Consider the following 258,753-nt stretch of genomic DNA (forward strand, 5'->3'; position numbering starts at 1 on the left):
ACTCTCATCATTGATGTTTCTCTCTCCCTCCCTCTCTCTCCTTTCCTCTCTCTAAAATCAATAAAAGATATATTTAAAAAAAGAAAAAAAAGAAATGACAGCCTCACCTTAAACCTATTCCATTTATGCAGATCCCATCACTCCATAGACTGCATGTACCACATTGAGTAGAAACCAATGAACCTTCTTATTTGTCATTTTTAAAACTTTTTTATTGAGGTATACTTTACATATAGTACAATTCAATTTATGTAACTTAAACCTGACAATACATGGCCTATTCAGAGCTGGTATGGTTGTCTATGAGATCTTTGTCCTCAGTAATGCTCTCTTAAAAAGTAAATTCTCAGTCTGTAGAGATGACATTTCTATTTTCTTGTACAACTACATACACAGAGGATGTTTATTAATTGCTTTGGGAGGATGATTGGATGAAGATGAAGATGATATCAATCTAATTAGTTTAAGAGAACACATCTTTGGGGTAAATTTTGGAGGTTGGATTTGAGAAAGAGGAAGAGTCTTAAACTAGTATTTCTTATAACATCTTCTAAAAATGTTGAGACTCTTCTAGGCATTCCTACCTCATGCTTCCTGTTATCATTATAATATCCAACCTGAGCAGTATAGTGGAGATTTGTTGTTTATTTCTGGTAACAGCACCCATCACTTCCATTCGGGAAATCATTGGTCTCCCATTCTCAGAGCCTGTGGCCCAGAACCAGGGGAGTGGGTGGGCACAGGAGTCAGGCCTGGACAATCAATTCAACATCTGCCTGAGGCCTGCCACCCAAGCTGGGCCCATGGAAGCCTAGCTAGGACTCTCACTGGGACTCTAGAAAAGAGACCCTCTCCCTCCGCCGAGGTTTTAAAGTTGGTTGGCTGCAAGCTTGCCAGGCATGAACCTCCTTTACCATCAATGGTGACCTCCTATCTGGGAATGAACCCACCTTATTGGGACACCAAGCCAAGGATGGTGACAAATTTTTGATGACATGGTTTGAGCACCTAGATTCAGTCAGATCTACCCTAGTCTTTTTGGTTATGTAAGACAACAAATCTCTATGCTTAATCCAACTTGAATTCAGTTTCAAAACTTGCAATTCAAAGAGTCTTGACTAACACCATCGCCATCATAATTGCTATCTGCAGCACCGCGCCTTCTCCTCCTGACTGGCGCCAGAAGTAAAAGTCCACTTCCTGAAGCAGAGCCCCAGATGATTGCAACAGTCAGTGGCGTGTGTACCCACAGGAAATCCAGGGTGGCAGTGTGGGGCCTGGCAACTGAGTAGGAGGCTTAGGGGTGCTTCCAGGGCAGAGGAAACACAAGAACAGAGACCTACCCTTGAGAGACACGCTCTTGCTGCCCATTCCTGGAGCATTCATCTACTTTATCTCCAAGCTCCAATTACAAATGCCTTGTTAGACACAGATTAAAATCACTCTAATGGATGCCCAACAGGCACCCTGAACCAATCAGAAACCACCATTCCTCTTAAAGCTTCGTATTTGCATGCATCATTCCTTTAAACAGCTCAGGCCTAGCAATGGTATTGCAATTTTAAACTCTGGTCCAGAGGCTGACTCAGTTTTGTAGATGCAAATATCACCACTGAAAACGGTCCAAAAACGTGATCCAAGATTTTCCAGGAAAAGTAGGTCCAGAAAACCAGGGAGAGAAGTAGCCTGACTCTTCACTCATTGTATTAGATTAAGAGTAATGAAAAGTGAAATAGCAGATCCATTTCTTGTGAATCAAGGCTGCAGCTCCATGAGAGCAGAGACCTCCCCCCCTCCCTTATCATGTGTTTGTAGTACCTAACATGGTGCCCAGAATGAATGAAGCGTGAAAGGTTTGGAAAGGGAAGACCAAACCAAATGATGCTCTCAGAGTCAGGATCAGATAATAGCTCTGAGTTGTCCAGCCCTGGGTTTTGTAAGGAAGCAGATTGCCTCTAAATCTGCTATCTTAACAGATATTGTGCACCTTGGTCATTTTTGCCTGTCCAACATCTATTACCTTTTTCTGTGAGGTCCCCAAATTCCTTTTGGAAAATCCTCTACTCATTTTATATCCTCTTTTGGGGAGGGTGAATCCTGGTAAGCACCTCCCATGTGAAACGTGAAGAAACCATAGCCTACTGTTTGCCCCTCTTTCCCAGTTTGGACCATTGTGACCTAAACTCAGTCAATCTGATGATCTCTCCCAGGACTTTGACTCTTGGACAAATGGCTCAAGGATGGAAAGGCTGGTTGGAGCTCATTTACTTTGGTGGTGAGCTCACCAGACAGTTTCTGCCACAAATCCTTGCTGAGGCCCTTGCTGCCTTGCCCTCTGGAGCTCCTCTGACTCCTGACTTTTTCTAAGCCCAGTCCTCACTCCAGCCAGGTCTCTGAGCTGCTAATAACCTTCTAATGAATCCTCTTTGTGTATAAGTCTGCCAGCATTGACTTGCACTGGAAGCAACCAAGACCCCTACCTGATAGCGCAGGCAGGCTGCTTCTCCAGCTAAATGGTCTGGTTTCTCTCTCTTCATTTCTCTTCCTAGCCTACAATTCTGCTCATCTCTTTTATTTTTTAATTTAATTTTATTTTTTAACCACGTAATAAGTGTTTTATTGAGAACTTGTTTAGTAATAAGTAAGTTGTGGAATTAAATCTTAGATGGATTCACCAGTGGTAGAAATAGTCCTGAAAACATCATTAACAGATTTGGCTTCTATCTCTCTCTCTCTCTCTTTTTTTTTTTTAATTTTATTTTTATTTGAAATATTACAGATGTCCCTTTTTCTCCCCAATGACCCATTCCACCCCGTCCCATCCCCCTTCCCAGTCCCTCTCCCCACCATTGTCCATGTCCTTGGGTTGTGCATATATGCACATAAATTCTTTGGTTACTCTCTCCCCCTCCACCCACCCACCTCCTCCATCCCTCTGACATTCATCAGTTTCATCTATGCTTCCATGTCATTGAATCTATTCTGTTCATCAGTTTATTTCTTTAGATTCCACATATAAGCGAGATCATGTGATGTTTGTCTTTCTCTGCCTGGCTTATTTCACTCAGCATAATTTTCTCTAGGTCCATCCGTACTGTCCCAAAGGGTACGAGATCCTTCTTCTTTACAGCTGCGTAGTATTCCATGGTGTGAATGTCCCACAGCTTCTTTATTCACTCATCTCCTGATGGGCGCTTGGGCTGTTTCCAGATCTTAGCTATTGTAAACTGTGCTACTATGAACACAGGGGTACATATATTCGTTCTGATTAGTGTTTCAGGATTCTTAGGATACATTCCTAGGAGTGGAATCACTGGGTCAAAAGGCAGCTCCATTTCTAATTTTTTGAGGAACCTCCATCCTGTTTTCCATAGTGGCTGCCCCAGTCTGCATTCCCACCAGCAGTGCACGAGTGCTCCCCTTTCTCCACACCCTCGCCGGCATGTCGTTTGTTGATTTGTTGATGGAGCCATTCTGACAGGTGTGAAGTGATACTTCATTGTGGTTTTAATTTGCATCTCTCTGATGATTAGTGATGGTGAGCATTTTCTTGTGTCTCTTGGCCATCTGTATGTCCTCTTTGGAGAAGTGTCATTCAGGTCCTTTGCCCATTTCTTAATTGGGTTGTTTGTCTTCCTCTTGCTGAGTAATATGAGTTCTTTGTACACTTTGGAGATTAGCCCCTTATCAGATTCATCCTTGGCAAATATGTTTTCCCAGACCGTGGGGCTCCTTTGTATTTTGAGGCTGGTTTCTTTTGCTGTGCAGAAGCTTTTTAGTTTGATGTAGTCCCATATGTTTATTTTTTCTTTTGTTTCTCTTGCCCTAGGAGATGTATCAGTGAAAAGTCCACTACGTGGGATGTCTGCGACTTTACTGCCTATGTTTTCTTCCAGGATTTTTATGATTTCATGTGCTCATCCCTTTTAAAAGTGCTATCCTCGCCCAGCCGGGCATGGCTCAGCGGTTGAGCTTCGGCCTAGGATCCAGGAGATCACGGTTTGATTCCCAGTCAGGGCACATGCCCAGGTTGCAGGCTCGATGCCCAGTTGGGGGCGTGCAGGAGGCAGCCGATCAATGACTCTCATCATTGATATTTCTCTCTGTCTCTCTCCCTCTTCCTTCCTCTCTCTGAAATCAATAAAGATATATTTTAAAAAAATAAATTAAATAAAAATAATAATAATAAAAAATCAAAAGAAATTCAGTTTGACCTAGAGAATGTGAAAGTTGTAGGCTGCTGAGATCTAAACCTCAGAAGTAACTTGATGCTAGGAGGAAGGTCTATAATTTTCATTGCTGAATTTTGGGATTTTTTTCTGGGTCCCAACACTCTCCTATCTTGAGGACAGTTCCAATAAACCTGCCTTTCTTGATTAAGTTTTCTATTATTGGCTTATGTTATCTGCAACTAAAACAGTCTTAATTAGCACTGTCTCCATGTGATAGAAGGTTCCTTGGAGACAGGGCCAGATTTTCATTCATTCACCCATTTATTCATTCATCATTTATTGGGCACTTACTTTGTGCCAGGCACAGTGCTAGGTGTCATTAACCTAAAAATGAATGGACAGTTCCCTGAAATCAAGGAGCCTGCTCTCTGTCTAGCTGAGGTGTAAACGTATTCAATCAATCAACCATTCATTTAACAAATAATTCATTTATTCAACTAATAATCATCAGCACTTATTGAATATTGTGTGACAGGCCCTGGTACTAAATGCTTTTCTATTAGGTATGTCCCATTTTTACAGATGAAGGAACTGAGTCACAGAGAGGTTAGGCAGCTTTGCCAAAGTCACAAGACTTTTAAGTGCTGGAGCTGGGGCTCCAGTCCTAACTACAGAGCTCTGGCTTCTCACCACTGTGTAACCTCCCTTTCAAAAAAGAATCCCAAAGCAATGGCACACATGCCTACACAGGTGTGTGGAGGTTGGAGTTCAACAAAGGTGTCACAGTCAAAGTGGTTTGAGCAATCTTGGAGGAAGAGTTGTAACTCTGGGGCCTAGCACACAACTTTGCAAATGAACTCAGTAAAATGGTGATCAGGCTGCTTATGCATCTGGAAGGAGTTGTTTTTCTGCTTACATGGAACCCAGGGTGTTTCCTACCTCCTTCTGAGGCATCCCTTTCGTGATTTAGCAATGGCGTGTAAGGTCATCAGATCATTTGTGTGGTGTATCATTGATGCTCACAAAAGCCTTGTGAGTTACTAGTATTAACTTCATGAGATGGGTGAAGAAACCAAAGCTGATGCTGCATGACTCGTCCAAGACCACACATGGTGAATAAGTGGCAGAACCAGACAACGACCTGATATCCTGCCCTCTGGAGGGAGGGATTGGCTAACAGGATTGCTCTAATCTAGTCAGGCTTCTTTACTCTTAGTCTCCAATTTAAGGCTTTGCTCTTTGCAGCCTCTACACCGAGCTTCTGCAGGTTCCCTCTGCCAGGAACATCCTGCCCTTCTTTCTCATTCCTAACTTTCTAAATCCTGATCATCCTTCAGGCTTAAGCTCATCCCACATCTTCCTCTCAAGCCTTCTCCAAATTCACTCAGCCCAATACCTAAATGTCAATTAAAATCCCTTAACCTTGTTTCCAAGCAGAGTCTTGCCCTGAAAGCTTTTTTAGAACTTTTTTTTAAACATGTTTTTATTAATTTCAGAGAAAGAAAGGGAGAGGGAGACAGAAACATCAATGATGAGAGAGAGTCATTGATTGCTGTCTCCTGCACACCCCCCACTGGGGATCAGGCCTGCAACCCCGCCGGGCATGCGCCCTGACCTGTATTTGAACCGAGATCTCCTGGTTCATGGTTCATGGGTCGACGCTCAGCCACTGATCCACACTGGCCAGGCACAAAAGCTTCTTATATAGTAAGTCTAGATCCATCACTGTCATCCTGCCTTCCTCTTCGGAACTCCTGTTGCCTAATCTCTCCAGCCTCCAGTCGACCTTTTATTGTTGTTTACTGTGTGTACATCTTGTCTCTCACTGGAATGTGAGGCATGAACAATATGCTTCTTTTTTAGCTTCATACAGCTATAGAAAACTTAGATTCTTTGGGATCGTGTTGTTTGTTGGTTCAAAGAGGGTATGTGTCTGCCCACCTGCTGTTAGATTGTTTAGCTCCTAAATCATGCAAAACTGCTAACTTGTCAGACCCGCTTTCTAAAGCTTCTGGGGGGGGGGGGGTGAGAATGTAGGGATCCACATAGGCGCATCCAGCAATTAATAATAACCAACACTTAATAATGTTTACTAATTGCCAGGTCCTGTACAAAATACACTACATATATTAACTCATTAAATCCTCAGGACAACTCTTATCCCCTCTGAACAGACGAAGACATATAAAGGTCACTCTGCTAGTAAGTGGTGCAGCCAGGATTCAAACCCAGCCTGACTTGACTCCACACTTCGACACTAAATTCTTTATGGGTATCCAAAAGTCTCTTGCTATAATATACACCCATTTCCTTTCTTTCCAACCCCTGTAGGAAGGGGTGAGAAAATAATACGGGATTTATTATGCTCCTAGTATGGGCCAGGTATTATGACAGGTGCACCGTGCTTTATTAAAATAATTCTTGCAATGAGCCTATGAAGCAGGGACCATTAACTCCGTTTTAAAGAACGTGGCTCCTGAAGTTGTTAAATAGTCAAGGTTTAGCTTCCCGTTATTGGCAGAGTTGGAAGGAGACCAGGTTTCCTGACTTTCAAGGAAGTGCTCTTTAAAGGAAATTGAACAGAAAACACTGATGGGGACCGCGTGAAGGGCAAGGTGACTTTCCAATGATCACTAAGAAATGTGTTGGTGTAGTGTAATGTGGCTGCCTAGCCACTAATTAGTACACCTGAAACGAATACAAAATAATATTGAATGTAAACTGTAACCGAAAAATAAAATGCTCAGTTTTAGCCACGTGCGCTCAGTGGTTAGCGCGCCGGCGCCTTCAGTGCGGGTGGCCGGCGGCGCGTTCACTCCCCGCAGGGGCCCCCCGGGGCTGCGGGTTCGCTCCCACCCGGGTGGGGCACCTGCTGGAGGCGGCCAGCGGATGTCTCTCCCATCATGTTTCTCTCTCTCCCTCCCTTCTACTCTCTCTGAAAAAAAAAAAAGGGGGGGGGGAAATATCCTCAGGTGAGAATTAAAAAAAGAAAATTTAAAAGTATGAGAAAAATGTTGGCAGATGGGGAAAAAAAAGAAATGTGTTAATATAGTGTAACCTATGTAATTGTCTAACCACTATACTGTACACCTGAAGCTACTACAAAATAACATTGAATGTAAACTGGGATTGAAAAATAAAATCCAAAAAATATGGAAAAAAAAAAGTTGGCAGACGGGAAAAAACAGAAAGAAATGTGTTAATGTATACTGAATAATGGTGAGAGAATGTCAAACAGGCTAGTCTAAGAACACCCATGGCGGAAGCAGTTACATGAAGCTGCCCCGGGACTAAACCCGAGAATTTCCCCGCAGGCGAGGAAAGGGGGCGCGGGCCGCCCGGGAGAACTAGGGAACCCGCTCCGAGACGGGCTCCGCCCCTTCTTACCCTCCTACTCCAATTGGCTACTTTTCCTGGGCCCCTCCTCCTCCCCCTCCGTGTGGACCATTAACAGCCAAGCCTTTCCCACTACCCGTCTTGCGTCTCCAATCGGGTGCCAGGGCCGCAAGTCCCTCCAGAAAGGTCCAAGACACCGGCGGGCCTCTTGACTCCCACCCGTGATTGGTCAGGCGGCAACATGGGGTCCGCCTCCTCCTCCTCCAGATTGGTCGGCGGTCCCTACGACCCTCCCACCCGCCCTCGCCCAGTCTTCCCAGTGGGCGGCCTACCTCCGGGAGTGGGCCCCGCCCCCTTGTGACAGCCGGGAATTGGCGGCAGCGTGCTGCCATTTCCGGTTTCGGGGAGGTGGGTGGGGTGCGGAGCGGGACTTGGAACCGCCGCCGCCTTGGCCACCGCCTACAGAGTGTCCTGCGCCTGGTGCTGCCTGGACCATGCGGCCCGAGCCAGGAGGGTGCTGCTGCCGTCGCCCGCCGCGGGCGAACGGCTGCGTGGCGAACGGGGAAGTGCGGAACGGGTACGTGAAGAGCAGCGCCGCTGCCGCCGCTGGCCAGGTACGGTGGGACTGGGCGGCCGGGCCGGGGCTTCGGGCCGGGACCCCTGGAGCTGGCGCCGGTGCGGAGCCGGCCGGGCGGGGTGAGGTCGCGCTGACTGTCCTCAAGGCGGGTGTCCGGCGCGGCTCAGGTGTGCTGGCGGCGGTGTCCTGGCGCTGACCGGGCCTGTCCGGAGCCGGAGCCTCAAGGGCGGTACAGGGAGGGGCTCCCCCATCTCTCCTCGCTCGAGAGGTCGTCTTTTCCGTCTCCTGGAGGTGTGGTGTGTGCTCAGAGCCCGGGTACTTCCCTCTCCCCGATTTGGCCCGAAATGCGGGCCGCCGTCCAGCGGAGGCAGGGGGCGACTCCTCAGACCCAGGAGGAACCACTTTGGGGCTCTTGATTCCGCCGAGGCTCCTTCCTTATGCCCTCGAGGTGGTTGCTTCCTCTTCGAGCCTTGAGGTCCTCCAAGGGAAACCATCCTGGGTCCTCAGGAGGCAAAGCTTAAGAGGTGGTACGAGGCGGAAACGAATTCAGCCACTTCCTACCGCAGCCCCTGCCCGCTCTGCAAGCGCGACGTTGGACCACGGACCCGGAGGTGAGCCTGGCGCGGCGCCTCGGGAGCCTGGTGCTCGTGGCCTGCGGGGACACCCCACCCCAGACTCCAGGCTGAGCGGGGTGGTCCCTTTGGCCCTGTGAGCGACAGTTCTATCTCACTAGGGGCTTGTTTAACCTGGCGGTGACTTATGATGACTCTACTAAGTAACCAAGGCTGAATCACCAAGCAAATCCAGGCAGTTCGGAAATATTTTGAAAAGTTCTCAGTTCAAGACAGTAACTATTAACCTTCCAATTCCAATTCTCTGGACTGACATGTTCTGCTGAAATGTGTTTTTAAAGACAACCCGGTTAAAAGGATGCAAGATCCGTGTTGCTGGAAGGGAGTGTTGCGATATTTGCAATTGACTTTAATGCTTCTAAGTCTTGTTCACGTATTAAGGAAAACTGTTTTTTGTTGTTGTTTTTTTCCAAAACTAGTCTTTTCCCTGTATTAGGCTTGTGACTGTTGTGACTTAATCTGGCTTTAACATAAATATCTGGCAGGCTCTTCCCCCCATTAGTACATGTTATAGATAGGCCCGTTGCTGTTCGGTGTGAAGCAGAAAATAAAGCATTTCTCCAGGTCATGCTGAGAGAGTAAGACTGTAAGAGTTGGAGGGAAAATACATACAGGAGACTTGAGCTCCCCTAAAGGTGTAAGGCATAAGGCAATATAATACTCAAATTCAAAAGATTTGTTTTCATTTTTTTTTTAAACATATCTTTATTGATTTCAGAGAGAGGAAAGGAGGGGGAGAGAGAGAGATAGAAACATCAATGATGAGAGAGTCATTTATCGAGCCCACAACCCGGGCATGTGCCTTGACCAGGAATCAAACCCCGATCTCCTGGATCCTAGGTCGATGCTCAACCGCTGAGCCACACCCGGCTGGGCTTGTTTTCATTTTTAAAGAAATAATTGTGTGTGAGAGGAAATGATAAGAATGGGCTTATTATGAACGATGGAAGGAATTGTTTTTCGAGTGATGTAAGTGGCTAATAAGACAAAATTGTGGTATCGAATGTAACAGAAACCCAACAGGGAGGAGTCGGAAAATACATTGCAGGTGAAGGAATGGGTTATTTATTTAATTTTTTATTGATTGGTTTGAGAGAGAGAAGCATCGGTTTGTTGTTCCATCTATTTATGCATTCGTTGGTTGATTCTCCCATGTGTCCTGACCAGGGATAGAACCCGCAAGCTTGGTTCCAAGCATAGTATCCAAACTATGCTTTAACCAGCTGAGCTACCTGACCAGAGCTGAGTGGGGTTATTTAAAAGGAAAAAGGAAATCAAGAGAAAGGTATTCACACTTTCGAGGTGTTTTGTGTTTAAGTGCTCTTTTTTCTCTTTTAAAATTTCTTTTTGCATTCTGCACCCTGACACAGAGGTAAAATAAAATGACTAAAACTTAAATATGAAAGAATTCTTTACAATTAAATCCACAGCTCTATACATTTATCTTACATAGCAGTGAAAAATCACCAGCTAGTATGAAATATGACAAGTTTATATTAAAAAAAAAAAACATCAAAAAGATCTCATAAAAAATTACATCCAAGCCTGAAAACTACTGTACACTTGATGCCTTCACAGCCTTCTCTTCCGTGTGCTTATGTACAACACATTGTTTCCTGGGATAAATGCATCCCCATATTTTTCTTCAATTGTCCATTTACATATTCTTCCGTTCTCTCCAAGGCTATATTCATGTACCATCCAAGCAAGCCAGGACCCCTCAATAATCTAGCCCAGAATTTAATTTTAGTACCACTGGTCATCCAGTGATTTGCTTTAAGAATTCACTGGGGGTTTGCTTCAGCAGACTCATTGTAACAATCCTGACCAGAAATCTGGGAGGCAGGACACCAGAGTTCTAATCTCAGTTCTGCCACTTAATTTGCTGTGAACCTTGGCTAACTCATCATTTTACTTTTTACATTATTTCTGTAAATACTGACTCTGACTAATATGTAGCTTCAGGATCCTTATCTCGTGGCTGGCACCCTAAATCCCCACTCTGGGCTCCCACAAGCCCCGTTTCTGCCAACAACAGGGTGAAATCCTTAAGTGCTCTTTTCACTTAACATAGGAATTATGTTCTGATTTAGTAGTAAATCAAGTTCCTTCCTCCCACAATCCCTAATAGTTAAGCATTAATAAGTGTAATATTTCTTCAGAGATTGTCAACTAAATAGGATGAAGAAATAAGTTGTTAAAATGAAACTTAAAAATCTGTATGACTCAAACATCTGACTGACTTTTCCTAATATGTTTTAGGGAAAAATTCCTTTCAAGTTACTATGGTGGCATTTGGAAGAGTTGTCTAAAGAATGTTTAGGGCTGCTTCTAGAAAGTCTTTCAGAAGTCTTTTAAAAACAAAAGATTTAAGTGGTAGATTTGTACACTAATATGAGGAATATTGTCTGTGAGGTTTTTTTCTTTTAAGCAAAAAAGAGATTTTTGGTAACTTCATGAGACCAAAGTTATAAAAATATTTTTTAGCCTGGCTGGGTGTGGCTCAGCAGTTGAGCGTCAACATAGGATCCAGGAGATCGTGATTGGATTCCTGGTCAGGGCACATGCTAGGGTTTTGGGCCCAATCCCCAGTTAGGGGCAGTGACGACTTTCTCATCATTGATGTTTCTCTCCCTCTCTCTCCCTCTCCCTTCCTCTCTCTCTGGTCGCTCTCTCTCCCTCTCTCTTCCTCTCTGAAATGAATAAAGATATATTTTTAAAAAAAATTTTTTTAAAGTTGTTTTTGTTTTAACTAAAATGATATGTAGTGCTCCAACCCTTATCTATTTTTCTGAAGTTTCTGGGGGATACTTGTGCCATAAAAATATGCAGAAGATGTTAAGTGCACAAGTGTGCATCATGCTTTTACTAAAATACAAATTTAGAGTATAACATGGTGGTTAAATCCAAGATATATATGTAAATTCATTTCCTCACATATTCCAACATTTGTCTTTTATAACCAGGAGAGAAGTTAGAAACTTCTAAGATCTCTTTACACTCTCCTGAGTGTGTGTTTTTGTGTTTGAAAGGATAATGTGTAACCAGAACCCAAGTTTGGCTGCCTGCCACCACAAAAACCAAACTCATTAGACAGGTGCTGGTGAAAAAGGAAAGAGGTTTTCAAGTGCCAGTCACCTGAGGAGATGGGGGACTCTTGTCCAAAAGTCTATCTTAACATCTCAGTGCAGGCAGAAGTTTTTATAAGGAGGGAGAAGCAAAGCAGAACAAAGAAATCAAGAGAAGGGGATTGAAAAGTTTTCTATGTCCAGCCCCGTATAGTCCATTCCATTCCAATAAGGACCTTGAAACTGGTCAAGTGATGGTCTGGTGTGCACCATTCTGGCTCTTATTCATCTTGCTTCTGCATTTGAAGGTCAACAAATCTTTTGGAACTGGGATGACTGAAGGTTGGAGTCTGTATCTTCTGAAATTAGTTCCTAGGATTCTTACACAAATAAGCTGTTTATCTACAAGTTACATATTAGTCAGAGTCAGTATTTACAGGAACAGTGTCAAAAGAATGGTGGGGTGGGTTATAGTTTTCCACTGTTATAAATGTACAGATGCCCCTCAATTTATGAGGGGATCACTTGTTATTTTCTGTTATTTTGTTTTGTTTTTTGGTGGTAGCTGTGAGGTAATAGGAAAAAAATATATCCACGGTCCCTGGCATGGAACTCGTGAAACCTGTGTGATTTCCAAAGTGATAAGTGTATAAAGAGCATGTTTTGTTCTAATATTTGATCTTTGACCCTGATTCCTGACCGGAGTACCTAAATCTCTTGGAGTGTTCTGGGTGACCGTAGTGTCTTTTGTTCTGCGAGGTGACTCTGGGTGGATTCCTAAATGGCGGCTGGTCACCAGAAAGACCAAGCCATGATTAGAAGCTTGGAATTCTCAGCCCTACCCCCCGTTTTCCAGAGAGGGGCTGGAAATGGAGTTAATGATTGGTCAAGCCTATATGATGAAGCCTCCTTCATAAAATTCCCAAAAGTTTGGGGTTTGGAGAGCCTCTGGGTTGCTGAACACGTGGAGGTGCTGGAAGAGTGGTGTAGCCCTTCCCACACACCTTGCCCTAAACATCTCTTCAAACTAGATGTTCACCTGTATCTTTTATCATATCTTTTTGTAATAAATTGGTAAATAGTAAGTAAACAGTTTTCCTGAGTTCTGTGAACTGCTCTAGCAAATTAGTCAAACTAGAGGAGGGAGTTGTGGGAACCTCCAATTTATAGCTGATCTCGAGAAGCACAGGTGATAACCTAGATTTGCCATTGGCATTTGAAGTTGGGGTGTGGGGGGATAGTCTTGTGGGACTGAGCCCTTTAACCTATGTGGTGTGACGATATCTCTGGGTGAATAGCATTAGAATTAATTGTAGGATACTGAGCTATCGCTGGAGTGTTGCTTGCTGGTGTGGAAACACACACCCTCCTGCCCCCCTCTCTTGGTGTCAGAAGTGTTGTGAATGTGGTAATACATTAGTGTGAATAAAGGCGAAACATCACAGGAGTGTTGGGTGTTGGGTTTTTTTTTATAGTAGCCATTCTCGGGTGTAGACATTACTGTGTTTTTTAAATGTTTTTATTGATTGTAGAGAGGAAGGAAAAGGGAGGGAGAGAGAGAGAAACACAGATGTAAGAGAGAAATATCAACCAGCTGCCTCCTGCATGGCCCCCACCGGGGACCAAGCCAGAAACCCACAACCCAAGCATGTGTCCTGACCACCGGGAATCAAACCAGCAACCTTTTGGTGCTCAGGGTGGCACTCAACCAACTGAGCCACACCACCCAGGGCGACATTACTGTTTTTTGATGGTGACAGTAGACACAGAGTTTTCACAAGGAAGAGTAGCAATAAAGCAGTAATTTTTCCTCCTGCCATTCAGAGGAATGAGAGGAGGGTCAGCCTTTATTGGAGGTAAAGGGTGACAGTTAGTATTAGGGAAACTTTGAAAGAGAATTGGAAGCTTTGGCAGAATTAGACCTGGAAGGAACCTTCAGGGGGTTATGTAAGTCAATCTCTTTATCTCTTTGTAGGACTTTATTAAAACTACTCTTGATAGATGATTCCATCCTATTTTTAAAGACCTCTGGAGGATTTGCAGGAAATTTTCTCATCAGCATGTTACAGTATTCAGTGATCTTAATTTCTAAGAGTTTGGGGTTTTTTAAAGCTCCTTGTTAAAGCATCTTTTTTTTTTTTTTTTTTAGATATTTAATTTTTTTATAGAACTTGTGAGATGTGGACACACATTTTACCTTCCTTGACTAGTTAAATAAGTATAGAAGGGAAAAAATTATTGCCTTTGAGACAGTTTTGAACCTAACTTTCTTTTCTTTAGTAGTAATTTTAAGGAGGACAGTCTTCTAGCCACCAAAATAAATAAAATTCTACCTTAAGGAGGAATTGGGGTACAAATTACGTTCTTGTTTAAATAATAAGCCAGGAGAAATAGGAAGAGCAAAGTGCTGGTCCTGCTACTTATACAGTACTTAGAAGGTTGCAAATGAATAACTAATGAAGGGTGGTTTACTAAGTAGCTACTAGCTTTCCTTTCCACTGAGCAGAAACAGTAACTGTGAAAAAAAGTTATGAGACAGGAACAGGAGGAGTAGCTAGAATGTCCAGGGAGCCTGTTCAGGTTTCTCAGGGCCTGATGAGATACCAGAAAACCTCAAGGCTTTGCAAAAATGTTGTGGACTGTTGACAACTTGTGGGACTGGATTTTTGTTTCATATGCTTTTGTTCCAACAGGAGGAACATTTTGATTCTTATTAGCTGGATCTGAAAGATTTCAGAGTCATTTGAGGTACTCAGGAATTCTCTAATAAAAATTCTTGGGAGGTGAGACCAGTATTTAATATATAAGCCACTGTATTCTTCAGATAGTACTTTAGAACTTGGATATTCAGGGAAAGCAGACTTGCCCACTTTTTAAGGTTGGTCTAGGTGCCCTAGGAACTTCGTAGTGCTCTGAGCAAGATTGTTAATTGGTTGAGATTCAATTAGATTCCATTTTTGAAAGAAAGAAGCAGTGTTTATTGGCAGAATAGGCAATTGAGAGGGATGGGTAGAGGCTGTGTTTGCATTCTGAGTGGGTGTGCCTTCCTTGATTAAATACATGGTTTGTGGCCTCAAAAGTCAGTTGCCTTCTGAATAGCTTCTAAGAAGCCTTCTCTATAACGTAATTTGTATTTTGTGACCGATTAAACAAGTAAGCCTTTTGCTCTTGACCTACATTATCTGAGAAAATTTAGCTTACTTTTGTTGTCTAAGACTACCTTCAAGACCCATTATGAATGTTAAGGTGGGTATTTTTTCCTTTTTTAAAATAATTTTTACTTCTGACTGTAGAAATAATGCATGTGTACCATAGGACCCTAAAAGATTGGGATACCCTTGTGTCTGGGATTCATTTTTAAATGTGGTTTGTTGTAGGTCAGTCTGCTTTCTGATCATTTCTAAGTACAGTGAAAGCACACAATCCAATAGAAAATGGGTAAAAGATAGGAACTGGCAATTTACAGAAAAAAATTTGATTGGAGAATAAATATATGAATATGCTCATTCTCGCTAGTTCTTGAGTTGTTACTGCAGGTTAAAACAGTGAGGTGCTGTTTTCATCTTTTCCAGTTGGAAAGCTATTAAAATACGACAGTATTAAATGTTGACAATGTTTTAGCCATGGGAACTTGTATGTGGGCACTCTCACTATAAAATGGTATAATTGCTTTGGAGAACAATTTGTCAGTTTCTAGAAAAATTGAAATATGCATATTTATGATTGTGCTACTAAGTCTCTATCTAGATATATATCATAGCAGAGGTTTTCAAACCTTTTTATTTCAACTCACACCAAGAAATAACATGTTTATATCACAACCCAGTACACACATAATGTGTGTTTATTTTATGTATTTTATATATTTTATATCTATATACATATATAACTGAAACAAAAGTTTCATAAATCAGTGCTTACCTGTGCAACACAGTCTCATAGTCTCTATTCTGTACTACTCATTGAAAGTTTTGAACCGAATGTTTAAAATATGCTGATCACAAACCAGTGAATTGACATCATGAACCACTGATTGGCTGTAACTCACAGTTTGAACACTCCTAGGGCTGCCATAACAAAGTACCGCAGACTGGGTGGCTTAAACAACAGAAATGTGTTTTCTCCTAGTTGTGGAGACAGTCTAAGATAAGGTTTGGGCAAGGTTGGTTTCTTCCCATGCCTCTCTCCTTGACCTGTAGATGAACCTCTTCTCCCTGAATCTTTACATGCTCTTCCCTCTGTGTCCAAATTTCTTCTTATAAGTACACCAGTCATTGGATTAGCGCTTACCCTAAAGACCTTATTTAACTTAATTATCTCTTTAAAGACCCTATCTCCAAATACAGTCACATTTTGAGGTATTGGGGTTAAGACTTCAACATGAGTTTTTGGGGGTCAATTCAGCCCATAACAGTGTTTTCCCAAGAAATTCTTCGGGGGTCAATTCAGCCCATAACAATATTTTCCCAAGAAATTCTGTGCATGGGCACAGGAGACATGTTTAAGAATGTTTACTGTAAAAATATAACTTAAAAAATTGGAAATAACCATTAGTAGGAGAATAGAAAAGAAAATCAACAACCAAAAAAACCATACGGCATAGTCATACAATGAAATACTATACAGCAGTGAAAAGATTAATCTATCTGTATTACGAATCTATCTATATTACGAATCTCAGATACATACTGTTAAAAGTTGCAGAGAGTTACATACAGAATGCTGTGTCTTTAAGGATTAAAAACATGCAGGACAATACTATATTGTTCGTGGCTGTGTATTTATATAGTAAAGGTATTTTTAAAATTCATGGGAATGACAAACACCAAATAAAGGGTAGCTAATAATTCCCCAGGGCAAACTTCTTAAAAGGATTGGGGATTTCTTAAGCATAAGTCAGATCATGACACTCTCCTGAAGGCTTCCTGTCATTAACAACAAAATACAGTGTCGACTTCTGAGCCTTTGCCTATATCATGTGGCTCTCCCCTACTTCTGAGACTCTAAAATGTGGCTCTCCCCTGCGTCCCTGATTCCATACCCTGCCCGGTCACCCACTCCAGGCAAGCCAGGCTTCCTGTTCTTCCCTGGATACGTCAAGCTTGCCTGCCTCACGGCTTTTGCCCTGGAAAATGGTTTTCCTTCTCATTCCGTGTAGGTCTCCGCTTACCCATGATCTCCTTCAGACAGCTTGTCCCTGTCTAAAATGCTCTCTTCTTGTGATTTCTTTTTGCTAATTATAGCACTTACAATTGCCTGACATTAAATTGTGTATCTTTTTGCTTATTTATTGTCTGCCTCACTCATTGGAGTGTATGTATTTTAGTGCTCAGATAATGCCTAGCTCATAATAGAGGCTCAGTGAGTATTAATGGAGTAAGTGAATGAATGAAAGAATGAGTGGTAACTTCAGTGTTTTATTTAATGGAAAAAATAAGATCTAAAGCTTATAAGCTAATTGTTAAATTTGATAAATCTAGGTGTTGAGTATGTTTTTAATCTCTATTTTTTTGTATTAATTATAGTATGGTAATTGATATGCACTTGCTGGCTGATGAAAACCCAGTTTCCCAAAATAGCATTATAAACATATAGGAGAAATAGGTTGTGATACATGTGCTGGTAAGGAAACTTATAGCATAATTTTTAGTGTTTCATGTTTACAGGTGGTTAAAAACAATAGGGGCTTACTGAATGTTCTGACTAGGAAGGGTGACAGCTTGTGAGGAAGAGCAGGAAGTGGCCAGTGGTCACATTCCTAGTGGTCTGGAAATGGTACAGACATGCTCCAGTATATTTAATCACCTTTCTGTTAGCCCTTCTAAGGAGCAGCAAGGCCAGTAATGACTTCTGCAGCACCTCTTCCAGAGTCTTACAAGGGGTTAAGCTGTGAGATGCTTGTTGGTGCTTCGTAGGAAAGGAAACCTCAGCATTGACTTCCTGCCATGCCTCCCTTTCTCACCTTAATTTGAAATGCCAAGACGCTGGGCTGAGAAACCTGGCATGTGATCACTGATTAGACTGTAATAGAATTACCTGTTGGAGACTTCTGCTGTATGTGCTAAAGGGCAATTAATATCTTTTTTAACAGAGGAAACTCATATAATACCATTTATTTCCATCCAAGTATAGCTAATAATCTGAATAGCAAAAGTAGCTAATTATATGAATAGAAAAATAAGTATGAAGGGTGAGTTTAAAGTAAAATTCTAGTATTAAGTCACTGATGATTTTAAAACAGTCAGTTGTAATATCTTTGAAATAATTAAGTTGTAATATCTCTGAAATAATTAAAGTAAATTTGATTCATAGAAAATCTCAGGATTATGACTAAGAAATGGCAATAAATGGAAAATGTAAAGACGGATTCTAGTCCCAACTTTGAATTTAACTTACTTGTGACTAGACAAATTGCTTAGTCTCTTTTCCTTGATTTTGCCTTTGTCATGTGAAGAGGAAGAGTGAGACAGCTTGAGAATCACTTGTAAAGGAAAAGCTCCTCACTTGGTGTACATTTTTCGTTTAAATATAAATCCCTTTAGTCATTATTCTTTAAGATAGTTTTATTATTCTCTTATCTCGAAAATCATGTTTGCCTACTTGAAAGTAGCTAGAAGAATGGATCTTGAAAGTTCTTATCACAAGAAAAAAAATATGCAACTGTGTATGTGTGATGTTACCTGGACTTTTGTGGTAATCATTTTGCATTATAAACAAATATCAAATCATGTGTTGTACACCTGAGACTAGTATAGTGTTACATGTCAATTATACTTCAATGAAAAACAACAAAAATGTTGATCTTTGCACCCTTTTTCTCTTAAAAAAAACCTGCAGACTTCTTGAAGACAAGGATTATCTTTTATTTGTATCATCAAATACAGTGCACAGTTCTTGACATACAGAAATGAAATATTTTTTGAATGAATGCAAAAGAATGAGATGATTATGATGATTTTTAAAAAAATATATATTGATTTCAGAGAGAGGAAAGGAGAGGGAGAGAGAGATAGAAACATCAATGATGAGAGAGTCATTGATCGCCTGCATCCAGCATGCCCTCGACTGCAGATTGAGGCCGCAACCCGGACAGGTGCCATGACTGGGAATCGAACGCGATCTCCTGGATCCTACCTAGGTCGACGCTCAACCGCTGAGCCACGACCGGCCAGGCTGATTATGATGATTTTAAGTTCCTTGATTGAATGGAGCTCTGGCTTCCTAGGAGAGACTTTGATGTATGAAAATTATTTTTACAGTCTTGGAAATGTTAAAAATTAAATAGGACTCTCCACTTCTTGGCATGTGAAATTAAAGGGAGGGGGTGAAGATCAAGTTGTGAGAGATTTCCCAAGGCTAGTAGCGCTGAAATAATGAGGGGAATACGTAGCCTCCTGTGTACTGCAGCTTCTTTCTTTTTCAGTCATATTCATAGTCCCTCCCTGCCTACGAGGAAAGCAGAAGCTTTTGATTGCTGGACATCATGTATAAAAGACCTACAGAGACTAAAGTTGGTGGTGTTTTTTGCCTTTTGCTCTCTTGGGCACATATAGTGAGCGGGGAAGCATTGCCATCTAACCAGAGATTGGCTGAGTGGGGCTGGGCTGAAGCTTCAGGTATATTCATCTACTCTAGTGAGCCCAGTGTCTCAAGGGTGGGATCCACTGAGTGCTTGCTGGGGCCTTCCCTGTAGTATGTGTGACTTTATCTCCTAAGCTTTGTGAGATTGTGGTTGATTGCAAGTCACCTTTTTAGTCCAGCCCTCCAGCTTCTCCAGCACTTGGTGAGTGTCTTGTGAAGAACAGTGGCCATGTGTGGCGCCCATCTAGAATTCATACCAACCTCTGCAGCTGCCGTGAGCTCTGCTGGTTTTCATTGCTCACGGTGCAATGAGTGCTTCTGCCTGTGGCAAGCCCAGTTATGATCAGGCTGTGCGCAAACCCTGCTAATAGCACCAGGAAGGAAATGGCTCACAATTTCAGCTTACCAGGGAAAGGTCTTCCTCCTCTGGAATTTTAGTTCATTTTGGGCTTTTTGCTTTTAATTGAAGACAACTAACTCTTCAGTGTTATAAAACCGTTTCTTGGTTTGAGTAGTTTTATGTAGTTGTTCTGTGAAAGTGATGGCTTGCCTCTTTTTTTTTTAATCCTCACCCGAGGGTTGGTTTTTATTGGGGGGGGGGAGAGAGAGAGAGAAATATCAAAGTATGAGAGAAGCATCTGTTGGTTGCATCCTGTCTGCACCCCCATCGGGGATCAATCCTGAGACCTGAGCATGTGCCCTGACCGGGAACCAAACCAACAGCCTTTTGGTGCCCAGGATACCACTCCACCCAGCTGAGCCACATGGGCCAGGACTTGTCTCTGACTCTTAACTCTCACCTGGAAGTACACATTTCAATATTGGTGTTTTATTTTTTTGTTTTTGTTGCTATAAGCGACATAAAAATAAAGTTGTTAAAACAAAATAGAAACAAACTCATAGATACAGAGAACAAACTGATGGCCATCAGATGGGAGGGGTGCTGGGTGGACAGACAAAGAAGGTGAAAGGGGTTAAGAAGTTCAAGTTGTTAGCTGTGAAAATAGTCTCAGGGATGTGAGGCCTGGCATAGGGGCCTGTATAGGCGATGACATTGTGATAACTGATTTCAGATGGCTTACTAGGTTTATCAGGTGCTCACTTCATAAGGTATATGCATGTCTAATCACTATGCTGTGTATCTGAATCTAATCTAATATTGTGTATCAATTGTAATTGAAAAATAAATTTTAAAAAAAGAAAAGAAAAATATCTTCCTGTTAGAAAAAAATTAAGTTGTTCAAACAAGATAGAAATTATTTCTCTTTGTAAAATCTGGAGGTAGGCAGGTAGTCCTAGGTAGGTAGGTTCTGAGTTATGGTCTTTGTTATTTTGCAGTCTTGTAGCATTTTGTCTTCATTAGCCTCTGAATCTTTGACCATATCTACATTCCAGGCCATAGGCAGAGGGAGAGAAAAGTGGAAGGGAAGCAATTTCTGTCTTAAAGGATGTAATCCAGCACTGGTCCCCATCACTGTGTTCACTTCCTGTTGGCCGTAATCATGCCATGGCTACTTCTAGCTGCATGAGAGACTGGGAGTTGTAGCTTGTAGCTGATTGGCCATGTACCCAGCTAAAAGAAATTCTGTTACCAAAGGGAAGATAGGGAGCGCCTGTACAGGGGGCCAGTTAACCATCTTTGCTGCAGTTCGGTATGAGATGTTCTAGCAAGTTATTTTTCCAAATAGGCAATTTTCCTAACGTCTTGTATTAAATAATCGAATACTTCCCTTTTTGTGATTGCTCTTGCCATGAAGAGTTAGTCTTGCTTAATGGCTGTCTGTAGTTAGACACTATCTAAATTTGATTTGTGGTCTTCTGTAGCCCTTTTTTAAATACTAGTTCTGAATTTATTTTTTTTGGTCTGTCTTCATGTGTATTAATGAGAACCTGAGAAGAGGTTAGTTATGGCAGGCAATTAGAATCTGATGTCCCTCAATATAGGGAAGTACCTACTAGTAATTTTGAACCAGGTAGCCCTTATCCTAGATAAGATAGTAAACAGTGTTCCAAATGTACAACATTGACCGACTTGGGAACCATTTTTAAAAAGTGACTGAAGCCCTAAAAGTTTGCAGGCTGTGCTAACATATAAATACCTGGTAAGCATAGAAAAGAAGTTCTAAGAGATTTTAACATAGAATCTGTACCTATTAGATTTCTTTCAGTTGATAACAGCAGAAATTGACTCTAGCTAAACAAAAAGGTAATTTATTTCAAGGATGATATGTATGCAAAAACAAACAAAACACCCAAAAAAACAGGACCAGGGAGGAATTGATGAACAGCTAAGTCTCAGACAGTCAGAAATGCAAGGAATGGCACGGTGATTGGGACTTAGTGGCAGCACTTTTTATGGACCTTTTCTCCAGGGCATTGGTCCAGTACCCTTTAGACTCTTTCCCCACTGATATTTTAAATCCCAATGAGAGGGGTTGTTGGGCTCATTTTGGCATAGGTACTTACCCTTGTGTCAGTTATGACTCAGGAAATACAGTCATATTGTACAGATGTGACCACCAGGGCCCCACCCCTGTATATCAGGGCATATTCCCAGAGAAGGAAAATTGATGTCAACTGGGTTGCCTCTCCAGTTGGTGTTCTTTACGAAACCTGAGTGGCGGGCATGGTGTTATAGGCCCAGAACACGTTAGAGGAGGGGTAGAGCTCTCGTGGAGATGCAGAATTAGTGGCAGAGCTGCACTGGCACTCATGTCCTGACTATTACATCGTCTGTTATACCGTGATGCTTATCTAGGGATAGTAAGGTGCTGCAGAGGAGATATGGTTGGTGAGAGTGGTCACACCCATGCACAGTGCACAGGATGCCACTGAACTGAAGTGTTCCAGTGCACCAACACTTTGAGGTCTCCATTCTTGGGCTTTCAATAGGAAAATAGTAATGTCAAAATATGAATTTGTTTACAGATAGCCTTGGAAGCACTTTTTAGTGTATTCCATATGAAATATTTATTCACAAAATTAGGAAATTGATCCTGTTTTTAAGAAAAAAATGTGTGCTCTCCACTTTTCAAAATTTGCCTGCTCATAAAAGAAGGTTCTTCTGAAAATACACATTTGGAACATGGAATAGCTTGGGTGACAGGCACAAAGCTCCAAACTATTTTCTCTAGTATGTATGGTATGCAGTAGGAAGAAGCTAAGACATTGTAGTAAAATTCCAAGAAGAGACCGTTTCAGCACTTCTTTTAAGGAGCAACAGGCTCTACCACTGGGAATGAAGAGGGTTTATTTACTGGAAAATACATAGTAACAGTCCCTTGTTGAAGAATAATGAGTAGTTCGTATTGGACGTTAACTGTTTTTTGTTTTTTTAAAATATATCTTTATTGATTTCAGAGAGAGGAAAGGAGAGAGAGAGAGATAGAAACATCAATGATGAGAGAGTCATTGATCAGATGCCTCCTGCACGCCCCCGACTGGGGATTGAGCCCACAACCTGGGCATGTGCCCTGACTGGGAATCAAACCCCGATCGCCTGGATCCTAGGTCAACACTCAACCGCTGAGCCATGCCCGGCCGGACTGGACATTAACTGTTTTTATATAATGTTCCAAACTGTCCACCAGGTGGGCAGTTTCTGTGGTTACAGGGCAGGTTCTCTCATCCTACTGTCACATTCAGCAGGAATGTGATTATTTGCTTTAAACAAAGATGCTTATGTGGTTTTGTGTTCTTATCACAAATGTATGCTCCGTTTCCCAGTAATTACTTCCTCATTGTTGCATCATTACATAGTTACTTTGTGTCCTTTCATGGGATTCTTGAAACCTTTGCTCAGGATCATTCCGTCCAAGTCATGTGTAATCAAAACTTACTCTCTCTTTCTTTTCTGAAACTGAAAAGACAGAATGCAACACATGATCCTGGACTTTATTTTTCCTATTAGATTTTTATTTAAAATTTTTTATTTATTGATTTTTGAGAGAGAGAGAGAGAGAGAGTCAGACATCGACTTGTTCTACCCATCCATGCATTCATTGGTTGACTCCTGTATGTGCCCCGACTAGGGATCGAACCCACAACCTTAGCATATGGGGGTGATGCTCCAACCAGCTGAGCCACCCAGCCAGGGCAATCCAGGACTTTCTTTTGCTGTAAAGGGCATCATTAGAACAATTGGCAAAATTGAAATTAAGTCTGCAGGCTAGTTATTAGTATTCTATTAATTTTCTGATTTTTATAATTGTTCTGTAGTTACGTAAGAGAATGTCTGTTTTGAAGACATACACACTGAAGTATTAAAAGGTAAAGGTACATTATAACTGCAACTGACTCACAAATGCTTCATGAAGAAACTCCTCCATCATTCTCCTTACACGTGTGCACGTGCAGAAACACACAGTTATTTTTTCCTAACTGTGTGTTGTATGCATTATGTCTCTTTACCTGTCTTACTTCAGGCTGCCAGAACAAAATACCATAGACTGGGTGGCTTAAACAACAGACATTTATTCCTTATGGTTCTGGAGGCCAGGAAGCCCAAGAATTAAGATTTGGCTCTTGGTGAGGGTCCTCTTCCTGGCTCGTAGATGGCTTCTCTTTCATAGTGTGCTCACATGGCCTTTCCTCAGTGGAGATCTGTTTATTCTTCTTATAAGGGCCCTAATCATATCATGAGGGTCCTACCCTCATGACCTAATCTGAACCTAATCTAAACCTAATTACCTCTCAAGGGCCCCATTTTCACATATCACATCTAGTGTGTGTGGGGGGGTGGGACACAAGCATTCATCCTATAAACATTCTGCCCATGGCTTCCCTCAAATCATGTCCTTACTTGCAAAGTAGATTAATTCCAACCCAACAGCCCTGAAAGTCTTAACTCATTCCAGCATCATCTCTGAGGTCTACAGTCCAAAGCCTCTTCTAAATATCATCTAAATCTGATGTGAGATTCCAGATAATTCATCTGTCTCAGGATTCCTCTCCAGCTCTGAACCTGTGAAACTGTATAAGTCATGTGCTTCCAAAATACTATGGTGGGACCAGCAGAAGATAGACATTTTCATTCCAAAAGGGAGAAATCAGAGGGAAGAAAGAGGTCATGGGTCCCAACCAAGTCCAAAATTTAGCAAGGCACATTTCATGAGATCTTAAGGCTCAAGAATAATCCTTTTTGGTTCAATGCTCGACGCTCTGCCCTCTGGACCTATTGGAGTATGAAGGTTGTGTGTTGTTCCCCAGCCCCCATGCTCCAGGTTGCCACTCTCAGTCTCTGAACTGTTGAATCTGAGGCAATTTCCCCCTGGAACCCTGATGATCTCTGAATCGTCTTTGGAGTCATTCTTTCCTTGTCTTGAAAATAGTGCATGTTCACAGCCAAAATAACTCTATGGACCAGTGCTGCAGGACCTAAGAATCCCTAGCAACCCCTCACCTGTAGCATTTGGTTTGAAGCATCAGTTTCACAAGGCTATTTTGAGATACTCAACAGTCTTCTCTCTTCTACCCCTTTCTCCATCTTAGAGGTAACTGCTTTCTGTTTTAGCAGGTTCTTTTGGAGTTCACCTCCATATTCTAACTAACATGCTTGTATGACTGCTTCTTGACTTTTCAGTATTGGACACTAGTCATTGACTTATCACTGTTAGAAGATTTTCACTCCTTTTAGGAAAGGATTCTTTTTGGAAAGACCGTGGCAAGAGTTTGGTGTGACTGGAAGGATAATTGGAGTGTGGGGAGAGTCTTGGTGGCAGGGAGACTCGATGGGAAGGAGGCTGTTGCAGTAGTCCACTGAAGGAAGAAGCATTGAGGTTTTGTTTTTAAACTGAGGAGTAACATACATTCTGTTAAGTGCATAAAATATGCTAGGTGTACAACTCTATGATTTTTTACCTGTATGTATACTGTGTCTCCAATACCTCTCTCAAGATGTAGAACATTTCCAGCCTCCTTAAAATTGCCCCACGATAAAGTCTCAAACTAAGGCATGAAAATTCATTACTAGTTCTAGACGGAAGTCAGAAAATAAGGCGGAGCTGAAGGTGACTCCAAACTTGGGAGACTGGGTAGACTGGAAAGAGATTCTGTCAACCAGGTATGTAACAGGAGGAGAGGAGGATTAGGTTTTAATTGATGGAGGAGTTAAGATGGTGAGATAAGTTCACGTTCAGACTTGTTGAGTTTGGCATGTCTGAATGGAGCTGGATAGGAGGCAGGTGGAAATGTAAATTTGGAGTTTTGGGGGAAACGCTGGGGATTGAAATGTAGATTTGTACATACTCATGACCATGTCAAGTCCGTCAGATCTAACAAGTAGATGAGAATTCTCTGGAGAGTCTGTAGACTGTGAGATGACCTGAGGTTAGAATGAGAGGTGTACGTTGCTTTTATTGACTCTGTTTTAGTCCAAATAGTGAATAAAATCAGTGAGAAAATTTAGTTTATACATTTTAAAAATAAAACAATAAACAAAAATTTAGTAGTATATACTCTTTGTTAAAAAATAAAAGTAAATCAGCTCAGAGGGTTATAAGTAGGAAGTATGTTTCCTTCCCCCATTCCAGTCCCGCTCCACTTTCTTGTGTCTCCTTCCAGACAATTTCAGTGCATATATATCAAGTTTATGGTTTTATCTGTTGATTATACCACATCCCACTATTGCTGTGGTTGGGAGTGCCTATTTGGCAACTTACAAGTATGGTTGGCAGCCTCCAGGCGTGTGAACAAAATGGCTTTTTAGTTTTATTTTTTTTCACCTTCCCCTTGCCCTTTAATGTGTTTTACGGTGATGTACTTATACTCTTGACTGAAAATATTTCTTCCTTTGCCTTTTTCTTTTTGCATTTTCTTGAAAAATAATGTTTAAGCAAGTGCATCTTGGTATTCATTGTAGTTCTTAAATCTCCCCTTGGTTAGTAACGCTACTGACGCAGGGTCATACTTTTGTCTGCTTAATGTGAACAGACTGTTTTCTAACCTGGAGGGAGTGATATGCTTGTATTTTTTTTATTGCTTTGTTGACAGTGTAATTCAGATCCAAGTTCTAGAAATGTCCTAATATTAATTATATAATTACTGCAACTTATTTAACCCTTTTATGATGGTACTTATTGTTGAAAGAGCAAAGAGCATAATGTGTATTTTCTTTTTTTTTTCCTGCACTGTTCCCAGAGGTACTGCAATACTGGGGCGATGCGCAGCGTGGACGGAGCAAGCTCCTAGTCCACCTCTCTGCTCCAAAATTCCGCTTAGTATGTTGTCCTCGGATAGAGGACGTATCAGATGTTAAACCGATAAGAATAGATCTCTACACTGGATCTTAGTAAAAAGGCCAACAAGCTATAATAATGTAGATTTTCATTCATTCATCAAATACTTTCTATAATACTAATAACAATAAAAGGAAACATTATCGAGTACTTACCTATTTGTTGGCACTTAATAAATACCATCCTGAGTGCTAGATGTGCAGTAATAAGCAAGTAAGCCTGGTGCTTTCCATTATGGAACAGTGTATATGTATGTATAAGATGGTAATGTCAGAGATAACATTTAGCATCAGTGCTCAAAGATCAAGTAATTTTGTTCTGAGTTTTATGAGTTTTTTTTTACCTGTCAGAGGTTTGCATATCAGTTGGTCTGTCCATTCTGACCTTGCATGATCAGAGTGACCTGTTTTTCACCAGAGCACCACCCACCATGCTCCACAAACAACTAAAAGGTAGACTCCAGCAAGCACCAGAGCCCCACTCAAGCCAAATGCCATTGTGTGGGGTCAGCCCCCCACAACAGCTTGTTCTGGCTAGTCCTCATAGCCAGTCAGCATGAAGGCCAATCCCACTCACTCATGTGCCAACAACAATCAACTCTCAAGTACAACAGGAGAGTTCACACTACCCACACAAGGGGTACCCCTGGAGCACCCATCTCAGGTGACCAGGGGGAATGCGCCACTAGGCCCCACAGGACACCTACTACATAAGGCCACTCTGCCAAGACTAGGAGACATAGCAGACTACATAATATGTAGAAACAAACACAGGGAGGCAGCCAAAATGAGGAGACAAAAAAACATGCTCCAAATTAAAGAACAGGACAGAACTCCAGTAAAAGAACTGATGAAATGGAAACAACAAACTATCTACAAGATAAAGTTCAAAACACTGGTTATAAGGATGCGAAATGAATTTAGGAGAAGAGTAGATGAACTCAGAACTTACACAAGGAGAGAAACCATAAAAAAAAAAAACCAGTCAGAAATGAGGAATATAAGAACTGAAATGAATATTACATTAGATGGAATCAACTGCAGATTCAATGAGGCAGAAGAGTGATCCGTGTTTTTGACTGAGGCCACATTCCAAAAGTTCCTTCATAGTTGAATCTCAGTTCCTTCAAATGCTTTTAATTTTAAAGGTGGCTGCGATAGGATCACATAGTATTTAAAAGCAAACTAATGGTTTAACTTCCTCCTTCCTAGACAGTCCAACCAACTGTTTGCATTTACTTGGTCCTGCTGGTTTGGGTGTGTCTCAATTCCAGGCGGATAGCTTTTAAAGCGATCCACCCACAGCATTCCTAACATATAAATCTGCCACACATTTGTTAGATTTAGGAGCTCTGAAAATTGCTTCACTTTTTACTTTTATGTTCAATTGAGAGAAAATATTTTAACAATTTCAAAGTTAAGGAGAGTTGGGTACTGGTATGGCTAAATATTTTTAGATATAGTTTTTTTAAGGGACGATCAGAATGTTATTTTTCGTGTGTTTTGAGTGCTTTCGATTTTGTTTTGTTCAGCTTAACAGCTTATGGCTTATAGTGTTGATTTTTAAATAATTTTCTATCTTCAGATATTGGCTCATTGCTAGCTAGTTTCCTCTAAACATATTACAACCTTCTGCATAAAAGTTTAAGTATTAAATATGAACACAAACTTACATCCCTTTGAGAAGAGATTAATGAAGACTTAAGCCAGTTTTACGAATAGTTTTCATAAGTTCTTTAGGCCATCAGATTGAATCAGTACCAACAGATTCCATGTATCATGTCTATCTGAATGTCTTTCCTTTGTCAGATACAGCTATTTTTTTTCAAACTGTTCTAACTTACAGCATCAAGTAGCTTTCCCAAACTAACATTACCAGGATACAGTATTCTAAAACATATTTACTCCTGGGGTATGTATATATTAGTTTCTATAGTTTTGTAAATTTTTATTAATTTGTTCTTATTAGTTTACATTATATCTCTGGTCAGGTTGCAGGAGAGGGCAAGAATCTCTTATTCCTTTGGGACTTCTCATAACTCTAGTACAGGGCTCAATTGAACAATATGCTCCTGGTAAATTCTGATTGACCATCCTCACTGCTCTCAGTTGTTTCAAATAAGGTTAAAGTTAACACGCAGAATGCTCTAGTGGCCCCTGACTGGGTAGGTCAGTTGATTAGAGCATCACCCCGATATACCAAGGCTGCGGTTCCATCTCTGGTCAGGGCACATACAAGAAGCAACCAATGAGTGCATAAGTAATCGGAACAAATCAGTGTTTCTTTCCCTCTCCCTTTTCCACCACCCCCCCGTCAAATTAATAAATTAAAAAACAGTGCTCTAGTGGATTTTTTCTGTAAAATAAGATTTCCATTAAAATTGACCAAAAAGTAAAAAGCTTTGAGTTATAACATCAAAAGTACAGTGACTTGATATCTGTATATTAAAATTCAAGTACTCCAAAGAATGAATGAAACCAGGGATAATCCTGAGGGGTTTAAATGAACACTTAGATGAAGGGAGCAAACGACTTCATGACAGTTACTGATCACTGTAACAGTTTTCCCCCTTGTGTTGGGTTTCACTTTCTACTTTTATACAGTGCTGGACCACTCACAAAATTAAGCATTGTGTGTGTTTTCATAGGGGCCAGATGCTGATGTTTGGAATACTATGGCTGAGTGGCTTTAAGAGCATAAAGCAGTAAAACATTTACAAATATTTTATTTTATTCTAAAACTGAATTTACTTTTGATCGTTTCATTTATAAGCTAATATACTATTTTTCAGGATAGGCTTTCTCTTTGTTGATTTATATTTTTGTTTTCTTTATTTTTTCCTTATTTTTTCAATTGTGGTTTATGTTCAGTATTATTTTGTATTAGTTTCAGGGTGTACAGTATAGTGATTAGACAATCACATACTTTATAAAGTGTTCCCCCAGTATTTCTGTTCTTTAATAGAACAAAGGGAATTATGTATTCTCCAACCATAGTATTTTAGGATCTGTTTCAGGAAATCAGATAATGATAGAAAGCAGTTAGGCATTGTTCTCTCAGGTAGTCCCTCTCCCTCTGTTTTTCATTTTTTGCTGTTCATCTGAATTATATATAACTTACTTCTGTTGAAAAAATTATGCCCTGCTTAGATCTTAGCAGGTTTCTTTTTAAATATTACTTAGAGAATTCTGAAGGTATAGTTATACAAATCTGTAAAGACTACTTAGGTTTTTAAGGAGAAATCTCTTTCTCAGTGTGATTGAAATAAACATTTTAAATCTCCCTTTCAGATCCATCATGTTACACAAAATGGAGGACTGTATAAAAGACCATTTAACGAAGCTTTTGAAGAAACACCAATGTTGGTCGCTGTGCTTACTTATGTGGGGTATGGTGTACTCACCCTCTTTGGGTACCTTCGAGACTTCTTGAGGCATTGGAGAATTGAAAAATGTCACTATGCAACAGAAAGAGAAGAACAAAAGGTAATTGTTAGTCTTTAATTCTGTGAATGGAAGCCTTTTATAGAAATCTTGGTATTTTCACTTAGTTTTCTCTTTAGGTATTTTGGTACACATTAAAATAAAAAATATTCCAGCCCAGCCAGGCGTAGCTCAGCGGTTGAGCATCGACCTAGGATCCAGGAGATCGAGGTTCGATTCCCAGTCAGAGCACATGCCCGGGCTACGGGCTCGATCCCCACTGACTCATCATTGATGTTTCTGTCTGTCTCTCTCTCCCTCTCCTTTCCTCTCTCTGAAATCAATAAAGATATATTAAAAAAAAATTTAAAAAAATATATTCCAGATTCAGTTAAATGAAAATACTCTACAAAGAAAGTTGAAAACAAGGTTAAAGGCATGGAGAAACTAAAGCATTTAACTTTTCTTTTTAAATACTCACCCAAGGATGTGCTTTTTTTTCATTGATTCTAGAGAGAGAAGAAGGAAGAAGGAGAGGTAGGGGAAGAGAGAGAGAGAGACAGACAGAGAAGCATCGATCGGTTGCCTCTTGGATGTGCTCTGACTGGCATCGAACCCACAACCTGGGTATATGTGTGCCCTGACTGGTAATCGAACCTGAAGAAACCCTTTGGTACATGGGATGGTGCTCTCAGCACTGAGCAACACCGGCCAGGGTAGCATTTAACATTTTTTATTTAATCATCACATGAACCTATTCCTATTTTATGGGTAAGAAAGTTAAAATTCACAAGTTAAGTAATGTTTCTTAAAATGCCTAGTTTTGAAGCTGGTATGCAGACACGGGTGGGGGAAGAGCCAAAAGCCATGTTCTTTCTGTTCACAATACCGTACTGTATCCCAGGTTGTGTCCACAGTCATCTGAAAAGATTTTGTTCTTTAGCACTCATGATGTGTTTTCTCATAGACACATTACATATAAATGTCTGGTTCACAGATCAGTTTCTCTCCCCAAACAAGCCCTAAAGCAGAATGTGGCTGAACTACTCTGTTTATAGAAAACAGTCTTGTGTTAGTAATGGTAAATAGAAGTGATAATGTTCTCTCTGGGGAGGAGGACCTACAAGTGGAACCTCAGTTCTCAGACTTAATTCGTTCTGGAAGGCTGTTCAGAAACCAAATCCTTTTTTCCCCATTCGAAATAATGTAAATTGAATTAATCCATTCCAGACACCAAAATGATTCCCTGTTTTAACCTTTCTTATATACAGTACATGTTTTGTGTACTCTTTAATCTATAAATAAACATTTTAAAAACAAAAAGGACATGGAATGTAAATGAAAATTTAACAAAAAGAAAATGAGATGAATATTTAATAATAATAAGCAGCAACAAAAGCAAAAAAAACCCCACAAAATATTCACAGCACAATTTCCTGAGATGTTAACGTTAGGTTTAGCAGTAAACTGCTCTGTCGCCTGAGAGATGCATGACTGATCATACAGGTATCAGCATGAAAGGGTTTTTGGGTTGAGAATCGAATTGTTCAAACTGGGAGACGTTCAGGAACCGAGGTTTGACTAATTCACTTCATTTTTCTCTGTATACTCCTTTGCGTGTCTAGAGTTTTATACAATATACATATATTACCTTTTCTCAAAAATAAATAAAGTTAGGGTGAAAATGCCCAGTTTTATGAAAAAGAAACTTGTTCTTGGCATGTGAAGTATGGAGAGGTTGTCCTGCAGCCCAGGGAGTGTACCAGAATAGAGAAGGGAATCAGAAATTAGATTCTTTTTGTCCTTCATACATCTCACTTTTGTGGGGTATTGGAGAAGGGCAGATGAAATGGCAGCAAGGTCACCACTGAGAGAGGATCCAGTAAACACTGGAAATGGACTATGGTCACGTGGGGCATCCAGAAACATGGGAGAGGAAAAGGATCTCTCTGTAACTAGGAAGCCAAAGCCAATCAGTGTGTAGATTGAAGATCCTGGCCCTGGGAGAACTCAAGGTCCAGGCATTCTTTGTCTTCTCAACCATTCTGCACCCTTCCCTGCCCCACAAGTTAGCCATCTTATTCATTGCTCTGAAATGCCTACAAGTTAATTTCTTTAGAAAGGTATTTTTTTTGAATTCCTAATTCAAGCAAAGCCCTGCATTCAGAACTTGACCCCGTTGGCCAAACTAATTTTCAGCATTGAAAACCAGAACAAATTTAAAATATCTTTGATTAATCTTTTTATAAAAAAAACACACATTCATTTAAGAGAGAGGGAGAGAGAGAAACATTAATGATGAGAGAGAGTCATCGATCGGCTGCCTCCTGCATCCCCTCCTGGGGATCAAGCCCTCAACCCTGGCATGTGCTCTGACCAGGAATCAAACTGATCTCCTTCCTGGATCATAGGTTGGTGCTCAGCTGCTGGGCCACACTGGTTGGGCTCCTTGATTACTTTTAAAGGGAAAGAGGAATTATGGTAGACCTAGCCTTATGGTAGATCTTGTTTTCTGATTCTAGATTAAATGTAGTCCAGGGATAGGCAAATTTTAGTATTAACACTGGAAAGAGGTGAGGGAAAGAGCTTGCTTGGCTTCATGAGATGCAAATATCACGTTGCCACTTCCTTATTTCACTGAGCGAGAGGTTTCCATAGCCACAGCCTTATTTTCTTCCTCATCCTGTTGCAAAGGAGGGCCCAGTTTAACTACTTATGCTAGCTCTTAGTATGTTGCTTTGGGTAGAACTGAATCACACTGTCTTACTAATAAAGATGAGTTCTGCCCAGCTGAGCATGGCTCAGTGGTTGAGCATTGATCTAGGATCTAGATCTCCATTCGATTTCTAGTCAGGACACATGCCTGGGCTGCAGGAACGATCCCCAGTTAGGGGTGTGCAGGAGGCAGCAGATCAATGACTCTCTCATCATTGATGTTTCTATCTCTCTCTCTCCCTCTCCCTTCCTCTCTCTGAAATCAATAAAGATACATTTTTTATATTAAAAAAAAAGATGAGTTCTCATGATTTTGTTGTATTTTATATACATTGCATAACATTTTTGAGATTCTTTGCTGCTTTATCCTCTATTAATAGTCCTGTTTTGGATGAGAATGTTGTTTTTACCAGTCTGTGGTTTATTTCTTTTTTATGTGAGATGAAGCTAGTATTCCAGAAATGTGTATGTGATAAAGTAAAAGCTTGAATTAATGAAAATGTTCTAATAGATAAGAAATACCTAGAAGCCTAAGGAGTAAATTGTGGTAAGAAGTTACCACACACTTACTAAACTTCAAACTAACATTTTGCCTCTCCAGTTTGTTCATGATCAGATATTAAAGAATTGGAAGGGATAGGATAGTGAGAAGGGACATTATATGTCCACATCCTGATATGTTTGATTTTCAAGGTTCAAAAGGAAGAAATTGATTGATATTATATTCATAGGATTCCTGGAAGGATTTTATTTTTGATCTCCTTCAAAAAGTAGCTTACTAAGAATATTTTGATAGTTGTCATTTTAGCAGTATCTTTGGAAACTAGTAATATAGTACAGTTGCCTGATGTAGTAAGCTGGGGATTATCATTTGGTTTGTCTTTTTAGTTTTGTGGATTTAAAAAGAGTATTACTTCCTGGCCAGTATGGCTCGGCAATTTAGCATCAACCTATGATCCAGGAGATCACGGTTCGATTCCTGGTCAAGGCACATGCCTGGGTTTCGGGCTTGATCCCCAGGCGGGGGTGTGCAGGAGGCAGCCGATCAATGACTCTCTCATCATTGATGTTTCTATCTCTCTCTCCCCTTCTCCCTCCCTTTCTCCCTCTCTCTCTCTGAAATCAATAAAGACATATTAAATAAATAAAAAGAGTATCAATTTTCCATTGTTTTGTGATATGTGAGCCCAGACCAGCGGTCATCTTTTTTCTTTAACAGCTTTATTGAGATGTAATATACATACCATAAAGATCACCTGTTTAAAATGTACAATTCAGTGGTTTTTACAGACGTGTGCAGCTGGCACCATAATCTAATTTTTATAAAATTTTTATCATCTGAAAAAGAAACCCCATACCCATTAGTAGTCACTCCTTCTTTTTCCTCCCACCACTAATTTACTTTCTGTCTTTAGACTTTTCATATAAATGGGACATACAATGTGTGATCTTTCTTGTCTGGCTTCTTTGACTTGGCATAGTGTTTTTGAGGTTAATCCATGTCGTAGTGTATTTCAGTAATTCATTGCTTTTTATTGGTGAATCATATTCCATTGTATAGAGCAATCTATTTTTATTTACTCTAGGGATTTCTCACTGGCGAGAAGCTATATCCAAAATAAACATTTTAAGAGAATTTTGTAGTACCTTACAACTTTACTTTTTTGCACTGGTGAAATCACTAGCTTTACAAGTTTCCCTGTCACCTACTGGGCTTTTTTGTTTGGAGCAACAGTGTAGCTTTTTTCAGCAAGGCATTTTTTGTCTTTTGCATCTTTAGGCTTTTCTTTCTATATTCAGCTTTGCTTTTTATTCAGCACTTTGGAACTGTTTTTTACTATTAACTGAGAATGTAAAAGTTTAAAGAACTGTCTGCTATTCTAAGTCATTCTCAGTTTAAATTGAGTACTGTTGGGGTGTTAAACTGGTAAACTGATTTTAAAATGCTTATCAAAATGAAAAAATAAAGTTAAAAATGATCTATGAATTCATGGGTCCCTGAGACTATCCATAAATTCTTAGATCCCAGTTTAAGAAACCATGTTGAAGATATTAAGCTATATTTTGTTTATATTTATGGTTCTCACTAAAGCATTTTGAAAATACCATGACAGCCCTGGCTGGTTTTCTCAGTGGTTAGAGTGTTGGCCTCAGACTAAAGGGTCTCGGGTTCGATTCTGGTCAAGGGCACTTACCTCAGTTGCAGATTTGATCCCCAACCAATCAGTGTGTCTCTCTCACATCAGTGTTTCTCTCTCTCCCCCCCACGCCCTCCTACTCTCTCTAAAAAAAAAAAACCCAAATGAAAAATTATAAAAGGAAAAAAAGAAAATGCCATGACAGCTTTGGTAGTAAGTAACTGAAAAGGTAAAAAAGTGATTTATACTTAAATCTGGCGTGCAGTTGTACAGCTTGTTAGAAATGACTGCCAGCAGCCTGCTCCTGTTTACTCCACATCCCGTTCGACGTTAGGGTTCTGGGGCGTCAGCTTTGTGCCAGTGTCCTTCTCTCCTAGATCATTCCCCGTAGCATGGGAGTTAGAAGCCCTTTCTCCGTCTTTACCTTGTTTGGGCCTACCTGCTGCATTTGACACAGTATCAGCCTCTCTCCCCTGGAAGCATTTTGTTCCCTTGGTTTCTAGGATGTTACACTTGCCTGGTTTTCCTTCTGTCTTTCTAGATGTTGGCTCTCATTCTCTCTTGCTGGATCCTCCTCATCTGCCCTACTTCTAAATGCTGAAGTGGGTGCAGCATCTGTACTCATTCCCTTGGTGATTTCATCCATTGCCACGGCTTTCAGTACCTTCTGTCTGCTGATAACTTCCAGATTTATATCTCTGGTACTGACCAACTCATCGCACTCTAGACCTTCTATCTAGCTGCCCACTTGACATCTCCACATAAGCATCTGAAACTTTACACATCTGAAACTGACCTGACATGCTCCCTAACCATGAATGACAGTTCTCATCTGCCAGTTACTTAAGCTAAAAACCTTGGACTTATCCTTGAGTCTTCTTTCTGTCACATACCATGTGCAACACATCAGCAAATCTAAATCAGCTACTTCTTCTCAACCTCTATGATCACCCAGATATCATCTCCTACGGCTTAACCCCTCCCTCGTCTGCTCCAGCCACACTAGCCTCTGCTGTTCCTTGAACACAGCAGGTACACTCCTGCCATTGATTGTACTTGCTCTTCGCCTGCCAGGAAAGCTCTTCCTCCAGATAGTGTCAAGGATAGTCCTCTTGCTTCCTTTTACTCCTTTATCCTACCCTGGCCACCCTAGCTAAATTTTAGCATGACTTCAGCATTTTACATTCTCCTTCCTTGTTTGAGTTGTTTCCATTAGCATTTTTCACTGACATACTTTATATTTTATACATTTTTCTTGTTTAGCATCTATTGTTATCTTTTTATTTACTACTGTATACCTAGAAGAGTGCTTGGCACATATTAGACATTCAGTAAATGTTTAAGATATGAATGGTCTGGTGATTGGTGGTAATAATAACAAAAAGTTTTGAGTCCTTTGATGTATCCACAGTCAGGGGTGTGTGTGTATGTGTGAAATACATATGCCCGTACAAACACATAGGTGACTCAGTTTTAGATCTAGGGAAAACAAGTATCTTTAATCTTGAAATCTCATTTTATGCTTTCGTGGATAGCATAGAAACAGCAAGGAAGTGGCTTCCTATCTATAGCATTAAAAACAGGAAAGAACAAACAATAGTGTGACTTATATGAGTAGTAGGGAAAGCTCTTAATTGTGGTTCAGAGATTTTAGTCACCAGCCTAATAACCTTTTACAGGTTATTTCACCTAGTTTTCTTCATTAAATAGAGGTAAAGACAACATTGTTGGTTTATAAAATAAATACTCCTAGCTGTATAATGCTTTTTAACCATAGGATGACTCCAATTTAAACACGTTTTCAGGTGGAAATTATTTGGGATTTTAAAATTCTCTTTCAGTTTTAAAACAATTTTGTCATGTTTCACCCATTTCTCTGTATATCTTATGGAGTTATTTCCTTCTCTAGCAAAGATGTTGCCAAAATAGAAATTCAAACGTTATGGACTTTTCTCTAGCCAATCTTTGGTTTACAGTATTATGTTTATTATCATCAAATGTCTTGAAATATTTCAGCAGTACTCAGCTTTTCAGAGAAAGCTCCCTTGTCATAGGAACATTAGTCCTTTTGTACAAAAGACTCTGGAATTTATCTGGAGAGACATTTGGGAAACTCTAGATTTGCTCATGATAGCCTTATCCTTACACCACAAGTTAGGTAAGAGCACATTCAGCTTGCCCTGGCTGGTGTGGCTCAGTTGGTTGAGCATCATTCCATGCACCAAAAGGTTGCTGCTTCAGTTTCCGGTCCGGGCCCATGCCTGGGTTGCTGGCTTGATCCCCCGATAAGGGGTGTGGAAGAGGCAGCCAGTCAGTGTTTCTCTCTCTCCCTTTCCTTTCCTCTCTCTAAAAATCAATTTTTAAAAAAAAGTATGTTCAGATTTTACTCCTACTGTGGCACTTATTTAGTTTCCAGTAAACTGTGATGGGCAGAGCCTTTTGTTGTTTGTGTGTGTGTTTGTGTTTTTAAACTGGCCAAAACATTAAATATAAGATTTTTACTAATTGAATTTTCTTGTGGAGAAAGATAATTTATTGATTGGAGAATTTTTACATCTCATTGCTCCAAACCATTGTTAAATTTGATAATTCACATTTTATTTCCAAAATTGTGTTTTCTAAGAACCTTTACTACTTTTTTACATCTCATTTTCCCTTTACTGATGTTAGCGGCATTAGAGGGTACACTTTTTGTTGGAGAGTGAGGGTGCATTTATTTCTTAAATAAATCAAGTTTTGGTTACATACCTGGTGATTTAGTGGCAGGGAATAGACAGTACAGAAGCTAGTTGAATCGTTGATGCCAGCCCACTTATGCTCCTGCTCATTTCCTTTATGCTCATTCTGAGAGATTCACCACAATGCTACACATTATGGACTGCCAGCTTAATTCCCAGTAGTTGAAGTTATTTTAATGTATGCTTGGAGCCTCTAATATGGAAGGAGGAGCATTGAAAATAAACTTTTCTAGTAGCTTTTGAAAGATATGGATAGATTGAACTTGAGGTTGAATTATTTCTAATTCAATTATATCTATTATTATCTAATAGATAATTTTTTTGGTTTCCTTTTTGCATTTGTTTTTTGTTGAGTAAAATTCACCTATGTTAAAATTAACCATTTTAAAGTATACAGTTCATTGGCATTTACTACATTTACAGTGTTGTGCAACCATTTCCTTGTCTAGCCCCAGAACATGTCATCACCCGCAAAGGAGACCCATGCCCATTAAGCAGTCACTCCCCATTAGCCTCTCCCCAGGTTCCTGGCAACCACTAATCAGCTGTTTGTCTCTACAGTTTTAACTATTCTTGATATTGCATACAAATAGAATCATACACTAAGTTACCTTCTGTGCCTGGCTTCTTTCACTTACATTTTTGAGATTCATCCACCTTGTGGCATGTATCAGTGCTTTTTTTATGAGCAAATACTATTCCATTGTATGGATATATCATGTTTTGTTCGTCCATCCATTGATGAACATGTGGATTGTTACCACCTTTTGGCTGTTGTGAATAGTGCTGCTATAAACATTCGTGTACTTGTTTAAATATCTGTTTTCAATTCTTTTGGAATATACATATGGAAATATATATTTACCTTTTTGAGAAACCACCAAATATTTTCCACTGCGGTTGCACCGCTTTACATTTTGACAGCAATTTATGAAGGTTTTTCTAAAGATCTTATAGTTGTATATTTTACATTTAAGACTTCGATTTATCTTGAGTTATTTTCTTCATAAGATGTAAGGTTTAGATCAAATTTATTTTTATTATTATTTTGCCTTATGGATATCCAGTTTCCTGGGTGAAAATGTTGGTTTTTAAAATAAGTATGCCGCCTGGCCGGGTGTGGCTCAGCGGTTAAGTGTCGACCTAGGATCCAGGCGATCAGGGTTCGATTCCCGGTCAGGGCACATGCCCCGGTTGCGGGCTGCAGCCGATCAATGACTCTGTCATCATTGATGTTTCTATCTCTCTCTCTCTCCCTCTCCTTTCCTCTCTCTGAAATCAATAAAGATATATTTAAAAATAAATAAATAAAATAAGTATGCCATTTAAAAGAAGTCTTTGAAGGTCTAAATACCATAGACTCTCATTTGTAGATGTTTATTCCACCCGTTTTTTCTTTACTGAACCAAGTTTAAATAGAAGAAGCAAAGCTATTTCATGATTCTGATTTGTTCTTTAAAGACTTCGTACTGACTGCTTGAGTTAGTTTACCTTGGCATTTTTTCCCCCTTCACTAGGCACAGTAGGTCGGGGGTGGGGCTTTAAATCATTTTGATGTTGAGAAGGCACTGAAACATTTCTGAGCATGTTTTCCAAGCTCTTCATCCAAACATGAAAGCAGTGATTATGTGCCTGAAATGTTCATTTTTGAGAAAGATTTTGCCCTTTGATATATTGAGATTTGTGCCCTAGACTCTAAAATAAGTAAAAGTAAGTTGGAACTGGCATTGAGAATTCTTATTGGAATTAGAAGTAGGGTCTAGTTTGGAATAGTGCTAGAGTCTTAGTTTCAGCTATATCACTGAATTGTGACTTTTGCAAGTTTTCTTCTTTTAATCTATAAAATATGGATAATAACAGATTAAATATTTGTTCCCCGAAAATAATCACTGGGAATGTGCTTTTGAATATATCTTTATTGATTTCAGAGAGAGGAGAGGAGAGAGAGAGAGAGATAGAAACATCAATGATGAGAGAGTCATTGATCAAGCCCGCAACCTGGGCATGTGCACTGACTGGGAATCGAACCCCGATTGCCTGGATCCTAGGTCGACGCTCAACCACTGAGCCACGCCTGGCCAGTCGGGAATGTGCTTTTGAAACAGTCAAGTTTCAGTGCAGTAAACCAAAATCGCCACAGATTATTCAAGCAAACAGAGAATTAGGCACTTACAACATTGTGGAGGGTCTGGAGCAGTGAAGCTTGGGCCTGCCTCGCCTAACTAAGCAGCCACCCTAAATTAGGAAACTGGCCCTGCCATGAGTACTACTATTGCTGCCATCACAGCCACTCCTCAACCACAAAGCTGGTATATAGACAGGAATGTTGAATCCTGCTGGTGCTGCCCTCTTGAAACTTAGTCAGAGCTTGTCCCCTACACTGGTGTAAAACTGCAGCCTCTGCCTACCACTGGTAGAATCCACACCATATCCACAACCCTATCACTAGGGTATCTGGGAAATACTGTTTCTAGCCTTCTAGTTTGTGTGTGACACATGCATACGTTCTCACGCACGCTGTTCTGAACAAACAGAACATCGGAAGTATGGGAGGCCAATAGCACAGTGGTCATAAAGTGCTTTGACTGCTGTGCGGCCGGGGGGGGGGGGGGGGGTGCCTGGCCCGCGGGTGGTATCGTTGTTCTGGCCCTTCTAAGGCAAAAATTGGCAGGACTCAAAATTCAATAAATCTAGGAGCTTTTCTCATAGCTAATTTTAAGTTGATAATTTTGTGTGGTCCTTGAAATGTTATAAATATCCAAATGGCCCTTGGCAGAAAAAAGGTTCCCCACCTCTGCTGTAGAGAGTATTTCAGATTGATTTAGCAGCAGCACAGAATGGGGGGCAGTGTGGCATTGGGTTAGGAGCACAGACTTTGGAATAAAAAGACCTGGATCAGTTCCTGCCTCTGCTTTTGACTAGTTCCCTAACTGGGAAAGCCATTTTGCCTTTCTGACAGTGGGAATAATAGTTTCTGTAAGAGGGTGCAGAGATATTTAAGAGAAAATATATTTAAAGCACTTGGCAGAACATGTAAGTACTCAGTGAATGGGAACGAGCCAAGAATCCAACATATATTATGTTCTGTAAAAGGTATTTGAATGAATGAAAAGAAAGTCCTCTAGCTTAACCCTGTCCTAGAATATTTCAAGTGTATGAGATTTTTTGGGAAACAGACATTCCTCTTGCCTAGAACTGGAACCCCAAATAGCTGTTCCCTTCTGCCTCCTTTCTTACTTCATTGCCAGGCTGCAGGGAGTTTGGTCAGCCACCCTTCAGCTCTCTCTACCTAACTTTAACTGCAGTCAAAGCTGCTATCCTGGAACTTAGCTAGGGGGTAAAGGGAATCCTCTCTTCTACCTTTCTGTCACCTGCTTTTGGTCTCTAACATCCCTCCCGGTGACAACTTCTTCACTGTGCAAGTCTGTTTTCTATCATTAAACGAAAAGGAGAGGTGAAGCTCCCTGACCTTGGCAGTCTCTGTTTAGGAGATTGGAACCCATCCCTTCCCTCCTAACCTCATACAGCTTTGTCACTGGTTATCTAAAGCTCTGCCGCATTCTAGTCTGTGTCCCTTTTTCTGTCTTGGGGTTTGATAACCCTGATGGTATATAGGGCCAGACTCTCTTAAGTTTTTTTCTGATGATTATATTGTAAAAAACAAAAAAATGTTGCTCTCCCTTGCTAATAAAAATTTGCGGTGGAGTATTTCTCTCAAGTATTTGAGTTAATACCTTTAACATTAATGTGCATTGTTTAGAAAGGTTGTAAAGAAATGAGAAAGAGTTAGGACTGTTTACCCTATTGAAGCAGTGCTAAGGATTGGAGATATTCTTGTGTTTTCCTTTGAAAAATAAATGCTTGGTGAATAATAAAGGAAAGCCCTTAATTAGAATTTCAGTGTGTCTGTTCCAATTTTTATTCATCATAATCTTTTTTTTTTTTTTTAAATATATCTTTATTGATTTCAGAGAGAGGAAAGGAGAGGGAGAGAGAGTAGAAGTAGAAACATCAATGATGAGAGAGTCATTGTTCGAGCCCGCAACCCAGGCATGTGTCCTGACTGGGAATCGAACCCCAACCACCTGGATCCTAGGTTGACTCTCAACCGTTGAGCCACGCCTGTCCAGGCTTTTTTTTTTTTTTTTTTTTTTTTTTTTTACAACAGAAATTTATTTTCTCATAGTTCTGGAGGCTGGAAGTCCGAGATCAAGGTGCCAGTAGGGTTGGTTTCTGGTGAGGCCTCTCTTTTTCTAGATGGTGCCTTCTCGCTGTGCAAATGTGCTGAGAGTGAGCGAGCTCTGGTGTCTCCCTCTTCTTATGAGGTTGCCACTTTGTTGGATTAGGACCTCACCCTTATGGTCTCATTTAACGTTAACTACCTCTGTAAAGGCCCTATCTCCAAATAGTCACATTGGGGGTTAGACCTTCATCATACGAATTTGGGGAGGGGGCACTCACAATTCAGTCCATACCAGATGTGAAACATGGCAGTCTGGACATTTTGATGTTGTCTGTGACTTAATAAAAGTTGAGAAACAAAGGAAGATTTCTAAAAGAAGTTTTTATGTGGTGTTGAGATTTTAAAATACTGAGGATATGCAGTTACTTACTTGCCCTGAGGTTGATGCTCTTCTGTGCAGACAGCTCATCAGTGATTGCTCCCCATTGCCAGTGTAGCCTAGCGTGCTGATTTGAGAACAACAGTTTTTCCTTTCATGGGGCATGTGAAACCTGCTTTCTGGTTTTAGACTGGAGCTCCCATGGTGGAGCTGATTTTCTGAATTACTGTCCGTAGGCAGCCTCTTTCCTCTCCTCCATGTGTATTGCACACGTCCTCCACTGCCCCGGTGCGCTCTGCCCCAGCCCTACCCCTGACCAGAATTCCCTTTTCACCAGCAAATCTGTGCAGCTGACAGTCTCTGCTCTCACCCTCAGTCTCTCCTCCACCTGAGGATCCAAGCCAGTTGCCCTCTAGATTTCATTTCTTTCCTTCTCAGCCGTCTGGGCTTATCACTTCTCCTTTGCATATTCCACTCTTCCTTTCTTCTGGTTGTTCCATCAGTATTGCTCTAGTCCAGCACATTTATTTATTTATGAATTTTTTATTTTTCAACAGTGACGTCATGGCTTCTTCTGTATATCCTTAGTTATAGGATTTCTGTTCAGCTAGATTTCAGGTGGTTCTTGGTGATGGTTGTTTTGTAGTTTAGTTGTAATTTTGATGTGGTCATGGGAGGGTGCCGGTACCGCATTTACCCACTTCCTCATCTTGACCAGAAGCCCCATTCATCATATTCTTTTTGGAAGAGGAGACTATTAAAAGGCACATACTATTTAAGTAATAAATTTGTAATTGTGATAGACATATCATTTATAGTTATTTTCTCCTAAAGAAATGTAAATGTTAGAACCAGTTGCAAGAGAGATGGTATCAGGTACTGCAAATTCCTAAGACTTCTTTCTAACTCTGCTGGGCTTTTGTAAAGAAATTTTATCTACTGTGAGGCTTACTTAGTAAGCACTTTAGAGTCCAATATCATAGAAGTTATTAATTTTAAAGTTTCATGTAGAGCCGCCTTAACAATGAAAATCTTTTATAAAATAAGACTTAAACTTTGAATATCTTTGATTAGCTTATTTAATAGATTAATTTAGATTGGCACCAATCCCAGACCCGAGGGCTATAACCTGAGTGGTTTTCTGACTAGTAAAACTGTAGTACAGTTTTGTTTGTTTGTTTGTTTTACTCTTTACCTTCAGGACTTGAGTAGATTCTATATAGTCTGGTCATGTGTGTTCTAAGCAGTGGTCAAACCACATGGGACATAGCATAATTCATTCATTTTTGCTCCACTGTGACTTTATTTTTTACAGTCTTAGTTTTAGTAAAAATTTCAGGGAGGAAAGAAGGGCTTTTAAGTCCTTGGTCATGGAAATTCATTTTGAGAATCTTTTATATATATATTTTTTTATTTTTCTAAAAATTCCTATATAAGGAAAGGAACCAGAGATAGGGCTCTTTCTATAAGCTACTTCTTAGAGTTTCTTGCTTTCATCATTTTTTTAAATTAGCTTCATTTTTGTCCTTAAAAATGTGCCAAGAATGAATTCTTAATTTTGAAATTATTTTTCTTGTTTGAAACTGAAATTATAGAGGTATTTGTGGCATTTTCCCCAATCAGTATTTTACTTGGGGTAGGGAGACAGAAGAGCAGACTTTTTGAATTTATTAGGAAGGAAAACCTTTAATGACAGAATTGTACAACTAAGTTTATTTTTAGAGGCCTGCTTTATTATAGTTCAGTTCTTTATCTCTGCATTTGACCATTTCTCATAGGTCAATCATCAAAGCTACGTGACTTTTACCTGATTAAGAGTTGTTTAAAGTAAACAGAATTTATGCCTTTCAAAATGTTTTTTGTATCAGTTAATTTAGCCTAACTGACCTCTCATTCTCAAGTGCTCTTGCAATATGAAAAGGAAAGTTGTAAGTTTTTAAAAAGTAACTCAGTTAAATTTATGGCATTTCACCATTTGTTGGCAGGATTTTGTGTCATTGTATCAGGATTTTGAAAACTTCTATACAAGGAACCTCTATATGAGGATTAGAGACAACTGGAATCGACCGATCTGTAGTGTGCCTGGAGCCAGGGTGGACATCATGGAGAGACAGTCTGATGATTACAACTGGTCATTCAGGTGAGTCTCGTTTGGGAAATTTATTTCCTAACAACAATTAGAAAAGGAATTTTTTTGAGTTTAGAAAATATTCTATTGCAAATTTGACAGTATTTTGTCAAAACAGCAGTAGAAGCTGAAAATACAGTATGACATGATTAGTTTCCTTGCATATTACTCGTTATTGAGATGTTTAAAATACATTTTTTATTAGTTTGATACTATGATGGGTTATAGTTGAAAACAAAATTTTGACCTGTTAAAACAGAACAAAACAAAGAAAAACTGTCTTTTCTATTATACCACTTACCAGAGTCAAGTATCTGAATTTACTTTTAGAAATTTTGATTTCTCAAATGATTCAACGATATGTGGAGTGTTTTTACTTAAATTGATTGAATAGTTTAGAAAACTTTTTATACTTATAAAATTTTATTTTGTTGTTTAGTATTACATGATTGCAGTGTCATTTAAAAACAAACAAACAAACAATACAGATAAATGGAAAGTCCCCCATGACAACTAACCGCAATCCCTCTGCACATCCTCTCCCCCACTAATCCTCGCTCCCCAAGGTAACCATTGTTACCAGATGTTTTGTTACCAGATGTTTTCCATGAGGTATGTATATAATGTATCTACTAGGGTTACACACAGATAATTTTTGATTTACAAGAATAGCATCATATTATAGAAATCATATTACACCTTGTTTTTTACTTGCTAACATATCAATAATATCCTTATGTATATTCAGAGAGCTCTTTATTTGTAGTATTCTACAGTATTGGTGTATATAGTGTATACATGCAGGTCGGGCTATATCATCCTGTGTTAAAACCCCCAAAATCTCAAGTTAAAAGCTGAGCAGTTTATTTCTTGTCCACACTTCAGGTCCATTTTAGGTTGGCTGGGCCTCTGAACCATATCGTCTTCACTTGAGGGGCTTGTCTGTCTGAGCTTCCATAATTTGGAATGTTACTGGTTTGTGTGCCCGGGGAAGGGACATGGTCAATTGAATAGTGAGTCTTAAAGGATTTTATGTATATATCCTTTCATATGTGTGTGGGCATTGCATTGCTGAGTCAAAGAGTATATCTTTTAATGAACAAGTACTGCCAAATTGCCTTCCAAAAAAAAAGTCCTAACTGATATTCTTATCTACAGTATATGAAACTGTCCTGGCCAATACAGGATATGGTCCATTTTTAATTCTTTATCATTAGTGATAAGTGAAAATTGGTATTTTAACTTTCATTTCACTTATTGGTAGTGAGTTGGAGCTACTTTTCATTTAGACCACATTCTCTCTATTTCCTATGTATGGTGCTTCCTTTGGTATTACCAATATGTTTATTATCACATGTAAATATTTGACTCGCTCATGGGTTTCATGAACTGTCATGCTGTTGAAATACAGGTACACAGGGAATACAATTAAAGGTGTTATAAACATGGGTTCCTACAACTATCTTGGATTTGCACGGAATACTGGATCATGTCAGAAGGCAGCTGCCAAAGTCCTAGAGGAGTATGGAGTTGGCGTGTGCAGCACTCGGCAGGAAATTGGTGAGTGTAGGCTATGTTTGACTACCTGATGTTCTTTTTTACTCAGGAGGGAATAATATGGGTAGAGAACCAGAATATTAAGTGTCCACATACATACTTTGCCATGTAGTTTAGATCAGGTAAAGAATGCCTACGTTTTCTGAATTGATGGATAATTTTAGTGCCTTCAGCACATTTTAAGATATATTTATCTTCTCCATTACATTATACATGCAGAGTATCTCTCGAAAAGTTCTGTACTATTGTTTTGCTTATAACTTTAAGGTTGACATTATTGACTTTTGCACATGATACTGGTTGAAGAGCACCACTTAATATCAGCCTGTGAACATGTGAAGGTTAATCTAACTCTACATTGGTAATTTGGGGCCAATAATAATTCCTACCTTATAGGGCTGCTTTAAGAATTAAATAAGCCAACTCATGTAAAGTGCTTATAACATGGTAAATACTCAGTAAATGCTAATTCTTTTTATTAGTAGTACTAGTCTGTAAAATGCAAAGGATGACGGTTTATGTAAAGAGGTTTAATTTATTTAGTTAAAAGGAATATTCCAAATTCTTCCATTTCCTTCCAGTGACTGATAACCATAAAGTCATAAGGCATCCTTCTGGATATTTGTTACTGTGAATCACATCAGAACTTAGTGGATTAAAACAACAGTTCATTGTTATTTCTCATGGGTCTAGAGATTGGCAAGTATAACGGGGTTGTTCTCACTCAGGGTCCCCAATGGTTAAGGGAGCCTTGACAACACATAGTAATCACACAGGCCCAGAGAGTGAAATGACTTGATTAGGTTTTAAGGACACATAGTTCAGCGGGCTTCTTTCTTAGCACCTTTTCTCCTTGCATGTAGCCAGTCCCATTGATCAGTGTTGTTCGGTCCTTAAGGAATTGAGTGCTGGTGTAAAATCACAATACAAATTTACCAGCCAGATCATAGAGATGATGCTATTAATCTGTCTTTTGCTACATAACAAGCCATTCCAAAACTTAGTGACTTCAAACAGCAACATACGTTTATTTGCTTGTGATTCTGCAGTTTTGGGAAGGCTTACTGTTGACCTCAGCTCCATGTGGTGTTGGGTGGGGCATTATGGCTGAGGATGGAGTGTCCGAGGTGGCTTCAGTCGCAGGGTTGCACCTCGGCTGGGCAGTGGGCTAAGCTGAGGGCAGGCTGCGCCCTCCTTTAATCTTTCATCCTCCGGAGTCCCTGTCTCCACATCCTCTCTCTTTACCACAGGCTAGATTGTTATGTGTGGCAGCTGACTTCAGAAGTATAACAGCAGATGTTTCCAGGCCCTAGGCCTGGAACTGCCATGTATGAACAGGAATGGAAGAAATTGGTGGCAGCCCTTTTGCTGAAATTTTACCACAGCTGCTAAATCTGAAGTTATTTAACTATTGTGCTGTTTATGAGCCATCACTCTTCATAATACCAACTCCTTTATACCTGTGTTTGAAAAGGTTGTAACAGGTAGACTATGATTTTTTTTTTTAATTACAGTTGGCATACAATACTGTATTAATTTCAGGTGTACATCCCAGTGATTAGACATTATGTAGCCTACTAAGTGATCACCCGATAAATCTTGTACCCATCTGACACTATACATAGTGATTAGAATGTTAACTATATTCCTTATGCTGTACTTATTCCCCATGACTATTCTGTTACTACCACTTTGTACTTCTTAATCCCTTCACCTTTTTCACCTATCCCCCCAACCTCCCTCCCATGTGTCAACCATCAAAAACTTCTCTGTATCTGTGAGTCTGTTTCTCTTCTGCTTGTTCATTTATTTTGTTTTCTAGATTCAGTTGTTGATATGTATTTATTGCCATTTTATTGTTCATATCTTTGCTCTTTTTTTCCTCTTCTTAAAGGAGACCCTTTAATTTTTCATTTAATACTGGTTTGGTGGCAATGAACTCCTTTAGCTTTTTCTTGTCTGGGAAGCTCTTTATCTGTCCTTCAAATCTAAATGATAGCTTTGCTGGGCAGAGTAATCTTGTTTGTAGATCCTTGCTTTTCATCACTTTGAATATTTCTTGCCAATCCCGTCTGGCCTGCGAAGTTTCTGTTGAGAAACCAGTTGTTAGTCTTATGGGATCTCCCTTGTAGGTAACTAACTGCTTTTCTCTTGCTGCTTTTAAGATTCTCTTTCTTTTTAACCTTTGGCATTTTAATTATGATGTGTCTTGGTGTGGGCCTCTTTGGGTTCATCTTGTTTGGGACTCTCTGCGCTTCCTGGAATTGTATGTCTATTTCCTTTACCAGGTAAGGGACATTTTCTGTCATATTTTTCCAAATAGTTTCTATTTCTTGTTCTCTCTCTTCTCCTTCCAGCAACCCCATGATGTGAATGTTGGTATACTTGAAGTTGTCCCAGAGGCCCCCTACACTGTCCTCATTTTTTTAGTTGTTTTTGCTGTTCTTATTGTTTTTTGCTTCCTTATATTCTAAATTGCTGATTTAATTCTCAGCTTTTTTCTACTCTATTGTTGATTCCCTGTAAATTAATCTTTTCAGTTAGTGTATCCTTTATTTCTCACTGGTTCTTTTTTATGGTTTCCATGTCCTTTTTATGCCGTCGAAGTTCTCTCTAAGTTCATCTACTCTTCCCATAAGTTCATCGAGTATCCTTATAACCAGTGTTTTGAACGCTTGCAACTAGTAAATTGCTTGTTTCCATTTTGTTTAGTTCTTTTTCTGGAGGTTTTTTCTGTTCTTTCATTTGGGACTTTTTTTTTTCTCCTGTCTCCTCATTTTGGCAGCCTCCCTGTGTTTGTTACTATGTATTAGGTAGAGCTGCTTTTTCTCCCGGGCATGGTAGAGCAGCCTATCTTAGTAGGTACCCTGTAGGTTCCAGTGACACAGCCTCCCTGTTCACCTGATTGGGCACTTCAGATGTGCCCCACCATCCCCATCATGTGGATTGTGTACACCCTCTTGTTGTAATTGAACCTTGATTGCTGTTGGCACATCAATGAGAGGGATTTACCTTCAGACTTATTGGCTGCAAGGACTGTCTGCAACAACCATGGAGGATTAGCTGTGCAGGGGCTCACTCTGTAGAGCAGGCCTTACTTCAGTGGGGCTCTGGTGCCTGCTGAGTCTGCCCCTTAAATGTGTCACTTGTGGAGGTTTTTGGGTGGTGCTTCAATGTGGTCTGATGCTGTCCACCAGGCACACTGGCCCTGGGGCCTCCCAGGAGGTGCAGGCCAAGGTCAACCACTGTCTGTATTCTGCATGGGGCCACTCGGCATGAGCTATAAAACTCTCTGCAGGTGGTTGCTACTTGTGCTGGGCTTGGAGGTGCCCAGGAGAGGCCAAGCTGCGAACCAAGGCCAGCTGCTGCTAGTCCAGGCCTGGGGCCACTTAGTAAGAGGTACAGGGCATGACAAGGCTAGGTGCTGCTTGTTTGAGAGATTTTAGAGAAGTCTGAGCCAAGATGGGCCATTTGTATGGAAAAGCCACTGGAAACAACTTGGGTGCCCCCGCAAGTTGGGTGGGGCAGGGTCTCAGGATATCACCAGGGCCGGGGGAACAGTGTTAGCCAGGTTGATGGACACTCAGATATGGTGCCTGCCTGCTGGTTGTGGGGGTCAGGAGCATGTCTCAGAAAAGGAACAATGGCCTCTGCCAGCACTTTTGTCTGGTAGAAAAGCAGCCCTGCCAGCTCTTGCCCTGATGGCAGACAGTTCAGTTCCTCCCCATGTGTCCCTGGTGCCTTTTGAGCTGTTACCCCAGTGCTGGAACCCAGAGCAAGTGAGTCAGATTAAGTTCATGCTCGGACCTTTTAAAAGGAATGCCTGGAACTCCAGCAGTCTTTCAGTCAGCCACAATCCCCGCTGGTTTTTACAGTCAGAAGTTATGGGGACTTCTCTTCCTGGCACTAGAACCCTGGGCCAGGAGGCCTGATTGGGAGCTGAGACCCCTCACTTCTCAGGGGGGACCTTCACAGCCAAGATATCACTCCCGATTTTAATCTGCCGCAGGTGTGTGTGGGACCAGCCCATTGCATGTCTCCACCCCTCCTACCAGTCTCGATGTAGCTTTTTTTTTTTTTATATCCTTAGTTGTAGGACTTTCCTTCAGCTAGATTTCAGTCGGTTCTGAATAATGGTTTGTTCTGTAATTTAGTTGTATTTTTTATGTGGTTTTGGGAGGGGGTGAGTACCAGATTTACCTACTCCACCATCTTGACCAGGTCTCCGACTATGATTTCTTTTAATAACGTAATGAATGATTCTTAAATTTGGGATATGGTGATATTGACTTCATTAACTTCTTCACACAGGAAACCTGGACAAGCACGAAGAACTAGAAAAGCTTGTGGCAAGTTTCTTGGGAGTAGAAGCTGCTATGGCATATGGCATGGGATTTGCAACAAATTCAATGAACATTCCTGCTCTTGTTAGCAAAGTAAGACTTAGTCTGTCATTAATGAAAAATTCCCTTATATATATCTTATTTTGTTTTATAAAACATTCAGAGAAAGCCAAAAACTATTGTAAACTTTAGGCTAATCATAGTCTACCCAAAGATGTTTGTATTACAAATTTTTGGATGAGTGTATACCATGGAGACTTACATCAGTTGAGGCTTTCTTACTAGAATCCATGATCATTTCCTCTTCTTTAGATGACTCTTGCCTTCTTCATTTCATACTTTTTTTTTTTTTTTTAATTTATTAGTGTGACAGTGGTCAATATGAACATATAGGTTTCAGGTATAGGTTTCTGTGTTACAAGATCTATATATTGCTCTGTATGCCCACCACCCAAAGTTGTATTTTTTTCTCGTCACCATATATTAGGATCCCTTCACCCCCCGAACCCCCCCATTTCATACAGCTTTAAAGGGATTCTAATAAATAAAACCTCATTAAAGGCTAAAATTGTGGAGGAAAGAATGTTTAGTTTGGAAAGTTAAAATTTAACAGATGGTTTTGCCCAAATAGAAAAATTTGAAAATACATACTTGTTCTCACTGTAGTGTATATTGCTCAGAGACATATGGCCAAATTGTGTGTGTGTGTGTTAATAATAATAAAGGTTAATAACATTGGTTAAAAGTAATAATATGGGTTAAAAGTAGTATATATATATATATATACACATTTAGATTGTGTGTGTGTGTTTATTATCTACAGGTAGAGTTTGTGAGGGGACAGTAGAGAAAAGAGACTTTATAAATCACATTTTAGCAAATTGGTATTTTCCGTCTGAACAATTCCTCAAGGTTATTTATTCTCATTTTAACAATATCTGTGAATGGTATATTAAAAAAAATCAGTGGATTAAAGAGTCAGAGACTTGAGTTTTTGTTTGGTTGGTTATATCGTCAAAGTTAGCTGTGTAACTGAACAATGTCACAACCTTTCTGAGCCTCAAATTTTCCTTTGTAAAATTAAGTACTTGAATTAGGTTAACTCTAAAGTCCTTTCAAAATATATAAATGTATGGTTTCCCAGGGAACAGATGGGAGACTAGAAAACAGATAGCAAGAGAGGAAATTTAAACACAACTATATTGGTATCACATTAAATGTAAACAGTCCAAATATATAGTCCAGATAAAAGACAGAGATTGTCAAATTAGACAAAATTAGATAAAAAGGTTTCCATCAAAAATGTGCTTTAAATTTAAAGACACAGATAGGTAAAAAGTAAAAGGATAGAAAAAATATAGCATGCAAACAATAATCAAAAGGAAGTTGGCATGCCCTGGCTGGGTGGCTTGTTTGGAGCATCATCCTGTACACCAAATGATTGCAGGTTTGATTCCCAGTCAGAGCACATACTTAGGTTGTGGGTTTGACCCCTGATTGGGGTGCATAAGGGAGGCAACTAATTGGTATTTCTCTCTCATATCAGTGTTCCTCTCTCCCTCTCTGTGTCTCTCTTTCTCTCCATCTTCCTCTTCCTCTCTCTAAAAATCAATCAAAATATATCCTCAGGTGAGGATTTAAAATAAAAGGGAAGTTGTCATGACTATATTAACATAAAGATTTGAGAGCAAGGAGTATTTCTAGGGATAAAGAGGAACATTGTGTAATGATAAAGGAGTTACTCCATTAAGAGGACACAAGAATTTTAAATGTATAGGGCTTTAAAGTGCATGAAGCAAAAATTAATGAAACTAAAAGGAGACACAGACAAATACGGAATTGTAATTAGTCATCTCAATTGCTGTCTTTCAACAACCCTGGCCAGTGTGACTCATTTTGTTGGAGTGTTGTCCTGGTCAGGGCACATGCAAGAGGCAGCCAATTGATATTGATGTCTCTCTCTCACATCAGAGTCTCTCCGCCCCCTTCCTTTCTTCCCCTCTCTCTCCCCTCTCCCTCCCTCTCTAAAAATCAATAAAAATTGAAAAAAATAATAACTGGTAGAACTAGAATGAAAATCTAAGGATATAGAACATTTGAAAAACACAATTAACCAACTTAACATTTATGAAATACTTCACCTAACAACAGCAAAACATTTACCAAGGTAGACCATTTTCTGGGCCATTAAACCAACCTTAACAAATTTAAAAGAACTGAAATTATTCAAAATATGTTCTCTGACCATAATAGAATTAAATTAGAAATCAGTAACACAAAGATATCTGGAAAATCCTCAAATAATTGAAAAGTAAACAGTACATATAAAAACCCATGGCTCAAAGAAAAGCAAAATAGAAAATACTTGAACTAACTGGAAATGTAATATAATTTGTGGAAGGAAGCTAAAGCAGTGCTCAGATGGAAATATATAGCTTTAAATGCTTATACTAGGAAAAAAAGAGTTTCAAATCAGCCATCTAAAGTTCTACCATATGAAACTAGGGAAAAAGGGGGCAAATTAAACCCAAAGATTCCAGAGGAAGGATTCAATAAAGGTACATGTAGAATCAATGAATTAGGAAATAGACAGTGGAAGAAATCAGTGGTACCAAATCTGGTTCTTTGAGAAAACAAATAAAATGGATATATCTCGAGGCAAACCGGTCAGGATAAAAAGAGAGAAGACAAATTACCAGTAGCAGGAATGAAAGAGGCTACATCACTATATGTCCTATGGGCATTAAAAGGATATAAGGAAATATTAAGAATAACTTCGTGCTGGTAAATTCAACAAATTAGCTACAATGAACAAATTTCTTGAGACACAAATGTATGGTTCTTTGACTTCACATTGATTATAGTATATTTTGGCATCATAAACTTGAGATTCTTATTTGGAATTTCTTAGAATTTTTCACATTAAAGGGTTAAATCTCATCTTGCTTCTCCTGTGTGCTCACAAACTTAACAATCACTATCTAGAATTAGACATGGAATATTTTATAGTCCATGAATATCTTATATTCAGACATGGAAGATACTACCTTAAACATTTACCATGCAAATGAAACATTGTAGTTGAAATGTTATTAAGTATAATTTAATCCATTCAAGGCAGCAACTAATCATTTTATTATTTCTTTAAATCTTATACTAAATTTCTGCGGGAGGTGATTGGTGATTCAGCTTCAAGTCAGAGACAGACAGCATATTAACTATGAGCATGTGCTCTAGAAGCAGAAGATTTGTATGAGTCACTTATATGCTGTGACCTTTGGCAAGATTTCTAACTCCTTAGTTTCCACATATGTAAAGTGGGGATAATAATAGTTCCTACTTCACAGATTTGTTGCAAGGATTAAAAGTAATAATGTGTTTACAACCTTTAACATAATGCCTGAAACATATTAAGCATTTAGATGTTAATTGTTGACATTTAATTTTTACTCTTGAACAGATGGTATAATAGAACCTCATAGTATATTACAAGAAAAAAACAGATTGATGCACAGAAATGGTGAATAAGGCAGCCTAAAAAGGAGGTGATAAACAGAAAGAACACAATTATATTGTAAATTTTGCCAGAAATAAAATAAGGTGGAAAGAGAAGAAATAAAATTGTATAGAGGGAAAGGAGGGGGATCCTTTTTAAGGCACAGTAGAATGCCAAGAATGGGTGAGTAAGGAAAGGATTTGAAGACTAGCAGAAGAGGAATTCAGCCTCTCCATTTTTTCCCCAGCTTTCTTTTTTTTTTTTTTAATTTTAACACTTTTTTCCCAGAGATAAATTTAGACTTACAGAAGTGTTGCAAGAGAATACAGAGAGTTCCTGTATACCCTTCCCTTTATGTTAATATCTTACATAATGATGGAACATTTTTCAAACCCAAGAAACTAACCTTGATACAGTACTACTAACTAAAGAACAGAAATTATTTCAGTTTCACCAGTTTTCCCACTAATACCATTTTCCTGTTCCAGTGTCCAGTCGAGTATTTTCATTGCATTTAGTTGTTGTCTTTCCTAGTCTTTCCTGCCCTTGACTCTTCTGAGGGAAGAGTTGTTGCTTCTCCCCTATTATGTCACTGGATTCATGAATTATTTTATTATTTGGGTTCAACAAGATTACTTTTAATTTTGCTGTTCAGGTTCCAGTTTTGGCCATTAGGAGACCTTTCAGATGGGCTTCTATACTGTGAATATGCACCCTCTTTTTTCTAAAGCACTTTCTTTGTAGCATAACAAGATGTGCCAGGCTCTTTTTACCTGTCCTAACCTTGGGGTCAACCACGTAGTTCTCCATTGAGCCCTGGTTCCTTTTATTGGAACATAGTATTTAGAAACCAAGGTTTGGTGTGTTTATTGCTACTGGGGTATCATTGCTTCTCACCCCTCAGTGGATAGAGCTAGAAAGATACCAGCATGTATTCTAACTGATGGATACACTTATCGATTGGTGTGCATGTGTATAGATACATAAACTTTTAAAACTATCAATCCATATGGGTGCCTCCAACTACTTTTCTTCATTTTTAATCTACATATTTCTAACTAGGGAGTTTTTTTTAATCTTAATAAAAACTTCACATACAGTAAAAATTTCAGACACACAACTGCTATTGCAAGTTTCTTAAGTATCCATCCAGAATAACCCTGTAATAAATAGGAATATGTATATGTCTGTATGTCTTCTCCCCCCTTTCTCCTGGAAGCATGCTAATAACTTTCTGTACCTTTTTTCATCGGATGGGATATTTTGAGGCCATTACTGACAGAGAAAAACCTGTTTCTGTGTTCCGATTTTATAGGTCGGAATCTCCATGAGATGTGGGAGAGTCAGAACTGGGGAAGAAATAAAAATCCTGAATGCTGCAGACTTTTCTTGTTACCTTAGCAGAAACCCATGTTTACATGGGTTTAAAGTAAAACTTGTTCAGAGATTTTTAAGAGTAAAACTAAGCCTACACTCCATGTCATTTTGGGAATAGATTAATAAGTGGAATCAGATCCTCATTGAACTCTGGGTATAGTTCAGGAGTGGTAGGAAGAATGCATTATTTCCATAGGCATTACTCCCTCAGCTGCCTTCTCCCCCAAACACTTTTTCCATGAATAAAATAGTACATCATACCAAAACTTATGAAATGATATCAAACCAACAAAACTGAAACCCTATGAATATCTGATATATAGATTTTAGATATAAATAAAAACCTATTGCGATATATCTGAATATTTATGTCCATCTCAGGAATGAAGAAATTAAAAGTCTAGAATATTGCATCTACTTTAATTTTGCAAAAAAAAGTATACTTTTTTTGTCTTGAAATTGATAGCTTTGCTGTTATACAAGCTTTCCTTAATAAGACATAGTTATTATTAACGATTTTAGCATTTGGTAATTTGTGTGATGAAATTTCCCCTGCCCCCACTCTCACTCCCACCCCCACCCCAGCTTCTTACTTTCTGTGCTTGTGGCTCTGCAGGGTTGCTTGATTCTGAGTGATGAACTGAACCACGCGTCACTGGTTCTGGGAGCCCGACTCTCAGGAGCAACCATTCGAGTCTTCAAACACAACAGTGAGTTTGTGGTGGAATTCGCTGCTGGCCTTAGTGTTTAGTATTCTTTGGGTTAGTGTCAGTGATAATGTGAGTTACATTAATAATAAGAAATATAAATGAAAATGAAGTAGCAACATTTAAAATGTCTTTTCTGTAGGGTATGCTCAGAGCAGGGGGCCTGAAGAAATGGCTCCTCTGTGTATAACATACCCAACAGGAATTCAGGGTCATTGTGACAGGGGGCACAAAACTCGTGGCCTTCCTATGAACAAACACCCTACATGTGTAAAAAGTAAAATAAAATGTCTTTCTGGCCCTGGCTGGGTAGCTCAGTTGGTTAGAACTTCATCTTGATACACCAAGGTTGCGGGTTCAATCCCCGGTCAGGGCACATACAAGAATCAACCAATGATGCATAAATAAGTGGAACAACAAATTGATGTTTCTCTCTCTCCCTGTCTCCCTCTCTCCCCCCTTCCGCCCTTCCTCTCTCTCAAAAAATTAATAAATAAATTAAAAGTTATTCCTCATTGTAATAAAAATAAAGGCTGAAGGAAGCCTTTTGGTACAAATACAACATTCTCCTTTTATTTGACTTGTTTACAAGTCACTTGTTCAGTATGCATTCAGTAGATGTCTGTGGTGTATCTTGCCATAACCTGGGGGATATTGAGATGAATAAAGCAGGATCCCTGATGTCAAGGATCTCTGATTGATTAATGAAGAGCTTATAGACAAACCAATAGTTAGAATACAACGTACAGATACTGAGATACGGATGTGAACAAATGCTGTAAAAGCACAGAGAAAGGTGATACTACGCCAAAACTTCCTAAATGGAAATATCTTTGTGTATTATTAAAAAAATTACTTGCAATACGCATAACTTTTGCAGTTAAAACACATCCAGGTGGAAAGATTAATAAACTGTATGTTTAAAATCATCTTTTATCAAAATGTGCACATATACAAAGAGAAGTCTAGAAGAATATACACCCAAATGGTAGGCCTGTGCTCCTGGTTGGAAGGTTACAGATGGTGATAACTTTCTTCCTTTTGTCTTACGTCTTGTCTAAAATGTTTTACAATGAGTATGATGCAAAGAGCATTTTGTTTTATGTAAATGGGATTTATTAAATACCATTGTGGAACCTGTTCTTTTCTTACAACACATCGTGAACTTTGTTTGGCAATATATGTGACTCTCCTCCTCCCTTAATGCCAGGATGGCAGGCAGGAAGTGCCCTTATTCAGCCCATCTCTCAGTTTGGACATCGAAGTGGTTTCTAAATTTCTCTACTAGAAACGGTTCTACCTGTGCCCACATTTTTGCTCAATGGTGTGATTAGTGCCTTAGGATGAATTCCTAGCAGTCTGAGAATGCCTGGTTAAAGGGCACGCATTTTTTTTGTACTTTTCCAAATTGCCTCCAACCATTGTACAGACTTTTACTCAATAACATGACAGTGAGTCACAAGCCAACATAAGCCATTACGAATCATTGTAAATCTTCCCTTCTCTAATAAGTCAATAACACGTTAATTTTTATTTCTTTGATTATTAGGTGTGTCAAGCAACTTTTTATATAGTATTGTGTTTTATTTCTTTTTAAATTGGCCATTTTCAAACGATTTCTCTTTTTAATGATTGTAAGAGCCCTTCATATTATCTTTTATGTTGCAGTATTTTTTATTTTACTTTTAATTTTGTTTTTAGTGTTTTGCTGTGCAGACTTAATACAATGCTTATGTTGTTACATTTATTGTCTTATGGCTTGGGTTTTGTGTTAAAGCCTTCCATATTCTAAGATAATAGGGTTATTATTTTCTTCTGGTAGTTTTGTGGTATGTTTTTTATTTAAATCTTTATTTTCATATGGGATTTGTGGAACATGATATGAGAGAGATACTGGATTTTCCCCCTAAGTTAACAATATGGTTAATTTCATCTAAAATTTTGAATCAATATTTATTTTTCTCTTCTGTATGTAAACAGAGGAAACTAAAACAATGAGTACATTTTTACTGGCTCTTGCTGATTTCCACACACTGCCCTCTGCAGCAGGATGAGTAGCTTCAGATCACACACATCCGTGGCAGCATCTCCTGTCTCTGGGTTAGGTAGCAACAGATTGTGTTCTTATGAAAAGCTGAATGTATAAGCACAGTCTTAGTCTATGGCTATCTTATTTGTGTTTGTGGTATGTGTTTGTATTACCTTATTTCTCATTTCTACCAAAATCCTTTTTATGAAAAGAACAAAATCATGTAACTTTGTAACCCCCTTCTTTAGTGAAAAGCAATAAAAACTATAAAATCAGATTTTATGATGGGGTGCCTCTCACCCTTGTTAAATACACCCCAGACTTAATGTTGCATAGATTTTGGTGGGGAGGGGATTCTTAAGGGCAGTGTTTCAGGGCAAAAAATTTAAGTATGAAATCAATAGTGGTGATAACAGTGGTCTTCAAAGCATTTATCTTTAACAGGAAATCATGACCCTCATTAATGCTAGTACCAGCCACATTGTTTCCTAGACCTGTTAACCACCTTAAGAACCAACAGAGCCACAAGAACTTGGTTGTGTAGATAGCCAATCAAATCAAGCAGGAACCACCTCAACTGATTGCCAAGCTTGCTTAACACAGATTCATGCATTTAGGAATTCATCCTAAAGCCCTAACCAGACTACCAAGACAAAGCTATTTGACAAGCATTTATCAAGACTATCTTAGATGGGCCCTGGTCAATGTGGCTCAGTTGGTTGAGCACTGTCCCATGCTCACCAAAAGGTCACCAGTTCAGTTCCCAGTAGGGGGAGTGCAGGAGGCAGCCAATGGATGTTTCTCACATCTAAGTTTCTCTCTCTCTCCCCCTCTCCCTTCCTCTCTCTCTCAAAGCAGTAAAGTCATTTAAAAAATAAAAGTTTAAAAAAAAGAATAAGGCAAAAGGAAATGGGCATGTACTTTGAAGTTTTCTCCTCATATTTATTTTTAGAAGGTGTATGTATTTATAGTAGCTTTTCATACTCTTAGTCGTCTTAGTGCATTATTTCTGAATGACTCACTAGGATTAAAGATACAGTCTATTTTATAAATACAAAAAAAGCTAGCTGAATTGCAAGGTATTTAACATGAAACACTGGTCATTTCATAAGCCTGCTAACCAACTGATTCAACTGTGCGGCAGTCATTTGTTGAGTTTCTGTGGTTTTGAACATTTGTTACACTTTAGATGAGATTTTAGTTCAAGCTAGCAATAGCTCACTCATTTTACCCTCTTTTAGTTCAAGCTAGCAATAGCTCACTCATTTTACCCTCTTTTAGTTCAAGCTAGCAATAGCTCACTCATTTTACCCTCTTTTTGACTTTGTTAATGCCCTTTGCTATCTGAGACATACTTCCTGAATAAGAAATGTATATTTGCATTTCTGGAATAAAGTTAGGAAAGAGGAAGGTACTTTATGCTGACATCCTTTTGTGTGTGTGCTGTAGACATGCAAAGCCTGGAGAAGCTATTGAAAGATGCCATTGTCTATGGTCAGCCTCGGACACGAAGGCCCTGGAAGAAGATTCTAATCCTTGTGGAGGGAATATATAGGTAATCCTGCTTTATTAGTATTACCTTTCAGGTTTGGCTCCATGAAGTCTTGGAATTTGTCAGCTTCACTTCATTTTCACTTCATTTTGAAGGGAACACTAATTAGACCCCTCTGGAAACTAAGGAAGCAGTGTCTGTGACTTGTTCAAGTGCCTGGAAGCAGAGTTAGCCCTGGGGCAGGAATCCTTTTGTCTGGCTCTTACTCTCCATCATGCCATATGTTCCCCAAACCCCCCTTCTATTTGGATCCTTTATTTTTCTGTTTGTAGAGGGAATTTATACATAGGGTCAAGAATTGGAATGTTTTCTAATATGTCAAAACAAGTTATTCACCATTTAATTTTAAGAAATATTTTATTTTGGTTACCTGTTTGCAGCCCTTGCACTTATTGTCTTACCTCCTAATGTGTTTTAATTCTTTCTGTACAATTTCATTTGCATACACAATGTGATGAGAGTCTAAGGTTGCCTGTAATGACAAGCTTTAGAAGAAACTGCTGTGACTTTTATTCCTCTGGGTGAATTAAGACTGTGTCCTGGTACTTGTTTTAAAAGCTCCCGTCGTCTTTCCCCTAGACCTCTGGCTGCCTAGCCATGACAGCCTCTGACTTTGCCAGTTTAAAACCATAGAAGTTGTTAGACTATTTCAGAAAGCAATAAACTTAAGAAATTAATAATAGTAAAGTGTCCAGCTCCTAGTTTTGAGAGTTAAGAAGTCTCAGTGTACGTATTTTTTACTCTGTCTTGCCAGCATGGAGGGATCTATTGTCCGCCTCCCTGAAGTGATTGCCCTTAAGAAGAAATACAAGGCGTACCTGTATCTAGATGAAGCTCACAGCATCGGGGCTCTGGGGCCTGCTGGCCGAGGTGTAGTAGATTACTTTGGCCTAGATCCTGAGGATGTGGACGTTATGATGGGAACATTCACCAAGAGCTTTGGTGCTTCTGGAGGATACATTGGAGGCAAGAAGGTAAATGGGCCGTGATTATTGAGCAGTAAAGGAGAAAGGGACTGGCTGCTAGGCTTAGTAAGTCACGTCAGGCAGACAGCATCCGAACTGGGGTGTGGAGGTCCTGAAGTTCTTTGTGGCTTAGGCTCATGGTGCCAGCGGGTTCACACTTCAGCTGCTGGTGAGTGACTCTGAGGCACTAAAGGCTGGTTCTGTTCATTGTTTGTTGTTTCCTTATTTGAGCTTCTTTCTAAACTACTTGCTGGCTTGATATATAGATGCCCTCTTGTGTGAAAGAGCACACAGTGGTGCTGCCTGCTGGCCACAGTTTCAAAGTAGTAGGGTTGTCATGGGAGCCAGTGGGAATAAAAGACCAAGTTCCTTGCCCTTGGACTCAAATGCATCTTGAGTGAGCATAGAGACAGGAAGAAAAAAAGATTATTTTGCTAGCTCTGGTGTATTATAAGGCTTTATTTTTTTCAATTTAAAAATTATATAATGACCTCTGAGGCATTTGAGGGGTGTGGCGTGGTAGAAATGTTTGAACCATAGAGACAGCAGCCTGGGTTTGACTTGTTCCCTAACTTTGTGAGACCTTGGGCAAAGCATTTAACCTTTCAATTTCCTTATCAGTGAAACAGAGATAAACATGCTGGCTTACAAGATTGAGAAGGGAGCCACAAAAGTTCACATGTTATATTATTTCTTCTATATGATGCATCCAGAATAGGCAAGAGATAGAAAATAAGCTAGCGGTTGCCGGAGCTGAGGAGCTGGGGGAAGTGGAAAGTGACTGCTGATGGGTGTGAGGTTTCTTTTTGAGGCAATGAAAGTGTTCTAAAATTAGGTAGTGATGAACTTTGTATAGCTCTTGAATATACTAAAAAACACTGAATTGTATGTACACTTTTAAAAAGTGAATACTATCGTATGTGAATTACATCTCATTAAAACTGTCATTTTCAAAAACTGCAGTTTTAGGGAAAAGAACAATGTAAAGTATTTGTATGTGGCACATAGTAGGTACTCATAAACTTATTTAATTTCTCTTAAAACTTTGGAAATCTTAAAGCATGAACTTTCTCTTAATAATTGATTACCTTTTGGGGAAAATCCATTATCAATGGTTTTAGTCAAATTTGATAGATTTTTTTACCTCCAGTTTTGTTAATGGGACCATGTTTTGAGAGTTGGTTGCTTTGGGGTAAGATTTGTTGCTAAACTAAAGGATAGAAAAATTGTACTCTGGGAGATCATTTAGGTATAGTATATTTATGCTATTGTGGGTTTTATACAATTTTGAGTCTGTTTAAAGTGATATACTGTAAAAAAGCCACATTATGTGTCTTCTTGGTTCTGATACATAAGCTTTTTTGTGTGAATATTGAAAGATTTGGTGATGTTAGAAGGTATCAGAGATTAGGGATAGACAACTAATGGCTTTGAAAACCTTGTATCTGACAGACAAGGTTTTTCTTTATTCTTTATTGTAGGCTTTCGTGTTCTCATGAAAGACCCAGTGAATTTCTGTCACATATCATTTTGTAAATCTCTGTGTGGAGGCCATTTAATGCCTTTAAAGTTGATTTAGAGAACTGTCTCTCTCTGATTTGGGAGTTAAGGATGGTTTTTGCAGGTGTGGGGTAAGATGCAGATGATGTTTTCTGTAATACTTATGAGTAAATCATTTGTCCAGAAGTAATTCAGACACTTTCTTGTTTAATTCAGCATTGTAGATCTAGTTATAACACTAAATGATAGCTATCCCAATTTAGAGGGCTTCTTTAAAACTAGTTTCTCATTCTTCCATGTTGTGGCATGTTTAAAAAACAAAACAAAGCCTAAGGACGTTGCCAGGTGTCTGACCCAGCTGTTGCTGCCAGTATGTTTTGACCTTGTCGATCGACCTTGCCTCTCAGATCACTGTCCTATTCCAGTGCTACTGAAGAGAGGCGGAGCCTGCTTTCTCCTGGAAGGTAGGCAGTGACATTGCCGGTGAACTCAAGTATTGCCTCTGATGCCTTGCTTCTGTGAACTCCCCAGGAGCTGATAGACTATCTACGAACACATTCTCATAGTGCAGTGTATGCCACGTCACTGTCGCCACCTGTTGTGCAGCAGATCATCACCTCGATGGAGTGCATCATGGGCAAGGATGGCACCACCCTTGGTAAGTCATTCTTTCCTTAGAAAATTTCCTGGGCTCAGTAAATACTTAGCAACCAAACATACTCTTGTTCTAGAGCTTTTTCTTAAAATGAGGAGCCAGGTATCCTAATCATCAAGCTGGCAGGTGTGTGAGGCCTTGGTTTATATGGACACTTTTCAGTGTGTTTGATACACATGCCATGAGGACAAGCCTGGCTTGCTTCCTGTAGAATTTTCTTCTCTACAGGTGGTGAGACTTTAATCTAACTATCCTGCCTACCTTGTAAGTCACAGGTAATAAGCCTTCAGGGTCTTTCTTGAATTGCACAATTTTATGTGAAAATAGAATTCACTGTGTAGTGATAATTTCATTCCCATAATATTTTAAAGCTACTGTTTCATGAACTAGTGTCATTGATTTAGTGCATTGAAAAGAGTTTGTAATTTAACATAGAGTAGCTAATATAGGTCATCCTGAATTTGTTTATTCTTCTTTGGTGGAATTTGTAGACTAGATGCCCTGACTTAAAATACTAAAATGAACAATAACGTTTGACATCTGCTTTCTGATAGTTGACTTTTTAAAATTAAATTTATTGGGGTGACAGTGGTTAATATGAACATACAGGTTTCAGGTGTGGTTTTCTATGTTACAAGATCTACTGATAGTAGACTTTTATTCTGTATCACTAGGGGGCAGTGTTAACTGCAGAAAAGTTATATTGAAAGGGAAGCAGTTGGATTTTTTATTTTTTGTTTTTTCACTTTAAAAAATATTTTCATTGTAAGAGACATACATTAATTGTACTTGTTTTTATTTTAATGCTTCTAAAATCAGTTCTACTCTCATAAAAGATCTCATACTCTTGGCCTTGAGCTCTCCTCTTGGCCTTGAGCTCTCCAGTTAAATAGCACTGTGTGATAAGATTGATTTGGTTTGCATTAAAAAATAAGCAAGAAGTGGTATGTCTGATTTTTATTGATTTAAGCCTGTTTTCTTACATCAGAATTTTACCTAATATTATTTCTGATCTATGATACATCCTTGTTATCCTACGGAGAGATTTTTGGAAACAGATTTTGGAAATGTTGTGCATTTTCAGTTTCATGAATTGATTCCTGGGGAAAAAACATTTTATTAATGTTGTGGGCACAGAATGGAGCTTTGTGAGTAGCTGCCTCATAACAACAGTCATAATGTTACCGTTTCTCCTTTCCACATAGTGTTATTGAAATAGTGTGCTTTGATCTGAGATGTAGTGATCTATCTATATTGATAGCACTTATCTAGTTACTTCACTTCAACCTTATTGATTCAGCGGATGGCAGTAGATGCCTAAAAAACGAATGGCTAATAGCTGTCAGTTAACTTGGGATAATTTATTTGCCCTACCCCAGAGCATGGATCTGTGTGACACATGACCTCTGGATAAATGACTTATCTGTACTAAATAATGCAATCTAGGTGGTGAGAAAGGAAATATGGTAATTAGAGCTAGGCTTTGGGGTGGCACTCATTTTTCAGTTTATCTTTTGCCTCTCTAACCACCCCCTAAGCTTAGTGGTGCGAAACAACAGCCATCCTATTACGCTCACAGATTCTGTGGGTTAGGAATTCAGTCAGGGCACAGCAGGGATGGCTTGTCTTTGCTCCGCAGTATCTGGGGCTTGAGCTCGGAAGACCCAAGTGCCGGCTTAGATTCAGATGACTCGGGGCTGGGGTCATCTGGAGCTTCTTCACTCACATGTCAACTGGGCTGGAGTGACATGAAGGCTGGGCTTAGCTGAGGCTGTTGACCAGAACACCTTCACATGTCCTCCCCTCCCCGTGTGGCGTGGGCTCTTCAGAGCATGATGATGGCTATGCAGACAGGATGCTTCAGAGAGCAAGTGTTCCAAAGAACCTGCTGAAACCCCATGACCTTTTCTGACCTGTTTTGAACAAGCAGGTCACTAAGGCCAGCCCAGGTGGCAGGATCTGGGAAATCAGACTCCACCTCAAATGGGAGGTGGCTCAAAGAATTTATAACCATTTGTAAAACTTGCCTCTACCAGCCTTTAAAGAATATATTTTTTCAGTTACTCCCTAAAACTTTTTTTATTGTTGACACTGTTACAGATGTCCCCCATTTCCCCCCTTTGCTCCCCTCCACTCAGCCCCCTCCCCCTCACTAAAACTTTGACTTAGCATTACAGACTTCTGTTGGCTACATTTTTTCTCTGCCAAAATACAGGATAATAAAAATCTAACCAAAAGTAGACATAAATACCATTTCTCATAGAGCCTTTTACCTGATCTTAATTAATTTGGCCTGATTTATTTTAGATTTGAGTGCATTAAGGTAATGCTTATTTTTATGGCACTGTTGAATGCATCTTTTTGAAGATATGAACCACGCAACAGCCTCTTTACTATGCCTCAGGTGTCCTTTAAAAAGAGGCATCTCCAATTAATTACCTGAGTGTGATTTTATAATAGAAATGTCCTGCTTTAAGAGAAATTTAATCTCTGATGTGTAGTATATGGCATTTCATCAATTTCACAAACATTGAGCTTCTCACTACGTGTTAGACTCTGTGAATCAGAATCCACAGGAAATGGGCACATAAACAGATCATTTAAGTGAGGTACGTACTTGGGAAGTGTTGGGGATGCAAGGGATAATGAGTTGTTGTATTAGTCCCAGAGATTAGTGTCATGTAGAAAAATTGACGTTTTATTGATCATCATGTTCTGTGTGTTAGAAAGTGGTGAGTACTTTGGGAAAGAGGTAAGCCAGGAAGGTGGGCGATCAGGATTTCTGGGGACCCAGTTTGCAATTTTAAATAGGGCAGTCGTTGAAAAGGTAAGGTTTTAGCAAGGACTTAAAGGAGGTGAAGCTTTAGCCCTGAAAATCCAGGGATAGAAGCCCTCAGATGGAGGCAACTCTGTCTCCGGTCCTTTGGTGCTTTTACCGTGTTCAGGAATAGCAAAGAGACCACTGTGACCGGAGCGTGGCCGTGCAGGTAGAGTGACTGAAGGTGAGCGAGTGAGGTGAGGATGGAGGTTGTGCAGAGGGTAGAAGTTCCGACAGGGGCTAATACTCTGTACTACTAGAATTTTATTTTACCATGTGATTAAAACTTTTCTATAATTAGATTCCAGAGTACATTAATAACTTATATGGAAATAAGTCCTGTTCACAACAAGATTGAAAGTAAGGCTTAAACATATACATTAATAAGTAGTTGATTATTAATAAATGTTTTTATCTTTTTTATGGGAAGATGTGTTACTCTTTGGGGACTAGAGTGTAGAGCTGCAGCATGCAAGGGAAGTTCGGATATGTTCCCTACCTGCTTTGTAAATTCTTCTTTCTCCTTCCTCCCCACCTTTTCCATATTTCTTCTCCTGTTCATGTCCTTTACCCAAAGAAGAGAGGGACATGTGACTGAGAACCAAAATAAGTAGTGCTGCTCATGTGGTTGTATCTTGAGTGGACATACTGAGTTAGAACAGGCTGGTGGGTAGAAAAAATGAAGCCTAGGACATTCTAACAAATTCCTTGAAGTTCTGGCTTTTACTTCACATCACTAATCCACATCTAGTAATGGAAATGTAGCTGTAAGATCTATTTATGAATCAAGGCAAATTGTCTGACAAAAGCAACTAAAATTGTGCTTGTCCATTTTTCAGAGTTGTGCTTTGGTGTGTTTTATTTTTGGCTAAAGATATAGTTAATAAAATGTGTAGACGCAGCCTAGTGTTTGACACTTAGTAGCCTTTCAGTTAAATTTGCTGAATGAATAAGTGCACACATGATCCAGAGACACTAGCAAATGAGTGGGTTAAGCCAAAATGGCGAACTCATGGAATAAAATAGATAGGAACCTTTTACTAGATAAATTTTAAAATGATGACAAATAACTTTCTATGTAGAAAACTGTGCTTTTAGTACTTCTTAGTTTTGAAAGGAATTGGCCCCATTCAGGCAGTATAGGTATAGGAGAAAAAAAAGAGTACCTTGGGCAGATTGAGGTGTAATTAAAATTAGGTTGGCTCATATGAATTAATTCCTATAATAGACCTGTTAACGAGCAGTTAAATGATCACCTTGAGAAGCCCAGGAACTGTCAAAAATAAATTTAGGAGAACTGAAATTTTTTTAAAAAGCCTTTCAGGATTCCCATGCTAAAGGGGCAGCACTATTAAAAGAGTGTTGGGGGGCTCGTAAAGAGAATTTCCTGCTTCTCCACAGGGGGTTGACAGCTTCTAACATCCACTTGTTATGTTTGGTAGGCAGAATTTTCCTTTGGCTCAGCCTGGGTACCCCTCTCTCTAAGCCCTGTGCTTTCCAAGCCTAGGAGCATTTGGGTTTCACTTTTTTCTTTATTATTATTTATCTGTTTTATGTAATTTGTTCATCTTACTATTAGAAATTCATCTAAATAAAAATCAAGTTTTCTAGTGAACACAGTCTTATTCTTAGCCACAGTACAGTTTAGCAGTGTATCTGACACTGAGGGTCAAACTTGATCCCTCTTATTTTGTAACTTACTACCTGGAACACTGTTTAAAAATATTCAATTCCACATTAATCAAATGTGGATCAAGCATCTTCTCCATCCCATGGTGGGAACACTGTTAAGGAGTGTGGAGTTGAACAATACACGATTCTTGCCTAGTCTACTGGTAGGGGTATGATTCCAGGGAAGGACTGATCTCAGAGCCACAGATAAATTCTTCCTTCGTTCAGCTTCTCCCCCTTTTCTCAGTTTCCTCCTTCCTTGTCCTTGAAAACCTCCTTGCTCACTCCCCAAAACCTTAAACTTCCTTAAAATCAGCTAATTTGAAGCAAACTCAGATCTTAAAGCTCTTATGGTTCTTACCAATCTTTCTATCTATGTGGATTTTTTCTGTAGACATCACTGTACTAAATTACTAGCAATCAAAGAAAAAAAAAAGATTTTTTTTTTTTTTTTTTTTTATAAAGTAGCCTCTTCATTATCTAGCTTGTAGGGCTTTTTAACCAACAGGTTAAACTTCCTGATGTCAACAAGCAATATGACCACTGAACAGGTGGAGAAATTTGAGCTTACAAATGGGACAAGTTTTCTTAATATCTTGTCTCTGAATAGAATTTACTTTTCTGAACTCCAGCCACTTTTACTTTTGAAGTTGCATTAATGATATTTAACGTTTTATTAAAATAGACTATTTTACAACCTTTTTTTTTTTTTAATATGTCTTTATTGATTTCAGAAAGAGGAAAGGAGAGGGAGAGAGAGAGAAACATCAATGATGAGAGAGTCATTGATCGGCTGCCTCCTGCACGCCCCTAACTGGGTATCGAGCTCCCAACCCAGGCATGTGCCCTGACTGGGAATCGAACCCCGATCGCCTCGATCCTAGGTCGACGCTCAATGGCTGAGCCACACCCAGCCGGGCAACCTATTTCTAATTTTGTGATTTCGTCTGCTTATTTTTAAAAGGCAGCAAAGTTGAGTTATGAGTAATCAACCCCACAAATGAAAGCCCTTTGGGGCATTTGCCTACCTGTTTCCTCTCTGGGGATCAGTAACCCGTCTCACCCCCTCCACCCCCCTCTGCTCCAGAAATCTATTCTGAATACTCAAGAGCTTTTATATCATGGTCTATTTCTTCTTCCATTCCCATCTCTTTCTTCCAAATCCAAATGCTAATAAAAGTTTCCTGCCACAAGAGTGGTCTCTCCTTTTTTGTCTTGTTTCAGAGTTTGTTTGAAGCTAGCTATTAAGATGCCCACAGGCAGCAGGCTGAAAGCTAACCTTTGAACAAATGTAGACTTGTTCATTTAGTAAAATATCATTCTTAATTCAAAACATAAATAAGGAGCTTGAGTACATTCCTCTGGGACAGGAAAGGAGCCCTGAACTAGATGTTCCTCCTGGAGGAGATGGCGTAAGATGATATAAAGGAACTAAATTCTTAATGGAAGTACTGTGAGTCAGGCTATTTTTTGTAAGATTGAAGTGGGTGAATTACCGAAACTTTTTCATAATAAAATTCCCCCCCCACAATTTTATATGTTCAGTTGCTGTTTAGCTGAGACATGTGATCATTACTTCAGCCTGCTCTTCTCATCACTTCTGGTTTGTGAACTTTATAGCCTAGACTCTGTTTTGTTTATTGAAGACTAACTTTCTAAACCTTAACATGGTTGGAATTGCATTTTCCCCCCAGAATTGTTTCTGAGGATTTTGTCTGGGAGATTGGATCCTAGCTTTTCATCAGCTTTATTGCTGTTCATTGCTATAAGAACACTTAATATGTATAAACAAGTGACAAGCTAGATGGCTTATGGTCTCCATTAAGAACCAGATAGCCTGATGGCTTGCTAGACTTGAGAGCTGTCTGAAGAGGAATTGATTTTTTTTTTTTTTAATGGTCACTTACAGTTTTTCTAATTATTTAAATATTTGTATCTTCCCACCATGTACTTTGGCAGTGAAGTGAGGTACAGACGGACCTTGTTAAGGTGTTCTCTTTCTATCACCTGCTCTCAAACTTTGTCCATGGACCATTTTAGTATGGTGGTTCCTAATAATGCCTATGTGAGGGCCCCTTGCAAACCTAGTGAACATCTGGGGGTGAGACCCTGGCAGGGTGTTATTCAAAAGCACTGCAGTAAAGAAACAAAAGCACTTCACATGATTTTACTGCTGTAGAGCTACTCAGCTACTCTATCAGTCCACTGAGTGTGTCTTGAGGGACAAGGCCTTATTATATGCATTTTAAAGAAAACCTCAGTTAATAATCAGACTAACTTTTAAGGGATTTAAGAGTTGTCCTGTTTTTTGAGCTTGCTTACATCAAAGAGAATCAAAAGGAACTCTACTGATTGGCGGTAATTGGGAAAAGGAAAGGAAATCTGAAGGCAAGACATATGATCTCTTTAAAAAAAGAAATAAGGGAAATGTTGGCTTCTGGAACAGGACTTTGGTGGTAAAGCTAAGTTGCCAGTTTTCATTGGTTTTGGAAATCTAAGTGCCTTGATGCTTCTAAAGAGCTGGTGATCCTTGCTGAATGAATCTGTGGCATACATGAAGTTCAAAACCAATTAGGGGAGGGAGGAAGCTAAAGATTCAGAGACCTATGGTCAAGCTTCTTAAGGCTGGTTGGAATTAACTTTTGTCTTACCTTTTTTATAAACTATTAATTATCCAGATTCTCATATTTTCTAGTACATAACCTACAAATGGCCTTGCCCACTCTAAACTTTTAAAAACTTTTTCCATACTAATCATTTTGTGTGACTCTATTGTCTGGCCTTCTACTTCTAGAGCTATTAGTTGAATTCCAAGCCTTGGCTTTATTGCCTTATTTGCTAATAAGCCTCTTCATCTGAAGGTGGGTGCTCGACCACAGTACACATATTGCCTCATCCCTTTAGTTCTGTCTAAAAGTGCCCTGTGACATTTTCCAGCCCTAAAGGAGGATAGTAGGATAATCTTTGGACAAATTAAGACTTTCTGTCCTGGCTGTGAGTTTGCACCCTTTAAAACTCAGTTCCTTAATTTTTCAAGGTACTTGGTCTCCTTTCTTCCTTTTGTTTAAGAACCTCAATTTCTGGCTGTGCATTAGCAACCATTCTTTTAAACTCTTGATTATATTGAATCAACAACTTTAAGCCTTGGCTCCTGCTGTTTGTCACACATCCTGTGGCTGTCCTCAGGAAATCCTAATTTTTGGCATTGAAACTAATTAAAGGATTAAGCTGCTACTAGGGAGGGGGTGATAAACAGTGCTTGTGAGAGGAATTTACTGTGCAGTTCTTGTTGTTAACAAAGGCTGCTCTAGTTGCAGATGAGAGAAATAGCAACAGTAATATAGGAGAGTAGATTAAAATACTTGGATGCATTCTTGTACAGAGGTAAAAAACCAAGGGTTGCTTTAAAACAGTATCCCTAGGGTAGGAGAGGAGTCTGCTTTGATGTTCATCATCTTGACAATTGCCCAAGCTGAACACTTTCATATTTGTCCCCAGTCTAGCAAAATAGAGGCTGTCTCTAAGAGATGGTAAACCTAGTTCCCATTCATTGTGCTTCAGTGTTATAAAGGTACTGAACTCTTGCTGCCTAGAAGTCCCTTATAAATAACACTTTTACAAGACTGTTCACTGAAGCATGAAAATTTCCAGTGCCGCGTAGCTGGTCCTTAAGGGGACCATGTTATTAAAATCAGTCTGCTCTGGCCCTGGCCATTTTGGCTCAGTGGTTAGAGTGTCAGCCTGCGGACTGAAGGGTTGCAGGTTTGATTCTGGCCAAGGGTACGTACCTCGGTTGCAGGCTCGATCCCCTGCCTGGTCAGGGCGCATGCTGGAGGCAACCAATCAGTGTGTCTCTCTCATATCGATGTGTCTCTCTCCCTTCCACTCTCTCTGAAAAGCAATGGAATAAATATCCTCGGATGAGGATTTAAAAAATTAATAAATAAATAAAATCAGTCTGCTCTGCTTCTTGATTAACATTTCTTCTATTTTTGTTTTAGGTAACATTTTTAGGTAAGATACTTAATCCTTTCTCTGAGATCATATGAAAAACCTGAACAGATAAATTCAAATTCTAACATAGTGTGATTTTAAAAATAGCTTCACTGATGTTTTCTGTTAACACCCATTCTCCTCTCTCTCCTGCCCCTATATTTCCTTCTCCATTCCCATCTGGGACTTGAAGATATTTTTAGACATAGTGATTATAATCTCAATCTACATTTCTGTAGGTGTCTAGGTAGAAGTTAAAGAACAAAGGTGACCTTATTGATTTGTATGTTTACTGGCATTTTTTTGTCCCTCTTTCTTTCCCCTTTCCAGTAGGCCATGAGATTGTACTCTTTATGATACATCCTGTCTGGATACCTGTGACATATGTATAATTTATTGATCTAGAAAGTGCTGTGATGAGAGTTGAGAGTATTGTCTGCTGTCTTCTCCTCCCACTTTAGAACTGTTCAAAGAAAGTGACCGTTGATGATTAAGAAAGATGAATGAGAGACTACTTCTCTATCAAAGAAAATTTGATGACTTAGTTAAGAATTCGTCTCTGTTATGCCTAACCCAAACACTAAGGTATCGTCTAAATGTGAAAAAAATTATTGTGGAGTAGAAGTTCATTCATGATTTAACCTTGTTAATTATCAGTAAATTTCTGTTGGCATGGAAATCAACTTCAGTACTTACAAAACAAGCAAAAATTGCCTTGGCTAGTGTGGCTCAGTTGGCTGAGCATTGCCCCATGAACCAAGAGGGCACTTGTTTGATTCCCGATCAGGGCACATGCCTGAGTTGCAGGAGGCAGCTGATTGATATTTCTCTCTCTCCCTCTCCTTTCCCCTGTGTCTCTAAAATCAATAAAAACATATTTTTAAATAAAGATAAGGAAAAATTATCAACATTTTAACAAGTACAAAATATTTGCCACTACTTATAAAAAGGTATTTTCTATTTCCCATTAGTAGATTTTTTTACCTTATTATTCAGTTTTTAATTTAGCACACTCTATTCTTAGAGACATGTACAGAGGTCATAGCTACAAGATTTTTTGTTAAAAAAATATTGGACTTGTGTTGTGAAGTTTTTCCTGCACAAAGTCAAGAACCCACACACTACTGGCTGGCCTTAGACAGACCTTCTCAGGGCCAGGTCCCCTTTCCGGTAACGTTTTCTGGCGACCCAGATGGGACGTAGAAGAAATGGCGTCAGGAAACAATTGCAGAGGCAAAAGAAGGGGCCCTTGGAGCTTAGGAGAAAGAGAGAGGTAAAGGTGACTCGCCTGAAGGGGAAAAGAGGGTCCTTCATCCTAAGGGCTTTTAAGGGTGGGGATTTTAGGGGAGGTCCCAGAGGAGGATCTCAATAAGATATTCATCAGCTTTCCAGGGGTGTCCTGTCAGGGTCGTGGTCTCCACTGATTGGTTGGGTCATTAGTCATTGTTTCTGATGTTAACCATGGCATTGCTTGTCTGGTTTTGCTGCTTTCTGGGCCTGGAGCTTAAACACAACTGAGGCCTAGATATTACCCCTGGGGGTTAATGCTTAAGGGAGTGGTTGTGCAAGGGCTACTCTCCAGGCCCTTATTCCTCCTCCAAGGGAATCTGCCGCATGACTAGCAACATTCTAGGGGAGGAAAGGTCAGGGGGAGTCAGAATCACATGACCAGCGATATGAAAAGTCTGGCGTCGAACCGTCTAAACCGGATGACCAGTGTGATATGCTAGGCGAGGAAAGGCTACCCTTGGAGTGAGCTCCTTATTGTAGCAGTTTTTCCCATTGCGCCTGGGGCTTTCCGCCCTGGTGACCTTCTGTACCTGGCCCATCGTCCTTGCTCTGCTCATGTCTAAGTGCCTTTCACACAAATATGGGATTTTTAATACCACATTTATTTTTTATTTTTTTTCCTTTTTAAAAAAATTTATCTTTATTGTTGAAAGTATTACAGATGTCTCCTTTTTTCCCCCATTGAGCCCTCCACCTTGTATCCGCTCCACCCCCAGGCCTTCCCCATATCATTGTCTGTGCCCATAGGTTATGCATATATGCATTTAAGTTCTTTAATCTCTCCCCACCCACTCTCCCACCCTCGCCTTCACTCTGAGATCCCTCAGTCTGTTCCACGAGTCTGTCTCTGAATCTATTAAATGTACTTATCTATTCATTCATACTTATTTTGTTTATAAAAGCAATATATACTCATTTTCCAAAACCCAAATATTACAGACACATGTCACAGAAGGTAAACAGTTGCCTGTGAACTCACTAACCAGTGTCAGTTGTTTGGCATATAGTTTGGCATATAGTTTACAGATTTCTTCTTGTGCATACACTTATATACAAATGATTTTTATTAGTGCTATTACTTTTTAGCAATAGCTTATAAATACCACTTGATTAGGAGAGTTTGATAGTTGATTATTATGGGAGGGAAGGAAATGAGAATATTTATTGCCTTTTCAGCAGTTACTGGGGACATATTCATAATAGGGTTATTATAATTTACCTCCATAATTTTGGCAAGAACAAAAATGGAAGAGTTCTATTAGAACACCTCCCCTCTCTGCAGTGTCAAATAGTGCTTAAGAATAACAAAAAAGAAGGAAATCGCATTGTGAGAGGGCCCCCAGCTTGTAAATTCTCCATAAATGGGATGCTAACAATGCTTAAATAAGTGATAAATATCTAAGTTGACTCTTGTCATTATGGTAAGTAAAGTGTTCCATATTGTTCCTGAATTTTATGTGCATACCTCCATCTTCTAGCACCCCATATAAAGCTGATATGTTTCCATGTTAATTCTCTCTGAAGTGTTTTTCTTAAAAAAACAAAATAAGGCTTTCTGTTACTATTTCTTTTTATCCACCCCACCCCACCCCTCTGTTTTAAGAGCCAATGAGTGTTGAATCTAACCAGTTGCCCTAAGCTTTTGACCAGTGAGAACTGCCCTCACAGAACACATATTCTTGGGCAGGAGGCTCTTTCTCTTGAGCATTGATGGTATGCTCCATGCTGTCTTCTCTTTCTGCTGTGTATGTTATGTTCTTACAGACAGTTTTGACATCGTGCAAATAATAGAGCTATCACACAAATAAGGAATGGATTATGCCAGGTATCCAGGTGCACATTTTATGACTTCCAGAGGTTTCTTCAAGGAAGGACATAGCTGGAAATGATCAAGAAACAGGATTACTTAGTAAAGGCCTTTGATGTATAAAGCACCATAGATGTCACTGAAGCCTGGGCATATTAACCAGTAATTCTAAAAATAGTAGTGAGAAAAAATACTGGCATTGCCAGAAGTGTTTCCTAGACCTGACTCCTTGATAGCGTGTAGGTTACAGACTATTCTATAAGGCAAATCATAGGATACCGTGGCTTATGGGGTTTGGGATCATGCTCTTTGCTGATTGGCCAGAGGTGAGAGAAGGGTAATGAATCATTTCTTCAGGTCTTGAGGACAGCTCTGAGGTCTTTTCCCAAGTGTCTCTATCAGATCTCATGTAGCCAGGGGGTTATTCCACCTTAGGGCTCAGGAGCTGGAACATCATTTAGGTCAAGATGTTATCTTTAGCCTGCCATTGGTCCAGACCCTGTGACCATTAGTCAGGTCCAGGTTACTGTCTTCTGCTGCCTTCAGGGTTTCTAATTATCAGGGGAAAGGCTAGGTCTCTAAGGGGCATAGATATAGAAAGAAGGATATGGTTTCTAGAGCTAGGATTTAAAAACTAAATTTCATTGAAGTCATAAGAACCTTTGGTTTCAGAAGCATGCCATGGCTACCTGGGATTCGGGAGGAGAAGCAGCCTCCTCTGCCTCTTTCTGAAAGTACGTCTCCATAGGGATTATGCTGGGACACATTTCCATGTAGCCTCAGCACCCCTCCTAGAAGGGGTTATGTGTATGCCTACATCATGCAGTCTGTATACATAGACTTTCTGCATTTCTAAGCTCAAAAGCGTAATTCAAATGAAGATGGGCCAGGATAAGGCATTGCTTGGGAAAGCTTGCTTTTGACAGATGAGTGCCACTTTTGGTTTGTTCTCTTTATGTTTAAAATGATTGCAAACACACATTCTTAGTAGTTACATTTTTGCTTATTTGGTTTTGCATGCTATTAACACATATTTTTGGTGCTATGAATAGATTGTGATGTATCAGTTGTTTCCCCCTCAGTGGAACTGGCATATATGGATTTAGGCCAAAATTAAATGTTAGCACTAAAAAAAATCTGCATTTAAAATAACAAAATATATTTAAAATTCAAATGAACACTTTTCTTAATTATCTGGGCATTGTCGATGCTGTACTTTACCCTCCCCCCATCTGCACAGTTAATTGAGAATGTGTTGTTTAATTAATTTTATTAGCAAATAAGAGCTGTGTCCCTTACATTTTTATATTTTTTGGCTTTTTAAGGCATATTTCTTTATATCTGATCTTTAAAACATCCAGCACCTCCTGTATTTGGTTTGACCTATTTACTAGTTTCAGTTATATTGAGGCAGAAAAAAATTTTTCTTCTATCCTTCTAAGTTATTCTGGCTGGTCTAAGAATTAAATCGAGAAATTAACAGGAGAAAATAAAATTTAATTATGTACATGCATATGGGGAATCCACATAAACATGACATATTCCAAGGGTAGTCAGGTAAAATGAGGCTGATATGCCATTTTGAGCTAAGGAGAAAGGGGTAGGGGTTTGAGATTTCAAAGGGAAGGAAGACCACTCACAGGAAGGTATAAAGAACAAATGCTTGGTAACCAGTGTTCGCTGGGCCGTACAGAAAATAATGGGACACAGGGATTTTATTTTATTTATTTTTATTTTTTATTTTATATATATATCTTTATTGATTTCAGAGAGAGGAAAGGAGAGGGAGAGAGAGAGAGAGAAACATCAATGATGAGAGAGTCATTGATCGGCTACAGCCCGCAACCCTGGCATGTGCCCTGACCAGGAATCAAACCCTGATCGCCTGGGTCCTAGGTCGACGCTCAACCGCTGAGCCATGCCCAGCCGGGCGGGACACAGGGATTTTAACCTATAGACTTTGCTAGGTTCCTCCCTACCTACCACACCTAGTTTATATTATACTATACACTTGACCCTTGAACAACTCGGGGGTATTATATACCATATTCTTACAATAAAGTAAGCTAGAGAAAAGAAAATGTTAAGAAATCATTAGAAAGAGAAAATACAGTTACAGTATTTTACGTATTTATTGAAAAGATCCCTGTATAAGTGGACCCACACAGTTCAAACCCGCGTTGTTCCAGAGTTAACCATAGTACTCTATGATGGTAGCTCCCTTTCTGGAGCAGGTCCTCTGTCTGAATTCTTTTAGACACTAGGGGGAAGGTCAGAGGTTCTTCATGAATCATTTTTCCCTAAAAATAATCAGCCTAAAGTAATCCTCATGCCAAAGAGACACATCCTGGAGTAGCAAATGTTGCCCCATCACAGCCACAGTAAGAATTTCACACATTCAGCAGTCATTTTTTGACTATTTACCATGCACCGGCCATGAAAAATGACGTAGTATCTTCAGAAGTTTCTTAAGACAAAGCATTCTGTTTTTTGAATTCTCAAAATAACATTTCCTTAGTATTTCATTTTGTGTGTTTTTTTAAATATAGCTTTATTGATTTCAGAAAGAGGAAGGGAGAGGGGGAGAGAGAGTGGAAACATCAATGATAGGAAGGAGAGTCATTGATTGGCCTCCTCCTGCACACCCCTCACTGGGAATCGAATCACAATCCCCTGGATCCTAGGTCATTGCTCAACCACTGAGCCATGCCCTGCCGGGCTCCTTAGTATTTCTTGATACCTCTTAACCCTTTCTGTGTTTTATTAATTTTATTCTTTCCTTTCTTGGTGTTTGATTAGGCCATGGAGTTAGAAAAGTCAGTTGACATGTTTCTCTTTGTGCTCAAGATCTTCAGTATCTTCTTAGAAAACAAAAGTGCATATATATTCATCTATTCCTGGTTTTTTTCCAATTTGAAGACAAAAGGATAATGCCGTAAAATATAAATAAAATAATAAAAATAATAATATGTTATCTTACATATGTAAATTAAAATAATGATTTTTAAACACCATGATTAAACACTTTTCGTGCATTATCTCATTTAATCCTGGAAACAACCTTATGAAGTAGGTATAATCATAATCATCATTACCATTTTGCAGATGAGGAAACTGGAGCTCAGGTTAAGTGTCCCAGCCAAAGCCACACTGCTGGTAGATGATGGAACCGGAATACAAACCCAGATAGTCTAACTTCAGAAGCATGTATACCACCAAAGAACCAGGCTAAACAAGTTATCAGTGAAATTTAGGAAGATAATAGAATTACTCATTCCTCTTTTTCTCAGACCTTCTTTTACTGCTTTGATGTACTACATTCAAATGTCTGTTTGATAGTTTCAGGTTTTATGCCTCTTCCAGCTCATTAGGTGAGAGAATCTGTTTAGCACAGGTAGAGACAAAGTTCTATCACTGTTACAGTAAGAAAAAGAAGACATCTGCTTGCCATCTTGAATACTCAAATTTGCAAAGGTAATTTGCCTCACCTGAATGATAATCAGTGGATAATGTGATGGTAGAAATAGTTAAAATTGGTAAATTAGGTAAAACTGGTTAAAAGTAGCTTTGGAAATTGGAGGTATGGTGGAAGGTAAAATATATGAGGCATTTTTATAAATTGTAAGTCAGAGAGTTAGAGAGTGATTACAGGTTAGCTATGTCCTGAGTTGTCAATGAAGAGTGTGCTAAAGAATGAAAAAAGGAACTAGGAACAGTGAAGGAAAGTAAGATCATTTTTATTTCATCTTTGAAAGCCAAGGCCAAGCCAAAGCGTCAGAACATGTAGTGTTGTGTGGAAGATGATATGAGTGGCCTAATTATGAGGGAAAGATACAGGCATGGAGAGAAATAAAACAGTGAACGTTCAGTGTGTTTACTGTCTACTGAGCATGGTTCTAAGTGCTCTTCACTAAATTCTCAGAAAAAGTATTAGACATAATTCTCCCTCTTTTACAAAGTGAAGCAACTGAGAGGTTAATTTGCTTACCCAAGACCATGATTGAACCTGGGTGCCCAGTGCCAGAATGCTTTCTGTGTATAAGATTTAATTATGCATTGCCTTAATGTAATGAATATAGGTAATTTTGCTGTGGAATTTTAATTAGTTTGAACACATAAAAGGGTTTTCATTTTCTCAGAATATTTCAGCTTGAATGTCTGCTGTGTATTCTTGGGGAAGGTAAGAGGGGGAGGGGGGCAGTGTTTGCCCTCAACCTTTGGAGTTTGTTTTGAGGGCACAAGACCACACAGGAAAGGCGCAAGAACAGAAACAGGAACTTATAAATAAGAGCAAATTAATAAAGTACAAAGTAAAGGCATGTCTTAAAATGTGCCAGGAATTTTTCCATAACCTATTTTTTTTACTTCTATCCACCATCTTTCATTGTGCTCTTGGTTCTTTTGGAGTGTCTAAAGATTAGAAATATATAAACATTAGTAGAAAATAGCAAAAACAAAATGAAAAAGAAAAAATAAATTGCTTGTATTTCCTGATTTGTGTGATTTTCATCTAAACTGCGGAAAAATTGTCTATAGGAATTTGCATTATAGAGTTGTATCTTGACCACCCACGTAATAGTAGAAAAAGACTTAGAGTTTTAAGAGCAGTGTGGATTTTTTTCCTCATAAGTTAGCCTATTATAAGGCTTAAGTTTAAGTAGGAAAAAGTGACTGTGGGATAAATTATATTACTTGAAACCTGGGCGTATAGGCTGGAAAGATTGGGGCGAGATGGGGGTTGTTTGCTAATGGGAGCTCATTTGTTGGAAGGGGCACTGAAAATGTTCTAAAATTAATAATTGTGATGGTTGCACAACTCTATAAATATACTAAGAAACTTTAAATTGTATACTCTAAGTGGGTAAATTGTATAGTGCGTGAATTATATCTCAATTTAAAAAAATGACCTCGAATGAATGAACATTGTGGTAAAATATACATGACATAAAATTCATCATTTTAGCCAATTTTAGGTCTACAGTTCATTGGCATTAAGTACATTTTACCTTGTGCAACCATCACCACCACCCATTTCCAGGACTTTCTCCTCATCCCCTCAGAGCAGTGAACTTTTAATAAGCCATCCAAATTTGGAAGCAGTAGGCTTCACCTGCTTCATTTCAAGCCTTTAGACTCTCTAAATACTTGCCTCCCAAAACTGAGTTTTGTTTCTCTAAAGTTTTTCGCCTTTTCCGTTTGTTTCCCCTCAAACCTTTTTCTTTTGTGCTCTCTATCTCAAATAGTGACATCACTACTCACGAAGTTGTCTAACCAAGAGATCTGTAATATTTTCTCTCCTTTATCCTATGTATTTAATCACTAGAGCGTATGGATTGTTCCTCCTTAAACTTAACTTGATTCCTGTCTACTTTCACCTGGGTTTAATAGTCATCCATAGTAGAGGAGTCAGCCAAGCAAAAAATGATTTGGAAGAATGAAGATAAACAGTGCTGAAAATTAGGAATAGAAGGCATCCATGCAGAGTTCCAGTAAAATTGTATGACTCCATGATGCCTTTCCTGACTCTAGTAGGTCTCTCCCGCCTATTTAAGTTTCACTTCATTCTACTTTTGAAATATAGTTGTTCCTTGGATTCTGCAAGGTATTGGTTCCAGGACTCCTGTGGATACCAGAATCTTTGGATGCTTAAGTCCCTCATATAAAATGACATAGAACAGTTCTGGCCAGGTGGCTCAGTTGGTTGGAGCACTGTGCCATACTTGGGTTGGGGGTTCGATCGCCAGTCAGGGTGCGAGGCAGCTGATCAGTGTTTCTCTCATATCCATGTTTTTTTCTCCCTCTCTCTCTAAAATCAATAAAAACATATCCTCTAGTTAGGATTTAAAAAATAAATAATAAAATGGCATAGAACAATGCATACATTCGTCCCTCCACACCCATGGAAATCCAAGGATGCAATACCCAGGGTTACGAAGGGCCAACTCTATATTTATTAAAAATAATCTGCATATAAGTGGACCCGTGCAATTCAAACCCAGGTTGTTCAAGGTTCAGCTGTATACTCTCCGTACGCTTTTCATATCCATTGCTGTCACCATAGTCCAAGCCACCATCGTCTCTCCTGTGTTCTCTCTGCTTCTGTCTTTGAATCTTTTCTAAATATAGCACTCAGGGTGATCTGGCTGAAAATATAGGATATCATATGAATCTTCTGTTGAAGAACCCTGCCAGGGGGCTCATTATGCTTCTTAAAGTCAGAGTCAGTCTTTTTCTTTGTTTGTTTTGTTAAATATATCTTTATTGAGTTCAGAGAGAGGAAGGGAGAGGGAGATAGAGAGAAACATCAATGATGAGAGAGTCATTGATCGGCTGCCTCCTGCACGCCCCCGGCTGGGGATCGAGCCCACAACCCAAGCATGTGCCCTGACCGGGAACCGAACTGCCATCACCTGGATCCTAGGTTGATGCTCAACCACTCAGCCACGCCCGGCCGGGCTCAACGTCAGTCTTAACAGTGAAGACTCGTGAGGGCCTTGTGATCTGGCCCTTTTTCGATCTTGTCTGTTCTACTCTCCCCTCCCTGCCTCCCTCAGCTTCATCTACACCAGCTTACCTAGCCCTTGGAAATGCCATTCGTGCTTTTGCTTCCAGCCTTGGCCTTTGGAGATAGCACTTGGCTCATTCACGTCCTTTCTCAAATGCCGCTTGAGTGAGGCATTTATCTTTTTGTTGTCCACCTCCCACGCTGGAAAGTAAGCTCCATACAGGCAGGGGTTTTGTCTCTTTCATTCAATAAAAAATAACCAAGGTCTAGAGCAGTGTCTGGCACACAGCAGGTGGGTGCTCAGGATATATTTGACATCTGCTTGCCTGGAACACAGTGCATTCTCCCCTTCCTGTGTAGTCTTCCTGGTGAGGTTTTTGCCTTTGGCATAACCTTTATACCACTTTCATATCTCCTGTATCCTAGCAAATATAGATGAAATAAATGAAATCTTTATTATTTAATTATTTTTATATATTAGATTTCTGGGGTTTTAAAAAATAGTTTTATATCTTAAAGATAGGCTTCCCTGAAGTTTCAAAAATGTTAGTAGCCCCAAATTTGACTTCTTTAGTATTTGTTTTTAAGTTTCTCTAAGAAATTCTAAATTTTGTAGAAACTATGTGCATAGTTTCTTTTAACTCTTACTTGAGGAACTTATTAACACAAATTTGTCATCTTCAAATATGAGCACTTTTTCTTTGACAGTATTGAATTTGATGAAATAATTCATTAATATGGTGTAAATAATATGGAACAACCTCTAGGCTCCCGAAAATCCCAGAGACCTCAGAATATTCTTTTCATTACTATTAGTATCAAATCTAAATGTTCCCTTGTCGACCCACTTCCCCTTTCTTGGAAGAAGTAAACGTTTTTTTGTAACTTACTTCCTGATTAAGTGGAATCAGGAATCCCAGCAATTCTCACTATTAAAGGATAGTAAAGAATGTTCTGTTTACGTAAGCCCTGTCCACACGTAAGGAATGTTCTGTTTACTTACATAAGGTCTGTTTAGTTTAAGAACAGCTTACGCCCTGGTACAGTCCAGCCTTCCTTAAACTCTGTATACTCGTTCTGCCCAGTTTCACCTCTTTTATTTATTTATTTTTTAATCCTCACCCAAGGATATTTTTTCCATTGCTTTTAGAAAGGGGGATGGGGGTAGGGAGAGACAGAGAGAGAAAGAGAGAAAGATTGATTGAGAGAGACACACCCCTTGCGCACCCTGACCAGGGCCGGGGATTGAGCCTGCAACTGAGGAACGTGCCCTTGGTCAGAATCGAACCCAGGACCCTTCAGTCCTTGGGCCGATGCTCTAACCACTGAGCAAAACTAGCCAGGGCCAGCTTCGCCTCTTTTAAAATGGAACTCAAACCCTCTACTTCCCAAATGAACCCATCCTTCTGTTCTAATTCAGCAAAAGTGTTAGTCCTAAGAAAATTATTACTTACTACGAATATTACCATATTCAAACTTTAGAATTTCAAGTTCCAGTCTTCCTAGAAAATACTTTTTTTCCCACAGTTTCAGGAGAACTTTTGTTATACATTGATATTACATTAACCCAGAGATGTTTAAGCTTTTTAAATTCCAAATTGATATTTTCCATGAACATGACACATTGGCTCATGCTTTAGTACTACAGTGATGTCATTTCAACTTTTTCTTTGCTGAATAGTTCTGTGCTCCATTGCACCCTAAGAGTTTCCGTTATAATGTCCCATAGCTCTCCTAAAAGGTAGTCTTCCAGTAGGCAGTCTAAACAAGGTTTGCCACTAATATTCTGCCAGGCTTCCATCAACCTCTGGCAGAATATGTTCAAGAAACACCTAGTAGTAAAACATCTAGGGGGAAAAGTGACTGTATGGGAATGAAAGTAGATGCACAGACAGAAAATAAATGTTCTAATGGCCAGCATTGTCAGAGTTGTGCTGTTGTTCATATGATTATTTTAAGAGGGAAAGGAGAAAAGAGTAAGGCCCAGCCCCTTTATGCTTTCATTTCCTGCCTCTGATTCTGAAGTGCTGCTTTCGTAACACTGCCCAGTCTTAAAAATTTCTGGAATAGCCCAGCCGGCGTGTCTCAGCGGTTGAGCATCGACCTAGGATCCGGGAGATCGCAGTTCGATTCCCGGTCAGGGCACATGCCCGGGTTGCGGGCTTGATCCCCAGTTGGAGGCCTGAAGGAGGCAGCCAATCAATGACTCTCTCATCATTGATGTTTCTCTCTCTCTCTCCCTCTCCTTTCCCCTCTCTGAAATCAATAAAGATATATTAAAAAAAAAAAATCTGAAACACCCAGCACCAAAATTTTTGAATGCCTGAGCCCACCCCTTTAAAATCTGTATGGTTCTGTTTTGGTTTTTTTGTTTGTTTTAGTAAAAGGGTCATTATTAAATTGTAGTTGGATATATTTAAGACTATGAATCGAGAGATCAGAAATTTAACCTCATTCCAGTTTTTTAACTTCAGTTAATTTTCCAAGTATTTAAATTTTCTTTTTATTTAAGTGTTTACATTCATACAGTAAAGTGCACAAATCTTAGGCATACAATTCAGTGAATACACACCCGTCTAACCACCACCTGATCATGATAAAGAATATTTCTAGTATCCCAGAAGACGGTCTTGTGCTCTTCTAGTCCATTCCTCCTTGCCAAAGATAAACCAGTATTTTGACTTCTGTCACGTATATTAGTCTTGCCCATTCTTGAACTTCATGTAAATGGAATCTTACATACAATACTTTACATATAATCCCTCTTTTGAATCTGGCATATTGTATTCATCGTTATGTTTTTGCGTTTCACCCACATGTTTAGATGGAACAGTCATTTGTTTATTGCTGTCTAGTGTCCCATTGTTTGACTGTATTACTGTTTATGCATTCTGCTGGTAGGCATTTGGGTTGTTTACTGATTTTGGGTGTTACTGAGAATGACATTCTTATACCTATCTTTTGGTACACAATTCTGTTGGGTATATGTACCTAGGAATGGAATTGTTGGGTCATAGAGTAGGCATACGTTTAAGTTCAGTATATCTTTCTTTTAAAAAAATTTTTTTATTGATTGATTTTAGAGAGAGAGGAAGGGGAGAGAGACAGAGACATCAATTGGTGGTTCCACTTATTAATGCACTCATTGTTTGATCCCTGTATGTGCCCTGACTGGGGATCGAACCCGAAACCTTGGTGTATTGGGACAGTGTTCTAACTCACTGAGAGCTACCTAGCCAGGACTAAGGCTTATCTGTTTTTAAAAAAATGCTTTTGAAGGGAAGAACCACAGGAGTAAAACACGTTCCTTTTTACTCTGCAGTATAATTCAGCCAAAGTGAAATATATTAGAAAAAGTAACTTTCCACATAGCAAAAAGAAGACCTTGGACAGGTGATTAAAGTAAATGATTAACAGTTAATACTTTATTAAACATAAAGTATTAAATTAAATAGATATGTGAAATATCCACAATGTAACATTTTTTGGTAGTATAAATTAGAACAAGGCAATGGGTAGAATTTTTCCATATTTTACCCCACCTCAAGTCACTTAACTTGTATTAATGCTGAAAACGAACTGAAACCATTTGGGGGGGCTATCTGTTCTACTTGGGGGAACTTCATTGAGAAAACCCTTACCTGCTTTGTGATTAATGACCTTTAAGAAGAAAGGGAGAAGAGGAAAGAAATGCTTTGATTTCAGATTTTCCCAGCTCATTATAATTCACTGGAAAGTATAAGTCTGAAGAGTAGTGGTAATTTTATTTTATTTTTCCCAGGAAGGCAGATTATATCAGTATATCCAGGAAATCTAAGAAGATTAGGAGCTGTGTAATGGAGTATAATGTGAATTAGGGGAGCAACTCCGGCTGAAAATTATTTATATTTCTGTCCTTTATTTTGAAAGATTTCGGTTAACACCATAAATGTTATTTTTGAAGTTTCAGACTCAAACATATTTTGTTGAGTATGTCATGTTATATAAAAGCTCATCAACTAAATTGAAAATTATATTGCTGTTAGGCAGGTGAGTACATGCTATATTCTTTGAAGCGTAAGTTCTGAGTAGATAGCACTAATGCCATTTAGGACAAAATGCTGCCTTTTGTATCCCTTACTTTGTACCAGTCCTGCGAGCTCATAGAACACTACCTGTTCTGATTGATACCTGTCTGAGTGGGCTTATGGAGTTTTATTTCAGTAATAATACAGTAGTTCCTTCAGACCTTAAGATTACATGGCTGAGAATCCTGAGCATTCTGGATTAAGACTTGATTAAAATATTCCTTTTGAAAATGGCTGAAATGCAGTTGGTACAACTTCAAAATCTATTTGGCAGTGGATAATAAAAATAGTTTTCTAAATCTAATTTTGTTTTGTAAAAGTGATTTGAATTTATCACTGTACCATGCTTATCAATAGGTAGATAATTGCAATGCTTCTTCTACCTCTGTCCTCTACTCTTTTTAGGCTTTCTGTTTCCTTAAAGGAATTAAATCTAATGATTCCATCACAAACTATTGATAATTTCATACTCATTACTTCCTTCCAGAGCATTAAGTTTATTAAAGATATATGCTGCATTCTCTGAGAAGTTAACTACATGCGTTTACTTTTCTCTCTTTCATGCCAAGCTATGTGTTTTTATGGAAGGGATTCTAAAAATGCTTTTATTCTAACAAACCATATTGATGAAATCTAAAAGGAACCGCCACAGAGTGAAGTTCAGTTGCAAAGTTCAAGAGAAATTAGTAGAGGTTTTCTCCAAGTTGCTTTTATGCTTTTTATCACACTTAAAAGTAGACTTATGTTTGGAAAGTAAAGAATGCTGACTTATGTTACCATCTGTGATCCTAGGCAACAATAAAGACCTTTTAAGAGTTAATAGTTTTTTAACAAGGCTAAACTTTCTAAAATTATTTTTTCATTGAGGTAACATTGCTTAATAACAAATTTTAGGTGTGCAGCATTATAATTTGGTATCTGTATACTCTGTTTCCTGCTCATCACAAAAGTCTAGTTCCATCCATCACCATATATTTGACCTCCTTTACCCATTTCATCTTCACACACACACCCTTCCCCTCTGGTAATCACCTTTCTGTTATCTGTATCTATGAATTTGTTTTCGTTTTGTTTCTGTTTTTCTGAATGTGTGGATTGTTTTTTTATATGTCAGATACTATGAATTTTTACATTATTGGGTGCTGCATTTTGTTGTGTTACTTTTGGTAGTTCTGGAATTTGTTCTTAGAATCAATTGGATCCTTTTGAGACTTGCTTTTAAGGTTTCTTAGAGTGAGTCCAGCGCAGCTTTTAATCTCTGGCTAATTAAGCTCCATTATTAGCGTGATGCCCTTCTGAGCTCTTTCCACTTGAGTGGGTGAAAATATAAACTATTGCCAGCACTGTGAGCACCGGGAGTTATTCAGTCTACTGCCTTCTACTGGGTCTTTCCCAGGCCCCTGATGGCTTCTTCTCATATTTGTGCAGATCAGCACTCGGCAGAAGGCTCCAGGGACCTTCTGCAGATCCCCTCCGCCCTCTCCTGTGCACTTCCCAACAAGCTCTAGCCCCCTTAGCCTCTCCAGCTCCCATCTCCGGTGTCCTCAACGGACAAGCCTAGGCTCCTTGCCCTGTGCAGCAGCTTGGGACCTGCTCTAGGCAGTACAGGGACGACAATCCAAAGGCTCACTTCTCATTAGCTTTCTCAGTCTTGTACTGCCTGTGTCTGAAACCATTGTTTTATATACTTCCTCCAGTTTTCTGTTGTTTATAACAGGAAGAAAATCTGGTCACTGGTATGCTAACATGGCCAGAAGTGGAATTCTCGCCTATTAAATATAGAGTAAGCATATATTGCTATTTCTAGGGGGAAATTAGGGCACATGGCTCATCATATCTTAACATACTTAAATATAACACATTTTAAGGTTCTGCTGTATTATTTGTAAGACGTGTGTCATAATTTTAGTGATGTTCATTAGAGTTCACACTAAGCTAATCTAGGCTTGAGTGTTATTCTCTGGCCAACTGAAAATTATTTACATAAAGAGTATTAATTTGGGGTTATTTGTAGCAGACTTATCTAGAGTAGCTTCCCTCAGCTATAGATATGTTAGTATTCTAATTCTAAGGCAGTGTATTAGCCATCTGTATTTCTGGTTGATTGATTTATCTTTTGAATTGTATGATGTTTGTGTTTTTTTAATATTAATTTTCTGACTTTCTAATATATGTCAGAAAATGACTGCAAACCTTTTCTTTTTTATTGGATTTGTAGGGGTGACATTGGTTAATAAAATTGTATAGGTTTCAAGTGTGCAACTCTCTAATACGTCCTCTGTATATTGTATTATATGTTCTCCACCCCAAGTCAAGTCTCCTTCTATCACCATTTGTCCCCTTTACCCTCTTCTACCTCTCCCTCTGCAGACCTTTCCTTACTTGTTAAGACCATGAAATGGTTCCTTTGTGAGCTGATTTTTTGAATTTATAGCTTGCTGTCTATTACAGAACAGTTGTTTGGACATCTATTCATAGATTGACCCATCATAATGTCAGAAACAGGCCAAACATTTTGTCAGTTAGCAGTTAGAGAAATGTATGTTTTAATCCATTTGTGTTATAGGGAAGGTGAACAAAATGGGATTAAAAATATGATTTTAACATTATTATGGATGTGCTATTGCTGTCAGGAGTTTTAGGGAAATGGTAATAAAATCAAACTCTTGAGAGGAAAATTTGCGGTTCTAAATGGCTCTGTCTCTGGTCTTAGGTGTAAAATTATTCACAGCACAGTTACTTAGAATGACTATTGAAGTTGAGAGTCCTAGATTCTAGTCTCAGCTGTGCCACGTATTGCCATGTGACTGTAAGCCAATCACCACCTTTGTGAGAGTCTCCTGATCTACAAAATGAAGATGAAAATAAATATCCTACTTACTGCAAAGGGATAGTAGTGTTATATGAGATGGTATTGATGAAAATGTTTGAGGACGCTAATGTGCAGTGGAAATATTTGTTGTGCATTATTATAAAATCTGCTGTCAACAACCTAGTATGACAGAACACAAAGCAAATATATTTCATAAAGCTTGCTGTGAAAAAATATTTTATGTTGGAAAGGCAGAAACAGACCACAGGAATTGACTGACAGAGTGGAGGTCGAGTGATGGCGGTGTTCTCTTCTCAGTCCTTTTTCTTAGCAGTGTTTGGTTTCTCTTCCCACGGTTTTCCAGGCAAAGAGTGTATACAGCAGTTAGCTGAAAATACCAGGTATTTCAGGAGACGTCTGAAAGAGATGGGCTTCATCATCTATGGAAATGAAGATTCTCCGGTGGTGCCTTTGATGCTCTACATGCCAGCCAAAATTGGGTACGTTTTGTTGCAAATTACAAGCTGGTCTCTCCAGACTTAAGTTTCCGTGATGTGAGACTCAGGCTTAGGTATTTTGTCAGGGAAAATTGTCTTGGCCTCAGTTATTTTAACTTTTATTTGCTAGATACACCATAGGTTAGTGGATTCCAATTTGTAAAATATGTTAACTTGTTAGTCTTTCATTAAACAAACATTTGAGTTTAATGCACTCTTCTAGGGTGGTTAGATAGATCAACAAACAAAGCAGAAAAATAAAAATCCCTCTCCCATGGAACTTACATTCTAGCGGAGCAAGAGTCAGACAAACATAACAGATAAGTAAATTATGTCCTATGTTAGAAGGTGTTTAGTGCTATGGGAAATATAGAGTAGATATGGGGGACTGAGCATACTCGGGGGGGGGCAGTTTACGGTTTTAAATGGGGTGGTCAGGATGAGCCTCAGTGGGAACAGAAGATGACATCTGAGCTTCACGTGGCGGAGAGAGCCACTTGGAGAAAGAAGCTTTTGTGCAAAGGCCGGAAGGCAGGAACATTCTTAGCCAACAAAAGAATAGCCAGGAGGAAAGTGGAGCTGAAGTGCAGTGCCCGGCGGGGAGTGGCGAGCCATGAGGCCATGGTGTGTCGCGGCATAGTTACAGAAGTGCACATTGCACAACTTGTTGGCCTTGTACAAGGTATATATATAATGGAAAGCCTCGTCCTGGAATAGCGTCCAGTGTATAACAAAACCAGAAGATGTTAGAAAAGCAAATATGAAGTGAACCAGTATAATTATTTGCAAAATAATCACATGCAAAGTTGCACCAGAGATGTAAAATAGTTCAGATTTGGGAGTTTTGATGGGCTCTTAAATATAAAATTGGATGAGGTTTCATTGAAACATTAAAGGAGCAAATGTTTTTGTTCATCTTTGAATCCCCAGTGCCCACCACAGTCCCTGGCACTCAGGGGCCACTCAGTGATATGAAAGTGAACAGGAAGGAGAGTTCAATCAGGGAACCTGGAAATGTGGTGATTCCAGAGATGATAATGTGGGGAAACTGGGCAAAGGTGCTCACTGAGGGAGAAAGAGAAGTTCAGTTTTCAACGGAAGTCACATGAGCAATTGGCCATATGACCTTCAGAGGCAATGGTGGAAGTGAACCAGGCAGAGGTGTAGGATTTTCCTCATTCTTGAACTGGAATTGTCATAGAGAAACGTGAAGAGTTATTTGGTCTGGAGGACTGACTTAGTCTGGAACCCTTTCTTTGGAGAGGACTGTGTCTGTTCTGCCTTGGTGAAACTGTGTACATCATCATTGAAACTTAGGAAGGGTGAGGTGGAATTCCAATAAAACACTAGACAGTTTGGGAGCAAGAGCCGAAGATGCAGGGCGCTCAGGCTCTTTCTGACACAAAGGAAGTACGTCGAAGACCATGTCCTGGTACTAGAGGGAGTGGGGAAAGCTAATGTGATTAGTTACTAACATAACTAAAATGTGTGGGATTTTTAAATTTTCAAACAAATACTTTAAACAGCTAAGGGGAAAGTAAAAAAGGATTCAGCTAAGTCAAAAAGAGGAAAAGACAACATAATTTAGTAAATATAACAGAATTTACATGAAAATTAGAACTGTGTTATTTTACACAAGGTACAGAAGTGGATTAAGATCTCATGCCACCAATTTGCCCCTGGGGTGGGGGGTTAAAGAGAGCTGGGCAACTGAAGCCTGGGTCTATGCTAGCTTCACAAACACCAAAGGAAACCTGAATTTCAAAGGCAGCTTGATGCCTACATCAGTCAAGAAAGGCATGGTAAGGGGGGCTTAATGCTAGTCAGCCGTTCTCCCAGCAGAAGATGTCCATGGTACAACAGATCCTCTGTGTCCTTATAATCCTAAGAATTTTTTAAACTGCCAAGCCTAACATCTCAAGGACCAGGTTTTAAAGTGTAGTTCATTTTGAAGCCTCTAAACCACTGTTACAAGTCTGGGACACTTTAAGGCCAAAATTGCAAATTACTTTAGGCAAGCCCTATTAAAGATTGGTCTCTGCCAACTATATTCTTATACTTTTGTGAAGGAAACCATTTGGGAGACAACCACTAGGATTGAGTAAGAGAAGTCTTTGTGAACTGTCCATGTTACCTTGAAAAGGAAATTCCTAATGGAAGTCTCCAGTGCCTGTCTCTCAGTACTTTTGATCATTCAGCCCTGCAATACCTTAGTACTGTATGCATTACGACTCTTCCTAGTTTCTGTTCCTTGCTTTCCTTTTGCAGCGCCTTTGGACGGGAGATGCTGAAGCGGAACATTGGAGTAGTCGTGGTGGGATTTCCCGCTACCCCAATTATTGAGTCCAGAGCCAGGTTTTGCCTGTCAGCAGCTCATACCAAAGAAATTCTTGATACTGTAAGTAGACTCTTTAACCTTGATGTAAAATACTTTATACTAAGAAGGCCTGATTATCCAATGAAATTAATTATCTGTTGATCCTCTTGTTCTTTGAGTACCTAAGATATTTACCAGTAAAATAGAGGAGGGAATAACAATGCTGCTTAAAACATTGCTGTTTACCAAAAAAAAAAAAAAGGCAAAACCATTTGCATTGCCCACCAGACCCTGTGTGATCACTGGGACTCAGGAGTTTTCTGGCTTCCTCTTGTTCCACACCCTCCCTTGCTGTGGCCGCTACAGCTATACAGCTCTCTTCCTGTTCTAGCTGTTCCACTCTCAGCTTTCTTGTATGGTTTTTTTTTTGTCTGTAGGATTTTCTCTCCTGAGCCTTCTCTTATTTTTTCCCTACTAACTCCCACTCATTCTTCACATCTCCACTTAAAGGAAACTTGCTCAAGGCTGTTCCCAAACTCTTGCTTGATGTTTCCTTGGCATCTTAAGGTTTTGCCTTAGTGCATTATTCACACCTTTCATTATTTATGCCAATATTCTCCATTAGATAAACCTTGAGGATACTAAGTCTAAATCTGTTTTGCTCATTCTCTATCCCCAAGACCCAGCACAGTGCCAGGCATATTGTAGAGGCTCCTAATTACGGTATTACTGAATTTAATTATTTATGGTCTCTTAATATATTCTCATTACCTCTTAATATTCTCTTAATATGCTATTATTTCACATCTAAGACTTCAGACTTTAAGTATCACTTTCACCCTGGCCAGTGTGGCTCGTTGGTTGGGCATCGTCCAGTGTACCGAAAGGTTGCCAGTTGGATTCCCGGTCAGGGCACATGCCCAGGTGTCAAGCTCGATACTCTGTGGGGCATGCAGGAGGCAGCCGATTGATGTTATGTCTTCACATTGATGTTTTTCTCTTTCTCTCTCTCTCCCTTCCTCTCTCTAAAAATCAATACACTTTTCTTAATAAAACAAGTAATTACTGCTTTCTGAGAGTTTAATAGAGCTCTAAAACATATTTGCATAAAATTGTTGGAGAGCTACTAGTCTTTGTTTTTTAACTAAGTTTTTAAAAATATGTTTTTATTGATATTTTAGAGAGAGAGGAAAGGAGAGGAAGAGAGAGAGAAAGAGGAAGGAAGAGGGAGGGAGATGGAAACATCCATCGACTGCCTCCTGCATGTCCTCGACTGGGGACGAAGCCTGCAGCCCAGCATATGTCCTGACCGGGAATGGAACCAGCTATCCCTTGGACAACACTCAGTACACTGAGCCACACCAGCCAGGGCTACTAATCTTAAATATCATAAACGTGTGTTTTTAAAAGTTCATTATGACAATTTTATATTTCTACGCAGCTGAGGACTGATTTTTCTTCCTATTTCCACATAGCAAAATTTCTACAAGTATAAGTATATTCTTAGTTACATTCTGACACTGAAATTGGATTCAGTTTATTCATACCGTATCTTTGTTTTTCTTTTAATTTTTATTATGCCTCTCAGATTTTTCCCAATAGATTTCTCAAATATCTTACTGGTGAATTTCTGCATTGATTTTTTTTTTTTAATGTCTCTATTGATTTGAAAGAGAGACAAAGAGAGGGAGAGGGAGGGAGGAAGAGAGAGAGAGAAACATCAGTGCAAGAAAGAAACATTGATCGGCTGCCTCCTTGTACTCACCCCAATCAGGGATCTAACAGGCGACCTTTTGGTGTTCACAGTGTGACGCTCAACCAGCTGAGCCACACTGGCCAGGGAGAATTATTTTTTTAAACCCAGTTATTTGGATGTTTAGGAGTTTTTACATGCCTTTGAAAAGTATCTGTCTCATAAGCAGTGGCTATAGGAATACATTATGTTTTCTAACAACAATTAGTTTTCTTTGTTTTGTTTTTGCCCTTGTGGAACTTATATTTTAGTGGGAGGAGTCTGTCAATAAATAAATATAATCATAAACTAAATTATCTAATATTTGAGGGGTATAAGTGCTTTAGGAAAATAGAAACAGAGTAAGGGATATTTAGAGTGAGAGGGGTTGGAATTTTTTTTTTTTTTTTTTAACTTTTAAGATGACAGTGTATTTAAATAAATAATCTGGCTGAAATTCTACATCCGTATTATCATGATGTACTTATCTGATGAAACTAAAACCATGAGGCAAATGCTCAAATAAGAATAGCATTAAAAACAAATTTATACATAAATTTTTTTTGCAAAATTCCACAAGTTTGTCCTGTTTAGAGCTGTTCTTCCTTATTTAGTCCAATAATTGAATCCCATCTGGCAAGTACTGTTACTCCTCTATCATGTAAAGTTCCGTCCACTGGTGACCTGATCCATACACTGCAGTGAGCATTCATAACATCCCCCAACAAAAAATATGTATTTCATTACACCAGGCACTCTTCAAAGCCTAAAAGCTCAAAATTTTAAAACCAATGACAGTTAAAATAAGGGGTTTTGAACTGTAAATGCTTGTTAAGCTTTACTGTATAGACTAACATTTTGGTTTCCTAGACTCAGTGATACTAAATTGCCTATTGGGTTTAGTGGCTTCTTGCATCAGCTCCTGCAGCTGTCCTATTTGTTCATCACGAAAGTCATTAAGTTTTTCTTCTGGTAGGGCTGTTCCAAAGCATGCTTTTTCAGTCGAATTTTGGCTGTTTTCATTAGCTTGTTGCCATAGCACTGCTGCATACGCCTCCCATTCCTCCAAGAAACGTCGGGCCTCATCCGAACCAACCGTTTTACGTCTCCTGAATTCGTCCTTCATGTACTGGTTGCCGAGGGCTTTGAGGTCTGGGGGCAGAAAGCGGTGCAGCAGCAGGATGCGCTGATACAAGGCCCGCGCGTGGGCCACACACCGCGCCTGCGCACGGGACGGCGCGCGCCAGCTCCGCGCTGGGTATCGGTGGAGAGGGGTTGGAATTTAAAACAGGAGGATGCTAGACTGCACTGAGGAGGTGATATTTAAACAAAGACTTGAGAGCAATTAAGGAGTTAGCCAAGTAGATATCTTGAGAAAGAACATTCTAGAGAGAGGAAATAGCCAGTGAAAAAGCCCTGAGGCAGGATTATGCTTGACAAGTATGAGAATGCAAGGATGAGGGCAGAGAAGTAACAATGGACGGTAGGGATCGATTATTGAGGGCCTTATCGGCCCTTTCAAAGACTTTGGCTTTTATTTATTTTTAATTTTTTATATGTATTTATTGCCATTTTAGTGTTCAAATTTTTTATCTTTTTTAAAGATGGTCCTTTAACATTTCATGTAATACTAGTTTGGTGGTGATGGACTCCTTTAGCCTTTTTTTGTCTAGGAAACTCTTTATCTGTCCTTTGATTCTAAGTAACAACTTTACTGGGTAGAGTAATCTTGGTTGTAGGTCCTTGCTTTTCATCACTTTGAATATTTCTTGCCACTCCCTTCTGGCCTGCAAAGTTTCTGTTCAAAATCAACTGACAGAGTTATGGGAGCTCCCTTGTAGGCAACAGATTCCTTTTCTCTTGCTGCTTTTAAGATTCTCTCTTTGTCTTTAACCTTGGCATTTTAATTATGATGTGTCTTGGTGTGGGCTTCTTTGGATTCATCTTGTTTGGGACTCTCTGCACTTACTGAACTTGTATGTCTTTCTTTCACCAGGTAAGGGAAGTTTTCTGTCATTATTTTTCCAAATAGGTTTTCGATTTTCTTGTTCCCTCTCTTCTCCTTCCAGCATCTCCATGATGTAAATGTTGGTATGCTTGAAGTTGTCCTAAGGCTCTTTACTCTATCCTCGTATTTTAAAATTCTTTTTTCTTCTTGCTGTTCTGATTGGGTGTTTTTGCTTCTTCATATTCCAGATCACTGATTCAATTCTCAGTTTTATCTGCTGTGCTGTTGATTCACTGTATATTACTCTTCATTTCAGTTACTGTAGTCTTCATTTCTGACATCTCCCTTCTGTTTGTTTGCTTTGTTTTTGTTAATCCTCACCCAAGGATATTTTTTCCATTGATTTTCTAGAGAGTGGAAGGGAGGGAGACAGAGAGAGAAACATCAATGTGAGAGACATCAATTTGTTGCCTCCCACATGCTCCCTGACCGGGGCCAGGGATTGAGCCTGTGATGGAGGTAGGTGCCCTTGACCAGGAATCGAACCCGGAACCCTTCAGTCCTTGGGCCAATGCTCTGAGCAAAACCAGCCAGGGCCTCCGTTGCCATCTTGACTGGAAGTTCTAACTACTTTGCTGAGAACTGTACACATTCATGTAAAAATTTAGATGTTACCAGGTATCTAAGCAAATTTCTGTTGCCAACAAATATGATTGCCAATTGAGAATTCTAATCATTTTCGTAAGATCTACTTGATTGTTTGACTTTGCCTTCCATTTAGCTTTTTGAAGCATGAAGTAATCTTTTGAAATCATAGGTTTGTTGAAGTCATTTTGTCTTATGATGTTTTATGGAACTTAAGATAAACATTACGAGATACAAACGAATTTTCATTTAGTAATGTGCCTTGTGATGTGATTCTATATAGAGAAAATGCCATAAAATCCACCAAAAAAAACCCCAGCCTGATAGAGCTAATAAGTATACACAGCAAACTTGTAGAATGAAAGATCAACACACAAAAATTAGTGTTTCTGTATACTGGCCCTGAATAAATGAAATTAAGAAAACTTCATTTATGATGGCATTCAAACATTGCTGAAAGAAGACTTAAATAAATGGAAAGACATCCTGTGTTTGTGGATTGGAAGATTTAATATTGTCCCTATCAAATTCCCAATGGCTTCCTTTTTTTTTTTTTTTTGCAGAAATGGAAAAGCTTAGCCTCAAATACATGTGGAACTGTAGCGAAAACAGTATTAAAAAAGATAGGAAGGTGGAGGACTCAAAACTTCCTCATTGCAAAATTTACTACAAAGCTATAGTAACCCAAAACAGTGGGTTCTAGCATAAGAGTATATATGTAGACCAGTGGAGTAGCATTGAGAGTCCAGAAATAAACCCAAGCATCTGGCCAATTGGTTTTCAGCAAGAGAACCAAAGGTAGTCAATGGGGAATGACTAGTTTCTTCAACAGATGGTGCTGGGCAACTGGATAACCGCATTCAAAAGGATGAAGTCGGACCCTTACATTACAACATGGGTGAACTTAGAAAACATTATGCTCCTCCTTCACCTACAGCCTGTCCATCATCCACACAGGGTCTCCTCCTCACGCTCCCACTTGTTCTTACTGAGTTAGTGCGGCAGTTCACTTTGGGGACTCTCCATCTTGCATCTGGGAAATATCTTAACGCAGACATCTCATTAGTTTTCTATAGTGCGATACTGGAAGGAGCAAACACTGAAGTATAAAAGGAGAGTGGACAACATTGTGGCCGGCCTGGCAAGTCGGGGGCACATATTCCTTTTCCTACCAAGCATAACATACTTTGATGAGTTATACCCTTTATCGTGCATACCTGCTCTTCACAACCCAGTTATTATTCATGGTCAGCCCCACGTCCTTGCTCAAAAAGCAACTCTTTCCACAGCTGCAGTGCGACGCAAGTAAATGCACTGGACACAAACAGTCCCACCAGCATCCGACTGGCTCTGACTCACCTCTGCTCTGTCTTTATGTTTCAGGCTTTAAAGGGGATCGATGAAGTTGGGGACCTGTTACAGCTGAAGTATTCCCGTCATCGGTTGGTACCTCTGCTGGACCGGCCCTTTGATGAGACTACATATGAAGAAACAGAGGACTGAGCCTTTTTGGTGCTCCCTTAAAGAAACTCTCCGTCACCCAGGACAGTATGTGGCCTTTCTGAGCCAGGTCCAGGAACCACGCTTCTGTGGCCATCTCACGCGAAAGACATTTTCTCAACTGCTGACAGTGGCCACCGCCGCCCTAAATGGCATTTTGTAAATAGTAAAAAACTGCTTCACATCTTCCTTTGCAAGGTTTCACCTTTTAAAAAAAAAGGTGACTCACCGCTTTTTTTGTCCATTAAAAAAATGTTTTATTTTATAACTATTCTACTTGTGAAATCACGCTGGCCCTAGCCTGTCTCTGCTAACCACACCGGCCATTACCCTCTCCCAGTGGCCTCTCCACCTTGGGCCCATCCAGAGCTGCTGGCCCTGCACTGCAGCCCCGAGGCTCACCTGGCCCACCTCCTTAGGGAGCAGGGCCTTCCTCTTACTTCCGCCCCAGATCTGAGGTGGCCAACCTTGGAGTCCTTATTTAACCGTCAAGTAATCAACGTGTTCTGCTTTTAGTCTTAAGGTTAGCCTTTTAAGGAAAACAGTAAACGCTAACCCTGCTGAAATTCCCCCTCATCTAACTCCCCCTGGTTTAGAGCCTCCCAAGGCTTGGTCTTGTTCCACTAACTGGAATGGAACAAGGATATCTTCATTCACCATTGGGTATTTCTTCATGATAGCCACTGTTTGGGGGGGGGGGGGGTGTTCAATTTTTGGATTCTTCCCAAGCTCTAACCTAATACTCCCATCCCCTATTTAAAACACAGTGTTCTAAAAGCACCCACACCCCACCCTGATCAGCCCCCCCCCCCCCCCGGTGATGCTGACACTGTACAAAGCTGCTCCTTGGAGTGGTGAGTCGCCTGCTGGGGTGAGGGCCAGGGTGGCTGGTAGATTTGATTCCTACTTGCAGAACCAGAACATCTGTGGTTTGCTTCTTACTGCTTTCTGCTTTTCAAAATTATGACCTCTGCCCAGGTCTGGGTCCAGATTAGATTTAAACTGATAAAGGGAAATGTTGGTAAATCCTCTGCTCAGAAATAAATCACTTGTCATGTTCCTATTTAAGGATTAAAGTTCTTACCCTTTTTAGAAGCTGACCCATTTAAATATCACTCTTCTGAGGGCTGGCTCTCTTTATTTTGATGTCCTGAGACAATTCTAACCATCATCGAGGGTTAGGGTCTCCCTTGCCTTTTCTTCTTTTTTTTTTTTAAAGAAATTCTGGACACATATCTGTTTGCCAAACTGGGACCCTCTGTTTTGACTCTGTTTTCAAACCAGGTAATGGGGACTTTTTTCAGAGACCTTTATACTGCTTGACCAAAGAACAAATCTGAAAATCTCCATGTTAAAGTTCTTTTTTTTTCTCTCTCTTAACCAAAGCTTAAGTGAAAAGAACTTTTGACTCTATTATACCCAAGATCAGCTTGTCTTTTAGTAGCCATCAGGTGTTAGAGGGAAGGATTGGAAACCGGATGGAAAAGAATTCTGTGAAAGTATTTTTGCACGTGTCTGTTTTTGAAGCCACTCCTTTTATTGGTAAGAGTTCTCAGGCCAGATTCTCTTGGGCATCTTATTGGTATGATTGTACGGCTACAGGTAGTGGAAGACATAAGCAATATTATTGTTTGTGAAGTTCTGTTTTCGTGTCTCAAGTTGTGTTTGGTCACTCTCAGCATCTGAGAACATTAAGCCCTTGAATAGTCCAAGGTTTCATTTTACTTTTTTAAAGAATAGCAAAGGGTGAATAAAAGAACCTTGAAGATATGCTGGGACTGTACTTAGTGTGTACAGGTTGCAGTAAAAAAGAAATTGTGGTAACCAAGTGACTCATCCTGTAAATGAAGCACATTGCTCACCTTTTTTGCACCTCTCGTTCCTCACCCTAGAACCCCACTAGGATACCAGGTGGCTTTTGCACTGCACTTACTATGTAATGGTGTGGGGTTTGCAGAAGTCACAAACTTTAAGCAATGAACTTACCTGCTAGTCTTTATTTTGGCATGCATGAAGTCACTGCAATATAAAGTATCAGTTAGTATGGGCATTTAAAAAATTATATGTCACTTTGCTGGTGCAGAGTTATTTCAGGATAAATGTAGTTAAATTACAAGTTTATTTCGAAGAGACAAAATCCTGTGATCTATCCAGGACCTCTACTTTCTAGAGGGCAAAACGTACATACACACTGGTTGTCTCTTCTTGAAACTGTAATATAAATCTAGGCTTCAGTCATATAACAAGTACCATTCTTTAATCAAGCCCTTGGGGAAATACAAGTGTATATAAATACAGTCGTTGGGAATGAATAGAAATCTGGGATTGTTTAGTACATGGTTTAACACACAGCCTGACTCGAGAATCTGATGGGGTTCAAACAGGCATCAGCTAACCACAACCACCAAAGCTGGTAGTCAGTCAGTCAGTACAGGTGTGACTGATCTTGATCACGCTTGCTTTAGCATTGCCTTGATCCATTTCCACTTTATCAGACCTTTTTCTGAGAATCACATGAAAAGCCAGGAATCTATAATGAGGGGACATCAAATTCACAAAGAATGGAGCAGATAGCAGGCTGTCTTCCCACCTTTGCCCTAGAATATGATATACCTTCTAACGCAAGGAAATACTAAAAATGTTCAGGGGCTTTGGAGCACTTTTTTAACTTTTTGTTTTGCTTTGGAAAATTCTTTACAAAACATTCTGGTCTCCAGAACCCCAAAGTACTGCTTGCTTGTTTGAAGAACTTGATATCTTTAGTCCTTTAGTCACTGTCTTAAACTTTGATGCAGGGTGAGGAGTTCAGATGTCAAAACATGCTTCTTCCACATGTAGTCACGTAAAGTGAACAGAAACGTCCTACACAACTACCAAGGGCTGTGTGTTTGCCTGACGCCCTGTCGCAGGCCAAGGAATTGAATGTTCTTCCCTTGATTTGTCTCTATAATCCCTCCCTTCTGTATCTGGCCTTTCTTTCTTTCTGTGCCTCCCAGTTCTTGATTTTTAGAATTCCACGGGCAGTGAAGAAAAGGAATTTAGGTGATTCTTGTTTTATGGGACTTTGTAGGGATGTGGCAAAACCTGTAACTTGGTTCTCTTGCACAAAGAATTGCTGCGTCCTAACCCCCAGGGTGTCTTTCCTGGTGTTCTAGGTAAGCCAAAACGGGTTTTAATCTCTACTTGCTATATAACCTGTGTGGTTAGGCAGTGCGGAGAGTAGTGGTTTTCCTTCTGTCTTCCTTCATGAAGATAAGAACTGGAGCATTTCACACGGGTAAAGTCAGGATAGGCCAAAGGGATCATGAAGGGTTTTAAAAGTCAAAAGATTCTTCTTAGCTGTTGAGTAGCTGTTTGCTTAAATGCAGCCCCAGATCCTATAGATGTGCTGCTACCTGTTTATCATGGAATCTCAGTGCCCAGCAGGCATCTTAATCCATTAAGCCAGTTAATCAAAATACCTTCCATGGAGGAAAGCATGTCCATTCTCTCTCAGCTTTATCATGAAATGTGGTGTCCAGGCTCCTAGCCAATTGCCAGGTGCCCAGATAGCCGAATTAGAAGGCTGGCTTCCTGCCTTATACTGGAGAAATGCTAGGACTAGCCAATGATCCATTTGCTTTTAATTGTATAGAAAATGCTGTTGCCCCTTTTGTCGTTTCCAGTGACCTGCATTCCAAGCATTTTCTGCTATGGAGTGAGTCTTTTCTAGCGAGGAAACCAAAGGGATTAGCTGAAGCCCCTATTAAAAATGCTTATTCAGATGTGTGGTGAGTCTGCAGGTATAACATTCCCAGTCACCCGTGGGAGTGGCTTGGTTGGGGAGCTGTAGGCAAGGTCTTGCTTACTGCATCGTGCACTTGAAAAGTGGCCTTAAACTGTGATTCTTTGTGGTATGATGAGATAAAATAAACTGACCCTGAAGAATGCAATGACTCTTAAACTGCCATTACTGTGTTTTTAATGAAGCAATACCCAGAGCTCGTCTTTCGGAGCAGTGGTGGGAGGTTGAAGGAAGGGTAAGAGCAAGAGCAGTGCCTCGATGTGCTCAGTGTCCTGCCTTGTTGCCATCCGCGTGGATAAGCGACCCTTCCGTGTATGTGGAGCCTTGAGGCAAGTCACAGTCTGCTTTTTCCAACACAATTCCCAAGCTTCTTATACAAAGCTTTGTTCCCCTTGACCCAGCCTCCCAAGGGAGTGCGGGACTTGTCAATGTTAAGCCAATGGTTGGAATGACAAAAGTCATCCTTAACGGTTCTTCACAGGATACTGATGAAATCACCACAGTCTTGATGATCCCTCTCTGTGTAAAAGTAGCTAACATTAAGAGAAGGGGGAAAGAGTAGAGAAAAAGCTGATGGGGAGCTGAGATCTTACTCTGTTGGCCCATACTTTTCCATTGACCAATTTACCTGTAGCCTGGAATTTGCAAGAGGTGCTGTGATAACCCCTCTCCATTGCTGCAATGCTCATATAATCTGAGAAAGTGAGAGAAGGGGAAATGTCAATAAAAATGTAAGTGATGTGTTAAAATGTCACTCTTTATTTCTCCCTTACCCCCATTACCCTTTTTTGCCAAGTGATTTTTTTTGTTGTTGGATGACTGTAAAGCCATAAATAGTGGGTTGGGATAGGTGTGTGAGTTTTAAGAGTGCACGTCAAGAACTGAAGAGTGTCTGAGGGAGTGACAGCTGCTGGGCTGGGTGAAAAAGGTGAAGAGATTAAGCAAAAAAACACAACCAAAAATCTCATAGACACAAGTGTGGTGATTCCCAGAGGGAAAGGGGGGTGGGGGAGGTAGAAGAGGGTAAAGGGGGGTAAATGGTGAGGGAAGGAGACTTGACTTTGGGTGGTGAACACAGTACAATATACAGATGATGTATTCTAGAATTGTACACTTGAAACCTAAAAATTTTATTAACCAATGTCACCCAAAAATTCAATAAAAATTTTAGAAACTGAAGGCAACTACTTGAGATGACTTAAGAATCATCTCAGCCTGGTCGGCATGGCTCAGCGGTTGAGCATCGACCTAGGATCCATGAGATCGGGGTTCGATTCCCAGTCAGGGTACATGCCCGGGTTGCGGGCTCGATCCCCAGTCGGGGGCGTGCAGGAGGCAGCCGATCAATGACTCATCATTGATGTTTCTCTCTCTCACTTCCTCTCTCTGAAATCAATAAAAAGATTTAAAAAAAAAAAAATCTCATACAAATATATTGGATTGCCCCAATAAAATATTCAGGAAGTTACATCTGCCTTTATTTATCAGCCAATAAGTACTGGGTGCTATTTCTATGCCATGCACTGCACTGAGCACTACCAATAACAGCAGCAAACAGATATGGTTCCTACTTTCTAGTAAACAAATAAGCACGTGAACATAGTATCAGTCATTTTACAAACTGGTAAGTGCCATGAAGGAAGAGTAAAGAACATGGTAAAAGATTGTAACCAGTGTCTGGTTTAGGGCTGGGACAGAAAATGTCTCTGAAGAATGGAGGATTTGAAAGACTGGTTGATGCTCCCTCAGCAAAGGGGAGATGGTGCAGGCCTGCTGCACTGGGCTGTCCTGCCTGGGAGTTTTACCTTAAGCACTGGGGAGAACTAGTGAAAAGTTTAAAGCATTGAGAAAGATAAGCACTCACTCTGGTAGGCATTGACAAGTTCCTAAGATTTATATGGAAATGCAATGCCCTAGAATAGCCAAAACAGAATTTTCAAAAAGAAGTGACACCACCTGATTTCAAAACCCTACAAAGCTACAGTAGCTAAGACTGTGCTGTTGGCATTAGGATAGCCTTTAGAACAATAAAACAGACTAGAGAGTGCAGAAGTAGACCTGCATATATGGTTAGTTGATTTTTGACATAAGTGCCAAGTTAATTCAGTGGGGAAGAAACAGTTGGTCAACTAATGGTGCTGGAACACTTAATGTCTGGGGGGAATCACCTTTGTTGACGTCCAAACCTGTAGAAAATTTTTATGAGTTTGAGCCAAACTGATGACAATTGCTGGGAAGCAAAATCTGAACAAATTGAGAAAAAGCTCTGGAGACTGGCAGTTCGGCAGCTTATTTTATACATAAGAGGAGACATAAGTTTACATGAAATCCATTAATGGTAGATGAAGGGGGCAGGAGAAAGTAAACTGGGGAAATCTCTGGGATTGGATGAAAAGTACAACAGAGAGACATGTACTTGTTTCACATTGGAGGGCACGGGATAGGTAATGAGTAACATTTACAGCAATAGGATGGTGTTCTGGGAACAGATAACAACCAGGGGTTCTATGGTCTCCTGCTCGGGATGTTGTGCCCTGAGGGATCTGGAAAGGAGATTGCTTTGACATTTCAAAGGTATGTTATCTTCTTAGATGGAAAAAGACAAGACAACCTCACGTAAACATTGACCTTTGTCAACATTGACCTTCGTTGAGGAAGCTACAGGCTAGGATGTGACTGTCATGAGCCACTTTTAGTTAGAAATTTTTATGACCAGACCATCCTATGTAGTAACTTGTAGGGCCCACAAGGTTGGCCTCCCCTGAGCTTGTGAGGTTAGTATGTGGCCCCTCTTTTTTTTTAAAAAAAATATATCTATTGATTTTAGAGAGGAAGGGAAAGGAAGAGAGAGATAGAAACATCAGTGATGAGAGAGTCATTCATGGGCTGCATCCCACACACCACCCGCTGGGGATCAAGCACACAACCCCAGGGATGTGCCCTGACCGGGAACCAAACCAAGATCTCCTGGATCATAAGGTCGACGCTCAACTGCTAAGCTACGCCCGGCCGGGCTGTGGCCCCTCTTTTGTCCACAGCTTCAACCCTTACATCATAAATGATAATTAACTCAAAACAAATCAGATCTGAACATAAAATCTAAAATATGAAACTTCTAGGAGAAAATACAAAAGGAAATCTAAGATTGGATAAACCTTAGGGGAGTTAGCCCCGAGGGCCTCAGGGACCCCTGTGTCCAGGCCCTTTTTTTCACACAAGGACATTTTTTCCATTGCTTTTCAGAGAACGTGGAAGGGAAAGAGAAACATCAACACATTGATTGGCTGCCTCCCGCAGGCATCAGCCAGAACCGAACCTGGAACCCTTCAGTCCATGGGCTGACATTCTAACCACTGAGCCAAACCTGTTGGGGGTCCAGCCCCTTTTTGAATACACTTCTCTTACAGCAGGAGAAGGCCTTTGGGCTGGTTTTAGCCTGACTCGAACCTCATTCCCATCCCCTCTCCTGCTCTAAATGCTTGTCTCTGAGATGGAAGAAGCTTACCCTTGACACACCCCAAGCCCACCCCACCAGACTAGGAAAGAGTCTAGGCAGATTGGAATAGGGACCTATTGTCTTGGGCCCTGTTGGAAAGTATCTCCATAGCTGCATACCCTGGAGGACTGGGGAAATGACCAAGGGGGAAGGCTATGGGGAACCAAAACCTCATCCCAGAAAAAAAAAACAAAAAAAACCTTGGGGAGCTTATTATAGAGTTGGAAGTCATTCAGTATCAACCACTTGGCCCCAACATGAACTGAGGGTTGGAGAATTGGGGCGAGCAAACAGGTCTCTAAATTATAACACAATTTTCCAAAGTGGGATGAAATCCCCTATGTTCAATTTTTCATGGCCTTGTACCAAAATAAGGGATTACCAAAAAATAAATAAAAATGTAGGACTACATCCTGAAGAAGGAACCCAGAAAACCAAGTCAGTTTTGCCAATTCTAAATTCAAGACCAGAAGACCCTCCTTGACTTCCTCCCTCCCCGAGGCCAAGTGCTCCTCCGATGCCACCTAATCCTAATGGCCAGTCCTCCCCTGGACAGGATGCTACATCCCCTTCTGATAGCCCTTCGACCCCCTCACCACTCCCCTCACCACTCCATCCCCTCAACCCTGTCCTACAGCTCAGGCCCCAGCCTGGCCAGCACTCATAGTGAGACAAGTTACCAACCTGGGGGAACAGGAGGGTGGTTCTGCCCCAGGGAGGTTCCCAGAGGAGAAAGAGCCTGATGACTGTGTCTTACCCTTTGCCTTTTCAGACCTGTATAATTGGAAGGCACATTCTAAAGAATTAAGAGAAAAACCTTAGGGCTTCCTTAACCTGGTCAGGGGAATACTCCAGACCCACTACCCCACTTGGGCAGATGTCCAGACCCTCTTAAATGTCCTTTTAACAGGACAAGAAAGCCCTAGTCCTTATGAAGGCTGGAGAAGCAGACAAAATTAATAGGGACACTGCAGGTCATCACACCTACCAACCAGGAGCACAAGCCATCCCCAAGATGGATCCTAACTGGGACTTTAGGGACAACACAGGAGAAGGCCGACTTAGACATTTTAGAAATATGATCCTTAAGGGAATACAGGCAGCCGGCAGAAAACCTATTAATTGGAGTCAGATCCAGGAAATCACCCAGGAAGCTAAAGAGAACCCCTCTGCTTGCTTAGAAAGACTTTGGGAATGCCCGTGCATCTACACCAATATAGACCAGACTCTATAGAAGGAAATACAGTAGTTAGGTCCCACTTTATATCACTGAGTGCTCCAGACAGTAGGAGAAAACTGCAAAAATTAGAACCTACCACCTAGACTTCCAGATTGGTGAAATTGACCTTCTGAGTGTTCAACAACCAAGACCTTAAGGTGGAAGCCAAGGAGAACCAAGAAAATAGCCAACATTTTGGCTTTGGAGGTTCAGGGTCAGCCAAGCTCCTGGGAAAGATGGGGCCCACCCTCATGAGGCTCTGTAATACTGGTGAGTTACTCAGGTCCCTGGACAGGGGCACCCCAATGGCCCCAGAGACTTGTGCCCAGCCAGTGTGCCATATGCAAAGAGGAGGGCCATTGGAAAGGATAATACCCCGAAGGAAACTAATTGGACTGCCCATCCCCACAGATGGTGCAGCTGGGAGAAGAAGAGGGATAAAGCGGCTGAAAGTCTCCTCAAAGGCCCTGAGACTTACATTGAGGAGCCCAGGCTGACCCTGACCATCAGGGATAAAAAAGATCAACTTCCTAGTCAACACGGGGGCCACCTACTCAGTCTTGAACACTTGACAGGGCAATATGACCAAGAGGGAATACAAAATAGTGGGGGTAGAAAGAAAGCCAAAAGAGAAAACCATCATCCAACTTCTAAAATGTGACCTGAGCCCGGCCGGGCGTGGCTCAGGGGTTGAGCATCAACCTAGGATCCAGGAGATTGCGATTCAATTCCCGGTCAGGGCACATTCCCGGGTTGCAGGCTCGATCCCCAGTCAGGGGCGTGCAGGAGGCAGCCGATAAATGACTCTCTCATCATTGATGTTTCTCTCTCTCCCTCTCCCTTCCTCTCTCTGAAATCAATAAAGATATATTTGAAGAAAAAAATAAAATAAATAAAATGTGACCTAAATAAAAATATAAGACCAAAACAGCCCACCCCATCCTCATTAAACCGGTACCTTCACTCTTTAGTTTACTGTCTTTACTGTTCCCTCACAGGAGGACTCCTCATGAGACATACCAGCTCATAACACAAGTCCTAAAGCTATGAGCATCCAGGTCCAAACCTTCCTCCTCCCCCTCCTCTCAATCATTATACCGAATTCCTTCTCACAGCCATTTTTTTTTTAACATATCTTTATTGATTTCAGAGAGAGGAAGGAAGAGGGGGGGAGAGAGAGAGAGAGAGAGAGAAACATCAATGATGAGAGAGTCATTGATCGGCTGTCTCCTGCACTCCCCCTGCTGGGGATGGAGCCCAAAACCTGGGTTTGTGCCCCAACCAGGAATCGAACGGCGATCTCTTGGATCCTAGGTCGATGCTCAACCGCTGAGCCATGCCAGCCGGGTGAGCTCCTCATTCTTTTAAAGTCTTTTTTCTTTTTGCTGCTCTGAATGGAAGGGTTGTTTTTCTACCTTGTCTTCCCAATCACTGATCCGATCCTCTGCTTCATCAAGCCTGCTATTTATTCCTTCTAGTGTATTCTTTATTTCAGATATTTTATTCTTCATTTCTGACTGGTCCTTTTCAATGGTGTAGATGTCCTTTTCATGTAGTCGAGCATCCTTATAATCATTATTCTGAACTCTATATCCGATAAATTGCTTACCTCTACTTCATTTACCTCTTCTTCTAGAGAATTCTCTTGTTTCTTCATTTGGGGCCTGTTCCTTTGTCTCCCCATTTTGGGTGCCTGTTTGTGTTTGTTTCTATGTATTAGGTAGGCCTGCTACAACTCCCAGTCTTGGTAGGGTGGCCTGATGTAGTAGGTGACCTGTGGGACCCAGTGGTGCAGTCTTCCTGACCACTAGAACTAGATGCTCTAAGACTGTCCCTTGTGTGTGTTGTGTGGGCCCTCCCGTTGTTATTGAGTCTTGATTGCTATTGGCCTGTTCATGCATGGACTCAACCCTCAAGCTGGCTGAAAGTGAGGCTCAACGCACAACACAGCATGCAGGCTGCTGTGCAGGTGCTGATCACATGAAATGGAATTTGCTTCAGCAGGGTTTGGTGCCTGCCAATATCTCCCTGTGGATATGCTGCTTGTGAAGCTTATTGGATCCTGCTCTGTTGTTGTCTGAAGTTAGCCACTGGGTGTATTGGTCTGGGCCTTTTCAGAGGGACTGTGGTGCAGGCCAATGTCAGACACTGTCTGTGCTTGGCCCTGAGCCACCTGTTGGAGCTATCAGCAATCCACGGCCTGTAGCTCCCTCTGCTGGGCCTGGGTGCATGTGGAAAAGACCAAGCTTTGGACCAGCATCTGCTTTTACTAGTCCCAGGCCCAGGAGCAGGTCAGGCAAAGACTCAAAGCAACCCAGGGATCTGCATCTTCCTGCAGGCTGTCTGTTAGCCTCAGTCACTTAATGAGCCTTCAGCTATAGTCCTCAGCAGGTTGTAAACTCCACAGGGTGGGGCAAGAGGGATTCCAATGTGGGGGGCTATTGCTTCCCCCCAGGCTAATGTTCCATGGATGGAAAAGGTCTGCTTGAGAAAGATGTCTTCTGCAGTGTGGGGGAACGAATCAGCACAGGGACCCTGGTGGCTGTCTTCTAAGCTCTCACCCAAAGCCACCAACCCCAGACTCTCCTCACACAGCTCTAGCCCACTCTGCCTTCCCTCTGCTGGAGCCCAAGGTGAGTGGTTGCAAACGAAATTTTGTGCATTGGTTCTTTAGGAGCATTTCCAGCTGTCTCTCCCTGACGGACAGAAACCCAGCTGTTTTTCACAGCCAGATGTTATCTGGGCACCTTTCCCAGTTCTGGTGCTCTGGGCTGGGAAGCCGGTTTTGGGGTGTAGGCCCCAGACTTCTCAGGGGGAATCCCTTGCAGTTGAGATCTCCCTCCGGACCTTCAGCTGCTGCCTGTGGGAGCCCAGCCAGCCCTCTTGCACCTCCGCACTTCCTACCGGTCTCGATATGGCCTCCTCTTTAATTCCTTGGTTATGAGGGTGCTCTCTAGCTCGTCTTCAGTTGGTTATTCAGGATGATTTTTCTATATTTTAGTTGTAATTCCAGTTTGGCCCTGGGAGGAGGTTAATGTAGCTTCCACCTAATCTACCACCATGTTGGACTCCCCACTTGGCTCACCTCATTAATATTCAGAAACCTAAGATGCCAATTTAACCTGGCCAACAACTACCTAATTACCACCCCTTATGCTTTCTGGGAATAACCCTGGTACAGTTTGACCCATGGAAGTCATGGGACCCTTCAGAAGAATCCTCGTTGGTTAGCATTAAAATCCAACACATTTAGACTTGGGTTTAGGGAGATACGGGGGTGGGCAAAAGTCGGTTTACAGTTGTAATACAATAATTAATAAAAAACATTATAAGAATAAACTGTGTTTCGCATACTGACAACTGTAAACCGACTTTTGCCGACCCCTTACGACTGCAATTTCACTTAAGGGCACAGGGAATTTCTGGCTACGAGATACTAATCCTATCCTCACCCTGCCCAATGGTGACAAGAGATCTGTAGTGTCATTACGGTAGTCCCTGAAGGGGACTTAACACATCTAGGGTTGTCAGGAGAAATCTCCAGTCTCACCTCCTTTCTGTCCACTGCATTAAAAAAACAAACTAACTAAAAAAACAAAAATGAAAAACAAAGAAACCTGGAGAGAGAGAAAAGCCTGTGCCCTTAAGAGAGGGACACATGAATAAATAAACCCATTCTTTTCAAACTCCAAGTCTGATGCAAAAGTTTGATGAAAGACAAAATATTAGGTTGGATTCAAAAATAGTTTTACAAAAAAAAAAAAAAATCCTGAAAACAAAAATAAAAACAAGGTGTCCTCTCATTTAGTCTAGTAAAAGCAATATGGTGTAGCAGGCGCTCAGAGGCTAGGTTTCTGTTGGCTAACATTAGTGTTAACATGTCACAGGCATCTGACTAGGTTCAATCATATGACACTGCTAGCATCTGACCTTTTTTGACCCAAAAATGGCAACTTTATATAGTTCATCCTAATATAAGTTCTTAACATAGATTCTCAGTTGCTTCTCACAACTGAGTCTTAAGTACCCTCCCCCCCCACCCACACGCACACTTTTACGATGACAGATGCACAGAGAAGTCCAAGAACTTGTCCAATAAGATCAAGCTCTTGGGAAATGGCAGAAGCCAGACTCCAACCTGCGGCCGCCTGCAGACCCAGGCCCTGATTCCTGCGATGCAACTCTCCAGAACACTGCAGAGCCCCGGGCTGTGCTGTGGGGACAGAAGTGGCTTCTCAGAAATGAGCCCAGTCCCCCAAGAGCTTCGTCGGGGGAAGCCAGGTCGTCCCGCGGCCGGTTTCGCGGCCAGCCTTCCCAGCGCCCCGGCATCGGCTCTGCCTGCCCTGAAGCGCGGGCGGACCTCGCGCTCCCGCGTCTCCCGACGCCCCTGCTGCTCGCAGCCCGCCCGGACCCCGCCCCGCTCGCCCGCGCCGCCGAGCGCCTGTTCCCTGATGTCACTGCCCCGAGTTCCTGATCTTTATCACAAAACTGAGGTTTGCGTGGGGGTCCCTGCCCTGGGGAGGGCGGCGTGCCACCGCCACATCCAGAGTAAAACAGGTGGCAGCCCGCAGCAGGGCAGGGTCCCCCACGCTCCCTCCGGGGCTTTCACCTGTGGGGACTGAAGAAGCACTAACTCTCTCCCTCCCGCCCTCTAAGGCCGTCTAGTTGGGCTACTAGCCAGATTCACAGAGGCGGGTTACCAGGAGGAAACACGAGCATGGGGAACTCACCCAAGCGCCAAGTCCAAGGACCCCGAAGCAACACGGGGTGTGTGGGACATTCGGGGCCACGGAGCGCGGTGGGGGTCTTGGGTGTCAGAATGAGACCGGGGGGCAGGGGCGGAAGCGCGGGCCCCCGGGTAGCGAACAGGCCCTGCCCCGGCCCGTTTACCGCCGGAGCCAGTGGGGCTGCGGCCGCGCCCCGGCGCCTTCCCAGAGCAGGTGTTTCTGCTTCCATCTCGTGGCAGGACAGGGAGGGATACAAAGGATCGTTTTACGCTGCTTCTTAATAAGCAGCTTAAAAATCAAGGTCCCAAAAGGGAGCCTCGGGGTGGCCGGCGCGGGCTCCCTTCGGCCCTCCGCCCGGGCCCCTAGCTCTCCGGGCGCCTGGGAAAGCGGCGCCCGCGGCAGGTGTCTGCCGGCTCCGCCCCAGCAGGGGAGCAGCGAGGGGCGGGGGCACTTCCAGGCCCCCTCCCCGAGCCACCCGACCTGGAGTCCTAAGTGAACACCTCTCTGTTGGTTTACTCAGGACTGCGGGGCACCCCTCGCGCGCCAGGCCGCGTCCCCGGACCCCGGGAGCCCCGCCCGGGCTGGAGCGCGCCGGCCGCGGGCGGCTAACGCCGGGGCGCGGGAATCTGCTCGGGGCTGCGCCGGCCGCGGGGCGCGCACCGGGCCGGAGCGGGCAGATCAAAGGGGGGCCGACCGGCGCGCGTCCGGGGGGCGGGGGCGCCCCCGGCGCTGACCCCGACGGACAGCCGCGCGGGCGTCGGTGCCGGGGCGCGGGCAGCAGAGGGCGGGGCGCCCGCACCCCCGCCGCGGGGCCGAGCCGCACCCCCCCCGGGCTCCCCGCCCCTGGAGGCCCGGAGCCTACAAAGTCCCCGGAGCGGGTGCGGAGGCCCAGAGGCGCGGGAGCAGCGGGCGCGGGAGAGACGATGCCTCGGCTCCCGGGCACCGCGGGGCTCTTCTTCGGCGCCGCGCTGCTGGCGGCGCTGCTGGCGGCGGGGCAGGGGCTCCCCGAGAAGGAGCCGCGGGGACCCGGGCCCTGGCCCCGGCGCCAGGCGCGGCTGGCGGAGGTGAGCGGCGGGGCGCGGGGCTCGGCGCTCGGCCCCCTCCCCGCCCGCTCGCTCCATCCAGAGGCGGGGCCGGGGGCAGGGGCGCGCGGCCTCAGAGCCCCGGCTCCCCGCGGCGCAGCTCGCGAGGTGGGGAGCTCCGCCTCGGCTCGGCGCGGCGCGGCGCTGGGGCAGACGCCCGGGCGGTCCGGCTTCCCCGGGGCGCCTCGCCGCGAGCGCGCGCGTCTCGGGGGCGCGGAGGGACGGGGTCCGCGCGGGGCGCTGTGCCCGCCGCGGGCCGGGGCTGCGGAGGGTCACGCGGTCGAGGCGCAGCCTCTTGAAGCAAATCTGCGAAGGGTCTGAGCCCTTTGGGCGCGAACTGAGGCGAGGTAAGGTGGGTCCTCAGCCTGCCGGCTGTGGGTAGCCCGCCGCGGACCTTCGCGTGACTATGACCTTGGAAAGCAGCCGAGGTCATCACGACAGGGCCGAGACCTTGAGGAGTGGTGTTAGGCATGGAGAGAAACCATAGTTGTCGAAAGCTGTGTCTGCTGTCACGGGGTCAACCGTCCAGCTGTTCCTCGGACTGGGGACTGGGGTGGACATTCATCCCCATGGGCACAAAACCTGCTGGACTTGTTCCAAGGGAGGCGGGAGTGGTCTCGGGCTTGATTCCCGGTCAAGGGCACATACCTGGGCCGCCGGTCGGGCACGTGCGTGTGGAGGCAGCCAACTGCCGTGTCTCTCTCACATCGCTGTTTCTCTCCCTCGCCCTCTCCCCCCTCCCTTCCTCCCTTCCACTCTCTCTAAAAATCAATGGAAAAAAATATCCTCCAGTGAGGATTAACAACAAAAATGAGGGGCCGAGTCATCTCCTGCACAGCAAAGGTGCAGGTTAAGGAATTGTTGAGAGAGCGCAGCCTGCTATTCTAAGGGCCTCGGGTGAAACGTCAGAAAGGACCAATTCCAAGACCTTTGTGAAGAAACCGGGGAATATAAACCCACCAGATCTAAAGGCGTAGGATGGCTGAGGGGTAGTGAGCATTCCCGGGCCTTGCAGAGTCGGTTCAGAGACTTTACATGATGTCATTTCATTGTCACGCCATTCAGACTTGGGCATTATTCCCACTTTCCAGATGAGAAAACTGAGGCGCAGAGATGTTAAACCTAGCTGGGATTGCGAGCCAGGTTTGCAATTTCAGGAGCTGCACTGGGGATCTTATGGTCTCCTTTTGCATGCCATGCCCCAGCCCGCTCATCCAAGGCCTTGAAAAGTTTCGAAATCATTAGCATCGAGAACAAAATATGCCACCCGCTCTCTGGGCAGGCCTGTTGCTGAGCCTCAGTTTACTCCTACAGCCCAATGGAAATTCGGGAACCCGTTCTGTCAGATGGCTTGCTGGGTGTGAAAGCACAGGACAGATACGTGGGTGGCACGGTCGTTGCAAGGGGCTGGGACCAGGCACTTTGTTACAAGGGTGCTGGCTAGGCAAAGAATGACACAGCTCCGCCTTGGGTGTCTTCCGTTTTAATTAAGATCAGAACAGTACCCAACAGCCACCGTGCCTAGCATTTTGTGTTTCTTGTCTTGTTTTCATTTTAGGGGTGAGAAAACTGACAGTGGACCCAATAACTAACCTACAGTTAGGCAGCTAGTAAGCGGTGAGCCAGGATCCAGGCCCAGCTTTGCTTAATTCTAGAGCCCTGGGCACTAGTCCTGGCACCCACCAGCTCCTAGGCAGGTAAGGGAAGACCTTGGGGTGGGGGGAAGGGGTGGTGGGGACTTTGGCAGAGCTTGGACCATGCTATTAGTGCATGTTAGAGGGTATGGAGATCAGAATGGGCAAGAGAAGAACTGAGAGGACAGCTCTTCCAGGCTGTAGGGACTGTCCTGCATGAAGGGTCAGAGCTGGGGAGGTTCCTGCAGCAGCAACAGACTGAGTCTCCAGGGAAGAAAGCACTTTGTGCCCTGGCCAGTGTGGTTCAGTGGGTTAGGCGTTGTCCATGCACCAAAAGGTTGCTGGTTGGATTCCCAGTCACAGCACATGCCTGGGTTGTGGGCTTAATCCCCAGTAGGGGGCATATAGGAGGCAGCCAATCCCATCGCTGTTTCTGTCTCTCCCCCTCTCCCTTCCTCTCTCTAAAAAAAACCCAAAACAATAAAAACTGAAGAGCTGAGCACAGAGGAAGGACCCTCCAAGCCTGGGGCCATCTTGCACGGGGTAGGGGTGCTTAGCACTTCGGTCCTGGTCCATTGTTCAGCCAGTTGCCTGGCACCGGCTGGATTGCAGGAGGGCTGTTGTGCGTTGAAAGGTCTCACCTTCCAGGTGGGTGACACCAAGAAGCAGGTATTTTCCTGAAGCTTGGCCTTCTTGGGTTGGGGTCTCTGTAGCCCAACCAGTGGATTCAGTGAGTGTCAGAAGGGGAACTGCAGTCCAGGCCTGCGTGCTGCCGAGCCTGTGGCTGTGCCTTGTTTTCCCTTCTGACCATTCTTCTCGCTCTTGGAGTTCAGAACCACAGGAAAGCTGGTTGAGGGAGAGAGGGAAGGACAGCAATGGGCAGGCGCCCAGAGGCGCGGCTGCTCGTGGTCCCAGGCAAGTCCCCAACCTCCCTGGATCTCAGTCTCCTAATCTCACTCCTCCCCTTGGCTTCTCATTGGGTTGTTAGGAGGATCAAAGGGAAAGATGAACTTGAAAAGCTGAACATCCGTTTCTAGTGTTTTGTTCATTCACCACACTCAGCACCCCAGAGTGGCAGGCATGGAACTGGAAGGCCCCTGGAGTTGCAGAGCACAAGGGTTAAGAGCAGGGTCCAGCCAGACCACCTGCCTCACATCCTGCTCCGCCGGCCCCCTCTGCAACCCCAAGCCAGTTACTTTGCCTCTCTGATCCTCGATTGACTCCTCTCTGAGGTGGGGAAGATGCTCGTACCTGCCCGAAGGAGGATTGGAGTCAATACATACAGGGTGCCTGGCAGGACCCGCTGCGTGGTTTGTACGGCCTGTGGTTTGTGCGGGGCCTCCCAGCATTCATGATGGATACAGCAGTGCATTAAACCAGGCGCAGGACCCTGGGCAGGTACACGGGCAGGTACACGGGTCTCACAGGACCAGCCAGCCCTGGTGCTTGGAGCATGGCTGTCAGTAGTCCTCTCATTACAGGGATTTGCTTTGAGGGTGGGCTGGGCTAGGCCGGTCCCCACCTGCGTGGATGGTGAAGTCCAGCCCCTGCCTGGGCCCCTGGGCCTCTAGCCTGGCTGTTGGTGCTGGGTCTGCAGCACCTCCTGGGAGGCCGCGGTGACTGTGTGCGCGCCTGGCTCTGTGTGGATGGCGGGGCCTCAGCAGCGGGGAGGGGAGGTGCCGGCCTGCCCCTGGCAACTGGATTTCATTATCCAGAACAAGTGCCTGACCGAGGTGGAGAGAAGGGAGAAGGGGAAACTGTGAGGAGCTGGGCCGGGTTAGCAGGCAGGCTCGCGCAGCGCAGGGAGGGTTTGTGCGGATGAGGGCTCTTGCGTTAGCTGGAAACGCGTGGGTCAGGGCTGCTGGGCAAGCCTGGGAGGGTACTCGCAGGTCTGTGTGTGTATGTGAGAGAGAGCGAGACACACACACACAGAGAAAATGGAGAGATATCTCGGGAGAGGCATGCCCTGCTTTTCGAAAGCTCACATTACACCACTTCACTCTTACAGGAGACTCACATTAGTACCTACTTTTGCTAACCCCAAAACATCCTCCCCCTCTCCCCCTTAGGCCTCAGCCTCCCCAGACCCCAGCTCTCCTAGGGAAGAGGAGACCCCACTGCTCCCAGGAACCGGCCCCCAAAAGGCAGCCCTTCCTGGGACCCAGGAGGACACTCCCCTGCTGCTGGAGCTGCAGAAGCTGCCAGGATTGGCCAACACAGACTTGAGTACCCCGAACCCCAATATCCAGGTGAGAGCTACAGAAGGGCCACCACCCAGCGAACACCTGGACAGGAGCTGGGCTCAGTGGCTCAGCTCTGAGGTCAGGCGTCCTGTCCTGTATTCCTTGGAGGGCGCAGGTCCTGTGAGGGGTTGAAGTTGACTCCCGATGCTGTCCCTGGGGAGTTGTAGGGGGAGCACCTGCTTCTCTGCTTTTAAGCTGCAGACCAAGAGCAACTCATGTGGCTCCTAGTCCATAGCAAGGGACAAACAGTGCCAACCTGGCAGGGCTGTCATGGGACCAAAAGAACAGAGAATGCTTCTTGAGCTGCAGGGGATTCCAGAAATCTCCGGGAAGCCTTGTGGGAAAGCCTGAAGGTCTGATCCCCACCCAGGCCCAGCCCCTTACTGCAGTGCCCTGAAGGGGGGCTCGAGTTCGGTGGGTAGGGGACTGCCACCAGAGCGGCCAGTGGAATTCCGGTTCACGTACTCCACTGCCAGTTCCGAATCCCTAATGGTAGTAAGCCTGCATTTTTGTGTAGCATCTACAGTTACAAAACACATTTACCAAAAGAAAAGTGTAGGATGTAACTGTAACATTGTTTAAAAGTATATGCGTGTGCCTAGATGTGTGCGCACGTGTATACGTAAAACCTGGAAAGTTAGTCACCAAAATAGTATCTGTCAGCGATGGAATATGGGCAACGCTCACTCGCTTCTTTATATTTCTCTGTTTTCCCCCCAAATTTTGTTGAGTGACCTCAGATTAATTTATAATAACCCCAAGGGATGTTTTTAAAGCTCTCTTTGACATACATGATTTCATTTCCCCTCCACAATGTGGCGAAAGAGACCCCTCTTCGCCCCCTGGGGGCCGCCCTGGGGATTTGCTGTCCTGGTTCTACCAGGAGGAAATGGAAGCTCAGGGCTGTTAGTAGCCCCCGAGGCTGTGCAGCCTACGGGCGGATGAAGCCAAAATTCATTGTCCCCATCTCTTACCACTAGTGGGTCTCTGCCCTGGCACATGTGAGAGCCGCCATGCCTGGCCCCACCTGAGACCAGTTAAACCCATGTCTGTGGTAGGGTTGGGGAGTCAGGAACCTCCAGGGGACTGATACACTGCCAGGTCTTAGGCTGTGACCCCAGGTGCCCTGGGAGGCCAGGAAGGCCTGTCATCCCCCTGCCTGTCATCTCCCTCTTGTTGGTGTCCAGCCCGAGCCCTCCCTCACTTACCAGCCTGGATTCTGTCTCCCTGCAGGTGAGCACTGAGGCGATGGAGGACACCCAGGCCAAGGTGGAGGGGGACTTGCTGGCCGAGGCAAGTCGTCACTGGCCCCAAGGTGCCCCCAGCTGGCTAACCGCCAAGGAGGCCTCCTGGCCCCTCCTCTGGGGCTACCTGCGGGATGAGAGGGCGAGGTCCAGTCTCAGCGGCAAAGTCCCAAGGAGAAAGGAGGAAGGAGGGAAGGACTCCTTTTCAGAGTACCGTGAGAGCAGCGATGAGAAGGAGGACGAGTTCAGTGGAACCATAGGCATCTGGAAGCGGGGCTCGCTGTCCTCCAGCTTTTTGGCCTTCAAGGACCTCAACAGTAAGCACCCCCATCTTGGCATCCCTGGCTGCTACCAGGGAGGGCTGAGAGTTCCTGGGCAGGGGCAGCTGGGGACCCAGGAGCTTAGGCCTGTACAAACACCATCATCAGCTAAATAGTAGCATCACCCATAGCTTGCAAAGTTTTTCCCCCCAAGCATTTGACCCCCACAATAGCCCTGAGGTCCCCTAAGCAAAACAGACATTTATTAATATTATATATATCCCTATCTATCAGTTTCCAGTAAATTGGGAAATATTATAAATCCTACCACTCACAACTGACTTCGTTTTCAGACTGTGTGGGTTTGAACCCTGACTCTGCCACTTACCAGCTGAATGACATTAGGCAAGTTACTTAACCTCTCTGTGCCTCAGTTCCTTCCTCTATAAAATGGAGAATGGCACAACCCTTACTACTGGGATTGGGTGTAGAGGGTATTGAGTCAGTTGATGCATTTAAAGTGCCAGCATGTAGTAAACACAGTATTGGCTATTTTTATTTTTTTATTAGAAAACAGTATAATACAGTCTGTTCAGAAAATATCACAGAAAGCCTGCCAACCCCGCATGACAGCCATTTTTATTTTTGCATGTTGTAGTTCGGGACTTCCCTGGGTGCAGACCACATTATGCATATTTGCAGCCATTCTCCCCAGAGCTTGTTGCTTCATCGTTGAATGGCGGTGCCTATGATTATGATTAAGACTAAGTTATAGTAGCCTTTTCCCAATTTTACCAAAGTAGTATAAACTAGGAGGCAGCATTTTCATGACTTTCAGCTTTTCTTCCGTTAATTGTCCTTAAACTCTTGGTGCCAGCCTGCTCGGGCCTGCCTGGAAAGTGAAGAGAGTACTTGCTATGTCATTACGCTGAGGGATCCACAGAGAGCCCTGGGTCCCAGGCCCTGCACAGCCAGAGGGCCATGGGTGCAGTCAGGGGTGTTTCAGGTCTCTCACCAGGCCCAGGTCCCTAACGTGGGCAGCAGGGACATTCTTTAATACCCTCTGTGACAGGAGAGTATTGCCATCCTGGGTTTTGACTGATATAAAAACTGTATATGAGCTCAGAGATGGAGGGAGACTTGCTTAAGGTCACAGCTACAGTGGTCAGGTGGCCTCCAGCCCAGATACCTTTTCCTCTTTGTTGCTGTGTTGACATAGAGTATGTGGCCGCGGGTTGTGCCATCTCTGTAGGGCCACCTCCTGCTTTTTATGAGAGGGGCTGAAATGTAGCCCCTGCTCCGTCCACTGGGCTTGGGGCCCTGCCACATGCTGCACCCTGTGGCTGTGCTCACTCACCCCCGGCTCCCTGCCTTTACCCAGGTGACAAGCCTCAAGAGGAGTGGAGCCCCTGGTCTCCTTGCAACGCGAGCTGTGGCAGTGGCACCCGGCAGAGGACTCGGTCCTGTGGCTACGGCTGCACCGCCACCGAAGACGAGGATTGCGACCTGCCCCCCTGTCCTGGTGAGATGAGCCGCAGCTCCTGTGTGGGGAGTGGCTTACACGCTGGGCTTGATCCCCTGGGAATGTGGACGCGTGAGCCCTGTACCAGGGAGAGGAGATGCAGGGAGCTCTCAAACGTGGTGGCCCTGCCTTGTCCCAGATGCTATGGACACCCAGAGCCTAGTGAGGGCTGGGCTTCCCCATCGGGACTTGGGGTGCCACTAGCCTGGCCTCTCTTCCCAAAGGCACCCAGGACGAGGACACCTCGGGTTCACCCAGTGAGGAGCCCCCGGCTACCGATGTGCCAGATTCAGGTCAGTGTGGGGCTAGGCCCTGTCCCTGGGGGTGTGGGGCAGGACCTCTCTCGGGAGGGTGGAGCAGCATTTCACAGGCAGGAATCTCGCTTCCATCTTCCACCTTGAAGGTTATCCTCCCCAGCAAGGGGGCCCTAGCATTTCTGAAGCCCCTAGACAGGCCCATTGGCCTCTCCCAGCCTGAAATTCCTGCTGGGAAGGTCTTGATGGGAGCCCAGAGCTTGGAGACCATCCCGTGGACATATTCTCCCTGGCAGCAGGATGAAAAGGGGACATTCTGGCTTCTACTCCTGGGTCACCCGTGGAGACTCCTGGGCAGGCTTTGTCTGGGAAGGGGGTGCCCTCAGAAATGGGTCAGGATCCAGAACTCCAGGACTGCTCCTTCCAGCAGCTTGGAGCAGGCCAGGCTTTCACCAGCATACTCAGTCTCACCTGGACCTTGCAAGGAGCCAGGAGGCTGTGGACAGCCCCCTTTGCAGATGAGGCCTCTGCTCAGTGCTGCAGGAGCTCAATATTGTATCAGGTGTCAGAAGCCACATCTCCCGAGATAGAGAGGTGGGGGAGGGCAGCATAGACAGAGGGGGCCATTGGGGGCCCAGAGGGGCAGAGCAACTCACCCCAGGTCATATGGCCTGAGAAAGGCGGAGTTAAAAACAATAATGGGCCAGTGGATAAAATACGGGGTGGGGCAAAAGTAGGTTTCCAGTTGTGAATTTGCAGAGCAGTTTATTTTTGTATTATTATTTATTAATTATTGTGTTATTTTCCATACGAACAACTGGAACCCTACTTTTGCCCCTCCCTGTATTGAAACATTTTCTTACCAATTGGTTTAAACTGCTCTCCCTTCCCTACCCACCCCACTCCTTCCCCAGGATCTTTCCTACATTTTGCAGGGGCAGGGAACCTCTGGCCCTGTCAAGGCAACCACAGGTGGGACTTGAACTTCAGTAAATCTAGGAGCTTTTTTCATAACAACAATAATTTTGTATGGCCTGTGAATGATTTTATAAATATCCAAATAGCCCCCTGCAGAAAAAAGGTTCCCCACCCTTGAAAAAGGAACACCTTAGCGGAGCAGGGGGCATCTAGGCCCCTCCTCCAGCCCCATGGCCAGTGTCTGTTTTAAACCGTGGCCTCTTGCTTCAGGTTGCCTGGGTGTTGTGCGGGAGCCCCTGTCTGCCAGCAGTGCAGGCCAGGTCAGATTGCCCCAGCTTTGGTGTGGGTCCTTCTCCTGCCCCTAAGGCCTTACCCAGCCCCACCTTTGCACCAGCTGGGGCTCTGGCCTCCTCTCCACGCACTGGCCCCTGATCAGCCCCAACCACACCACACCAAGGGGCTGACCCAGCTCCCCCCACTTCCCTGCCCTCTGCAGATGTGGACCCCTGTGAGAAGTGGCTGAACTGCAAGAGCGACTTCTTAGATAAGTACCTGAGCCAGGTGCTGCAGGACCTGCCCAGTTGCCCATGCACATACCCACTAAAGGCTAGGAACCAGGACGTGAGCTTGTGGGACAAGCGGAAGGGCCGCAGCTTCCAGTGGAGGGACGCCAGCGGCCCCAAAGAGCGGCTGGATATCTACCATCCCTCGGCGGACTCCTGCCTGCGCTCCCGGCTGTCCCAGAACAGCACCACGCTGGCCGCCCAGCACTGCTGCTACGACTCCAGGCACCGGCTGCTGACCCGAGGCAAGGGCGCTGGCACCCCTAACCTCATCAGCACGGAATTCTCACCCGAACTGCACTTCAAGTTGGACAGGCTGCCCTGGATCATGTGTAAGGGGGACTGGAGCCGCTACCACTCTGTGCGGCCCCCCAACAATGGCAGGGTCTGTGCCGTAAACCCTTCTCAGAGGGAGTACCTGTCCCAGCTGCAGGAGGCCGAGGAATACTGAGAGGGCTGCCGTGCTGGGGCACTCTCCTGGCAGGCCCCTCACCCTGCCCCTGCCCCTGCCCCTGCCCCTGCCCCTGCCCCTGCCCCTGCCCCTGCCCCTGCCCCTGCCCAGGCTGGGGGAGTGCAAGGCTTCAGCCGGTGCCGCCGGTCTGGTCTGGTGCCACATGCCTTCTGTCTGTGAGCCCCAGGCAGGTCAGCACCCAAGTGCTGGGTAGGGTTGGGGTGAAGGTTGAAGGGTGTAGAGGGCTCAGGGTGAGGGGAAGGAGCTCAGCCCCAAGGTCCCTGGGGGTGCAGTGGAAATCTGTGCCTGTGGAGGCCTCCCCGTCTTGCCTGCTAGGAGGCAGCGTCCCAGCCTGGCCGCTCCTCCCCCCCCCCTTGGAGCTGGGCTCTCCTGCTCTGGGTCACACAGGTGCGCACCAGGCTCTCCGCTGTCCACACACAGCCTGGTTCCCAGGACCTGTGGGGAATCACTCAGACCCCCAGCCCCAGGGCCATTCCCTTCATCTCAGCCACCCACAGCTGCTTTTTGTCAGCCCTGGGTGACCAGCCCTCTGTTACCTCTGAGTGGCTGCACAAGGCCCTCTTGCCTCACCGCCTGCTGGGAGCCACTGAGCAAAGGGTTTTATTCTCAGCTCTGAGCTGCCTTTCAGTGGACACCGCTTTAGTCTAGGGCTGAAGCTATCAGTGGACAGAGAGGCTGAGGCAGCCGAGCCAAGGCAGCTCCAGGCGGTGTGGGGAAACGATCACCCAGTTCCAGTCCCTTTCTTTGTCCAGCCCACCTCTGTTCTGTCCAGGTTGTAGGAATGTGCAGGGCTGGGAGATGGCATCTTGTCGCAGCTTAGGAGGTGCTTCCTTGGTGTGCTGGTAAACCAGTTCTCCGGAAAGGGGGACAGGGAAGCCCTGAATGTAGCATTTGGGCGATTTCTGTGGTGTAAATGCTCCCACAGTGGCCCATTTTGGGCCCCCATGGTGATGTCACTGAATGCACTGAGCTCAGAGTGGGGGAGAGATTCAGTCTACTCTTCCAGCGCACTTCATGGCTCTTCCTACCTCCCCTCACCCCCAAAACACACTTCCATACCTTCTATGGTGTTGAAATGCTGAAGTCCCCGCCACCCCTGTTCACAAAAGCTTCCCCAAGGTAGGGGATTTCACTCCTAGCCCTGCGACAGCTGCCTTGAAGCTCTCTGGGATCCTCAGCAATAAAGCACTTTATTTTCCAATTCTGTCTGATGAAGAATTTGTGGCCTTGCAGAGTGGGTCAGGAGCCTCTGGTTACAGCTCAAGCCGAGCTCCCAGCTCCCAGCTCCCAGTTCCCACGGGTCATGTTTGTGACTGCCTCACCCAGCTGGGCAGGCAGAGCTCCTAGGTGCAGAGATTGGACCACACTCACACTTGCAAAGGGCTGCCTGGGAGGCACATTCACTCTAAGCTTTTTGCTTTTTAAAAAAATATATCTTTATTGATTTCAGAGAGCGGAAGAAAGCAAGAGAAACATCAATAATGAGAGAGTTGGCATTGATCTGCTGCCTCCTCCTGCATGCCACCAACTGGGGATAGAGCCCGCAACTCGGGCATGTGCCCTCACCCGGGGCATGTGCCCTGACCCTTGACCGGAAATCAAACTGCGGTCTCCTGGATCCTAGGTCAGTGCTCAACCGCTGAGCCACACCGGCCAGGCACTCTAAGTTTTTTGGTCAAAGAGGTAAATTGCATTGACTCCAGAGGAAGTGGCCCCACTTCCCCAGGTAACTTGCAAGGGGATCCAATGTAGGGTGGCAGAGATGGACCTGTTCCCTGCCTTAGTTGGTACACTTACCACACACTCCACTGTCACTCTGGCCTTTGGGATAGGAAAGAGACACATCAAGGAAACAGGAAGTAGAGTGAAGCAAGGAGTGTCCAGAGCTGCCACTTGGAGAAACCTGGAGAGCCACGTGTTTCCGATCAGCATCACACCTAGAGGTAAGTTTATTAGTCTGATCCTGGACCACAGTCTAAAAGTACTCTGGCGCAACTAGAATATTACAGGGCCAGAGAGGGCAGGGTCTCAGGTCACCAGATGGAAGCCAAGTTCACTCTCTCCTCTGTGAAATTCAATACAATTAGCAAGGATATGTTTTAATTATTTTTTTAGTATAAACTTAAAAAAAAATTAGAGACATCCCAGAGTCTATTTTCACAGAAAACTGAAAATTCTTTCCTTTCTAATATAACTTAACCTTGATACTTACATATGCTGTCTAAATTTAATCTATACTTAAAGGTTTATTACTCAAACACTACTTAGCTAGTCCCATTTTTAATCTGTAATTTTAGTGACATGCTAAATCATTTCAATGTCAGGCCACAGATGAGAGAAACTACGGAAAAGGGGCTGGGGCCCTGCCAGTATGGCTCAGCGGTTGAGCATCAACCTAGGATCCAGGAGAGTGAGGGTCGGTTCCCCATCAGGGCACGTGCCTGGGTTTCAGGCTTGATTCTTAGTAGGGGGCGTGCAGAAGGCAGCCGATCAATGATTCTCATCATTGATGTTTCTCTCTCTCCCTCTCCCTTCCTCTCTCTGAAAGCAATAAAAATACAGTAAAAAAGAAAAAGGGGCTGGAGAGTAGGTCAGCTATAAAATGGTGTTTATTCAAACTCTACAAAGGGGGAGATACCGCGGATGGCCGCAGGCTTAGGGAACACCTGTGAGAGGAGAAGCAGGGATGGAGGGCGCACAGCGCCTGTGAAAGGCAGCACCGTGGCAGCATCAGAGCCCGGCGGGCCTCCCCCATTCTGGTCCAGTGTCAGTCACGTCACTGGTCACTGGTGGGATTTGCTGCTGTTCTGTCCCAAACACCAGGAGCTACCGTGGCCATGCATTGCTTACGGCCACCACCGTTTCCAATTTAGCTGCTCCAGCCAAGACTGGGCAAGATGGTCTTGCCCAGTTTTCCCTCTGGTTTACCTCACCGAGGGTCCTAGTTCAGGCAAGACTGGCCCGATTGACTTCTTACTGGGGTTCAAAACAACCAGACCAACAGGACAAACCCTGTCAGATCCTGTTCGCCTCCCTTGTCTCTTGGAAGACAGGACACTTCAGACCCTTTCTCCCATTATTCACAAAAGGGACCCAAATGTGCGCCTTTGGCTCATCCATTACAACTGGATTTTCTTAACGTGCTGAGGCACTTCTCAAAATGAATTCCTGGTATCGAAATCACCTGAGGTATTTACTCAAATGCAGGTTCATGGGCCACACCCACTGAGTAAGAATCTAGCGGTGGGGCCCACTCCTCCGCATTTAACAAATTGTTCTTAGATGAGGAGACTCCTTGGCCTAGGATTTGCAATTTGCCAATTAACCAACTTTTCAAAATATTAATTCTTGCTCCGGAAAAAACATGGACTCGTGAGTACTGAAGTAGCAGGTGCCATTTGCTGAGTGCCGCCAGCTGCCAGGGCTTCTGTGTCCATCATCTCTAATGCTCTCATAAGACACCTGTCACATGAGTTATACAGAAGAGGGCATTTGTCCCATGTCAGGAAGTGGCATATCTACAATTCAAACCCAAGCCCAACCAAGTCCATGGCTCTGTTTTTAGTTACATCACTCTGCTTTGTGGGCTCAGATGGCTAACAAATGACAGCGGTAAAAACTGGAACAGCCATCAGTACTGGGGATGTGACCTGCTAATGTGTGTGTTGGTTTGGTGTTTTGGTTGTTTTTAAGGTGTTTGTAAATTTTGTGTCAGGACTTCTTTCTTGTAAGCACTCTTTTCTCAGTTGTTAACCCTCCAGCCAGCGTGAAAAGGCTCCTTTTTTGTCACTGGTCTCTGCTGGAGTGGAGTCTGTTAGGAAGGGCCTGTTTATCAAAAAAGCATTTTTTTGGACCCCTGAGCACATATAATGCCGAATTAGATGTGAATTAGTTCAGTCCAGCGCTCATTTGAGTAATTCAAGATAAAGGGGGCTTTTGGGGGTCTTAATTATCCAGATCAGTGCATATTTTCTGCTTTAACGACAATGTTTTGGCCAAGTCATTTGGTAGGATTAACCTGCAGGCCTGCCACCAATTAAAACAGGTAAAATAGGAGGAAAGTAGCTGTAGCTGCAGGAGGTGGTATCTGGATTAGCAGGCACTGACCCACCCTGGGGCGCAGGAGGCTAGGGCAGGGCTTGTCCAGGAAGAGTGACCCTCCTGTCCAGGCAGTTACTGGTCCTGCAACATGGCAGTGTGAACCCCACTGGACCGTCCCCCAGCACGTGGCCAGGGCTCAGTAAGCTTGTTTCATGGAACAGGAACATTCATTTCTTCCCCTTCCTGGGAGTACTGAAGCCTGAATTTCCTACTCCAGGAGGGATGTGTAACATACCAGAAATGCAGCTGCTTCTTTGTGGAAATGAAGTAGTTTAGACGAGCATTGACCCCACAGTTACGGTTCCTCTTGCAAATCCCCACTCTGCTAAGTATCAGTTAGGTCTGGGGTATGTTACGTAAATCCAAGGCTTGGGTTCTTGTAAAAGAGAAATGATGGTAGTTATTTCACAGGGCTCTTACGGGGATTAAATGAGCTAATACAAGGAAGCTACTTAGTGTAGTGTCTGGTACATAGTAACTGCTCAATAAACAAGATGTTAACCCAAGGCCTACAGTCTCTGCCACAGGGTGGGAATCTCTTTCTACATCTCCGATCAGCACCTGGTGGCCACCTACTCTTGCAAGAGGTTAAGAGACCATGGAGAGTGGATAGTCCAGGATGCCACTTCCACCAGTGATGTTTCCTGGCATTGTTTATCCCAGAACACAATCCTTTACTTTTCCCTCAGCAAGGGGAGAACCTTACTGCCAGTGTGCAGTATGAAAGCCTGGCTCAGAAATGCTTGCTGATAGGCAGGTTCCCCTCATGTCTCTTAATTTCATGCATTTTCCCAGAATCGAGGCAAGGCCTTATTCCAACCCTCTAGTTTTTTTTAAAAATTCAAAATCTTCAGGAAACTCTTAGTACTAGCCACCCAATCCACACAGGTTCCAGATATGCATGTTTTTTAAATTACGTTTATTTAGCATATGTACACGTAAAAGAGAAATTGCCCTCTGATCCCACCCAGCAGAAAACATGCACAAACCCAAGGTATACGCAAGGGAGGGGTTCCCGGCCCCAAGTTAGTGGTTGGGATGGTGCAATCCTGTGAGTCAAGCCTCAGTCAGGAGAGGGCTGAAGTGTCGGACAAGCTGAAGCTCCCTAAAACAAGCGTGCGCCGTAGCCAAAGGTCTGTTTGATGCCCTCGAAGTAGTAGCGCTGCCAGCCCTGCCGTGTCCTCTCCTCCTCAGGAGCAGGGATGCCTCGGCCTTCCATGCACAGTTCAGTCTCTCCATTCTTATCATTGAAGGTCAAGGTGATGGTGGCAAAGTGCCCTGGGAAAAGGCAGAGGGGAGGGGGGTTTCAAATCTAGGGTTCCCACCTGGGTTTGAGACTAAGGCAAAAATAGAAAGTAAATAAAAATTCTGGGGTTTATGGCAATAAACAAATACTCTTGTTTACCTTCTGGCCAAGATCTGAACCTCCACTTCATCGCAATATGTTTCTCAGGGACCTAAAATAGCCAAAGAGGTCAGTCTATACTACAGACAAGGGATTTTCCATTTCATGGCACACATAAACTAATTATAAAACATCTGCAGCACACCACAAAACATCTTGTTGACCTGACTATAAAAATAGGCATAATTTTGATTCACTCACATCAGTAGGCTATTGTTGTGTTGGCTGTTGTCATTTTTTTATTTGACAATCTAAGGGAAAAGAGGGCAGTGTCTCTGACTAAATAGTCAGGTATGTATTTATTACCTTTAAAAAAAATTCTTGGGGCACACCAGTTGAAAATCACTGTTGTAGACCAATGTACCCAAGCCTAGCTAGATTTGCTATCTGCCTTTCATACTGAGTCCACCATCTGTGCAATTATATCACTTATGAGGGCAACTGGACCACAGAGTGAGTAGCTTCTGCACTGGTATTAGTCCTAATAGCTCTTCTTACTCCTAAGGTGGATCTGGTCAACTGTGCCCAGGTGAAATTTCAGTGCAACAAATGGAAAGAAACAAGCCACCAAAATATACAACCTCTCTTCCATGAGTTCTAGGAAGAAGTGATTTTAACTCCACTAAGGAAAACATTCTAGGAAAGCAAGAAAATTGAAATGGCAGCATTCTTTTGAAAACCAACCAACCAACCAACCAAAACCCCTCCCCCCAAAAAACAAAATGAGGTGTTACTGACCAAAGAGATTAGTCTTAAATTTTACCCACAGAGCTGAAAAAAGGAGAAATGTTACTCTTCTGCCCAGACAGAGGCTGCATCCTGGGCCTGGGGCTCGCAACTACTTACCAGATCAGTGAATTCCCCGGTGACATTGCCATCTACCAGGTGAAACTTCCCACCTTTGTCTGCTTCTAGCACTGCAGGAGCATGGGTAAAGGCCTGAACCAGCTGTAGGAAAAAACGAAGTAGGGAGAAGACACATGGCTCAGTGGGATCCAGGGACAAATGGCAGCTGACACCTGCATGCCTCAACTCTCATTCCAAAGACACCACTCTGCCCAATGACCCAGGTTCTATTACTTTGACCTTAGTGATCCTGAATCCATGACAACATAACTTGAGCCCCATTTTCTAAAAAGAATGATTTCCAGTGGTTCCCATTTAGAGGACCCCAAACTAGTATAGATGAGAAAAAAGAGAGCAAATGCACTTTGAGGAGTAGGTTGAACAAAGTGGGTTTTCCTGTGCCTCTGCTTGTATGCGGAAAGCCTCAAGGTTCCACTCACAGTACTTGCTCTGCACACAGAGGGAGTACCCACAACCCAGGTGGCCTGGAATGGAAGGTGCCATGAGGCTGAACGACAGATTACATTTACCTCTTGGGTGGTTAACACTCTGTAGAGCTCCTCTGGTGATGTCAGGAAAGTGTCTCTAAGGGTGATCTTACAAGTGGGGATTTTGACACCAACAGGTCTGGTCTGGGTTTTTGAAGGAGCAGATTTAGCCTGTGAAAGCCATAGTGAAAACTGTCAGGTTAGAGTAATGGTGAAACCTCAATTAACATGGCTTCAGGACAAACCTGCATTTATTCTCACAAACTTTTTCACCTCCAAGGCTAATTATTCCAAGGGGTTGGAGGGAATTTGTGTGTATGGGTGTTTTAGTCACAAGGGAAACTTTTCCAAAAAACCCTCAATTCCCACAGAAAACAACCACTTTAGATGAGGGAAGACCAATACCGTTTTAAGGGTCCGTCAGTCAAATGACATGTTAAATCATTACGCATTTCTGAAGAGCACAGTGTAATTCTCAAACAGAATTTCTATGCTTAAATAGCTAAAAAACAACACTCCCCATCCCCTCCCTCCAAAATATCCTCTACTGTGCTGACAGAGGGTAACAGGGCTGAAAAGCGAGTGCTGAGCCTGAACTATGTGAATTTCATTTCCAGAAAGAAATACTTGCTCACCCTGCCAGCCAATGAAGTGAAATCAATTTCCTGATAGGTGAAGTTAGTGATCTAACCGATATCTTGATGAGACCTCTAACATCAAAGTATGAAATATCAACACCCCAGTTGAAATAATACTGAAGATGTATATGGGTGAAGACCATCCTGTGTCCACAACACAACTGGTGTTAAATGCAACCAAGAGTCAGACTTTGAAGTCCCTTAATGGTCTCCATTTGCTCTAGCAATAGTTATTAAATGAGTAAAAATCAGGTGAAGGATAGGTAGACAGACAACTACATATTGCAGAGTCTAAAAAGCACCATGAGCTACTCTGGCTTAGAGATTAAGATCAGAAAGAGAGAGCTGAAATGTGGAATTGAGGAGGCAGTGTCTCAATTCCCTTTCCAGACAACTCCGACCCCACCATGTGTGAAGACCGTTTACCTTGCGCTCCTCAGTTTTCAGCGCTGGCTGACCAGTTGGGGCTACTGACTCTCCATTCAGTGTAGGCAAGATCATGCCCTGCGTGAACTCTGAAAAGATAAAAATCCCAGCTCTGGGAAGTTATTTCTTAGTAGCTGATTTGGAGCTTCAAGCAGCTTAACAAATATGGGCATCTTAACGCAGAATGAGCTAATAACAAGGAAAGGGTCTATCTACTTTACATTTTTACCTTTGGTCTATGCCAGACAGGTATCTGAGTGTATATCATAGAATGTAATATGTTCACTGGGATTGTTTTAATCCCGACTCAATTGGAAGTATTACGACTTGTTAAATGCATGTGTGAAGTCTATTATGGATGGTATCCAATGAATGTAGTTGTACTTCCAATGACTTCCAGAGTGGGGCAAGATACTCAAGGATGCACGTGTAATATCCTTTCTCCACTCGGTCTTACGCAGAACAGCTACAACTAGCCAGGGCATCAGAGCGCTGGTTCCCACCTTCTATGCTGGTTCCCTCTGATGGTCATTACATGTACTCCACCAAGATGAAAATGTACTGGCCGAACTGGAATTCTAGGGGAGAGCTGAGCTGATTAGTCTTCTAATCACCCTCTAACTGCCCTGGAGAATGCATATCAAAGATACTCCAAGCCTGTGCTCAAGTAGTGAGTCTGGGGATGCAAGTCTTTACAACAGTGCTGTCCATGAGAAATATAACATTGCCTCAAATGTAACTTAAAATTTTCTAGTAGCCACATAAAAAAGTTCAAACAGGTAGAATTAATTTTAACAATATACTTAATCCAATATACCCTAACCATCAGTTCAATATATTATCAATATCAAAAAATTGATATTTTACATTCTCTTTTTGTACCAAGTCTTCAATCCACTGTATTTTTTACTCAAAGCACACGTCTATTTGAATTAGACACATTTCAACTGCTCTAGAGCCAACATATTAGACAATGCACCTCTGATCTTCCCCTTACTCAGAGTGTAGAGACTGACTCCAGGATGAAGCCCCCTCCCCCAAAATCTTTACCCATTTGCCAAAGGACTGTCAAGCCCCTTAATCAGAGTCTGACAGGTGGAAACCACCTCAAGGCATAGGTAACTACTCAAGGGATACCTGTTTTGAGGGTGCTGATGTAAATTCCCATTGCTTCTCTGAGAAGTTTCACCCCTTCTTCTTTCATTAAGGCCACGAGATTTGTGTCAGGCTCATCTTTGGCAAGGCTCACACTAATCTGGGTGAAAGATCAGAAGTAGGTGGTAAATAACTTGAGGGGTACCTGCACTGTGGAGTGTGGGCGCTGAGCAATCAGATAACTGACGTTTCCAAAGGAAACGTATGAGGAGTAGGGTATCGGTAAAATCCCTGTGAGTGTTCCTTCTCAAGTTCTCTCCGCCAAGGCAAAGGTGGCTAATGCCGGAACCCACATTACTACCTAAAGCAAAGTGGCTAATAAGCACTAGCTGCTCTGGAAGCTCCCAGTGGCAGCACTGACCTAGAAAGTCATCTGCAGCCTGTGTGGGCCAAGCTGGCCTTTAATTTTGAAATCATGTTTCTCATCTGAGAGTAAGAGGATGCGGAAGACTCAGGCGAGGAGTTAGGAAACACAAACCTCTACTTCATCCACGCTGTTTTCATCAGACAGATTGGGGATCTCCACGTGTCCCTTGTACTGCACTCCAGACTTAGAGGTACCTGTCAAAAGCAATGCGACATCATCGCATCTGTCTCCTCCTCTGCGAGAAAACCTGCCTGCTCTGGAGTCCTAACTACTACTCTGCTTACACTGCCTCTGGACAACCGAATGGGCCCCTTTTGTTCTGAGACTATGTGACATGCCTGATGTAGCAGACCTTCCTCCCTCAGCAGAAAGGTCTTTCCTCGTCAAATTTCTTGCAACCAAGTATGTCATCACAGGACCAAGAGCTACACGAATTCTACCGGGGAGTACTTGGATCAACAGCTAATACAGTCAGTTTTGCTAGAATGTTTACTTAGAAAATACAGATTTGTTCCAATGTGATTGAGACTTTAGGGGACATTTGATCATATCATGAATTTCACGTCTGCTTATACGTGATTCCATCCATGAGAAACAACACTAGGTGAACATAAAAAACGACACCCAATTTAACCCAACTGCATAGGAACACACAAAACACATCTCAAACATTTTCCTGCCAGTGACCTGTTCTCTATGCCTATTATAAGCCACACCCATAGCTGGAGTTAAAGTTCTTCTGACTTCAGACCACCCTCCTTCCACCACTCTACAGTGACGCACAAATCTACTGTAGCAAGGAAGCTTCAGATCTTTTTCAAGGTAAAGCACTATACGTGTATTATTTATGCATTTCTTACCATTTAACATGTTTTAAACTGTGATCAATTTCTATGTTCCTAATTTTTTTTTTGCTTAATCCTCATTTGAGGATAATTTTGCCATTTATTTTGAGAGAGAGTGGGAGCGAGGGAGGGAGGGAAGGAGACAGCAGAAAAGAGACAGACAGAAAGAAACATTGTTGTGAGAGAGATGCATCGATTGGTTGCCTCCGGCATGTACCCCAACCAGGCCAGGGATTGAACCTGCACCCTCCGGTGTGTGGCCGACGCTCTAATCACCGAGCAACACCGGCCAGGGCCACGTTCCTAAATTTTTAAAAACGTGTCACTGATGAAGCTTTTGGGTGTTGTGTGCCTAACCTTCTCTTCCCAATAAGCCCTATGGTTTTCATGAAGTGACTTTGCACAGCTCAGTGATTTTTAGGAATACATGTCTCATTATAGCAGAACTGACTGTATTTCAAAATTAACCAACAAAGCATTTACTTTTCACTTCACTAGGCCTCAGTTTCTCAATCTATGAAAAGAGGATGGGGCAAGATGATACCCAAGGTTCCTTTTAGACTACTATACTTTAGTAGTTAAAACAAAACAAACCAGATACATTTACTTTTCCCCTCTTTATTCAAATTCATTTGAAAAATGTTTATCGAAGAACAAATTTATTTTATGCTTTGCCCCCTACACATACTTCTTTAGTTTTTGGGCCTTTTGAAATTCCACCTCCCGACTGAAGGACCATCTAGTGGGAGATATGTATGGTTCTAATTCTTTGCTAACATCACAGAAAGGACAATAATCTATTGAATAAAACTGCCCCCAATTAGTCACATGTAAACTTTGTTAGCACAGCAGTCTAACCTGCTGGACTCACACTGAAGACTGTAAATAAGATCAAGACCAAAAAAAGCCCCCTTCCCACTTTTAAATCATCCAAGTGACAGAAGCAGCCACAGAATAAGCCCAAAAATACAGGGGCACAGCGGCTTCACTGTGGTAACTCTTGAGACTCAGAGAGGAAACCCATTTAGTGGCAGAGAAATTCCAGCATCTAATACTGCTTTCTATGAGACAACAAAGGAGCACTATCTCCCTTGAAAAGTTCATAACCTCTCAAAAACGGTTCTGCCCGGCTCCTTAACAGGTCAGTCAAAATGCAGATAAGAGCTTTTCTGACAGCCCAGTATAGACTCACCTGTCCAGTTTAATTTGATACTCCACTCATAAAAGAAGATCAGTTTGCCTTTGCGATTGTTAATGGACGCCTCTCCATCGAGTTTGTTCACTTCTGTCACCTCACACTTGCCCTCCTCATTTTGCACCCGAACTGCCAGGAACAGTGTCTTCAGCTTATCCGTGGACCAGTTTGAAGCATCCCTCTCTGTCCTGCAAAACAGAAACAAGGCTATAGACCAGCAGCCAAATGGAGAGTACTCTGCCTGCTCTAGTCAAGGAAATGCAAGGCTAAAGGAGGCCTGAGAAATAGTTTGAAAAGAACAAAAACCCCTCAGTCCCACTCCAGTAGGTCCACAAACATGTCACTCCCTTTTAGGAAGACAAGGAGCCACATACTGTCAATGAAGGCAACTGCTGAACAGAATGGTTACAAACTAAATCAGCAGGATGGAGTGGGGGTCAGTATTGACACCTTAATACGGTGCCATGGGACCTAGTGAAAAACTGTGTACACCTCACTGAAGTCAGGAGCACAAATGGACCTCAGAACGCATAAAAAGTCCAGGAAGGAATAAACCAATAATCTTGACCCAATTAGCACAGTGTTCTGACCTGTCAAGTTCAGGCTGCCCTACACAGTGTGTGCCCTCTAGATGGCCATGAAGACAATGGAAGCCCAGGGCTTCAAAACAAACAAAAATGAGGCCAAACACGCTGTGTACCTTAGTAGGAGAGGAAGCTGCCTGAGAAAGAGAAGAAAAATCACTATGTGCCTCGCAACTCACTAACTAGCAGAGGAGAATAGCAAAAAGCTGCAACAAAGTAAAAGCCCAGCGGAGACACTACGAACGAAGTTCGTTGCAGTTGCAAGATAAGAAAACGACTGGAAGGTTTCAGGAAGGAGAGTCGGCTTTTGAAGAGCGGTTCGGTTATAAAACCATGCTCGCCAGGCAACCAGGAGCGGTCCCCGGAGTTACAACACAAGCGACCGAGCAGTTCCGGGTGAGAGACCAACGCGCCCTCACCATCCCCGAGCTCTGGGCACCTGGACAGCCCGCTCCAAACCTTCGCCCTGTGGACTGAGGCAGTGGTTCCTAGGGCTTAATTTCACCCACAAGCAGTAAGCCACAAAACAGGAATTCCAGCCCCCAGGCCCCGAGACTGACACAGCGATCTCCCAACACGACCCAAGCCCTCCGTTTGGGTCTCCCTGTCTCCTCTGACCACGTGTGGGAAACATCTCTCTGCTCAGGCTGGATGCAGAAACTAAGGGATTATGTTTTCACCTCTCTGAGACCCCTCCTCTGAAGACCACCTTCCACGTTGCCCCTGGCTCCCTAAACCCCGAAACGGTGGCCCGGCAGCGGGGGGAAGGGGGGCGCTGGGGCTACGGACCACCGCAACAAGAAGAACCCACCCCGTGTCGGGCACGGCTGCCTCGGCCCCAGGGAGCCCACCACCCTGGCCCGGCCGCAGCGCTCCCGCGGCCTGGCCCGCTAGCCCTCACCAGTGCCAGTTGTTGACGTTGGTGGCGTCCGCCCGCTCCTCCACGATCCAGCGTGGGTCACCCTCGCCCCACTTGGCCATCAGCTTTCCGATCGCGCCGTCACCAGGTCTCGAGCAGCCACAGCAACCACCTCAGGACCGCCTGGGCCGGAGCAGCCACTGCAACCACCTCAATACCGCCTGGACCCAGCCGCCCGGCAGCGCCTAGAAACTACTAGAAGCGGCCGCAGAACCTTCTGGCTTGCTTTTCCCTCCACCCCCCACCCCCTTCCCGCCTTAACTTCCGGCTCCTCCTCACTCCCAGCCTGTACTTCCGTTCCCCTCACCGGACCTTGGCTTCCGCCAGTTAAAGGGCTCTTTTCAGGCTCCGTCAGGTTATGTCCCCAGGGTCCCGAAATTCATCCACTCATTTGACCGTTCCTAATCCGTCGGGGCCCAAAGAACTAGGCTCATTGTTTCCCTGGACCCCGAGTGGGCTCTGCTGAGCATCCTGGGAGTTGGAGTCTTGTTGAGTGACCCGCTGGGTAACTACGGAAGGTCGCGCTAGAAGTGAAGGAAACGACTTAGGCACCGTGCCCTGGAAATTCTGGGAGCTGTAGTTAACGATCCCCGCGGCCCTTCCGGGCAGCGCCGACGCAGGAGCGGAGAGAAACTACAACTTCCAGCATGCCCCGCGGCGTCTCTCTTGCCACAGGTGCCCTCTCGCCGCTCCTCCGGGCGAGGACCCTCTTCCGCCCCTATTCTATGCCGCGTAGCCAGTCTAGAGAGGCTTGTCTAGCGGCGGAAGAGCCTGGCGCGGTCCCGATTGGGAGGGCTCGGTGTGGAAGAGGTGAGGGTGTCCCAAACCCCTTGGGCCGCGGATCGGGCTGAGTCTAACCTCTTCGCACCCCGATTTTTTCCTCCTGTTCTTTGAGGCGTCTCTAGACACCCGCCGGGCCTGACTCTTCCGGTCGCAGCAACCCCGGGCTGGGAGACCAGAGTACGCTCGGGGTTGGAGCTGGGAATAAGCCCCGACATTTGATTTCAAGCGAGTATTTAGTCAACCAAGGACCCTCCGGGCTCTGGCAGCTGCGGTCGATCCGTGACTTCCTGGACGTTTGTCCCTAGTTTACCTCTCAGCCTCTGGTCTCAGTTTATAGCTTCATCCCAGTAGGCCTGGCTGGAGGAGGAAACCGAATCTGAATCTCACTTCTCACTTCTGGTTTCTGGGATGTCCTGAGGCAGGGAAGCCTGTTGGTTGTGGATTTGTTTATTTATTGATGTTTTAGAGAGAGAGGAAGGGAGACAGAAACATCAGTTTGTTCCACTTACTTATGCATTCATTGGTTAATTTTTGTACCTGCCCTGACCAGGGGTCTAACCACAAGCTTGGCATTGGGACCACACTTCAACCAGCTGAGGTACCCGACCAGGGCCTGGTTGCGGATTTTTAATTTTTATTTTTTTCTGAATTCCCTGTTTTTCCTCCTTTGTCATGTTCCTGTTCTCCCCTTGTGGGCTCTCACTAAACAGGTGACAAGTATTTTAAATGATGTTAAAACACCTTTCTCGCTCTTAAAATTGTACCTGCTTGCTTTATAACTTCTAGAGCCACTAAATATTTACCTCTTTACTTGCCAAGTAAATCTAGGTTCTGATTTCACAGTAGACAGGCAAGTTGATGTCAAGCACCCATCTAAGTTGTGTGGTTAAAAAACGATTCCAGCCCTGGCAAGTCGCTCAGTTCCTCTAAGGTTGCGGTTTGATTCTGGTGAGGGCACATCCCTAGGTTGCGCTTTGATCCCTGGTGGGGGCGCATCTGCGAGGCAACTGATCAGTGTTTCTCTCTGTCTTCCTGCCTTTCTCTCTCTCTAAGATCAGTAGAAACATATCCTTAGGTAAGGATTAAAAACAAGAGTCCAGAAATCCTCTGTTGGGTTATTGGGTTTGTTAGACATATTCTCTGCCTATCTGTAGATATTTACAGATATTTATTTACTATAGTGAAGAACAACCTGCCCTAGTTTTCCTCAGAGTGAAAAATAGAAGGACCGTGCAAGTCAGGGTGGAAATGATCCAGGAGGCAGCAAGCCAGGATCATAGGAGCAATTAGCAAGGTGGCTTTGATACTTAATCCTTTTGTGCCTCATTTCCCTCATCAATGAAATGGAAAAGGAATCTCCCAGGCCTACCTTACAGGGTTGTTCTGAGGATGACAAATTAAGTACTTTATAAATTGGCACCTGTGCCAGAGACATTTACAGTATATGTTCTATGCACACCTTCAGCGTTTGTGATGGCCACTGAGAATTTTTGTATCAAATTATTTTTTTAAATGTTTAAGATTGCTTAAAAATGTTTTCTTTCTAGTTTCTTCCAAGATATCATAATGATTTATTAATAATAAAAGTTAAGGGCCCTGGCTGGTGTGGCTCAGTAGTTAAAGCGTCAGCCCACTACATCAAGGTTGGGGGTTCGATCCCTGGTCAGGGCACATACAGAATCAACCAGTGTATGCATAAATAAATGGAACAATAAATCTGTGTTTCTCTCACTCTAAAAATCAGTAAATAAAAATAAAAGAAAATTTAAAAATAAAGTTAATACTGAGTATTAATTTTGTGTCAGGCATGTATTAACTGGTTTAAGCCTCACAACAATCCTATAAGGTAGGTTTCTATTATTAATGCCCACTTTACAGATGAGAAAACTGAGATAGAAAGATGTCAGGAAGACATCCTATACTAAAAGGAACTAATGTTTAGTATTTTCTGCTAGGCACTTTGTTAAGGTGTTTCCTGAGTCTTATTTTTTCTTCACTGCAACCCTGTGTAGGTAGGCTATCATTTCTCCAAGGCTTAGGTAAACTTATTTACCCAGTTTGCACAGAATTGAAGAGACCAAGATTTGAACTCAAGGCTACCTGACTACAAAGCCTGTACTTGTACTCCTACAAGGGGTGATTTCATTGTCTGCTAACTTTTTTATTTGGTTTTGACTCCTGGAATTAAGTATACAAAAAGAATTTTAAAGCTACATCTGGGTTCAATAGAATGGGAAGGGATCAGGTAGTAGAAAATTCCCAACCATATCTTTGCCATCCTTATATCCCCTAAAAACACAGAGTCAAAAAGGGAAAGTAGAACATGTTAAGGGCCATCAGAAGCCTCAATCAACAGGGCTGCCAAGATGAGCCTTTCTGAAGCTTCTATTGAGAAAGATGCTATTGAAATGAAAGGAAAAGCAAACTGGTCCTTGAGAATTTGACACTATGGAGACTGGAGTTATTTTTGGTGCTTTGGAAGTTTTGGACCCAGTTCTTGGATTAAACCAGTTTTTGCTCTAATCCAGTTAGCATTGATAACTTTGTAATTCTAGGGCAAATATTTTTCAGATTAAAATATAATTTCAGAGTAGTAATGAAAGACTTGTGGTCTGTTGACCAATTCTTTATATGTTTTGTTTTGTTTTTCCCATACCCTCACTTCCCAAGTTTGGGCAGATACTTGTTAATAAAATAATGAAGATTCGAAGATACAGTCATGATAATTCTGCTACTTTTAATTGCTTTTATTCTTTCAGGCATTTAACAGCATGCATGAGAGCAAGATATTCGTCAGTTTCTTTTCACTGTAGTATTCCCAGAGTGCAGAAGAGTTCCTCAGAGCTGGCACTCAGTAGATAACGTGTTGAACACGTGAATGCAGTTATGATCTGCTTGTGCTTGACCTTGTGTAGTAGGCAAAGCTGGCAATGCATTCTGAACACTTGCCTGCTTTGTACTATCACCTCTACATACTGATGCTGATACTCCAGCTCTGTCATAGGGTCCTCCAGGAGAGGAACTGTGTCTTGCACTTTTAAATCTCCCTTACAACACCTGAGAGAGTGCCTTGAACAAAGTGGGTAATGTAGGAATGAATGACTACTCGTGGGTTATCGGAGGAGCAAAAGTTGGAACCCAAGGATCTGATGGCAGGTTCAGTATTCGCTTCCTCAGATTCTCTTATACATCCCTGATTACTGTGAGGAGTTTGTAGTTTTGCGGTGGGATCTGGAAAGGAACATACATCGGTGTTCCTCTCACTTCAGATGAATCGGACAAAGGTTGATGAGGAGGAATACTGGAACAGCTCCAAGTTCAAGGCTTTCACCTTTGATGATGAAGATGATGAGCTCTCACAGGTAAGTTTCCGTGAACAGTTTCTGAATGTCACACCCTTCTCTACAGTGCCCCTAAAATTCCTCCCCCTTGTGTACTTGGTAACCTGACTTTTGACCAGGGCTTCATTAGGCTCAGAATTGTTTTGGGTTAGATCTTTAAAAAAATGTTCATGGAGAAGAGCCCTCAGAAAAGCAACAGGATTATTAAAACTAAATCTCTGCCCTTCTTTCTTTATATTCTTAAGATTATTTTTTTCTGTTGTTCTTTTTCTAAAACCTCAAATCAAGTCTTTTATCATGTGATATAATTTATTCTATTTGAAAGATGGACTGGGTTGGAGTGTTGTATTTCTTGTGTCTGTTTTACAAATGAGGGAATGTTCATTTTTGGAGAGGTGAATAAACTCACTCAGATTAACACAGGCATAGCCAGAAGTATGATTAGAACTCAAGGCATAACCAGAAGTATGATTAGAACTCAAGGCATAACCAGAAGTATGATTAGAACTCAAGGCATAGCCAGAAGTATGATTAGAACTCACGTGGCTCTGATTCCTCCCAACTCCTTTGCCACTGGACTGCAGTGTTGGCTAAAAAGCAGTTTGTTTTCTTGACATATCTAGCAAGCTAGACTTTCTGTTACAGAAGTGAAAGTGTTGGCCATCTTCAGGTTCCAATTCCTCAGCCTTCTTGGTTTTCAAAGAGAAGGGTGGGAGTTGCCGATTGCCTAAGTTTCCTGCCTGATGTCCTTCCGCAGTTAAAGGAATCCAAGCGGGCAGTGAATAGCCTTCGAGATTTCGTGGATGATGATGATGATGACGACCTGGAGAGAGTCAGCTGGAGCGGGGAACCTGTGGGAAGTAAGTAGGAGAGGCCCCACAAGGGGATTGACATTCAGGGTTCTTGTCACTGATGAAAACTCCATTTGTTTGTCTCTTCAATTCTTGTCAGGAAAGAGAGCAAGGGGTAGGCCATTTTCAGATGTGCACGTCTGGAGATTTAACTCTAGGAGAAGATCCTTGGGGAAACACAGCAGTAGTTCCCATGTGGCTAGGTCTGCTGTCCTAGGGCTAATACTTGGCTGTCTATTTTAGATTCATTTGGGTGTTTGTTAAAATTGGATTCCTAGGCTTTACTCTAGAGATTCTGATTCAGTAGGTGGTGCGGGTAGGGTGGAGGGGGCCTCCGTGTATAAGAAGCACTGCAAGTACTTCTAATGTACAGTCCTATTTGAGAACTACTGACTTAAGTACTCATAACTGGTTGGCAGAACTGACTTCTTTAGCCACCAAGCCTCGCTGCCTAGCGGTTATATAATGCCAGTTAATACCTCTGCAGAGTCTATCTGATTTTTAAGAATGTTGTTATAGTTTCGTGTGTTTTTTTCCAAATAGGGAATACTGTCATGTGATTTAAAAATAAAAAAGTATTTAAGGCAGCCCGGCCAGCATAGCTCAGTGGTTGAGTGTCATCGACCTATGAACCAGGAGGTCACAGTTCGATTCCCTGTTAGGGCACATGCCTGGGCTGTGGGCTCGATCCCCAGTAGGGAGCATGTAGGAGGCAGCTGGTCAGTGACTCTCTCATCATTGATGTTTCTCTCTCTCCCTTTCCCTTCCTCTCCCTGAAATCAATAAAAACATGTTAAAAACAAAAGTAAGGCATACAGTAAAAGGTTTCCCTCCCACACTGTCATGCACCTACTCAGTTCTTAGTCCCTGCCCTTCTGAAAAATAACTGCTATTGCTTGATTCCTGCGCATTCATCAGAAGATTCTTTTACACTTGGAAATACATATAGCAGTATGCATTCTTACCCTTTTTATACAAGTGATAGCACACTTTATACTCTGCACTTTTCACTTAATGCTTTGGCTTGGGCTTCTTCTCATATCAGTACATAAAGAGCTTTCTCATCCTCTCTCTTTTTAAGTAGCAGTGTGGTGGTATTGTGTATAGATTTTCCATAATTTATTTAATCAGTTCACTGTTGATGACCTTTAGGTTGTTTCCAATCTTGTATTGTTTGTTTTTCTACTAATAACCTTGTATTCTGCTCATAGAAGACTTTATGAGAGATCGAGTCCTAGAGTGGAATTATTGGCAGAGAGCATTTGCGTCTGTATTGGATAGATATTGCCAAGTTGCCTTCCATGCAGGTTGCACCAATTTGTACTCCCACCAGCAATGTCAGAGGGTTCCTGTTTCCCCACAGCCTTGCCCACACTGGGTCTTATTAAACCTTGGGATCTTTGCCAGTCTTAGAGGGGGCCAATTGTATCTCAGTGTACTTTTCATTTATGTAATTATCTTATTAAGAGTGAGGTTGAGCATCTTTTCATGTGTTTAATAGCCACTTAAATTTCCTTTCTTGTGATCCATTTATTCATTTCCTTTGCCCGGTTTTTCTGTTGATTAGTTTATTTGATTCTGTCCTTTCTCCCTGACCTGATTTGTGGAGTACAGGTCGGCCAAAGGACCAGAGCCTCTGGTGAAAAGCTTTTAGAGTTTGTTGAAATGCTTGTCATCTAGGATTTATTTGGATGAGAATGACGGATTTGGTTCTTACTATCTCACAGGTATCTCATGGTCCATCAAAGAGACTGCTGCTCATAGTGGGTCAAACCATGAGGGGCGTGAACAGCTGAAGAGCCGAAACAGCTTCTCCTCCTATACACAGCTACCCAAACCTACTTCTACTTACTCCCTGACCAGCTTTTTTAGAGGTAAAAAGTGATGGTTAAAGCCACAGGGAGTCTTCCTTTTTCAGAAGAGTGCTTGGGTTATAATTTTTATTTACGCTTGGGAGAAGATTATTGAGGGAAAAAGAATCATCTTTGGAGCTGGCAGTTGAAGATCAAGAGTGGGAGAAATGTGAGAAATTCAGAGGGCTTGGTCTGGGGTTCCAGAAGTGAATAAAATTGGCATTAACCCTGTGATAGGTACTGAAGAAATCTGCCTAGGTCAAAATTTCTCCCTATCCTTGGGCATTGCTGTTGGGAACCCTTGTGCACTGCTAGTGGGAATGTAGAGTGGTATAGCCACTGTGGGAGACAGTATGGCAGTTCTTCAGAAAATTAAAAAATTGAACAATAACTGTATGATCCAGCATTCCACCTCTAGGTATATACCAATTAAAAGCGGGAACTTGAACAGATATTTATATACCACTGTTCATAGCAGCAGCATTCAGAATAGCCAAAGGGAGAAATAACTCAGATGTCCATTGATTAATGAATGGAAAAGCAAAATGTACATGCGATGGAATATCATTCAGCCAAAAAGGAACAAAATTCCAGTACATACTACAACATGGATGAACCTTGAGGACTTTATGCTAAGTGAAATAAACCAGAAACAAAAAGATATATGGTGTATGATTCCACCTGTATGCGGTATCTAGAATAGTCAGATTCATAGAAACAGAAAGTGGAATAGTGATTACCAGGGGCTGCGGGGGAGGGAAATGGAGAGTTACTGTTTAATGGGTGCGGAGTCTCAGTTTGGGATGATGAAAAAGGTCTGAAGTGGACAGTGGTGATGATTGTACATGTGAATGGGTTCAGTGCTACTGACCTATAGGCTTAAAAATGGTTACAATTAAAAAATTTTCCTCCCTGACTTCTTTTTCATGGTATCTCAAATTTCTGAAATTGAATAAAAGCTTTTTTAAGCCTTAATTTCCCATATTGCATAATAAGGTTTTATGCACACTACATCTTTAACCAAATCTGAATGGGTCTGTGTTCACCTCTGCCCTCATGTGTTCTTTATCTTTAGGGAGAACTAGACTTGGAAGTTTCCAGTCCCTTTCTGATGGTAGGCATGGACCCTCTTTTCTTGATTACTTTGGGAGATGGTACTGATCTGGGTTATAGTCTGGAGAGTCATGGAGAAAAGTGGTAATTGGATGATTTGATGAAAGTTCTCTTAAATCTATCATCATTATTAGAGAAATTTTTTGATATTGAGAAGGAGGTAGATTCCATTTACAGGGGAAAGGAGTAACTTCTAGGGATACTGGCTTTGGGGAGGAACTGAGATCTACTTGGGGCCCTAAAAAATACCTTGGGAGCCTATAAGTCAAGAAGGAAGCTGTCAAGGAAAGGAATGACAAGAAGATGGTGTCCTTCTGAACCAGCTGCCTGTTCTCTTTCAGCTCTTTCAGACACACCTGCCAAAAGCTATGCTCCAGAGCTGGGGAGACCCAAGGGAGAATATAAGGTGAGTTATATTTTACGCTGGTTTGACACTGTACACAGTTTAAAGTGCTTCGACGTACATTATCTTGCTTGATCTTCCCAACTTTTTGAGCACCTGTTATATTACCCCCTTTTATAGATAAGAAAACTGGATTTCTAAACATTCGGGCTTGCCTGGGGTCTCACAGCTAGTAAATGGTGGAACTTGGACTCACAGTATCTATTTTCTGATTTAGCCCAAGCACACTTTCCTTCCCCATTATGCTGTGTTTTGAAGGTTGTACTTTCACACTTTTGATCATCAGTGTCGTCTGGAAACTTTGATGAAGCTCATATTCCCATGAAGCACATAAAAAAGCAAATTGATTCATAAGGAAGAAACTATATTGTAAATTCCAGAAAAGGAACATGCCTTTCTCCTTCCTTATGCTGGCATAGCTATTAATTAAAATCTCAAAAATGGGATTGATTACATCTAAGAGTTGGAGTCCTGAATCAGTAGGCATAGGGTTACTGATTTTGTCAATTGGTTTATTTCTATCTTTGATTCATCTCTTCCTGCCTGTATTTACTCTGTTCTAGTTCCTTCAGAAACTCCAAACAAGGCTATCCCAGTTCTTTTTTTTTCCATCTATTCCCTCCCACAAAATATTTCCTCTTTAGGGACTAAGACAGTGAGTTTGAGGTGAGGGGCTAGCACATTGATAATTCTGATATCTTAATTTCTTGGGATTCATGTGTTGCTAATATTCCAGGACTACAGCAATGACTGGAGCCCCAGCGACACGGTGCGGCGCCTTCGGAAGGGCAAGGTAAGGACACAGGAGAGAGAAGTCTTGTGGGATATTTTGGAGGAAGCTGGACTCTGTTCACGCAGGGAGGATTTCTCGACCTCTCTTCAACTTGATTGGTCAAATGAAATGATTTTCAGGAGGAAAATAAATTCACTAAGATGGAAAATCAGCTGCAAAATTTGAGATTCTCCAGAGTTTAGTGTTACTTTGATAGGGTAATAGGAAAAGAGTGATGGATGAGAGGCAAAAGTACTTTTAAGAATGAGAGTGATCTTTTATGTTTAGGTCAGAGATCTGTTATGAGTTTACTTTTATACAGGGTGGGGCAAAAGTAGGTTTATAGTTATGAATATGCGAAACAGTTTATTCTTGTATTATTATTTATTAATTATTATTTTCCATATGAACAACTGTAAACCTAATTTTGCCCCACCCTGTATATGGTGTGAGGTTAGGATTGGGGTTCTTTTTTTTCTCATGTAGTTCTCCGTTCCTTGCAGGTCTATTTTTATTTATTATTATTATATTTTTAATTTTTACTTTTATTATTATTTTTTTAATCCTCACCCCAGGGTATTTTTTCCATTGCTTTACAGAGAGTGTGGGGTGGGGAGAGAGTAAACATTGATGATTGGTTGCCTCCCACACGCTTCCTGATTGGGGCCAGGGATCAAGCCTGCATTTGAGGTACGTGCCCTTGGCCAGAATTAAACCCAGGGCCCTTTACTCCCCAGGCCGACGCTCTAACCACTGAGCCAAACTGGCTAAGGCTATTTTTAATTTTTTAAATATATTTTTATTCATTTTAGAGAGAGAGGAAGGGAGAGGGAGAAATAGACAGAAGCATCGATGATGAGAGAGAGTCATTGATTGGCTGCCCCCTATTGGGGATTGAGCCTGCAACCTGGGCATGTGCCCTGACCGGGAATCGAACCTGGATCATAGGTCGATGCTTAAGTGCTGAGCCAAGCCAGCCAGGTGCAGCTGTATTTTTAGAAAAGACTATCCTTTTCATTGAATTACCTTGGTGCCTTTTTCAAAAGTCAATTGACTATATATGTGTAGGTCTATTTCTGGACTCTTTATTCTAGTTCATTGATTTATTTGTTTAATCTTATGCCATTACCACAGTTTTGATTATGTAGCCTTGTAGTAAATCTTGAGATTAGGTAATTTAAGTCATTCAACTTTGTTTTTCTCTTTCAAGTTGTTTTAGCTATTGTAGATCCTCTTTATTTCCATATAGATTTTAGTATTAGCTTGCCAGTGTCTACAAAAGAGGTTCCGGAATTTTGAGATTGCATTGAATTTATAGATCAGTTTGGGAGAATTGACATCATAACAACTAATGGGTCAAAATGGATCATAGACCTAAATATGAGTAAATGCTAAAATTAAAATCATTCTGACCTAGGGTTAGGCAAAGATTTATTACTTAGGATACACACACACACGAAACAAAAACAAAAAAAAGGAAAAAGATGATTAAATGGATTTCATCAAAATTAACGTTTGTTCTTTGAATGCACTTAAAAACATGAAAAGACAACCATAGAAGAAAGAAAATATTTGCAAAATATAATTATTATAAAGGATTTTCATCCAGAATATATAAAGGATAATTATTTTTAGTAACCCAGTAAAAAATTGGCACAAGATTTGACCAGATGTATCACAAAAAAATAACATGCATGGCCAGTGAGCACTTGAAAAGATGCTCAACATTATTAGTTATCAAGAAAATGTGAATTAAAACTGTGAGATACCACTATGCAGCCACTAGAATGGCTACACTTAAAAATACTGATCATACCAGATATTGGGAGGATGTGAAGGAACTGGAACACTGCCAGCGGGAAGGTAAAATGGTAAATCTGCTTTGGAAAATAGTCTGGCAGTTTCTTACAAAGTTAATCATTCACTTAATTTCATGCCTGGACATTTACAATTCAAGATAAAAGGAAACATGTCCATACAAAGACTTGTACATAAATGTTCATAGCAGCTTTATTCATAGTAGCCCCCAAAGTGAAAATCCAAATATCCATCAGCAGCTAAGTGGATAAATAGTGGTATGTCTGTACACTGGAAAACTACTTACCAGTAAATAGGAACAAACTACTAACACTCATCACAGCACATAGATTCATCTCAGAAACATGATATTCAGTGAAAGAAGCCAGATATTAAAGAGTACATATTGTACAATTTGATTTTTCTGAAATTCTAGAAAAGGCAAAACTTTAGCAACTGAAAACAGATAAGTGGTTACCAGGGCTAGGATGGGAGGGGAGGAGGGTATGGACATCAAAGCAGACAAGGAAACTTACTGGGGTGATGGAAATACTCTGTATCTTGATTGTGGTAGTAGTTACATGGAATTCTATTCTCGTCAAAACTAACCGAACTATACACTTAAATAGGGTAGATTTTATTGTATGTAATTTATACCTCACTAAAAAAGAGGAAGTCATCTCTACCTGTTGACTTTGGCAAGACTTCCTCAGGAAATGACATGTAGGGCATAAGGCTGACTAGAGAGGGTGTGGTGGGGACCACAGTGTAAAAATAAACTAGCTTTCTTTGGGGACATTTCCTCTCCTTGCTCATTCTTCAGTATCCAGTGACAAAGGGAATGTAGCAAACGGTCTTCTTCCCAGCACAGTAATTCTGTTCTTCTGCCAGGTCTGCTCACTAGAAAGATTCCGCTCCTTACAGGACAAGCTACAACTCCTAGAAGAAGCAGTAAGCATGCACGATGGAAATGTCATTACCGCAGTGAGTTGTGGGTTTTGTTTGTTGTTTAATTGTTTTCATTAGTTTCTGAAAATCCAATCAGAATAGACTTTAACATTTTAGGCTAAATGTCAAGTAAAGATCCTGAATTTCCTTTTGATTTGTAGGATTCTCAGTAATATGTGCTTTAAGGCTCAGCTGGTAGGACATGCATTGTGTGTGGAATGCTTCATTATAACCAAGAAAGCAGTAGGTTGGCTACTATAGTCTGAGGGAGGAGAGCCATGAGAGCAGGGAGGTATCTCTTGCCAGTATGAGCATGGGCATGTGGACTCCCAAGACACAGCTCAGTTCCAGATGTCCACCACCTGTCTTTTCATTACGTAGAGAAATCTGTTGTTGGGATCTGCAAAGATGCCTAATGAGTTGCTGACCTCATTCCTAGACATCAGGTGCTCAGGGCTGGGCTTTGTGTTTGAAAGATTGCATAGGGTAATACATTCTTTGTTCCTTTTCCCTCCAGGTTCTGATATTCCTGAAGAGGACACTGAGCAAAGGTGAGCATGATTTGAGGGAAGGCTTCAGTCAGCACTATGTCTATTATATTTGAGGGGAGGAAGGCATTGTGGCTTTTATACCAGAATTCACCAGCATCAAGTGTACTTCAGAGACGTGGGGCTGGCCTGAGACCTCAGAGTACACCTCACATCTCTGACGGCAGTCGTATTCTGTTAGTGTGATAACTACATTAACTACAAAGTCCCCTCTATTTACTGGGCACACACATGGCTGCATTGGTTTGAGGAAGTCAGAATTGATGCTTAAGTGCCTTATGTTTGGATTGGTGAGAACTGAAAGCTCATGCGGTGGCTAAGAGTTGCCCTGAACCATGGAATGTGTCGATGGTGGATTCTTTTTTTAAAGCTATTATTTTTTTACTGATTTCAGAGGAAGGGAGAGGAAGAGAGAGAGAAACATCAATGATGAGAGAGAGTCATTGATTGGCTACCTCCTGCACACCCCCTACTGGGAATCAAACCCGAAACCCGGTCATGTGCCCTGACCAGAAATTGAACCATAACCTCCAGGTTCATAGGTTGACGCTCCAACACTGAGCGACCGGCCAGGCCTGATGGTGGATTGAGTCACAGGGATGGATACCATAAAAAAACATTCCTAGCTTCTGATTGACTTTGAGGAATTAACGTTTGGAATGTTCGAGTAGGGAGGCCATTTCACACTTAAGTAATAGGCTTTACTCTTTCTCCACCTGACTTCTTCCTGCCTGTCAGAGGTCCTCTTCCGAGAGCTAGAGGTGCGACAGGTCGCCCTGAGACATCTCATTCACTTCCTTAAGGAAATAGGGGATCAAAAGCTGCTTTTAGATCTCTTCAGGTAAGAACTGATCCTCTGGTCAATAAAGTATATTAAGTACTTTGTTCAAAGCACTCTGGGGAATACAAAGAAAGGAGACACTGTTCTGGAAATGCTTATTAGACAAGATATGGAAATGTGATGGGGTAACTAATAACTCACCTCAGGCCGTGATAAGGTGACAGTGTAGCAGGTGGTTCAGAACCAGGTTCTGGAGTCAGACACACCTGCGTCGAATACTGGCTCCACCCTTAATTCATAGAGTGACCTTGAGCAAGTTACCCAGCCTAAGTATCAGTTTTCACATCTGTAAAATGGAGATGATGACACCTACCCCACAGGATCATTATGAAGATGAAAAGAGTTAGTGTTGTGTAAAGCACTTCCATAATGCCTAGCCTGTAGTATTACTATTTGGTAAGCGTTTTTACAGTGAAGATCTAGAACGAAGGTATCTTTCATTACTTGGGCCCCAGTGATGGTAGTGAGAAGTGCAGTGGGAGAGCAGAAGAAGTAAATGTAATTTTCAGTCAGGATACCTGAGGACAGCCCTATGGAAGACGTTAGGACTGGAGTAGGGCCTAGAGACTGGGTAGGATTTGGATTGGTGGAGAGGTAAGCAGTAGGAATATCTGCTGGGGGCTGGGGAAGGGGTGTCTTCTGTCATGTTTTCCTTTCCTATCCTTCCAATCAGTAGGGACTATTTTCTACCTTTAGGTTAAAATGTGTGTATATTATGTTTTTTCTTCAGTGTCAGAGAAGGGGTTGGAACCTCTGTTGAGGCTGACATGTGGCCTAGGGTAACTCCAGTTACCTGTGACTCCAGCACAGTGATGAGCTGCCCCAAAGACTAAGGTGGGGAAAGGTCACCTGGTTAGGGTCAAGATTACAGATGGTTTAGCCATGAGTTTTCAGAAGACACATTGACCGAGGCAGGCTGTTCTTTCCCTCCTTCCCTCCTTCCCAGTCAAGCAGGCTTTATTAAGCATCACTTCTATGCCAAAGCATGATGTTAATTACAGCGGACCATTCAGAGTAAGAAGGGATCAGAACATCGAAGTCCTTGTTCTCCAAGGCCTTACTGCCTTTTGGGAGAGACAATACATCGCACACTGTACATGAAAATGAGAGGATAGTGTAGAAAATCTGTTCAAGAGTGTTGGCAGAGAAGAAGAGTGCTTTACTCTTTCTCAAAGAATCTATGACATTACCATGGGCTAATAATGTTTTGTGGAAGCTCTGAGCCTTCCCATCAGCCCTATTTACCTTATAGAGTTATTAGTGCCCTATAGTGCCTTCTTGTCTCTTTTGCTCAGCTAGAAAGATCAAGGGAACAATGATAGCTGATCCACCATGTGTTTTCAAAGGGTTGCTGGTGGGAGGAAGTTTAAGAAGACAAGGACTTATTTTGCATATGGAGGCAAATGAGTTTGAATTGTGTTCTCCCAGAGTGGTCGTCTTATTTTGTGAGGTTATGCTGCCACATGTCAATAGATAAAAATGGCCTGCTCCCTTCTGCTTCTTCCCAGGTTCCTAGACAGAACAGAAGAGCTTGCGGTAAGTGTGGCCTTTGTTTCAGTTGGGGACTTATTTAACAGAAATCTAAGCCAAACCCAGTCTCCAGGATCCCAGAATGACTGAACCTATTTCTTTTCCACTGGTATTGATTATATTCAGAAGAGAGAGACATCTGGGAATCCTGAAAACTTAGTCCAAATGATGTACTGTTTTATTGTTTTTATATATATTCTTTCGATTGGGCTGCAAATGAGTAATTTTTTGAATATGAATGAAAACTGGCCTCATCAATTTGTAATTTTGTTGTTGTTGTTTGTAGTTGTTTTCAACTCCTGGTTTGTAGGAGCTTTTGGGTTTTGGCTTCTGATACCAAACAAAATGTTGGCCCTGGCCAGGTAGCTCAGTTGGTTAGAGTGCTGTCCCGATATGCCAAGGTTGTAGGTTCGATCCCTGGTCAGGGCACATATAAGGACCAACCAGTGAATGCATAAATAAATACAAAACCAAAATGGATGTTTCTCTCTCTCTGTCTCTCCCTCTCTCCCTCCCTTCCTCTCTCTCTCTCTCTCTCTCACATCAGTAAATTAAAAAAAAAAATGTTAAAAGCTAAGAAGGATAAGAAACCAGATACATGTCAAGAGGGAAGAGAGGTCAAGCTGGTGGTACACTCAGTACACATTTTGGCTGAGAGTTCAGTGACTGAGTGTTAAAATAGATGTTTGACAAATTTTCACCATCATTGAATGAACTCTTGGAATATGAGGATAAATCTGAAAATTTACCAAAAATTTAATTGTATTGTTAAAACTTCAGTGATCCATTTTTAAAAGTTTGCTGTAGTGTGGGTGCCAGAATTTCTCAGCACCGTTAGTGTCAGGATTGTTCCTTGAGTGTATTGCACTTGTGTGGTGGTAGCAGAGCTCACATCCAGCTAGCACATTTAATTAATGTTAAACTTGATTGCACAACAGAATATAATTCAGGAAAATGTTTTTTAGTAATATTTTGTAAAAGGGACATGTACTTAACATTTAAGGTAGGGTAAAATCTCAAAAATGCTTTATCTTAATCTACTGAAAATGATTGACAGTCTGTATATAAATTTCAAAATAATCAGTAATCATTTTGAAAACCTTTTTATTTTTCTTAATCCATTGCTTTTCAGAAAGAGTGGAAGTAGGAGAGAGAAAGAGAAACATCAGTGTGAGAGAGACACATCGATTGGTTGCCTCCCGCAAGCCCCTGACCAGGGATCCAGCCTGCAACCCGGGCATGTGCCCTGACTGGGAATCGAACTGTGATCTCCTGGATCCTAGGTCAATGCTCAACCGCTGAGCCATGCCCGGCTGGGCTCATTTTTATTTAAAACTATTATTTTTTGCATGTACTCTATTATGTTTGAAGATGATTTATCACACATGTTGCTGTATATAAATTTGGAATTTTCCAACCTTGTAAACTTTGAAAGTGACAAAGCTTGTAGTCTGCTTTTAATTTATCCTCATAAAATATGAAGATTTCCCAAGTAGGATTTTTTGAAAGACTTAAGGCCAAAAAAATTATAGCTCTTAAAAGCCACTTTCTTTAATATTAGAAATGATTATATAACAAATATTTTACTCCATATATTTTATAAAGATTAGTTTAAAATATAATCTATGTTACTCAGTTTTTAAAAAATCTACGGGTTTTTTTTTGTTTTCAGTGAGAGAAAAAGGGAAAAGGAGAGAGTGAGAGAGAAACATTGATATGAGAAACATTGATTGGTTGTCTCCTGTATGCACCCCGACCAGGGATCGAACCTGCAATTTGGGTATGTGCCCTGACCAGGAATCGAACCAGTGACCTTTTAGTGCATGGGACAACACTCAACCAGCTGAGCCACGCCAGCCAGGGCTTTGTTATTCTGTTTTATATTATCATTTACATTCTTATACACATTTGTGGGCTCTAAAAGGATATACTGTCATTCCTAAAGCCAATTCATTTTCTTAATATTCATATTAACTGTTAATCTGTTTATTTTTAACTCTTGGAAGTTTTTAATAACTATACATAAAATTACAGCTTTCATAATCATCATTATTGCATTATTTAAACTTCAGTTTATTTTTTAGAATTTAAAATACAAAGCACATAAGATTTTCTGTCAGAGTTACATTTAAAACCTATAGTATTTGAATTGACTATTTCACTATCAACAGTGAGTCAGAATGACAGGCCCTATTTATGTTACTGACATTGATAGTTACTTGTAGGATTGTGCTACCATTGATCATATACAAGGTCAAGGATGCCAAAAATAACATTGAAGTAGGCGTTTAGCTAAACTTCATCCTTTTGAAGGCTAAGGCGGAAGCAAAAGCTGGTTTTGGTTAAATACTGACACTAAAGCCAATTTTCAGAGTAAAGCTAACTGTTCCATCTACTTAGTGCTTCATTGTAGGTCAGCACTACCCAATAGAACTTCCTATAATAATGGGAATATTCTATATCTGTGCTGTTCGATGTGGGAGCCACTAATCACATGTAGCTCTTGAGCACTTAAAAAGTGTCTAGTGCAACTAAGGACCTGAATTTCTTTTTATTTAAATAATTTGAATTTACATGTAAACAACCAGATGTGGTTAGTGGCTACCATATTACATATTGCAATTGTAGATAAACCAAAGAGTGATTTTTTTTTTTTTTAAATAAGTTGTTTTATTCATGTGCCCTGACCACATGTGCTCTGACCGGGAATCAAACCTGTAACTTTTGGTGCACAGGAAGACACCCAAAGAGTGATTTTAAGTCACTCTATTTAGGGAGCTACCTCCCCTTTCTGAGGAGACAAACTAGCTCAAAGCTTTTCTTTGTGTTTTTTAGCTGTCCCAGTATCGAGAGCACTTGAGCATTCAGGACCCTGAGAAACGAAAAGAATTTCTTAAGACCTGCATTGGGTAAGTATGGGGGAGAAATGTTTTAAGTATAAATACTCTCATGTGTTGGAATGAGGAGACTAAAAGAGGGTGGAATGGATAAATAGTTGAAGGGAAAGGCTAACACAATGGATCATACAAGCATCATCAAAAATTGTCTTACTCAGTGGTTCGAAATACTAGTTCCCAGTAGAATTTTCATTGATTGGTGATAAATTAAGAAAAATAAAGACAATGTAGAGAGTTTTTTTCCTAAAGCTGCATTTATTTAATTGAAAGACTGCCTTTTATTCTGGGATTTTTTTCCCCTCTACCCTTCCCCAGCTTATAGTAGTAAAATTGGTTATAATTCTTTTTTTTCTTCTTTTTTTCTTTTTTAATTTTATTATTGTTTAAAATATTACAGATGTCCCTTTTCTCCCCAATGTATAATTCTTTTTTATGACCATATGTATTAAAATAAAAAATGGACAACATTTTACTTCATATATTATTTTCAATGTTACTGATTCTTGAAAACTCAAAGTCCAAGAACCACTGATTCTGTACAGGCCTTGACCCAGAATATAAGTCACTGTAAAAACTATTCCCACACATTACTCTTCCAATGATTGGGCACTTGCTGCTCTTGGAAGTAGCTTATTTTATTGTTGGACAACCTTCGTGATTGGAAAGTGCTTCCTTATATTGAGCTGAATCTTGCTTCCCTGTATCTTTCAAGGCAGGTATAGAGTATCCCCAGTGGACCTTGCTTCTCCAGGCTCAGCGTTCACAGTTGTTTCAATCATTCCTCATGTGACATGATTTCCAGGTTTCACATTTAGAAATTTGTTTATGTTAATGCCATCTTTACTTTTAACATTATCAAATCAAATACTGAGTATATCTTATGGCCTCTGGTAAGCAAAGAGAAAAGTTAGAGTAGTGAAGTAACTGGGACCTATTGCCTGCTGTCTCCCTTTATCTCTTCTAAAAACTGGCTGTGGCTCACACTTAATCTGGGATAGTGTAATTGAATTTCAGAATTTTTCCTGGAATGAGTGGAGTAGGAGAATAAGGCCACAGTTTCTGAAGGATAGATCTGTGAACTGGGAGTTTAAAATCTGGTTTCTGGCTTGGCCGGGTGTAGCTCAGTGGTTGAGCATTGACCTAGGATCCAGGAGATTGTGGTTCAGTTTCCGGTCAGGGCACATGCCCGAGTTGTGGGCTCGATCCCCAGTTGGGGGCATGCAGGAGGCAGCTGATCAATGACTCTCTCATCAACCAGTTTCTCTCTCTCCCCCTCTCTCTGAAATCAGTAAAGATATATTTAAAAAAAAAAAAAAAAATCTGGCTTCTGTTTCTGGCCTTACCCAATGACATGCCATGTGACTTTTAGGTAAGACACTGTTTGTTCCCTCAACTTCTTCGTGTGTAAAAATATAATGTCTTGAAGATGCGACCTTTGACATTTGTGGAGATCTTTGAGACCTTTACCAATCTACAAACATACTACCCTGCCATGTAATTAATTTTACCTTAAAACTCTGCAATAAAAAAATGGCTCACAAATATAAGTGCCTCTTAAGGAGAGTTAAGTATTGACATTAAGAAGTGACACAAACCACAGTGCTTCACTGGGATGTAAATGATGGGCAGGTGGTGGGGCTCACTCATTAACTAAGGGAGTCATTCACCAATTGTTACAACACCCACAATGAGAGGATTCTAATTCATTCCTCAATAAAGTCACTAATGGCTGTATATATTTTGTCAACTTTCAGGATCCCTCTTCAGTTGGCAAAAACCTTAAATGCAAAATCCCAGCCAAAAGTCTACTCTGTTTTCTGCTTTCTCTCTCTGCCTTTTATGGATACTCCAAAGGTGAACTGAGATCAGATTTATGAAGCACCATGAGCCTCTTATGCTTATAGTGGTGGTTTGGTTTAGTTTGGTTTGTTTCCTGTTTGAGTAGAGAAAGAGGCACTAACCTTCTGGCCCTCTACCAGTTTGCCTTTTTCAGCAGAAGATTCTGCACACATACAAGACCATTACACGCTCCTGGAACGTCAGATCATTATTGAGGTTAGACTCCTCATATCTGTGTTTTCTGCTTCAGTGCCAAAGCTCAGTGCCATTCAGCATCTGGGAGACATCTGTGCTCTGCCCACATGTGTCATTTCCTGTTACAGTCTCTAAAAGCCTTTCATTTCTCCCTCTTTGCGATAGCCCCTTCCTGCCATTGTTTTCAGCCTCCTTTCTTCTCACCTGCCTTTAACCTGGAAGTATTCCCTCTTCATCCCAGAATTCCCACTTCAGTGCCACTTCACTGGTGGTCTGCACCATCCAGCTTGGATCTGTCATCATTTCATGGCTTTTAAACTCCCCTGGGTTATCCTAGGCAGTTTCTTTTTTTCTTCCTTTGCCTCTTTCCTTGGGTAGGAAACCCAGCTACTGTAGTAGAAGTTTCTCTCTGCGTCTACTGTATGGACATTGTTCTTTTTCTCACTTGGCTCCCTCTGCCACAGGCAAATGATCGCCATCTAGAAGCAGCGGGACAGACTGAGATCTTCCGGAAGCACCCCCGCAAAGCCTCCATCCTCAACATGCCACTAGTGACGACACTTTTCTACTCCTGCTTCTACCACTACACAGAGCCCGAGGTACAGGCGACATGGGGAAGACCCCACACACTCTCGCTGCACACAGGAACATAGTTCGAAGTCAGTATTTTGATGTACCCTGTTAACAATGGGCGCGTATAGTTCTTGGAAATCCACCTGGAGGCTTTCCTGGCCCTCAGCAGGGGTGAACCAAGAGGTAAGAGAGGGCTTGTATGGCTTCCAGTGAGCTGGCCTGTAGCATAGCACTTTCTTTCTCACCAATACTGGCCCCACAGCAGTCTCTGCTCAAAGGCCCTTCAATATAAATGATTGACCCAGAAGAACAGCAGGGTATCAGGTAACTGGATATTTGAACACTTTTTAAAGTATATATATATATATATATATATATATATATATATATATATATGTTTTTATTGATTTTGGAGCAAGAGGAAAGGGGGAGAGAGAGAGAAACATTGATGTGAGAGAAACAAACAGTTGCCTCTCTCACACACCCCTACCGGAGATTGAACCTGTAACCTGGGCATGTGCCCTGACCAGGAATTGAACTGGCGATCTTTCGGTGCATGCAACGATGCTCAGCCAACTGAGCCACACTTGCCAGGGTGAACACTTTTTTTTAAATTTAATTATCAAAAGTGGACATTTGGATTAGCATAAAATTGGGAAAAATACCATACTTATTATCCCAGTCTTGTTAAGATGGGTTGCAGTAATGTCTGATTAGACCCAATGGGGCTTTTCTCTTAAAATAATTTCTGGGTTTAAATGGTTACAGAGTAAAATGTAGAAAGTCTAGTTAGTACAATAGAAGATGGGAGATGGGGTGCTATTTGGGAAAGTCGGTAACACTAAAATTCCTTCTCCACTTTTATCCTAGGGGACATTCAGCAGTCCGGTCAACCTGAAGAAGACATTTAAGGTAGCTATAAACTGGTCTGTGCTTTGGTAAAAGTAGTATCAGGGTAACTACATGGTGTGGATGTTGCTTTGTAACCCTGCATAGTAAGTCTCTTGATCCTGAGGTTAAAGGTAGAAAGGAAAGTGTTTGTGGGAAATGAGATAAGGCTTTAACTGAATGCCTGCCGCAGTGTTGGGGCTTGGAAATTAAGGGGTTCTTGGTGACTTGAGAGACTTACGGATTTTTAAGGAGCATAATCAACACTATGGTATATTTTGCCTCTCTTTTCCAGAACTCTCAAGTACCTCCCCTGGTGCATTTCTACTTCCCCTTAAATTCCCCTGGTCTCTGCTTTCTAGATCCCAGATAAACAGTATGTGCTGACTGCCTTGGCTGCTCGCGCCAAGCTCCGGGCCTGGCATGACGTAGATGCCCTCTTTACCACAAAGGTGGGTCCCTGGAACTGTCCATGCTGCTCATGCCTTAGACATGTCATTTTGTTATCCCAGGCTCGTGGGAATCTCAAGTTCTAGTAACTGGCTTACATTTTTCCTCCAACTTTTTATTTTCCAAAATTTCACACCTAAAGAAAAGTTGAAAGAATAATACAGTGAATGCTAGTAGCCTTTACCTACTTCACTAATTTATTAACATTTTTGCTATATTTGCTTTCTCTTTTTCTAGATATGTAGGAAAAGAGAAAGCAAGTACGCTTTTTTCTTTTGCAGAACGATTTAAGAGTAAGTTTTAGATATCATGACACTTTCCCCTTAAATACTTAAGCATTTTTCTCCTTTGTAACCACTCAAGAAGTTTAACATTAATGGAATGCTATTATCATATATAGCCTGTATTTAAATTAGTTTCCTAGAGCTGTTTTTGTTTGATTTTGTTTGTTCGCTCTCAGGATCAGATCAAGAATCTTGCATTACATTTGGTTGTCACGTCTCTACTGGTTGACATTTTTTTATTATTTTAAAAAATTATTATTTATTTTTAATCCTCATCTGAGGATATTTTTTTATGTTTTTTCCATTGCTTTTTCAGAGAGGGTGGAAGGGGGAGAGACAGAGAGAGAGAGAGAAACATCGATGTGAAAGAGACACATTGATTGGCTGCCTTCTGCTTGGCGCCGGCCAGGGCCGGGGACTGAATCTGCAACTGAGGTACATGCCCTTGGCTGGAGTTGAACCTGGGACCCTTCAGGCCACGGGTGGATGCTCTAACCACTGAGCCAAACCGGCTAGGGCTACTGGATGATATTTTAAATATTGATTTTTTTATTATAGGTTTGAGAATTTTCCGTTATTTAATTAGCTACATTAACTACCAAAGCAATACGTGCCTGTGTCCAAATCAAACACTGCATGAAAGTATAAAGAATGAAGAGTGATGTTTCTCTTCCATTGTCTTTCTAATCCTATCTCTCACTCCCTCAAAGCAAATGCCATTAAAAGTTTTTTGGTTTTATTTTGCCATTAAAAGTTTGATGGGTACTTTCCAGATCTTTCCTCATGAATTTACAAAAAAGTCTTAATATGAATGTAAAGATGTAGAAGATAGGATTTTTCTCTCCAGATAAATTCATACCACAAGTGTGGTTAAGTAAATTACTTATTTCATTTACACCCTCTCAAGTTTCTTGATGTTTCTAAAAAACTCATTTCCCTTCATTTCCTTGTCCCCCATCCTAGTCCACCCACTGTCGCCACCACATTATTCTAGCTTGACCATAAGATGCAGGGAGACGAGCGCAAAGTGTGTTGAGTTCGTTCCAGCCCAGCTATAACTGCCATCTTCCTTTTTCAGAACTGGCTGGGCTACACCAAGAAGAGAGCACCCATTGGCTTCCATCGGGTTGTGGAAATTCTACACAAGAACAGTGCCCCTGTCCAGGTAACAGCTCCTAAAGAGAGTTGGGGACAGGATCTTTAGGAGACCTAACTTGTAGCCTCTTACTGGCCAGTGATAGGAGACATGACCTGTTCTGTTCCTCCCTTAAAGGCAACATAATGGCTGTATTGGGTCTTGAGATAGGACAGCCAGGGAGAGAAGTTCTCTGCCCTTTGGAAGTAATCTGCCCTCTCTGAGGAGCATCCACTGTTTTTAGCCATACTGTTGAAATGATACCAAAGGAGAACTCCCTGAGAAGGGACATCAGGGAGCAATGGATCAGGTCCGGAGCATGCCCATCAGTGCTGGATCAGGACTGGAGCATTCCCATCAGCACTGGATCAGGCCTGGAGCATGCCCATCAGTGCTGGATCAGGTCTGGAGCATGCCCATCAGTGCTGGATCAGGTCTGGAGCATGCCCATTGCTGGCATGGCTGTGCAGCTCTAGGATATGGAGGAGCGTGCTCTTCCCTTCTTTCCTGGGAGAGTGCAGAATGCTTCCTGGGGTCCATCTCATTTCCCATTGCAGAACTGGTCCTGTGGTTGGTGATGGGAATTGTAGATATCAGATGTTGTAGACGAATTCTTTTGCCTTTAGGATTTTTTTCCTACTTTTCAGAGGTTTTGGAATCATTAATAAGTACCTCTTCCCACAGATACTACAGGAGTATGTCAACCTAGTGGAAGATGTCGACACAAAATTGAACTTAGCTACCAAGTTCAAGTGCCACGATGTCGTCATTGATGTGAGTCCCCAGGAAATAAGAACCCTGAGTTAGACCCTCATTGGAGAGTGGGGGATTATGATATTCTCTGTCCTGGGTCCTGTGATACTGCAATCAATTTTGACTTAATGGACAAAATGGTCTGGCAAGGGTTAGTTTGGAGGCCAGCACTCCTCTTATTTTCCTGGCCCTCTGACTGGTTTCTGTGCTCTTATAAATTTGTTGCACTTGGAGAACTCATAGAACTGAATTAAGCCACATGAGCTCTGTAGACTTTACTCCAACATGAAGTTTTGTGGGGGCTTGGCCCCACTGTCATCCAGCTTCTCTCTTTTTAAAAAAATGTTTTTATTGATTTAGAGAAGAAGGGAGAAGGAGAGGGAGAGAGAGAGAGAAACATTGATGTGAGAGCAGAATATCAGTTGGCTGCCTCCTGCACATCCCCCAGCGGGGATTGAGCCAGCAAACCCGGGCATGTGCCCCAACAGGGAATTGAACCGGCAACCCCCTGGTACACAGGATGATGCCCAACCAACTGAGCCACACGGGCCAGGGTTTCCATCCAGCCTGTTCTTGAACTTTGGCTTGTAGTGGGAATAACAAAAGAAAAAGACCTTCATAGAAAAGGCCGATGGGGGTTTTATGGTTTGTCTGTTTTGGTGTACAGACTTGCCGGGATCTGAAGGATCGGCAGCAGTTGCTAGCGTACAGGAGTAAGGTGGACAAAGGATCTGCAGAGGAGGAGAAGATCGATGCCATTCTCAACAGCTTGGTGAGCAGCTGCAGCTCCCCCTCTCCAGCAGTCTTGGGGGACAGACAGTTCACAAAGTAGCATCAAGTGTATATAAGGGACTCTGGCTGAGACTTAACTGTAATGCTCTGACAGTCGTTAAACCTAGCAGGTAGGAGGATCTAACTACTGGCAGTATAGAAATGAATGTTACAGATTCAGAACATCCCGGGGGTGGGTATGACCTACATGCTGGAAGTAAGAAGGGGGTGAAATAGATTTTAGCAATTTGGGGAACACAGCCGCTTGTCTCTTGTAGCATGAAATTATAGAGCTTTCTGTTAACGTTGATCTTAGTTCCCTGTTAGATGTTTTGGAACCTACCTCAGGTCATCGGAAACTAGTGAATCTTGGCCCTGAGGATGGCAGAACCAGAATAAATGCCCAGACTCAGGCTTGTGAGATACAGAAGAGGTGTGTAGTTCGTATCTGAATAATGAACTCCACCATGTATTGTAAAGAATTTCCCCCCTCCCCCTCCAGTTCTCTCTTCCCCAGTCTCTAGCTGTGAGCCTTGTTTTGTTGCACTCCTACGACTTCTCTGCAGGGATCAGTGTAAACTGAGCACCCTTTCTTCTTTCCACAGCAAGTCAGATGGAAGAATTAACTTGTGTCAGCTACCCTGAGACCCGCCTCGTTTCTTCCTTTCCTGCCTGTGAAAGTAGAGTGTGCTGTCATCTGGGAGAGTTACTGTAGCACATCACCTGGTCCTGTCATCAACAGGTGACACCTGCTACTTTTGGGACAGAAACCAGTGCCTGGGCACAGACAGCTTGGGACTGATCTTCTGTCCAAGGGCCATCATCTGAGGGCCAAGGTGTAAAGCTTCAGTTATTGGGAAAGATTCTCCCCACCTGGTGCTCACGTGAAGGTGGGAGTCATTTCTAGACTGGGTCCATATTGGGCAAGATATCTCTTGGTCTGAGAAAAATGACTGCTCTGCAAAAGAAGTCTCCTAGACTAAGAGATGCAGGTGTCATAGGTGGACCACTCGGTTCCTCTCAGCTAATTATGACCCTGGACTTGGTGCTGGACATTGGCAATTCTACTGTGAATGAAGTCAGAACAGAACCAAAATGGCTCTCTCCCAGGGGCCTCAGGAAGGGGTGCCAGTGTGGCCAGGACCTGCTGGAGGTGCCCTCACACCAGATTGCACAGAGCCCTCCCGTTATGACAGGTGGCCCAGACATTGTGTTTCTTCAGCCAGTGTCCCTCCACTGCCCCAGTGTAGCCACTGTTCAAAAATTGTGGTTCCTCTCTCACCTGCAGACTGAGATGACCTTGTGTGGGTGACGAGAACATCCCCTTTATCATTTCCTCTCCTTCTTCTGCCCCAGACCATACACTTGTATGGAGCTTAGATTCAGCAGAACTGGAGCTCTCCCTTTGTGCATAGATCTCATTATGTCACTAGGAGCTTCTAGAAGTTCCACCAGGGCTAAGCTCAGCAGCATTTCTGACTATTTGGATATTGAGATGGAGGTTTTAGTTTCATGCTTGGTTTTTAAGAGGATGTTCTGTAATGCTAAGTTCCTGCCCTGTACCAATATTGGCCTCTCTTCTCAGTGACCGGACTGGGTTTCCCCAAACATGCTAGAGTCCTAATAAAGCTGTTTCTTCCTTGGTGCCTTCTCTTTCCCTCTGGTGGTTTTATGCAAAATGAAGAAATAATTGCCCGATCTCTTGGGACCACTACCCGTCTGCCTCAGTGACTGCATTCAGCAACCTATAACACGTGTCAGGTTATGGAGCACTGATACTTAGAGAAAGCGGGGCGTGTGGTTAATGGAGCCCTGAGCTGGGGATCAAAAGGCCTGGCCTCTTGTTCCGGCTCTACCACTGACTAGCTGTGTGATGCTGGTGGGTCCCTTCTCTCTGATCTCATTACCCTAATCTCTAACAGGAGGGCACGAGTCTCTCCAAGCTTGTAGAATTCTATCTCCTGTGACTGGAGTGGATGACATGGGAGATGCTCGTACAGAGGCACACAGCAGGCTTTAACGCAATGTGGTTCTCAACCGGGTGCAGTTATGCGCCCCAGGAGACCTGTGTCAATGTCTGGAGACATTTTTTGTTGCCACAACTGGATGGTGCTACTAATGGATAGAGGCAAGGGGTGCTGCTAAACATGCTACAATGCACAGGACAGACTCCACAATAAAGAATTATCCAGCCCCAAATGTCAGTAATGCCAATGCTGAGAAATCTGGCTTTTAGGGGACTGGACTCCAACTCTTGCTCCTCCACTTTGCAGTCCTCTTTGCAATTCCAGGTAACTTCATATTTGGCTCCTCTCCTAATCATCTCTCTTGCTGTTATAGAAATAGGAGTTTAATTTACTAAGTTGTGCTAAAGTGACTGGCTGGTCTTCAAACAGACAGTCATAGCTTTATTAACTAGTGTAGCAGTTAGGGTTCATTTAGAGAAGCAGACCGCTGGGAGTATACAGTCTGTGTGTCCCTCTGTCTTTCTCTCTAATCTATATGTGAGATTCATCACAGGGATTTGATCTTACTCAAGGATGGCAGTTAGTCAAACAGTCTCTGGAAGGTGTTCTGCATGGCTGGTGGTAGAGCTGGGAATCCAGGTGGCAGGCGGTGGGGAAGGAGAGAGGGGTGAGCAAGAACAAGCTGAAGCCCACGGGGCGGGACTGGAACCCACGTCAGTCCTCACTGCTTCCAACCTTGATGAAGTGGGTGTCCTGCAGGAGAAACTCACTGGTAGCCTTTGTCACGGGGCTGAAAACAGCCCTCGCCCAGGAGTGTGAAAAGCTGCAAGAAGATCTAGGGGAAGGTATAGTAGTTGTAGGCTCAGCTGCTGCCCACAGCCAATAGGGCCACCAGTGGATACCAAAGAGTCTGTCCCTCCCTTACAAGCATAGACACAAACTGGCTGCTGCTTTACTTCCACCCTCCAGTTCTTGCCCAGAAATCTCTCCTGTGGCACACCTAACTGGAAACATACAGAGAAGGGAAGTCTGGAAAATGTAGGTCACCTAGCCCACTTGGCATGTTACAAAGCCACAACCCCTGGCTCCCCATTTCTGAGATTGGACGGGAAGGATGGGCCTGGCATCCGTGCTTGTGCAGGTTAGCCTGTGCGGCACTGGTCATGCCGAGCTGGGAGCTTTGGAGTTCCCCTTTCCTTCTGAGCAGGAAACGTCACTTGCAAGGTTAGGATGACCTACCCACTGTTTTGGTTTGAGGAAGTGTTTCTTAGACAAGAAATTCCACGCTCTTCAAGTGCTGGAGACTTTGCTTTTAAAGAGATCAAGAGAGTGACGTAGCAGCCCTCCTATAAAACGGATTAGAGGAGCAGACACGGAAGATCCCATATTATATGATTCCATTCATATGAAATATCCAGAAAAGGTAAATCCATAGAGACAAAAAGCAGATTGGTGGTTGCTAGGGGCTGATTGGAGGGTGGGGTAGGAGGTAACTCCCTAATGGGTACAGGGCTTCCTTTGTGTGGGGCATGAAAATGTTTTGGAACTAGAGGGGTAGAGGGAGCACAGCATTGTGAATGTGCTGAATTGTTGACTTTTAAATGGCCAGGTTATGTGAATTTCACCTCAATAACAAGTTTTTTAAAATTTAAATGCAGGTGAGAGATGAGTAGTTTTGAATTCTGGTCTCAATTTCACTATTGTTGTATACTAGATTAGAGTTTTGAATGTCATTGATCCCCCCCCCAAGCTTTATTGAGGTATAATTGTCAAATAAAAATTATATATATTTAAGGTATACAACATAATAATCTGATATTGTGAAATGATTACCACAGTCAAATTAATGAACATATCCATCACCTCACAGTCACCTTTTTTATTTTGTGATGAAAACACTTAAGATCTAAGCAAATTTCAAGTTACAATACAGCATTAACTATAGTCACCACGATGTACATTAGATTCCCCAGAACTCATTCATTGATTTCTTGAACACAAAAAGAAGAGGCTTGAAAAATAACTTCTTGAGTAGTGCTAAGACCTGTATGGTATCCCAGTCTGCAAAAAATCTAGAAGTCCAGAAACTTCTGTTGGGAAAAGAAGGATCCCATACTGCCCTGGTGTAGCACTTTTAGAAGGAGTGAAAGGAATTTGTGTCCTCATGTGGCAGGTGGGGAAAACCTCTAGGTGAGGCTGGTCCCTTTAAGACTCTGAGGCAAGTAATTTGGTAGCTAAGGAGTCATAATGACAATTTTCTTGGGTAGCTCTCCCTGGAAATGTAGTTCTTACCCTGGAGTAATGACGAGAAGAGCCATCTCCTCACTTGATTGGTGAGAGATCTATGTAAATAGGCTTATAGTTTTTTGGCTTCATTTTCTAAAATCTAGATGCCCCTGCCTAGACAAGGGACCATGATATTTAGTTTGGGCTTTTTCTACTCTGTGGGGGAACACAAAGTTTAGTGAAAGGGAAGAATTTCTTTGAAATGTGGCCCAAGGGTTCAGTCCTATTTCTAAAACAGGAGGAAATGGGAGGGAGGAAGTCCTAGCTCCAGAGCACCTGTGAACTCCATTGCTAACAGAAATGGATCTGCTGAGAGAAGGGCCTATGGAGGAACGTTACTCTGGATTTTGTTCAGGTTTTTCATGAATCTAGGTATTCTCGATTCATGGATTCATGGGCAGTCAGTGCTTAGGACTTCTCTGGGACTCACACTGGAACAGAGAAGTGGCTGAGAGCTGCAAGTTCAGAACTGGGAGGAGAGAGGTGCTGAAGCCCACCATGAGAGCTTGTGATGGGCACACACGCCCTCCTGCATAGACTCCCTCTTCTTCCAGGACAAGGAGCCACGCTGATTGCTATCTGTCACTGCAGGAGATGCTGGCTTGGATATAGACATGCTAGAGGACCTTAAGTCCCTTAGGTTTGAGAATGGGATTGAAAAGGAAGACCTCTGCTGGCTGTATTTGACGGGTCGTTATCACGCACGTATGATCGAGGCCTGTGCCCATGCAACCTTTTTCTGCAAGCTACTCCATAATTTGAGGTAAGCGAGGTCTCCAGGGTCAGGCAGATGGAGAAAAACCTCACTGCAAAGAATCCAATTTGCATTAACTTTTTATATTGGAGAATAACTTTGGTAAGTGTCTTCCTACCTTTTCCAACCCACAGTCTATTACTCCTGGTCTGAAAACACCAGAGAAAAGCATACGGGGGTCCCTTGGCTGTGGTTCCATAATAAAGCATGGATTGGTGGTGATTTCCTTTCAGTGGGTGGATTGATTAAATGAGCGATTCATTCATCTCTCTATACATTCATTCACTTGTGGAGGTGACCAGCTTGTCTTCCACAGCTACCAATGACTTGTCATTCCATGAAGATGGAGTAAGTTCCTTTTTGTGGGGCTAATAATGGAATGCTCCCTTAAAGGAAAGCCACCTGGGACTTTGGGGGTCCCTATGGCCAGATGATTTGCTTGAAACCAGGAACACTGATTTGCAGAGAAGCTCTCAGTCCAGTCCTGGCTTCTGATATGTTTGTACAATGTGGCTTTAGACACTTAAATAGAAGTCACGTGAGAGCCAGGTACCTAGGACTAAGCTCCCGGATTCTGTAACTCTAGGTCACTCTTGGAGTATTTAACTTCCCCCCCACCCTGCTCCCCAAGTATACTTCTCAATCTACTTTTCTCTAAAATTAGATGAACTCCTTGTTAATGGAACCAGATCTGAATTAAATATTTTATAGAAACAGCATATACCCAAGGAGGCAGGCTGCTCAATGAGTTTGCTGATTGGCTGACTGAGAAGGATGCACGGAACTATTGGTTGAATCCAAGAAGAGTGGTGAGAAGCCGATATGTGAAACCTCTAGGAGGCATTTTATATTTGGAAGGGTCAGACACCAAGAGAATGCTCTCCTTTCAACCAAGAGAAAAGCCTTAAATAGAATGTGGCTTGTGATGCTTATATGGAAGGAGACTCCAAAACTTTATTTTTTATTTATTTTATTTTTTGGAGCTTTAATTTTTAAAAACTCCAATTTTCACAGAAATATGGAACAAATATAAGGTGGTCATGTAACAACATGAAACAATGCCTTAACTATTCTGAGGTCAGACTTTGTTTATCTTGGGCCAAGGGAATACATCCAGAACCAAGAGTACGTGAACCTCTGGAAAGAGAGGGCTCCAATCCTTGACCCTCAGTTTCTCAGATCTAATGCTTTTCCTCATTACAAACCATTTTATTTTATACATCATGTTTGAAAAAAGCTAAGTTACCTGGTTTCCTGGATCTGTGCAGAACTGAAACAGCCAACTAGAAAGAACAGGTGTGTGGTAGGAGACAGGCACGCTCATCCTCATGACAATGAGCGTTGACAGCTGCTTGCACAGGAAGCGGGAGCAGGCCCCCAGCGTCCGGGATTGATGTACAACAGTGGCTGTTCACCACGATGCTACTGAGTCAAAAACTGGTTTAACGTTCAGACCTTGTGTTTAAGAAGGCAGGGAAATGCACAACACATTTAGCAAAAACAGTGTTCATTTAAAAATGTCTTAACCGCGTTTTGGTCCTTTGAAGGGGTGTGCTCTGCTTTCTAGGAAATTCGCTCAGGTAGAACATTTCATGCTCTTAGTGATGCTACACAGTGGCCCATAGTTGGAACGCCTTCTCTGAACTGCGTGAGGGGCCACCAGGCCGCCGTGTGAGCGGTCAGCGCCGAGAGCAGAGGCTGGCGGTCAGGAGGAGCCCGGCCGAGCGTGCACGTATGTGTGTATGCGTCTGTGTTCACTCCTCAGAAAAGCACTGCACGAGAAGCACGTTGCCAGATGTCTCTTGATTGGATCACACGCCGACGTTCCTGATGACGATGAGTTAAAAGTGGGCATCATTGGAGGCGGCCACCTGGGGAAGCAGCTGGCCCACGTGCTGCTTCAGCTTGTCCCCATCCCTGTGGAGAGGCTGCAGATCTCCACGCGGAGGCCAGAGACCCTGGGTGAGGAGTCGTGTGCCGTAGAAAGGGGGCTCGGGTGTGGCCTTTAGGTGCTGATGAGGCCCTTGTGGAAGGGTCCCTCGAAAGGGGCATCATTGGGTGCAGCATGCTCAGTTCTCGGCTTTCTAGCCCGGAGGAAAGCTAGAAAGATGGTTTTTCACTTGTTTCTTGAGACCACTTCTCCGCTTAAATGTTTCACAGCCATTTCTCTCCCTTGTGCTCTTGGTGGTGAGATATCTCTCTGGTTCTTTGATACAGAGAAGCTTTCCAAAGGGAGTTCAAATCTAACGGGACCAGTTAGAGTCTGGTGGGTGTTAGCCAGTTCCAAACATTTGGCCTTATGTTTTTAAAAATAACATTTCCTGAATTTTAAAAAATGTTTTCTATTGATTCCATTTACTAATCTATGGTGGTAGAAGTCAGAACAGTTGCTTCCCAGGGACTGACGAAGAGGCCTGAGGGAACTTTCTGGGGGGGTGGAAATGTTCTAGATCTTGAAAGAGGTATGAGTTACATGGGTGTATGCATTTGTCAGAAACGACCAAACTGTGTACTTTAGATCTGCGTGTTGCGCTGTATGTAAATTATGTGACAAGAGTTGATTTATGTGACAAGAGTTGAGATAAAATAATTGTCTTCCTGTCCCTACAGTTGATGTTCAGGTCCAGCTCCTCTGTACTGTGATCTTTCTGTCTTCCTTTACCCCTCCCAGGTGAGTTCCAGAAACTGGGGATCCGGTGCTTTTACCATAACTCTTTTCTGGTGGGCTGGGCCGACGTGATATTCCTCTGCTGCCTGCCGTCTCAGCTGCCTAATATCTGCTTAGAAATCCACACCAGCTTTCGAAGAGAATGCATTGTGTACAGCTTTGTAGCTGCCATCCCAATACCCAGGTATCTTGCTTAGGGGGAGCCCATAATTGGCAGACCTGCTCTGCCTCCTCTGCTGGGGCTCCTACCTGTGGGCGGTGGTCATTCCCAGTAATAAGGTGGAAACAGCATCACCTGCAGGACCCAGCCAGCCTTTTTAATGGTGTCTTCCCCACTTCTCTCCAAACCGCACGTGTGGGTGGGACATTTCCTTTGACGTGCAAATGTTTAGAACTGCAACAGAGCATTGTCTCCCAATACTTGCAGCTGACTCGGGTTCCCCTTGTGCATCAGTGAGAAGGGAAACCACTAGTCAACAGCATGAGGAGTGATTGAGAGCATGTTCAGATGTTATTTTTGTGCCCCTAGTGTCTAGGCCAGTGCCTGGCAATTGGTAACATCCAGTGTCTGTTAGGCAGATGGCTAACCAATGCAACTAAGTAAACGCCCTTGGCACTGCCCCACACCTGTGCTGTGCAGGGGTGGGGGCGTATGTTGTTGGGGTTGAATGTGAACTCAGTAAATCATGGGGTTTGTTTCAGTCCTGGCCCTGCACTCCCTATCTCGATGGCTTTCCTTTCAGGTTGAAAAGGCTACTGAACCACAGCAATATCTTGCGGCCTCAGTATCAGTGTGTTGAAGGTTTCGCCAACATCTGGGGGACCAATAAGGAAATCATAACTGCTCTCCAGGATCCTGTGATTCTTCAGGCTACCTGCCCCTACAATCCTGCTGGTAATGACTCACCCTGGTTTTGGCACTCTTAAAAATTACCTTCCCCTCGGCCTGCTGCTGTCTTATTAGATCCCAGTGTGCGCGCCCTGGGTGAGTGTGGGGGAGCACTGTACAGCTAGATACATTCTCAGCCATTTAGGTTTTGAACAGGAACAGCTTCGGTGGCAAAAAGCACTCTTTATTAGGGAAAGCTGAGAAGTCTGAATACTCAACCCTTTAAGAATGAATCGTAAACTGCCAGAGGGGAGAGCCCATTTAAACAGAAAGATGCAGTGTCTGGGACTAAATAGTTTGTGTGTGTGTGTGTTCTGTGTGTTTTAATCTTCACTTGAGGATATGCTTATTGATTTTAGAGAGAGAGGAAGGGAGAGAGAGAGAGACATCGATGTGAGAGAGAACATTGACCAGTTGCCCCCATACACGCTCTGACCAGGGATCAAACCCACAACCCAGATATGTGCCCTGACTGGGAATTGAACCCGCAACTCTTTGGTACAGGGGATGATGTTCCCCACCAACTGAGCCACGCTGGCCGGGCTGGGACGAAATGGCTTTCCTCTGCTCTAATTTTTCCCTAGCCCCTTCTTTATTGGCAAGGACCCTTCTAGAAATTCCTAGAGATGCTTTTGCCATTAGCAATGTCCACGTTAGTCATACCTGTCCTACCAGTGGCAAGGTCAGCACATGATACATTATCAAGGTCACTAACAGGGCTCTTGGCCCAGGGAGGGGGAGTGTTTGCTTATCTTGAGGTTCAAGTGACCAACTTGTCTTGGAAAAAAGGTGGCTGTTCACTGCCTGGAGTTTTACTAGGTTCCCTGCAAACATCTTTGGGGGTGCTAACTGGTCTTCCCCTTATCATTGATGCGTAGGAGGAACAATCCTCAATATCAAGTGGTTGGAGGGAGTGTTCTATGCGGCCCTCAATGTCTGCACGGCCAAGTCCCTGCCGCACCAACAAGTGCTGCAGCTTCTGAATGAGCTGTTCCTCTCGGCGCACTTTGAGGACTGTGGGAAAGACGGAGCATCTTGCCCAAAATTCCAATTACAGGACTTTATCAGCAAAGAGTATGCCAAGAAGCTGCCTCACAGAAGGTAAGGCGTGACGGCTGGCCGGGCTCATTTCTTTACACTGTTGTCTGGGGGACTTTGTTTCTTTTTTCCTGTCCTGTTATCTTTGAAAATTTATAAAAAGAATACATTCTTGTAAAAAATCCAACTAGTAGAAGAGTGGAAAGTCCTCCTTTGCTCCCCAAGCACCACTTCATAGACTTAACCTCTGACGGATTTTATTTCTTTTTATATATGCATTTACAAATATATTTATACTGTCACTATATTAAAGTGTGGCCATCCATGTCTATATACACACTTTAGGAACATGGGGATTCTATATGCTGTATTTCCACTTACTGTGTCATGGGCACGTTCTCTGTTGGTACCATATCTATTTCATGAATGAGCAACTGCACCGGCACCCAACTGATGCATTTCCATTCATTCATCCGATTTCCCTTGATGGCGCTGTCTCCTCCCTGCCCCAACTTTTACATAAAGGGCTGCACTGAACACTCTTGTACTTGTTTTGTGCACTTGTACCCGTATTTCTGTTGGATGAAAAGCTAGAATAGTATTTCTGGGTTAGAGATGACATATATTTCATGTGTGTGGGCATTTCCAAATTGCATGTCGAAAACATGTTTATTTTTATTTCTACTGGTAGTGTACGAGAGTGCCACTGCCCTATAGCTTCACAGCTATAAGATCAATCTGTTTAATCTTTGATAATCGAATAGGAAAAATTGCCGCCCTTGCCACAGTGCCCTCTTGTCACTAAATTCGCTGGACACTTTCAAACCCTTTTCCCCTTGGACTGTTGAGCGTGCATGCCCTCCTCAGAGCAGTCTCTTCTTGGGGCTTTCCTGACACCCTCCCCTTGCCGTTTTCTTCTGGTCTCTCCAGCCCCTCCTTTGCTAGCTTCTCTTCAGCCCCACCCTTTAATCTGGGAGTTTTCAGGGCTCTGTCCTGGGCCTTTCTTGTCTTTCTACACTTAGTTCCTGAGTATTTTCCACTTTGGGAACTTAGATTGCCAACTTTACACTGGCACCCCTGAGCCTGTACCTCTAGCCTAGACGTCAGTTTTGCACCCAGATTTGTTCACACTCACCTGCCTCCACTCCTACGAGACGTGGCCAAAAGCATACCTGCTCTCAGGCCTGCTCTTCCAGTGTTTCTTTACCAGCATTCAAGCCAGACTCCTGGAAGTAATCCTTGATTCCTCCCTCTAATTAATCACCATTGGCATGTGATACACTTTCTGTTTGGGGATTTCCCTTCCCCATTAACCTGGGATTCCCTCCACTGCTCTCTTATTTTGGATCTTTTCCTGGCTCTCTCTTCCTCTGGCCTGGCTTACTCCTTCCTTGGGGTGGATCAGGCCCTCCTCCAGTAGCTTCCTTAGAAAAGCAGGCATAGGAAGTAATTGTTAGAGACTATGTCTGAAAATGCTTTTATTCTAACCTAATATTTTATTGAGAACATAGCTAGGCACAGAATTCTAGATTAGAAATAACTTTCCCTCAGAATTTTGAAGGCATTGCTCCATTGTCTTTCAGATTTATTATTATTATTTTTAAATGTCTTTATTGATTTCAGAGAGAGGAAAGGAGAGGGAGAGAGAGAGATAGAAACATCAATGGTGACAGTCATTGATCAGCTGCCTCCTGCGCGCCCCCTGTTGGGGATCGAACTCGCAACCCGGGCATGTGTCCTGACCGGGAATCGAACCTCAATCTCCTGGATCCTAGGTCGACGCTCAACCACTGAGCCACGCCAGCTGGGCGGTCCTTCAGCTTTAGAGTTCCTCCTCTTTCTTCCATTTCCTCATTTTTTTTGTTAAGAGGATATTTGAGATATTTCCCGTTCCTAATGTCCACGACCCTCTTGTGTGTCTCTTTCTAAATTCAAGGGAAAACACTGGGAAGGATGTCAGCATCACTATCACAGTCATTCTCTAATTATCAGCGCCTCTCAAGACGCACTTAGAGAAATGTACCTACGAACCATTAAATCCACATATTGAGTAGTTTCAGCTGCATTTTTAATTTAACTATGAATTTGAATTAGTTTGATATAGAAAATGAAGAACCTCATTGCCAAGTGGAGGAAACCTTTCTTTAAAAAAAAAAAAAATTGATTCTAGAGAGAGAGGGAGAGAGCGAGAGAAAAACACTGATCGGTTGCCTCCCGCACAGGATGACACTCCAACCAACAGCCCCGTTGGTCAGGGCAGAGAACTTGAACGGGAATGTGTACAGCCACATCGGATGTACTCATCAGACAGAAAAGTAACAGCATTTTTCCCACCCCAGGCCTCTCCCCTGGTTTGATCTGACCACCGTGCAACTCTGGGAAACGCCCTTGAGCCAGCATCTCTTAACCAGCACTGCCCTCCAGGACCACCTCATCCACCTGTATTGTAACGAATTTGGCATCATGCTGACCAAAGAACATCAGCCAGTGGTTTCCACGCGCTCTCCATCCCTGTGAGAGGAGACCTCAGGACCCAGGAGTCTTTCTCCCTCTACATGGCTGTGCCCTGATCACCACAACTGACGGTGGGGAGTCATGTGACTGTACGGTGTTTGCCATATGTTAGCCACTAAGGAATTAGAAAATTGTACTGATGGCTCTTTAAAATGTAGACAAAACAAGAGGTCCTTTGCATCGGTATATATGTGTATCTCTGGCATTGTGTGTGTGCACTTAAAAAAATATATATATATTTAGTGATTTCAGAGAGAGGAAAGGAGAGGGGGAGAGAGTTGAAACATCAATGATGAGAGAGTCATTATTGATCGGCTGCCACCTGCACCCCCTTGCTGGGGATCGAGCCCGCAATCTGGGCATGTGCCCTGACCGGGAATCGAACCACAATCTCCTGGATCATAGGTCGATGCTCAACTGCTGAGCCACGCCTGGCCAGGCTGTGTGTGCATTTTTAAAAAAATCTTTATTGTTGAAAGTATTACAGATGTCCCCTTTTCCCCCACTGATCCCTTCTACCCCGCCCCAGGCCTTCACCACACTACTGCCTGTGTCCATGGGTTACGCATGTTTGCATGTAAATTCTTTGGTTCATCTCTCCCCCACTCCCCACCCCCACCTTCCCTCTGAGACTCGTCAGTCTGTATCTGGCTTTTGGAAGTAAACGAATGAAACTGCATAACCTGATAGTTAAGTAAGCTGCTTCCCCATGAGAGCCTTATTAATACAAATTATATTTCTTGTAAAAGCTAAATTTAAGAAGGTATAATGTCATTATTAGCTTCTTTTCCTGTATCGGTATGAAGCTGACAAATGATACAGCTTGACTTTCCTACCATTTTAGATAGAGAAGTGAACTGTGTGGTAAACAAGTATGACTCATTTCATGCTTATTTCAGCTATATGTGACACTTTTGGTACTATCTTATTTAAAGCTGTTCCCATGTAAAGCATTTTAAACCATAGAAAACTTTTTTAAAATAGCTGGCAAACGTTTATATTCAATGGCTAAAAATAATTTTGTAAAATATAGATCTTATTTCTATAGTGCAACTTTATTTCCTTTATGTTTGGCAAATACTTTATGTCAATTATAATACAGCAGGGAACAGCAGCAGCAAGTTGAGAAAGGGGAACAGAACCATTGCATGCTAACTGCTGAAGTGCTTTTGAACAAAACCACTCACTCCATAAGCAAACCACCGTGTCCTAGGTTAATCATTCGCATTTTTCTTTTTTGCATCGTTATGAGTCAGGCAAACTCAATGGTATTGAATGGTTTGAGGTGAAATTTTGTTAGTTCAATTTGGGAAAAAATTAGGCTCATCACCAAATATTGACACTCGGTGTGAATGCTAACTTGAGGCACTGTTCCTTCTCTCAGTAGGAAAAAAAAATGTATTCCTTTGGATAGTCATTCAGGTGTGGGGAACTGGATAGGATGCACCATTGCCCTTCTGGATTATCGTGGCCCTGTAGTGGTTTTTAGGATTCAGAAGTGAGACTGGGAAGAAAAGGAGCAGTTAAATCTATACAACTAGAGAGGAACTGGAGTTATTAAAGCAACAAGGAGTATTTTGTAATTTCTTTTGAGCAGTCCAGTCATGGGTAGACTCTGGCCTGAATTTCATTTTATAAAGGTCTGGCAGCTACCACGTAAAAGAGCCTTCAAACAAACCCCAGACCCTAGTTCATAAGGGTACTTCCATAAGCCATGCTGTTTGTAAGGATAGATACAAACCTAAAATAGATTTAAAAAATACTCCTCTGATGCTGAAAGGGAAAGAACTTCCCCTTTCCTTTTTCTTAAAATATTTTCTTCAGAAAACTTATAACATAAATCCTTTTTCTCTGTTTTTGAGATGTATGTAAATATTTTTAAAAGCTTAATAAGCCTTCTGACAGTTTTATATCCCAGGACTGACTTTCTGGGAGGCCTTGGGACCATCTCTCAAATGTGAGCATGCAGGAGGACAGCACCTGGTCTCCCTGAATCTGTGGGAGTTTAGCCCAAGTGCCTGGCTCCAAGTAATCACTTCCTGTTTGTCATAGAGGTGGGAGGAGTTTTTACTATTGGATAAGGACAGTTAACACGTATGTAACGGATTGTGTCTGTCTGCCTACATAAAAGGGTGAGGTTTCCTTGTCTTTGCAGTCTCTTTAGCGGCTTGCCTGTGATGTGCATCACAGTCTGATTTAATGCTCATTCAATAATAAAATTGTTTCTTTCTTATTTATTGATTGATGTTTTAGAGAGAGGAAGGGGGGAGAGAGAGAGAGAGAAACATTTGTTGTTCCACTTGTTTATGCACTTACTGGCTGCTTCCTGTATGTGCCCTGGCCAGGGATCAAACCCCCAACCTTGGCATGTCGGGAGGCTGCTGCAACCAACTGACCTGCTGGGCCAGGGTGCTCCCCACCCTTGTTTTAACGAGAGGCTAAACTGAAACACAAACACCAGGAAGGTTCTGTGAGCTGACGACAGAACTAGGAATAGGGCCAGGAGTTCCAACTCTGACCTCTAATGAAGAGGGGGAAAAGGAACCCCAAAAGACCACATCTCTTCCCCCAAGTCATTCCGTTTGAGCTTTCAAGCTAAGTGAGATGGCTTTTTCCTGTGGCTCAGTGTAATATAACCCCTCATTCTCATCAGGGGCAGGTATTTGTGGCTCATAGTCTTGTAATCCTGCTGTTTGCACAAATTCAGATAAGGTCAAGGAATCAGATTTTACCCCCGTATGACCTTTTTGCTCTAAAAATAAGCCTATATTGTCTCTATAGGGAAGACAGATGGTGCGGTTAAATAATGGTTCTTCAATTCCCAGTAGCTCCCGCGTGTGCCGAGAAATTACCTGAAATACAAGGATAATTTTTTAATGGTACTAGCCTGAAAACACAACTGAATCAAAGCTGTTTTACTTACTTTCCTAGGCCTCTTGAATGCTAACCCCTTAAGTTATTTCTATGGGAAAATAAAATAATAACACTGAAAGGCTTACTAGCTTGGCCTTATCAAAACAAAGTTCTTAAGAGAAACATAACATTACTTATCTTTTTTATTTTTATTTTTTTTACTTATTTATTTTTTTAAACATATCTTTATTGATTTCAGAGAGAGGAAAGGAGGGGGAGAGAGAGAGAGATAGAAACATCAATGATGAGAGAGTCATTGATCGGCTGTCTAGCCCGCAACCTGGGCATGTGCCCTGACCAGGAATCGAACCCCGATCTCCTGGATCCTAGGTCAATGCTCATCCGCTGAGCCATGCCTGGCCAGGCAACTTATCTTTTTTAAAAGTCCCATTTAAAGGTGTTTCTAGGCCCTTGCATCAGATGGCCATGGATGGGCTCATTTCTTTCTTTTAGCTTAGCAACCTGACCAACCATGTGAGCAAATAATATGTTTAGATTAGGAGCCGTGACTCTCTCTGGGAAGGTTAATAAATAACTTGTCTATAAGGAGCTCAGTTAATCTGCAACTAAAAAACAATTATTACACAAATAGTTATTTGATGTGTGAGATTAAAAATAAATCTTAAACACTAAAAAGCAGATATGGAAGTTCCAGCTGTTTTGTAAGTACCTATACTTGTTTGTATATTCGTTTAAAGCATCTTTTTATCACAATTTTCAGTGTTTCTAAAACATAATCTGTATTCATTGAGCACTATGCCGCTTGATATCCTAGATTAAGCTGTGACTGCATTTTCAAATTTTAGTTTTAATCATTGGTCTATTATTAACTCTGCTATTTGCTTCATATCCTGCATCTGGATGAGACTCTCATCCATGAAACTGCTGCTAGAACACAGCCAAAGGAGTATGTGTAATCGATATTTTTCTTTTTCTTAGTTTAAAACTACTGGCCATATTTACAAGACCATAAAATTCATGGCACAGGCAACTCTAAAACTGACACAAAACTGCCCATTAGCCATGTATTTTAGATAGGAAAGATATCTCTCTTCTTGAATCTTACTTGAATCTTACTTGGTTTTGTTAGGATCCTGGAGATGGTTTGTGGGTAAAAGAGAGTCTACAAAGTTGATTTGCATTTCAAGTGGGAATGCTAATTGAGGTCTGTAGCAAGGTTTCTAGATTATCACAGGTGGCTCTTAAGAGTTCTCATTTATAACTGATGGTGCTATAGTGAGCACTTTGCCAGGTCAGCACCTCACCCTGACTTCTTTTGAATATCCGTTACCTGAGGGGGTTATTGTACAGACTCACTGAGGTTTACACACGGTGCCCCTGGGAGAGGCTTTGTAGTCATTCACTATTAACCAAAAGAGCTATGTGCCTGTTGTAGGCCAACAAAGTCCAGTACTGTTTAATATTCTAATGTAGAAATTGAAAACAATTACATGTGGAATCAAGAAATATAATCCAACCACCCCTCCTCTAATTCAGTGATTCTTAAGGTATGTCTGAGGTTCCCTGATGGACCCTGAGGGACCGCTGATGGACTATAAAGTAATCTAAAACTGTGAGTTCTTTCTTTAATTCTGATAACAAGCAATATACTTTCTTTTTGCCTAAGACATAGAACAACTTACTTGTAACTTACTTGAGTTAATAAGGATTATTAAAACTATTCAGGAAGATTAATATTAGAGTTTTCTAAGGATTCTTAATTCCATATTCTAGGATGGCTGCTCATACTCAATGGTTGGTGTCACTGCAGAGCACCTACCTCACATGGTCTTGAGTGGGTATTTGTATCTTCTATAGTTTTCAAGAAGATTCTATTATTAGTATGTCATCATTGTATCTTGTGTTGATCATGATTTTCAAAGGCTGCTATTTTTGCTTTATTTTTAACTACTGATGATCTTGCTCCATCATTATCAATTTCTTACACACTGCTTAGCCACCTTATTGGAGCGATGCACATTTGCTTGATAGAAACCTATGATTTACTTTAATTAAATCCAAAGACATAATTGTTGTGGTTCAAATATGAATCATCTATCTATACCACCATTATTAAAACAGATGTATAGTTTCCTTAAAATCTGCTTGTTGATTCATACAACAATATGGATTAATTTAAATTCAATTTGTTAACAGAAAGAAGCCAGAATCAAAGGCTACATATTATTCGATTCCGTCTATGTGGCATTCTAGAAAAGTCAAAACTAAAGGGACAAAAAACATACTAGTGGTTGCCAGGGACTGGGGCAGAGAGATGGGCTGACTACAGAGGGGATGTGGGAAATATCAGGGTGAGAGGATTTTTCTGGATACATGCATTTGTCAAAACCCATAGAACTGTACACTACAAAGAGTTACTTTATGCAAGTTTTTAAAAAGCCAGGATGTTTTGGTATCCATGATGGGATATAGGCTGTGGACAAATGAATCTAACTATATGACAAAGTAAGACATAATGTCATTGAAGCAGGTAGGGACGAAAAGAGCTGACTTTGAAAAATGGTGCTTTGTCTAGGTAGTATAAGGCTAAAGACAAAAATGACTACACAAACACTGCGCTCCATTCGGTAACTGTGTTTCTCATAGGATACGTGTCTATGGCTAAGGAGAGCCAGGGTTCTCACTGCCAGAGAAGATGCTTTAAAGAAGCAAAGACGAACAGGGGATAAGAAGGACGAGAGGCTACAATAAACCCTGTGGTGTTGGGCGAGAGTCAGAGGTATCAGTGTGAGCGCACAGTGCCGGAAAGTTGGGGGGGGCTGGGCATGTCAAAAGTACACAAGAGCCAATGTGAAAAAACTCCCAAGGGGGGGAGAAGGGACAATTAAGCAAAGACAAGTTCCTGTTTTAAATTTTTTATTTATTGATTTGAGAGAGAGAGAGGAAGGGAGAGAGTGAGAGAGAGAAACACTGATTTGTTGTTCCACTTGTTTATGCATCATTGGTTGCTTCTTGTAGGAGCCCTGACCGGGGATCAAACCCACAACATTGACATATCAGGATGATGCTCTACCCAACTGAGCTACCTGGCCAGGGCTTATAGAAGGTTCCTTAAGATGAGTTCCAATTAAACATGGAAGGAATGAGGGAAATAGAAAAATCATCATTAGAACAACACAGCAATGACTGCTGCAGGCAAAGCCCATCGATGAATGCTAAAATTAGTGGGCAAAACTTGAAGGAGAAACAGGGTATTTCCACAGCCTCGAACCATGTCCTTTATTACAGTGGTAGTTTTACTCTATGTCATAAACTCTCTGATACTACTCCCTCCAGGAGGTGGAGCTTAATTTTCTTCTCTTTGAGTGTGGGGTGGATTTAGTAATTCACTTCTAATGAACAGAATATGAAAGGGAAACACTAACTTTACAGTGAAGAAACCTGGAAGATACCACTGGAACCAAGGGATCAAGATAAACATCTCCAATAATAAGTTGTGTTGATGTCATGTACTGTCTGATCTTATGAGATGAGAAGGGCTCATCACCTCTGTGATAGCCTCCCCCCAAAAGCGTAACCTCATGGGAAACATGAGACAAACTAAAATACCTGACCACTACTCTTCAAAGTGTCGAGATCATGTAAAACAAAGAAAGATCAAGAAGCTGTCACATATTGGAGGAGACCAAGAAACATGACAGCTAAATCCAAGGTTGTATCCCTCATTGGATCATGGAACAACAAAAAGGACATCAGTGGAAAACTTTCAGAAATCTGAATAAAGACTGTAGCTTGTTTAATCATGCTGTACTGATGTTAATTTTTTAGTTTTGACAAAAGGACCATGGTTACATAAGATGTTAACATTAGGGAAAACTGGGTGAAAAGTATACAGGAGCTCTCTGTATTATCTTTGCAACTCTTAGGTAAAACTAAATTATTTGAAAATTAAAAGTTAAAAAACTATTTTTGTCTAGTGGTAATTTATGACACATTGTTATGAATATTTGCTGTTTAGCCCTAGCTGGTTTGGCTCAGTGGTTAGAGCATCAGCCCGTGGACAGAAGGGACCTGGGCTCGGTTTCAGCCAAGGGCAAGTACCTCAAGTTGCAGGCTTGATCTCCAGCCCTGGCCGGGGTGCATGTGGGAGGCAACCAATTGATGTGTCTGACATCGATGTTTCTCTCTGTCTCTCTCTCTTTCTCTCTCTCTCGTGCTCTGAAAAGCAATGGGAAAAATATTCTCCGTGAGGATTTAAAAAAAAAAAAAAAAAGTTTGCAACAAGGCAAGAGTAGTAAAATTGCTGAGATATTATAAAGCTTATATGGCTATACTTTGTAATATAAAATCTTGCATACAAAAGGAATAAGCAATTCATCTATGTTCTACGAATATTTATCACAGAGTTCTTTTGTTCACTTGATGGAGAGATGTTTAAAATATTTTGAGAATTATATTCTGAGAGAGAAAGCTGAGGCCCTGGCCAAGTTGCTCAGTTGGTTAGAGCGTCATCCTGACACACCAAGATTGTGGGTTTGATCTCCGGTCAGGGCACATACTAGAAGAAACCAATGCATACATAAATAAGTGGAACAACAAATTGATGTTTCTCTCTCTCCCTCCCTCCGTCTCTCCCTCCTTCCCTCTCTTTCTCTCAAAACCAATCAGTAAATAAAAAAGGGAGAAAGCTAAAATCCATATAATGCTACCTTATCTAGCTTGTCCCTAGAATAAGACTGGCTTTCTTACCCCCTTTACCAAGGTAATGTATCACTACAAATGGGAAAGACAGGATGATGGTTTCTAGAGCTCCTCTGGCCAGGTGAAAAGAAGAATCCATGTTTCTTTCCTTCTGCACTCCTCACCAGTCTCATCTATACATTTACCTTTTCTCTGTCCTCTCAGTGTATTGTAGGAAGGGCAAGAGAAAGGTGAGTCATTTCTGCAGGTGAATCATGTAACTGTAAAATTAAGGAAGTTGAAGAGAATAGAAACTGGCCATAAATTAAGAATAAGGCTTGTAAATGGGGTGCACAGTTCAAATGTAGCTCAGTTTCTTAGCAGCATGTCCAGAATTCTGCACCCTCAAGCAACCTGCTCTTCCCCCACTCCTCCCCCTTTCCCAAAGCCCATGGCTGGGAGAGAGCACAAAAAGATAACCTCACTGCTTAGCTGTTAAGGGATAAACTGTGGATATACTAGGTGCAATAATTACAACGGTGGGCTTAAATATGCTTAGTATACCTGTAAGGAAGGTAACTATGGCCTAAGTTCAGGTACGATCTCTAAAAAGTTACCTAAGTCATAGTATATAATTAGCTTTTTTATGTGGACCTAAGTGTCAAGCAAAGCTTTCCTAATATACCTGTCAATGTCTTCATCTTTGTTTTACTCTAGTGACCTCAAGGGGTGGCCACATTTGTCTGGTGACTTTGATAATAAGTATTCCAATGTTTGCTTGTTCAAACTTCTCGGGATGTAAGAATAGACCACTGTGAGCCTGGGGTCTGGGAGTTTAACAACACGACTGACAGAAATAGGAGTCCGGGGAGAAGAAAAGGAGATTGGCTGGAAGACAGACGGTAGCCCTGTTACAGTGCTCTGTGGGCAACCGGATGCACAACTCACCTTCATGTCCTCAAAATCCGTTATCCCCATCTGAGGGAGGTTTGAGCAGTTTACATGGATGAGTTTTCGGCCGCTGATGAAGTTTGTGGTAAAACACTCCTGTCAGTACAATGAGAACATCACTCAAAAGATGTATAGTAAAAGGAAGGAAAGGGAGGGAGGGAGGGAGGGAATAAATCATCTTTTCCATTCTATACTGAGCAAGTTTTAAATTTAATTTTAAATTAAGTTTAAATTTAGTAATAATCCCACATATTTTCCATGTAAGCTTTTGATAAAATTTCATACTGTTCCTTACAATTTTTTGGCATGATACAACCAGTAGTTCTTTCACGCCTCAATTACATGGGGTTACAAAAGATTCCAGATCTTGTGGTGTTTTGTGGTAGCCTAAGAACATAGTTGACATTAATGAAATAAAAGGATTCACTCTATCTTTTAAATAAAACTATTTTGATTAATTGGCTATTTAAATCAGTATTGTTAGGTACTCATGATACATATGACATATTTGAGACACTTAAGAGTAATAGTGCAAGTTCAAGTTAGGGAGCTAAAATAGCTTCACAAAGTACCATAAAGTCTACCTTGGATGAAATCTATTTAAAAGTTTTCTATGAAAAGAGGCCTATATAAATGTCTTGGTCTTTATTCAAGGATCACAGAGAAGTGAAGTGGCTGCGATGAAGACGAAAAACATACAAACATGACCCTCCCTCCCTGTCCCCAAATCCAAATATACATCAGTGGAAAGGCCAAAACTAAAATCCAAGTTACCTCTAACATAGCCCAGGGCATTTCTATAATCCTTCTAGTCAGGAAGAGGCAAGAGCTCAGGTAAGGCAGAGGAACAAGAGGTAGATGGATGAGAATATTCCAGAAAATGTTACTTTTGTATACCTGGTACTGAGGAAAGCCTAACTTGCTAATCCACTTCGCAACTTCTTCTGGGCTCCATTTAAGACACTCAAATTGTAGCTTAGTCCTTTCCTCTGTCTGGGTTTCTTTATCACAAGGTACCAGTTCCATCAACTTTAGGGGCAAGTCTACATCTTTTTCACTAATGGAATTTCTTAAGTCCCTCTGAGACTCTGAGGGAGGTGAGTAGAAGTCATTACTGGAATCAGTGAAGTCACCCGGTATTGGGGGTTCTTCTGGGAACTCGTCACCTATATTTTCCGAGCCTACTTCTCTTACTGTGAAAGAGGCTAACGAAGAGTCTTCCACAACTTTTTCAGTTTCTTGTATGAACAACTTTCTTGTTTGATAGTCAGAATTCTCTGGCCTGTCTTTGTCTACAAAATGCTTAAATTTGATTCGCTCCGGCCTATCTTCCTCGGTAAATTCTTCCTGTGCCTCTTGTCTAAGCAGTGGTTTGGCTTTATCGGGTAACTCTAAATCTTTTTCCTTAGTTGGCTCTGTTTGTGTCCTCTCTTGAACCTCTGGTCTCATCTTCTGTAGTGGCACTTGGCCCGTGTTCTCAGTTGATTTTCTCTGTGTCTTTGGTTCTTCCTTTGGAAACCCAGGCGTAGTCTGTTCTGGAGGCTCTAGATCTTTCTCTTCAGTTGACTCTCTTAGTGTGTCCCCTGACTTGGACTTCTGTGGTGGTGCGAGTCCTATCTCCATAGTTGATTTTCTCTGCTTATTTTTTTGAACTGTTGCTTCAGTATCTTCTGGTGGTTCTAGAACTTTCTCCACAGTTGACTTTCTTTGTGTCTCCTCTTGAATTTCTGGTTTTGTCTTTTCTGATGACTCTAGGCCTCTTTTCTCAATTAGTTTTCTTGATTTTTCCTCAGGAAACTCTGATTTGATCTCTTCTACTGGCTCTGGAACCTCGCCCTTGGTTGCCTTTCTTCCTGTCCCCTCAGTAAACTTACTTGGTTTCTGGTCTGGAAACTCTGGTTTAGTCTGCTCAGGTTGCTCGGTCCCTTTCTCCTCAGTTGGTTTTCTTGCTGTCTCCTCTGCAACCCCTGGCTTAGTTTCTTCTGGAGGCTCTAGACCTGCCTCCTCACCAGACTTTCTTGGTTTCTCCTTTGGAAACTCCAGTTTGGTCGGCTCCGATGGCTCTGGCCTGTTCTCCTCAGATGACTTTCTTTGTGTCTCTTCTGGAAACTCTGGAGTGGCCATCTTTGGTGGCTGTAGATCTCTCTCTCCAATTGATTTTCTTGGCTTCTTACTTGGAAATTCAGGCTGGGCCTGTTCTGGAGGTTCTAGACTGGACTCTTCATTTTGCTCTCTAAGTAATTCCTCTGGAAACCCTCCTTTGATCTCCTTTAGTAACTCCAGTCTTGTCTTGTTGGCTGCGGCTCTTGGAGCCTCAGACTCGGTTTCCTTTGGTAGCTCCAGATGCGTTTCCTGAGCTAACTCTACGACTACATCCTCGGTAACATCTGCTTTGGCCTCTTCGGATGGCTCTAGGTCTGGGTCCTCCGGCTTTTCATCCATAGTGACCGCCAAATCCTTGAGAAACTCTATCATCTCTCTAGTTACCTCTGACATTACCTTTTGGGGTATCCCTGTCTCAATCTCGCTTGAAAGGTCTGCCTCTGATTTCTTGGAAAGCTCTCCCTCGAACATCCAGGTTGGTTTTAGGTGTGGGTGCATGTTCTTAGCGCTCGCCGGCGTCCGGTCTTTCAAATTCTCTTCCTGCGCCTCTGGCTGTGGCTCTTGGTCAGTCTTTTCAGGTAGCTCCGGGTCTGCCTCTGCCGTGATGTCTGGTTCGGCATCTTCGGCTATTTGAAGAGGCCCAGGCCCCAGATCTTCACCTTTCCGGGGGCCAGAACCGTCCTCTTCTGGGGCTTCAGCCATGACGCAGATCGGCGAGGCGCCCAGGCCTCCTAGCAACCCCGACTTCCGATAGCGTCTCTATGGATACCACGATTTCCGGCCGGGTCTTCCGGGCTCTTCCCGGGTTTTGTTTGTTCTTGCCGCTCTCTGACTTTAAAAACCTGCAGTCAGAATCGCGCAGTAGCCTCCCCGGGTCGAGGTCCGCGTCCCCTCGCGTCCGCGCCGCCAGCCCCCGCTGGCAGCGCTCTGGCGGCCGCCGCGGGCCGCGCGCTGCCCCTTCCGGCCGCCGGGCTCCCTCGGCTCTTCCCGGCGCGCGCTCCGCTTTCGGCTCTTTCCGGAGCCACTCGCGGCGGGCGGGCGGCGGCGGCAGATGTCGGACCCGCGGGCGGCTGAGGGGCCGGGCTTCTGGGGCCCGGCGGCAGGTCGAGAGCCGGCGGGCGGCGTCGGGGACGGCCCGGGAGCGGCGGGGAGCCAGGCGGCCGCCGCAGGTACGCTAGGCCCGGGCGCCGGCGGGTGGGCGCCGCCCGGCCTCGGGGCCCCGCACTTCGGCGCCGGACTCGGCCTCGCTCCGCCCTGCCTGGGCAGCCCCTCCGCGCGCGGAGCCCCCGTCCTCGCGGCGACCCCCGGCCGTGGTCTACCCTCGAGGTTATTTTCCACTCCTCTTTCCAAATGCCTCGGGTGCTGCCGCGCTTCCTGTCTCGGGGCAGCCCAGATGGCGGTGACAGGGCTGCGCCCCGCCGCGCGGCTTCTGCTTCCGCGCCCGCCGAGCACTCCTTGGCTGCGGACCCCAACCCCGCTGGCCTCGCTGTCCCCAGCCCCGCGCCCCGATCCCCACCGCTGTCCCCGCCTTTCCACGCGTCTCTCTGCCCCCATCTGGCTGGGCTGCCTCGCCTGCTGGCCAGAATCCCCCTTGGCTCCAGCCTCCCTGCCCATAGGCCCCCCTCGCCTCCATCCTCCGCATCTCAGAGAGATGAAAGGAGAGTTGGGACAGGTTGGCCGGCGGGGGGCTTTTGGATGAACGTAGTGGCCAGGAGATAGGGGCTGGCATAGGGACTTCAGCGACCTCCCTCATTCTCCAGGACCCTCCACTTCTTGTTCAGACTTATCTTCATTTCTGCCCACGCAAGTTCCTCTGTGTGCATTACTTCGGAGTCCAAAAGCAAAAGGGTCTTTTTATCACACTTTTACCTGTCAGGCCCCTTTATGATCACCACACAGGTGAACTAAAAGGGTGCTCTTTTGAAATACCAAAGGATGGAGGTGGGGCGGGGGGGGGGGGGCTGGTTTCACTAAATAGCAAGTAGAAATTAATATTTCAGGTCTGAAATGAAAATAGACACCGTAAAGTATAGCGGTAGAGGTGGTGCCACACAGTGCGTGGGTTGGAGTCTGAATTTTCACTTATTAATGAAGTGACTGTGGGTAAGTCACTTCTCTATGTCTGTTTCCTCCTCTGTAAATTGTGGGTAACCGCCTAATATTGTTGGGTTACATGAGCCACTATGTATGAGGCACTTGGTGCCTAGCCCAGGGAACACACCAAATTGGTGTTGGCCATTGTTATGAGACTAGGTCTGTTCTTGCTCATCTAAACTCCGTGTGCTGTCAGAAGTGTTCCTGTCTGTGCCTGTCCCAGCATGGTGACTTTTCCTGTCTTTCACTTCTATCCCAGATATCTCCCATCTCCTAAAGCGGCTTCCGTTAAACACACACATAACTTTGAATCACTTAGCTTTTCCCATGACTTTATGTTCTCTTTTAGACATGTAACAGCCTTTGTCTTTTCTTATGAACTCTGTGCCTTGTAGTAAATTCAAAAGCGATGGCATTTAACTTCATAGCAGTGAAAATTTGAAGCACAATTTCTAAAAGATTAAGCAAATGAACACTCAGCAAGTCTCATAAACATCTGTCCCTTGCATGTGTCAGTATTTATAAAGTAAGGACTGTTTATTTACTTTCCCTTTACATCCTTGTGTGGTTATGGCAAACACACCCAAGCATTTAAAATAGAAAGGTCTTGCCCAGCCTGAGTGACTCAGTTGAGCATTGTCCTGCACCAAAGGGTTGCCCGTTCTATTCCTGGTCAGGGCACATACCTGGGTTGCTGGTTAGGTCTCCAGTGCAGCCAATGGCTATTTCTTTCTCTCTTTCTTTCTGGATGTTCTCTCTCTCTCTCTCTCCCCCCTCTCTCTCCCTCTCCCTCCCTCCCCTTCCTCTCCATCTCCCCCTTCTCCTCCATCTCCCCCTCCATCTCTCCCTCCATACTCCCCTCCCTCTTCCCCCCTTCCTCCTTCCTCTGTAAGCATGTCCTCTGGTGAGGATTAAACAAAAATAAATAAATAAGTTCTTAAGAATAGTTCAGGGCCCTGGCCAGATAGTTCAGTTGGTTAGAACGTTGCCCTGATTCCCCAAGGTTTGCTCTTCTTTCAGGGCACATACAAGCAGCAATTAATGAATGCATAAATAAGTGGAAGAACAACACAATGTTTTTCTCTGTCTCTCTCTCTTCTTGCCTCTGTCTATCTCTCAAATCAATAATGAAAACACACACACCACAGTAGTTCAAGATATATTGGAGGATAATGGGTTTGTTTCTGAATGCCCACCTCCCACCCCCAATTGGTTCCTGTATTCACTTTTCCTCCCAGGGCATTGATGTAACACTTAGGGTTACTTTCCCCCTCTTGCCCTCAAAAAGCAGGGTAAGTGTTGATTTTTTTATTTCATGTAGGGACTTACTAGTATATCCTAGAGAAGGATCTTCCCCTTGAGGTTGGGTTTGGTACTAACAAAACAGCTGATAAAATAATAATAATGATAGCTTACATTGCTTGTTCTGTGCCAGAATGTGGAAAAAGATTTACTTGTGTTATCTGGCTTCCTGTCAACAATAATTTTCTCCCCATTTTGCAGCCAAGAGAGGTTAATTTATTGCCCAAGTTACCTGTGGAGTTTTTACTGTTCATATGAAATTGTCACCTTGTTATGATGAAGTTTACAATAGCCTGTTTTTATTTTTATTAGCCATTAATCAAGTGTTAGTACTCCAGGGAAGGTATGGTGTTTGCTCTCAAGGTGTTTTTAGTTTTATGAGGAACAACAACCAACAATTTAAAACATTTTCTAATTGGGTGTCTTTCATTACAGCTCTTGATGTACCTGCCCCCCAATCCTCAAGAAACCCGTTTGAGGGACAGAATCTATCTTGTGTCTCTCCTAGGGCCCTTATTGTTGTGTCCTAGAGGTTCTGTAAATATTTGCTGGATTGTGAGACAAAGTCTCAACACAGAGATTTGGAAGAGCATCAAATGATTTTGAGGAATTAGGGTTGAGATAATCAAGAGTGTTCCTTGGGTTAAAGCAGTGGTTCTCAACCCGGAGTGATTTTGCCTCCTCCAGGGAACTTTTTAGTTGTCACACTCTGGGCTGAGAGGAGGAGGGCTGTTACCCACGTCTAATGGTGTAGAGGCCAGGGATGCTGGCACATATCCTGTAACGTGCAGGGCAGCCCTCACTGCAGTTTTCTGGCCCCAAATATGAGTTGACAAACCTTGAGCTAGAGTTAAGCTAGGTTTGTAAAGCAGTGTGGAATCATGCATTTGTCTTGACTCAGAGTTGTACAGGCTTGAGGTAAACTAAAAAAACTTCAAATTAGACATTTGACTGTATCCTTTTGCCACCTTCCTTTGGAAAATGATCCAATGAGTGAGCAATAGAGGCCTAAGAAAGAATTAAATTGAAGGAGGTTTCTGTCATCCTTTGTTAGAGGGAAAACAGCAATAAGAAATGAGGTTGGACATTTCAGTTGTTATTGAATTAAGGGTTTTGATTTTTCCACGTACATTCCTTCAAAGTAGGAATTTGTAGTAAGAATAATCATAACTTGTTTTTTTAAAGTGCGAAAGATACCTTTTGAAGGTCTTCATGTTTGTTAGCTGAGGTTTTGGTGATAAGTAAGACAAGTGTTTATGTTCTGAACTAAGCTCTCTAGTGGTCATAGTGTTCTTATTGTTTTAGGAACTGTAATTGTTTTTAATAGTCTTTTATTTGGGGCACCTGGGTCCTTCAGTCCCCAAGAGGAGAGAGAGATCACTCTTCATATAGTGAAACTCTCTGAGGCATACATGTTGCATCACTTAAGAGCAGCTTGTTGTGTTGTTTTTTTTTAATACCATTAGAGAGCTTTGGGAAAAATAAAGAGCAAAGTCTGTTATGACCCTGAAATCAACAGTAGAACTTGGTGTGGTGTATATGACCTGGAGAGCTATCAATGCATTTAGACATTAAGGACAGGAAACAGGTCAGGGAAACTTGTTCATGGTTCTTATGAACAAGTTCATGGTTCCGTGCAATAAGTCTTTCTGCAGTGATGAAACTTGCATTTCTGTGGCTATTTAAGTTTCAACTTAAAAATTGGTAGCTACCACATTGGATGGAACAAAAAAATAGAAGTCTATACCGAAGAGCCCTTACGTGTTTTGGTTTCTCTTACAGTTTTATGTCAAAATGCCCTATAAATTTGTCTGCCTTTGGGTTATTTTTTTTCTTACAGTGGTTGTGCTTTTATGATGTTGAGATAGCCAGTTCATCTTGTCATAATTCAATCCGTAACATACAAGCTAAGATTTATAATCTGACCACCCAGGGGCATGTCGTACTCGTTAGGGCTGAGGAAAAATTGGATCACATGGTCTCTGGATTTGGTTGGAATATAAACTTCAGCCAATTTCTTTTTGTTTGAGGCTCTTGAATCTATAACCGCATAACCTGCTTTTGGTTCCTCTGCACTTGAATGTAAAAGCCTGGGCTAATTACCTCCTTGCAGCCTGTTTAGTGAAAGGGAAGTCCGAAGAGACTTGTTCTAAAGAACTCTGACCTGATACTCATATGATTTAGAAAAACCTACTTTTGGGTTCTCTTTGTAGAGAAAGTATAAGTACATAGTAAATTTAAATTTGTAGCATGATCAGACTGTCTGAAACCATATTCTGGTAACAAAGAAAGAAAACACATATTTAAAAAATAGAAAATAAGTCATTTTAAGGAAGATTCCTTTTTTCCCTTTCTCCTTTGGCATCAGTGATAAACCTAGTTATTCTTTTTTTTAAAAAAATATATCTTTATTGATTTCAGAGAGAGGAAAGGAGAGGGAGAGAGAGATAGAAATACCAATGATGGGAGAGAGTCATTGGAGATTGAGCCCGCAACCCGGGCATGTGCCCTGACCAGGAATTGAACCTCGATCTCCTGGATCCTAGGTCGATGCTCAACCGCTGAGCCACGCCAGTTGTTTTTAAGCACGGTCATGATTTCTGCCACGTTAGAGAATACATTCCAATATTATATGATTATTATTTTTTCTTTAAATTGACATTTAAAATTTTGTTTCATTCTAAATAATATCCGTGATATCACTAGTTTGGTGTATCAGTTTTTCCTAGTACATATTAAAATAAATACATACTCATTAAAATAAAATAAAAACATTTTCCCACGTACCATCTAAATTTATAAAACTTGCCCTGATTTCTGTTATCTCAGTGTAGGGAAAGACAACTTAAACAGGATACACAAAGGCTAATAGAGGAAAATATTGGTAAATTTTGACTATATTAAAATTAAGAACTTTGGTTCATCAAACAACACCATTAAGAGAGGAGAAAGGACCCTGCTGGTGTGGCTCAGTAGGTTGAGCTTTATCCCATACACCAAGAGGTCACTGGTTCAGTTCCCTGTCAGGGCACATGCCTGAGTTGCAGGTTCAATGCCCAGTAAGGGGCCTGCAGGAGGCAGCCAGCCCATTGATGCCACTCACATTGATGTTTTTCTTTCTCTCCCTCTGCCTTCCCCGCTCTCTAAAATGAGTAAACACACACACACATATTTTAAAGAGCTAAGACTGTATTTCTGACACTATTAAAAACAAAAAAACCACAGGAGCCAATAAGGAGTTCCTCCTGGCCAACACTAGGAAAACTTGAAACATATAAAATATGTTAAAATCATGTTTCTAACACTTCTAAGTCATGTTTCTAATACTTCAAAAAACAAATCATTGTATAGAGATTGCCATGATTCTAACTCAGTATTCTGACAATTGTGGAAGGGAAGACTCAGTCCTTTATCCTGCCTCTCAGAGAAACCAAATAGTTGATATGGGGAATTTTTTTTTAAATAGAAGAATTCTAACTAATGTAGGAAGTGCTTGAATTAGAAAAATCATTTTTTATCCTGTAACAAAATGATGGTTCTATTTTAGCGATCATGAATGGCTGCTAAAGCCATTAGAGGCATCAGGCTGGAAATATGAAGTCAACATTATTAAAGTTGTGGCAAGCATATATTACTTCCTGATGTGCTGCAATAGGAATTACATGCACCATGTCTGTAGCATTCTTGTGAGAACAAAACAACCTGAATCTAGTCAAGCCTCAAGGTCAACATTGTGCAATAGAATTTTCTTTGATGATTAAAAATGTTTCTGTGCTGTCCAGTACAGTAGCCACTAGCAACTTGTGGCTTTTGAGTACTTGAAATGTGGCTAGTGAGACCGGGGAACTGAATTTAACATTTTATTAACTTTAATAAATTTAAATTTAACCACATATACTAGTGGCTACTGTCTTAGACTGCACAGCTCTAGATCTATGGCCAGTTTATAGGTAATACAGGGGATAGAAGACTCTATTAAAGTGATACCATGAAAATGTAATCAGCTACATTCAGAATATGGGAAAATCTATGTGTCACATGATCTTTTAATTTTTATTTCAACGAATATATTGTATGAAAAACAGTGGGGTGAAGATTGATATAGATTAAGGGATTTATGATTTAGTGTGTCAACCTTATTTGGATCCTGATTCAAATTTAGTGTGTGAACCTTATTTGTGTGAATTTATTTTTATAAGTCCTGGAGATCTTGATTGACTTATTTAATTCAACTGTGTGAGTTTTCAGTTAAAAAAAATCGAGTGCCCTGTTAGGATATTGTGTCACAAAATATTGTAGCCTCATAAAAGATTGTTGTCTCATGTACTCTGCATGGATTCGAATACATCTGAAAAAGTTGTCTGTTTTAGCTCCTTACTTTAAATGGGACAAAGTGGAACAACTAAATAAGGCCAGCATGGCCAGTGATCATCTCAGGGATGGTTGAGAGGGCTGGAGATGGTCAGCCTGGGAAGGAACCTACAGGAAATTGATAGCAGGCTGTAAATATTTGAAAGGATATTGTGGGGAGGAGTGATCGAATTGCAGAATTTATTAGGGAGCAGATTTTACTTGACCATCATAGGGAAGAACTTTCTATTCTCATTGTCTTGCACTGGAAAGGGCCTTCTCAGAGTGGCAGAGGCTGGGGAACACCTGACGGTTGTCTTAGACTCAGTTCTTTGGTTGAGATATGTAACTGAAACCTTAGTTCTCCTGTGTGTCTCCTTTACTCTCACACCACTACCACACACAACCCCCTGATACCAGGTGTGTGGGGCTTTTACCCACACCAAGCAGCTCTGCAACACCAGCTGGGAGTCCTACAATTTAACTCAATTCTCACACTCTACCTGGAGATACGCTCGGTCCCACAAGACTGCCCTCCACCCCCACTTCAGATGTCAGTGTGACAGCAGTAGATTCCCAGGCTACCACAACTTCTGTCCTACTTGGCTACAAACTGGAGGTTCCCATGATCGGCCTCCCTTTTGGATTTGATTATGTGTTAGAACAACTCATAGAAATGAGGCAAACAGTTACATTTACCAGTTTATTAAAGGCTGTGGTAAAGGATACAGAAGAACAGTCCGATGAGGAGATACAGAGTGCTTTTACCATTTAGGAAATTATAAGGGTCTTAGGAGTTCTGTGCTAGGAACCAGGGACAGAGACTAATATATATATTTTCTGTTATCTTACGAGAGGAAAGCTGTGTGGCCTAAGCTCTACGGTTTTTCTGCCTGTGAGTGTGAATGATGGAAAGAAAAAGAAATCTTATTTACATACAAAAAAACGAGACGAGATTAAAAATTGGATCACAAATATTTGCCTGTCATTTGTACTTTTATGTTCCTACCAAACTAAAACTTTCAGGGTTTGAGGTTTACTTCAGTAAGTTGTATTTTGAATTGAGAAGTGAACTTTGGGCTTCAGCTTCTTGCTGTCTTAGCCAGAGGAGGTTAAACGGGGGTTTATCGAATATCTGAGTGCTCAAGGAAAGGCTAAATGAATAAGCCATAAAAGCAGGTAGCATCTAATGGTTACGAACATGATTGCCTGGGTTTGAATCCTGTCTCTAGGCCTTATTTTCCTTACCTGCAAAATGGCAATAATCCCAGTCACAGGCTTGTTGTGAGCTTGGGAACATAGCCTTCATTGTGCACTTCACCTAAATACTCCTTGAGGGTGCCTAACAGTATTCGTTAAGTTATTGATGAATAAGTGAGTTAGTAAATGAATGAAATTACAGAAATCTTTTACCTGATCTTGGATACTGTGATCTGAGCTTTTTTTCTTTTTTTTTTAACTTTTTTTTTTTTTTTTAATATATCTTTATTGATTTCAGAGAGAGGAAAGGAGAGGGAGAGAGAGAGAAAAAAAAACATCAATGATGAGAGAGTCATTGATCGGCTGCCTCCTGCACACCCCCGACTGGGGATTGAGCCCGCCACCCGGGCATGTGCCTTGACCGGGAATCAAACCCCGATTGCCTGGTTCCTAGGTCGACACTCAGCTGCTGAGCCACGCCCGGCCGGGCCTGAGCTTCTTGAATATAGAGGTGGCATTCTATACTTTGGCACTGAATTCCAGTTCATTTCATTCTACATCTCACCGTGCCCTATATTTTCTGCCTAATTTAACCATCTGCTTTCTGAGAAATAATGGTTCTTGAATTAGGATTAATTCTGTGGGGACTTGTTTTGGAAAATGACTTATTTTTTTATAAATGGGTTATGATTATCTGAGAATACTTGGATGTGATGCCTTGAATAATTTATGTACTGGGCCTCCCAGAGTATCAAGTTTATGCCCAGAATATTTTTGGAAAGGGAAAGTTGTTTGAAACTGCCATATTTTTTAAAAGGTACAGGACAATTAGGATTATGTTTCCTCTTAGACATTGAATTTTTCTTTCCATGATTTTTTAGAGATTGAAGATCTAGAAAACGCCAAGGTCATCTCTCCAGTGGCTTCTGTCTCTGATCCAGAGCCTCATTCCTCACCCTACAGGTAGGGACAGCAGCTGCTTTGGATAAAATGCTTCTAGAGCTTTTCTTTTCTGAGATAAGGAATTGGTGAAAGAAGTGGGCAGTGACATTAAGGGGGAAGACAAGTGAATGGTTTTGGCATTAATTAATCAATGCTTAAGTATATTTAGGGGCAATGTCTAATCTATTTCAAGTTACAAAATTTTCTTTTAGAGTATAAAACTGTAATGAACAGTGTAGTGTCTTTATTTATGTTCCCCTGAAGACTAGGTTCAAATGTGAAAACATTTGACATGGATCCCAGGTAGACTTTAAGAGAACGTGTGTTTGTTTTTTAGTCCTAAAATACACACACACACACACACACACACACACACACACACACACACACACTTTCACACTATAGGAGGCAGTTTTTTATTATGTAATTTTCAGATTAAACCATTATGCTGCCCTTCAAGCTATCATTCTTAAATTAATTTCCCTCTCCATCCATCTCATCCCCCCACCATCAGAGATAACAGAGTGTATAGCAGCAAGGGAAGAGTTGTACTGAGCCCTAGAATTAGTGGACACACGAAACATTAATGGAATAATTAATGAAAAACTGTATCTTGGAGAACCCCGAGCTTGTGGATATTATAGTCCCACTGATCAGGGAATAGCACAATGTTGTCAAGCAGAACCTGTGATTTTCATGTCTTATACAAAATTGATGGCTGGAGAATGTCAAGATATTTAAAAATGTGTTACTTCTTGAGGAGAAGTTCTTTCTTCTTACCTTTGTATATGAAATAAAATCCTTTTCCCCCAGAATTCAGATGATGGAAGATAATGATTAATATAGTTGGTGATAATAATATAAACCACACTTTATTGACTGTTTCTCTGTAATAATAATCAAAATAAAATTGTTACTTTTTATTGAATATTTATATTTGCTCAATACTATTCCAGGTGTTAAAATGTGTTAATCTCATTTAATCCTCATAACAACCCTCATTAAATAAGTATACCTATTGTGCTTTTTTTACGATGTGGAAAATCAAACAGTAAATTCAGTAATTTGCCCAAGCTCACCCAGCTTTAGTTTTGTTTGACTCTAAAGCTTATTCTCATAAGTAGCAATAGAAAGGTTTTGAGTTCTATACTTAGAGCTAGTAGGTTACTGTATATAACACTCCTTTTAGAAGCACAGCCTCTTCAAGGCTTTGATTATTGGAGACAATTCTTGTTCTCATCAAATCCCCTGAGGAGAACTTTCCATCTTCCTGCCACTACTCTTTTTCTGTTGAGTTGAAGGATCTTTGGGGGATGGGTTTTGGCACAGTACTGATTTTTCCTCCTAAGAACAAAAACTTTTTTTGGAGTCAGGAATATAGAACATTCTTAGAAAAAAGATTTAATTTTGAAGTTTTGTTTCTAAAATCTAGTGTGTGAAGAAAAAAAATCCAGCGATTGTGACGTTTAGTGCTTGAAGTTTAGTGTTTGTGTTTAGTATATACTGGAAATGGAAACAGCAAAACACTATCTTTTCTCATGAGGTTGGCCGCTGGCTGGCCTGGCTCGCCCCTCCCTTTGGGATGGCCTCCCTGTTCCAGGTCAGCACAGCCAGAAGGCTTACAGTGGGAGTTTTTCCTTTACGTGGTTTATCATTGGCATCAAATGATTTGCAATTTATCTTTCTCAAAATACCCTTCACTGATTCTTCAGAGCATAAAATGCTAATGTGAATATTAAATTTATGTGGCTGTTGCATGTCCTGTTTAAAATATTTTTTTAATAAGCAGAACTGTATTTGTGCAAAGTAGCATGCCTAAAGGCAAAGAAGAGACTAAATTTTAGATGCCATATATAGTAAGGGCAGGCTAATGGTCAGATTAACTGTTGTATTCCCATATTCCAAATATTCCTCCTTTGTTCCCCAAAATTAACATTTATTTATTCAACAGATAATGATTGGGTATCTGCTATTTATTCACTCAACAGATATTTATTGAGAGCCTGCTCTGTACCTGGCACTGTTCTAGGCCCTGAAGATGCCACAGATGAGCAGGCAGTGCAAATCCCTGGTCTCATGGAGCTTATATTCTAGTGAGGGAGGCAGGCAGGAAACAAGTGTACCTCGTATTTCATAGAATCTAAGTTGCCATCAACTGTAAGATGAACTATTGTTTTATGTACCAGCAAGAAAGAAAAAAATGCCCAAGATAGTGAGTCTAATAAGAGACCCCTATATGGAGCTCTGGCTGAGCAAAAGCCTGTACCTTCCGTGAAACGATAAACAAGGAAAAAATCCCTCTACACAGCAAAGGACAGCAGGGAAACTTGAAAGTCTCAACCTTGGCACTGATGAGGGCAGGGCAAAATACGTCCCCTGAGAATAAGAGCCACAAGTCTGTAGTCACTAGTTTGTTTCCTAAATTCACTCAGCCCGTATAGCCTAAACAAAACCCATAAACAGAACTTCAAGGCGACTTGGTTGGTGGCACTCCTGAGCAATGGCAGAAGCAAATACAAATCTCCCGTGGAAGGACTTGTATCAGTCCAGGCCCCAGGGAGTTTGAAAATACCACCAGTTTTTAGAACATCCCATATTTCAGTTGTATTAAAATCTGAAAACAAATCTGCATCTTGCAGTCAACAAAATATGGTACATAATATGTCAGACAGTAATGGATCAGTGAGGAAAAGTGAAGTGGGGGAAGGGTGTAGAGTGATGGGCCAGGGAGGGGAGAGCCATTTTATATTTAGACATCTGGGAGGCCTCCCAAAAGTTGTGACTGAGCAGAAACCTGAAGGAAGGAAGCTAGAAAGTAACTGAGGGAAAGGGATTCTAGGCAGAAGTGACAGCAGGCCCAAAAATGCTCACATGGGAGAATGCTTGAACTGTTTGAGGATTCTCAAGACATTCAGATGCCCTTGTGACTGGAATGGACTGGACAAGGCAAGATGAGGTCATTCTAGGAGAGATGGGGTCAGAGTACAAAGGGCTATAGGGTTCCATGTGACAGGCTTGGGTGCAAACAGGGAGTAAGACCCAGTGCTTGCCATCAAGCTCACATAAAAGTGTGACAGATAATAAATAGTGTCAAGAACAAAAATGGACCATAATTTCTGGGCTTACGAGGATAAAATAGGCTCGCACATAGATCAGCTTACAAGTTACACAGAATTACCCAAGCAGACCCATGAAAACCCATGGTATCCCACAGCTCTGACTTTCATAGTAACTACCTCGTTTGTTCCAAGGTAGGTTGGAGTGACTAGGATATTTCTAAAGATAGCTCTGTTTTATCTAAAGAAGAGGTAATTTATAATCTAGGAGTGGCTTTTCTTGTTTTCGTTGAAAGGAAGGAAGAAAAGAAAAGAAAAAAGAAAAGAAAAGAAAAGAAAAGAAAAGAAAAAAAAAGAAACTGACAAACTCCAAAATAAGCCCTCTGTTTCCCCATGTGGTTTAAAGTACTTTTCCAGTCATTTACTCAGAGGAAGTGATGCGCTAAAGCAGCGGTTCTCAACCCTTTACACCCCAAAGAACTTTTATTTATGTGGGTTATATCTATCAATGTTTACTATATTAGAAATTAAAACTGAAAAATTAAAACATTGTTATTGATTCATTTTAAAAGAACAATAGAAAGCTCATTACATGTTAATATAAAATGTTTTTAATGAAAAACAGCTGTTTTTTGGAGCAAAAATAGTTTAGTGAGGAGATGTTGTAAATCTCTTTATTGTCTGCCTTAACAGGAGATAGTTGGATTCTCAGATCTGCTTCTGTATTCATTCTGTTGCAGTATCACATATAGTCTCTAGAAAAAAACACTGTATGTTCTTGAGAAGATGAAAATGAAACAAATCATATTTTAGAATTATTATGAAAAAGTTTTTGTTTTTTTTTAATCCTCACCTGAGGATATTTTTTTCCATTGCTTTTTCAGAGAGAGTGGAAGGGGGAGAGAGGGGGGGGAATCAGTGTGAGAGAGACACATCGAATGGTTGGTTGCCTCCCGCTCATGCTCACTTGGGGCTGAGCCTGCAACTGAGGTACATGCCCTTGACTGGAATCGAACCCGGGATCCTACGGACTTTGGGAAGACGCTCTACCCACTGAGCCAAACTGGCTAGGGCGATGAAAAAGTTTTGACTTCACAGACTCCCCTGAAAGAGTCTTAAGGACCCAGGGGTCCCGGTTGATACTTTGATAACTGCTGCTTTAGAGGATCCATGCCACCTTTTGTTGGAAACAGATTCATTCCCATGAGTCCTGGGTGTTGTGCTATAGCCCTGGCACTTCACACACTTCCTAGTCTCTCTGGAAGCCAGGGGAGATGAAAGAGAGCATAATTATTCCCTTGCTGCTCTAAAATCAACTATTCAAACAGATGTGGTGTAAGCCATGGGGATAGTAGATTAATGTACTTAAAAAGGAAAGAAAGTGATCTGTTACCTTTTCTTACTACCTGGTGAATTGGGTGCAATATGGATATCTGTGACAGGGTTGCAAAAGGTAGGGTGTGAGATGGAAATCCTGGGATAACGGTGGATAGGGATTGCCTTGCTAATCAGTTTGCACTTCCTTTGTTTTGGTGATCAATTTCTTTGCCTCCAACCAGTGACTGTGTACTGGGATTCTAACTCTTACTGAAATTCTGCGTGGAACAAGTGGTGTGGGCCCTAGAGTGAGGAACAAAACCAGACCTGCAGTCCATCTCAGGTCACTGAGCTATGTGTTTACCATGGTTCCTGGAGCCTGGGATGCGGCTTTGTCCATCTGTGGGCCCTCACATACTGTCACCACTTTATTATGGCCCAGGTCAGCTCTGGGCAGTGGTCAGCTAAATTGACAGGAGACCTGAATGCTAGACAAAATCGGGTGGGGGTGTGTGTGCTTTGAAGGGTGTTTTATTTCTGAGTTTTTCCAGGGCTATTGTGCCATTTAAAAGAGTCCTTGAATGACATACTGTCTTCCTCTGAGAGGCCACAGATGGTACCTCCAGTGAGCAAGGATGCTGCGGAAGATCTGCAGAAAGCGGCCAGTGCCTTGGAGGCTCAGGCCTTGGTGGAACAGGAATTGCAGCCTGCAGACCAGGCCCAGGTCCTCAACAAGGTAGGGAGCACATTCTCGCTCTCTCTTTGAAAGGCACCAGAGTTTAGATACATAGGGATGGGTTGGAATTAGAAAGCACTGTGAGGATGGCTCCCAGAATTCTCCTTGCTCTCTTTGGGCATCTCATTTTTAATTATTTGGAGAACGATCATGTGTATCTCCCACAGGACCCATCACTGTCCTAGCACCCAGTAGAATTATTTTAAAAATTATTTAAAAAATGAAACATTAGAATGAATGCTTACATGTTGTCTAAAATCTCAGTGTGAAGAGCTTTAAACCATTGGACTGTCTTTTAGTCTCACTTGTCTTGTGGTGGATCTACTCAGTATTTATGGTAAAGATTCCATAGAAGTGGCACTAATAGCAGTGGTCTTCCTGCCATGGAAGAATGGGTTGCTTGAATCATTAACATATATATTGTAATAACAAATGGTAGTAGTGTCAGTAAAGATAATGGCAAACATTATAATTACATTTGTATAATGCGTTAGAGTTCATAAAGCACTTTATCCACAATGCTTCATGTACTCCTGAGAACAACCCTGTGAGATCAGTACCATTATGTCCCCACTTTACAGATGTAGAAAATGAGGCTAAGAGCTGTTAGTTACTTTATTAAGGATATGTAGCTAATAAAGTTACAAGCTAAGTTCTTTGTTTAGCCTTCTGGAAAAGGAAGGACTCATTTAAGCAAGTTAGCCACAGTCTGATTCACCTCATGTAACAATGGCGTTAAGAACTGAAAGACTGCCCTAGCTGGTTTGGCTCAGTGGTCAGAGTGTTGGCCTGAGGACTGAAGGGTCCCAGGTTCAATTCCAGCCAAGGGCATGTACCTCGGTTGCAGGCTTGATCTCTGGCCCCGGTCAGGGCATGTGCAGGAGGCAACCAATTGATGTGTCTCTCTCACATCGATGTTTCCCGTTCTCTCTCCCTTCCACTCTCTCTGAAAAGCAGTGGAAAAGATATCCTTGGGTGAGGATTAAAAAAAAGAACTAAAAGACTTATTCTCCAGAAACAGATAGTATGAGAGTATAGTCTGGGAGGATTACAAAATTTTTAAATTTGTTTCTTGCAAGTATAAATCTCGTCTCTTAACTGGACTGCTTTCTCACTGATGGGCTCTCCTGTGTTGGCAGTAATTATACTACTTGTGTTGCCTGCTGACTGCTTGGAGAAGGAGCAGAAAATTAAGGCATATAGCATGAAACAGGAACACGAATCTGAGTGATTTGAAGTGAGACCCACGAGGGAGAGATTTCAGGCTCCTGCCATGGTTATTGAGGGCTTCGAGTATCGAGTGACATTTGTATTCTTTCATGCAGGTTAGATGGCTGGCAGCAAATACACTGTGTAAATGCAAATCCTGGGGCTGGTCTGAGGGGAAGTTATATTTATTTATAGAACACTGATACCGGATGAGACAACTGATAGGATAAGACATCTACAGTGTGCTGTGGATGAGACAGACAGAGACAATAAACTGGGTTCTCTCTGCAGTGCTTTGGTAAATGATTGCTAGTGATCTGGAAGTAACCCTTGAATGGGAACTGTAGCAGGAGAATTGTGTGGCAGAGTGGGACGTTGAGCCAAACCCTGGGTGCAAGAGCTGTCATGAGTGAAGCTGCAGGGAGGTACTGTGTAGGCTGAGGTGAGGTCGAGGCATGGCCCAGAAACGCTGCTAATGCAGAAGTCAGTAGCAAGCTTTGAAGATGTTTGTGGGCAAGGATTTTATAAAGTGTCTCGAGTAGGAAAGTTGCCAAAGGTAGGAGAGAACAAGAGCCTTTAAATTAGGGAACATTTTGGTGGCATTAAAATAATTAGAATTTATTAGCAACCTGTACTTGGAGGAAAGAGAAGGAATGGTGACTATCACATTAGGCTTAGAGTTGGGAGAGTGGAGTCTGCCACTCTAACATGTTCTCTCACCAGAATTCTGTTGTGCAGATGGCCAAGTATCAAGCTCCAAAGAGGTCTGGGGACATCGTTATGATCCAGTCTGAGCACACGGGAGCTATAGATATTCTTTCAGCGGATTTGGAATCTGCAGACCTTCTGGGGGACCACAGGAAAGGTAAGACCTTTGGTAGTATGGAAGACGGTTTGTCTGTTTCCAGCGGGCACTTAAAGAAAGGCAGGCAGACAGATGAAAGGTAGGAAAGAAATTGTCTTGTGAAAAGAAGTCCAAGAAGCCGGTAGAAAGAATGTTGCCTGCGATAACCTCCCTAAGCAAAATGCCAGACGTGGCAGCTTTTCCTCTTGGTTTCCTCTTGGTAGTAAGATGCCTATCCTTTCAGTCTCCCCGCCACTGATGGCTCCTCCGTGCATCTGGACCTTTGCCAAGATGAAGGAATTCAAAAGCAAGCTGGGCAAAGAGAAGAACACCTGCTTGGTGGTGAAGCGGGGTGAGGTGGTGACCATCCGGGTTCCTACCCATCCAGAGGGGAAGCGTGTCTGCTGGGAGTTTGCCACCGATGACTATGACATTGGCTTTGGAGTTTATTTTGACTGGACCCCTGTAACCAGCACTGACATAACTGTGCAGGTCAGTGATTCGAGTGAGGATGAAGATGAAGACGAGGAAGAGGAGGGGGAGCTGGAAGGTAAATTTAACTTTAACATAGTTTGAAGTTTCAACCTAATATCTAGTGACCGCTTCCTGTGTTGTGTGAGTCCTCCTGTTCCTTAGAGTGTAGGCGAGGAATCCCTTTCAGCGTCGCCAGCTGAGTTAAGTGATGCTGGCCAAAGTCGGACCCTCAAAGAGCATTCTGATGGGATTGGATTGATGCCTTAGTGGAAAACTTTTCCTTTTAATCAGCACCTGCTGTTTCCCCAACATCTCCCTTGGGACAGGGAAGCGGGCGGGGCAGTGCTGTTGTGTATAGCGGCCGTGTTTTTCAGGTCACATATAAACCTGAGATTATTTTTCATTTCTTTCTTAGTTTTACAATATTTACATTTATTCTTGGCCTGGAATTAAATTCAGTGATTACAATTTGCTAAATGTACCCATTCTCACCCCCCGCAACACATGGTCACAGCTGTCTGGCTACTACTTACTTCTTTATTTCATACCTAGAGCAGTTTTATTTTAATTTTTTAATTTAAATTTTTTGTATATCTTTATTGATTTCAGAGAGAGGAAGGGAGAGGGAGAGAGAGATAGAAACATCAATGATGAGAGAGTCATTGATCGATTGGCTGCCTCCTGCATGTCCCCCACTGGGGATCGAGCCCACCACCCAGGCATGTGCCCTGACTGGGAATCAAACTGTGATCTCCTGGATCATAGGTTGATGCTCAACCGCTGAGCAATGCCCAGCCTGGCCCTAGAGCAGTTTTAAAAGTACTCTCTGTGCTCCATTCTAGTTGTTACTTGCAATACCTTCTCAGGATGACCATGAGGCATTTTGCGGTGAGGAGGTGGTGTTATAATATGAGAATAGGTTCTAAGCATTAGCTTTATTCCTTGATTTTCATATGTTATCTTAAAGTCAATTCTGTAACTTACTTTTTCATGGATAAGCAAGTCCTCAGGGAAATCTTAAGGTATTTAGGGAAAAGGAGAACTTCATATCTTGTTTGCTGCTCTTTAGGAGGCCAAGTGGAAGTTCTCGATCACTCTGTACAGTGTCTTTGTCTGCATTTTCTATTTCCATTAGCTAGTTCTTTCCCCTGTTAAATGAAAGGATGTGAGAATCTTCCCTTCTAGATATGTTTTTCTCTCCCTTTCTGTCCAGACACTTCTGGAGCTAGGTAGGTTCCATAAGGCTAAACCCTTTGTTTCTCAGTGGAGGCGTTATTGGCATCTGGGGTGGGATGCGTTTGTTGTGCAGGCACTATCATGATGTTTAGCACTTTAGGACCCTTGGATCACCCAGACATTTCCACATTCCTGTAGGAGGGCAGTAGCATCCCCACTGGGTGAAAGCCACTAGTTCACCTGGACCATTCTCTGATTTTCAGGTAGGACTTAGGTATGGGCTCTGAACTCATGTCCGAACACTCTGCCATTTTGCTCATGCAGACCCTGTCCCAGTTGGAGATGTGGAGAGAGGCTCCAGGAGCTCCCTGCGGAGTCGCTATGGGGAAGTCATGCCTGTATACCGACGGGACAGCCACCGAGATGTGCAGGCTGGCAGCCATGACTACCCTGGCGAGGGCATCTACCTGCTCAAGTTTGACAACTCCTACTCCCTGCTACGCAACAAGACTCTCTACTTCCACATCTACTACACTAGCTGAAGGCCCTTGGGGACTGGGCAGGCGGTGTTTGCTGGCTGAGTAGGCTGCCAGCTGGTGCCTCTTGTTTTGACAGGCAAGAGCTCGAAGTTGAGCGTGAGGCTTCTGACCCTCATGCCCCACCTGGCATGCCTGACTGTTGACCCCACGTAGCTTTTCCCCATCCCTGGCTTCTGCAGGTGGTGGTATGGTGCCCCTGTTCTGTGGTCCCTGAACTCACACTCTTCTTGCTTCAGACTCCAGCAAAATCCCTCTGTGAAGGTGCCCATCAGGCAGAAGCCTAAAAGCAAGTTGGGTGTTTTCTTTTAAAGATAGGTTTTGGTACAAGGTGTATTCCAATTGCTGCTCTCTCTTCTGCCAGAGCCTTTATTGCAGATGTGGTTGGTGGTACCCTCTCTCCTTTTGGAAGTGCTGGAAGGGGAAAAGCATATTGTGCATGAAGGAGCCCCGTTTCCTGGCTGGAGAAGGCTCTGTCCAGCCTCTCAGCACTGCCATATTCCTGCCTGCTGGTTCTCCGTGGTCTCTAGAACTGGCTGGGAGCCCTCACAGCCTTTGAGGGGTATTATTAGTCCATTGGCTCGCCTCTGCCTCTTTGCCTCCTCTTTTCCCTTTCCAGGCCTGTGTGTTTGCCATCACAGCAAGAACTTCGGTGCAATCCAAAGTGATGATCAATGTAACTGGGATCCTCTGGGAAGGAAAGCTGCCTCCATCACTTCCTGTTTGAAGAGGCAGTGTCTCTTACCAAGGACACTAGTGGTTGAGGGGGAAGGGTGCCAGCTATGTACTGGATCGATGCCAGAACCCACATCTTTGAAAGTCAAGTGTTACTAACTTTTTTCTTTTTTTTTTTGTATAGTCAAACAAGGGGTATCATCTGAGAGAGAAAGTTTAAAAAACACACACACAAAACACCCAGATTCCCCACCGTTTTTTTCTTTCTTTAGAGTAGGAATGTTATTTAGAAATTTTGCTTTGGAACCAATCCGACTTCCCAAGTTTCTGTGTTTAGGTTTCTTGCAAAGGGGGTTTCAAGCTTTTGATGTTCCGAGTCTCCTAGGAAAGGTGGCAATGAGCTTCATTGTTGCTGCTGATTGGCTGTGTTCTTCCCTGGTGATGGCCTTTGCCACCCAGGAGTGCCGCAGGGTGCCGCAGTCAGTGGTCACCTCAGCAGCAGGGTGGCGGGTCCTCAGGCAGAGAAGGGGCCACGGCACTTGTTGGTACCTTCTTGTTTCTTATTCCTTGTGTCAGGTCTGTTACTGCCTTAGAATTTTGAGGAATAATTAGATTTATTTATTACTTTATTTATTTATGCTAACACATTTCATTTTGTCTTTGAAACAGTTTCCATCTGTTTCTTAGGCGGCTTCCGTCCGCTCTGAGCCATTGAGCAACTTCCTCTGTGGAGTTGATGACGATTTTAGGAGAAGCCGGGAAGTGATCATGTTCCATTCCTGCAGGTCAGTCCCTGTGATGCTTTGGGAGGAACCTGCCCCTTCTGAAATGGGCGATGCTAACCTACCCCAGCATCCCCTGTGCAGAAGTCTAGGTTGTGAGGAAATCTGCCCATTTGCCTCTGGTTGAGTGTAGAGGACTTGACTAGCCAATCAGAGATGTCCTGTGATTCCAGGATGTCAGTCTTTTGCCTGCTCTGAGGAGTCACCTTCATGCGGTGTTTCCTCTGGCTCATTCCTTCCTTGGTGGGTGCCTTGCACCAGGCCTCTCTTACATATAGGAGCAGGAAATGGAAGAACAGGGCTCCTCAAAATAGGTGTGTAGTAGCATCTGCTACATGAACAAAGGGTGATACAGCCTTCACCTTCTATTTCCCTGGGAGCAGAGCCCGAAGTAGGTGGGACATTGTGGACTGCCATAGCATCCCCCTTCTCTGAGCAGCATCACACCGCCATTATTTTATATTCGAGTACATTTTGTAGAGGATTACACTAGCCAAAATTTATATACTTTGTAAGAAATTAGAATTTATTTTAGTGACTATTTGGACAGCGAAAACCAGCTTGCTGTGCGTCAGCCCATCAGATAGCCGAGTGACCACTCTTTCATCACATTAGCCTTTGCTAATATAATCTTATAAAATAATTTTCTACTGAGCTGTTCTCCAGTCAGCTGAAGCTTTGCTTATTTTTCCTGCTTATTACTAACTTCTGACTTTCTCTTAAAATGGAGCTGCCAGGCCATAGCAAGCTCCCTGGATAAAACTTATTATTTTTGCCATGAGAGTCTCTATACTTACTTTCCTTGGAATCCTAGTTGTGTTGCATCAGGGAAGCCTGAGGGACTTGTTCCCGTCGCCTCTATGTGCCTCTTACTGTCTGGTCACTTTTGAAGTCCTGGACGTGGCTACATTTCATTCTATACTGATGTTGCCCTGACAGTCAGGGTTTCTCTGTTCCATTTGCATAAAATAGCTAAAAGAAGGTATTTTTTAATTCATTCACTATTCTCATATTAAATTTCTGAAATTATTGAACTGTGGGGACAAAATATTATTTACTGAAGCACAGGTAATTACTGAGAATTTCACAGCCCAGCAGATCTTGAGAGGTAGTTATTTCCTTAGTCTCTCCCTGTCCAAGTTTAGGGAACCAAACAATGAAAAGACAAATGATTTGTTTTCACCTTCCCCCTGTCCTCTAGGGCACAAATAAATATTAACAAACAATAGAAAGAAAGTACTTACTTCATCTTAAGAGAGAGACTAGAATTCTCTACACAGAGTGACTGAATCCTTAAATTTCTTCAGTTTATTTAGTTTTGCTACTTTGTTGAGAGATGGCTTTTAGAAAGGAAGACATGTTTAAAGGGCTAAATTTCTCAACATTTACTATGAAAAATTTCCAGGAAAATTTTTAAAAGAAATGTATAGTAAACGTCCTTACGTATACCACTACCTAGATTTTAAAATTATAAGCTGCTAATTTTTAGGCAAAGATGATTCTACCATTCTGTTCCTTTTTACAAGTGTCCAATTAGTGTATGTCCCCTGCACAGACATCAGCTCTCCTGTGTCAGAGAGCTCCTGCGTCTCTGCAGACTTGTTTCATTCAACATGAGTTACCTGGAAGGCGGTCCTCACAAAAGTGTTCCCTGGTCTCCATCTTTCAAACTCACGCTGTATTTCCCCTCTCTCTCAGACTGTCATTTCTTCTGTTTTCTTCTCCAGCATGCCAGCGATGGAGTGAGGTAGTTGTGAAGCTGCTGTGGAAGGACTTTATTCTAATCTCTTTGCTTTATGAGACATCTTCAGGATTCTGAAATTACAACTCAATCCTCAGACATTATGTAGCTTTATGATGGAAGTAGGTAGCAACTTGAAATAAGACCATTCCTATTTTTTTCTTGATTTGATTAATGCACTTTAAAAATATTTTTATCTGTTACTTAGGAAAGAAAATCTCAGACTTTTAAAATGTACATATTGTCACCTATAATATGTATGTGGAAGAATTAAAACTGAAAGCTCACTGTCTTATATTAATCAGTGGGATTAGATATTACTGTAAAATTTATAGAAAATACCTGAGTTAATGTGTTTTTGATGAGCCTTCCCAGTCCCTCTTTGAAAGAATTAGGTGAAACCCAAACCCCAAAGTCTGTATTTTTATATTTATTTTTTAAGATCACTTTTCTGCAAAAGGTTGACTTTTAACTCCAAAGTATGTAGTCCTCAGATACGTTGTTGAGTGACCCTAATTTACATAAAAGACTTGTTTTAGAGGAAGCGACATGAGTGAAACAGTTGTGTATGGCTTGAGAACTGCCTCTTTAAATTGATAGTAAGGAATGAAAACAATAAAATGAGAAGAGAGGAAAGCTATCAAATGTATCCTGGAATTTTACTCATATCTCAACTTTTTTTAGTTCTTTAGTTTGTGTTTTAGTCATTGGAATTGTTCTTAAGCCAGAAGTCTCCCTGGTTCTCCTTGTGCTTATTCTAGAAAAACCCACTTTGCTGTCTTTCCCAACAGGACTGACTTTAGAAATGTTTTTGAGTAGGTCTCTTATGCTGAGTATAATCCTGACCTGAGGATTGATTTCATCTCTGTCTTCTCTGGGACTTACAAGTCTAGTGCCATGAAAAAAGATGGCGAGTTTAGGAAGAAGCTAGTTGGAGTTCCAGCTTGTCACTGTAGCCCCAGTTGGTTTTGCCTATGGCCAAGAAAGGGGTGAAATAGGTTAATTTTGACCAACAACATAGAAGAGTCTCAATCCATGAGTGTGTTTGTGAACAAGCTGTGTCCTGTAGGCTGACCTCCCTGGGATCACCGTTGTCTTTACTCTGGGTGGGCTGGTCATACACATAGTAGTGAACGGATCCTGTTAGAGCTCCCATTTAGATTTTCTCCTGGGTCTAAAAGATCCACATGAAACTGTAACTGGTCTCTTTCTACCTGGCCAAAAGTGTAGGACTTCTGAATCTGCTGGAAAAGGGAAGTGCACCCTCCCTCTAGCATCTCAGTGGTTGAAAAGAGTTGGAAAGCGAGTTTGTCTGGAGGAAGGTAATTTCATTTTTGTTGCTGTGAGGGGTAGCTTGTTAAGGGATTTATGGTCTTTATAGAGCAAGTCATTCTGTTCGTTGTGTTTGTGCTCAGGGAGCGATGATGCATGATTCTTTGGGGGGGAATCGGAATGGGTGTCTAAAGCCAGTCACAAGTCAGCACTTTCCAGCAGTCCAACATGTGGTGAGTGACCACGCCCAAGTCCCGGTCTTTACACACATGGGATCCTGTTTCTAGGTCCTCATTTCCACACAGCTGAGAGACAAAGAGAGGGACTAGCCTCCTTCCATTTCTTCCTGATGTTTTGGTTATTTCTGGTATTGTTTAGCACCAGTAGCATGATATCCACGGCCTCAGTTTACCTGATTAACCAGAATTAAATAATAGTGATAATAAAGTTGAGTAGTTAAAGCAATCAGTCATGGTTGGAAGTAGGACTTTGTTCTTTAAGCCAGAAGCCTCACTGGGAGGAAGGGTTATGACTTACAGTCCCGTATTGGGACAGCTGGGTACCTTGTGTATGACTGTGCAGCTGGAACTCTTGTTAACCCTACCAAGTGGGTGAAGAGGATATGGCAGTGCTGTACTAATGAGGACAACAAATTAATCGACTTGGCTAATAAATAGAGCAAGCGCTCCATCTGTGGGAACTATATTGTGACTGGTTGTAAGTGTAATATTGGTGGGAGTTTGTGGCTCCTCAGCATTCTCGGAGTCTCACTTCAGGGCCTACTCAAGGAGCCAGTCTCCTGTGGGCAGTGACTTTGGCATTCTGCAAAGGAGAAACTCCTGGGAGTTGATTCCTGGTGTCTTCTTTTCTGGGAATGGGGGAGGCCCTTAGGCAAGAACTGCTTTGGCTCTGTTGGTACCTGGTTATGGTCAGTGTTACCCCTTTGCTCGGTCTAACCAGTCCAGCACCTGTGGACACTTCTTAACACCTACCTAGTTATTTACATAATGAGGTTAGGGCAAGATTTGGGTGAGAAACACTTTGCCTTGAGGCCACATTTCAGAAATCACTTCTCCCTCTGGAGAGTTGAGTTCTGCCTGAACCAGGAAGGCCCCTCCTGTTGAAATCTCTTCTCACCAAGCTGGGAAAACCCAATTAATTGCCTAAAGCCTTGATAGTGGGGCTCATTTACAAATAGTCATTCCCGCAAAAACTAAGTCCAAAGGCAAGACTCTTCGTCATAGTCCTGGTACTCTTTGAACTTGTGGTTTCTATTACATGGACTTCTCTTTCTTTTAGGCCCCAGGCATGTGGAGCAGAGTTAATTTCATGGCTCTTCACTCTCAGAGATGAGGAGAAGGTGCCCCAGCCATCTCGAGACACAGACCTTCTAAATTAAATCCCACAGTTTCATGTTGCTTTAAGCAGGTAGTTTTGGCTTATCTGGGGGTAAAATATTATATGTGAAATGATTTTCAGGGAACAAAGTATATTTTCTAAAAGTTCTGATATAGGGTCAGGAACAATTCTAAAGTTTTGGCTTGAACTGCTCTAGTTTATAGGGTTACAGTAGAGCTTTTAACTGGCAGTCACTTTAAGGAGGTCCCCTGAACTCTCATCCTCACTTAGGGTTCAGATGCCTTGTCCGTGATGTTCCTTGTGTTTGGTTGTTATTGTTGATTTTTAGGTTCAGGCAAGAGTCATCTGGAAAACATTATCTTAATTCCTTCTCTTATGCCCTAAACAGTCCATATTAAAAACTCCACTAACATCCCTGTCTGAGATTATTGTCCCATAAATGAAATTTTTTGTTGGTGTTTAATCAAGTTGGATTATTTCCACTTAGCCATGTTCAAGAGCAAGTCCAATCCTGTAACCCATGACTGGTGTACCCATCCATGTTCCCTTAATAATGGGAGATATTTTCAAGTTCCCAGAAGAAAGCTGCTTTGTAATCAAAGTGATGGGTTATAAGAAAGCCAGATGTTGGATAAGGGTAATTGGAATAGAGGAATGTACTTGAAGATTTCCTAAACTACTTTATGCCATTAAGCTTATTTCTGAAAGGTCTGCTTAGGTGCCATGCACTGAGCTCAGGCAGTCGATTGAAAGATGATCCCACTTTCCTGGTAAATATTTAAGCGATTGGCAACCACAAAGGTATTCTTTCCTTATTGTTGTGTATCCTGTACTGACGCTGACATTACAGAAAGGGCCAGAAAGAGAAACTGTCTTTTATTTAAAATAGAGAATTATCTCAGCCAATCATTCATTGCAACTTATTTTACATGTACCCTCTCACAAGAAATGCTGTCACCCTCTCCTGTGATTTCTAAGTTGAGAGCTCTGTTCCAAATTGTTATTTAATCATTACGTCCTGCTGAGTGGTTTTTCCTTTAAAACGCCATGTCTTACCACCCCGTGGCATTGAATGTGTTGCTGTGATACACAGACGATCCTGAGCTATGGTTCTTTAACTAGCTCAGCCTTGTGTTTTTATATTATGTAACGGTTTTGTGATGCTTTTGTGCACTTTGTCTTCTTTTCCAAGTTTTGAAATCTGTCATAAATAAACTTTTTCACTATGCACCTGAAACATTTGAGTTATATCTTAACCTGATTTACATTTAAATTTTTTTATTCATCTCGCCTCTGCATCTTAAATGGAAAGGTAGTCTATAAATTTAATCTATTGAGGTTATACAAATTAAGAAAAATTGACAATTAAGAAAAAATTGAGAATCAGGTTAATGATAGTTCTCTCAGCTGTGTTTAAATTCATGGCAGAGTATTATGAACTGAGAGCTGGGTTTGGCCCAAGAGGGAAAAATTGGGTTTAGGGTAATGAATACTAAATAGAATGTTATTGAGTTTTGTCAGTATTTGGCTCCCAGTGATGTTCATTTTTCAGTGAATTAACTTACTCTGTTCAAATCTGGAACCAGTACTTTGGACACCAGGGTAGTCATTAACTTGGCCTCAGTGATATTAATTTAGCCTGTTTTTATTTACAAAAATGACACCATAAGATATCTTTGAACCCAGCTGGCATTGCTCAGCATTTGAGCATCGACCTATGATCCAGGAGATTGCAGTTCAACTCTCAGTCAGGGCACATGCCTGGGTTGTGGGTTCGATCCCCAGCAGGGGACGTGCAGGAGGCAGCCAATCAATGACTCTCTCATTGATGTTTCTCTCTCCCTCTCCCTTCCTCTCTCTGAAATCAGTTAAAAAATATATATGTGATATCTTAGACATCTCTTCTTACACTGCTGCCTCTGCATATCCCTGCTGTTTCAGAATGAGGACTCACAGCTGAGCAGGGAGTAGTACCATTTAAATATTTTCTTCAGTGATATCTGTGGTTCCAAGATGAGCCTGTTTGATCTTTTCTGCTTTCCTTTGCAGCATATTTTAGAGGCTGTTGTATCAAGGAGGAAGAGATCTGAAATAATTGGGAGTTAAATGATATAATCTCACCAAACTACTCCACAACCAATAATAAAAAGCCCAGGCAGATTGTATGTAGCTAGGGATCTTGAGTGAGTTATGTTTGGATATGCCAAATACATCACTGCCAACACATACCATACTGAAGATTATTTCTTAATTTTTAATGGCATTCATATCTGTCACATCACTGACCCTGACATAGTTCAGGATTATATAAGGCAGCTCACACACTGCAGCTCTTGACATCCAGCTGGTGGTCTATAACCCCTGAGGTTCTGGCTACATGCAGCAGCTAGCTTAGTTCAGGTATTCTCCCAAAGCAGAAGGATGCATGCTGTGACCTTGGATCAGGAGCTAAATAGTGTTTAAAGTTAGGAGGAGCCAATAAAATGAATACTTATCTCTTGAATGTGTGTATCCACCTGTTTGTCCAATAAGTTTACTGTTTTCCTTAGTGGGTATGTAAAATTGCTTTGGAACAAAATCCTGTATTTTTTGCTTTGTTCTCAAGTTCTTCCTGCTTTCATCCTTCTAAAGTATTTGCCAGGACTTAACTGCTTCCATCTAATCACCAGTATCAGGCTATGCCAACATGTGTTGTTCATCCACTGTGGCCACACGCACTGTGGGGAGACTGCAGATCACACTCCTTGTGGCCTCTTGCCTACCAGGATCAGGTGCCTGCTGATCTTCACAGATCTAACAACTGATGTGACTTTACCACTCACTCAGCCTTTGGAAAGAAGCCCCTACTGGAAAATACCCCCTAAATTTAGGTGGTGGTTTTGGGTTGAGAGACACATTTGACCCCTGAAAATAAGAATTTATCTGCAGACTGGAAGGAGTCTCAGAGGAGGTAATCTTCAAATCCCTTTGTAGAAGCTTAATTATTGCTAAGCCTTGGAGCTGTTTGGTCTGACCTCTAGAGAAAAGTCTATGCACTTGGGGAAATATTTGCTCCTTCATGATCTTTTAAGGCCCCCAAAGGAGGAAAGAGACATTGAGGGAGGCCACCCACGGTTGCACAGGAAGGATATCTTTCATTGAACACACATTTATGGAGCAGGGGTAGTCACCTTGCTAGGTACTTGGGTAACTGAGGGAAGACAGGAGTGCAGCCCTAGAGGAGCTTGTGGGAACGCCGCCCTCCTGCAGGGAAGATGGTGTAGAAATGCATTCTCTTACTCCCTAAGCACAGCTAAGTTGTGTAGGAATAGAGAGGGTTCTCCTCTTTCATGTATCCAGCCTCAGGTCCCTATGGGGAGGGGCTGGAGCCGACAAAATCTCAGGTCTCCAGGTGAGCAGCTAACCATGTTGGTGACCTGGACTCCACGGAGGCCCCAGAGCTGGGAACAGATGATAGTCTCCCTCTAGCTCAACATTGCAGGCCCAGAAACCAGACAGACTGTTCTCCTTTCTCATTAGCTGTGGTTATTTAGTGAGGACACAACCTGTACTCATTCCACTGGCCCCTTTCTTCCCCCAGCACACACTTCCTTTCCATCCTTCAGTTGACCCTGAGCTGGTGGCTCCCTGGGCCTGCCTTCTCTCTGCAGCCCTCCCAATTCCATCTTCCCAACTCTCCTCACTTCCTCACAGCCCTAGCCCCTGAAACCCACAGGAGACAGAAAAGTTGTTGCAGGTCCTTGAGTGCTAAGTTGGTCCTGGCTTGGTTCTCTCTTTGGTTCTAGGTGAAGGCAGCAAGAATGTCCCAGCCCTGGTCTTGAGACCAGCTTATGATGCTACGGACTAAGTAGAGAGCTTCCACGGCTTAGATTCTAGCTTTAAAGTGTAGAAATCTCCTTTATAAAAACATCATGAGACAAGGAGATGGACTGTTTTCCTCAAGGCAGTGCAGCTGAGAACTACAAAGGTTTGGTCAGTCACTTCCTCTGGGTAGCACAGGTAATCGAAGTGGGAATACTGGCAAGAACCCCGCACTTTCCAGGTGAGTCACCTCAGAGGAGCCTAGAGTGGATTTCTTTGGCTTAGATACCTTTCTGTTTATGTGGGGAAGGGCATTTTAGTCTGGGTTGGGGGAAAACCAGTGAGAAAGGAGGGCCTCAGGAATGTCATTGGACCCCAAGGATCTCTGCTGAGACCAGAGGAAAAGCCACAGCATTTGTTCTCTACTCTCCCCACCCACGCAGGGCTGATTTCCACGTTTCATTTGACACATACCAGGAAACTCCTGTTGAAGGAGGGGATCCAAACTGTGGGAACGATGGGGAAAATATGTAAAAGGAGTTTTGTGCATTCGGTGAGGGATGGTTTCTAAATGTTTGATAACGGAGGCTCTATGGCCTCCATTAAGCTTTTGCCATCAATTTTAGGATGGCTAAAGGAGCCCCAGGTTAAACAGGTTAATATTCTGATACTGTTGGGGAAAAGACCTGAGTTTAAAATTATGTCAATTCTTAGAAGTTATCTTGGGTGAGACAAGCAGATAGGCAACAGACCTACAATGAGTGGTAGAGTTAGTCTGCCGATTAAATTTCCAGGAGTAAGTAGACGGATGTAAGCTCCGTGAGAGCAGGGGCCCTGCATGCCACATTCCCAGTTAGATACCCACACAGCCCAGCTCCCAGCCTGTGGGGCCACCTGGGAGGGGCTCGATGCATGCTGCTGGACTGGATGGAGGGAAGTGGAAGTCCATTACTAGCAGGAGTAGGACAGACACGATTGGTTTCTTCTAGGAAAAATCCAGGTTTACTTCTCATCATGCCTAGTTCTCTCCAGAATCATTCAGGGCAGAGGGATTGGTCTGTTTTTGTCCCTTATCCTAGATGTGGATTCTATCAATTTCCCTCACTTCCCAGAAGTCTCTTGGGCTTCTCTGTTACCTGGAGATGAGACTGGGAGGCAGAAGGGGTGGGGGAGCCTTGTAACCTCAGCGGTGTTGGAAATTGTTTTAATCACTGGGGCTCCCAAAGGCCTGCTGGTGAAAGGCAGAGCCAGCTGCCGCCTCAATCCCAGGAGAGTGGCAGCAGCACCCCATCTGGCCAAGCCTAGCCCCTTTGGCTTGCCTGCTGCTCCTTGCTGATCCCTTGTCTCTTCTCCAGGGCTTGGGAGGCACACTGCTGTGGGATTTGTAGGAGCACAGCCTGAAGTGTGGGGCTGCCCTCCTTTCCCAAGTTCATTGTCTAAAATCCACAGTTTTCATCATCATCTATTTCAAATGCCCAAATCAGGTCATGACTCCTGATAACCAGGCTGAGAAGATTAGTCGTTGTCTCAAGTAAAGGTTTCTTGGAGAGAGGCCAGGTTAGCCTCATCCAGCCAGGCAAGTCCAGAGTAACCTGAGAAAAGGGTCCAGACAGCAGCAAGGTAGGATAGGACGTACCATTGAGTCTCCTCCTCAGTGCTGTGTCTTAACTACTTTCCTGCTATGCTCTCTGGCTCTACCAGGACAAACTCACCTCGAGAACGAGAGTGGCCCACTTTGGTCATTCTAGAGCCTGGAACCCAGGTCATCTAAGAGAGGAGAGGCCACGAAGGAGCTCAGGATGAGAGCACAGAACTAGATACCCTGGGGTCATGGCCAAGAAAGGTGGCTTCCATTTGAATCAGACACATATACCTTAATTCCCTGTTTAAACTTCAGCCATGTAGGGGAAATGCAATAGCAGGTATGGAACATAAGGGACCCCAATCTCCCGACAACATCTCTGCCAAGCGGTGATTCTGGTTCCAGTTGAACACTGCCAGGCATGGGAACTAAAGGTACACTGTTACCTGGTTGGTCTCCTGAGCTAGTCTGGTCAATAGCTGTTCCCACTGCCCATGGAGGAGGCTGCGTGCAGTTCCCGGACCATTCATTCATGATTGGATTTACTCTAATCCTAGACTGCTCCAGAGAATGCTGCCTCTGAAGGTGAGGGACTTGGTTGAAGGGCCAGCTTCCTGCTCGGTGCTAGAGTGGAGCACTTAACAAGGGTACCATTACTAGCCCTGGGAACTCAGCTGGTCACAAATACTTTCTTTCCTGTTTCTTATATCTCTTCTGGATCTTGTCTGATTCTCCCAGGCAATCTTTTGGGTTTAGGTCCCAGAGGCCAGGCCTACCACAGGGTGGGCAAGGGGCTGCTGACTTCCTCTCCTGGTCCAGGCATGGGAATTCCAGCTAGAAAGAATGTTCATCTTCGGGAACTGCTTTAACTGAAAACTGAACATCTTAGCCTTGACTGAACAAGCAGGAGGCCTGGGCTTCAGTTTAGTGATCAAATTTGCAGGGTGGACATTATTTGGAGTCAGGTACAGTGGAGGGGATGAGAGGAGGCACACAGACTTCCTTATGGCTCTCTGGTAGACTTGCAGGCAGTTTAGTCTGCATTCTCACTTCACCTTAATGACTGCACCATGACATAGGGAGCAGGTAATGTTCCTGCCTCCCTCCCTCACCACACCCTCTCACCCCACCCTGACTGCATTTGAAAGATGAGGGGATGAAGGCAGAAAGAGGTTCATTGTGAAGGCAGAACCAGGGCTACAGTTCAAGTTCAAGGGCTGAGTACAAGTCTCCTGCTTCTCCAGTTAGGGCTTGCTCATTTCCAGACTGTTCAGCCCACACAGCTTCCGCTCCTGCACCAGTGGGGCATGGTCTGAGTGTTAGGCCCTCAACTCAGCGGGGGTGTCTGGCTGCCGGCAGGGGTGAGACACTTGGAAGGCCTCCAAGGCCAGCAGTGACTTGTTGATACGGCTGATGGTAGGGTAGGGAGCGAGATCCACCTTGAACCTGTCAGAGAAACACCCACCTCAGCCAAGGTCTGCAGGGGTACGAGGATACTGCCCTGGGGGAAGCGAGGGAAGCACAGAGGGCAGGCCTGGAGGAGGCCCCTGGGGATGGCCAGCGAAGGGCTAGGAAGGTGGCCCTGCCAGGTGGGGAAGACTTATTCACAGATAGCTCTCTGGGGAGGGGTAGCTCTGATGCACTATCATCTGGTGTCTTTGTTGCCTACTGTTCCTATTCCAAGCAATGGCTATTTATTGAGAGCCTACTATGTGTAAGACACAGTGCTAGGCATTTATGTACACAGCTTATCTCTCCACTGCGTCATAAGCTTCCTGGGGGTAGGGAACGTGTGAAACATTTCTGTATCCCTATGGGTACCTAATGCAGCGCCTTCCACAGAGAGGTTCTCACACATGCCTTCCTGAAGGGCTGATGGAGGAAAGCAGAGGCAGAGCACACTGCAGGGCACAGACACCATGTCTGTGAAGAGCAGGCTCTTGGGGTGGTTTCTCCTAGGGGTGTCCATCAGGTGAGCTGCCTCTCCTTGGGAGCAGGGGCTATGCAGGATCACCTGGGCTGCAGCTGGGCATGGTAGAGGGTGTTCCACTGAATACCTCTGCCTGTCTCCTCCAAGTCAGAGTGACTGGTGTGGCCTGGCACAGGGGCCAGCCAGGGAGAGTCTCTGTATGAGATGCTACCTCAGTAGCTGAAGTGGGCGGTAGAGGGGCTGACTGTGGGAGGAGGCTGGGAAATCTGAGGGAAGGAGCCAAGAGGAAGAGAGAGGGTAGCAGAGTTCTCTCTTACCTTTCAGCATTTGCCACCTGAGGCACTAAGCAGAGATCAGCCATGGACACCTGAGAGAGAGTTGGGTGGGTCTGCGTCAGGGTGTGTATCCCAGGCTCACAGGCTGGGCTGGTCACGGTACTGGGGTGCCAGCCTCTGATGTTCCTATTTGCTTCTGGCTCTCCATTCATCCCCACTGCCCCCTCCCCCTCCTTGTCTCCCTGGGCCTGTCTGGGTCTGTCTCCAGAGCTGAGGGCTTCTCTGGGGCCATGCTCCAGTTGCCCTGACAACCAACTCTGTGGGTGGCTAGGGGTTTGATGGCCTTAGTGGATGCACTGTGCTTGTTAAGAAACAACAGTCATCGGCCCTTAGCAAGGGCTCTCAGAGGGAGGAGATGCCTCAGGATGGGGATGGGAGCCCTGGAACCAGAATTATCACAGAGTCAGGGCCTTAGCCTGTAGGAGTCAACAGCACCTGAGCCCTAGAATCTCAGAATTGGGAGGGAAAGGAGACATCATCTAGTCTACTCCCTCCTATCTGATGCCTAGACCACCTCCTTATCTCAGAGATGAGGTCTTCAGCTTGAACACCTCTAGGACTGAGATTCACTCCTGTTGAGGCAGTTGACTAGGAATGAGCAGAGGAGCTGCCCATGAGCTACCTTCTGCTTTGCAGAGAGGACGACTTCAGTCTTGTTGCCTCCCCCACCCCCATCCCCTCTCAGGGAGCTCTCTGAGCTGATCCTGCCCTGGGTGGAGGGAGATGGCAAGTCCAAGTGGGAGAGGGTCAGCATGAGGCAGGAGGCCGCGGTGGTCAGGCCTGGGAGAGCTCACCTCATCTCCCACACAGTACTTCCCCGCTGTGTTCTGCAGGATCTGCTCCAAAGCTGTGGAGGGACCACATGAATAAGCTTACTCTGGGCACAGAGAGGGGAGATGAGCCTTTTTGGGCCTTGGCCTCCACAGTTCTGAAACGGGTGGCTATCTGAATGACAGGCTGGGGCATGCATGCTGGAGGGAATATGGCAGCCAGGTCTAGAGTGAGTTGATAGGGACATGGGGACAAAATGTCTTCCCGGGCTCCTAAAGTCCAGCTGCCGTTCCCAGAGGGGACAAGGCCTGCCGCTGGCCAAGGCAGCAGCTCTTACATGGACAGTGAAGCAGAGGGACCATCCAGCTCCAAAGGGCCTCAAGTGCTGAGGTTCTCAGAGGTGGAGGCCAGGTTTGGATGCTACCCAGCCCACTGCCTCCTCAGCCCTGCCCCCCATCCTCATCCATGCCATTGTCAAGACCAAAGAGCCTGGAAAGCAATTTTAGATGCTCAGGGCCATGGGCATGAGGGCCATTTCTCTGAGAGGTCCCCTTGGGGCAGCTCGCAGGAGTAAGGACTCACCATTAAAGCCAGAATTGATGACCTTCTGGGCCCAGGTCAGCTGGTTCTCCTGTCCCACTTGCTTCAGGACAGACAGGTTCTGTGCAGCAGGAAAAGCTGTAATTGGCTTTGGAAGCCAGGCTGGGCCTGCTCAGCCAAGTCCCTTCAGGGAAGCTCAGCTCCCATGTGTCCCTGGCTGTATACCTCCCCCCCCCCAACCCCCCCAGGCTCTATGAGCCCTTTTCTCCCATCAGGGCCCTGAGGTTAAAGGGAGGCTGTGATCTCAGCAGGGAAACTGCCTCAGTGGCCCCTATGGTCTGGAAGCCTATGACTCTGGCAGAGATGTGCAGGGTGGAGGCATAGGGCACTGCCAGGGCTGTGATGGATGTGGCCATAACCCAAGGCCTATCTCCCTTGCATTCCTTCTCCCTTACATGGTCCTTTGTGAGGAGGGGGGGTGTGATGGTTGGTGTGTATGTGTGTGCGTGTGTCACATAGGACTGGCTTTCAGGAGATTTGGACTCTGGTTCCATCCTTGCACCCCTGGAGCCATTTCACTTCTGGGCTTCAGTTTCCTCATCTATAAAATGAGGATGATTGTTTGTTTGCTACAGTCTCCTTTGTTACAAAAAACAAAGTGACATGGGGGTGGGTGGGGGCACAGGTGCACAGCCACTAGTCCTGGGCTCTGGCCCCTGTTCCGTCACACTGAGCTGAGTGACTGCAGTCACTCCACCTTTCTCGGGCTATTTTCTCATTTGCAAAGCCAGGGGTTAGCACAGATGGATTGTTTTATTACCTTTTAAAAAATATCAGTGATAACTTTATAAAAAATAAAAATCTTATGGGAATCCCAATCTACGATATAGAGCAGATGAAAGGGAGGCTGCTCTGGTTCAAGGTGGGCTGCCTGGGCCTGTGCTGCTCAGCCTTGCCCCTGTCACCTGGCTCTTCTCCCTCCACATCTCTGAAGGCATCCTCGGAGACCTAGGGCTTCTGGGAATGTGGATGGGGACCCAGCGAGCAGGTGATTTCGTGGACCCCTCCCCTTCCCCCGCCCCACCACTTGATCTAGGTCTAAGCTCTTGGGAATCCCTCCCTGTCCCCGGGCCACCTCACACCCACACTGGGCTCTACCGCCGGCCGGCCCATCAAGGTGAGAGGAGCAGGCACGCAGGTGCCGCACCTGCAGGGGCTGGATGCCGCTCGCGATAAGGTCGGAGATCATGCGCACCAGGGCCCTCTTCTTTGGGTCCTGAGGCAGGAGTCGCGGAGCAGGTCGAGTCTCCTCAAGGTACTCGATGATGGCCAGCTGTCCAGAGGGAGTGGTGAGGGGCTTGCAGTGAGGGGAGCATGGAGAGGGACCCCCCCAACAGAGGGGACGGCCTGCAAACTCCTCCCTACAAACTCCTCCCCCTCCCTGCAAACTCCTCCTCCACCCTGCAAACTCCTCCTCCTCCCTGCAAACTCCTCTTCCTCCCTAAACTCCTCCTCCTCCCTGCAAACTTCTCCTCCTCCCTGCAAACCCCTCCTCCTCCCTGCAAACTTCTCCTCCTCCCTACAAACTCCTCCTCCTCCTCGCCCTACTCTGCTCAACCCTGTGAAGCCCAGGCTCTCCCAGGGGGAACGAGCTCTTTCTGGACCCTCATCCTGCAGAACTTGGTTCCCCATATGCTTGAGTCTCCCTTCACTCCCCAAAGCAACCAAGCAACCTCCTCCCTGGGACAAAGATTTGTGGTATCCCCTGTCAGAGCCGGGTGCCCTGGCCATACACAGGCAGGGGAGAGTTGCCAGGCTCTCCCCTTCCCGGCACCACTCCCACAAGGGGCTCCCAGGCCCTGCACTCACTGACTGGCCAATGGTGATGCCATCTATCTTCAGGGCTGGCACCTGCTTCATGGGGTTAAGTGCCTGGAATTCCTTGGAGAACTGTGGAGAGAAGATCCTGGTGGGCTGGGTGGCCTGGCCTGAGGTGCCTAAAGCAGAAGCAGGCAAGCAGGAAGACCCCAGGCCCACTGCCCACCCCAGCACCTCCCTCTCCTAGGCCCAAGGTGATGCCTGGGCAGTCTGTGTAGTATCCCAACCTCCAATGGCTGCAGAGCTACAGGCTTCCTCCCGATGGCCTGGCTCTGTGCACCTCACACACTGGCCACCTAGGTACATGCAGAGGGCCCAGCAAGGAGCAAGGATCCTCTCACTATTCACCCCCTAGGGTCAGACACTGTGGCACAGAGCCTGAAGCCTGGGTCCTTCCCATGGCTCCTCTTGCTGCACAGCTTGCCACCCATTCCCAAGGGAGAGCCAGCAGCCTCCTTTGCCAGGGGACCTCTTGGGGTATAATCTGCACCCTCTGTTGGTTTCTCTCCAAGGCCTCCAACTCCCACATTGTGGCCAGCGGGCAGCCTCCTTACCTGCTGGCCCCCATCCTTTATGAGGTTGACAGGCAATGTTTCATAGTCGATGCCCTTCAAGGCCAGAGCTAGGAGAGAGCCAACAGCAGTCAGGGAACAGCCTCTGGCTCCACTTCCCAGGGCGACATGAGACTGCAGAGGGAGTCTTCTTCCCCACACTGTTAGGTGGTCAAGGCCCAGCATGGCTCTCTTCCCTTCTTTCTGGCTTCCTTGGTCAGCTCCCCCTCCCCTAACCCAGGTCCATGACGCTTGCCTCTCTTGCCCTGGCACAGTGGGCTCTGGAGGACAGCAGGGAAATGTCCTCCTCATCTCTGCCCCCTCCAGGGCCTTAAACGGGCTTGCAGGGCTTTGTGTTGGAGACATGCGATTATTCCCTCATGAAGGCATCTAAGGGCCAAGGGAAGGTGCTCACGTGACCATAGAGTGCACACACATGCAGAGGTCGCTGTTCACAGAAGGATCATTTTGTAACCCATCTTCTCTGCTATCCACTACGCATTACAAACATAGCATCTGCTGTGACCCCCAGTGACCAGATTTCCTCTCCATCCCCTCTGATGATCTCCCCTGGGACAGTGAGGGTAAAAACCCTCAGTCAACCCTAGTGTGTGTGTGTACACACACTTGTGCATTACATATTGTGATAGCCAGTCTCAGGCAAGGGCACAAGAACTAGGGGAGGGGGACGAGATGTGTCATAGTCTAAAGAAAGCCAGGGAGACAAGGGGCTCCTCCTCAGCACTGGTCAGCTCCATTCTGGAGAAAGTGGTTGGCCAAGGGGAGAGACCATGTATGCAGGCCCGACGGAGACAGCACTCCTGCTACTCTGGGTCTGGCCCAGCCAGGGCAGAGGCTCTGGGCCCTGGGAAGGCATCTTTTTGTGTCCTCTGGCACCCCAGTGCTCTTGCCTACTGATGCCAGCAAATACCAAATGCCTGTGGGGTGGGGGACAGGTCACGGAAGATGGCTTTCCAGTTAGGGCCAGCTTCAGATTTCATCACATTCATTTGCTAGCTTCTGAAGCTTTGGTCAAGTAACTTCCTGAGCCTCAGTTTCCTCATCTGTACAATAGGGACAACCTTCCTCCTAGAGTTGTCAAGGTTTAAATGGAATTAAGGCAAACAAAAGCACTTAGCATATTCTCCCTCAGCATGAGCTGCAAGGACTGACCTTTGCCGAGGGCTGTGTTAAACTGAGGGAGGGAAGGATTAAGCTGGGGTGGACAATGACCAGTTCTGTTTAATTTGCCAGATCAAATAAGATAATAACTGAGGAAGGCCAGCTGTTTCCTGCCAGTTACCAAGGTCCTCAAATTTGTGAGTCTGCTTTAAGCATGGTTGCTAAGGAGCTTTGGAGGGCAGGGTGGGAGGCAGCAGACCCAAGAGAAAAACTACCCCCCTGCCTGGCACCCCCACTCTCTTCTTCCTAGGTGGAGGTGCCATTCAGTGCTGAGGGCTCCAGGAGACCAGGGATGCTGGTTGCTGGGGGTGAAGCCCTGTCTGATAGAGCACACCTCTGTCCCAGGCGATCTTTCTCACCGAGGGCTTCCTCCACCCTATCCCACCCTACTAGGGCTCTTGGTGGAGGCACAGCTCTTACCAATTCGAACTCTCCAGGAGCAGGAGCTTCGGAAATAGGAATAGAGGATGGGCTGAGGAGAGAGAGGACGAGGTGTTTATTAACCCATGCTCAGTGGGTCCCAGCCCCAGGAGCCCACTGGAGAGGAGGCACCAGCCCCCAGCCAGGGGATCCAAGCCAGCACTATGTCTTCCCGTCCAACCAGGCCTCCTTTCTCCTTGCGTCTGGGCAACTCAGGTCAGAGTCAGAGCTATCTGGGTCAGAGGCCTCAACTGTGCTGTCGTGCATTCCTGAGGCCTGACAGGCCCACCCAAAGGACAGCCAGCCTGCAAGAGCCCTCCTTACCTTGCCAGACTCAGTCATGGTGCTGTGGTGACCCTTGGCCTCATGAGGAATGTTCCCTGTCACAGAGCAGCAGGGCAGGGGGAGGGATCCTACAGGGGTAGATCTCATGAGCCAATGGGGAAGCTGCACTAGGCAGGCGTCAGGGAGACTTTGACTCAGGTCAGAAGGGGCATCTTTTTCCAACTTGTGGGAGGCTCCTTATGCTCCTGGTGGAGCTAGGTTTGGTGTCCTGAGCAGACCGGGTAGCCTGGTTTTGAGGTAAGTAGTTTAGGTAGTGCAGTGGCTGGGAGCTGGTATACTGGGGGTCTGATCCCCATGCAGGAACCAGCTCTGTATGACCTTGGACAAATCCCTGCCTTCTCTAGTCTTCAGCTCCCTCATCTGTAAAATGAAGATGATGGCTTTGACTCCTTCCAGCAGTAGCAGAAAGACCAGGAATTCTAATTCTTTTTTGATTATTGACAGTATTACAGGTGTCCCCCATTCTCCCCTCTACCTCCCAGGAATTCTAATTCTTCTTTGATTATTGACAGTATTACAGGTGTCCCCCATTCTCCCCTCTCCCTCTCAGGAATTCTAATTCTTAATGCTTTGGTGCCCATTGCTCTCATACTCTTCACCCACCAATCCTCCAGGCTGTCAGCTGGTCTCATAAAATAGCTGGGGTATATGCCCATTCACACCAAAGCTGAGGTCACAAGTTGGCAGCCCAGTGGTCTCTTTGGTCTACACAGTATTTAAAAATGTTTCAATTACACTTGGCTCTCCCCTTATTTGAAGGTGTGGAGTCAACAAAGTGCAGATTGAAAATATTCAGAAAAAAAGTTACATCATTATTGATGTATACTATGTAGTTAAGTCTGTGATGGTGGCTTTGGTTGGGTCTGCACGCAATATGTACAGACTTTTTTTGTCATTATTCCATAAACAGTACAGTAGGACAATTATTTACATAGCAGTTACACTGTGTTAGGTATTGTAAGTAATCTAGAAATGCTTTAAAGTATATTATGCTATTTTATATAAGGGACTTGAGCATCCTCAGGTTTTGGTTATCCATGGGGGGAGAGATGCTGGAACCAGTCCCCCATGGATATTGAAGGATGACTGTAGTTGCCAACATTAAAAAATCAGGATGTTTCATGTATGAATCCTGTTGTTTTTTCGTTATAAAATCTGGAGACTGTGGACTTGACTTCCTGAGCAGCAATTGATTGGAGCCAATTAATGGCTCCCGTAAATCAGGCCCCCTCTCTGATCTGCCATGGCCCCCACTTGGCCCACTTCTTTTTTGTTGCCTTCAGGCCCCTGGAGGCAGCTGAGTGTGTGACCTCTCCTCTAAAGTTTAAGGGACTCCAAGTTAGTTCCTCAGGTGCTTCTTGGGTAACCTGATTTCAAAGCAGGACCCAGGATGGAGTTGCCAGTAATTAGCACACATGTATCCATCCATATGGGTGAGAGAGAACTCAATAGAATTTATCTACTATCCCTCTGACTACAGACATTTCACCCAAGTTCCCTCTCCCTTTTGCATCCCCCAGTACATCACGCTATCCGAACCTGCTCATACCACTCCTGAACTACCAGTTCTGTCTTGCAGGTGGGCAAGGGCACAGGTGATAAACTCAGGCCCTCCCAAGTTGGTTCCTGAGCTGGAAGTTCCAGCCTGTACTGAAGGCACCTTCTGTGGGGAAAGTGAAGGTGGCCTTGGTACAAGACGGCAGGTGATGGGCAGTGGGTGTCCTCGGGAGGGCAAGAGTTGGGTGGCTATGACTGGATGTGCCATACTTGGAGGAGCATGCCTTTCCTTACCTCGTCAGGCTAGAGGGACCCCTGGGGCCAAGACAGGGACTGCTGGTGACGGATGGGACCACTAGAGTGGCAGACATCAGCTTAGAATCCTTGAAGAAATGCCCTTCCTGACTACTAAAGGTTACACCTCTGACCTGTACTAAGGGTGACCAGCCATGGAAAGGCCACTGCGCTCAGGTTTTCTACTTAAGACCATCAGGAGGCACACTGAAGGGCGGTTTCCACTCTCTTACCAGTGATAATCACACAAACCATCCGTGTTCCTTCTCACACGTGTACAGCCGAATTTTAAGCCCATGCATCCATTTCATCACTCTTAGAGGAATTGTGTCCAATTCCAATACAGATTCTGACGACTCTCGCAGATTTTATTTTAAAAAATTTTTTACTCCTCACCCAAGGATATGTTTTTCGTTGATTTTTTTAAACCGCCTCTTACACATGATTTTATTGTTATTTTCTTTTCTTAATCCTCACCTGAGGATATTTTTTCCATTGCTTTTCAGAGAAGAGTAGAAGGGAGGGAGCCAAAGAGACACACGACTGGTTGCCTCCCACAGGCTCACCCCCTACAGGGGCCGGATCAGCCTGCAGCCGAGGTGCAGGCCCTTGACCAGATCAACCCCAAACCCTCAGGCCAGGCCCTTGACCAGATCAACCCCAAACCCTCAGGCCGCAGGCTGAGCTCCAGCCACCAAGCCAAGCCGGCCGGGGCCCCTACACGTGACTGTTAGGGAAAGACTCCTAAAACCCCGGCTGGGAGCGGGAGGGCTCTCCATTATTAAAGTGATGCTGTATCCCACCTGACGGGCCTGCCACCCTCCTCCAAGCTACAATAGCGGTTATCGAACTTCGGCAGGACTCATCTGGGGCGCACGTTAAACATGCAGCCTCCGGGGCCCCTTCCTCCAGAGACTGACACAGTGGCTCGGGGCGAGCCCAGCAAGCTCCTCAGGGGCCTGTGAGGCGCACTGCGCCCCCTCGCCCCTGACGTTCTCTCGAAAGGCAAGCAACCCCGGAAGGCCGAATGTCAACTGTTCTTTCGGGAGCCCCGGGGCTGTGCGGAACAGGTAGGCGAGGGATGACGTTTGGGAGCCGCGGTAGAGGGGCGGGGAATCAGGCGAAGTGCAGGGGTCAGCGAGCCGCCGGGCAGAGGGTGCTCGGTCGCGGGCCCAAACCCCCCTGGACCTCGCGCGCCCTCGGCAGCGCGCAGGCGCAAAGCGGGACCAGCGCAGCGCACTGCAAGCTGGGAGCCGAGGTTGGAACTGTGGGCGGGGCCGAGGCTCCCTTTGACCCCGCCCCCCAGGTTTCTCCGTGTTGGGAGTAGCGCCCCTCTCCCGGGAGGCGTGGCACAGACCTTCCCCGCTTGCATCTCGCATTCGGGAGACCCCTCGTCGAGGCCAGGAGACTTCGCGCCAGGAACTCCGACTCGTCGACGACTGAGGCCCAGTGAGACGCCGACACGTCAGAACCCACGCTTACGTCTCCGTCAAGCCAGGGATTGGACTGGAATCATCTTCCCGTCTCTCCTAGCTCGCCCCGCCCCCCGTCCCGGCGCTGCTGGGAACTGCAGTTCTTTGAGCCCTTTTTCTCCCCGGCCCGGCGGCCCGCCCGGCCCTCGCGGTCCGTCATGCTCTGCGCCACTAGGCGCCTCCTAGCGGCCGGGGAGGCCACTGCGCTCCCCGCCCAGCTCAGAGGCCGAGGTCTGCGCCCCGCCGCCGGCGCGGGGAACATTTCCCAGGGCACCCCGAGCTGCCCCTTTGTGGTTTCTTGGCAGGACCGCTAGCAAGACCTGGCGTGCCTAAGGGCCGGAGGGCGATCCTGAGGAGGGGAAGGATGCCGTCGGCGGTGGGGGGAGACCTGGCCGGGTCCGAGCTACGTTCCAGGAGGGGCCGCTGTGGGTCCCAGGCTGCTAGGGCCGCAGGCCCGGAGGGCACCGCCACGGTTGCAGCACGGAGCCCCAAACGGCCTGTCCCGGGCCCACGGCTTTTCGAGGGGGCCTGTCGCTGGGCCCTGCTGGCCCTGGTGACGCTGCTGTCCTTCGCCACCCGCTTCCACCGCCTGGACCAGCCGCCGCACGTCTGGTGAGTGACGGGCGGGACTCGGCGGGCACCACGGTAACCTAGAGGGAGGAACGCGTCCTCTGATTGGCCCTGGGGTACGGAGGGGGCGCATTCATAGGAAGAGGGGCGGAGTCGCATTGGAGGGGAAACTGAGGTTTCTGGTGTTTGCCCCTGGCTTTCAAATTGTGGTTCTTAAAGGTTCTTTGAACTTTCCAAGGAGAACCAGGAATTCTTAGTACTGAATTTCCCAAGGTCTGAGTTCCTAATCTGCAGAATTTCCAAGCATCAGTGGAAGGGAAAATTCTTAACTAGGTACCTTCACCCTTGGAAGCAGGGACAACTTGGGTGTCCAGGGTTGATGACGGGGGTACCAGGAATCGGGTCTGGGATCATCCTGTGAAGAGAGGTTTATTTTCTGAAAGGTTTTAGTTTGTAGTCAGGTGCAGGACTGAGGTATGGTCATTATTTCATTAGATAAGCTTAAGAAGTCATCAGCTGGAAGGAGGAAAAGTTTTATACAATCTGAAAATGGTTAATTTGTTTGGCCAACAAGTGGTACCATATTTTGTCATTATCACTGAGGAGAAAGTTAGTGTAGGGGACGTTAGAAATGGAACTCCTTGACTAAAAAGCAAGCAAGCTAATAAACTGTCAGGGCTACCCTACTTGGAAGTTAATAAATTAGCTTCTTGCTGTTTCATGAGTCTTGGCAGAAGACATGAGACTCCTGGGTCAGAGACAAAGGACCCATTACCACAGCACAGGAAGCAGGATGAACATTGGTATGCTGGAGTCACTTTCCCTTGTCCCCCCAAGTCCCACAGGGTGATATTATGGGCCCAGATGGATGACTGCACACATAGTGGGTTTCTTTGCAGCTTTGAGGAACACCAGCTTGGAGAATCTGCTGTTTTATATCAAGCAGTAAGCAAGCTTACTCTTTGTATTGGAGAGAGACATTACCTCATTTTTCAAGGTTACTTGGTGTAAACACAACTCTGAGAAATGGCTCAGGTAAAGTACAGTCAGGGCCTGGCATACCCAGCAAGATGTGTGGAAGTACAAGAGACACATGGAGGACTGTCTCTCTGCCAACAGTCTCACTCCTCGATCCTACACTGTCTTGGTTTCTAGCAAATTCTAACATGAATATGCAACGCCATTAGCTAGTCTGATTAACCTGGCTGACACGCAGGGACCAAATCTATTCAATTTGTCTCATACAACATTTAATTAAGGCTGCTTTCAACGGGACTCTAAGCAGCAGGATAAGGACAACCTGTAGTGTTAACCTCAGCCATGCTCCCCAGGATCCTGTATCCAACCACCTATGAATAATTATGTGTGGGGTCAAGGGGTGGGGAAAGGACCAGTAGGTCTTATTTCAGATAGCTGGGATATAGTGTAAGAACAATGTATTATCCATTATGATCTCTGCACAGGTGTTTAGACTGACCTCTAATCTTTGGTGTCATTGCCAATAATTATAGTGGGTCCCCTGTTAAAAAAAAGCAACTCCCATGCCCAATGGGAAGAAATTCTGTGGCCCATTCTTCCTACATCCTTATGTATTACCTGAAGGGGTGCAGGTCACTCCAGTTTAGGAATTTTTGTAAAATTTTATTTGGATCACCATCAAATTTAATTTAGATCACATTACAGTATTTTGGTTAAGCCACATGGGTAGTGAGTATCACTGAGTTGCTGCAGCCTCAGTCATTATACAAGGCATAACCTAAGGCCTCTAGGGTGTCAGGAGCATATGAATTTGTATTAGTCAGGTTGATAGAAGGTTGTGCCAGTCTGTGTGTTTGCACACATATGAAGAAGTCTGTGTTTGGGAGTTGATGTTGATATCAGACACATCAGAATAGCTCGAGGCTGGCCACGTCTATGTGAGTTTTTCTGATTTCATAGCATGCTGACAACCTCAGTACAAAGTCACATTGCCAGCTACAGCTGCCACTTGATTTAGGTGTACCATATGAATGTTTTGCCAGGCTTTAGTGCCGGACCTAGAGGACAAAGAGAGCATTAACTGTTTCCCTTTTCTTTACATTAGCAGAGGTCTAAGCTGTTACCCCCCCAGCTGCCAGAGTTATTTCTTTCCTTCCACTGCCATGTAATCAGTGTATCACACTTTAGTACCTGTAACTTAACTTCACCTTTTCTCCAGTTATCCCCTACTAGTATCCAGGCCTTTTTGCTAAGGCTATTATTAGAAAATTGGCAGAGACTATTCTTTCCCACCTTGACCCATATGAGCCACTGTAGGGGGACTTGACAAGCAGTGTACTCAACCAGGTAGTCATTATCTTTATGCTATAGGGCCATGTCACTCCAACTTCAGGTGACTGAATTAGAATTAAGTCTGAATCCCATAGACGTCCCCAGGCTGATCTGAAGTTGCTGGTAGGGAAAGAAAGACAAATTGTGCCCAAGAATGTTTTGAGAAGAATCTCAGATTTTCAAAATAGGTTTATACAACCCTCTACACCTTTTATCCTTATTATTACCCAGTTGGTGGCCAAGAGGAGATGAACCCTTTTTGGTGCCGACTGCATTAGGTGACCAAGCTGCTTTACTAAGGTGTGTGCACTCCAGCAGCCACACCATCTTTAAAGCTGTGATTTCCTTTTCTCTTCTTGGGATTTATATTATTTCCCCCTGACCAAGGAGGGGACAGTATAAACTCTCAGCATGTGGCAGTCCCTGAATGGGATAATCCTCCTTGACACTTATGGGATCAATACCAGTTATACGTTCAGCAGTGGAAGCCACAATAATGGTAAAGAATCCTACCCACAAGGTCACATTACCTTCACTTTCCCACTGGGAACTTGGCTCAGACCCTGTCAGCTGAATTTGGGTATTAGTGGTGACAGCCACCCAGAGATCATCCCATTCCCCCGTTGGGAGTATGGGCAGTGCTTCCAGGGGGTGGAAGGAGGCTTGGCTCCACTTCCTGCCTAGTGCATTTCCATGTGTCTAGTGAGCCTCGGGACTTAGGGGCCCTTTTCTTTCTAGTTTTTATTTATTTATTTATTTATTTATTTATTTATTTATTTATTTATTTATTTATTTAAATCCTCGCCCAAGGACATGCCTAAAGAGAGAGAGAAAGAGAAAGAAAGAGAGACGTTTGCTCCCTGACCGGGGATCAAACCCCCAACCCAGGTATGTGCCCGGACCTGGAATCAAACTGGCAACATTTCGGTGCATGGGATGGTTCTCCAACCAACTGAGCCGCTCCAGCCAGGCAGGGGCCCTTTTCTTTCAGCCCTGTACACGTTGTATGGCTCTCGTGCACTCCTCAGCACCTTTGTTAATCCCTGCACCTCTTCCCGTAGGACTGAGAAGGGTTGAGATGTGGGCTCCTGATTCCAATAGAGTCCTGAGTTTGAGTCCCTCTCCTCCCTGGAGTTGCCCAGCATGGTAGGATGAGTGTGTATGGCCTTCATCCCCCTTTGGGGACAGTGAGGCCTTGGCCTGCCTTTAATCATCTTACTCTTTAAAGCAGCTGAGATTGTGGTGTAGGGGAAGGGATCATGGGACACAGAGGTAGAAAATGGCTCTGGCCTCTAAAGCAAGGAACATTTTGCTTTAGGCTTGAGGACACAGCTCACCCAAGGATCTTTCAATGTTTTTATTTCACCCAAAGTTCTATAGAGAGCAGCAAGGTTCTTACTGCTGGCACCATTTATGTCAGCTTTAGACACTCCTTGATTCAGCAGCCACATGCATATGCTTTTTGGCCGGGGCTCCTAGGTTTGCTGCCCCGTTGTCATGATTATATCTCTTCCTCCTTCCACACAGAAGAGAGTGAGTAGTAACCAAGGCAGCTCTTAGATGGTTTGTTTCAGTCCTCTCCACTCAGCCTCATTAACAGATAGGACAGTGGGGGACTTTTACTACCTTCCTTGCCTGCTACTGGGCAAGAGCGTTCACTACCAGATTCTGGGGAGTCTTCTCATATCCTCTAACCCATCCTATGGGGGTCCTTGTCCTTTCCCTTACAGAGAGCTGTGTGTTGGCAGCATCCTATGCTTGTTACCAAAAGCTGTCAGGATCTGGGATTTTATGCTACCCTACTTGCCAGCTAACAAGTTAGTCTGTCACTGTCTCATGGATGCTGGCAGAAGAAGACCAAGTCCTGGGTCAGAGACAAAGGACTTATTTCTCATGGCACAGAAAGCAGGATGAGCATCAACACATTGGCATCGGTTCCCCTTGCCCCCAATCCCATGTGATGTCATGGGTCTGGGTGAATGCCTGCATGTGCACTGGGCTGCATCAGCTGAGGAATTTTGAGCTTGGAGACTCTGCTGTGTTATAATAAGCAGGAAACAGACCTGTCTGTTACAGAGGGAGATGCTAATTCTTCCCTCAAGGTTGCTTGCTTAAACATAACCCTGAGAAATGGCCCGAGTAAAGAGTGGTCAGGACCTTGCATTCTTGGCATACCCTGCAAGGTCTGTGGGAACAAGAGAGAGCCCAAGAGGACTGTCTCTCCCAACACAATTCAGTAAAAGCTAAGAGGAAATGTGAATACTACAATAGCAGGTCCTCGATTAATGTTGATTAACATAATTTTGTTCAGTGTAGTTTTGTTAGAACATCCAGATGTTCTAACTTAAATTTTATTTATATCAGTTATTCTATGGTAAAATTGTTTTGTTATATGTCATTTTGCTTAAAGTCACAGAACCTGTGGATGACGTTAAGTATGGACTTACTGTACTGGTTTTATTTGGGAAGTTTTTGAAATGAACATTTCATACCCTTTTGTCAGTGTGCTTCCAAACAGACTTCAGAGCTAACCCCAGGTGTTGGTTCAGTTTAAATAGTGCCCAGAATGTGTGGGACTTTATAGTCTATAGAGTTCTTTCACATGTGTCATCTGAATTGAGTGCTGATACCTCCCTGCGAGGGGGACCTAGCAGGTGCTGTTATTGTCTTCATTGCGTAGATGAGAAGGGATATGGAGATGGTGAGTGATTTTGCAGGTCATGCTGTTAGGAAGTGCTGGCAGTGGCACTGGATCTCTTTCTGCAGATCTGTGTTGTAATACTGCTTGGAAGTTATTTCTCCCTTTGACATCACCATTTCTGGGAAAAGCATGTTTTGCCCATTATGTTGTAGGTCAGTAGTAAATAGTTATGGGAGCTGACCTGGAGATTGGATAGTCACTGAAAAGCAACCATTCTTCTGAGCTGCAGAGAGAGACCGACAGACAGCAATGGGCAGGCTCTGCTGGATAACTGGGCTGCCACTGCAAAGCCCTCGTATAGGGTGTAAACAGTTTTATGGGGTTGTATAGAAGAATAAGACTTTGCATTGTGTTTAAAAGATAATGTGTTAGAATCACTTATTTACTTGCAAAATTATTTGTGCAGTGAGACTAGATTTTAGTTAGGCTCTGAACTTAGTAAGAAAGCCCTCGACTTTTATATAATAGTTCATTATAATAAGGCCAGTGAGTTCATAGTCAGCAGGTTAATTATCACAGGATTATGAACAAAACCAGACTTCTGTGACAACCATGGTTTTCTTTGATCTCTGACAAGGAGCCCATGATGTAGTTTGTGATAATAGTGATGTAGTAGTCTCTAGGTGCAAATGTAGTCTCAGAGTTAGAAGTTAACAGCCTTGGAAGAAAACCCTTACTACAAACCTTTCAACAGTATAGGAAAACTCTTTGCCTTTTAAAAATAAATAGAAACTCAAGATACAGTATAGATTTAACTTAAGTTTGTGATAACTGGTTGATAAATATTTTCTAACTTTTCCCTGTTTTCTCTGACTCTTATCTAAATGAAGATTAATGACGAGCTTGATGTCTTGCTTCCTCAAATTACTTATGACAAATGCTATTTTAAAATTAATTAAAAATTTTCATTAATTGCTTGAAATTCATAGTCTTTGGTTTTAACTGTAATTTTAACCATGCTTTATTAAGGCTATTTGGGTTATATGATAATTATAAAATTGTCACTTCTCTTTGTTTTTCTTTTAGTTGGGATGAGACTCACTTTGGAAAAATGGGAAGTTATTATATCAACCGTACCTTTTTCTTTGATGTGCACCCACCTCTGGGAAAGGTGAGCAGTGTGGTGAACAAGAGCCAAGGCTTGGTTTTGGATGTAATTCTTGGCCTTTTAGAAAGAATTCCCTGACATTCCAATCCAGTTGCTTTCATGGGAAATCTTTGGTGTTTTTTGGAGTCCTCTGGGCTCAGAAATGAAGAGAGCGTCCATCAACTGATCGATGGATAAGCAAACTGTGGTATATCTATACAATGGAATATTATTCAGCTGTAAAAATGGAATGAAGAATTGATATATGCTACAACATGGATGAATCTTGCAAACATCATGCTAAGTGAAAGAAGCCAGACACAAAAGGCCACATATTGTATGAGTCCATTGATATGAAATGTCCAGAATTGGCCAATCCATAGAGACAGAAAGAAGATTAGTAGTGGCCAGGGTCAGGGGGAAGGGAGGACCCCACAAGCAGTGTTGCTGGGAGGGGCTCTCCCTCCACACAGTCTAACGAGGACACATGGGTCAGGCTGGGGCAGGCTGGGGCTGTTACAGATGCTCGGTATTTGCTGACAGATAGTTTTTATGTTTTAGCTGCTTCTCATTGCTTGTGTGAAAGGAATTTAACACTGTTGATGGCCAAAGAAAGAAAGAGGCTGATCCTCTTGAATGTTTTGAAGGATTCACATCTCAGTTTATTGTTGATTTGCTCTGGTTTGGGATGTGCTGAGGTTGCCTCCCTTTGGAATACTGGAAAAAGGAGAAGCCAGTCTCTGACCTTTTGGCATATTTCCACTGGGATTTTCTCTTGCCCTCTGGGGAAATGCAGCTGTTTTTCCTCTTTTCCATTTTCTTCCTGGTGTGTAGAAATTTGGCCACTGTTCTCCCTCCTCACTCTGTCTGGGAGCCTTATCTTCCTTTCAGTGGGCCAGTCTCCTAGGAATCAGCCTTGCCCATGGCCTCCCCCGTAAGCTGTCAGGTTTGACTTCACAGCAAATGAAAGCCCGTCACTGGCCCTGCCCTTCAGCTTGTGGGAGTTTTTTCTTCCGAAGTGTCCAGTCTTCATTGTTCCCAAGAACTTGGCCTTGACACAAGAGAGGATTTGTTTCAAGCAATGAGCTGTATAGACAAAAGATTCTTTGCTTTGCAACAGCTGCAGGAGAAAATGTCACATTGTCAACTCCTTCTATGAACAGTTGTCAAGGGAAGCCAAAGTGTGGGTGCAGCTGGAGGGAAGTTCAGGGGATGGAGGGATCTCCTCTCAAAGGTCTCTCATTGTTTTTGTTTGTTTTCTTTCTCTCAGATGCTGATAGGTCTTGCTGGCTACCTGAGTGGATATGATGGGACCTTTATGTTCCAGAAGCCTGGGGACAAATACGAGCATCACAACTACATGGGGATGAGAGGAGTAAGGTTTCCTGACTTGATATAGCCTCACTGAACCCTGGGGCCGCACTCAGTCACAGATGTTACAGTTGGAAGCCCCAAAGTGGTGGCAGGTGTAGGTACACGGACTTTGGGGAGTGGAGAGGTTGACTGGACCCATACTCTGTTGTAGAAAGTCAGGTGTAGAGACTCAGAACTGGTGTGCGTAAGAAGGGAAGGAGAGGTCACAGGTAATGTGGAGATTACGTAGATAGGAGGAAGCCCATCTGGTCACCTGTTACCCTAACCATGTGAGGCATCTGACTGCAGGTTGGAGAGCAGCCTAGGACCCAGACAGCTGGGAGTTTCCTGTAGTTCCAACACTGGCCTCAGCACATTGGCAAACTACATGTTCTAGTCCTCTCTCAGACCACAATTGCTGGAGTATTGCTTATCTCTCAGGGCCTTTTCTTAAAATTTCAGCATCCCCACACTCCTGTCACCAGGTTCCTATTTCTTTCCTGTGAAGGTTTAGGCACACACGGGTGTTGCAGTCTCTGAAGGGAGGCCATGTGTTTGCCCGCTCCCTTGGTGCCCTGAGTCTCAGCACCAGCCTTGATGGAGCATGGCAGGGCCTGAATACCCAACTCTGGGGACCCCATACCTGTAGCTGGATGAAACCTGAAGAAACTGATCTTCAACATGGAGCTCTAAAAGCAGGTTGCATTTACAAACCCCTTTCCTTGAGGAGCTCAAATACTTTAGATAAATGCAAAGTACTTATTTGGCTAATCGTTGGATAATTCGCATGGTCATGTTATACCATATTAAACAAGGAGTGTTCCATACCCCCAAGTTCATATTCTAAGTGATCTTGTGTCTTCTTAGTGACTTTTGAACACTACATGGCATGCATAATTGGATAGGGGCCTAACGCATTGTGAACTTGCTGGGGGAATTGAGAAGGCCAAATATAACAGCCTGTTCCCTTTTACACTAGGGCACATTGCTTTCTGTTGACAAAAAGTGACAACCCAAATGTGAGAATTTCCATTCCCCTAGGCTTGTCTATTTACTTTTGATGGACGGGTTAGGGAGATACAGAGAAGGCTTGTGGTTAAAAACAAAAAAAACAACCCTCAGGTATTAAAGCGTGAAGCAATCTTTTTTCCAAAATTAAAATACAACCTGTAGATTAACGGGTGATTCCTGGTATGATTGAAGAAAAGGGCCAAGGGAGAAATAACATTAGAGTTTCTACAATATTAAAACACCTTCAGAGAGGTCTTTCTTAACTTGTACCCACAGTTTTGTAATAGAAGCTAATGTTTATTGAGCACTTCCTGTGTGTTAATAAACTTTAAGTCATTGAATCTTTAGAGTAAACCCTTCGAGGCAGGAACTCTTATTCTTCATGTTACACAGGTGGGGAGGCTGAGATACAGAGAGAGATGTAGCTTTCTCAGGGTCGCAGCTCGCAGTGGTGGGGCAGTCCAACCCCAGCCTCTCCCACTTGGAACCAGTGTGCCGTCCTGCCTGCACCTTTCTGGCTGAACTTTGCTGTCTGCGCACAAGTCTGTGCTCTGAGAACATAAACGTTGTTTGGCTTGATGCTTCATGGTCACACCGCCCTTTTCTCATTTACACATATTCCAGGTGATTTTAGGTCACCATGTCATGCCCTCCTTAAGGTCCTGTATCTTAAAGCTGAGCTTGTACCCAGTCAAGTAGATCTCCGGGGCTTGGCTTAGCTGTTTTTTTGACAGCTTCTCTTTTCCTCCCATAGTTCTGTGCATTCCTCGGTTCCTTGCTGATCCCCTTTGCCTACCTCACTGTACTGGAGCTGTCCAAGTCCCTCCCGGCAGCACTGCTCAGTGCTGCCCTCCTCATCTTTGGTAAGTTGTCTTATACCACGTTTCTTGGGAACCTGACTGCTGCACTATGAATGTAGCTAGAAATCAACATGTTCAAAGATCTGTCTATGGGTCAAGTTCTTAAGTAACTTTAGGACTGAGTAAATATATCACTGATCTTATTTTATTCACTAGTAACATATGTATATTTGTATGTAGCAAGTCTTTACATTATTGGAAGGGAGAGTTGGCATAGATGATCCCTAGTTGCCCACATTTGAGTTTAGATTAGATAAGATAAATTTGTGTGTGTGCGTGTTTGTGTGTGTGTGTGAGAGAGAGAAACAGGCTTACAATTTGAATTTTGCTTCTCTTAGGTTACTGTCAAGATTAGTTTGTACTCCTTAAACTAACTTTAGCTGAATGTAAGGGCAGATGTCTCAGAAGTAGCTCAGTAGCAGGGGCTAGCAAAATGGGAACTTACATTTTCTGTGGATAATCCCCATGTAGATAAATGAGAGCTGATTCATAGAAATTGATCCTGTTGCTAGCCTTGCTCTTCCGAAAGTGAATTCATGACCTTATAGAGCTTAACATTTAAAGAAACCCAGACCACTTTAGGTGGGTATTTTATGGGCGATTCTGGCCTTGTTTTGTTAGATATGTTGCAAGATTATAGGCCTCTTTGTAGCAGATTGGTGGCTTTTTCCTTGTGTCTTTAATTTCCCTTTCAGTTATTCATTCAGTCATTTATTCATTTTTTCATTCAACTATTTTTAAAGCATCTCCTCTGTGCTAGGCCACTTTTCTTGGCTTCAGAGGATGAGACACTCTATCTTGGAGCTTACTCACTAGTGGGGCAGACAGTAAATACCGAAGTCTATAATGAAACATCATCCTAAGCAATAAGTGCAATGCAGAGAATAGAGTAGGGTAAAGAGTAGAGTCACGGGGAGTTTTAGGTAGGGTGGTCAGTGAAGAGCTCCCTGAGGAGGTGGCCTTGAGCAGAGACATGAGGGAAGCAAAAGATTAAGCCATGCAGATATGTGAGGGAAGAGTGTTCAGGCAGAGGGAACAGCATGTGTGAGTGTCCTGGTAGATTCAAGGAACAGCCAGAAGGCCAGTGGGGCCAGAGTGAAGTAAGGCAGGGGGTTGGGAGAGGAGGTTGGATAGTCAGGGAGACCGGGCGGACTTCGGCAGTGTCATGAGGGGTTGGTTAGTCTGAGCGAGAAGGAAAGACATTGGAGAGTTTAAGCGGGAGCATGATGTGATGGAGTTTGTTTCAAAAAATGGCTTTGGCACCTGGATGTAAAATGTACTTCATGTAAAACGGTAAGTCCCTGTGCTAGTTGTAGTCGTTTGTGGCTGCATAAGCAAGGGGGCAGAACTCCCTTTTTGATCGTGGAGGTGAGCAAGAGCCCTCGTCTCAGCACTGCCCTATCAAATGAATGGCATGATCCCTCCTTGGGTCAAGGGCCTGGAAGCGGTGGGAGATACTGTTTATTTTATTTTAATCCTCACCCAAGGATATTTTTCCATTGCCTTTCAGAGAGAGTGGGAGGGAGGGAGGACGGGAGAGAAACATCAGTGTGAGAGAGACTCATCAACTGGTTGACTCCTGCACGTGCCCCAACTTGTTGGGGGGGGGGGGTGCTGCAGCTGAGGTACGTGCCCTTGATCAGAATTGAACCCGGGACCCTTCAGTCTGCAGGCCGACGCTCTAACCACTGAGCAAACTAGGGTGTGAGATACTGTTTTATGTCATTGGGCTTTGGTGTACCCCAAAGCTGTGGCTTTCCACCCCCTCCGATGACTCAGGGCCCATCTAGGCTTGACTGCATAAATGCTTATGTGCAGTTAAATGCAAGGGGGCTGTTCCTTGTTGCTGGAGTGCTGGCTCTCGGGCCCTCCCTGATCCCACCGTGTGGTCACTGAGCTCGTGTTCTTCAGACACAGGATGCCTCGCTCTGTCCCAGTACATTCTCCTGGACCCTGTCCTGATGTTCTTCATCATGGCCGCCATGCTGAGCATGGCCAAGCATGGCTCCTGTGCTGGCAGGTCAGAAACACCGTTGGGTGGGGGGGGGGGGGCGCGGGGAGGTCAGTGGCTGTGGCAGCTCCAGAATTCCTAAGATGGCCAGGGACAGGGTGGGTGCCTGGGGGGCTTGCGTGAAGCTGAGTTTAAGGCAAGCCAACTGTTTTAAAACTTAGGTTGCCCATTTTAGATCATAAAAGTAGATTTGAAAAAGTTTTCTATAGATACTTTTATTTTTGCTTTGCATAAGAGTAAGAAAATGTCAATTGCATTTTTCAAGAATGTTATCATCTTTACAGGGGGGGTGGACCTAGATAGGGGTTTGTGGATATTACGGAGGGGTCCTAATGCCTTCCCACCATCTTATGGGCCACCCCTTGGTGTAGGTGCTGGTTCGGAAGTCCCAGGACAACTCTGTCCTTCACATTCTCTATCCTAGAGGGGCGGGAACCAGAATAGATACTGCTTGGGAACTGCTTGTCTCCCTGCCCTCAGTGATTGTTACACCCAGCCCTGACCTAATGGTGGGTGTAGTGTATATAAAGGTTGGCTTGGGTGGTCGATAGCAGTCAAGAGGATCCCTGCTAAGTTCTAAAGCTGTTCTGGAGGGTCTGGTCTTCCCCCAGGGTAGTCTTTTCCAGATCATTCTTCTACCTCTGAGAGAGTAGAGTAGGTCATTCATTTTATTCAAACCAAAAGAGCTGGCTCTGCTGAGGCTTTTCCAGAAGTCAACTTGGTTTCACCATGGCAACGCTCATTAAATTATGTTATGCTAATAAAGCCTGACCCAGTAGTCACCAGCTCTTTCTGGCTTTCGGTTACCTTCTGTTTCTGCCATATTTACTTCTACCTGCCATTTCTTGAATGCATACTGTGTGCCAGGTACTGTGCTAGGAGCTGGAGGTACAGCAATACCTAGGTCTGGGCTGTTAAGAAGCTTTCGCTGTGGCAGGGGAGGCAGCCAGGTAAAGAGAAAATTGCAGCACAGTTTCCTAGGGCTATAAGTCCAGCAAACCTTGGGACTGACCTCCGGTTGGAACTGTGCTCCAGCGCTTGCTAGCTATATTAACCAGCCTCTCTGTGCTTTCATTTCCTCATGTGGAGGAAGGGATAACAAGGCTCCAGCTCGTGGGGCTAGCGAAGGTTAAAGAGTTAGTATGTGCGGAGTACTTGGAACCATGCCTGACACACAGTAAGCACTCAGTAAATGCTGGCTTTGACAAGGTCCAGAGGTGACACAGGAGAGGGCTTACTGAGTCCAGCGGCTTCTCTGGTTTCTCTTTGACTGCCACATGGTTGGTTATCACTGGAGAATGAGCCTCTTGCTCACTTTAAGGTCTGTACTTAGCCAGGAAAGCTGTGATCCCTCTCCACGGAAAAAGAGCCACCTCACTCTCACACTGTGCTCCCTGCAGTTTCAGGGTTTCACGGCCGTACTGTCCTTGAAGTCACACAGTCTCCTGAGGTTAGGAGCCCTCACATGGAGGGCAATGCACAGCCCCTCAGTCAGAGAACCTGTGCCCTTTCCCACTGCTGCGCTTGCTTTTGAGTTTGGTTCCAGCTGCCAAACGGAAGTCTGTGTCTTGTTGGTTTTCAGGCCCTTCTCTGCCCCCTGGTGGTTCTGGCTCAGCCTGACTGGCGTTAATCTGGCTGGTGCTTTGGGGGTCAAGTTCGTTGGCCTGTTCATCGTCCTGCATGTGGGGTGGAACACCGTATCAGACCTTTGGCACCTGTTTGGAGACCTCAGTCTTTCATTGGTGAGAACCCAAGTGCTTGTAGAAGTCTTTGCTCCCCGGTGTTGTTCAGCAGAGCCGGCAGCCTTTCTGCCTCTGCTGCAGGCGGGGAGTGGCTGTGTTCTGGACCAAGGTGCTGGATCATCTGCCCTCTGTATGCAGCAGGACAGCGGGGAATGGGAGACTAGAGAGGTGTAAAGGGAGAAGATAGACCCACATTCTTGGAATTCTCTTTTGGCATTTGTCTCTGCAATGTTTTTTTAAATGTTCTGCAAACTACCCAGCCAGGGGATTCTGTCTAGTTGGGCTCATGCCAGATATATGTCAGGCACTGACTGCAGGGAACCTTAGGTGAAATGGTCAGGGGGACTTTCTGAACTCACAGCTTTCTTTTCTTGACCGAGGGTTTCTAGATTTGGAAGCCAATAAGGGCCTTTAGGATTTATTACAATATTATTTATTAAGGGCTGATTCTGTGCAAAATGTCTTACCTTCATTATCTCATTTTCTTTTCATAACAATCCTATGCAGTAGGTTGTTATTACCCACTCTTTACAAATGAGGAAATTGAGACCTAGAGAGGTAATGACGTTCCCCAGGTCATACAGGTAATCAGAGGCAGATCTTAGGGTTCAAACTGAGGGGAGGCAGACTCCAGGCCTGAACTATTTTACTATAATGCTGCTCCATTACCTCTGAACCAAGGTTCATTTATTCATTCAGAAAATACAGAGAGGCTGTCCACTAAGTGTGAGACAATATGCAGAGAATAAAACAAAGATCCCTGCCCTCTAGAGACAACGGAGAGAGAAGTAAGTGAACAGGCTATTACAGTTCAGCCAACAAGTGAGAGCACAGAGTAGGGCATAAACCCAGTCTCGGGTGATGCAGGAGGGCTTCGGGGAAGACGTGGAGGCCTGACGTCAAAGTAAGGAGCAGTCATCCATGTGGTGGATGGGAAGTACAGGAAGCGAGTACAGGAAGCGTGGGGAGCGTGCAAGGGGTCAGCGTGACTGGGTGTAGGGGGACTGATGAGCGACGATGCTGAAGATGCGTCAGTGCTTTGCTGGTGGTGGAGTGACAGCCTGGGGTCCAGGGTGAGGGCCTGCACGGGCAGCAGAAGGCTGGCTCCGGCTCCATCCCTGACATTGTTTCGGTGGTGTGGTGTTCCTACGGGAAGGCTTAGGGTTTCCACAGAGTCTGTCTTTACGGCTGTTAGGTTTTCAGTTTTTTTGTGACTGTCACATACATAAAAACATGTAACGCACTTCCAAGGAATAAGGACTAACCAAGCCGCACATACCCCACACCGCTGTGTTCGCAGGTGACCGTGGGGAAACACCTGGCTGCGCGCGTCCTGTGCCTCATAGTGCTGCCGCTGGCTCTCTACGTGGCCATTTACGCTGTTCACTTCGCGGTCCTGAATCAAAGGTAACAGAGCCTTTCCCTCCTCGCTCTGCTCCTCCCCCTGCCTCTAAGCCCATGGATGGGCCCTGTGATTTCCTGGGCCCGTGGCTGGGACGAGAGGAGGGGGACCCAGGGTGTTTTCCTGTTTGTTGTCTCCTATGTTCTATCTTTGGGTGTCCAAAGTGCTCAGAAAGGCCAACACTCTTAGTAAAGAATTTCCTAACAGCCCCTTATCCCTAAACAGAGTCCCTTGTGCTTAACAGGCGTGGGCCACCATAAGGTGTGCAGTGGGGTGAGAATAATAACAACACCAGCAGCAGCTCCCACTTAGAGTAGCTACTGCGTATCAGGAACTACGTTCAGCTTTTGTACCCATTATCTCATTTAATCACAATCAGTTTTGAGTTCTGTGAATCCCCGATTTATAAACGAGGAGCTGAGGTTAAGCGGGGTTAGGTATCTTTCAAAGGCCACCTAGCTAGTAAGGGGCTGAGTCAGGGTTCGGACCCCTGTTCCTCCCCCTCCGCCCATGTCCGTCTCATGACACCTCACTGCCACTCATCATCCTCCTTCTAAACTGGCTGAGCAGAGTTCTTTCCAGGGCTCCTGGGAAGTTATGATTTCACTCCATTAACTTGGCTCTCTGTGCCTCCTCTCCCGCAGTGGTCCTGGTGATGGCTTCTTCAGTTCTGCTTTCCAGGCCCGGCTCTTAGGAAACACCCTTCACAACGCTTCTATCCCTGAGTGTGAGTGTCTCCTGGCCCTTTCAAAGGACAGACGGGTTTTCTGGGGGTTGAATTAGAAAAGACGGGCATGATAGCTTGAGTTATTTTAGCCTGTAGATGACAAGGTGGGAGAAAGATCTAGTTATTTCTAGTATGAGTACTCGAGAGGGAGTTGGGACACAGGAAGTGCAGAGGTAGACGTCCTAAGCAGCAAACTCTTTGACACTAAAGAGAAACTTATCCATTGTGGCCGTGAAAACATCCAAGCCAGCTCTGTTGGAAGGCCAACCAGAGAGACTCTGATGAAAGAACAAGGACCTTCGGGTCACTGGCAAGTTTCCACCGCGGTGTGCTGTGACTCACATGCATTGACCTAGTCACAGGTGGTGACTGAGCGAGTGCTGGCCACATCGGAGGTTGTAGGCGGATGCCCTCCAGAGTGTAGAGTCTGGTGTAGAGGATCTCTGCATGATAGGACTGTATGTGTCAAGTACATAAAGAGGGAACACAGAGCTATAGGGATCGAAGGGTGCGAGAGATCACTTCTGCTGGGGATTGAAGGAGATTGGAGGTACGTAGAGTGAGTGGCCTTGGAGTCAGGCCCTGTAAGGATGGGTCGATTTCAACAGGCGGAGAAGGAAGAGAAGGTATATTGGGCAGAAGGGACAGTATGATCAGGGCCAAGGACAGGGCACAGATTATATGCAGAAAAATATTGGAAGATAGGTTGAAAAGATTGGGCCAGATTATGAGGGTTTGAAGCACCTGGATGAGGTGTTTGACTTCATTAAACAGGTATTGGAGACCCAGTGGAGGTGTTTGGGCAGGGAAGAGGCCAGGAAGGCTGTGCCGTAGGGAGATGACACTGGTGGCAAAGTATGGATGGCAAGGGAGAAGATGGGATTGGAGGCCAGAGATGCCTCTGGGAAGCTGCTGCAGGCATTGAGCTGGGCATGGCAGTAGCAGCCACAGAGGTAAGGCAAACGAGCGTAGACAAGGAGATTGGGCATGGAAAGGGAGGAACAAGATATCACTACGGACTTGAGCCCAGATGGCTGTTTCCTGGAGGCAGGGACTCTGTCTTTTAGTCCCTCCGCTGCCTTGCACAGTGCCTAGAACACAGTGGGCCCTCCAACAACTTGGAAAGTGAGAAATAGGAAAGCAGGTAAAGAAGTTGGTTTGGAAAGGCGGATACTGAGTTCTCCATCAGAGAGGTTGACTTTGAGATGCTTGGGGACATCGTGCACTGGGGCCAGCGGGCTCGGGGCTGAAGCTTTCAAAGGTGGCATCAGCCAGGTACAGGGTGATTGATGCTGTGGCAGTGGCTGTGGCCACGAGGGGACAGTGAGATGAGGAAGAAGATGAGGCCACGAGGAAGGCAGGGGGGACCCAGGGAAGGAGGCCGTGGGGAGCTGTTCATGAGGGAGTCATGGGGCTGAGAAGGAGGAACAGATAGCATTTCAGAAAGCAAAGGTGGTCAGCAGTGGCAGGGCTGCGTGTGTGGCCTGCACTGAGAACCTAGAAAACGGACCTGCGGGTTAGCATTTCGTATGCGTCATTTATAAAGCCTAGCTCAGCTCTGATCTCTTCCATCAAGCTATCCTCTTAGTCCTTGGACGAGAATTCCTCCTGCCCTGCTCTGGGCTCCCACACGTCTCACACTGTCACACTTTGCTGGAGCACTTGCCCGTTGTCTTGTGCTCGTCAGTGCATGAAGCCATCTCCCCCCAAGACTGGACTCTCCGTGGCTGCAGCCAGGCCTGCCCACCTTTGGATCCAAGTGGAATTGGTACAGTCTGTTCACCAAGTGAATGGACAGAGGAAGACAGGAGTGGGCCATCTCTGGTGGAGTGAGACCTGTTTCATTGGAGTGGGGAATGTCAGGGATTGAGAAAAGAGGGGCAGTAAAAAGGAAGTGAAGCTGCTCAGTAACCCAGGGCCTGCAAGAGGAGGGGATGCTCTGTGGTTTACTCTGTTTTTTGCTTTTGTATTTTTTAAAATTCAGAGTAAAAAAAATCCCAAATACCATTAAACAGTTACTTCATATGGTACTAGATTCAGAAGCACAAAAGTCGGACGAGTCTATTATATCTTGGGGAACATTCAGGATAACGACATAAAATGCTTCTTCCTTTATTGCATTGAATGTATGTCAGACCTTGACTGAAGGACAAATGGGTCTGATCTTTTGCTATTACAAACAGTGCTTTAGTAACATTGTTACTACCCAGCTTCTTCTGAAGTCCTTAGGAGGAAGGGGAGGAGAGGGCACCCCTTAGGGAACCCCCTTTGACCCTATAGGAGTGAGAAGGCAGCTGTGCACCCTGCCTTAGGTGGTCCTGGGCCTAGTGGTGTGTGTAAGAGTTTCAGTGAGCCCTGTGGCTTGGGAGGCCCCTCCCAGTCAGGGGCAGCTTCTAGCACTGCTGCTCACCCCCTCCACTGCCTGCCTTCCTCCCAGACCTGGCCTTCGGCTCTGTGATCACAGTGAAGAACCTGCGGATGGCCATTGGCTACCTCCACTCCCACAGACACCTCTACCCCGAGGGCATTGGTGCCCGTCAGCAGCAGGTCAGTGAGCGTCTAGTGTGCTTGTGTTGTAGCAGCGCCAAACTGTCTGCAGGCCTGAACCCGCCACTCCCTTCCTGCCTCCCATCCTTTGCCTGTGCCGTTTCCCCTGCTTTTCTGGAACATTCTTCCTCCTCCTGAACCCTCTTTCTCTTTCCTCTGGCTAACTCCAGCTTCTTTAGGCTTCGGTTTAGGTGTTCCCCTCTGACCACCATGACCCATCTTTACCTAGTACTGGATTAGGTGCTGGGGCCGGGGATTGGACCTACAACGTGGTACATGCCCTTGACCAGGAATTGAGCCCGCAACCCTTTCATGTGTGGGTCAATGCTCTAACTACTGAACCACACCTGCAGGGCTTACTTACTTTTTAAAACACACTAAATCCTCTTTGCGTACCAGAGACTGTGTTACAGAAGGTATCATGGTTCTTCCTTCTTGTGGGAAAAGTCCTCTAAGTGCAGAAGGAAGGAGAGAATCTCACTTGCCAGTGCTACCTCTGAGTCCTGTTGGGAAACTTGGCTCCTCGGGTTGGTGGCTGGGGTTTCTGAAAGGCTTAAGCAATGTTGGTTTGTTACTGATTGTCCTGTGGCTGGTTGTGCTGATAATGATGGCATTCTCCCTCTCCCCTTCTCCCCCCTCCCCCCACTCTCACCCAGGTTACCACCTATCTGCACAAGGACTACAACAACCTGTGGATTATCAAGAAACAGAATGCAGACTCAGGTAATGTGGTGGGGAACTGATGATCCTGGTGTTATTACTTACTCTGAGCCCTCCTCAACATTTCTCATGCCCTCAAAAGAAGGGTATAGGGCGGGCTTTCCCAAGCATTCTTTGATAACATCTTTACTCTCTCAGCCTTTCAACAATTATTTATTGAGCACCTACTGTGTTTGAAGTGCTGTTGTCGGCCTAGGGGATTAGCAGTGAGCAAGACAGATAAGATCTGTCCTTAGAGCTGTCATTTTGAAGCTAGAGATTAGGGCCAAGGCTCAGACTTGTTCCAGAGGATTACCTGGACATGCCACCGGGGCTGGTGAATAGTCCCAACTGGGGCACATGGTAGCTGCTCTCATTTCTAATCTGGAACAAGCATTGCAGACCCTGGCATATGGTGCAGCTCAGGTTGTCTTGTTATGAGGAGTGTTGCTGCCTACTGGTCATCCATGGACTGGGCCAGTCAGTTGGAGATCTGAGGGCCTGCCAGCCCTGTGGCTGGCCTGTCTAGGCTGGCAGCTGGTACCTCACTCAGAGCCTGCTGATCTGCCTTTGCCTGGCCAGGCAAAGCTGCTCTGAGGCACACCTGCCGGGCTCATAGGGCTTTCTGACATGGGCTGTGCCTGGATCTTTTTTTGGTCAGATAGCTACCTGTAGGCTGTGCCTTCTGCTGCAGTTGTGAGAGAACAGAGGGCGTCTCTCACCGCCTGAGCCCCTGCAGATTGTCCTATGCTGCAGGCGTTCTCTGTGGCACCCCAGTAAAAAACACCTTGCTCAGCCTGCCTTGAGTCAGCTGCTCCTGAACCTTTGTGGGGAGGTGGCATATGCTCAGCTAAATTCACTTTCTTAGTTCCCTTCCCCACCCCCTCTTCTTGCCGTGGTTTTTGGATTAGAATGTGGCATACACATTCACTGTCTTTGCATCCTACTCCTCAGTAATATAACTATGACACTCTTGGGCAGGGTCTATGTCTTGGTTCAACAGGCCACACTTAAGTGCTCTATCACAGTGAGGTGTTAGGAGGGAGACCAGCTTTACTTCAAAAGCCATATAGGCACAGGCCGGATCTTTGCACATCCCTGGTCTTTTATTCCAGTAGGTTAAAGTAGCTGCATCTCAACCAAGCAGCTAAGGATTTGTGTGAAGGCAGACAGCTACAAGCTCTGCAGGAAGCAGGACCTGTATGGACTGAGGTCTTTGAGTTCTCGATGGCTGTAAATGTTGCCCCCCTAAAATTTATATGAAATAAAACTTCCCTCCCCATTGACTTTTTTGATTTGTCATTTTGCTGATTAATCTTTTAAATTTAAAGAGACCTTAAAAGCCCAGCCGGTGTGGCTCAGTGGTTGAGCATCGACCTATGATCCAGGAGATCACGGTTCATTTCCCGGTCAGGACACATGCCCAGGTTGCAGACTCGATCCCCAGTGGGGGGCATGCAGGAGGCAGCCGATCAATGACTCTCTCATCATTGATGTTTCTATCTCTCTCCGTTTCCCTTCCTGTCTCTGAAATCAATAAGGATATATTTTAAATAAATAAATAAATAGACTTTAAAAGCCCACATAGATGATGTCCACTTCTATGTGGGCATCTCTATGGTTGAGTTCCCTGATTCTTTTGAGAGCCAGTGATTTTTGCTGGTAAATTTGTCTTTCTGACCTTGAGTGGTAGTGTCTCGCTGTTTGGGACAGAAACTTGCGAGGATTCTTCTGTGTTGCTGTGATTACTGCTGATTCCTTTTCCATTGTCATCACCTTTCTAGATCCTGATCAGTTTTGACTTCTAGATGATACAGTTAACTCCTGAGCAACATGGGACTTAGGGGCGCTGGCCTCCCGCACAGTCAGAAATCTATGTATAACATTTGACTTCCCAAAAACGTAACTACTAATAGCCTACTATTGACTAGAAGCTCACCAATAACATAAACAGTTGGTTAACACATATGTTCTATGTTATATACTGTATTCTTAGAGTCAAGTAAGCTAGAGAAAAGAAAATGTTATTAAGAAAATCATAAGAGAAAATACATTTACAGTATTTATTGAAAAAAATCCATGTAGCCCGGCCAGGCGTGGCTCAGCGGTTGAGGGTCGACCTAGGGTCCAGGAGATCGGGGTTCGATTCCCGGTCAGGGCACACGCCCGGGTTGCGGGCTCGATCTCCAGTCGGGGACGTGCAGGATGCAGCCGATCAATGACTCTCTAATCATTAATGTTTCTATCTCTCTCCCTCTCCTTTCCTCTCTGAAATCAATAAAGATCTATTTAAAAAAAAAAAATCCATGTATAAGTGGACCTGCACAGTTTAAACCTGTATTGTTCAGGGGTCAACTATAGTCCCATTTTGTCATCATTTCATCATTTTCTTCACCTCTCACTTAGCAAGTATATTGCCAGGGACAAGATAATCACTGGCAAAATTTTCAGGGTTTAACATTTGATTTTTGAGGAGAGCTGGGGAAATGGTAATTTCCATGGAATTAATTTCTGGAAGACTATATTTTTACTACTAAAAGAAAAATCTTAGTACTACTTGGCTTCCCAGCTTAAAAATCTTCCAGTGGGGGCTTCAGTGCTAGATAAGTCTGGCCCCTCTGTTCACACACTCACCTATCCCCACTCTTCTTCTTGCTCGCCCACCTTAAGCACAGGAAACCATCAAATGAGTTTTGTTCTTCCATACCTCTATGCCTTTCCCCTACCATTTGCCAGGCAAAATTCTTCCTCTCCGTTAAGAGTCTTTTCAAACATTATCTTTGGGACACCCTTCTCTAGTCCTCTGAAGCAGCGGGGGCCTTTCTCTCTGGTCTCACAGCACCCTGATAGCACCTCTAGCACATGGCACATACTGTAACTCTACCAGGAGGCCCTCAATCAATCTGGCCTAATGAGTGAATGGTTCCAGGTACCAATGCTTGTTTCTTCTCGGCAGATCCCCTAGACCCTTCATTCCCAGTGGAGTTCGTAAGACATGGAGACATCATTCGACTAGAACATAAAGAGTGAGTAAGCTTGCTATTTGGGATAAATGAGTGTATGGGCACCAAAGGTAGGGAGTTCTTTTAAAGCCGGAAATAAAGAGAAGTCAGGTTGGACGAGGCTTTAGGGAATGGAACAAGGCTGCTGTGGGAGGAGGGTTGACTGTTTTAGGAAGGTTGATGAAATAAGCAGACCAGCCGTTGCCTGCCTCTTTTGGCTTTGGGGAGCTTTGAAGTTTGAACGTATCTTTGAGTTGCCCTTTTCTTAGAGGACAAAAGAAAAAATTTCAGTTGCCCAGAACTGCTTCCTAAGTGGTTACCTTTAGAAAGATGTAAGAGCCTGGTTCCAAGAATATGGCAAGCTAGTTTATTTAACCAGTGTTCTCATTGAAAATGACTAATACGAAAGCTGGAATATAAATATAAAACTGGCAATGGGAGTAGAAAGAGCAGATGGGAGGGGGGGTTTACTATCTCAGGCATATGTAGATCTCATATGTTAATTTTCTTCTCCCCATACTGCAGGCTAAGGGCTTCAAAGCCACCAAGTGTGTTGTCACTACCCCCACCCCCACCCTCCACCTGAAGTTCGCTCCTTTCTTGGCACACAGTCCAGTACTCCTACCATTTGTCCCTCCTGGTTTGGACAATTCTCCAATTCTCTAGATATTTCTTGAGAGTAAATAGGCACGAAGTTTCTGATATGTTGAATTTCATAGATTTTTTTTTTTTATCCTAACAGGTGACTCATAAGTGTCCTTGGTTAAAGAAGAAACAGTACACTTCTCTTTTCTTCAAGATAATGGCACTTCTCTCTTTAACTTCTAGGACTTCTCGGAACTTGCACAGTCACTATCATGAGGCCCCCCTGACCCGGAAGCACTACCAGGTCACTGGCTATGGCATAGTAAGTGAGCAACTGGAGTGTGCCCAGCCTGGCTCGGGGCCATATGGTGGAACACATCCTCCCCAGAATTCTGGCATGTTCCTAAGGATTGGAGGCTGCTGCACAGGGACTCTGAGCATTTGGAGACTTTTTCGCTAGGCTTGCTATGGGAAAAGCAGCCTATGAAATCTATTGGTCTCCATATTTCTCCTCCCATAATAACCACGCCATTTTTATGTTCTGACACTTAATAAATGTCAAATATGAATATTATTTGGGTCCCTTTTAAAATCACATTGGACAAAGAAGCCACAGATCCACAGTGTGACCCCAGATGATTATGTATGTTTATCCTTTGCCGGGTCCCAAATTTCTATCTTCCTTGTTTTTAAGGATGACTTCCCTGGTCTGTAGAGGGGTGTTAACCACATTGCTTTTGGGTGTTTACTACCTTGGGGTGATGCAGTTCACAGAGGAAGCTCAATGAGTACTTACTTATGGCTTGGGCAGTAATTTGAAAACAAAAACAGCCAGTGAGTAACTAGATTTATGACTGTCGTTTATGTTTCCCTCCAGGGGCTTTGGTGCGTCAGTAAAAATTCCGGGTTTATAAACAGTTTTCCAGCCCTCTCTGTTTGCTTATCCCAGTGTGTGCTAGAGCCAAGACTCTGAACTTCACCCTTTTCTTGTGGGCATCTCCTGAGGAGAATTAGACATGACTGTCTTAATTTCCAAAGTAAAATGTCCAGGCCAGACCTTTCTGGCTTAGATGAGTGAGTGTCCAGATGGCCAAAGTCATGGATGCAAATGGCCCAAATCGATTTCTGTTGGCTCAGGGTGATGTCTTGAGTTTGGTTTAAGGGCAGAACCATCTATTTAGAATTTAAACTCTTGTCCTATGAAGTGAAGGATTGGGCATCAGGTTCCAGGAGTTATACTACCTTTCTCGTTTAGAATAGTGAATGCTGGAGCAGTGTCCGTCACTTGGAATATTTCTGGGGCCCTCTTGTTCCCTTTCCTACCTCTATCATTGTGGTCAATTTAGTCTTCGACCTTTGTAACATGGTGGCATCTGAAATGTCATCTCTAAAGTCATCTTACTTTCTTTGTATTTTTTTCCTTGACTTATGCGGCAGAATGGAACAGGGGACTCAAATGATTTCTGGCGGATTGAGGTTATAAACAGAAAATTTGGAAACCGGATCAAAGTGCTGAGAAGTCAAATTCGCTTAATTCATCTGGTCACAGGCTGTGTCCTGGGTTCCTCGGGAAAGGTTCTGCCCAAGTGGTGAGTTTTGGGGGTTTTGATGTTATAACCCAGGCTCATGCTTTTCTTTGTACTCTGCAAATATTCCAGAAGCTTCCGTCTCCCAGTTGTCAGTGTTAACCTATGGTTGCTTATTTTTAGTGGTAGATGAAGGGAGAAAAGGCATCAGGTGCGTTATAGAGCACCAAGTTCCTCTAGTGTTTTATGTGCTCTGATAATTGAGTGTACATGTACAAACGTTTATACTTTCTGAATCTATATGTCTCTCTAAAATGGGAATACTATATGCTAAAATATTCCTAGGATAGTTCAAGTTTGAAAAAAGCATGGCCACTGTGTTGAAAAGAGAGCGCTCTGTGGATTTAAGGGCATTCGACCACGCTACTCTGGTGAGTTGCAGGTCTTCTGAGAGACACCTGTGACTGCTTTTCACAGGGGCTGGGAGCAGTTGGAAGTTACTTGCACTCCATACCTAAAGGAAACCCTCAACTCCATCTGGAACGTGGAGGACCATATCAATCCCAAATGTGAGTGAGGTCACCTCCTGGGCTGGCTCTGAAGAGAAACATTGATAAGTAACTCTTATCTTAGAAAAGTAAACCTTTATAGACTCTGCTGCCGCTTTATCTTATTGTCTCCACTTTGTCCCTTTAAAACCTAATCTTTTCAGATGAGTTGTCTCAATAGGTAGCTCCTTTTCCTTCCCATCCACTTAAACATTCTCTCCTTGAAATGACCAGTGACCTCACTTGAGGCCGGAGCTAGTTGCCTTTCGCTGGATCGCACTCATTTCCCTTGCCTTTCGCTGGATTGCACCCTTTTCCTTGGCACATGTAGTGCAGGTCCATCTATCTCGCCTCCTTCTGGGCTCTTCTGTCGCCTGCACCATGGGCACCTCCCTACCCTCAAGGCTTAGAGTAGGCTGGTGCTTTCCCTCTATGCCTCTGTATAGAGCTCCTCCCCTTCCACATCCAGGCAACACGTTTACAGAAAGTGACAGTCACAGTCCTTGATCTGGGCCCCATATATTTTCTCCCAGGTTCCAATTTGACATTTCCACCTAGTGTCATCTTCAAATCAGTGAGTCTTTGGATTCATTGCCTGTTCTCTTAGACTACCCCCTTCTTAGTTCTGCTTGATTTCTCCTCTCCCTGCTTCCCATTTTATTCTTTTTACCACCTTCGTATTTCTCAGATGAGTGCTTCATACAAGCTGAATGAGCAGTCAAGAATTGGGCCAAGCTTTCTTCCATCTACTCAACACTTTCGCCTACTTGGTTGTCAGCTTGTCAGGAAAGCTGCACTCAGACTCTGGCAGCCGTGTGGATACCGTAGACAGCTGTGAGAACGTGTGACAATGGTTTTCTACTTTGTCATTTCTTTTTCTAGTGCCGAACATCAGCCTGGACGTGCTGCGGCCCAGTTTTCCTGAGATCTTGCTGGAGTCCCACATGGTGATGATACGGGTATGATGGCCCCCTCCCATGTGGTGGCTTCTCTGAGAGCTCTGAGCCATCCACAGATTCGAATCACAGATCAGTAGGCATGGTATAGACCCGCTGCCCCCTTGTGGTGGACTTTGAAAGTGTCTTCACTTACTGCTTGAGTTGGTCTTCAAAGGCATTTCTGTTTATCACAGAATGATGATGGTGATGAAGATGATGATAATAGTGATGATACCAGTGAAAACTTATGTAACTTTTATGTGCCAGGTGCTACTCTAAGCACTATACATGTATTAACTCATTTAATACTTATTACAGTCCTATGGAGATTATTGTTCCTGGGTTACAGAGGAGGGATTTGAGGCACAGAGAGATTATGACCTTGCCTAGAGTCACACAGCTAAATGTAAGAGGTAGATCCAGGCTTCAAAGCCAGGCTGGCAGGCTCTCAGAGCCAGTGCTAGTTATACTACCGTCCTCTGCCTCAAAGTGATTCTCTAGTCTGTTCAAGTGGCAGAGCCCCTGAAAGCCAGCATGTTCTTGGTTGAAGATCACGAGACATTGGTAGCTCTTTCCCTCATATGAAGTTATGATCAATTAGCATGAATAGCTAATTCAAGTGTGTGGTTTACTGCAGCGTAAAATCCCAGCCATGAACCACTCATATTCACTGACGAACTGTTTGGGGGCATGGCTGATTCTTTTTAAGGTTTTCTAAGGTTCATTGTGCTCTGTATCATTAGTAGCTGACAGCACTTGTAGCACCAAAGGTTTAAAAACAATTGAGAGAGGAAATCCTTAAATTGAGAAATTCTCTCCACTAGCTTAAATTTCCCTGTGGTTGGAGGAACCCTGCTGCAGTGTTGATGTTTAGGGGGAAACCCTTTGCTCTGGTTTAGGGAGAACCAGTATTCTGTCGGAACAATGTTTAAGAATCACTGTGTCTCAACCCCAGGGTTGCAGAGAGGTATAGCAGCTGTTATTTCCCCCTGGTGAGCCACTGTCAAGTGGACTTTCTGGAAGTGATTATGGAAGCAGTATCAGTAAATACAGTTGACTTAAGTCACCAGATTAAATTTAAAAATTTAAATTGTGTCATTTCGGCACATTGGCAGGTGATGAGTTGACAGCAAGCAATCTCTGGGTCACTTCTTCTCTGACTCGATGCTTGTAGTTGTCACTGTGGCCTGATGACACAGCTCTTTTGAATATGTGCCTGTCAGTCAAGGAATCATTCTGGGTCTGGGTAGAATTTTAAGACTAAGTCTAAATAGTCTAATTTCTTCTTTCATTATCTAAGAGGTAGAGTCCAAGAAGAAAAGGGACATAGGGGACCTTTCCTACTCATCTTATGTAGAGTCAGGACAGGGAGAGAGAGACCAAAATAGTCCAGACCACAGAAAGTGCAGGGGAGAGGGATTTTCCACCAGCCTAGTAGAAGACCGGGCCTTGGTGGGGAAGGCCACCTTCCTGGTGAGGCTACTGGAACAAGCCTGCTCTAGGTTTTAAGCATAGAGAACAGTGTACAAATGCATATGCCTATAATGGTTACAGATTTATTTTTTCCTTCCTTCCACTTGGTTTAGTAAAGGAGCCGGATTTCTCAGAGTTTAATGTAGTGAATAGGAGGCCGTTGGCTTATTATAGCTCTGGCTGGAATCCCTGCGTTTGGGACTGGACTGAACTGGACTGGACTGAAGAAATTGATTCCCTTAGCAGATGCCCTGGGGTCCAGAGTGATTTGTTCTTCATTCTGAGGCCCTTCACATGGCCATAGTGGTTCAGGGGCTGTGTGGCTGGGCCCTTTGACCCTGGAAGAGCAACCCAACTATCATGTGGAGGCCTGCAAATGATTCCCAACCCCTCAAGTAGGTGGATTAGCAAGGCACTGGGTGCTGGCTCACTGAACCAAACTTTCTGGATCTTTCTTGGGCTAGACCAGTGGTTCTCAAGAGAGGGTGATTTTGCCTCCCAGGGGATATTTGGCAATGCTGAGGGGTACGGCTGCTTTTGGCATCTAGTGGGCAGAGGCCAGGGATGCTAAACATCCTACACTGCACAAGACAACCCCACACCAAAGACTTCTCCAGCCCTAAATGGCAGAAGTGCCGAGGTGGACAAAGCCTGACCTAACCCAGAGCACCCAACTCCTCCTCTGGGAAACGCCTTCTCAGTGGGTCCTGATGATGAGGCTGATGCAGTCCTGGTGGGTAGCATGCAGGATCCTGACCCTTTTCCTCCTGTTTTAGCAAAGGCCATGTTTTGCCATGTAGACACAGGTGTAGGAGATTTTTGCTACTGATTAAAGGTGCTAAGTCTGGGTCCCTCGGGCTAAGTGCATTCTCAGCCAGAGTCGTATCACTTCCAGTGGGTAAAATAGGTTCTTGGAAGGCAAAACCCCCTGAACTTTTTCATGTATAAAGCACGGGTATTCATATAGTATATAAACAGATTTACATTATAGCTATGGTATCACAATGTCATGGTGAAGGCATTTAGGGAAAAAATGCCTAAAAAATATGGGAGCGGCAGTAATTTAAAAAGTTGAGAACACTGGTCTGAAGTAAAAATTTTGAAGTCCAGGAACTCCTCAGCGTTCCTGGGTTTGTTTGAAATGGGCCTTTCAAGTCAGCCCTGATTGTATATGCCCCTCCTCACCCTCTTGACACCTGCCCTTGGCCTGCAAGATGGGTCCATGTTTTGTGCCCCTAGGAAACAGATTCCTTGTTCCTCTCTCTGTCAAGCAGAAAGGGTCTGATTGGACTGTCTCAGGTGGGAGTTGGAGGCTTGCCTGTTGCAAGAAGTAAGGCAGTTGTCATAGGCAGGTGGGCAGTGACCGAGAGCAAGCACCTGGTTCTTCCTGCAAGGGAGAGAGAGGAGAGAGGGTTTCCCCTGACCCTCAGTCAATACCAGAGAACCTGGGCCGCACACCTCTGTCAGCCTACTTCATCTGCCTTGACCAGCTTTTCTTTGCCATTTTCCTGCAGGGGAACAGTGGCCTCAAACCCAAGGACAATGAATTCACGTCCAAACCCTGGCACTGGCCTATCAACTACCAGGTAGGGCCTGAGGCCAGAGCTCCTCCCAGGAAATGGAGCCAAGAAAGAGACCATGGAGACTTGGTAGAGGTGGGGTGTGCCAGGGTGACAGGGCAAGGCCTCACTGCCTGGCATGGGGTGGCTGGAGATGGGGCTCTGTGTTCTGCCCTGACTCTGACCCAGCCTTCCCAGAGAGCTCACATCTGAGCCTCCTGCCCAGGCTCCCTGTCTGTGAAAGGTGACCAGTCCCCTCCCCCTGGAATGCGTGTAGCAGGGATGAGCCGCGCCCCAGACAAGCAGCGTGTCCTCTGCTCTGCAGGGCCTGCGCTTCTCCGGAGTCAATGACACGGACTTCCGTGTGTATCTGCTCGGCAACCCGGTGAGTGCCTGCACATGCTCAGTTTGGACCCTCAGGCCAGCCCATGAGAGCTGCAACTTTCTTCTCACCCTCCTGTTCTCATCTCCATGCAGGTGGTTTGGTGGCTGAACCTGTTGAGCATTGCCCTTTACCTCCTCTCAGGGAGCATCATTGCTGTCGCTGTGCAGAGAGGGGCACATCTGCCTGCGGAGGTTGCAGGTCAGGTCCTCTGGCCTCTCCCTCCCCGACCTGGCAGCTATCAGGGTGCCTGCAGTGGCGGGGAGGCCTGCCTGTTGGTGGGCCACTCCTTCCCTTCTCCTTTGCTTTTTACAGTGTGTGGACACCAAATGCCTGGTGCTGTGTTAAACACTACACCCTCCCAGCAGTTCTTGGGTTGGGGGCTATCACCCCATTCTGTGGGCTTGGAAACTAAGGCACAGAGGTTAAGAAACATGTCCCAGGACATGCTGGTAACTGATAGAACTGAGGTTTAGACCCCAGCAGCCTGATTTCAGAGTCTTCACTTGTAACCTCTGTGCTCTGACAGAGCTCCCCATCTTTTCTCTTTTGCCCCCTCCTTGTTCCATGGCTCTGTCCTCTAGTGGGGAGAGAGGAGCCCCCAGGGCACAGTCTGTGGGTTCCCATCCTAGTATTATTCCGATAGCTTTAGCTGCCAGGCCACGGACCACAGCATCTGAGATAGTCACACGGGCTGCTTTGGCCTCTGCAGCTCCCTATCTGAACAGCCGGAATCCCAGACTCCCTTCTAGTGCAGCTCCACCCTCCCTGACCTCACCTCTGCCCTGTCTGCTGCTGCAAAGATTTGTGTGGCAGCAGAGATGTGGGGAATGGAGGTGAGGGGAAGCTGTCTGTGGGGTGTGCAGGATTTTGGTTTCTTTAGAAGCTGTGCCGCCTCCTGCTGGTGTTTGGTGCCCCTGCCGTAGGTGCTGAGGCCTCACTGGGCTGGGTGGGTAGTGAGCAGGGCTCTTGAGAGTCAGCTGCTCATCTCCGCCAGCTGCTGGAGTGTTGTTTGGCTTGGTCCAGGTGAGGTAAGGAAGGCCAAGTTGGGTGACGTGGCACATAGCAAGGAAGGGGCAGAGCTGGACTGGAGCCCGGGATCTGTGCCCCTCCCTGCCTGCTGACTGGGGCTGTGCTCCTTGGGCCCAGGGCTGTCCCAGGTGCTGCTGCGAGGAGGTGGGCAGCTGCTGCTTGGCTGGGCGCTCCACTACTTCCCGTTCTTCCTGATGGGCCGGGTCCTCTACTTCCACCACTACTTCCCAGCCATGCTCTTCTCCAGCATGCTGACAGGTCAGCACTGCCCACCTGGCTGGGTGATGAGGGTGGGATCGGGCAGAGGAGGAGGCCACTGTGGAGCAGCAGTGCTGAGAGGGCATCTCTGTGACCCCGAGCCATCCTCCAACAGGCTGTGCAGAGTTCTGTTCTTTCCACTAGGCGTTCTGTGGGACACTCTCCTTAGGCTCTGTGCCTGCAGCCTGGCTCCCTCTTCTCTGGCCAGTGTCGTCCATGTCGGGGGAGTCCTGAGCCTGCTCCTGGGAATTGCCTACAGGTGAGCATCCCCTGCACCTTGCACTGCTGCTCCCCGGCCCCACCCTGATGCCTCAGCCCTGGATGCATTTTAGAATCGCCTGGGGTGCTTTCCAGCCTGCTGGTGCCAGGGCGCCCTATCTCCAGACCTTTGACTCACTTGAGGCCAGTTTTGGGCCCTGTCAGTCACAATTTCCAAAGCTCCCTAGGTGACCCTAATGTGCAGCCAATAGGAGAAACATGGGCTCACTCTTTACATACTTTCCTTATGCCAGTGGTTTCCAGCTTTTCTCTTACCAGCACACCTGGGGGGCACCCCCCTTTAGTGGCTTCCTCCTGGAGTAGCACTCAGTGGGGTGAGGGAGAGGGTGGGTCCAGGGGTATGGGGTCTGGTGTGGCTCAGAATAACTGGAAGGAGGGTATTGTTGGAAAGTCATCCTCCTCTCCCCACTTTGTGAGTCTCACAGATCCTCTCTTGAGAGTCATTGGCTTGTAAGGGCCAGGGGGCAACATGAAAACATGAACAAGGAATGGTGACCTGTGACCTAAGAGCACTTTCACGTTTTAACAAACACTCTGGACCAAACAGCCCATGAGCAGACCCCTGGACTGGTCTCTCTCCTGTCACTAAGTCAGCATCTACTAAGCTCTCAGGTTCCAGTGTGCCCGAGGGCTAACTCAGGCAGACATGGGGACAAGAGGGAATGGGTCTTAAAGGTGGAGAAGATCTGATGAGCTCCAGCAGGAGGAGCTGCATTTCAAAGATCTGTAGGGCTGCTGGCCTCGGGGGAGGCACCGGGATGCCAACTGCCTCCCTTTGATTCTCTCTCACAGCTTCTACCTCTTCCACCCTCTGGCTTACGGGATGGTTGGTCCCCTAGCCCAGGATCCCCAAAGTCCAATGGCAGGACTAAGATGGATGGAATCATGGGACTTTTGAAGCTACTGCAAGGACTCTAGCCTCAGTCCAGGAACTTCCTGGGGGCAGCCAGCTGTGGTGCCAGTCCCTGTACCCTCCCAGCTGTGGAGGAAGATTCCCGAGGATCCTGAGGAATTCTGTCACCTGGCAGGACCAGACTCTAGGAGCAGACCTGGAATTTAACTCAACACTAGAAAGAGCCCCGGCTCTGTCTGCAGATTCAACCGCCTGGGATGGCTCAGCACCGAGGATGTCTCTTAGGCTGCTTCCTCACGTGTGCCACATAAGGAAGGATAAGTGTGCGAGAGAGTGGGTGGGAGTGCGGGATTTAGGGCACATTTGTCCAGATTCCGGTGGAATATAGACTGTGACTGCAGACAGCTGAGTGTCATAAACTCTAAGAGATAGTCCAGGGTTACAGTAGTATTTTTTGATATTTTTTCACACTGGATTTGGTTTGTAAGAGCCAGCAACAATCCTCTGACCTCCAAGGGGGCTGAGAGCTCTGGCCCCACCTTGGACATCAGCAACAGCAGAGCAGATGAGACTGGCAGAGCTGTGCTACTCTCCTCACAAACAAGTATGGCCAAGCACCCCTGAGCTAGAGGCCGGCCTCAGCTGCTTCCTGGCGTGGCTGCTGCTGGCTAGTCTCCTAGGTGGCAGCAGGTGGCTGGACTTCGTGCCTGCACTGTTCACAAAGCACTGGCTGCAGAGCCAGGCAGTTGAGGATTCACCAGCCCTTGGCTGGCCTTCCTTGGCCCTTGGTTTCCTGCTTTCTGAGAATGTCACACAATGAGATCGGTGTGAGGAATGGTGTCCTACCCTTGGCTGCTCTGTGTTCCTGGGCCCTGGGGGCCAGAGGCGGTTTCTTGCTGCCCATCCTTCCCTATTCCTCCAGCTGGCAGCTGGGAGAGCCACTGTGCCCCTTAGTTAGCAGTCGAGGCAGATGTGTGGCAGGGCAGGTGTCTATATGGTACTGGGCTGGGTTCTCAGTGTCACTCACTAAGTGTTCCTTATTTTTACTTCTCAAGTCCTCCCCTGCTGATACCTTCTTTCACTCCATTTCATTTCCCTTTCTCTGTATCATCAATCTCTTTTCCCCCTAAGACCCAGAGTACCTAGAAATGCATTAAAGCTTCTCCTCTCTATCACTTTGAAGCCCAAGCAGGAAGCTCAGAGCTGTTCCTTTCACTTCCTCCCCAAATGAAAGGGATTAAGAAAACCCTTGGGTCACAACTGAACCAACCCAGGGCCAGCCTTCCGCCTGCCCCCCCTCCTTCCAGTGCATGACAGGGTATTTATTTTGTCTCAGAGGACTGTGATGCTTCAAGGCTAATGTCGAATCTGCCACACTCCATCTTCCCTCCTCTGTAGCCCCTACCAACTCTGACAGGGTCAGAGCTCTTGAGAGCATCTTTGGAGGCGGTTGCCACGGAGACTGGAAATTGGTCCTGGGGACAGGCTGTGCTACCTACTGGGTGATGGGGAGGGAAGCTTCTGGCCATGCTTGGATGTTCAGACCAACCATCATTAATGTTAATAGAGGAAATACAGCAACATCAAAAGCAAGGCAGGTTTGTTAATTAGATCTGGGGCCTGATGACCTCCCTCTCCCAGGGCTACAGCCCTTTTGACTTCCCCCAGCAGGAAGCGCTGCCTGTATGCTGAGTCTGGGCTGCTTGCTTAATTGCATTTCTGGAAGGGAAGGAGAACAGGATGGAGAAACCTCTACTCACCCTTTCCACCCTACCTCTGCCTCCCTTCCTTCCCATAGGTGGAGTTGGTAGCTTCTGAGCTGGGTGGGGGCAGCCATCTGGGTGGGCTCTCCTGGAGGTAGAATGCAGGAATCTGTGCTTGGCTCCTAGCAAAGAACAATGGCCCACAGTGACAACCAGGAGGTGGCTGATGTTCCCTGTGCCTTGTATTTCCTAATAGGAACTTGTTGGAGGGGAGGAGCTCTGAAGGAGCCAGAGGGCAGCCACTCTGAGTGCGGGTGAGGAAGGAGGAACCTCAGGCAACTCCCTGCCCATCTCTCCTGCTAATTTGGCTACATTGGGGCCAAAGGGTTCCTCTGTCTCTTCCATTGCTTTCCAAGGATGGGAGAAGGAGACTTGTCTGCTCACTCCCTCTTCTCCTTGCCCAGACTGGTAGATGCTTCTCTGGGGACAAGGCCACTGGCTTGATGCAGCTTCAAGTGCTTAGAAGTTCTGTTGTTGGAACATGCTGGGGAGAGGGGCTCCTGGGTGGTGCTTTGAATGTGGCCTCCAGCCCCCAGGAATTGTCAGAAATGTGACAAATCCTGCAAACTTGCGGGTGGAGGAGGAAGACATTGTTAGTCAGCCCAAGCTCCAGCCAACTTCTTGAGCCACATTTTATATATATATAAATAAAGTTTCCACAGATAATTGGAGGCCACTGACTTTTGTAATAAATGGCTCTTATTTTGAATGCCATTGTTCTTGTTGTACCTAATTGAATCTGACTCGCCCTCAGGCTCCCGGAAAGAGAAGAATGTTTTGCGTGCAAGAACCATTCTGTTGTCTGTCTGAGGCCATTCTAATTCCAGCAGGGGCCCTGGGCTGGGCAGGTGAGCCTGATTTTACCTCAGGGAGCATTTGGGCCCCACCATGTATGAGGTTACTTGAGTAATATTGGTTATTTTGTTTTAAACTTATTCCAAAATAAGTAGGAAGCTGGACCTTTTTTCTCTGTTTACTGCCCACACAAGTACAGAAGGAACTGAGAGAGAGTAGCAGTTGTCATCTTCTGAGACAGCTGAGTGGCCCAGCATTGTACAACTTCCATTCTGCCTCCACCTTGACAGGAGTGGTGTTAAGGGTCCAAAGTAGGTAAGAGCTGACTGTGTTGGACAGCAGGTGGGGGAGTAGCACTGCACTGTGGAACTGGGGGCTTCTGGGCTAACTGACCACCTTCCTCTTAGGACCAAGAGTGGCTGCAGGCGGGGGAGGGAGGGGTCATACAGAGCTTCAGGTTAGAAAAGGACAGGACACTTTCTTGACGGTCCCAGCTTAGTCTACCAAGTCCTGACACACCTGTGACACAAGCCTCATAAGGCCCAGTGAAGTCACTGTTGTTTTGCCCCCATTCTACCCATGGGAGATTAAATTACTTGCTTAAACTCCCACGATTAGTAATTAGTGGAACTTGGACTAGGCACCAAGTTGGGGATTTTCTGCTTCTCCAGCCTGGTCCTGGGACTAGAAGCACCTTCCCAGAACAAGCTGGCAGACCTGGATCCCTTGGGGAGAAGGCCTGGGCTCAGCTCGGAGGTGTCTAGATTCCACCTGTTCCTTTTGTGTGCTCTCTTTAATGCTTTGACAGCGCATGTAGGGCCCAGTGTTTCCTGGTGCACCCAGCCCAGAGGTATTCTGGGAGGAAAAAAGCCCTGATTTGTAGCACTTGTCAATTTTCATGGTGTAAATACTCCTAACTGGGCCTGTTTCAGGCTACCAACCTGATTGATGTCACTAGGAGTTGGAAAGATGCTTATGTGGGCTCTTACAAGCCATCTAAGAGCCAATTCCAATACACCCTTGACCCAGACCCAGTGACCTTGGCTTGGTCTGAACTATGGACACAGCTTTTGGTCACAATCCACTAAAGTGAGGGAGGCAGTAGAGCATGGAGGCCTAAGGATGGGCTAGAGTGAGACCTGAGGTCAAATCTTGGCCCTGTTACTTATTAACTATGCAACTTCGGGTGAATTATTACCTTTTCGCTCTGTTTCCTCAATGGTAGACTGAGGGTATAATAAACAGCACCTACTTCAGAGAGTTAGTGTGAAGATGAAAAGAGTTCATGATGCAAAAAAAAAAAAGCTAATGATACAAAGTGCCTTGCACAGTGTCTGGATGTAAGTGCTCAGTAAATTCTGCTCTTTATTATTGTTGATGATAACTGATCCCAATGACAGCACTGGCTCCAGAACAGTATCTGAACTCTGTTTGATTAGAACCTCCTGCCCAAATCGTGGGCCGATATGGAGCAGGGAGGGAGCTCCTGTGACTTTTCCCCAGCCACTTAAATATGGATTCAGACCCCTGTCTCTGGTTAGAATAAACCACCTTGACTGCTTGGGCCTGGCCAGGCCAGGTTCTCGGGCCTTTCCTCTAAGGGAAACAGAGATTAGAGTGCATTTAGCCCTCTCTCGCCTCCTCTTGGCTCTAGAAAGGCAGGGTGAGTGCTGACTTCACCACATTACTAGCTAAGGCCATTACCTCCCATTAACACATCAAACCCCAGACCCGACCCAAGGAGAAAGGAAGCTAGAAGGGTCTGAGTGTAGACTATTGCCAGGAAATGCAAACTGGGTGGAGTGGGAAGCTTTCGATAAGCCAGGTGGCCTGCATGGAGCACTGGGCACCTGGGCACAGAAAGAAGGTAAAGGTTGCTGGAGACATGACCTCACCCTGTAACCTGCTGAATCTGGCTGCAGGGCCATGGGATACCACTCTGGAAGACTAGTCCCTGAGTACCCTCACCTTCTCCCCTCAGCCTCCCATCTCTGTGTTCTTACATGAGGAGTTCTTGGACTCTTCAGGGCACAAGCCAGCTGCCTTACAACCTTGCTCTCCTACTCCAGCCCAGAGACCCGAGATGTGTGGAGAGATGGGGAAGAGAGGACTAGGGGGTCCTCAAACTCCTGGGTTCTTGGAAGAGGGAGAGCAGCTGGATGGCTTCATTGGGCTTGGTTGGATACAGGAAAGATGAATTCTGCTGAGGCCCTTAGTCTGATTCAGGGCCAGGAGAAGTTCCAGAAGGCAAGGACTCGTCACCCCATGCCTAACACAGCCTGTCCATAATTGATGGCCCTAGAACACCCACCCACTCCTTTTTATCCATGAAAACAAAGGTGGCTGAGAGGCCCTGGAAACCTCAATATCCAACCCAGCTGTACGCTGAATACAGCTGAGGAAACAGAAGTGGATAGACTGAGAGGGTAAGTGGATAAACTGAGAGGAGACAGGCTCAGACACTTGCAAATAATGATAAATGAGGGTGAAAAATGTGCTTGCTCCCCCAAACCTGGGCCACTAGGGTTTGAGGGACTCTAGTGACTGAAAGAGAAAAGTTTAGGTCTAATCGACTGGTGATCAACTTTACACCCTGAATGGCAAGCATGAGAGTCTGGGCCTGAACTAGTTAATAACATAGATAGTATTTCTAGTTAACCTTTTAAAAAAGTATTAAGAACTGTGGGATCATAGAATGTTTGAGCTTAACTCCCTCAAAGACCACGTAGGGCAATGCTCACAGCTGCTGCACCTGAGGCTCCACCCTGGCCAAGTGGAGCTGGGGCTGGAACTGGAGCCCACACATCTCTAAACAGAGTCTCAGGAAAACCCAGCCTCGCTGGAAATGGCTGCGGCCTTGGCCCTGTCCCTAAGGTTGAGAGCCCTGGTGGCCCCCCAGGTGTGGGGATGTCTTAGACCCAGAACTAGGTCAGAGGGCACCCCCTACAGGTAGTGCCCTGGCATTCCCAGGTCTGACCCTGGGGAGGAAGGAAGGAGACCCGTGCCCAGGGGGTGGCAATCTCAGACGCTCCCCGGCAGGCAGTGTTTGAGTGAGGCTTGTGGAAAGGTGGCTCATGCAGCGCCTACCTAAAGCGATCAGATTCAACACAGGCTCCATGGTTCCTGCTAAGTTCTGAAGTCCGGCATTGCCAGTGCCCCCGGGTCCTCTCGGGCCGGAGCCGGCTGCCGGGAGATGAGCGCTTTGAGGGGAGGAGGGGGCGGGGCCGCGGTTGCTTTAAAGCGCCCCAGCCGGTCGCCGCGGGCTGTGCGGTGCGGGGCACTCGGAGCCAGAGCCGCGGGGCGCGGAGCGGCGG

The 258,753-nt window shown here is 43.8% G+C and overlaps 9 protein-coding genes, 2 non-coding genes and 2 pseudogenes across 15 annotated transcripts; 7 read left to right on the forward strand and 6 right to left on the reverse strand.

The window, feature by feature from the left end:
* The first annotated feature begins 7,987 nt into the window (after nt 1-7,987).
* On the forward strand, nt 7,988-96,784 carry SPTLC2 (serine palmitoyltransferase long chain base subunit 2). Its single transcript, XM_016220209.2, has 12 exons — nt 7,988-8,122; nt 29,892-30,086; nt 44,162-44,316; nt 45,716-45,864; nt 50,173-50,297; nt 55,694-55,787; nt 59,263-59,368; nt 60,120-60,339; nt 62,362-62,488; nt 87,813-87,948; nt 90,214-90,343; nt 95,971-96,784. The coding sequence occupies exons 1-12, from the start codon at nt 8,003-8,005 to the stop codon at nt 96,088-96,090; spliced, it is 1,677 nt and encodes a 558-aa protein (XP_016075695.2). The 5' UTR covers nt 7,988-8,002; the 3' UTR covers nt 96,091-96,784.
* LOC148094024 (U6 snRNA-associated Sm-like protein LSm6 pseudogene) lies at nt 10,290-10,530 on the reverse strand (annotated as a pseudogene).
* On the reverse strand, nt 26,484-26,675 carry LOC148094025 (U2 spliceosomal RNA). Its single transcript, XR_015716434.1, has one exon. It is a non-coding gene; the product is annotated as a U2 spliceosomal RNA (small nuclear RNA).
* Nucleotides 55,925-56,054, forward strand: LOC148094026 (small nucleolar RNA SNORA11). The gene has a single exon (XR_015716384.1). It is a non-coding gene; the product is annotated as a small nucleolar RNA SNORA11 (small nucleolar RNA).
* LOC107542890 (succinate dehydrogenase assembly factor 3, mitochondrial pseudogene) lies at nt 92,797-95,802 on the reverse strand (annotated as a pseudogene).
* Nucleotides 96,785-110,236: 13,452 nt separating the features above from the next.
* ISM2 (isthmin 2) lies at nt 110,237-119,484 on the forward strand. Its single transcript, XM_087813875.1, has 6 exons — nt 110,237-110,377; nt 114,099-114,278; nt 115,506-115,833; nt 117,158-117,298; nt 117,523-117,591; nt 118,967-119,484. Exons 1-6 carry the CDS (start codon nt 110,237-110,239, stop codon nt 119,482-119,484), a joined length of 1,377 nt encoding a protein of 458 aa, XP_087670001.1.
* A 5,024-nt stretch (nt 119,485-124,508) lies between these two features.
* On the reverse strand, nt 124,509-132,651 carry AHSA1 (activator of HSP90 ATPase activity 1). The gene is made up of 9 exons (XM_016220232.2): nt 132,457-132,651; nt 130,969-131,159; nt 129,043-129,125; nt 128,547-128,664; nt 127,410-127,498; nt 126,388-126,516; nt 125,858-125,959; nt 125,012-125,063; nt 124,509-124,884 (listed from the first exon to the last, which is right to left on the reverse strand). The coding sequence occupies exons 1-9, from the start codon at nt 132,534-132,536 to the stop codon at nt 124,712-124,714; spliced, it is 1,017 nt and encodes a 338-aa protein (XP_016075718.2). The 5' UTR covers nt 132,537-132,651; the 3' UTR covers nt 124,509-124,711.
* A 542-nt stretch (nt 132,652-133,193) lies between these two features.
* Nucleotides 133,194-158,685, forward strand: VIPAS39 (VPS33B interacting protein, apical-basolateral polarity regulator, spe-39 homolog). The gene is made up of 20 exons (XM_016220250.2): nt 133,194-133,284; nt 136,527-136,619; nt 137,356-137,458; nt 139,177-139,323; nt 140,378-140,416; nt 140,757-140,821; nt 141,555-141,611; nt 144,279-144,371; nt 144,853-144,886; nt 145,622-145,724; nt 147,233-147,260; nt 150,090-150,163; nt 152,131-152,206; nt 152,650-152,784; nt 153,629-153,670; nt 154,009-154,098; nt 155,459-155,545; nt 156,200-156,289; nt 156,936-157,040; nt 157,645-158,685. The coding sequence occupies exons 2-20, from the start codon at nt 136,527-136,529 to the stop codon at nt 157,663-157,665; spliced, it is 1,482 nt and encodes a 493-aa protein (XP_016075736.2). The 5' UTR covers nt 133,194-133,284; the 3' UTR covers nt 157,666-158,685.
* A 3,212-nt stretch (nt 158,686-161,897) lies between these two features.
* Nucleotides 161,898-169,439, forward strand: NOXRED1 (NADP dependent oxidoreductase domain containing 1). The gene is made up of 6 exons (XM_016220347.2): nt 161,898-162,055; nt 163,812-164,008; nt 164,718-164,898; nt 165,458-165,609; nt 166,482-166,704; nt 168,981-169,439. The coding sequence occupies exons 1-6, from the start codon at nt 161,907-161,909 to the stop codon at nt 169,156-169,158; spliced, it is 1,080 nt and encodes a 359-aa protein (XP_016075833.2). The 5' UTR covers nt 161,898-161,906; the 3' UTR covers nt 169,159-169,439.
* Nucleotides 169,440-171,539: 2,100 nt separating this feature from the next.
* SAMD15 (sterile alpha motif domain containing 15) lies at nt 171,540-180,465 on the reverse strand. Its single transcript, XM_016220394.2, has 3 exons — nt 178,558-180,465; nt 177,658-177,756; nt 171,540-172,007 (listed from the first exon to the last, which is right to left on the reverse strand). Exons 1-3 carry the CDS (start codon nt 180,463-180,465, stop codon nt 171,729-171,731), a joined length of 2,286 nt encoding a protein of 761 aa, XP_016075880.2. The 3' UTR covers nt 171,540-171,728.
* A 349-nt stretch (nt 180,466-180,814) lies between these two features.
* TMED8 (transmembrane p24 trafficking protein family member 8) lies at nt 180,815-204,493 on the forward strand. Of its 3 annotated transcripts, none has more exons than XM_087818865.1 (6): nt 180,815-180,932; nt 189,591-189,672; nt 194,631-194,760; nt 196,693-196,834; nt 197,058-197,363; nt 198,788-204,493. In XM_087818865.1, the coding sequence occupies exons 1-6, from the start codon at nt 180,815-180,817 to the stop codon at nt 199,003-199,005; spliced, it is 996 nt and encodes a 331-aa protein (XP_087674991.1). In that variant the 3' UTR covers nt 199,006-204,493. The 3 variants fall into 3 exon arrangements, with proteins under 3 accessions (XP_087674991.1, XP_087674995.1, XP_087675000.1); XM_087818869.1 differs by having other exon boundaries at nt 196,708-196,834; XM_087818874.1 differs by lacking the exon at nt 180,815-180,932 and having other exon boundaries at nt 189,060-189,672; nt 194,638-194,760.
* Nucleotides 204,494-210,844: 6,351 nt separating this feature from the next.
* GSTZ1 (glutathione S-transferase zeta 1) lies at nt 210,845-221,326 on the reverse strand. Of its 3 annotated transcripts, none has more exons than XM_016220296.2 (9): nt 221,312-221,326; nt 217,819-217,870; nt 216,220-216,287; nt 215,657-215,737; nt 214,995-215,120; nt 213,830-213,908; nt 213,271-213,323; nt 212,459-212,508; nt 210,845-211,657 (listed from the first exon to the last, which is right to left on the reverse strand). In XM_016220296.2, the coding sequence occupies exons 1-9, from the start codon at nt 221,324-221,326 to the stop codon at nt 211,531-211,533; spliced, it is 651 nt and encodes a 216-aa protein (XP_016075782.1). In that variant the 3' UTR covers nt 210,845-211,530. The 3 variants fall into 3 exon arrangements, with proteins under 3 accessions (XP_016075782.1, XP_016075775.1, XP_016075790.1); XM_016220289.2 differs by lacking the exon at nt 221,312-221,326 and adding an exon at nt 218,143-218,302; XM_016220304.2 differs by lacking the exon at nt 214,995-215,120.
* Nucleotide 221,327: 1 nt separating this feature from the next.
* On the forward strand, nt 221,328-255,636 carry POMT2 (protein O-mannosyltransferase 2). The gene is made up of 21 exons (XM_016220266.2): nt 221,328-222,038; nt 228,034-228,118; nt 229,365-229,469; nt 231,213-231,321; nt 233,230-233,338; nt 234,912-235,071; nt 236,372-236,478; nt 237,118-237,200; nt 239,638-239,747; nt 240,404-240,470; nt 243,403-243,472; nt 244,277-244,355; nt 245,471-245,622; nt 246,037-246,128; nt 246,990-247,066; nt 250,033-250,104; nt 250,403-250,462; nt 250,555-250,660; nt 251,609-251,749; nt 251,894-252,008; nt 252,821-255,636. The coding sequence occupies exons 1-21, from the start codon at nt 221,791-221,793 to the stop codon at nt 252,924-252,926; spliced, it is 2,253 nt and encodes a 750-aa protein (XP_016075752.1). The 5' UTR covers nt 221,328-221,790; the 3' UTR covers nt 252,927-255,636.
* Nucleotides 255,637-258,753: the final 3,117 nt, after the last annotated feature.

This window comes from Miniopterus natalensis, chromosome 1 (genome assembly GCF_054644295.1).
Source record: "Miniopterus natalensis isolate mMinNat1 chromosome 1, mMinNat1.hap1, whole genome shotgun sequence".
In the NCBI taxonomy this organism is placed as follows: Eukaryota; Metazoa; Chordata; class Mammalia; order Chiroptera; family Miniopteridae; genus Miniopterus; species Miniopterus natalensis.

Excerpts from the sequence above, each read along its gene's own strand:
- SPTLC2 (XM_016220209.2), top strand. The coding sequence starts at position 8,003 with ATGCGGCCCGAGCCAGGAGGGTGCTGCTGCCGTCGCCCGCCGCGGGCG. Across the intron at positions 8,123-29,891 it reads CCGCTGCCGCCGCTGGCCAG|ATCCATCATGTTACACAAAA; the intron begins GTACGGTGGGAC and ends TCTCCCTTTCAG. Across the intron at positions 44,317-45,715 it reads GATTACAACTGGTCATTCAG|GTACACAGGGAATACAATTA; the intron begins GTGAGTCTCGTT and ends GTTGAAATACAG.
- ISM2 (XM_087813875.1), top strand. The coding sequence starts at position 110,237 with ATGCCTCGGCTCCCGGGCACCGCGGGGCTCTTCTTCGGCGCCGCGCTG. Across the intron at positions 115,834-117,157 it reads GGCCTTCAAGGACCTCAACA|GTGACAAGCCTCAAGAGGAG; the intron begins GTAAGCACCCCC and ends GCCTTTACCCAG. Across the intron at positions 117,299-117,522 it reads CGACCTGCCCCCCTGTCCTG|GCACCCAGGACGAGGACACC; the intron begins GTGAGATGAGCC and ends CTCTTCCCAAAG.
- AHSA1 (XM_016220232.2), bottom strand. The coding sequence starts at position 132,536 with ATGGCCAAGTGGGGCGAGGGTGACCCACGCTGGATCGTGGAGGAGCGG. Across the intron at positions 131,160-132,456 it reads AACGTCAACAACTGGCACTG|GACAGAGAGGGATGCTTCAA; the intron begins GTGAGGGCTAGC and ends TCTGTTTTGCAG. Across the intron at positions 128,665-129,042 it reads ACAGCGTGGATGAAGTAGAG|ATTAGTGTGAGCCTTGCCAA; the intron begins GTTTGTGTTTCC and ends TCTTTCACCCAG.
- VIPAS39 (XM_016220250.2), top strand. The coding sequence starts at position 136,527 with ATGAATCGGACAAAGGTTGATGAGGAGGAATACTGGAACAGCTCCAAG. Across the intron at positions 144,887-145,621 it reads GAAGAGGACACTGAGCAAAG|AGGTCCTCTTCCGAGAGCTA; the intron begins GTGAGCATGATT and ends CCTGCCTGTCAG. Across the intron at positions 152,785-153,628 it reads ACCACTACACAGAGCCCGAG|GGGACATTCAGCAGTCCGGT; the intron begins GTACAGGCGACA and ends CTTTTATCCTAG.
- NOXRED1 (XM_016220347.2), top strand. The coding sequence starts at position 161,907 with ATGCTAGAGGACCTTAAGTCCCTTAGGTTTGAGAATGGGATTGAAAAG. Across the intron at positions 164,009-164,717 it reads GCGGAGGCCAGAGACCCTGG|GTGAGTTCCAGAAACTGGGG; the intron begins GTGAGGAGTCGT and ends TACCCCTCCCAG. Across the intron at positions 164,899-165,457 it reads GCTGCCATCCCAATACCCAG|GTTGAAAAGGCTACTGAACC; the intron begins GTATCTTGCTTA and ends CTTTCCTTTCAG.
- SAMD15 (XM_016220394.2), bottom strand. The coding sequence starts at position 180,465 with ATGGCTGAAGCCCCAGAAGAGGACGGTTCTGGCCCCCGGAAAGGTGAA. Across the intron at positions 177,757-178,557 it reads TAGGCTTTCCTCAGTACCAG|GAGTGTTTTACCACAAACTT; the intron begins GTATACAAAAGT and ends TTGTACTGACAG. Across the intron at positions 172,008-177,657 it reads CGGATTTTGAGGACATGAAG|GTAATTTCTCGGCACACGCG; the intron begins GTGAGTTGTGCA and ends CTTGTATTTCAG.
- TMED8 (XM_087818865.1), top strand. The coding sequence starts at position 180,815 with ATGTCGGACCCGCGGGCGGCTGAGGGGCCGGGCTTCTGGGGCCCGGCG. Across the intron at positions 194,761-196,692 it reads AGGCCCAGGTCCTCAACAAG|AATTCTGTTGTGCAGATGGC; the intron begins GTAGGGAGCACA and ends TTCTCTCACCAG. Across the intron at positions 197,364-198,787 it reads AGAGGAGGGGGAGCTGGAAG|ACCCTGTCCCAGTTGGAGAT; the intron begins GTAAATTTAACT and ends TTGCTCATGCAG.
- GSTZ1 (XM_016220289.2), bottom strand. The coding sequence starts at position 218,250 with ATGAGATCTACCCCTGTAGGATCCCTCCCCCTGCCCTGCTGCTCTGTG. Across the intron at positions 217,871-218,142 it reads CCATGACTGAGTCTGGCAAG|CCCATCCTCTATTCCTATTT; the intron begins GTAAGGAGGGCT and ends CTCTCTCCTCAG. Across the intron at positions 212,509-213,270 it reads AGTACTGTGTGGGAGATGAG|GTGTCCATGGCTGATCTCTG; the intron begins GTGAGCTCTCCC and ends ACTCTCTCTCAG.
- POMT2 (XM_016220266.2), top strand. The coding sequence starts at position 221,791 with ATGCCGTCGGCGGTGGGGGGAGACCTGGCCGGGTCCGAGCTACGTTCC. Across the intron at positions 245,623-246,036 it reads GGAAAGGTTCTGCCCAAGTG|GGGCTGGGAGCAGTTGGAAG; the intron begins GTGAGTTTTGGG and ends TGCTTTTCACAG. Across the intron at positions 250,105-250,402 it reads ACTGGCCTATCAACTACCAG|GGCCTGCGCTTCTCCGGAGT; the intron begins GTAGGGCCTGAG and ends TCTGCTCTGCAG.